The sequence below is a fragment of the Aotus nancymaae genome, unplaced genomic scaffold, assembly GCF_030222135.1.
Source record: "Aotus nancymaae isolate 86718 unplaced genomic scaffold, 86718_ANA_hifiasm-v0.15.2.pri h1tg000003l, whole genome shotgun sequence".
NCBI classification, from domain to species: Eukaryota; Metazoa; Chordata; class Mammalia; order Primates; family Aotidae; genus Aotus; species Aotus nancymaae.
Genome location: NW_026988414.1, coordinates 39573680 through 39815957, shown reverse-complemented (window position 1 = coordinate 39815957; position 242278 = coordinate 39573680). Strand labels below are relative to the sequence as shown.

At 40.7% G+C, this 242278-nt stretch overlaps 4 protein-coding genes, 1 long non-coding RNA gene and 2 pseudogenes across 6 annotated transcripts; 2 read left to right on the top strand and 5 right to left on the bottom strand.

The window, feature by feature from the left end:
- Positions 1 to 6586: 6586 nt before the first annotated feature.
- Positions 6587 to 18049, bottom strand: TOPORS (TOP1 binding arginine/serine rich protein, E3 ubiquitin ligase). 2 transcript variants are annotated; one of them, XM_012454608.3, is made up of 3 exons: positions 17855 to 18049; positions 16217 to 16411; positions 6587 to 10142 (listed from the first exon to the last, which is right to left on the bottom strand). In XM_012454608.3, exons 1-3 carry the CDS (start codon positions 17855 to 17857, stop codon positions 7203 to 7205), a joined length of 3138 nt encoding a protein of 1045 aa, XP_012310031.2. In that variant the 5' UTR covers positions 17858 to 18049; the 3' UTR covers positions 6587 to 7202. The 2 variants fall into 2 exon arrangements, with proteins under 2 accessions (XP_012310031.2, XP_012310032.2); XM_012454609.3 differs by lacking the exon at positions 16217 to 16411 and having other exon boundaries at positions 17855 to 18048.
- SMIM27 (small integral membrane protein 27) lies at positions 17646 to 18449 on the top strand. Its single transcript, XM_064380713.1, has 2 exons — positions 17646 to 17900; positions 18246 to 18449. Exons 1-2 carry the CDS (start codon positions 17856 to 17858, stop codon positions 18366 to 18368), a joined length of 168 nt encoding a protein of 55 aa, XP_064236783.1. The 5' UTR covers positions 17646 to 17855; the 3' UTR covers positions 18369 to 18449.
- A 380-nt stretch (positions 18450 to 18829) lies between these two features.
- NDUFB6 (NADH:ubiquinone oxidoreductase subunit B6) lies at positions 18830 to 38450 on the bottom strand. The gene is made up of 4 exons (XM_012454610.3): positions 38145 to 38450; positions 36240 to 36332; positions 23831 to 23875; positions 18830 to 19094 (listed from the first exon to the last, which is right to left on the bottom strand). Exons 1-4 carry the CDS (start codon positions 38322 to 38324, stop codon positions 19026 to 19028), a joined length of 387 nt encoding a protein of 128 aa, XP_012310033.2. The 5' UTR covers positions 38325 to 38450; the 3' UTR covers positions 18830 to 19025.
- LOC110568707 (DNA fragmentation factor subunit beta-like) lies at positions 30384 to 35695 on the bottom strand (annotated as a pseudogene).
- A 10379-nt stretch (positions 38451 to 48829) lies between the features above and the next one.
- LOC105718778 (uncharacterized) lies at positions 48830 to 209227 on the bottom strand. Its single transcript, XR_001107825.2, has 6 exons — positions 209133 to 209227; positions 158311 to 158398; positions 91148 to 91227; positions 49816 to 49911; positions 49160 to 49333; positions 48830 to 49048 (listed from the first exon to the last, which is right to left on the bottom strand). It is a non-coding gene; the product is annotated as an uncharacterized LOC105718778 (long non-coding RNA).
- LOC105718762 (U1 small nuclear ribonucleoprotein C-like) lies at positions 137369 to 138003 on the bottom strand (annotated as a pseudogene).
- A 10473-nt stretch (positions 209228 to 219700) lies between the features above and the next one.
- On the top strand, positions 219701 to 225215 carry TMEM215 (transmembrane protein 215). The gene is made up of 2 exons (XM_012454607.2): positions 219701 to 219787; positions 220109 to 225215. Exon 2 carries the CDS (start codon positions 220167 to 220169, stop codon positions 220872 to 220874), a length of 708 nt encoding a protein of 235 aa, XP_012310030.1. The 5' UTR covers positions 219701 to 219787; positions 220109 to 220166; the 3' UTR covers positions 220875 to 225215.
- The last annotated feature ends 17063 nt before the right edge of the window (positions 225216 to 242278 follow it).

Genomic DNA, 242278 nt, shown 5'->3' with positions numbered 1-242278 from the left:
CAGATATTGGTTTTGGTAAACAGGCAGGGGTTGTTTGAGCCTATGCTGACCACAACTGCTCAGTCACTCAATCCTATCTCTAAAATATATGGGTGGTAAAGTAGAAGGTTTGAAGAAAAAACATTGTAAAACAGCCATTATGCCAAATACAATGAGCAAGACTACTACAGAAACTTGCCCTCTAATGTTGTACAGCATATGAAGCTGATATACACCAATCTGCAGAGTTGCTAGTTACTGATTTCCTTCACGAATACTTAGCAGCATGCATGTAAGCACAACTGAAGAGCTGGGTTCATCCAGACTGAGATCTTACTGGGTAAAGTGTTAGCCAACTACAGCTTGCATGCCAAATCTGGCAAGTCTTGTTTTTGTACAGACCAAAAGCTAAAAATTGTTTTAACATTTAAAAAGTGTTGTAGGCCAGGCATGGTAGCTCACACCTATGATCCCAGTACTTTGGGAGGCCAAGGTGGGAGGACTGCTTGAACACAGTAGTTCAAGCCATGCTGGGCAACAAAGCAAAGCTCCACTTCAATTTGAAAAAAATGTAGAAAAAAATAAAGATTATGTGACACAGCCTGCATCTGGCCTTAGAGGAAAAGTTTCCCAACTCCTCAAATAGGTAAATATGAAAGAAACAAGGGCAAGCGAGTTGGAGGGTATTGTAAGGAGTGATTAAAACATAATCCAGAAAATCATAACTGGGCATGAAGGGAAGCAAGGGAGAGTGACTGATAGAGTAGAATCTAAAGACGGTACTTCCCAGTCCTATAGTCTGTCTGAAAATCCTATTAGATTTCCTTGGAGGCACCCTAACCTGCTCCACCAGAGCAAGTTTCTAATATAATGATCACACGAAGGTAAGAGTGAAGTGCTTCTAAGGACCTAAAAATAAAATTAACCTCTCAAAAAAAGTCTGTTTACATTCCATAATGACCAGGGCACTGTATTAGTTAGATACAGTAGACACAATATAAAATTGAAGAGGCAAAGAAAGTATATAGGACTGTGGGAAACACTTCTTGGCCTCCTTTGAAAGTTCCTTTTCTGTTGCCAGGCAACTTTTCGTATTTTGTTCCCTAGAATTCTCACTTATGTCTGCTTCTCGTGTTCTACCTCCTCTCTCTGGAGTATTTCACCCTCCCACAGCCTCAGTACTACTCTGTTTCACAGCAACTCGTAAATCATCTCTCTAGCCCCAATCTTTCCTCTAAGATTCACACTCCAATTTTCAGATTCTGACAGGAAATTTTCCTCCTGATGAGTATCTTCTATTTCATCTGTGACAGTGGGAATGTTGTATACCTTTACTGACCAATATGGCAACCACTACCCTCGTGTGGCTATTTAAATTAATTAAAACAAAATAAAATTCAAAGTTCAACTCCTTGGTTTTACCAGCCACATTTTAAGTGCCCAATGTCAACATGTGGCTAGCAGCTACTATTGAACAGCACAACTCTGGGATGCTTAGTCTCAAACTGAACTCATTTTCCTCCCAAACTATTCCTATTTCTGTATTTCTCACCACGGATGGTGGTATCACCATACATCTAACTCTCATATGGGAGGGGGAAGGTCTGGTCATCCCAGAATTTTCCCTGTCCTTCACAACCCATCTCCGTCTAAACGGTACCCAAATATTGTCTTGTCTACCTCAGAAATCTCCAATCCAGACTCTTCTCTGGATCTTTATTGTCAGTTCTCGTACAGGCCCTTCTGGTATCTGGTTTGAACTACTGAAAAGAACTTTTTGTATGTGAGACAGGCTCTCACTTTGTCACCCAGGCAGCAGTCCAGTGGCATGATCATGGCTACTGCAGCTTCAAACTCCTGGGTTCAAGTAATCCTCCTGCCTCGGCCTCCCGCAGTGCTGGGATTGCAGGCATGAACCACCACGTCAAGACAAGAGTTTCTTCTACATTCCTACTAGTTGTTTCTTAAGAACAAATCTAATCATTCCATTCCTACCTTCTTTAAGACTCCTGTTGGTTCCATCTTGTTCATCCTTATATCCCTAGCCTTTAGAATAGTCTTGGACGGTATGTACTCAATGCCTGATGAATAAATCAGTTTTACACATATCCAAAGGGATATCCCCTTGTCCTGGAGAGAACTATTTACCTCTTTACAGTGCAAACGGCCATGCAGATAAGCTGGAGCCAGCCTACTCCAAGCAAATTGTAGGTGCCCAATTTTGTCCCCTTGTGTCTATATAAAAGTATATTACCCAATGTTTGGAGTAACCACAGTTGCAGATTCTACAGGTAGGAATCTGGCCTCAGAGCTTAGCTTAATTTGAAGACCATTTCCTTGCCTCTCACTTTCTTCAAGGACAGATCCAATGGTATTTACCATCACATAATATCTTTGCAGGTAAAACAGGAAAGAACTTACCATTTTCATGACATTGTAACAACTAATCTTACTGTATATTTTTTAAATGGCCATATCCCAGAGTTTTCTAATAACTTAGTGATTCAGGTTTTAACTAAAAACCAAGAATGAGGAAATAATAATTTAATCAGCAAATCTTAAATCTTCTCTGCATGCCAGCTGCTGTGGAGTAGCACAAATATAGTTTAAAGGAAGATATATAATCACCATGACACAACTATTTCCTTCTCCATCCTGTATCTCCTGCCATCACCCAGAATGTCTTTATTAAGGGTATACCTACAACCTCGCAGATCATTATTCTCAATTAGCCACCTTCAGCTCCACTCATTTCAATTCAGTCACCTACTTCTAACAATGCCTATAATTAGGCATTCTCTAAAATATTTTTTTTCTGTCTTCTTACTCCTGCCCTTGTACCTATTGGAACCTCATTGGAAAATGAATCCCTTGATAATCTCCCTGTTCTCCAAGTATATTGGCCATCTCCCAGCTTCACGTCCCTCCCTACTCAGCCCAGATAACAGAATGCACCACTCTGTCCTTCTACTGCTCATCCAGAACATCAATCATAAATCCATCCATTTATTCATTCGCTCAGTATAAATACTTAATGCATTCTATAGGTCCAATTAGCTTCTGCTTCTACTTCCAGCGTTGAATGCTGGCGGGACAAAAAGAAGTCACAAATCGCAGTGCCCCACAAATTTAAATATCCCATCTCAAGTGATGCCTCAACACTAATCAGCAATTCTTAACCCTCTCTCCGTGCCTTTCAAGGGGCATTTTTCCACTCCTCTCCAACCCAATCCTACTTAATGATCCAAACTTCTCAGAAGATGGCATTCTTCCTATTTCATAAAGGAGAGGCTTTAAGGCATCTATTACCTCATCTTAATGCATCTACCGACAAATATACCTCTTTGCCTGTTTTTACCTCCTGACATTTTATAATAAGTTAAGACTTGCCTTTGCTTGTCCATTGCTAATTTCATTTCCCTGTGCTCTGGACCATCTTTCCCACCCAGGAACTTTGTTTCATTAGTCAACCTTTCCTTCTCAAGGGGCTCTCTCCCCTTCACATTTTAAGTTTCAAAACAAAAAACAAAGCAAACCCTTTTGATTTTATACCTCTCTAAACGCTATACTCTTCCTTTCATAGGCTTCTAGGGTCCACATCTAAAGGTGCATCCACACTGAATGCTGAGGAAATCAGAGTTTTGACACAGGGAAACCCCTCCCCCTCCACTTCCCATTCCTTGCCCCAGTTGTTGGGAATTCTGGGAGTGGCAACAGCCCAAACCAGATCACACCTGGGTTCCAGCACCCCAAAGTGACTTCCAAAAATTTTCCTGCATCCAGAGATGTGCTACTGGCTTGCTCAGCACATCTACATCATACACTGGCAGGGGACTGCAATTATTCTTCACGAGGGAAGAATTCCCAGCATGTGCGGGTTGTCGGCTTGCCTCCTGTAAGCCCCTTTGTACACACTGCTCATCTTTACTACTGACTGGATGAGTTAGTGAGGCCCTTTAGATTGGCTAGTCTAGAAAGTTGGGAAGATCGAACTCCACTACATGGAGTAGGAGGTAAAAAGCAGTAACAAATTTCCGTGTTGTCAACGAGGATCATGGGTAAGGCAAGCATGAATGGCTTACTTACATTTCCTTACACAGATTAAGTGACAAAAGTCACAACACTGAGAATCTGAGGTAAAATAATATGTCACGGACACTGAATTCAGATGAACAAGTTGAAAGAACATACTATCAGTCTGAAAGTTTATAGATAGCAGAGCTTCTTGAAAGCAGGCCTTGGCCCATTTTTAAATTCTCCAGGTCCTATTCATTCCCCCAGTGTTTTAAGCACGTTGGTTGTATACAGATACATAGTTACAACCGATACATAGTTGCACAGAACTCCTAGACTGGTGGAAGATAAGGCATTTAGTAATCAACTCCTAATTGTTTTGAGTGGTCTGAAGGAGCCTGAAGTTGTTCAAAGCAGTTATGGGGAGGTGGGAAGAGGGCACATTTTTAACAGAAATCTAGGTTAGCCCGGGTGAAGTTGTTTCCAGCAGAAGAAAACTGCCACGAATGAAAGCTCTCATGTAGTAGGGAGCAGCACCTCCATAGCACTGGAGCAGGCTAGCGTGGCATGAGCCCAAATGAGGTAACAGAAATGCTCAAGATGGGCCAGAACCCAATTAGGCAGAAATCTATAAACCACATCATGCTGAGGATTTTTTTGTCTGCTAGAAGCTACTGAAGGATTTTAAGTAGCGAATGAAATGAAAATTTAAAAAGATCAGCCAGGCACGGTGGCTCACACCTGTAATCCCAACACTTTGGGAGGCCAAGATGGGGGGAATCACCTGATGTCAGTTCGAGACCTGCCTGGCCAACATGGTGAAACCCAGTCTCTACTAAAAATACAAAAATTAGCCGGCATGGTGGTGGGTGCCTGTAATCCCAGCTAGTCAGGAGGCTGAGACAGGAGAATCGCTTGAACCCAGGAGGCAGAGGTTGCAGTGAGCCGAGATTGTGCCACTGCACTCCAGCCTGAGCAATAGAGCGAGACTGCTTAAAAAAAAAAAATCTTTTCAGCACTGCATCGCAAATGGATGGGGGAAAGCAGTAGGTGTAGACCAATAGTGAATGCAGGCTGACCCATTATGGTAGCATAGATGAGAGATCTTGGCTATCCAGATGGGATGTGGATGGTATAGACACAATAGAAATATCAGAAAAACAATTAGTGCCCAGGATTTGGCAGCTGAATGAGGGAACCTGAAGGAGAGGGATGAATCAAGTCTTGACAATTTTTGGCTTGAATACCCAAAAGGATGATGGTGCCATGTACTGTTTTCATTAAATGTTTAACTGAAAACATGATGTGAAATTACAATGTGGAAGTGTTGTTTTTAATACTTAAAAATTACATTGTAACTACAAAGTAATTGCAAATTTAATGTGTATTTCTTGATCAACTGTAGTTTTCCCACAATTTCTCAATGAGCTTACTTAAAAATTGCCAACATCAATTTTAGATTCCTCTCATTTTAAACAATTTTCTACTGCCCTTAGGATAAACAGATTCTAAATATGGCCTACCAAGACTGTTCCCACCCTCTGTCCTTTGTCTAATCCTGCTTTTAGTTCTTGGAATACACTAGGCTCTTCGTCTGCCTCTGGATCCTTTGCTAACAGTAATTCCTGCCCTCAGTTAATGCTGGCTTGTTCTCTGGTTTCAACTATTACGTCCACCCATGATTAGGTTCCCATTCACTTATAAGGGAATTACACTTTCTCCTCAGAGAACCTATGATAGTTTATAATATTATGCTTATATAAATATTTGTCTTAACAGTCCATAAGCACTATGAAGGCAGGGTGCATATCTGCTTTGCTCTATTGACAAAACTTAGTACAGAACCTGCCACACAGCAGGCATTCCAATTTCTACTGAATTAAGAATGAATAAGGCAAGGCAAAGGCAAACTGAAAGCTTAATAAATGTCACATTTAACTAAAGCTTCACAGTTCAGTAGCAATCCTACATCAGCCTAAACGTAATTTTATCATCTCTAAAACAAGATAAAACATAACCACTTTATACAAAAGAACTACCAATGTAAAAGAAGTATAACATGTTTTTTTTTTGTTTTTGTTAAAAGTCTTGCTCTGTCGCACAGGCTGGAGTGCAGTGAAACAATCTCAACTCAATGCAACCTCCTTCCATCTCCTGGGTTCAAGCAGTTCCCTTCCTCAGCTTCCTGAGTAGCTGGGATTACAGGCACCGGCCACCACACCCAGCTAATTTTTGTATTTTTAGTAGAGACAGAGTTCACAATCTTTGCCAGGCTGCTCTTGAACTCCTGACCTCGTAATCCACACACCTTGGCCTCCCAAAGTGCTGGGATTACAGGCATGAGCCACCGGGCCCGGCCAACAAGTGTTTTTCTTCATGTTTTTTTTTTCAGCAAGTTAAATGTTGTTTTGCTAATAGAAAGCAAATAAGATACTTCTTAAAATCTAAGAACTAAAATAATTATTAAAACTATGAAGTATTTGTTCACCTGAAGTTCAGTATTTATGACGTAATTATACCCTTAGCTACTTTCAAGATTTTAGGTTTACTAAAATAAACTTAAAAAATATATACTGCATAGGAAAATGTCTGATTCTTGTTTTAAAGTGTTACTGTTTTATTTTTTTTCTTTTGTTGAATACATATTTGTTTTACTAACAGTCCAGATAAACAGGTATATAAAGGAAATATTAAATTTTTATTTTGGCAGAAGATAACCTGTGCAGATTAAAATGCCTCAATTCAACCTGAAGAAATGGTTTTGAATCATATAAATTTTTAAGAAGAAAAATAAAGACTGTCCAAAGGGATTCTCCTAGCTTATAACACATTTCCAGAATAACTCTCAAAAAAAAAAAAAATTCAAAAATACTTATTGACTACCTTAAAAATATGTCAATACCATATGGCTTTATGAAATAACTTCTAAAATTTATATAATTTTATTTAAAAAGGACCCCAAGTTTTAAATAAACTGCTAGCAATATCATTTTCTTCACTTAAAAGTGCGTATCTTTGAAGGTGGGACATACATACTTTTTGAACAAATAATGATTTTTACAAATTACACCAAAAAAAAAAATCACTTAAAATATTGTAAGGAGGAAGAAAGTTTTCACCAAATGTCATCTTTAAATAGACTGCAGTAAATGACATTTTCTTTATTCTTTTTATATCATCAGAATTCTCAATGAGATGCTTTGGCAGTTTTAAGACATATCACAGTCTCTACCAAGACATACTGACATTAATGATGTCCGTGGAGATGGCAATTGCCTTGATGGCTCAGTTTGAATAGACACGATGTTACTGGGCTGGTTCTCCAAATCAGAAACAAAGGTGCTCTCTTCTCTTACATCAAGAGTTTGTTCGACTGAATCTGCCGGAGGTGGAATATGATCTACAGTTTTGTTGGCATTATTCAAGTTGTTAGTAAGTGTGGCAGTATCACACTCCTTATCCAGCATACCAAATTCATCTTCTATTGTAACTACATCTTTAGTTTCCAATGGTTCCAAGGAAGGAGCCAAAAATTCATTTTGTAGAGGGTCTTGAGGACCACTATTGTCACATTCTGTGTCCTCCTTTACTTCAGAATCCTTATCACTGTCACTGTCAATGGTAATTACAACTGGAGAACGTGAAGGATTATCTCCATGGTGTTTCTTATGCTTCTTCTTATGTTTCTTCTTTTTCTTTTTATGGTGTTTAGTTGTATCAGTAGCTTTTCCTTCATAAACTATCTCTACACTTAGGCTCCGGGTCTTCCTTTTTCTCCTTTTGTGCTTTGTCTCTCTGTCTGATGATCGGCTGTCTGAAAAGCTATCACTCTCATTTTTGTAGTTTCCATCCAATTTTGATGAAGATTTTTGGTAATGACTGTCCTTTGCTTTAGAAGCAAATTCACGAGATGGCTGAGCCACTTCGTTAGTACCCTCCAAATGCCGTGTTTTGTATTTTCGTTTCCCTCCAGGCTTTTCGTTTCTCACCCGTTCGGTCCCAGTAGATGCAGTTCTTGATCTGTTACTAGACAGGCTCCTTGATCTGTGCCTTTCATAGTAGTAATACTTCCTCTCACTGTGATTATTTTTTTTCCTAGCATTTGTTCTTTCAGAAAAAGATTGAACTCTAAATTCTGGACTTGAAGATTGTCTAGAATAATGAGCTCTGGACAGAGTCCTCCTCCTGTAAGATGATTCGTACCCATCCCTGTCCTTGTTTCTACTGTAATAAGTATACTCCCATTTGTATCTGCTTCCATAATTATTTCTTAAATAATAACGATCTCTATTTCTGCTCCGTGATCTTCTTTTACCGTGATCACTGCTACGAGACCTTGATCTGCTTGTACTTTCACTACTTAGAGACAGAGTTTGGCTTCTTCTGGACCAACTGCTGTCTCTAGTTCTTGATCTCTTTTTGTCTCTTCTCCCTCTAGGTCTGCTATTTTCCCGGCTTCTGGATCGTTTGCTTTTCATCCTTTTCTTCCCATGATGCTTCCTATGATTCTTCTGATCATGTCCACTTCTACTCTGAGAACGTGAATCTGAACTTCTTGATCTTCCCCTCTTTCTATGTCTATGGTTATATGGAGAACATACCCTGTCTTCTCTTACAGATGAGCTCAGGTCTCTGGGAGTTGACAATGACGTAGATCGTTTCCCTTCTTTCTTTGATTTGATTCTTGTACTAGAATCACAATGCCCTTTATTTATTTGTTCATCCTTTCCAAGAACAGAGCGTGGAGATGAGCATCTACTAACATCGCTATCACCAGAACTGTAAGACTGTTCCTGTTCTTGTGTCTTCACTGACTCCATTTTCTCATAAGAACCTAAGTCCTCAGAATCAGAGGACAGTTCAACAAGTTCTGGGGTCCTCTCAGCTAGAGGTTTAACAAACCCAACAATGACACAATTATCTGAAGAATCATCACTGTCATTATTTAGGTCCTCATTGGTTTGTACTCCTTGTATCTGAGATGTGGCTCCTCCTGTGACAAGTTCTTCATCTGAACTGTCAGAAGTATTTAAAAGAGAAGACATAGTAACGTGTACCTGCTCTGAGCTTGAGTAAGATGGTCCAGGAGTTTCATCGTCCCATGGTGCCTGACTAACAGCGGCTACATTAATATCCAGCTCTTGAGTCTCAGCCTCATCTGGAGATATTGTTATGACTGAAGAATCAGAATGGCTGCCTTCTTCATATGAAGGAGCAGGGCAGTCGTAATTGGCATGCTGGTCAAAGGCTGCCATGTTAAAAGGAGATCGGGCAAAACTGATAAATTCATGTATAAAATGCTCAGTTCGATTAAGTAAAAATGGTCTTAAATCAGACACAAATGCCTGACTCTCCAAGTCATATCGAGTAACATTACTCATGATAATATGCTGGACAATATTTACTAAAGATCCATGAGCTCCAAAAAGAACTGTAAGTTCACGTTTTAACCAGGGGACTAACCTGTGAAGGCAAGCTGGATTTCTGCGGAAAAATTCGGCTGAAATATCCCTGTAGCGGCCACCATCTTCAATATTTCTAACTCGAGCACCAGCACGATAGAGAGTTCGTCTAAAATTAATAATATCTTGTTCTTGAATTTTCCGCAAAGATCTTTCATCTGCGGTAGTTGGCCTCCTTATTGCAATTTGTCTCATAAATTGAGGAATTTCAACATCTCTAGACCTTGTTGAAATGCCTAACCCTTCAAATAGTACTCCACTATCTGGTGGAGTTGTTGTTCTTCTGTTCACGGTCCTACTAGGTGAATAAACAGAAGCATTTCTTTCTCTTGTCAGAGTTGTACGGTAGCGAAATCGTCGATCAGGTGTGACAAAAGAACCATTATATGAAGGCCTTAGGACATACTCCTTGAAGTCATCTTCCGCCCTCACAGAATGGAAAATAGAATCAAAGGGCTGTTTACATAGTGGACATTCAGCTTTGTTTTTTGACCACTCCTGTACACAGCGAAAACAGAACTTATGTAAGCAGCGATCTAAGTAAGACACATTATCAAATCTATCCAAGCATATAGGACACTTAGAATCAGGAGATGCATCAGCTGGTACTGTCTGTTGCAATTTGCTAGTGCCAGCTTTAGGTGAAAAGTTGTCCATTTTAAATTCCTTAGCAGCTGATGCCATTATCTGTAAAAGGGAAAGAAATATATCAGTAACCTGATAATAGAGGAATGACGAGTCTCAACAAAAATGCAAATAAAGACCTTGAAACATATTTTGGTGAAAATACTTAAGTGATCCATAACTTTTGTTGCATTATAAAGGGGCAATGTAGCACAGTAATACAGTGCTTAAAGCATAAGCTCTGGTAGCACAGTAATATAGTGCTTAAAGCATAAGCTCTGAAGTCAGATTTCCTAAGACTGAATCCTGGTTCCACACTACGAGTGTGATTACGTGTCAGTTACTATCTCTGTGCTTTAATTTCATCTGCAGGTCAGTGATAACAGAATCTCCCTCACAGGTTTTGTGAAGATGTAAAAAGCCCTTAGAAAAGGCACCTGGTATACAGTAAAGCTCTCAAATATTATGTAACATTCTATTATTCTTTTTAAAAATAATGAGAAATATCTGACATATGCAAAAAAAAAAACCAAAAAAACAAAAACCATAACAAATACCCATGAATCCACTATTTATCTTATGTCCCTTATCTTCCCCTCCTATCACTCTATAAAAAATAAACCAAAAACACACCAGTCCTCAGTTGATGTTATTTCTATGCATGGCTTTATACCTTTCATATACATATACCACTAACAATACAGACTACTGATTTATCTGTGATATATTATATGTACTTTTGTAAAACAACTTTGGTGAGATAAAACTTACACACCAGAAAGTTCACCTGTGCACACCAATCCTATGAATTTTAGTGAAAGATTCTTTTTTCAACCTTAGCTCATTTTAAAAAGGAGAGAAATCTTCTAGTGAAGATTAAATAAAAATAAAAAAGCAGTCAAGAGGCAGTGCCTGGCTCACAGTAGCTGCTGAGTAAAGGTTAGCTGTTGTTATTACTACACTAAGTTACTATTACTACACTATTATATTCAGTTAATCACTCATTCCTTTCAGCATTCCTAATAAGCCTTCAACTTTTTTTCTTTAATCCAAAAGTCAGGCCACAAAGTATCTTGAAATCATGTTTTAGGTCCCCTTCCCTATTATCCTTTCACACAAGGATGACTAGAATATTAAAGATTAGTTTATAGGTTTACACTGTCTCAAACCTTACAAAATGAATTTGCTAGAGCTGAAATCTAGTATGCATTTTGGCTTTATCTTATAAGCCTCAAAGCTGAATTTTATACTAATCATTTTGAATGTATTAACTATTAGCTATTATATTCCTTTATCACAGAAAGTTCCATCACTAGTCAAGCGGGGTCAAGTTAGTCAAATAACAAAATTGTAATTTTCTAAATAAACTCATTGGCCTTAACAAACTATAAGAAAAACCAATAAACAAAACCCACAGCAAAAACTCATGACTGTGAAATACAAGTATTCCGGCATAGGTTTCATATTAAACTTGCTCACTTTAGAGCATGTTGGCTTTCTCAGAACCATAACTTAATAAAGAATCAATTAGTGCTAAACAAGCATTTCTTCAGGGGTCTAGATATTTCTAGTCTTCTATTTACTGGACTGAAAATGCAAAAAATCATCACTGTCCTGAAAGGTCTGGAAAAGTAAAATTATAAATACATAATACTAATTGCTTTTCTGTCCATACAAACTCTAAAACCTGGGGCCAGGCACAGTGGCTCACACCTGTAATCCTAGCACTTTGGGAGGCCAAGGTGGGCAGATCACCTGAGATGGAGAGTTCAAGACCAGCCTAACTAACATGGAGAAACCCCGTCTCTACTAAAAATACAAAATTAGCTGGGCGTGGTGGCCCATGCCTGTAATTCCAGCTACTCGGGAGGCTCAGGCAGGAGAACTGCTTGAACCAAGAAGGCAGAGGTTGCGGTGAGCCAAGATTGCACCACTGCACTCTAGCCTGGGCAACGAGGGTGAAACTCCACGTCAAAAAAAACAAAACTCTAAATCCCTAATACTGCACAATATTCTCAGCATTTCCCCCTACTTTTAACATTTTTTAATCTGTCCACTCAGAAAATTTAAAGAAACACACACATAAAATTAAAAGACCTTAGACTGCGTGTGTGTTAGAGGGAAGGACAGATTAAAGTTGGGAGGGAACCAAAGAGGTTATCAAAAGATTTGGACTGAAGACCAGGTTTCACCTAGAACTAGTTAATGTGGAGACAACCACATTACTCTAGACTTTAGTTTTCTCCTCTATATAAGGGGATTACTGGACTTGGAAAAAAGACCAGTGAATTCCAAATTAATACATTTGATCTTCACTTAGTTCTTTGAAACAGAGTTTTAGTGTTTACCCAACACTTCCAGTTCATATAAAAATTACAGCTGAAGGCTGGGCACAGTGGCTCATGCCTATTAATCCCAGCACTTTGGGAGGCCAAGTGGGGAGGATCACTTGAGGTCAGGAATTCAAGACCAGCCTGACCAATATGGAGAAATCCCATCTCTACTAAAAATACAAAAAAGTAGCCGGGTGTGGTGGCAGACACCTGTAATCCCAGCTACTCGGGAGGCTGAGGCAGGAGAATCACTTGAACCTGGGAGGTAGAAGTTGCGGTAAGCTGAGATCACGCCATTGCACTCCAGCCTGGGCAGCAAGAGTGAAACTCTGTCTCAAAAAAAAGAAGAAAAGAAAAGAAAAAAAAAAATTACAGCTGAAAATGAATTAGGGAATTACTACTGGGTAGTAAACTGGTAGTTGAAATAAAATAAAATATGAACAAAGTATGATTTAAAAAAAAAGAAAAAGGAAAGAAAGCTTACCCTTCTCTTCTCTAGTTTTACAAAGCCTGTTAACCACTTTGACAGTAAAAGATGAACAAATGACTGGTAATGTCCTCCATAATAGGTTAAAAAAACAAATTAGAACTCATTCTTGTATTTCTACACAGGAATCATTAGCTGAAAAGAATCTTAGCCGGGCATGATGGGCAAAACTGTAGTCCCAGCTACTCAGGAGGCTGACGCAAGAGGATTAACTGAGCCTGGGAGGTCCAGGCTGCAGTGAGCCATATTTCACCACTACATTCCAGCCTGGGCAACAGAATGAGACCCTGTTTCAAAATAAACAGTCTTCATCAGAAACATCAAAGAGGCCAGGCACGGTGGCTCACGCCTGTAATCCCAGCACTTTGGGAAGCCAAGGCAGAAGACTCACTTGAGGCCAGGGATTTGAGACAGCCTAGGCAACAAAGCAAGATCCAGTCTATATTTTAAAAAAGAAAAAGAAACATCAAATAGGAATGCATGTAGATCATCAAATAAGTAATTAGCTCTTAAAAATCATCATTAAATACTAAATTAAAATGTTTTTGAAAATGTTAATGAAGTCAAACACATGACCCAGCAATTACACACCTAGATATACCCAAGGGAAATGAAAACATGTCCACACAAAAACCTGTATATGAATATTCACAGCAGCTTTAGTCATAATATCTCAAAAGGAGAAACTCAAATACCCATCAATTGAACGGATTAATAAAATGTAGTCGATCCATACAATGGAATTTTATTTGGCAATAAAAAGGAACAAAGTACTGGCAACATGTTGTAACATGGATGAACCTTTTTATTATGCTAAATAAATGAAAAAAAATTCACAAGAATCCACATATTGTATGATACCTTTTACATGCAATGTCCAGAACAGGCAAATCTATAGAGATAAAATTAAGCTGGTGGCTGTTGCTGGGGCAGTAATGAGGTTTCTTTCTGGGATGATGAAAATGTTCTACAATTAGATTATCGTGATGGTTGTACAACTCTGTAAATATTCTAAAAATCACTGACTTAACTTTAAACAGGTGAACTTTATGGATGGACTGCAATCTCAACAAAGCTGTTTAAAAATACAAATTAAGGCATAAAAACTGGGATGACCAGATACAGATTAAGAGTGGTTGATTTGCAAGAGAGGTTCTGGATTTAAGTAGCAAAGGGAGACTTGATGATAGACACAGTACTTCGGGTTCTGTAAGAAGCCTGTGTAAAGGTTTCTCTATCCTAGCACTCTAGGAATTAGGACTATAAATTTACACAGGAGACAATCAGTTCTTCAGTCACACTTCCTAAACTGTCTCCCAAATCCTAAATGAAGTTTATCACCTTTTTTTTTTTTTTTTTTTTTGAGCCGGAGTCTCACACTGAAACCTGGGCTAGAGTGCAGTGGTGCTGCGACTTCGGCTCACTGCAACCTCCATCTCCCGGGTTCAGTCGATTCTCCCTGAAGCAGCTTCCCAAAGAGCTAGGATTACAGACGCCCGGCATCATGCCCAGCTAATTTTTTGTATTTTACGTAGAGACGGGGTTTCACTATGTTTGCCAGTCCGGTCTCGAACTCCTGACCTCGTGATCTGCCTACCTCGGCCTCCCAAAGTGCTGGGATTATAGACGTGAGGCACCGCGCCTGGCCAGTTTACCATCTTTAGTATAAATCGATTAAGCCAAAACTTCCCTTTCCCAAATCCTCAAATCCGGTTTTAACAAGAATAAGAACACTTCATATCACAATTCGGAGAAAGTTCAGATAATCAAGAAGAACACACATCTAGGGAAAACGGATGGGGGATATAAGGAATCAGGAAGCTCAAATCTACATTTCAGAGACTGGGTATTTGAAAAACTGCACAATGACATAAACGAAGTGGAACTGCTCTGTAGAATTAAACTCAGACTTCCTACAAAAGTCATCTATGGCATACACTGTATATAAAATTTAATCATCTGCTAATTACATTTGCAGAAGAGATGTTAATTCTAATGCAGAGCCAAGGCTGAGAAACACCACCACTTATTAGGTGTGTGACCTAGAGGAAGTTATTTCTCAAAATCTCATGTTTTCTCAATTCTAAAATAGAGTAACAATACTCATTTGAAAAGATGGTTGTGTGACGGGACATATTTTATGAAAAGCCTTAGCACAGTGCTTGATTCACAATAAGAACGCAACACTGTTGTCTACGTAATGTGAACATGAAGTGAATTTTGGTAGCTCATCAGCCATAACTAATAACAAAATAATTATCATACTTAATATAACTATTATACCATTTCTAGGCAAAGTGACTAAAAAGGGTTCAGGAGTAGATGAAATAGAACACCCAAGTATTAAAAATAAACTGGTTCCTACCTCTTGCCACCTTAAAAAAAATCACTGTACCTCTCTGAACTGTATTTTAATCAATTACAAAAGAACATACAAGAGTTGTAGGATCTACCTGACCAGATTCTATCAAATTTAATTCCAATTCCAGCAATAAGAATTGGTTGGGAACTGCTCCCCTCTAAAACGACTCATTCCAGACAAGCATGATTGGTTTTAGCTGATTATATAGCTTTCTTTGCATTTCATGGACAAAAACCAGAAAGCTTTCGTCACTATTAACTTACGTCTTGGGCAGCTGTTTCTTAATTTATCTTAATCTTGAAAATTACCTATCAAAAGGTCTACTCCGTTTTCCTCTTAAATCACTATGTGGCTCATCTCAGCACTGCCCCTTTCCAGCCTACAATCAGCAGCCCATGAGGAAGGCTGCAGTAAATGGATGGATGAACAAGTCACAGGCAGACAATTTCTGCCCAGAATGTGTAACACAGCACAGACGAGTGCAAGAGCCACGGTGATAGTCATTTGCTTTGGTTCAGAACTGCCACCGGACAGACCTAAGATAAGCACCAGGAGCATTACATAATGAACTTAAATATTGTTATTCCCATTTTACAGACAGATTCAAGGGCTTAGGGGACCTAGGCAAGGTCACACACCCTGTAAGTGGTGACGCCACGATTCAGTCTCATTGCTTTTTTGTTTTTCCCAGAGACCAAGCTCTTTCCAGTACACTGCCAAGCTCGCGCCCCTCGAGAGCGCTTGTTGGAAGCGCAACCCTTGCCCGCTCGCCCGCATCAATCCACAGGTGCGCTGCAGGAGGCGCCCGGGGAACCGGGCCCTGGCCCGCCGAGGCCCGGACGGCCCCGCAGGCCGAGACCGCAGCCTTCGGGTCCCAGGGCGCCGCTCCAGGCGAGAGGGCCAGCTCGCCCGGCCCTGCCGACCCCCGCGCCCCATTGTTCCGGATCTCACTCACCTCGGAAGTTGCCGGCGCAGGCCTGGCTGGGGCGCTCGCCGCAAGCTCCCGGCGGCCCAGAAAGCTAGGTCGGTGACGGCAGGATCCGCGAAGGCGTACCCGGCGACTTCTCCGCCTACCCTCCGAAGCGGGAGCAGGCGGGGGCGCTTCACCCTCCTCGCGAGACAGCGGAGAACCCAGCGGCGGTTGCGACCCCTATGACGCAAAGCGCTCATCACCAATGGCAGCTCCGAAGCAGGGCAGAGAGCGAGACCCACCCCCCAGCTCCCGGAGCGTCAAAACACAACACCCGCCTTCGTCACGCATGCGCAACAGACGCGCGCCAGCCTCGAGGGCGGGGCTCAGCGCGCCGGCCGAAACGCGGCCCCTCCCCCGCCGCGCCAGACCCGGGATGAGCGACCCTCCCAGGCTGAGAGTACGACCCTTCACTAGTTCTCAGCCGCTCGGGACACTGGCTGAATGTTGGCCCTTAACTTACCCAGAAAATACAAGAACTAGTTCGATGTCGTTTCAAGCGCACCAAACTCTGCGGGAAGTTACGAAACTGTCTCTAGTGTCTAAATAGGGGAACTGTTAAACGGACGTGAAGTCTCACCTCCCGTTGTATATCTCCCGGAAGCAAGACCGGGAGTCCAACGGGATCCAAAACCAGTATCCTATAGTCTTCAGAGAGGGATCCCCTCCAGGCTGGGGAGAAACAGGACGGCCTAACAAACAGGGCCTGGACTCTTCCCCAAACAAAACACGTTTTTCTTCGCTTTTCCCCTTTCCACTTCCTGAAATCTAGACACTCTTTTAAGATAACTGAGAGGTCTAAAGAACGTCTAAAGCCTAAAGCGGCCCATTGCCAGATTCTGCTCCTCAGGCCTTAAATGTGAGCGTCCCAAACATTCTAGACCTGAACCTGGTACGCTCGCCCACCAAACTGCCGTGCTCGGGGCTTAGTATCTCACGCGCGGCCGCTGAAGAACATCAGACAGGCTCAACAAACACTTGTTGCTTGACTGGTACATTATGGCGGCTAACGCGTCCCACCTGTTTCTTCTTAGAGATATTATTTTTACATAAGTTACACGTTTAAGAATGGCTCTATTTACAGGAGTTCCCACAACGATTTGTCACATGTAAAAGAGTGGGTGCTATTTTTACGTCAAAGATGAACAGACGAACGTCCATCAAAATCGTGTGGTATCAGATGCAGGCGGGGCGGGGGAGAAAGTGTTAATTCTTCCAGCGTTACACGCCGATGTAATATTTAAAACATAGATTGCTTTCCAAACTAATTTGTAAATGGACACGACAGCACCTTATCCTGCACTACTAATGCACTGCAACTAGAAAGAAAACCAGTGGAAGCACGCCTATCTCGATCTCTCTAGTTGAAAAGAAAAAAATTAACATTTTCTCGTTTATTTCTTCTCTCTAAAAGGCGGGCTAGGCCCCCAATCACGTGATCCCGCTCCCAACTCCGGGCGGAAGAGGCCGGCAAAAGCGCTGCACGAAGCGAGTGGGCGGGAGCTCGTGCCCGGCTAAAAGATGGCTGCTGCCGCTAGGCAGCAACCGCCTGGGAGGTTCCCGTGAGGCCGCCGACTCCCACCGGCTCCCGCCGGCTCCCGCGGACCGCTGCCGCCTCCTTACCATGAAGCCAGTGAGTCGTCGCACGCTGGACTGGATTTATTCAGTGGTAGGTCCCGGGGCTCGCGAGGCTCCACTCTGTCGACTCACTGGGCCTGCAGGCGTAGGACCCTATTTTCTTCAACACCCAGTAACTCCAAAATCCATTCTTGAATTTAAGCATTTCACTCCCTCACCTCGACTCCGCCTCTTCCTGGAGGATACGATCTTCCGCTTCTTACGTAAGGGCTGCTGGGTGTACCCGCCACGGGAACCCCGTTTATTCGACTTTGTTACTGGAATTCCCACCTTAGCAATGGCACATAGTAACCTGACCGGGGCGAAGGGAAATATCAGGCACATTACAGTAATTTTTTGGCTTTCACATCTCTTTTGCGGTTTTTGGTTATTTTAGTTGCTGCTTGCCATCGTTTTAATCTCCTGGGGCTACGTCATCTATGCATCAACGGTGGCTGCAAGACGACAGCTAAGGAAGAAATACCCAGACAGAATTTTTGGGACGAATGAAAATTTGTAACTCCTCTGGATTTAATTCTCTGCAAATACATTTCTTTCCCTCATGCTTATGTAGATTTAAAAATAAAATTAGTAATGCAGAGTTCCCAAGTTTATTTTTACATTATCCTTTATAATAAGCACTAGTATGCAAATTTTTCAAATAGAAATTTTAGTATTTTACCTTCTCATGACAAAATACAGCAACAGAGATCCGAAACAGTCTTTGAGTATCAGATCATAGTTAGAATAACCTTTTCAATCAAGTTTCTAAATTCTTTTAAATGACTCAGAAAGATTTCTTTAAAACAAAAGTGCTGGATTTTCTGTTCTTATATTTGATTATTGCGATATTTCACTCTGCTGCATATACCCTGATAGCAAATTAGAGTAAGTACTATGTAAAGAAAAAACCTAACATGTAACTAAATACTTTTCCATATCCCGTTTTACAAGTCGAGAATGGCCACAAAAAATAAGTAGTCTCTCATATTTGTTTAGCATGTTTAGTTTTTATTTATTGTTAAATTACTCAGTCTCAAATTGTACAATGCTTGAAAAGAAGTACGACAATTTCTGAGATTAAACTTTATTAAGTCACTCTTCCAGAAAATTCAGTAAATATGGTAATGTAGGAACAAACTTAAGCTCATAAGCCTTTTAAATTTTTACATAATCTTTAATGATGTTGATCAGGAAAGTCTTTCATTGGTGGAATTACTTCTCCAGTCTCCACAATTGTATCACCCTAGGGAAACAAAGATACAGTTAGTAGAAAAATCTTAAGTCTACAGAGGTGATAGATCTATTCTGTTCCATGTTCATCAGACCTCACATGGAAAATGTAGTTGAGTTCTGGCATTCACTTTAAAAGGACCCCAGACAAAGTAGAAGCTGTCTAAATCTGAACAACCAGTATTCAATATCTTAAGGTACAGGGAAATCATAGGGAAATTTTCGCTTAGAAACAAAATAACCAAAAAGAGAATGAAAATTGTGTTCTCCAAGTGATAAAGGGATAATCTTTTATTTTGTATGGCCCCAAGAAATGGAGGCCCTAGAAAGAAGTTGAAAGGAAACGTGCAGTTCCAGATAAAGAGGTAATGTACTCCCAGCAACTGAATATGTGTTAAACAATTACCAGTTTTCTGATTGGCTTACATATTGAATACAGAACACAAACTTTGGCTGGGCAACTTGTCCAGGTCTTTTGAATCCTAGATAATAGTGTGTGGGCAAAAAGGCATGGGCTTTGAAGCCAGACCAAGTAGTGAGAATCTTAGAATCTCCACTGACAAGCTGCATAGTTTTAGACAGATTATTCAGCTTCAGTTTCAGCCCTGTGTTTAAGATAACAGATTCCGTCAGCCTGCCAGTGCCTGAATGACTGCATAGAGTAGAATTTTCCCCAACCCCACCCCAATCCCTGCCGTTCCCTGACCTGGTACTGCTCAGGATTATAATACAATGAAAAAATAAATATATTATGTTTAAGCCATTATACATTTGGGCAATGATTTGTTACCACAGCTAGCATTATCCTAACAGAAATTAGTGCCTTGAAGTGGCACTGATGCAGCTGTAATAAAAATCAAGCTATGCCGGCTGTGGTGGCTCACGCCTGTAATCCCAGCACTTTGGAGGCTGAGACGGGCGGATCACGAGGTCAGGAGATCAAGACCATCCTGGCCAATATGGTGAAACCCCATCTCTACTAAAAATACAAAAAAATTAGCTGGGCATGGTGGCGCAAGCCTATAGTCCCAGCTACTCAGGAGGCTGAGGCAGGAAATTGCTTGAACCCAGGAGGCGGAGATTGCAGTGAGCCAAGATCATGCTACTGCACTACAGCCTGGGCAACAGTATGAGGCTCCATCTCAAAAAAAAAAAAAAAAAAAAACCAAAAAAAAACAACAACAACAAAAAACAAATCAAGCTGTAGGGCACTGGCTTAGCAGTCTGGTAGCGAAGATAAAGGCACTGGAGGCTACAAGATGGAAACAAAAGGCAGTGGCAAACTATTTAGCAAAATATCTCCTATAACTTGGAAGCAGCCTGCCTGATGAACTTGAGGTTCCAGGAGAAGTAGCTGGAAAAAAAGTTACAGTATGTGTTCAGATACTATTGGCTACCTTGAGAATGTACTTTAAGAAGCATGAGCTCAGGGAAAAAGTGGCTGATTTGAGAGGAGACATAAAAACAGAGAGGAAGAGAGAACACCTTTGGTCCACACTAGACTTTCTGTTCCTGACCAAAAAAAAAAAAAAAAAAAAAATTTAATGGAGAGAATCTAAAAATTTGGGCTAGTCATGGTGGCTCGTGCCTGTAATCCCAGCACTTTGGGAGTCCAAGGCAGGATGACTGCTTGAGGTCCAGAGTTCAAAACCAGCCTGGGCAAGAGTAGGACCCTGCCCCCAAAAAATAAATAAATAAAAATAAAAAATGAGAACCTTGTAGTATTGAAAAATCACAATACATCAAACTTCCTAAACAATAAATTAACACGAGATTCTGAGCAACAGAAGCCCAATAAAACTCAAACAGAGGGATGCAGCCCTATGGCAAAGATCAGATTAAAGTGAAGGCAGCCTTTGAAACAGTCTGCCTAAGATGGCCTCCACACAGCTGCCACTAAGGTGAGAGAGGCAGATGCATGAAGACAAAACAATGAGAGAAGTTGGTAACTATGTATAGGAAGAACAGATACTGGAATGAGAAAATGACTAGAAGTAAACACATTAGATGCCTACCAAATGTTTTTCTTTCCATACCTCCAAAGGTTGAGGGAAATGAACGGACAAAGAAACCAAACACAGAGTTTACAAAATCCTGCCAGAATGTTTGAAATTAAAACAACATCTGGCATTCAACCTCCTGCAAGCAGGTGGCAGATTTTCAAGCCCATACAACCCCTAAAGAGGGCATGCTTCCCTATACCATTTAGATGTGGTCTACATCGATAATGAAAAGAACAACCCCCCTGGACAGAGCCAGCAACCAGGAAGAACTATGGACAAAGGTGTTCTTTCCAGAAAATAAAATCAGTGCCCATTCAAGTAACTTCCCACACACAGGGGGGTTAGGAGTAAGATTTCAGAATTGCCAAGAACCAGTGACTACTATGCTATCCAAATTCTACCACTGAACAATGGGTGTGGTTGGAGGACAAGGATACAGTTAACTTGCCTTCTTAGTTCACTGATCCTCAGATCAACAGAAGTCCTATCTAAACCTGACATATTGTACATCATCTGGAGATCATGGATTTGGGGCCAGCTGCAGTGATAGAATGGGACTTTGGGATTTCTCCCTAAGGAGAGGGACTAAGTGTGTTATGCATGTGTAGAGAAAGAAGCAAAGAGTTGTTTTGTGACTAGAAGGATGGAATGTAGCAGAAACTCCATGAACAGGAGTCTGGGGAAAGGAAAGAACACACAGATAGTATTTGGAAATATTAGAATGAATTCTGGCCAACAGAATTTGAGCAGAAGTAATGTAAGCTACTTCCAAGCTTAGGCCTAAAAATCATCCCTGAGATGCCCTGCCCTCTCTTTCTATCATGATCTTGGAACCTCATATTCACGAGGCATGGCTCTAAGATTCAGGAGGATCACCTCATCCACAGAGTCTGTGATGTCAACAAGAAATAAACCTTTGTTTTGTTAAGCCATTGAGATTTGGAAGTTTTTATTACCTATTCTATTCTAAACATATATACAATGACCATTCTTCAATGGGGGTCAATGACCCCCTCAAAGGGGTCATGGCACAGAAACAGGAAAGAACCACAGTGACAAAAAAATACAGAAATGTAAGAAATGCTACAGGATGCCTGATGTGGTCTTCTGAATAGAGCTCTCCTTTTCCTTTGAACAGTGATGGCAAAATAAATAAAAAATAAACATTTAAATGGAATAAATAGAAGACTAAATAAATGTAAATTGCCCAACTGGTGAAACCAGCAAGATAATTTCCTATTTTGAGACTACCTAGGCTGTAATACACATCAATGTTACACAATAAAACAAAAGGAGAAATCCCCTATTTTTTTTTTTTTTTTTTTTTTTTTTTTTTGAGACAAGGTGCTCTGTCACCCAGGCTGGAGGGCAGTGGTGCAATCTCAGCTCACTGCAACCTCTGCCTCCCAGGTTTAAGCGATTCTTGTGTCTCAGCCTCCCCAGTAGCTGGGATTATAGGTATGCACCACCATGCCCAGCTAATTTTTTATTTTTATTAATGACAGAGATGAAGTTTCACCATGTTGGCCAGGCTGGTCTCAAAATCCCGGCCTCAAGTGATCCACCTGCCTCCACCTACTCAAGTGCTGGGATTATAGGCGTGAGCCCACTGCGCCTTGCCCCCACCTCTTTTCTTTTTTTCTGAGACAGTCACTCTATGACCCAGGCTGGAGTGCAGTGGTGCAATCTCAGCTCACTGCAACCTCCGCTTTCCAGGTTCAAGTGATTCTTGTGCCTCATCCTCCAGGTATAGCTGGGATTACAGGCATGTATCACCACACCCGGCTAATTTTTGTATTTTCTTTTTAGTAGAGACGGGGTTTCACCATGTTGGCCAGGCTGGTCTCAAACTCCTAACCTCAAGTGATCCACCTACCTCAGCTTCCCACAGTGCGGGGATTACAGGCATGAGCCACCACACCCGGATACCCCCCCACCTCTTATTTCTTAAAGCAGAGTTCCACCTGGGACAGTTAGCCAGTTTTGGTGACCCTTCCTAAAATTCCCTTGTTGCAACAGATAATGATTACTGTGACTAAGTCATTTGATTAAAGCAAGAATGACACTAAGTTTTGTTATTTAAATTATGGAATTTTGAGTTACAATAGTTCATTCATTATCTGTGACTAGAAATAGACAAGATCATAACGTATTCTACTATGCTAAACAGTAACCTCACCAACAGTAAAAATACCAACTGACTACTGAGTCATCTTTTAATGCTAAAATAACTCATTTTAAATTAGTACTATGGCTCACACACTCATAGTATAAAATTTAAATTTAACATACATTTAGTTAAATTCACAGATGGAGAACTTAAGGTCAAATCTTGAAAATGAGGTACAAAGCCATAGGACATGAGAGTTTGGAAGTAGTAACAGAAATTCAGTTGCTGTCACCATGCATGGATGTTTGCTTTAGGCTCATGCCCTAAGTTCTTTACCCAACATGAAACAGGACACAGTGAAAAACTGCTGGTACTTTCAACTCCCTTTAGGACAATCAAGGTCACAAAACAAGTTTTACAGCCAGGTTGAAAATAAATGTGCTCACTTCCCATTTCAATTATAATTGCTCCCTCAGCTATTTCTTTCTTTCTTTCTTTTTTTTACAAGAATACGCAAAACAGGCACTTAAACTGACAGTGAGAAGAAAAGAATATTTTAATCTCATGATTGCTTGGAAGGGGAGGAAAAGGAGAGAGAAAAATAATGAACAAAAGCAAAATCAGAAGTTTACTTACTGGGAATATTCTGGGCTTCGACTGAACGATGGCATATGGTTTTGTCTGTAATAAAAGTTAACTCTGTGTTAATTACGGTGTTAAGAGTTTCTTCGGAAAGTAAGAAATAGGTCATACCCCAAATTTTAACGTAAGCTCCAAACTTTCACAGAACTCCAGACTCACATATCCAACTGTTTACTCAACATCTCTACTTGACTATCAAACAGGCATCTCAAACTTAACAGGTCCAACACTTAACGTCTCCCAGCCCCAAGCTGTTCCTCCCCACGTGCCCCATCTCAGCAAATGGCACTTTTATTTCCCCGGTTACGAAAGCCAGAAACCTTGACTCCTCAGCAGAGCCTACTGATTCTACCTAGAGAATATACCCTGAATCCAACTGGTTCTCATCACCACCCTTGTGCAAGGCTCTATCATATTTTCATCTCAACTACCACAACAGCACCTACTAGCCTACTAGCCTCCCTGCTTCCACTTGTGCCCTCCTATGCAAATGAAAACAGTATTCTCCACACTTCAGGCAGAGTACACTGATTCTTTTAAGATATGTCACTCTGCTCAAAGTTTCATAATTCTTAGAGAAAAAACCAGTCTTTTCTCCCTCACTCATGTACTACAGCCACAGTGGCTCCCTTGCTAGGAGTCCAATTCAGTCAAGACTGCTTGTGCCTCAAGGCCTTTGTAGTTCATAATTCCTCTACCTGAAATGCTCTTCTCCTAAATACTGCTTGGCCCCTATCCTCATTTCATTTATGTTTGTCTTCAAAGATGACTTCCTGAGAGAGGCGTAATTAAAATAGCAGGCCCTACCATTCTCTAGTTTTTTACCCTGCTTAACTTTTCTTCTATAGACTTGTTCTCCTAAAACATTATATACCTCTTTGTATTTATTACCGGTTTCTAAACATTTCATGAGGGAAGGGACTCAATCTCCTCTGGACACTGCTGTATCCCTGTGTTTAAAACAGTGCCTTGCACACAGGAGGTACTAAATAAGTATTTGTTGAATACATACACTTTTTATGCATATACATCTACACAAGATACCACTGCCCCAAATTTAAAAGTTTATCAGTATGATATAAGGTATAGAGAACTGGGGCATGAGAGAAATTCAGAATACAATGTGAGGACTTCAAAATGTCTTTGTGTGCCAAAGGCAAAAAGACACTGAAAAGTCATCTGAGAGATACAGAATTCAATCAGGCAGCAAAGGAGTGAGCTGCAGCAAACTGGTTACAATGTTATTGAATACGCAGTCCTCTACCTACCCAAATCAAGAGAAAAACTAAGGTGAGTGAGTGGCTTTGGGACCTCTACTGACACAAAACGTTTAACTAAATATATCCATCTATGGCTCAGGAAAAATCACCTGAAAGTGAGAACCCTCAGATAAGCAACCATATTACTGTATTGAATTGTCAACCTAGTAACTGCAGCTTGTTAAATTTGCTTTTTCTGGAAGTGTCTTTTCAATCCCAGAAAAATGTAGTGAAATTTAGATATGATAAAGTATGTTAAACCCAGAGTATAAATAAGTGAATGTGTCAACTTTTAAAAGTTCTGAAAACATTGGGACATTACACATGTTCTGTTGGTTAGAGTTTGTAATGTATAAGATAATCTGTCTAATAGAGGTTCTAAAAGGTTTAGGATTCTAGTTAAAATGCATAATTATTTAGATTTGGGATTTTACGTTGAAAAACACAACTTCTTAGAATATAAATTTACCCTATAAATACTTTGAAATAAAATTGAACATATAAAATGTATAAATGCAATTTAAAATATTAAGAGAATTTGGCTATATTTGTAAATGGAATTGTTTTAGAAGAGTTCAACTTCAATTAATCCAAATATAGTAAAAACAAAAGAGATTATTCTTATTTTACTAGATGCACAGTTTAACAGAATTTTAAAACTGAATTTAAAGAATTAGGAAAAAATTATGTTTTTATATTTGAAACTAAGGAACTGAATATTAATCTGTATTTCTAGTCACTGTAACCAGTTCTTTCTGCACATAAAAATCACTCTTGGATGTTAAATTTTCACTGACAGAAAGTAATGTATTTACTTCTCTAGGATCTTACATGCCAAAATAGTGAAAACTTAACAGATCATATAATGAAATGAAGTAGCCTATAATGAAATAGTCTTTTTATGAACATAAAAAGTTTTTTTAAGCCCATCAACAACAGATATATAAACTATTCTCAGACCCTTAAAGATAATAATTGTTAGCTCTTTTTTAATGATTGCAGAAAGACTTTATGTTGGTTTGCAATGTGAATATCCTCTAAGCTAGCTCTAATTCCTCCTAGAACAAATAATCTCATGTTTTTAACACATAAGACAGGCCATGTCCACTTGGACGTCTCCAAAAATGCTATGGCAGCACATGGTCCTAAAATATTCACTTCTATTCCATCATCAGAAAGCCCTCCCTTCCAAAAATATCCTACTTATTTCCAAGGCTAGAGATTTTACAGTCATAAATGACTGCGAACTTTGGTTTTATCCCCAACCTAATCAACCACCAATTTCAGGTGCTTCTTCCTTTAAAAGTGTCGCTGGCTTTATTTTTCTTTCATTCATGCTCTCCTCACCCGAACCAGATTCTCAACTGACATCTACTAAAATGCAACAGCCTCCAACTGATCTGCCCTGCGGTCAGAACTTTCCTCCCTTCAATTCACCCTACATTCCAACGTTTTATCTACGTTTTCCTCAATATATCACATTCATCAAGTCACTCTCCCACTAAAAAATGGAAAACTTCCCATTGCCTATCACATGCAGTTCAACTTCTTCTAACTTTCAAGACCTTCCATAAATTGGTCCCAGACTACCTAGTCAATAGACCTTCCATTCTCGTCAGCTCCTCAGTCTTGGGTACATATGGCCATGTTCATTACCGACTCCATATCTTTGCTTCTTTTTTGTTTTTATTTTTTTGAGATGGAGTTTCGCTCTTGTTACCCAGGCTGGAGTGCAATGGCGCGATCTCAGCTCACCACAACCTCCGCCTCATGAGTTCAAGCAATTCTCCTACCTCAGCCTCCCGCGTAGCTGGGACTACAGGCGCGTGCCACCATGCCCAGCTAATTTTTGTATTTTTAGTAGAGACGGGGTTTCACCTTGTTGACCAGGATGGTCTCTCGATCTCTTGACCTCGTGATCCACCCGCCTCGGCCTCCCAAAGTGCTGGGATTACAGGCGTGAGCCACCGCGCCCGGCTGTATCTTTGCTTCTGACAGGAATTAACTTTTCTCCTCCAGATTCTTTCCCAAATTATACCTAACTTCCAACTTTACTATAAAGTCCTTGAGGTTGGAATTGGCCTTGCATATTCTTTCTATAGCAATAATAGAAGAGGATACACTAGGCACTCCATATTTGTTAATCAAGGGGCTTAATCTGCTTAGTACACAGAACAAAGATGTCAACAATCAGAATTTTAAAGAGCCTACATAATCAATAGAGAACACAATCAGAGAGAGCAAGTCATGTTGGGGGCAGGGTGTTCTGAAAAGCCCCCAAAATTTTGGTTGTTTCACTCTTCTGTCACTAGGCTAACAGAAAGCCAACATCAATTGGATTATCTATAATTTGTTAGGCAGGCCTTAACTTCTGTCTCGTTTTTATTCTGAAATAATTTTAAACTTACATAAGGCTGCAAGAAAGAAAAAAAAGAATTTTTTTCCTTGAATCACTTTATAGTAAATTGCTAACCAGTTTATTACTATAGTGTACTTCCTACAAAGACAACATTCTTAAAATAATTACAATACAACCATCAAGATAAGGAAATTAACACTTATACATTACTATCTCTACCTGGTCTAAAAAATCCATTCAGATTTTCCCAATTTCTCAGTAATTGTTTGAACTTATCAGAAAATCCCTTTATGTGATAAGTTCTCCAGTGATTGTTTAGGCTCTTTAAAATTCTGACTGCCAACAACATCGTTGTTCTTACAGATTATGCAATTATGCCTATTAATGAAGAATTGCATTTAGTTGGCATATTTCTTTATTCTTCCTCAATCTAGAACAATCTTAAAGTCCTTCTTTAACATTCATGATCTTGACATTTCTGAAGGTGCAATAATGATGCAGAATAGCTCCTCAGTTTGGGTTTATCTTCTGTTTCCTCATGTGAGTTTAATCAATAAATTACATTCAGGTTATGCACCACTGGCAGGCATATCACAAAATTAATGCTGTGTTCTTTTTATTACAGCCTATCAAGTATAACACATAACTTCAGTTTATCCCATTATCGATGTTAATTTAGATCTCTTAACTAAGGTGGTGTCTGCCAGATTTCTCTACTACAAAGATAACCCTTTCTCCCTTTGTAACAAGTATTTTGAGGATAAGTATTTTAAAATTAATATTAGCATCCTCTTTATTTTTTTTTATATTTTTGAGATGGAGTCTCGCTCTGTCACAAGGCTGGAGTGCAGTGGTACGATCTCGGCTCACTACAACCTCCACCTCCCAGGTTCAAATGATTCTCCTGCCTCAGCCTCCCAAGTAGCTGGGACTACAGACACGCACCACCACGCCCAGCTAATTTTTTTATTAGTAGTACAAACAAGGTTTCACCATATTGGCCAGGATGGTCTCAATCTCTTCACCTTGTGATCTGCCCATGTAGGCCTCCCAAAGTGCTGGGATTACAGGCATGAGCCACTGCATCTGGCCTTATTTTTTTTTTTTCATTTTTTTATTGAGACAGGAGTCTCACTGTTACCCAGGGTGGGGTATAGTGAGCAACACAATTGTAGCTCATTGCAGGCTTCACATCCTGGGCTCAAGCAATCCTCACGCTTCAGCCTCCTGAATGGCTGGGACTACTCTTCTCTTGGCTTTTTTTTTTTTGGTAGGGATGGCGCCTCACTATGTTGCCCAGGTTGATCTCAAACTCTTGGCCTCAAGCAGTCCTCCCACTTCAGTCTCCCAAAGTGTAGGGATTACAGGTGTGAACCACTGTGCCTAATATCAGCATCCTTTCATGTTCCTTAGCTGAATTAAATATTACCATGATTCTCAAATTGTGATTTTTCTAATTCTATCGTTCAGCAAATTATTGCTTAAAAAAAAGCTTTCTTTTCTACCCATTTACTAATTCACTTATTTCTATCAGTTTGCACTCATGGATTTTCATTTTATTCAGTTGACTCTCCTCTATTACTATCATTATTTATTTTGATGCTCAAATTGCCCTGGCAGGAGTCCTTGCAAGCTGTGTCCTTTTGAAATATTCTTTCAGCACGTCTTTACTTTCTGGCACAATAATATGTTCCAAGCTCATCTTATACTTTCCTCCTGCCCTGGAATCAGCCATTGCTCTGAGCTCTGGGTCCTTTCAGTGGATAACTGTATTTAGAAAATAAGACCTGGCTTCTAAGTGTGCTAATTGCTAAGGAGTAGCAATGTTTCTAGGCCCTCTCAGTGGACAGAGCTAGAGAATTTGTCTACAGTCGCAGACAAACAGACACACATATCCACATTTACATCCATATCTATTTCTAGGTATATCAATACATTTTAAAAACCATGAGTTCACACCAGTACCTCCAATTCCACTCTACCACCACAAGCTTTTCTTCCTTTTCACATACGTAACTCCCTTTTCTGACAGTGAGAATCTTGGGTCCTTACATCATCAACATATATGTACTTGCAGGCATACCTCACCTTATTGCACTTTGCTTTATTGCACTTCACATATATTGTGTTTTCTTATAAATAGAAGGTTTGTAACAACCACAAGACAAGCAAGCCTATCAGTGCCATTTTTCATTTTTAGAAAATTTTTATTGCTTTTCCTGATTATATAACAAATGTAAAAATTCAAATATTACAAATGACTTTTTTTAAGTACATTTTAACATGTTATAAAATAAATGCCCATTTCAAAAAATTCAAGTATCATAAAATACATGATTTTGAAAATGGGCCCTCTGTAATGCAGTCCCACCTGTGTCCCACAGGATTACTGCTGTTCAGTTTGGCATGTTTCCTTCTAGACTGTCTCTGCGCACCCGCTGCCTGCACTGCTGACATGAGCTCCATATTATCTGAGATGACAGTAACTCTGATAAACAGAGAGGGTTCAGCTGCCAGTGCACCGAACAGCTTCCAGTTTCTACAGAGAAACACTTTCTTCATAAAAGCCTGAAACTATGACATAGTTTTGCACTACGTAAATGTATCAGGTTGAATCACGAAGTTATGATAGCTGACCATTTTGGGCCTAGAAAAACAGCAGTTTCACATGGTTCAACGTAATAGCAATGGCCCTACTCATAGACATTGGGAGGTTTCCTGCCATTATAAACAGTTCAGTATGCCAGGTGTGGTAGCTCATGCCTGTAATCCCAGCACTTTGAAAGGCCAAGGCGGGCAGATCACCTGAGGTCAGGAGTTCAAGACCAGCCTGGCCAACATAGCGAAACCCAGACTCTACAAAAAATACAAAAATTAGTCAGCCATGGTAGTGGGTGCCTGTAATCCCAGCTACTTGGGAGGGTGAGGCAGGAGAATCGCTTGAACCCAGAAGGCAGAGGTTGCAGTGAGCTGAGATTGCACCACTGCACTCCAGCCTGGGTGAGAGTGAGACCCTGTCTCAAAAAAAAAAAAAATCAGCAGTCAATATCCTTGTATGTTCTTTATGGAGAACAAACATCTTACCCCCAAAGCATGACACCTCTCTTTTGGGCATTTAAGAGTCAAGAAGGATGGAGCTGCCCATTCGCCATGGAAATAAAGACCCAGCAGAGACCTCAGGCATAAACAACTTGTCCCTCAAGCAAGAGTGGCCAACTTCAGCCATGACATCATTTTAGTATGGTGACCACACTACATGAGCAAACCAAATACTGGTAAAACCAGAGAACAGAAGAATTCCTCAGCTCAGAGACAATTCTTATCCCTAATGACCAGTATGACCAGGAACTCACAGACATTCAGTGAGCACCCCAAAGCTGTCCTCTGGAAGTTGGGCTGTCAGAAGGCATAAAAATTGATTCAGGCCCAGTGCGGTGGCTCACACCTGTAATCCCAGAACTTTGGGAAGCCGAGTCGGGTGGATCACCTGAGGTCAGGAGTTTGAGCTAGCCTGACTGACATGGCGAAACCCCGTCTCTACTAAAAATACAAAAATTACCTGGGAATAGTGTGCATGCCTGTAATCCCAGCTACTCAGGAGGCTGAGGCAGGAGAATAACTTGAACCCAGGAGGCAGTGGTAGCAGTGAGCCAAGATCATGCCACTACACTCCAGCCTGGGGAACAAAAGTGAAACTCTGTCTACAAAAAATACACACACACAAACACACACACACACACAAAGATTCAGAAATGTACTGAAATCAGATATACAGGAAACATTTTTTAAGGTTTTTCCCAGGAGCTACTGGAGTGACTAAAAAAAAATAAAAAGGCACCTGTTAAAATTATGCCTGTCAGGCCTCACACAAAGAAAAGAACGTGGTGTGTGTATGTCACTGGCGCTTTCGCACAGGCTGCTTCCTCTTCAACCTTGTCTGGGGTTTTTAGATTGTGTTCCGGTCACAGTTGAGCTTGTGAGTGGTTTTCTTATGGCAGACAATGTACACTAATTTTTTAAGTTCTCTGAGGTAAAAAGCAGGCCATAAAAATATTCCCAGTTCACTTCTCTTCCGTCTTGTTCCTTAACTGCTTCCCCCAGTGTAGGAACGATGGTGCATTCTTTTTTCTATTATGTGATCCAGATTGCAGGTGCTAAGAGGATCCTGCTCTCCCTGTTACCGTAGGGGTTGATGTGAGTGTCTCGACAAGCAGCCGTCCATGTTGAAGGGGCCCTGGCAGGAGAACCAACCATGCGGTGTGCAGAGACGGCCGCCGCCCTTGCCTCTGCACACCGGAGTAGTGCCAGTGCTGTCCAAGTAGCTGCCGTTGTACTGCCCAGACTGGAGTATCTGGCACATGGAGCCAAGGATTCACAAGAATTCCTCTTTAGCCTCTGCACCCACCTTGGAGGAGTAAGAGATCACCTCTCTCAGGTAACTCCAGATCTGGCTCTCACAACTGTATCTCAGATAGCCAGACTTATTCTGAAATTGGGACTTCAAGCCTTCAAACCATGGCGGGTCCTCAGCCAGGGTCTCTGCCGCAATGTTCTGGCTCATGTTGTGCAGGAGGTTGGCTAGCAACCTCTGCCTCTGCTCATCACACAGCAGCTGCCTGGAGGCCTAGATGAGCCCCACGTGCGGCTCGTGAAATGCACTGAGGAAGTGCCCGATGTCACTCACATAGCCCTGCCAGGCCTGGCCGAGGTGAGCAGCATCAGCTCGGCATTGTCAGGGACGCTGGGAAAGTAGACTTCGGTCAGCTCTGTGTCATCCTCATGCAGGCACAGCTGGGAACCGTGCTCAAGGAGCTGGAACCAGAGGCAGTCCTTGCACAGCACCTTCGAGAAGCTACTGCCTGCCACACCGAACTTCCGCTTCATGGTCTTGGGCTTCTGGAGCACTGCAGATGTCCCCAAGGGATCTGGGACCTGCAGGCAGCAGCACCCGCTGGCCGGCTACTCAGGCCCCTCCTTGCCCCAGCCACAAGGGTCTGCACCAGATGGGGTCTGCAAAGCTGGCACGGGCCAGGCACCAATCCCAGAAACTCAGTGCCATTTTTCAAAGAACATGTGTTTGCTTCACGACTCTGTGTTATATTTTGGTAATTCTCCCAATATTTCAATTTTTTTTTTTTTTTGGAGATGGAGTCTCACTCTGTCACCCAGGCTGGAGTGCAGTGGCGTGATCCCTCATTGCAACCACCCTTTCCCAGGTTCAAGTGATTCTCCTGCCTCAGCCTCCCAAGTAGCTGGGATTACAGGCGTGCACCACCACACCCAGCTAATTTTTGTATTTTTAGTAGAGATGGGGTTTCACCATGTTGGCCAAGCTGGTCTCGAAATCCTGACCTCATGATCTGCCCACCTCCGTCTCCCAAAGGGCTGGGATTACAGGTGTGAGCCACTGCACCTGGCCTCAAACCTTTTCATTATTGTTATATTAATATTTGTTATGGTAATCTGCACTCAGTGATTTTTGATGTTACTCCTATAAATTTTAGGGGGCAACACAAATCACACTCATATAAGATAGCGAATTTAATTAGTAAATGTTGTGTGTTGTAGCCATTCCCCACCTCTCTCCCTCTCCTTGGACTGTCCTATTCCCTGAGACACAACAATACTGAAATTAGGCCAATTAATAACACTACAATGACCTCTAACCCTTCAAGCAAAAGGAAGAGCTGCATGTTTCTCATTTTATATCAAAAGCTACTTGCTAGGCTGAGGCAGGAGAACTGCTTGAACCTAGGAGGCAGAGGTTGCAGTGAGCCAAGATGGCACCACCACACTCCAGCCTAGGTGACACAGCAAGACCCTGTCTCAAAAAGAAAAAAAAAATAGTAATTCCTCTGATGGATCTAGGCAAAGTATATGGAAAATCTTCTGGGAAAGAATTTACCATCCCATATGCCATTAAGAAGATTTATGATTCATGGGAGGAGGTCAAAGTATCAACATGAACAAGAGTTTGAAAGAAGTTCATTTCAACTCTCGTGAGGGGTTCAAGACTTCCATGGGGGGAAAAAACTGTCGATATGGTAGATATAGCAAGAGAACTAGAATTAGAAGTCAAGCCTGAAGATGTGACTGAAGTGCCTCAATCTCATGATAAAGTGATAGATGAGAAACTGCTTCTTCTGGATGAGCAAAGAAAGTAGTTTCTTGAGATGGAATCGATTGCTCCTGGTAAAGATGCTATGAACATTGTTGAAATGGCAACAAAGGATTTCAAATATTACATAAACTTAGTTGTAAAGCAGCAGCATGGTTGAGAGGACTGACTCCAATTTTGAAAGTTCTATTGTGAGTAAAATGCTATCAAACAGCATCTCATGCTACAGAGAAATCTTTCATGAAAGTAAGAGTCAACTGATGTGGCAAGCCTCAGTGTGGCAAACCACACACACACACACACACATATATATATATATATTTTTTTTTTCTTTCTTTCTTTCTTTATATATATATTTTTTTTCTTTCTTTCTTTCTTTCTTTCTTTTCTGAGATGGAGTCTTGCTCTGTTGTCCAGGCTGGAGTATACTGGTGCAATCTCAGCTCACTACAACCTCCGCCTCCTGGGTTCAAGCGATTCTCCTGCCTCAGCTTCCCAAGTAGCTTGGATTACAGGCACCCACTACCATGCCTGGCTAATTTTTGTATTTTTAGTAGAGACAGGGGGTTTCACCATCTTGGCCAAGCTGATCTTGAACTCCTAACCTCGTGATCCACCTGCCTCAGCCTCCCAAAGTGCTGGGATTACGGGCATGAGCTACTGTGCCTAGCCTATTGTCTTATATTAAGAAATTGCCACAGCCACTCCAGCCTGCAACAACCATCACCCTGATCAGTCAGCAGTTATCAACATCAAAGGAAGACCTTCCACTAGCAAAAAGATTATATACAGTCACTGAAGGCTCAGAAGATCATTAGAATTTTTTAGCAATGAAGTTTCTTTTCTTTTTAAGACAGGACATCACTCCGGCACCTAGGCCGGAATGCAGTGGCGCAATCACAGTTTATTGCAGCCTCTACCTCCTGGGCTCAAGCAATCTTCCCATCTCAGCCTCTTGAACAGCTGGGATTACAGATGTGTACCACCAAATCCAGCTTTTTTTTTTTTTGTAGACATGGAGTCTCACTGTGTTGCTCAGGCTGGTCAAATTTCTGGCCTCAAGCAATCTTCCTGCCTTGGCCTCCCAAAGTGCCAAAGCTATAGGTGGGAGCTGCCACTGCCCAGGCTGGTCGAATTTCTGACCTCAAGCAATCTTCTCACCTTGGCCTCTCAAAGTGCTAGGGCTACAGGTGGGAGCCACTGCACCTGGCCCAGCAATGAAGTATTTTTAAATTAAGGCCTATACATTGTTGTTTTACACATATGCTATTACACACTTACACTACAGCACAGTGTATATGTAACTTTTATATGCACTAGGAAACCAAAAAATTTGTGTAACTTGCTTTGGTGGTCTAGAACTAAAGAATACTTTTGGAACTGCAGTGGTCTAGAATCAATTCTGCAGTATCTCTGAGGTATGCCTGTATTTGACCAATCTCCCTATATATAACCAATCTCCTGTCACCACAACCACACCCCAGCATGAATACCTGCCTCACCTCATTCAGGATCTGACACATTTTTTTTTTTTCTGAGACAAGAGTTTTGCTCTTGTTACCCAGGCTGAAGTGCAATGGCATGATGTCAGCTCACCATAACCTCCGCCTCCCAGGTTCAAGCGATTCTCCTGCCTCAGCCTCCCAAGTAGCTGGGATTACAGGCATGCGCCACAACAGCTGGCTAATTTTTGTATTTTTAGTAGAGACGGGAGTTTCTCCATGTTGGTCAGGCTGGTCTCGAACTCCCAACCTTAGGTGATCCACCTGCCTTGGCCTCCCAAAGTGTTAGGGTTACAAGCGTGAACCACTGCACCCAGCAAGTTCTGACATCTTACTCTGAGTTGCCACCTGCCTCATGCCATCCTTCTTCCAGATGTCCTCCTCCCTCTGCTCAGGTTCCAATATCCTATACTAGGCTGTTGCCACTGTTGCTCCCCAAACAGATGTGCTTACCCTCCTCCCCTGCAACCCACCCAGGATCTAACACCCCTCACTTGGTATATGAATGCCCTCCTCACTCTTTTGTGTTCCAACATTCCATGCTACACAGCCACCACTGCTCACTCTGCCATGCCACTTCCCAAAATGCATGCCCTTCTCATTCTGCGTGGGATCCAACATCCTGCACCAGACCGAGCCTTTAAAATACCACAACTGGCTCAGTTCAATCAGCGCATGCAAGATCTATTATCAGTGAAAAAGCTCAGGCATCTGGACATCCTGAGTTCTAAATAAATAAAGTTGTGAAGAATCAGATAAAATGAAGGAAACAGAAATGGGGTGGACAAAGATAAGCTTTGTCTATTTTGAATTTTTATCTTATACCAGATATAGATCTTTTTTATAAAGGAGCAGAAATTCTTTTCTCCATTCCTATTCACGACCTGAATTTACCCTAATATTATTAGGTCACTACATTCTGATCTTTTAAATACTATTTCTATGAGGAAATCCATTTCAAGTTGTAAACTAATATAGTGACACAATTTTTGAAAAACAATACTCAATTACTTAACTTTCATTAAATCTTTTCCCTAAGGGAATTCAAAGTATATCAAAATCAGATTATAAGTAGCAGATTATTTCCACTAAGCAGGGTAAGATACCCACAAAGAAAATAATTTTGGACAGTATTAAAAATAAATTCTGAAAAGGACATACTTACAGCCACATGATATTTCACGTAATAATGAACAATCCAGGCAGGTATAAGTACATAAGTAAAAATAAACATACTCTTTCGGTATACCTTATAGACCTGGGGGAAGAAAACACATACACAAACTAAACATATCCCATATTTTATATTTATGGCAGAACAAAAAGCATCAATGATGTAACAACGTCATTATTATTTTACAAATCTCTAAATGGTACCTATTTTCTTATAGTCTGTGGCTACTCTCATCTACTTAAATATTATTAGTAAATGCAGAGTTTGCCAGAAGATCCCTACAAAATCCAAACCAAAAAGCTTAAGATAACTAGTATTTTGCAAGACTACAGCAAAGCATTTATAGATTTTCTAAAAGACTTCTAAAACTAACTTTATCATAAGTTTGTTAAAGATAAAATAAAGCAAAATAATGAAAGAATAATTTTAATGTATTTAACGAGAGTAATCAAACCTACAGAATATTTCAGGTTTAGTCATCTCCCTTATTTATCTAACAATGCCACTCGCATTATTTTAGGTATAAGGCAGACAACCTTGACATCAATGCTGGAAAAAGGACATTTTACATACTGAGATTGGGTGCCCCGAGCTCACTCCAAGATGCCTTCTGCAACGCTATTTTTTAAAAAAAAAACTAAAAATGGAACTTTCCCATGTCCTCCAATTTGATTAAAACACGCTTATCCATTCAAGGAAGGGGCAATCCAGAGTCTAAGAATTATAACCGATATGATTATAAAGTAATAAATTAACTCAAAGAAAGGTAAGGTGAATTTCAACGCATGATTATTTACTTCCTTAGATCACTGGCTGATGGATGGGACGTCAGCTTTATATCGGTGACTGACAATATCCTGATAATGTCTGGGATACAAAGGGTGGGAGAAGAGTTGAATTTTACCACCATAAATAAGTATCCAATACCACTTTTTCAGAAAAATTTTCAACAATTCTGTTGCACTAGAATTTGTAGCACAGTAAGAAATAGATACATGTTGATTTCAATATGAACTCCTTCAATTCCTAGCTCCCTGACCACCGGCAAATCACTGGATCTTTGTAGGCCTCAGTTTCCTCACATTTAAAGTGAGGATTAGGAATAGTTTCTACCTTACAGGAATAAAGAAATGAAGTAACACATGTAAAATCCTCAGTAGAGTGCCAAGCACACAGCAAGCACCCAAGTGTTACTATTATTACTATTATCAGTAAGTGTTGTAGGTAACTGAAAGCAATTCTGAGATGTGTTTATCACCCATAGCAGACCTCAAGAAAATACCCAGAAGCCTTGAAAATAAAGCTTCTGAATGAGTGATTTTCTTCAAAGCCCCAAATGTCATTTTTTAATGAAACACTGTGTTAAAAGTACAGTGTGGTAGTTTATAAATGTAGCTCTTGAATGTGACTCACTAGGCATACCAACAAGACCCTGTCTTTTATGGTGATCACATGGAGCTATACTACCAGCTAGGGGCTGGCTGTGCCCTCTGGTAGTTGGATGCTGTGTTACCTGGTCTCTAGAACCTCACACTTAAAAGTTCGACAAGTGTCCTCAAATAGTAAAATCACAGAATTTTAATTGCAGCGAGTCCTTGATTATTATTCTGAGAAAAGATTTCTACAGTCAAGAAAACCAAACGTGCAGCGTCCTGGAAAACCTAAGTATTAAGATTCGCCTCCGTCTCACTGTACTTGACTGTAAAAGGCATGATTCTATCAAAGCCATACATATTCCTGGACTTCTGCTTCCCGAGACTCCAGGAGGACTCTTGGGACAGGCCCGTGTCACCAAGCACGGAACGTTATCAGTGGGGCTGCAGGGAGCGTACGTCCAGTGTCCAGGCTACCAGCCGCGGTGGGATGCGTTGCGGGGGATCACCACTCACCACTCACCATGTTCCTCCAAGGGGACTTATTTGCCAAAAACTTATCCCAGAATCTGTCCATAGGCCACGTCGCCTCTGGGGGCAGCACCGGCTCCCGAGGGCTCAGCTCCTGGTCCTTTAGCCATTGCCTTCTCAGCGCTCGCAGCTGCTGCTGCCGCAGTTTCTCATCCGGAGTGTACCCCGACATGTCGCCGCTGGTGTCAAGGCAAAAGGACACAGAGCACCCTCGAACTAGGGTCTCCTTACCTAAGCGCGCTCCTGCTCTGCAAAGCGACCTTGAGGGCACCGCTGGCGGCAGCGCGCGGTTATTGCGTCACATCCTGGTCCTGCCTCCGCAGGGGGGGCCCAGAGTCCTCGCGAGAAGAGCAGTGTCCTGGCATGCGCAAAGCTTTCCACCTCCAATTTCCTCTCCGCCCACCTCCGCTTTACCCTCCCAGATTACGACCCTGTGGGGACGCGGACTACTCTTAGTTGTGAGGTCTGGGAAAAGTGTCAAGATTAGACGAAAGTATGCGAAATAAGAGGACTGGAGGTTTTGTTCAGGAAGAATTTGTATGCTGGGAGCAGGAAAGATAAGCATATGTGTTTCAGTGAATATGCTGTCCAGATACAAAATTGTTTGCTTGCCTCTCCCACCTTGGAATGACCTAGAGAGTGTATGAAAATAGTTACATCCAAGTTCAAATCCAGCTGTGCCGGTAACTGCTAAAGTGCCCTGGGCAGCTGTCTCATCTGTCCCTCCATTTGTACAGCAACAGTGTAAAGAGTAGCTTAATATCTAGCAACAATGCGTAGATGCATTCATGCTGTCACCCAAAAATATATGTGGTGAAAATACCAAAGGGCATGCACGATTAGTCAGCACGATTCATAATAGCAAAATATTGGAAATTACCCCCAAATTCCTAAATAAAGGACTGCTTGAATAAAGTACAACAGTCAAAAGACATCATTACAATGAATTAGTTTAAAGATCTGAATTGACTCATTTGTGATTCTAGAATCAGAAAACACCTCATTCTATAAAGTAGAATGATTCTGATCAGCTGAGCAGCTGCCGTTGGTTTTATTGGCAAAAGGGCTGAAGAAAGCAGAAACAGAACAAAAAGTGGATTCATTGTTTCAAAGTTACTTTTAGGGTTAAAGCAGAAGGGACTTCCTTATTTCACTGACTCAGGTTTAGAGGAATTTCCTGGTTTTGGAAAACTGGCCTATTTCAAAGTTCTGTTTGATTATGTGGTACTTAGCACAAACGACTCCATTCTAGTTTGGTCTGGTCTGGTCTGCTCTGCTGGGACCTAGTGCATGAAGCTAGTTTGGGGTACATGTGCAGATCTTACAGGATTGTTGCATAGGTACACACATGCCATGGTGGTTTGCTGCCTCCATCCCTTCCCCCCCCACACACACCTACATCGGGCATTTCTCCCAGTGTTATCCCTCCCCAGCCTCCCCACCTCCCACTACCCCTTCCCTAGCCCCTCCACCCCCAACAGACCCCAGTGTGTAATGTTCCCCTCCCTGTGTCCATGTGTTCTCATTGTTCAACACCCACCTATGAGTGAGAGCATGCGGTGTTTGGTTTTCTGTTCTTGTGTCAGTTTGCTGAGAATGATGGTTTCCAGATTCATCCATGTCCCTACAAAGGACATGAACTCGAGGATGAGATTTTATAAAGGTAAAATAAAAAGGGCAAATAGTCAATCCTCTGTATCTGTGGGTTCCACAATTACATATTCAGCCGACCACAGATAAAACTATTCAGGAAAAAAAAAAAAAAGTAGTATGAATTTTAAACAATACAGCATAACAACTATTGACAGAGCATTGACATTGTATTAGGAATTATAAGTAATTGTAACTAAAACACAGTTTTAGTCACTCAACACTTGTAGAGTTCAGTTAACAAGAGCAAAATCTGGTATAAAGAAGGTGACTATATTCCAAAGCTAGCTTAGGGGGAGAAGTATGGGCTTCCACCCTCAAAGATACTGCTTCACTTTTGGGGCAGAAAGTGACTACTTTCGAAAGACGGGGCAGAAAGCAAACAGGTGGGAAGTCCACGTGCTAGCTTGGCACCTTATCTACTACGCAGTCAAGTTGGCATCTGTATGGACAGAAATAAGTTATAAAAATGGCCAAAAACTTTTCCGGTGGGAGAGGGTTTCTCATCAGGTATACTTTGGGTTGTAAATCTACTGCTACCTCTCGAGGCAATCTCCTGGTGGGTGAGAGTTTGCTCCGGAGCTTTTAAGTACATAGATGGCTCTGTAGGGAGTGTCTGGTGAAGGGGAGGTAAAAGATTATAACTGCATTTCAAAAGGGCTAGTACAAAGTGGAGAACAGAGAGGAGAAAAGAAGAAAAATAATAAAAAATAATAGTAACTCATTCTCTTTTTCTTAGAAAAACCGGGGTACCCAGTTACATAACCTAGAGCTGACTTAAAGTATATGTGAGGATGTGCATAGGTTATATGCAAATACTACCCCATTTTATATAAGGCTACTAAACCAAACAAAATCTGGCCTGAGAAAGTCCCCATACTTTCATACTTGAGTTCTTACTTAGGAATTGCAACCTAACTTAATAGATAAGCAAATAGAAAAATCTAATGGAGACATACTTGTGTAACAATAGCCGAATCTCAGTCAATCACTGCAGCCATACTTCAACCACTCACAGGTGGACAACTGTCCAAACCTGGGTAAAATAAGGCAAACGCCAAGCTGTAACCAATCTGGCTGTTTCTGCACCTCATTTTTTTTTTGTTTTGTTTTGTTTTGTTTTTTTGTTGTTTTTTTTTGAGACAGAGTTTCCCTCTTGTTGCCCAGGCTGGAGTACAATGGTGTTATCTCAGCTCACCGAAACCTCCACCTCCCAGGTTCAAGCAATTCTCCTGCTTCAGCCTCCTGAGTAGCTGAGATTATAAGCATGTGCCACCACGCCCAGCTAATTTTGTATTTTTAGTAGAGATGGGGTTTCTCCACATTGGTCAGGCTGGTCTCAAACTCCTGACCTTGGGTTATCCACCTGCCTCTGCCTCCCAAAGTGCTGGGATTGCAGGCATGAGTACCGACCCTGGCCCCTTTTCCTATTCTTAAAATCTCTCCAACTGTGCAGAGATAACTCTCTGAATTTGCTGTGATTCTGAGGGCTGCCCAATTTGCGAATTGCTTTCTCCTTGATCAATTAAACTCTGTTAAATTTAGTTTGTCTACAGTTTTACTTTTAACAAGGGAAATGAGCATCTGTGGATATGGATACCTGAGAGGGGTCCTGGAACCCTCAGCATCCTTGGGGGCGTGGATACTGAGTGATGACTATTATTATGAAAATAATCTTAACATCATGAACCCCATAAAAGGATCACAGGGAATCTCAGGAGCTCCTGGGTCAAACTTTGAGAACCTCTGCCTTGAAAAAATGGTTAACCCCAGTCCTGGATTGGATTAGGAAATGTAAAGAAAGCCTGGAACATCTTATCATGACCGAAAGCACGGAAATTTTAAAGGCCAGTAGGGTCGTGTCAAAAGGATTTGGGAGCCACCTTAAATTGGTTCCCACTGTCAAAGATGGGAAAATTTGAACATCAACAAGTTTATTAACTTCAGTGGATTGAAAAATATCTACTATGTTCACATACATGAATTCATAATGATTTTTTAAAACCTCATTGGTCACTTTTGGATGATGTAACTGATGTTGTGAAATATATATTTGGTCTTCTTCCCATTTCCTGGCACACAACTTCTAAAATCCTTGGAATCTCCAAAGTGATGTGTCTTTTTGTATACTAATAATTTATGGCTGGCTCTCCCTGGGTAGCCTCAGGATGGGAATTGGTCACCAGAAAGACTAAAGCATGATTAGAGGGTTGGGACTTTCAGCCCCACCCCCTCAACTTTTGGTGAGGGGAGAGGGGCTGAAGGTTGAGTTGATTACCAATGGCCAATGATTTAATCAGTGATGCCTGTGTAATGAAGCTTCCATAAAAATCCAAAAAGACTAGATAGCTGAACATATGGAAGTTCCTGGAGGGTGGCAGAGAGGGCATGAGTTTCCATGCCCCTTCCCACATATCTTGCTGTGTGCACCTCTTCCATCTGACTTCATCTGTAACCTTTGTAATATCTTTTACAATAATAAGCCAGAAAATGTGTTTCCTTGTGTTCTGTGAATCATCCTAAAAAATTAATAGAGCCAGAGCAGGGCGGTCATAGAAACCCCAATTTATAGCCGACTGGACAGAAATATGGGTGACAACTTACTAGTTCAGATTGGCATCTGAAGTGGGGAGCAGTCTTGTGGGGCTGAGCCCTCAACCTGTGGGTTCTGATGCTATTGTCAGAGGCATGTAAACCAGAGCAACTCCATCTCAAATAGGAGCTGGGTAAAATGAGGCTGAAACCTACTGGGCTGCATTCCCAGACGGTTAAGGCATTCTAAGTAAGGGATGAGATAGGAGGTCAGCACAAAATACAGGTCATAAAGACCTTGCTGATAAAACAGTTTGCAGTAAAGAAGCCGGCCAAAACCCACCAAAACCAAAATGGCAACGAGAGTGACCTCTGGTGGCCTGCACTCCCACCAACACCATGACAGTTTACAAATGCCATGGCAACGTTAGGAAATTACCCTATATGGTCTAAAAAGGGGAGGCACGAATAATCCACCCCTTGTTTAGGTGGATTATCAAGAAAAAACCATAAAAATGGGCAACCAGCAGCCCTCGGGGCTGCTCTGTCGGTGGAGTAGCCATGCTTTTATTCCTTTACTTCCTTAATAAACTTGCTTTCACTTTGCACTGCGGACTTGCCCTGAATTCTTTCTTGCGTGAGATCCAGGAACCCTCTCTTGGGGTCTGGATGGGGACCCCTTTCCTGTAACATATTTCTCTGTCCTATAACACTCTCTTCAGGTAGATAGTGTCAGAATTGAATTGAATTAGAGGACACCCAGCTGGTGTCTCCTGCAGAATTGATTGCTTGCAGGTAGGGAGGTAATGGGGAGGGGAGGAGAGCATTCCTACTTCTGGTGTCAGAAGCGGGTTGTGAGAGTATAGTGAGAGAAACTGAATTTGTTTTTTCTCTCTATTCTTCAGAAGAACCAACTCATTTCGAAAACTGGTAAGGAAAAAAATCAAGACTTTTTCTAGGCTCTCCATAGAAATTGCATCTTAAAGTAACAAAATGATTCATGAGGGGAAATTTCCTCAAAGAAACATTAAAAAGCTAATAAAAGGGGATGGCAGAGTTAGAATATCACCAGTTTGCAACTAACTGTTAGTTTATTAATAAATCAGTGCAGCGATTGTACATCAGTTATCTGCAAACATCTCAAAAAGGGAGCAACTGCGCCTCCTGGTGGAATGCTGCCTCACTGCCTGTGAAATAGCCTTGCCAAACAAAAATTGAACCGAAATCTGACCAAGTTTCTGGATCTACCTAGTCATTTAATAACAGAGGAACTCCTTATACAACAGCAAAATGAAACATTGAGATAAATATAAATTGTAGGAACTTCATATAAGTGACTCGGTTTCTTAAAAAATATATTGAAAGGAGAGAGAGAATCCATAGATTAAAAGAAGCAGAGGGAAATTTAAACACTACCTCGATATATTAAGGAACTGTCATTAATTTTTTATATATGATGATTTGTGGTTATATTTTTGAAAGGAAGTTCTAATCTTTTAGAGATATCTTCTGAAATATTTATAGAGGAAAGGGTATGAGGCCTGAAGTTTACTTCTGAATGAGAAAGGAGGAAGAAGGCACAGAGAAATAAGACTAGAAATGAGTTGGCAACTGTTGAAGCAATCTCATAGGTAAATGGGGGCTTATTATAGTCTCTTGTTTACTATTTTGTAAATATTTTTAAATCTTCTAAATAAAAAAAATTAAAAATTATGCCTTGAGCCTGGGCACAGTGGCTCAAGCCTGTAATCCCATTGCTTTGGGAGGCTGAGACAGGAGGATTGTGTAAGCCCAGGAGTTTGAGACCAGGCTGGGCAACATACTAAGACCTACCATCTCTACAAAACAAAAATGCCTTGAAATAGTAAGTAAACTGTGTATTTAAACTATTATTAATCCTCAGTCTGTCTTACTGCATTTTGGACTAAAATTCTGCGACCTACTTAGACTGGGACTCTCAACTCTCTTATGATGGGATCTGAACAATTGATATTCAAGGAGAGTAAGCCCCTGAGTGCTTAACCATCCGAGGAATACTCTATTTAGGTACCCAATTGTTACCGAGTGCAGGCTCAACTGCTCACCACTTGCAAAGCCAATAACAAGGATGAACTACAGCTGAAGGTAAGTTACTTTATCCCAGAGCTAGCAGTGGAGAAATGGCCAAAGCTAGCACTTTAAAGAAATCTTTTCAGATTTTCAGGTCAAGGGTGAGGGCTAAAGGGGAGTTTGGTATGATGGCACGCAGGAGTGGTGATAGGTGTCAGCCTACGTGACTTGTTCTGATGACTATCTTGAGTTGTTGCACCATCTGGTGTGTGGGCTGGTGCCATCTCTGCGCAGCCAGATTGCAAATGAACTGCAGCCTTGAAGTAATCTCCAGGTGGGGGAGAGTCCCATGGTAGCCTGAATTGCTTCAAGATTTAGTCTCTGGAACTTCTAAACAAACACATATTAGATAAGGGAAACACTGTGCAAGGGGGTGCCTGGCAGAAAGAGTGAGAGCAAAGACTATTAGCTCATTATTAAAGGCAAGACAAGGAACAGGCAGGAAAGAGAGAGAAAAAAACTTTTAAAAGCAGGACACTCAGTTACACAGTGAGTCATTTAATAACCCAAATGTTTCCTTTGTGAGTGGAGTTAAATATTTGGTATTTCTTGAGTTTGGAACCATCATTCTGGCTTACCCTGGGAAATTACTACATTCCCCCCACTCCCCACCACTACCACATTTGAAAAGAAACATAAATAAAATCAATATTGCTTAGAGAAATATACCACTGGCTACTGTCGTCACATTTCCATCCCTTCTCATGGCTGCGAAACCCATGAGGCTGAGTTGAATAAAAAGGAAGCAGTGAGAGACCGTGTTCAGCTTAGCACAAGCAGGAAATGTGGACTCACAGATTCAAATGGTCTGCAGGACTTGGGTAACTACTGGAGACGTTCCCACAAGAGGGCACTCTAACTTGCTGAAAAATCATAAATACAGGTAAATTGTGTTTCATCTAAGGCCTCAGTAACCAGCCCACAAAAGAAGCGAAGGCACAGTGGGCAGGGAAGAGATGGGGCCAGGAAATAAGATGAGAAGTTGTCTTCTGTCAATAGGTTACCTCTTCAACTTTGGATCTGTCTAATAAGGGTCTACACCTTCAGCTATGTTTTTAAAAGCCAGTAGGGGGCTTCATTTGCCCCCTGGCAGAGTGTACTAATTGGGGCACACATGCCATAGAGGCTGTGGATTTCAGTCCTTGGAAAGAATGCAGATTTGCGTGCCAGACCTCCCTGTCAGACTGAGTCTGCAACCAGGAATGGAGACGGAAGTTCCACATCCCAGTTTCCTTTCTCTCTTTCAGTCAGAATTTAAGAGCCTTTGTCCTATCTTCCTTTTAAGCATTGCTTGTCCCACATAATTGAAAAAAACAATTAATGTCTCCAGAAATTCCTTTATCTCCCTGTAAGATTTTCTTGTTTTTTAGCAATAAGAAAAAAAAAAGGCATCACCCAACCATACAAAACATTATTTTCAAGGGGACAAGGGGGCAAAACTTGCTCATGTTGATCAGAAAAATCTGTGTAGATGTGCAAGAGAGGACATTCTCCTACTAATCTCTACTGGGGAACTTTTTTGGTCGGTGTTTTGGAGATACACAGAAACTAATGGCATCAGCAATTCGTGGTGAAGTTTGTTACTGATAGGGCAGAAGGTCACACTCAGTGTACCAGAGACGGAGTTTTGAGCTGCACCTTCCGCTGAATATTAGTTTCCATCTGGGGAGCACAGTTGGCTTGACTACCACTGTCTTCATATCTTTGTGATGTTAGTAGAGCAGAATCACCTGTCTGATGTCTTAAGCATTTAATAGTCTAAAACAATGTTCATTTGCTCAAATTTTACTTCTAGTTGGACCCCAGCACTTACGGTGGCAAGTGGTGCGATGCCAATCAAACTCTCTAGAAAGAGGAACTGATTAAAATCACTAACTCTGTAATGCAGGAGTCCTCGAGTTCTCTGCAAGAGTTTCTGAACTTTGTGTTTTCATTTCAATGATCATTTAAAAACTCTAGCATGAGTATATTCTAGATCACTTGGATAAGCACCTTATAACCAAATACCCAAACTGTATGTGTGCTTACAATTGTGTGGGAGCCAAGAGGAGGCCCTGTGGTGTTCTGGCACTTTGTATGAATAAAGGTTTCATAGTCATTCAGATATAGAGAGGTGGTGAAGAGAGTCACCTCATAGCACACTTCACAGGACACTTCCTTTAGTAGGTGAGATAATAAATAGGCCAAATGGAAAAGCATTTATTATGCCTTTTAATTGTTCAAATGTTTTATTACTATTGCAACTTGGACGGTGCTATGAAGCAGATTAGCTCTTCAAAACAATGACTTGGTTCAAATGATTGTCATTATTATTATTATTATTTATTTTTTTTATTTTTTTTGAGACGGAGTTTCGCTCTTGTTACCCAGGCTGGAATGCAATGGCGCAATCTCGGCTCACCGCAACCTCCGCCTCCTGGGTTCAGGCAATTCTCCTGCCTCAGCCTCCTGAGTAGCTGGGATTACAGGCACGCACCACCATGCCCAGCTAATTTTTTGTATTTTTAGTAGAGACGGGTTTCACCATGTTGACCAGGATGGTCTCAATCTCTTGACCTCGTGATCCACCCTCCTCGGCCTCCCAAAGTGCTGGGATTACAGGCCTGAGCCGCCGCGCCCAGCCGATTGTCATTATTTAAAAGGAAAAATAAAAACAATGTTCATGACTCAAATAATGTTCCAGTATGTTCAAAGTCAATGCAGTACACAATGAAGCATAAAATCTCCAAATGCATTTCTCCACTATTCGACTCATACCATTGTTTTTATTTTATTAAAACATTATTCCTTAAATTTTATTAGTTTTATGTTTTTGCATAAACCTGCAAATTAATTTCAGTTTTATAGTTGAAACAAACCATACAATGAGTGTATACGTAATTTGTTGCTTGTGAATACTTAAGGAATAATAAAAATAATGTAACACTGGAGATATGCAATAATTTTTGTTCCTCTTAAAGGGATTATTATATTACTTAACTTTGAAAAACATTGTTATAACATCATACGGGTTCATTTTTTCTATAAAGTAGAATCAACAGGGAATAAACTAAAGAAAACAGGGTAGACATATAATCAAAAGCTCAGCTGTACTGCTTTTTGGATACTAGACTGACAACTAACTTTGTAGGCTCTAATATTTTTTTCAAAACATTTTATTATTATTAATTGACAGATAACCATTAAATATTTGGCTGGGCATGGTGGCTCATGCCTGTAATCCCAGCACTTTGAGAAGCCAAAGCAGAAGGATTGTTTGAGGTCAGGAGTTTGAGACCAGCCTGGGCAATATAGTGAGACCCTGCCTCTAGAAAATAATGATAGTAATAATAAGTATATACACTTATGGGGTACAATCTAGAAAATAATAGTAAGTATATACATTTATAGGGTGTAATGTGATGTTTTGAATACAATGTAGAATGATTAAATCAAGCTAATTAATATATTCATCACTTACTATTTTCTGTGATGAGACATAAGAAATTTACTCTTTTTGGCTGGGCACAGTGGCTTACACCTGTAATACCAGCATTTTGGAAGGTTGAAGCAGGAGAATCATTTGAGCCCAGGCATTTGAGACCAGCCTGGGCAACATAGTGAGACCCCTGTCTCTATAAAAATTAAAAAAAATTGAGGGCCAGGCGCAGTGATTCATGCCTGTAATCCCAGCACTTTAGGAGGCAGAGGCAGATGGATAACCTGAGGTCGGAAGTTCGAGACCAGCCTGACTGACGTAAAGAAACCCCATCTCTACTAAAAATAGAAAATTAGCCAGCCATGGTGGTGCTCACCTGTAGTCCTAGCTACTTGGGAGGCTGAGGCAGGAGAATCGCTTGAACCCAGGAGGTGGAGGTTGCAGTGAGCCGAGATGGCACCACTGCACTACAGCCTGGGCAACAGAGCAAGCTTCCATCTGAAAAAAAAAAGTAAAAAATTAGACCAGAGTGGTGGTGTATGCTTATGGTCTTAGCTACTTGGGAGGCTGGGATGAGAGGATCACTTGAGACTGGGAGGCCAAGGCTGCAGCTAGCCATGATCATGCCACTGCACCCTAGCCTGGGTGACAGAGCAAGGCTCTGTCTCAAAAAAAAAAAAAAAAGATTTATTCTTTTAGCAATTTTGATGTATACACTATTTTAACTATAGACAACCTGCTGTATAACAGATTCCACAAACTTATTCCTCCTGCCTAACTTAAATTTTGTACCCTTTGACCAACAGCTGTCTGTCCACCCACTCCCCCATACTCCCAGCCTCTGGTAACTACCATTCTACTGTTTACTCTCATGAGTTCGACTTTTTTAGATTCCACATATATGTGAAATCACGTAGTATTTGCCTTTAAACCATTTGCCTGGTTTATTTCATGTCGCATAACATCCTCTAATTCATTCACACTCTTGCAAACAGCAGGAATTCCATATTTTTTAAAGGCTGAATAGCATTGCATTGTGTATACACACCATATTTTCTTTATTCATCCACTGATGAACACTTAGGTTGACTCCATATCTTGGCTATTGTGAACAGTGCTGCAATGAACATGGGTGCACAGATAAAAATCTCTTCAACATATTGATTTCAATTCCTTTGGCTGTATATCTGGAAGTGGAATTGCTAGGTCAGATGGTAGTTCTATTTTTAGCTTTTTGAGGAAAGATCTAGTATTCTTAAATGTAAGAGATTATCTCTAATTTCAACCTAATAACTTACATTTCATACATGATGCATCTCATGGAACCCCAGAGGCCAAGTAAAGTTTTCTGAAGTTTTCCAGAAAGGTATGTTTTCTTTTCTTTCTTCCTTTCTTTCTCTTCTTCCTCCATGAGTAACTGATTTTGTCTTTTTTCTCCTTAGTTTTAGTTGATTTTCTTGGGTGAAAGATGTCTTTTGGAGGGAAAAGGAGTGGGATCTAAATCATTCCAACTGATTATAATACAAATTTACATAGTAATTGATACAATTTGCCTTCATTTTTTACTTCATAGATGTGACTTAAGAGTCTTCAAAGTCTTCACTATTAGTAAAAAGTACTGTTGAGTATTGTTTAAACATTTAAAAATTAGCATTAAAACCCTTCATCATTATATAAATGCATCTGTCTTCTGTTTATGCTTCTGAAATAACATTTGTTTCTTTGCTGCTCTTAATTTATTTTTTATCTCCACATACCTCCTTTGAAAGGTGCATGGGTTTCTTTGAAGGGTGCATGGGTTCCCATATGAGTAGTGGGAGCATCAGAAAAGCTTCTTTGTTCTCTTACCTGTACTTATGCACTTCATTAGCATGATGATGTAGTGCTCATAAACCTTGAGTTATTAATATTATTCTGCCCATGTTTTTGCTCATGTACACATGCAGGAACTCACCTACACAGCATGGATGGATGGATTCTACCTTCTTCAGATAACCCCATGGCCACCAGCATTGTTTTATTTACCGGGCAAAATTGAAGTATGTCTAGACTGGATCAAATAAAAGGAAGTTAAGACACCAAACTGCATAAAAGTCTTCCTTAATGCTTATTTTAGCCAGCGCAATTCATTGAATGTTACTTGAACTTTTTGTCTGCACCTCTAGGGAAGGAACATTTCACTCACTGATCATGCAAGTATTTATTTAATGAAAACACTGAATGTGCAGATATTTTGTATCTAATAATTATAGTGCCTATTATTGGCATAGAACTTTCCAGTTTATAAAGGACTTTCATGTACATCTCTTATTTAATGCTTATAACAACTTTTTGAGCCTGTGTTTTTGTTGACTCCAATTTGTTTAGAGAAATTAGGGTCAGAAGAAATGGTCATGTGTGCCTGTAGCCCCAGATACTGAGGAAGCTGAGGTAGGAGGATGGCTTGAGCTCAGGAGTTTGAGGCTACAGTGAGCCGTGATTGTACTGCTACACTCCAGCCTGGGTGACAGAGAGAGACACTGTCTCTAAAATATGTATTTTAAAAAAGAAAAGAGATAGTCTATTTTATTTCTTTCCAAACTACTCATAATCAAATGAAACACTCGTAATACCAGACCCTTAAAAGGGAGGGAAAGAGGCCTGTTTATTTATTTATTTATCTATCTATTTCTTTTTGAGATGGAGTCTTGCTCTGTCGTCAGACTGGAGTGCAGTGGCACAATCTTGGCTTACTGCAAACCTCTGCCTCTTGGGTTCAAGCAATTCCCCTGCCTCAGCCTCCCGAGTAGCTGGGACTACAGGTGCATGCCACCACGCCCAGCTAATTTTTTATATTTTAGTAGAGACAGGGTTTCACCATGTGGGCCAGGATAGTCTTAATCTCCTGACCTCATGATCCACCTGCCTCAGCCTCCTAAAGTGTTGGGATTACAGGCGTGAGCCACTGCACCCGGCCAAGATAATGTAAATAAAGAAGTTTATATAACAGCTATGGTGAATGTGTGAACAAAGTCTCCAGCCTTTTTATTTTAAGGGTAAACTATACCTATCTACTTTTTATTTATCCATTTTTTGTGCATTTATCATACACTAATGTTGAGTATTTACGAGATGGTATGTCTTGTCCTCAGTGTTAGGGATACAGAGTTAAATGAGACATAGTCCCTGCCCTCAAGGAAGACACAGTTTAATGTTGGAGCCAGATAAGTAATAAAGAATTGCAATAAGCAGGAGAGAGTAGAGGCGTATATCTAATACCATGGCCATATAAGGAAGGGAGTGATTGGCTACCTGGGTGAGGCTTCACAGCAGAGAAGGCAATAGAACCGTACCTAGAAGGATGAGACACTATCATCAGGCAGAGGGAGAAAGTGTACTCAACGAAGAAGCAGAGACAAGTACTTTTTGTTATCTCTGAATGTTTAGATTTAGGAGTGGGGTGTTCAGTCACACCTTTTCCCAGCTTGAAATGTCCAAGAGTGTGCCACTGGGGAACACAGAATTATGGCAGCTACCAGAACAAATAATTGGGTAAGTCCAGCTTGTCCATTAATATATAAACATATCTCAGAGATATTGTGGGTTCAGTTCCAGGCTTCCACAATAAAGAGAGTATTATCACAATAAAGCAAGTCATACAAATTTTTTGCTTTCCCAGCGCATATAGGAGTTACATTTACACTATACTGTACTCTATTAAGTGTGCAATAGGGTTATGTCTAAAAAACAATGTATACATTTTCATTAAAAGATACTCTATTGCCAAAATACGTTAATGATCATCGGAGCCTTTAGCAAGTTGTAATCTTTTCGCTGGTAGAAAATTTTGCCTTGATGTGAATGACTGCTGACTGATGGGGTGGTGGTCGCTGAAATATTCAGTTGGAGCTGCTGTGGCCGTTTCTTAACTAAGACAACATTGAGGTTTGTCATATCAGTTGACCCTTATGTTCATGAAAGATTTCTCTGTAGCATGAGATGCTATTTGATAGCATTTTACCCACAGTAGAACTTCTTTCAAAATTGGAGTCAGTCCTCTCAAACCATGCTGCTGCTTTACAGCTAAGTTTATGTAATGCCTGACATCCTTTGTTGTCATTTCAACAATGTTCATAGCATCTTCACCAGGAGCAGTTTTCCTCTCAAGAAACCACTTTCTTTGCTCATCCAGAGGAAGCAACTTCTCATCTGTCAAGCTTTATCATGAGATTGAGGCACTTTAGTCACATCTTCAGGCTCCACTTCTAATTCTAGTTCTCTTGCTATATCCACCACATCTGCAGTTACTTCCTCCACTGAAATCTTGAACCCCTCAAAGTCATCCACAAGAGTTGAAATCAACTTCTTCCAAACTTCTGTTCCTGTTGATACTTTGATCTCCTCCCATGAATCTTGAATCTTCTTAATGGCATATATGACAGTAAATTCTTTCCCAGAAGGTTTTCAATTTACTTTGCCCAGATCCATCAGAGGAATCACTATTTATGGCAGCTGTAGCCTTATGAAATGTATTTCTTAAAGAATAGACTTGAAAGTTGAAATTACTCCTTGATCCATGGGCTGCAGAATGGATGTTGTGTTTGAAGGCATAAGAACAACATTCATTTCTTTGTACATCTCCATCAGAACTCTTGGGTGACAAGGTGCATTGTCAGTGAGCAGTAATGTTTTAAAAGAAGTCCCTTTTTCTAAGCAGTAGTTCTCAACAGTGGGTTTAAAGTATTCAGTAAACCATGCTGTAAACAGATGTGCTGTCATCCAGGCTTTGTTGTTCCATTTATAGATCACAAGCAGAGTAGACTGAGCAAAATTCTTAAGGGCTCTTTAGGGATTTTCAGAGTGGTAATTAGCATTGGCTTAAACTTAAAGTCTCCAGCTACATTTGCCCCTAACAAGAGAGTCAGCTTATCCTTTGAAGCGTTGAAGACAGGCATTGACTTCTCTCTACCTGTGGAAGTCCTAGATGGCATCTTCTTCCAATATACAGCTGTTTGGTCTACATTGAAAATCTGTTGTTTAGTGTAGCCACCTTCATCAAAGATCTTAGCTAGATCTTTGGTTAACTTGCTGCAGCTTCTACATCAACACTTGCTGCAGCTTCTGCATTGCCACTTGCTGCTTCACTTTGCACTTTAATGTTACGGAGATGGCTTCTTTCCTTAACCTCATGAACCAATGGAGAAACAGCCAGTTGGTGGAGCAGTCAGAACCCACACAACATTTATCAATTATGTTTGCCATCTTCTATGGGTGTGGTTCATGGCAGCACAAAACCATTAGATTAGCAACAACAAAGATTACTGATGAAAGATCACCATACCAGATACAATAATGAAAAAGTTTGAAACATTGCAAGGATCACCAACAGGTGACACACAGACATGGAGAGAGCACATGCTGTTGGAAAAATGGTGCAGATTGACTTGCTTGCCACATAATTGCCACAGACCATTAATTTGTAAAACATGCAACTTATGTGAAGTGTAATAAAGTGAAGCACAATACCACAAGGTATGCCTATATTTGACCCAGGAACTCTGGCCTATAGCTTCAAATCAAAATCCCAGGATAGGCGCAGTGGCTCACACCTATAATCCCAACACTTTGGGAGGCCTAGGCGGGTGGATCACTTGAGGCCAGGAGTTTGAGACCGCCTGACCAACATGGCAAAACCCTGTCTCTACTAAAAACACAAAAATTAGCTGGGGGTGGTGATGCGCACCTGTAATCCCAGCTACTGGGGAGGCTGAAGGCAAGAGAATCCTTTGAACCCAGGACGGGGAGGTTGCAGTGAGTCCAGATTGTGCCACTGCACTTCAGCGTGGGTGACAGAGCAAGACTCTGTCTCAAAACAAACCAAAAAAAACCCAAAAATCCCACTGATAGTGTTCAAGGCTTTTATAACCTGCCTTTACTTTCCCTACACCGCTTAATTTTACCCCCTTCTCCTACCTCAATACTACATTATGGAGCAATTGTATTGCTGTCCCTCAACAATATCACTCCTATTCACTCCTGTCTCCTTGACTTCTTCTTATCTGCCAGTAGATCATCTTACCCAACTGCTACTGCCTCTGTAAACTTTGACCTCTGTGGTCCAGTGATTTTTCTTCTTTTGCCCATCTAAAGGCTTCTTTGTCTGTTAAAACTGTGTCAAGTTTTGCTTTCACAAATGGCTTAGATGAAAAATTTATACTAACATCCCAGTCTGCATAGCTTGAATATACCTGAAATATCTATTATACAGAAACAGGCACATCCATTTATTTGCAGGAAATCTTGGAATAACATTCATTAAGAAGTTTAATTAGCAGGAAACAAGGTATGATAACATTAGTAAATGTCTGGTGGCTAACCTGACAAGGCTCTGTTCCCAAACTTCCCATGTGGTGAACACCTCACACTGCACTCACCATGGCTAAAGCTGTGGGAAGTACCTCTTTTTAAGCCCCATCATTTCCATCCACACCCTGCCTCTCTGACTCCACAAAAGCAAATCCTATCAGAAAGAATACTGCGGTTCTACTTACAGCTGTTCTGCTAGATGTTTTCGGTATTTGTAAACCATGTGCTTGCTCTCAAAACCTGCAGAAAAGAGTTTGAATGCTCACATATGTCTCTGAAGAAAATCATTCCTTTCTCTCCTATTATCTTCTTCCCTTCTCCCAGTTTCTTCTCTCTTGTCTTAATCAAGGTAATTAACAGATAACTCCAAATTTTCATTGGCCTAGAATGATAAAAGTGTATTTCATGTCCCCATCACCATCTACTGCAGGTTATGGGGATTAGGGTGGAGGATCAGGCTCTACTCAGACATTCAAGGCCGCAGGATGATAAAGGGTCCCCTGGTCTGCCTAGGCAGTGACATCCACCAGATGTGGGTGGGGAGGGGAAGACAAAAAAACATGGAGGATGGTGTGGGATATTTTAGAGCTAGGACAGCAAGGAGTGTATAGCTCTTCCATCCACATTCCATTTGCCAGAACTCAATCACAGGGCCCCACCTAACTGCAGGGAATGCTGGAAAATGCAATTTAGCTATGTTTTCAGGAAAAGAACAAAAGGAGTTTGATGAACAAACTCTTCATTCCTTTGGCTAGGGAGAGGTTTATATATATACTTCCTCAGCGGGCTAACAAACATCATAGTTTACAGAGGCAGCAGGACTTTGGTTAGGTGGTCTATTGGCAGATAGGAAGAAGTCAAAGAGACAGGAGTGATATAATAGGGTGATACTGTTGAGGGACAGAAATGCAATTGCTCTATAATGTAGGATTGAGGTAGGGGAAGAGGGTGAAATACTCTGCGGGCTTCCTAGCAGGCTAAGGAAGGGTGAATATGTAACCAGTCCACAGAAACATCCTTTGACATTTCATACGTGCCAACAATATGCTTGATGAGTCATACACAGTCCAGTTACATCTGTAACAAACATCTGGATCCTATATCATACACTATCTTGTGTAAATCTCAGATTGTCTCATATATACATTTGTTAATTCTTCAATTAGATTTCACAGTTGAGCGGGTGGCAGTGAGAAAAGACAAGCTAGAAAGGGCTGTTTTCCATAGGAAGGGAAAAAAGAAAACAACTTAGTTTTAGAAACTTAATTGTGTATCCACAGAACATGATATTACAAAATGAATCAGTGTGGGAATTTGAGTGGAAAGATACTTATTTCTGAACAAATGATTTGTATTGGGGACAGTTAATTTGGGTCTTGAGGCATGAAAAAGCATATTTTAAAGACTCAAATGTAAGGTCTTAGAGGATGCACTCATGGTTTCACAATTAGGAGATTCCACTAGATGGCCCTGTTTCAAATGCTACAAAGCTGGAGATGTATAGTGATGAACGGCAGCTCTCAGACCTTTTCAAGTATTTAGGGCACTTCGTTATCAATTGTAGTTGATTTTTCTAAAATACTACTGATGTGGCAAATTTCATCTTTTAGTATGACATGGAAATGTTTTGGTAAAAGAATTTAGCCCAAAGTTTTCTTAACAGAGTATTTCGTTCTGAACAAATCATTTAAAACGAACAACCTGCACTGAAATGACAGCCTGTCCCCCAAAGTGCAGATTCAGCAGTGATGTTGCAAGAGTTCAGGAAGAAGCTCGAGCTGTAAATTTCCCTTGCTCCAAGTGGATTTTAAAGCCAGCAGATTCTATTCCCCCTCCCTTTTCCAGCTCTATTTTGAGACACACATTTCAAAGTCCTAGGTTATTCTGCTATGTTATATGGATTTTGGCAACTCCAAGTAAGTCTAAACCACCCAATTAAAATAGTTTCTGAAACTAAAATGGGGTGATTATAATAAAAAGCTACAAAACTGGTATTTATTAATTAGAGCCTGGTAGTTGTCCTTATTAGACATCTCCAGAATTGCTGACGAGATAGAACAGAGAATGCTAGAGCCTCTTTTTCCTAACTGTGCATTCATTAATACTGGCATCCTTTGTGTCAGGTATTGGCTCTTGAACCAAACAGAAAGTTTATCTGGTTAAAGATAAAGTCACGGAAATGGACGGTGGCCCTGACTGTATTTTTTCTTCCTTTCCTCAGGCTTTGGCACTGGCCAAAGAAGACCAATGGTGGGATTTGCCACCACTTCTGCTTCTTATCATTGCTTCCTACAAATTTGATAGTGGTAACATTGGTTTATTTCCAGAAACAAAGGAAGCCAACGCCAGAGGCTCCACTCCCACCATCCATCAGGATTTTTCCTGTATTTAAATGGAGGTCCCACACTACACTCAACATTATTAAACAGTTCTAAGACACACCTATAATTGTAGATGAGAAATCAGAGTACTACTTTTGACTAAGATAATCTCCCACCAGTACTATGGCTATCGAGTTATCTTGGATATTATGTTGAAAATACCTTCCATCCTAGTTCTTTCAGATTTATAGCAGTCATATATTTCCTTATCCACTAAAATCTAGACCAAAAAAGTTGCACATTTGTGTGTGCTTTTATCTGTGTGGGGGAGGTAGAATAAGGAATCCAGAGAGTTGAGAGATTAAATTGGCTGAGCTAACGTGTGTAATTCTACCTCTGGCTGTGATGAAGTACCAGGGACTGGATTTACTTTTCTACCCCCAAACAATTAGAAAATCTGACGAAATATATGAAGCAATGGTTTTAAGACATTGGACAATGTGGGATTATGATCCCCGCCAGAAGGAAATAAATGAGGTGAGCCCTACAATTGCACTGTTTTCTGCTGGAAGAAGTTTTTAGGTTGCAGTGCAGGAAGGGAAAACCCAAACAGAGATGGCAGTCTTGCTGAGTTAGAGACTGACATTTTAGGAGGCAAGGCAGCTAGAATTTCCCTCAGAGAGGAGACAGCTACAGAGGGAGAGACCTCTGAAGTCTTCCACTCAGTAATGATCTGCGCATGAGTGAGAGAAAATTCCCTGAGGCCAGAGAAAGAAGCTTGAGAAATCACTACAACAACAATGTCAAGCATGCAAAAAAGCAGGAAAACAGATCCATAACCAGGAAAAAAAATCAATAGATAGAAAAAAAAAAGATGATAGAGATAATGCAATTAGCAAAGAAGGGTGTTTTAAAAAGCTGTTACAAATATGCTCCATATACTCAAGAAGTTGGAGGAAAGCAAGAAAAATCAGGAGAAATGAGAGGTATAAAAATGATCCATAGAACTTCCAGAAAATAAAAACACAATCTCTGAAATGAAAAATATAATGGATGAGATTAGCAACAGCTTAAACACTATAGAATAAAAGATAAACTGGAGACATAGTGATAGAAACTATCCTAAATGAATAGCAGAGTAAAAAAGACGGAAAGAAAGAAAGAAACAGAGCATCAGTCACCCAGAGAATAATAACACTATGTGAGATCAGAGTACCAGAAACACTGTAATATACTATAAACACAAAGACACAGGTAAGTTAAAAGGAAAGGAATGGAAAATACATAACATGAAAATATCAATATTTTCAGATGAAGCACATTTCAGAACAAGAACTATTACATGTGACAAAGAACAACATTTAATAATGACAAATGTGTGTGTACCTAATAATAAAGCTGTAAATATAAAAAGAAAAATTTCATAGAAATGAAAGGAAAAAATAGATAAACTTGCAGTGATACTCTAGTTGTAGACTTCAACATTTCTTTATCAGTAATTGATAGAACACAAAGCAAAAAAAAATTAGTAAGAATATAGGGAGATTAAATAACACTACCAACCAACTTGATCTAATTGACATTTATAGAACACACCACACAATAGCAGCAAAAATCACATCCTTACTAAATGCATGTGGGACATTCCCCACAATAGACCATATTCTAGGTAATAAAATAAGTCTCAAATTTAAGAGAACTGAAATAATAATACAAAATATGTTTTCTAACCACAACACAATTAAACTAGATATTAACAACAGAAAAACTGGAAAATCCCCAACGGTTGGATATTAAGCAGCACACTTGTAAATATCCCATGAAGGGATATTGAATTTTATCAAAGACCTTTTCTGTGTCTAACATGTGATAATCATGATATAATCATGTGGTTTTTGTCTTTAGTTTTGTTTATATGATGAATTACGTTTATTGATTTGTGTATGATGAACTAGCTTTGCATCCCAGGGATGAAGCTGACTTAATCATGGTGGATTAACTTTTTGATGTGCTGCTGGATTTGGTTTGCCAGTACTTTATTGAGAATTTTTTCAGCACATAGGTATGGGCAAAGATTTTATGATGAAATTACCAAAAGCAATTGCAGCAAAAGCAAAAACTGACAAATGAGATCTAATTAAAGAGCTTCTGCACAGCAAAAGAAACTATCATCAGAGTAAATGGACAACCTACAGAATGGGAAAAATTTTTGCAATCTATCTATCTGACAAAGGTCTAATATTCAGTATATACAAGGAACTGAAGTAAATTTACAAGAAAAAACAACTCCATTAAAAAGTGGGCAAGGCTGGGCGTGGTGGCTCATGCCTGTAATCCCAGCACTTTAGGAGTCCAAGGCAGGTGATCATGAGGTCAAGAAATCGAGACCATCCTAGCCAACATGGTGAAACCCCATCTCTACTAAAAATACAAAAATTAGCTGGGTGTAGTGGCACGTGGCTGTAGTCCCAGCTACTCGGGAGGCTGAGGTAGGAGAATCGCTTGAACCTGGGAGGTGGAGACTGTAGTGAGCTGAGATCGTGCCACTGCACTCCAGCCTGGTGACAACCTGGTAAAAAGAGTGAGATTCTGTCTCAAAAAAAAAAAAAGTGGGCAAAAGATATGAACAGACACTTCTCAAAAAAAGACATACATGCGGCCAACAAGCATGACAAAAAGCTCAACATCACTGATCATTAGGGAAATGCAAATCAAAACCACCATGAGGTATCATCTCATGCCAGTCAGAATGGCGATTATTGAAAAGTCAAGAAACAATAGATGCTGGTGTGGTTGCGGAGAAATAGGAATGCTTTTACATTGTTGGTGGGAATTAGTTCAACCATTGTGAAAGACAGTGTGGCAATTCCTCAAAGATTTAGAACTGGAAATACTACTTTTGATCCAGCAATCCCATTACTGGGTATATGCCCAAAGAAATATAAATAGTTCTATTAAAAAGATACATGCACGTGTATGTTTTTGCAGCACTATTCACAATAGCAAAGACATGGAATCAACCCAAATGCCCATCAATGATGACTGCGTAAAGAAAATGTGGCACATATACACCACAGAATACTATGCAGCCATAAAAAGGAACAAGATCATGACCTTTGCAGGGACATGGATGAAGCTGTAAGCCATTATTCTCAGCAAACTAACGCAGGATCAGAAAACCAAACAGCACATGTTCTCAGTTATAAGTGGAAGCTGAACAATGAGAACACATGGATACAGGGAGGGGAACAACACTCACTGGGGCCTGTTGGTGGAGGGCAGCTGGGGGAGAGTATTAGGGAAAGGAGCTAATGTATGCTGGGCTTAATACTTAGGTGATGGATTGACAGGTGCAGCAAACCACTATGGCACATGTTTACCTATGTAACAAACCTGCACATCCTGCACATGTACCCCAGAACTTAAAAAGAATAATAATACAAACAAAAGCAAAAAAAAACATACAAAAATTTAGAGGGTGTAGTTAAAGCAGTGCTCAAAAGGAAAGTTGTCATATTAAAGAATAATGTTTAAGAAGAAATGCCTCAAATCCATAATTTAAGCTTCCACTTAAAAAACTATAAGAAGAACAAATAAAAACTAAAGTAAGTAAAAGGAAAGAAATGAAGAGCAGAAATCAAAGAAAGAGGAAAAAGAAAGATAACAGAGAAAAAGATCAATGAAACCAAGAGTTGTTTCTTTGAAAAGACAAAAAAGTACATCATAAATTTCTAGCCAGACTGATGAGAAAAAGTAAAGAGATCACAAGTCACCAATATAAAATGAAAGAGAGAACATCACTATAGATCCTGGAGACGTTAAAAGGAAAAGAGTGTTATAAACAACATGAGCCAATAAATTCAACAATTTGGATGAAATGGCCAAATCCCTTGCACGACAAACACTCATAAAGCTCATTCATTAACAAATAGATAACGTGAGTAACCCTATATCTATTAAGGAGATTTGATTTGTAGTTTAAAACCTTCACAAAGAGGCCGGGCGTGGTGGCTCACGCCTGTAATCCAAGCACTTTGGAGGCCAAGGTGGGCGGATCACCTGAGGTCGGGAGTTCAAGACCAGCCTGACCAACATGGTGAAACCCCATCTTGAAAAAAACAAAAAATAAGATAAAATAAATAACCTCCACAAGGAAAACTTTGGCTCCTGATGGCTCTATTGGTGAATTCTAACAAACATTTTAGGAAGAAGTTATACAGATTCTTGAGAAAACAGAAGATGAAGGAACACTTTGCAAATCATTCTACAAGGGAAGCAGTACCCCAACATCAAAACCAAACAAAGACATTACAAGAAAATACAATCAGGCCATCATCCTTCATAATATAGATAGCAAAATTCTGAAGGAAATTTTAGCAAATCACATCCTGGAGTATATAATATGATAACATCAGGACTACATAGAGTTATCCCAAGAATGCAAGTTTGGTTGAAAGTTCAGAGATCAACTAACGAAACTTACCATATTAACACAGTAAAAGAGAAAAACTGTATAATCAATAGATGGAGAAGAAGCATTTGACAAGATTTAACACCTATTCGTGGTTTAAGAAAAACCCAAAACAAACAAAACAAAGAATCTCTCAGTAAACTAGGAAAAGAAGGGAACTTCCTAAACCTGGTAGAGTATCTACAACAAATCTACAACTAACATTTTTTTTTTTTAAGAGATGGGATCTTGCTATGTTGCCAAGCCTGGCCTCAAACTTTGAACCCCTGGGTTCAGGCGATCCTTAAGCCTCAGCTTCTTCCCAAGTAGCTGGGACTACAGGTACATACTACTGTGCAAGCTACTATCATATTTAATGAAGAAAATCTTAGTTATTTTCCTTAAAATTGGGAATAAGGCAAAGATGTTTGCTCATACCACTTCTATTCAATATTATATGTACTGGAAGGCCCTGGCCAGCACCATAAGGCTAAGAAAAGAAATAAAAGATATACAGATTTGAAAGGAAGAACTAAAACCATCTTTATCTGCTGACCAATAATGCTACTAGAAGTAATAATGAATTTAACAAGATCGTATGATACAAGATCAATATATAAAAATCATTTATACATATAGATACCGGAATGAACAATTGGAAGTTGAAATAAAAAACATAATTTATAATAACATCAAAAATATTAAATACTTAGGAATATATTTAATAAAACATTTAAGAGCCAGACACTGAGAAACTATAAAACTTTGCTAAGAGAAATTAAAGACCTTTATAAATACAAAGAGCATATTTATGAATCAGAAAACTAAATATTAAGATGGCAATTCTCTGTAAATCGATCCATAGCATCAATACATTTTCAGTCAAAATGCCAACAGGTTTTAAATAGACATGGCACTTTTACAACTCAGTAATAAGAAAAAAAAATGCATGATTAAAAAAATTTTAATCTCTTTTATAATGGGCAAAAAATTTGAATAGACCCTTCAACAAAGTAGAGTTTTGAATGACAAATAAGCACAGAAGAGATGCTTGATATTATTGGACATTACAGAAATACAAAGAAAAACACAATGCAACTTATTATTATTATATCATTACTTTTGAGATGCAATCTTTCTGTCACCCAGACTGGAGTGCAGTGGCATGATCTCGGCTCACTGCAACCTCCATCTCCTGGGTTCAAGCAATTCTTCTGCCTCAGCCTCCTGAGTAGCTGGCATTACAGGCATGCGCCACCATGCCCAGTTAAGTTTTTTGTATTTTTAGTAGAGATGGGGTTTCACTATGTTGGCCAGGCTGGTCTTGAACTTCTGACCTCAAATGATCCTGCCACCTCTGTCTCCCAACGTGCTAGGATTACAGGTTTGAGCCACCACACCCGGCTCCACAATGCAGTTTAAAAGGAATGATTATACCAAGTATTGACAAGTAAGTTGAGCAATTAAAACTTTTTTTTTTTTTTTTAAGATAGAGTCTTGCTCTGTCACCCATGCTAGAGTGCAATAGTGCAATCTTGGCTTACTGCAACCTCTGCCTCCCGGGTTCAAGCGATTCTCCTGTCTCAGCCTCCTGAGTAGCTAGGATTACAGGTGTGCACCACCATGCTCAGCTAATTTTTGTATTTTTAGTAGAGACAGGGTTTCATCATGTTGGCCAGGCTGGTCTCGAACTCCTGATCTCCGGTGATCTGCCTGCCTCAGCCTCCCAAAGTGCTGGGATTACAGGCATGAGCCACCATGCCCAGCCCAATTAAAACTCCTATACATAGCTGGTAGAAATGCAAAATGGTACAGTCACTTTGGAAAACAGTTTGGCAGTTTCTTAAAAAGTTGAATGTATATTTAACCTACAAACCAGCAATCCTATTCCTAGATTTACCATGAGAAATTAAAACACGTTCACACAAACATTTATACTCAAATATTTATAGCAGCTTTATTTGTAATAACCAAACCCTAGATACAAATCTAACAAATTAGATGGTAAATGAATTAACTAATGGGAATATGTCCATATAATGGAATACTACTCAAAAATAAAAAGGAAAAACCTACTGATACAAGCAACAATATGGATGAATCTCAAAACATGCTAAGTGAAATAAATGAGACACAAACAGTACTTTCTGTTTAATTCCACTTATACTGAATTCTAGAAAGGGCAAAACTATAGGTATAGAAAACAAATCGTTGATCGCCAGGGGCTAGAAGTGGGAGGAAAGGATTGACTACAAAGGTAAACAAGGGCATATTTTGGAAGGAGGAAAGGTTCTGTATCGTGATTGTAGTGGTGCTTGCATGACTGGATATGTTTGTCAGTGCTCAATAAATTATACACTTTAAATTGCCAGATTTTCTTGTGTATAAGTTATGTCTCAACAATAAGGTTTTTTTTTAATGTATAGAATGTCAAAAACCCACAAGGTTCATTGCATAAGAATAGTGACAAAATGTATATATATTCTTATTTCTAATGCTGAGTTCTTGAAACAATTGAAATCTTTAATCAGACAGGCGTAAGTAGCTACCATTTAGTTAAGGAATGTATAGAGTGAACTGAATAACCAGGGTACAAAGGGTTCCCCGGTATGTGACCTACTTCAGACTGGTAGGATTGGGAGAGTGAGGAGAGATGCGAATTTAGCCATTGATACTAAGACAAGCATCTCCCAAATAGCTCCAAAAAGCAAGTTAATTTGTGGTTTCCATTTGATCAACACACAGCTCTGGAGCACTTGCTGTAAGTCAGGCAGAGTGTCAGTCCCTAGACAAAAATAAGATGAGGCATGTATCCTTAAGGGCAAAACCAGGTTTGCAATACAAAATGGTCAGGGCAAACTGCTACTGAAAAGCAGAGAAGAATCTACCTATTCACGTTTGAAAAAACACTTATTGAGTACTAATTCTATTCCAGGCACTGTGTTAGTTTCTTTAAATAAAATTAGTGGGCAATATAGCCACATAATTTTGTCTTTGGAAGACAAAGCAGCCATTAATCAAAGAGTCACACTGTACTCATCAGGATCCTTGGTTGTAAAAATGAAATAAGTTAAACTGGTTAAGAAGAAAAATAACTTTATGAAAGAGTATCAGATGGCTCATAGCATTCACAGGAATGTCAAAGAATCAGACTAAGGCAGGAACCAAGGAAGGCTATGCACAGCCAAGACTCTGCTGCAGGAACTAATACCTGCCCTGGTGGTGACACGATCGTTGGACATTCACCACTGCCACCCCTAGACACTTGCCACCATGACAATGGACTCTCAACTCCGCCCAACCAAGAAAAATCTCTAATCAGTCTTGTGCTTTTGCAGCATTTTCTAAGACTTATTTGCTTGTTCAGACTAAGATTGTGTGCCTGCCTGAATGTCGGAAGATAAAATGGCCTTCTTCCCCTTTGAGGTTTTGTAGTAGAAGGAAGCAGGGTCTTAGTAAATTAGGTGAAGAGGCAAGGAGAGTGTTCAAGCTGACAAAACGACGTTCCAAGGTCCTGTGGTGAGAAAGAGCATGATATGTATACGAGGCACTGAAATAGGATGGACCATGCAGCACCATAACAGCCATGTTAGGGGGCTTTGACTTTATTCCAAGGCCAATGAGAAGCCATTGTAAGATGTTAACTAGGGAGTGACATATTGATCTGTGTGTCAAAAAGATTACTCTGCACTCTGGATAAAAATTGGAAGGAGCAAGAAATAAAAGCAGAAAGATCAGGTACTTGGCTGTTCTAATGGTCCAGGCCAGAGGCTAAATGGTAGTTTTGACTAAATTGGTGGCAGTAAAAGTGGAGAGATGACAACAGCCAAGAGCTATTTAAAAGGTACACAGGCCAGGATGTGATGATAATCAGATGTGGGAAGCAAGAGAGAGGTGGATCTAGGGAGACACCTAAAGTTCTTACTTGCATAACTGGATGAAGGATGGTGCCAATCACTAGGCTGGGGAAACTAGAAGAGGGCTAGCTTGGTGAGAAGAACCCAGTTTTATTATTAGTTCCGTCTAATTTGAGATGGCTTGAGACATCCAAAAGACAATGTCAACTAAGTAAGAATCTCAACTCAAATGAGTTTACCAAAAAGAAGCTGGGGTGGCTCACGGTGCGAGTAAAAATAAAATCATAGAGGTAGGTAATCAGATACAGCAGGAGTAAAGAGTTGAAATAATGTTAATGTGACTCAATTATCTCCTTGTTGCACAGAAAAGGCAATATTAGTCCTTTCAAATGAAAAATGAAAATATTTACTTTTAAAAAACAAACAAAAACCCATGATCTCAAACATCTGACAGAATGGATGGGCTGAATGACCTTCAAGTTCTCATCCTAGAAGTCAAATTATCCCTGTTTGCAAATGATATAATCTTATATTTGGAAAAACCTAAAGATTCCACAAGAAAACCTCTAGAAGTGATCAACAAAGTTAGTAAAGTTGTAGGATATAAAATCAACACACGAAAATCAGTAGCAATTCTATATGCCAACAGTAAAGAATCTAAAACAGAAATAAAAAATAATTCCATTTACAATAGTCACACATAAAACTAAATGCCTAAGAATTAACTTTACTAAAGAAGTGAAAGATCTCCACAAGGAAAACTACAAAACACCGATGAAATACATTAAAGAGGATACCAAAATTATTGAAAATATTTCACGTTCTTGGATTGTCAAAATGTCCATACTACCCAAAAGCAATCTATAGATTCAATGTAATTCCTATCAAAATACCAATGACATTCTTCACAGAAACAGAAAAAATAATTCTAAAATTTATATGGAAACACAAAAACCCAGAATAATCAAAGCTATCCTAAGCAAAGAGCAAAAGTGGAGGAATCACATTATCTGACTTCAAATTATACTACAGAGCTATAGTAACCAAAACAGCATGGCTCTGACATAAAAACAGACACATACACCAGTGAAACAGAATAGAGAATCCAGAAACAAATCCACACATCTACAGCAAACTCATTTTCAACAAAGGTGTTAAGAACATACACTTAAAAAAAAGACAATCTCTTCAATAAATGGTGCTGGGAAAACTGGATATCCATATGCAGAAGAATGAAACTAGACCCCTATCTCTCACCATATACAAAAATCAAATCAAAATGGATTAAAGACTTAAATCTAAGACCTCATACTATGAAACTACTACAAGAAAACATTGTGGAAAATCTCCAGGACATTGGTCTGGGAAAAAATTTCTTGAGCAATACCCTACAAGTACAGGCAACCAAAGCAAAAATGGACAAATGGGATCACATCAAGTTGAAAAGGAAACAATCCATAAAATGAAGAGACAACCTACAGAATGGGAGAGAATATTTGCAAACTATCCATCTGACAAGAACTCTATAGGAAAAATTCTAAATAATCTGATTTTTAAAATTGGGCAAAAGATTTGAATAGACATTTCTCAAAAGACACAATGGGAAACAGGCATATGAAAAAGTGTTCAGCATCACTGATCATCAGAGAAATGCGAATCAAAACGATAATGAGATATCATCTCACATCAGTTAAAATGGCTTGTATCCAAAAGACAGGCAATAACAAATGCTGGTGAGAATGTGGAGAAAAGAGAACCCCTATATGCTGTTGGTGGGAATGTAAGTTAGTACAACTACTATGGAGAACAGTTTGGAAGTTCCTCAAATAACTAAAAATAGAGCTACCATACGCTCCAGCAATCTCACTGTTCGATATATTCCCAAAAGAAAGGAAATGAGAATATCGAAGACATATCTACACTTCTATGTTTGTTGCAGATTTTACAATAGCTAATATTTGGAAGCAATCTAAATGTCCATCAACAATGAATGAGTAAAGAAAATGTGGTACAGATCCACAATGGCGTACTAGAGCCATAAAAAAGAATGAGAGCCTGTCATTTGCAACAACATGGATGGAACTGGAGGTCATTATGTTAAGTGAAATAAGCCACGAACAGAAAGACCAATGGATGATTACCAGAAGCTGAGAAGTAGTATGGGGCTATCAGGGAGGGTAATGGGTACAAAAAAAGTTGAAAAGAATTCATAAGACCTAGTATTTGAAAGCACAACAGGGTGACTATAGTCAATAATAACTTAGCTGTACACTTTAAAATAACTAATATAGTCATATATAAAATAACTAATAGAGTTAATTAGATTGTTTGTAACACAAAGGATGAATGCTTGAGGGGATAGACACCCTATTCTCCAAAATGTGATTATTTAACAGTGTATGCCTGTATCAAAACATCTCATGTATCCCATAAATATATACATGTACTATGTACCCACAAAAATTAAAAATTAAAAAAAACTTTTAAAGATCCAAGTTTGTGTCAAGGCACTTTATATGTACAGACACAGCTAATTTAGAATTATCAATATAATTCAGTAAAGAAGGAAACTCAACCCTAAGATTTGTTATTATTCTGAAAGTTTTGAAATTATCAGCATGTTATCTTATTCCTATTCAAGTAAATTGTTTTCATTTCTCAATGATAATACTTTTGTTATTATTATGTCAACCAAATGATCTCAGTTTCTCTGATATAAATATTTAAGAGGCAGTAATGATATGCTGGATAAAAGAATAAGGCCTGAGGGCAGCGAGTCCCGTGTTCAGATTCCATCAAATATTAATCAGTTGTGTCAACTTACACACAAAACATATTTTAATTTTCTGAGCATCAGTTTTCTAGTTTTCAAAATAAGAATAATAAAAGTACATCATAATTTTTAAGAAGATTAAAGCAGCTCTTGAACGTTTAAAATAGGGAACATCAAATAGGTAGTTGGATATATGAGACTAGAATTTGGAAGAACAATCTGTGTGGGTGATAGAAATTTGTGGTTCATATGCGCGTCAATAATTGAAGCCATGTTGTGAATGGCACTACCCAGAGAAGTATATAGAGATGAAAGGGCAAGGCCTGCAACTGAACATTGATTCCTTAATTGAGCTTCCTGAGCACATCAGAAGAGCAAATTTTGTGATGAGATTTGAAACCAGGAGTGATTGTCGAGTTGGAGAAGGAAGGAAGGAGCATTTTGACGGTGACCAGCAGAAGGGGCCTAAGGCAACACAGAATATTCTGGGAGAGGTGGTGGCTAGATATAAGAACACTGCTGCTAAGGGAGATGGGGAGTAATTAAGACTCCAGAAGCAGCCAGAAGAGGAAGCTCCCCCAGGGAATTAAGAGTTATACAGTTGGATGTCTAAGGAAACAGAACAGCACCTTTCCTGGGAAGACTGAGCCAGAGTACTGGTAGGAAGGGAACTCCAAGAGGGAACTCCAATACTTTTGGTTAGAGACCTTGAACCAATGTGCAAAACAGACCTGGCCCATGTCTGACGTTGATGGGGATGGGGTGGAAGCAGGCAGAGCAGGGGTATGTTAAGATACAAGAAGATACATGGTCCTGGTACTGACTTCATTTCTACTTTTCTGCAACTTTGGAAAGAATAATTGAAATTCTACAAGCTGAGAGATTTCATATCTACCCAGACCTGAAGACTTCTTGAATCAAGTTTGGCAGATGGCAAATACAGAGCATGACCAGACCTGTGGAAAGCTACCCAAAAGCCAGATGTCACCTCCCCTGTGTCCTCTGATTCCTGTATCTGCTCACACTGCTCAGCCTCACCTCACTGCATCAGCCTGGATGCAGAACTCAGCACCTCTCCTAGTCCTGCTGCTGTCCACCAAATCCAGCCATAAAAAAAAGCTTTAATGAGCAATGTTAATTTCCCTGAAGGTTCTGTGTGTCCTGAAGGAAAAGGAGGGGACAGGAAGGGTGGCTGTATCACACAACCTAAAGAAAACAAGATAAAAATTGACATTCTATATTTGTATCTTCAAAAATCCCTTCCTGACTTTATCCTCCCCAGGGATTTTTCTACCTGAATCCCCCCAGATTCCACTGCTTAATTCTCTTTCCTAGATTCTTGACCATCCCGCCCCCGACTCCTGCCTTCATTTTCATGTTTTTCCTTCCCTTTCTTATGCAAGCAATTTAACCACTTCCCCAAATTCATAAACTTACAGACCCAAAGACATCACGGTGCTCCGCAAAACAAGATGTTCTACAGTTAACAAGATTCACCCTCCTAAAGAAGCAGTTAGGCTAACAAACAACAACTTGTTGTTGTTTCATATAAATATAACAATCTGAAAAAGTAAAATGATATTATCCATGCCACCTCAAGGAGGACCTAGTTTGTGCCAGGTGCTTTATATATATACAGGTACAGCAAATTTAGGATTATTGGTATCATTCAGCAAAGAAGAAACCTCAGCTCAGAGAGATTAAATACATAACCTGCCTAAAATCACAAACTCAGGGAGGTGGCCCAGGATCAGAGCCTAGTTCTAACACCAAAGCCCATGACCCTTTCTATGCTGCTATATATTTTCAAGAACAGCTTGCTGGCAAATAATTATTTAGCTTTAAGCCATAAATTACTCAACCTAAAAAACTACAGTGGTGTAAGAATGCAAAGTGAGCCTGAATTGAACAAAGCAAAACAAAACACAGTATGCAGGGCTATGAGCCAGGGATGGGAGTGGAAAAGAGACACAATTTTTATGCACTTGGAATGTATCAGGTTCCGTGGTCCAATATTTGCATACTTTTTCTCTTTTACTCCTTCCAACAACCCTGTGAAGCAGAGACTGTTGTTTTCATGTTATCCTGTCTCTCCTTCTCTCCTCTGTGGCACATTTGCAAGGTTGACATGACATCAATTGTCATTTTGCTCAAGCTAAACTTATGCAGTGCTATGATATAAACTCTTCAGTTTCTCTGATCTGCTGTAGTTCTTCTTGACCTTCTTCCTGGAAACTATTTGTCCCCCCTGTGGAGAACAACTTGAGGGCTGGCTTTTATTTTCCACTTACTTTTCTGTAGCCAGAAGACTTGAGAGTGGGGAGGAAATGTCGTCAGGAGCTGCTGGCAGTTGTCGCTGGGTCCTGGCTGTATTCTTTCTTCCAAGTCCCAGCAAACGTCCCTTACCAGGGCCAGTCTTCCCAGGGCCAGTCTTCCCAGGTTGGGGCATTTTCTGACCCAAGGGCTTTGGTTGAGTCCCCCATTCAGCGAGCACCCTGGAGAATGTCCGGCCCCACCTACTCCTTCTGCCTTAGCAGGGGCCTGCAGTGCTGGATGAATGGCTCCTACGTGTCAGTTTCCTCACCTCCTTGCGCCTCAGTCCACTTCCTCACATCAAGGTGAATTCAGAAAAAGTATGAGAATTGTGTTGACTTGCCGTTCCTCATTTCTCTTTCTGGAAAGCAAGTGGCATTACAAGGTTGAAAGCCTATGTTCAAACTGTATTACGTGAAGTTTTGCCCTGTTTTCAATCCTGATCACTGATGATAAATTTCTGGCCCTTTAAAATGCAATTGTTTTTATTCATTTTGTTAGGTACTGGGGGAAAAAATGCTCTCTGATCTGACTGACTTCACCTCAAACTTTCAGAACAACTTTCAGGTAGGTGGGCCACACTCAGAAAAACCAAAACCTGAAATTCAGCATCAGGGTAAAAATAAAATTAAGGATGGGGTGAAAAACACTGAGCCTTATTTTGAATTCACTTTAGAGGCTGAATTACAGCTAATCAGGAAGAATAAGTTCTAGTGTTGAGCTGGTTTTTAATTTTATACTTACTTAAATCACATACTTATTCTTCCAAGAGTTTTTTTTAAAAAGGACAAGACACTTTGAAGCTTTTTACTGTTTCCAATACTAAAAATTACTAAAGGTAGGTCGTTGCAGGTAAAACTCTCATATGCTAAATAGACTTCAAAAACAACAACAAAAAAAACCCCAAAGCATCTTTATAATCACACAAGATAATTAGAGTGGCATTAAAATGTGTCCCAAATATCCAGTATCATTTTCCCAAGATGTCACCTTCTAAAAGCAGCTGAGCGCCTTCACTTTATTTATCTTACAAAGTGAAACTAATTCTTTCATTACTTTTAGAGATTAATTCTGTGTGCTGACTTCAACAAGACTTGATGTTTTCCATTTGTGCTCAGCCACATTTTAAGCAACACCTGGGAGATAGAGTCAGTGCTGTGTGCAGGGATTTAGCTGCACAGTTCACATCGAGATCAGCAAAAGGGTGGATAAATCCCTAGGTGCAGTTTTAATTTTGTTGCCAGGAAAAAAAAAAATCAGTGTTCAGAGTCCATCAGGCTTAGCTTCTGCTATGTGCCTCTGTGAAGTGCAGTGAGCAGTAAACAATGCATCCTGCAGCCCTGACCCGCTCTGATTTACAGCTGCCTGCCAAGCTCAGGAGGCTTCGTCCTAGGAGTCCAGTGACCACGCTGTGCCATGGGGCTGGGTTGTAAGTTCCTGAGGGCTGCTTATCTTCTTCTCAGCAGTTGGCAGGTGTGCGTCACCATCAGCTTACTTCTCCCTGTGTTCCCTGGGTGACTCACAGTGATCGCTTCCCATGTCACCTTAACCTAGTGAGCAAATTAGGAAGAGTTGTTTATTCATTTTAAAGTGTAATAATCCCACCTAGTCACAATAGCTAAACTGGTCATATGGCCACTGGCCATCGCTATTGATCTTCTGGTATGTGTTAGGTATAGCTATGGAGGCAGAGTAGCAGTGGCCAAGTACCTGTGCTCTGGGTTCAGGAATTGAAATCCTGGCTCCACCACTATCTGCATGGCAGGGCAAGGTCCTTAACTTCATACTTCAGGTTCCTTATTGGTAAAATGGAGACAATAATGGCACCCATTGGGAGGACTTAAAAAGCTAATACTGTTTGTAGGACAATTCTTAGCTCTGTGTAAATATTCTGACTGATGCAGCTGCTGAAGATGATTATCATCTTATTATTTTAAGAAAGTTGATACCAAAGGTTTACATTTATACATTTTCCTAATTTAAAAAAATATTTACAATGACACATAATAATTGTACATATGTATGGGGTACACAGTGACATTCCAACACATATAATGTATAGTGATAAGGTCAGAGTAATCAGCATAGCCATCATCTCAAACATTTGTCATTTCTTTGTGTTGGGAACATTCAATATCCTCCTTCTAGCTATTTGAAACTATATAGTATATCATTAACTATATAGCATATTAGTGTCATCCTGTAGTGTTATGGAACACTAGAACTCATTCCTTCTATCTAGCTGTAATTTTGTATTCTACAACAAATCTATCCCTATTCCTCCCTTCCCTCCCTTTCCCAGCGTCTAGTACTGAGTTGCTTTACCGGTGATTATGAATATAATGAAGTACTTCTGAAACCAGATGCTTCTTATTTTCAAGCTTTACACATTTATTTTGAACTATGCAAAACCACCTTGTTTCACGGATGAAGACACAGAGAAATATACAGAGGCTTGCCTGAGATCACAAAGCTGACTAGAGGTAAAAAGGGTAATAAAACTCTAGTATCCTGACTTTCTTCCCAGTGCTTTTTTTGACTCCATTGCCCTGCTTTCCCTTGTATGATCATATTCATCAGTGGAAACTCTCATATTCTAGCCATGTTCCTACAGAGCCATTCTAAATGTTAGTAAGTCTATGTTTTGGCTGTTTTAACAGAGAATCTCAAAATAACACTGGGGCTGTGCTCAGTGGCTCATGCCGGTAATCCCAGACCTTTGAGAGGCCTTGGTGGGTAGATCACTTGAAGTCAGGAGTTCCAGACCAGCTTGGCTAAGATGGCAAAACCCCGTCTCTACTAAAAATACAAAAAATTAGTTAGGAGAGATGGCAGGTGCCTGTAATCCCAGCTACTTGGGAGGCTGAGGCAGGAGAATTGCTTGAACCCAGGAGGCAGAGGTTGCAGTGAGCTGAGATCATAGCCACTGCACTCTAGCCTGGGCAACAGAGCAAGACTCCGTCTCAAATAAATACAAAATAAATAAAAAATAACACTGGATTAAACAAGATATTTATCTCTCATATTAAAGTCCAGGTAAGCAATTCAGGGCTGGAATAGAGGCCCTGCAATCACCAGAGGCCCAAGCCTCCTGTGTCTTAACGCCCTGCCAACCTCAGCACCTAGTATCTGTCTTTGGTCTAAGATGGCTATTAGCCTTTACCCTGAATCCACCTTCCCATCAGTTAGGATGTAGAGAGAGGTAGAAGCCTGGCTCACTTTTTCCATTTAAGAGCACACAGCATTTTTGTTCACATCCCATTCCTCTAAACTTAGTCACATAGCTACATCTAGCTGCAAGGGAGGCTGGAAAATGGGACTCTGACTGTGCCCCCTGTGTAAGAAATGGAGACTGGATATTAGACTATAATTAATAGTCTTTGACACACAGACACCTTAAGCTTTAACTACTATGATATTTTTACAAAAGCACTAGAGTTTTTAGATTTTAATGCAACAGCTAGGTGTACATAGGTCCTAAGCATCAATGAAGAATCATTAATCTATTTCTCAGAATGTAATTCCAGACAGCAGCTTCCACCTACGGGTCTACAAAGGTTGTATGAGGTTCTGCACAGTATTACAAATATTTACAAAGCCAGTGGATAAAAAGACAGGCAATAACAAATATTGAAAAGGATATAAAAAAACAGTAGCTCTTGTATTCTGCTAGTGGGAATATGAAATGGTGTAGCCACTTTGTAAAACATTTTACAGTTTCTTAAAATACTAAATAGAGTCACCATATGACCCAAGAATTCAAACATTATTATCTACCCAAGAGAAGTGAAAATCTACGTTCACACAAGGACTTGTATATGAATGTTCCTGGGAACATTAGCCATAATATTCAAAAAGTGGAAATAACCCGAATGTCCTAACTAGTGAATTGATAAGAAAAATGTGGTATATCCTCAATGGAATACTATTCCAGTAATAAAAAAGAGCCAAGTATCAATACATGCTTCAACATGAATAAATGTCAAAAACATTAAAAAAAGAAACAAAAGACCATGGTTTCCTTTATATAAATATAAATATATGAAATATCCATCATAGATGCATCAATAGAAACAGAAATCAGATTAGTTGTTGTGGGGGGCTGAAAGTGGAAATAGGAAGTGACTGCAGATGAGAACAAGGTTTCTTTTGGGGGTGAAGGAAATGTTCTAAAATTCCATTGTGGTAATTATTGCAAAACTATTTAAACTTACTAAGAATTATTAAATTATATGCTTTAATTATTAAATTATATGCTTTTATAGCAATGTACCAAGACCTCATCTCTAAAAATAAAATCACATAATTAATTTAATTTAATTATATTAATAAACTGAGCTCACAGCCACTGCCTACTAGCCTGGGCAACAGAGCAAGACTCTGTCTCAAATAAATACAAAAAAAAAAAAAAAAAAAACAACACTGGATTAAACAAGATATTTATCTCTCATATTAAAGTCCAGGTAAGCAATCCAGGGCTGGAGTGGAGGCCCTGCAATCACCAGAGGCCCAAGCCTCCTGTGTCTTAATGCCCTGCCAACCTCAGCACCTATCTGTCTTATTAAATTATATGCTTTAATTATTAAAAATTAATTAATTTAATTATATGCTTTTATTTTTAGAGATGAGGTCTTGGTACCTTGCTCAGACTGCTCTTGAACTCCTCCCCTGAAGTGATCCTCCTGCCTCAGCCTCCCAAAGCTCTGGGATAACAGGCATGAGCCACCACACTTGGCCTGTTTTTAATTTTCTTTGCAGTCTGAGAAAATCTAGAATTCAAGGTCATACCATGATTAGTTGCTGGGGATATTAAGTGGTTAAAAAAAACCATCGCCTGTGCAGTGCTCAGGGATGGGAACAGGTGAACCAGGAGAGTGGCAACAAGCAATGGGAAGAGAAAACCTAGAGCAGAGTAATCACGCTGGACCCCTGCAGGGAGAAGTAACCTTAAGGGGTGTGGAGGAGAGGAGCCAAGCACATAACAAAAGCAGCACTCAGAGATATTCCCCAGGTCCCCGTGGTCCAGCTCAATCTCCTACAGTTTTCATGAGAACTGATATTCCTAATCATTCATTAATTCTTCACATATGCATCCACAAAGATTTCTTGAACCTTCTATTGCCAGGAGTAAGAATGTTCCTAAGAGCCCAAACCTGGTTTCTTGTTCTGCCTTGGCTGCTTGTTCAAGTTCAGGTCTCATCTCGGTATAAGTTTCTTCTTTCTTTTTTTCTAATTTCAAAGAGCCTATATCTTCATGAATTTCATGAAAAAAAAAAAAGATGAGGTCTAAAATTTGCTTCTTGCGCCTGCAATATATCTTTCCAGAAAGTACTACCTTCCCAGGTTGTTTTATTCTTTTGTTTTCCTTCCTTAATATTACAAAGTCCTTTCTGAGGTCATAAACTTAGCAACAATTTACAACTTTAGGCTTAAACATGAAAAAACATTAAACGACAATAACTGACTCAGGATGAAGTGATCTAATCTGAATACCAATAATAAAACTAAAATACATTTTTTTCTTTATTTCTTCTAAAAAAAAAAACAACAGGATACATGTGCAGAACATACAGGTTTGTTACATAGGTATAGAGTGCCATGGTGCTTTGCTGCATCTATTGACCCATCTTCTAAGTTCCCTTCCCTCACTACCCAACAGCCCTGGTGTGTGTTGTTCTCCTCTCTCCATGTGTTCTCAATGTTCAACTCCCACTTGTGAGTGAGAACATGAAGTGTTTGGTTTTCTGTTCTTGTGTTTGTTTGCTGAGGATGATGGCTTCCAGCTTCATCCATGTAGCTGGAAGGACACGATCTCATTCATTTTTATGGCTGCATAGTATTCCATGGTGTGTATGTACCCCATTTTCTTTATCCAGTTTGTCATTGGTGGGCATTTGGGTTGATTCCATGTCTTTGCTCTTATAAATAGTGCTGCAATAGATATACATGTGCATATGTCTTTATAGTAGAATAATTTATAATCCTTTGGGTATATACCAAGTAATGGGATTGCTGGATCAAGTGGTATTTCTGGTTCTGGATCCTTGAGGAATCACCACACTGTCTTTCACAATGGTTGAACTAACTTACATTCGACCAACAGCATAAAAGCATTCCTATTTCTCCACAGCCTCACCAGCATCTATTTTTTCCTGACTTTTTGGTAATCGCCATTCTGAGTGGCCTGAGCAGTATCTCATTGTGCTTTTGATTTGCATTTCTCTGATGATCAGTGATGCTGAGCTTTTTTTCATATGTTTGTTGGCCACATAAATGTCTTCTTTTGAGAAGTGTCTGTTTATACCCTTTGCCCACTTTTTGATTTTTTTTTTTTCCTGTAAATACATTTGAGTTCCTTATAAATTCTGGATATTAGACCTTTGTCAGATGGGTAGAGTGCAAAAATTTTCTCTCATTCTGTAGGTTGCCTGTTCACTCTGATGATAGTTTCTTTTGCTGAGTAGAAATTCTTTAATTAGATCCCATTTGTCAATTTTGGCTTTTGTTGCAATTGTTTTTGGCATTTGGTCATGAAGTCTTTGCCCATGCCTGTGTCCTGAATGGTATTGCCTAGGTTTTCTTCTAGGGTTTTTATGCTTTTGGGTTTTACATTTAAGTCTTTAATCCATCTTGAGTTAATTTTTGTATAAATTGTAGGAAAGGGGTCCAGTTTCAATTTTCTACATATGGCTAGCCAGTTTTCCAAGCATCATTTACTGAATAGGAGATCCTTTCCCCATTGCTTCTTCCTGTCTGATTTGTTGAAGATTAGATGGTTCTAGTTGTGTGGTATTATTTCTGAGGTCTCTGTTCTGCTCCATTGGTCTCTATGTTGGTTTTGGTATCAGTACCATGCTGTTTTGGTTACTGTAGCTTTGCAGTATAGTTTGAAGTCACATAGCATGATTCCTCCAACTTTTTTCTTTTTGCTTAGGATTGCCTTGGCTATACGGAGTCTTCTTTGATTCCATATAAAATGTAAAATGGTTGTTTTTCTAATTCTGTGAAGAATGTCAGTGGTAGTTTGATGGGAATAGCACTGAATCTATAAATTACTTTAGGCAGTATGGCTATTTTCACTATACTGAATCTTCCTACCCATGAGAATGGAATGTTTTTCCATTTGTTTGTGTCCTCTCTCATTTCTTTGAGCAGTCAGTAATGGTTTGTAGTTCTCCTTGGAGAGGTTCTTCACATCCCTTGTTAACTGTATTCCTAGGTATTTTATTCTCTTTGTAGCAATTGTGAATGGGAGTTCATTCATGATTTGGCTGTTTGTCTGTTATTGGTATATAGGAAGGCTTGTGATTTTTGGACATTGATTTTGTATCCTAAGACTTTGTTGAAGTTGCTTATCAGTTCAAGAGTTTTGGGGCTGAGATAATGGGGTTTTCTAAATATAAAATCATGTCACCTGCAAACAGAGACAACTTGACTTCTTGTCATCCTATTTGAATACTTTTTGTATCTTCCTCTTGCCTGATTGCCCTGGCCAGAATTTCCAATACTGTATTGAATAGGAGTGGTGAGAGAGGGCATACTTGTCTTGTACTGGTTTTCAAAGGGAATACTTCTAGCTTTTGCCTATTCAATATGATATTGGCTGTGCATTTGTCATAAATAGCTCTTATTATTTTGAGATATGTTCTATCAATACCTAGTTTATTGGGAGTTTTTAACATGAATGGAGGTTGGATTTTATCAAAAGCCTTTTCTGCATTTATTGAGATAATCATGTGGTTTTTGTCTTTGTTTCTGTTTATGTGATAAATTATGTTTATTGATCTGCATATGTTGAAATAGCCTTGCATCCCTGGGATAAAGCTGATGTCATTGTGGTGGATAAGTTTTTTGATGTGCTGCTGGATTCAGTTTGCCAGTATTTTATTGAGGATTTTTGCATCAATGTTCATCAGGGATATTGGTCTGAAATTTTCTTTTTTTGTTGTGTTTCTGCCAGGTTTGGGTATCAGAACGATGCTAGCTTCATAAAGTAAGTTAGGGAGGAGTCCCTCCTTTTCAATTTTGTTTGGAATAGTTTCAGAAGGAATGGTACCAGCTCCTCTTTGTATTTCTGGTAGAATTCAGCTGTGAATTTGTCTGGTCCTGGGCTTTTTTTGGTTGGTTGACTATTAATTACTGCCTCAATTTCAGAATTTGTTATTGGTCTATTCAGGGATTCAACTGCTTCCTGCTTTAGTCTTGTGAGGGTGTATGCATCCATGAATTTATCCATTTCTTCTAGATTTTCTAGTTTTTTTGCAGAGAGGAGTTTATAGTATTCTCTGATGGTAGTTTGTATTCCTGTGGAGTCAGTGGTAATATTCCCTTTATCATTTTTTATTGCATTTATTTGATTTTTTTTCTCTCTTCTTCTTTATTAGTCTCACCTGTCTTGCTAGGCTGGGGAAGTTCTCCTGGAGAGTATCCTGAAGTGTGTTTTCCAGCTTGTTTCCATTCTCTCCATCTCCTTCTGGTACTCCAATCATTCGTAGGTTCAGTCTTTTTATGAAGCCCCATATTTCTTGGAGGATTTCTTCATTCTTTTTTATTTTTTTTTTCTCTATTCTTGTCTGCATGTCTTATTTCAGTAAGAAATGGGTCTTCAAACTCTGATATCCTTTCTTCTGCTTGGTCAATTCAGCTGTTGATGCTTGTGTATGCTTCACAAAGTTCTCATGATGTGTTTTAAAGCTCCATCAGGTTGTTTATGTTCCTCTCTAAACTGGTTATTCTAATTAGCAATTCCTCTAATCTTTTATCAAGATTCTTAGCTTCTAGGCCAGGCACAGAGACTCATGCCTATAATCCCAGCCCTTTGGGAGGCCCAGGAGGATGGATCACCTGAGGTCGGGAGTTCGAGACCAGCCTGACCAACATGGAGAAACCCTGTCTCTGCTAAAAATACAAAATTAGTCAGGCGTGGTGCCACATGCCTTGCAAGGCCAAGGCAGGAGAATCGCTTGAACCCAGGAGGCAGAGCTTGCCGTGAGCCGAGATCATGCCACTGCACTCCAGCCTAGGCAACAAGAGCGGAACTCCATCTCAAAAAAAAAAAAGATTCTTAGCTTCTTTGCGTTGGGTTAGAACATGCTCCTTAGCTCATCATTGTTTTTTATTATCCATCTTCTGAAACCTATTTCTGTCAGTTTGTCCATCTGATCTTCCATCCAATTCTGTGTCCTCGATGGAGAGATGTTGTGATCATTTGGAGAAGAGGCACTGTGGCCTTTGGGTTTTCAGCATTTTTTCGTTGATTCTTTCTCATCTTTGTGAGTTTGTCTAGTTTCAGTCTTTGAGGCTGCTGACCCTTGGATGGAGTTTTTGTGGTGGTGTTGATGCTGTTATTGTCACTTTCTGCTTGCTTTTGTTTCAACAGGTCTCTCTTCTGTAGGGGTGCTGCAGTTTGCTTGGGGTTCACTTCAGGCCCTATTCATCTGATTCGCTCCCATGCCTAGAGATGTCACTCAAGGAGGCTGGAGAGCAACAAAAGTGGGTGTTTGCTTCTTCTGGGACCTCTGACCTCACCAACCTGATGCCAGTAGGATCACTCCTGCACAGGATGTCTGACAACCCCTGTTGGAGGGTCTCACCCAGTTGGGTGGCACAGGGAGCAGGACCCATTTAATGAAGCACTTTGTCCCTTGGTGGAGAGGATGTGTTTCGCTGGGGGCAAATCCACTTGTCTGGGCTGCCTGGATTCCTCAGGAGGAAGGCTAAGTCTGCTAGTCTGCAGAGATTGCAGCCACCCCTCCCTTCAGGGACTCAGGCCCAGGGATATCCAAATTCTGTCCCTGATCCTCTGGCTGGAGTTATTGGAGATCCTGCAGGGAAGTCCCGCCTACTGAAGAAGGATGGATCAGAGTAAGACCTGAAGAGACACTCTGGCGGAAGACTGCCACAGCGGGTGTGTTGGGCTAGGGGGACAAGTCTTGGGACCAAGCCCTCCAGCCTCCCTGGCTCCAACAGGGGAAGAGCACAGCCTGGAGCTATGGAAATAGGTGCCGCCCTTCCCCTCACCCAGGGAGCTTGCATGTTAGGCAGCTTAAGTCCCAATGCTGGCTGCTGCCCCTCCAGCAAGGAGGTCAACCAGCTCAGACAGCAGGCAGCCTGGTGCTGGTTGCCCCTCCCCTCTGGAGTTCTGTAGGCTTAAGCAGAGTCTAGCTGACAGGCCGTAAGTATCTGTGCGTTCTGGAGTTGGGACTCTAGGTCCGGTGGTGTGGGTTCTCAAGTGGGATCTTTTGATCGGTGGGTTGCACAGTTCCATGGAAAAGCAGTTTCCCTGGCTGGATAGCATGGTCACTCACCGCCTCCCTTGGCTGGGAGAGGGGGTTCCCCTTCCCCGTGTGGCTCTCAGGTGGGCCTCAGCACCACACTTCTCTTCCTCCTCTCCGTGGGTCACGCCAGCCTTTTTGTGAATTTTGATGAGTGAGGCTGAATATCTTGATTGCCGGTGAAGGATTTACATGCTTATTCTGTTTTTTTTTTTTTTTCAATGGGAGTTGCCAAACGCAGCTGCTTCTAGTTGGCCATCTTGGCCCTGTCCCTCCAATAATACAATTTTTAAAAATTATGGAATTCACTCCAAAGAAAACTCCTAGCAGATAGCTTTTTGAGCCTTTTAAAATATTCCAAAAACACATGATTCTCCCTCTGTAAACTCCTTCAAATTTAAAAATGGAAAACCTACCTAATTAATTATGAAAAAGAAATCAAACAAAATAAAACAAAAACCTAAAAATATCTTAGTACCAAAACTTAAAACAACAATAACAACTATAAACCAATCTTATGTGTAGATGCAAAACCCTTGGGTAAACTACTTATAAATTAGGCTGGGTGCAGTAGCTCAGGCCTGTAAACCTAACACTTTCAGAACCTGAGGCAGGAGGACCACTCGAAGCCGGGAGTTCAAGAACAGCCAGGCCAACATGGCAAGACCCCATCTCTAAAAAATATTTAAAAATTAGCCATGGCTGAGAGAGAGCTGGGCACAGTGGTATGTGCCTGGAGACTTAGCTACTCAGGAAGCCAAGGTGGGAGAATTGCTTAAGCCCAGGAGTTCGAGGCTTCAGTGAGCTATGATAGCACTACTGCACTCTAGCCTGGGTGACAGAGCGAGACCACATCTCCAAAAAATAAAAAGAGAGAGAGAGAAAAAAATTACAAATTAAATTAAATAACATATTTAGGGACTTTCCACCATGTTCAAGTAGAATATCCCCTCAAAATATGAAGATTATTTAGTATTAAGAAATATACTTGGCTTGGCACAGTGGTTCATGCCTGTAATCCTAGCACTTTGGGAGGCCGAGACAGGTGGATCACCTCAGGTCAGGAGTTGGAGACCAGCCTGCCCAATATGGTAAAACTCCGTCTCTACTAAAAATACAAAATAAATTAGTCAGGCATGGTAGTGGGCGACTGTAATCCCAGCTACTTGGAAGGCTGAGGCAGAAGAATCACTTGAACCCGGGAGGCAGAGTTTGCAGTGAGCCAAGATCACGCCACTGCACTCCAGCCTGGGCAGCTGAGCGAGACTCCATCTCAAAACAAAACAAAACAAAACAAATATACTAATATCAACATTTGTGACAGACGAAAGATGAGGATAGGCCAAGCACTGTGGCTCATGCCTGTAATCCCAGCACTTTGGGAGGCTAAGGCAGGTGGATCGTTTGAGGTCAGGAGTTCAAGAGCAGCCCGACCAACATAGTGAAACCCCATCTGTACTAAAAATACAAAAATTAGCCGGACCTGGTGGGGGGTGCCTGTAATCCCAGCTACTCAGGAAACCGAGGCAGAAGAATCATTCGAACTCAGAAGATGGAGGCTGCAGTGAGCCAAGATCACGCCACTGCACTCCAGCCTGGGTGACACAGCAAGACTCTGTCTCAATAAATAAATAAAGATGAAGACAAATTATTTGCTACTCCTCCATTGAGAAGTAGGGTCTATTGGCCCTCCTCTCAAATCTGAGATGACCTGTGACTGCTTTGACCAATTTAGAATGGTATAAGTGACACTATGCCTTAAGAGGACTGGCAGTAATGGCTGGATGCAGTGGCTTATTCATGTATTCCTAGTATTCTGGGAGGCTGAGGGTGGAGGATTGCTTGAGGCCAGGAGTTTGAGACTAGCCTGGGCAACAAAGCAAGACCCCATCTCTCTCTCTCCCTATCTTTCTCTCCACACAACACACACACACACACACACACACACACACACACACACACACACACACACACCCCTCCTTACTCTGTTCACTCACTCTCTTTCTCTGTGCGTATATATGACTGGCAGCTTTCATGTTTGATTTTGAGCCACCTCTGAGAAGTTGGACTCTGCGTCCACACAGAGAGGCTCTGAGATGACAAAGGACTGGCCCATCCTTCTAGCTGTCTACACCAAGATACCAAGCAGGTGAGTAAAGCCATCTTGGACCCCCAGACCATCCCAGATGTCAACTCCACATCATCAAGAGACCCCATGTGACTTAGGACAAGAAGAATACCTAGCTGAATCCTGCCCAAATTCCTAAACTCATAAAATTATGAGATATAATTAATAAAATGGATATTGTTTTATTTGTGGTTATTTGTTACGTAGCAGTAGATAACTGGAACAACACCACAACAGCATGTGAACTAATGACTTATTTAAAAAAGAAAATGTCTAATTTATATATACAAATCTTCAACTTTGCTAGCATGCAGAGGGAAATGGACATTCCTACACTAGTGTTGGGTGCAGAGTTTGTGCAACCTTTCTGAAAGGTGATTTGATCCAGAATTTTCATTTCTAGGCATTCCTCCTAAGGAAATAATTCAGTAAGGGCCCATATGACCTTGGAAAGGTCTTTCCTGTAGAGTATGTAAGATAGAGAAAAATTGGTCACTGGGGTCAGAAGTGTGAGAGATTTGCACTTTCTGCTTTACATTTCTTCTTTTCCCCTTATCATATGTCACTTTTTTTTTTTTTTTAAGATACAGTATTTAAAAGGAGCTCTTTATTTACATGGTTTGGCCAACTGGAGTTCTGCTCTGGGGCTTGGGACCCACCCTCCGAGTAATAAGAACTCCCCATTAACCTGGCTCGTCCTCTGTGTATATAAGCCATTTTCTCCTGGGACCATGTGGGAACAGGTATTTGGTAGCGGCTAGAATTCACATATTCAGGATCCACTGTCCTAGCCATCTGCCTCTCAAGTTATAAATATCTTTTGGCACTTGGAGATATAACTATGTATGTATACATACAATTTAAAGTTGGAATTTGTAAACAGAATAATTTTACACTTCTTAGGCAGCCCTGGAATCAACCACATAATACAAAGACCTTTCTCTTTTTCGCTCTCTTTTTTTTCTTTTTCTGAGACAGGGTCTTGCTCTCTTACCCAGGCTGGAATACAGTGACATGATTATAGCTCAATGCAGTCTCCAACTCCTAGGTTCAAGTGATCCTCCTGCCTCAGTCTCCCAAGCAGCTGAGACTACAGCCATGTGCCACCATGCTGGCTATTTTTTTTTATTTTTGTGACAGGGTCTCATTATGTTGCCCAGGCTGGTCTTGAACTCTTGGCCTCAAGCAATCCTCCTGCCTCAGCCTCCCAAATGCTGGAATTACAGGCAGGAGCCACTATATCAGGCTTAGACCTTTCTCTTTACCTTAATTTTGAATATGTGTCATCTCATTGATCAATGTCTTCCCCATCCTCCCTCTAGCTCTTTGATTTGGTTTCTCTTGGTGTGCCAATTCTCCTGTCCCTTACGTCCATATTCCATGTGTCTATTTACTTGTATTACCCATGAAATTGAACACAGTCAGGAGAGACTAGCATGGACAAGGCATTGTAATGCTAAGACCAGAAGTCCCTGGACTTCCAGGGCCTCCAAGCAGCTTCCTCTCCAAGACTTGCTTTAACCCACTCCAGTTATCTGGAGAACTGCATCATATTCTCTTACTGTGACTGGCTTTTAAATGAACATGTAGCCATGGTAACAAGTTAGTGCTGATGATAACAAGAAGTCTTATTTAGAGAAAACCTTTTTTTATTGCCAAAGCAGCTGTATACGTGTGTTCTTATCTATTTGAATCAATTATTCATTCCATTATTAAAAGCAGCTTTCTCTTAAACTGTTTGTGTATTAGAAACAGGATGCTACCCATTTAAAAGAGACCTGGAATATTTAGAATGGGTGGGGAAAACAATCCTCCTAGATGAAGCTGGGAACATTGAAAAACAGGTGGGAAGTTGACATGATCATAAGGGCATTTCATCTGAGGAAGACAGAGACAAATAAGGAACTTGCCCATTGTTTTGATGTTAAGGAATTATCAGTCAAACTGTTTTCTTCATAAAAATAGAAATATCTTAATTTTTCCTGAAAACATGTTTACTGCTAAAACTTAAAAAATATTTAAAAAGTCCCCCCACCTCCTGCTTATAATCTCATAACCCCCAACTGTCAACAGTTTGTTACATGCACTTACATATATTTTATGCATATATGTTTCAAGCGTATATACCTTGTGGTGTATGTATGTGTGTGTGTGCATACACGTGTACACATTTAACTTTTAAACACAAGTGGGGTTTGTATGAGTTAGGATTAGATTTGGCTGTACATAACAGAAACTCTTAAATTATGACTTGAACAAGATAAATCTTTACTTATCTCCCACGAGAGAAAAATGACAGGGCTTCTGCCATTACATCCACATTCCAAGGAGCAGATTGGAAGGGAGGAAAAAGGGCAGAATTCTCTCCTTTTAAAGGAAACTTCTGATTATACCTTATTGCCAGAATTTAGTTATATGGTCATATCTTTGCAAGGGAGGAGGGAAATGTCATCTTACTGATGAGTTGCATTGTGCCCAGCTAAAAATAAGGTCCCCCTAACTTAAGGGAGAAGACTAGAATGGCTAACTCTCTCTCCCAGTGTTGCACTATCCATAATGTTCTATAACCTCCCCTTTCCACTCAATATACTGTGGGTGGATTTCATTTAACAGCTGAATAATACTCTACTGCATGACTCTGCCACAGCTGGTTTGACCAAACCCCTGTTGATGGGTATCCCAGCAATTATCTTTATTTCTGCCCCCCTACCCAGAAAGATATTTTCTATTGTTTGTATGTGAAAAACACAAAGATAATTTCCAAAATACCATAACTTCTGGTCTTCTCATTTTCTCTCAACATTTCTAAGTTCTTCAGTTCAGCCAAACGCACACTAATTAAAGCCATTTTCCTTTCCCATGCTGTATCTAGAATGCTTCTCAAGTCTCCAGCTAGAGCCCCTTCCTGTCAGCTCCTGCGGCTGCGAGTCTCATCTCTCTGTAATGAATCCTATTCTCTCCATTAAGCACATAATCTTTAACCTACTTCTAGCATTTTTTCTACAGATACACTTTAAAATGTCACAAAGATATATATTCAAGGATTCTTTTACAACCTTATTTGTAATAACAGCAAAAACAGCCACAAAGCCAGTGGGGGTGGGTGTGGAACATCTTTCATTAGGTGAGTCAAATAAATTATGTTATATTTATGTAATGCAATACAATGCAGCCATTAAAATCCATTAGCCATTAAAATACATGTGGATCATCACATTGACCCACATGTATTACTATGGAAAGCTGTCCAAGACATATGAGTGAGGGGGAAAAAATAAGATGCAATGTATTGCATTGCAAAATGTATCACCACCCCTGTACGTAACATTATCACACTTATGTTTAAAATAAGAAATGAAATACGTGCAAACACATTCAGTAAACCTCCTCCTTAACATGATTAGCTGAGTATAAAAATATCAGTGGCCCAAAATGTGTTTCCTTTATTGCCAGTTTTAATAAAGTGACCCTGGCCAGGAGCTGGGAGGGGTCTAGTTTTGAGATCCAAATCCGATCTGGTCCTAACTGCAATTGGCACCACCTGATGGCAATAACCCACTCCAGTTTAAGTATTACTGGGATGGGGTTTCTAGAACAGTAGCAGTGTTTTCAGAAATCCTCCAATTAATTGGCTCCCATTTTATCTAGCCCCAATCTAAGGAGATTGTGCCCAGAAAATAATGAGGATGTGGGAACCCACCTTTCACACCCCCATTTCCAAGACAGGGTGGCAAGTCGCATTCACACACACATACCCTCACCAGCAACCACCAGCACCACCACCATCAGCACCACTGCAGCCCACGTCTCTGCCTGGGCTAGGCTGAGAGAGGAGAGCAGCCTATCACTCAGGAGACTCCAGGATAACTTTGCCATGGATTTCAGTACAAATGCTTACATTTAGTCCATGCTATGCTGTTTTCTTAAACTTTAGCATGTTAGGCTTTTTGTAAATTCATCTAAAACTAAAAAATTAAGCTGGAAGGAGCAATGGACATGAACAAATAAGTTACAACTGAAACCACTTGATTTACAGTAATAAAAAAGAAAAAATATATAGGATGCCTATCAAAGGGCTACCACTGAGGGAGACAGGGTTGCCCCAATGGGGTAATGAAGTGAAGTGATTAAGAAGAAGACCATCAATCTTTTAAGACAGGATCTCGCTGTGTTGCCCATGGCTCCAGCACAAGTGCAATGGCTCAATCATGGCTCACTGCAGCCTTGAACTCCTGGGCTTAAGCAATCTTCTCACCTCAGCTTCCCAGGCACATGCCACCCCATCAGGCTATTTTGTTAACTTTTTGTAGAGGTGGGATCTATGTTGCCGAGGCTGGTCTTGAACCTGTGGGCTCAAGCAATCTCCTACCTTGGCTTCCCAATGTGCTGGGATTATAGGTATGAGCCACTGTACCAAACCAAGACCAACAGTCTTAACTGGAGGATCTCAAGTTTCTTGTATGGCAGTTGATACAGAGTGCACATCAATAGACTTTACCACACAGGCTAAAGAGAGAACTGATTGATTCAAAGACCCTCATCCAAAGATCAGCCATGTCCCAAACTCGTCAGTTATCATCTTCACTTCCCACTGGACATTGAGAGCCAGGGAGATATAGAGGAGCTAGAAGTCTTGTGTAAAAGACACAGAAGGCATGTGTAAAAGACACAGAGCTGGAAATGGACCTTCTAGAAGGCATCCCAGTGGACCATGGAGGGCATGAGCTCCTTTACACAGCCACATCAGAGTGATGCCAACAGACTGGCCACTTTGTGTTCCTGTTCAGCAGGCCATCAAAACTGTGTGAGTGACAGAATGTATGAGTAGCAATGTGTGTTGGAATGAGTCAATATAAAGAAGAACACAGGAGATGTGGCTTTGCAAGTCATATATGTCTATTGAAAATTGGAATACACAGTTTGCTGGCTTTGAGTCCTAGCGCTTTTCCCTCATTTCTTGTACTTGTAGAAGTATTGTTCTCACTTTTTCCTGATTTCTTTGTTTCTCACTCTATTGTACTTAATAATTGTATTAAGAGTTGTTTCTCCTTTCTCATGTGTCCTTAGGAAAGGAATAACGTGTTGAAATCAACAGACATATAGAACACTGTTTTAAAATCATGTGTTAGCAATAGTTAATCATGAAAATGTTCTTTAGGCAAAGTAGTTACATATCTAGGTGGTTGTTGTTGTATACATACATACATACATACATACATGTATAAAAATGTATTTACATGCCATGCAAATGGGAATTTAGAGTAGGAACTCAGAGAATTCTTTCTGGGGTTCTGTTATTTTAAGAATAATATTCTATTAAAAATAAAATTTAGTAATAAAGAAAATTATGAGAAATAAGATGCTTATTCTTATTTTTCACAATCTTTATTACTAAATTCTATTTTTAAGTGTAAATATTGTCAATTAGGGTTGTATTCATAAATAGACTTTATTATCTAAATTACTTATGGCTTATAAATATTCACATGTAGATTGAATATACATTTGTAAAACATGATTTATTTCTGTGTAGGGGAAATAATGGATATTTAAAATTATCTTATTCAAGTCAACTCAAAACTGTGAGAAAAACCACATTAGCTTCCTAATCAATAAATTAGAGCACTTCAGATTATTCAGGATTTAGTTCTCTTCTAAAGCATATAGATGCGTAAGTGATGATTATTTTCCTGTATCTCGTGAGTGAATATTTTGGAATGGCTAATTGATGTATGTATAATGCAAACAATTTCTGTTTCAAATTGACAAGCAAGAACTAGTACCTAATTTTATGCTTTGTCAGTGACATTTTGTTTATATGTAAGAAATATTTATTATTGATAATAGCAATGGTAATAAGAAAAATAACACGAATTATATTGAGATTAAAAACTCAGAAAAAGTCATCTGGGCTATTGGACATGTAGTATGCAGGAAGATAAGATTCAAGTATATTATTAGTAAGGCATGTTGCTTTGTCTTAAAGAGAATTTTAAAATATATAATCAGAAAAAAGCATTAGTAACAACTGACTTTAGGCTGCTAAAGAGTTTTTAGAATTAATGCATTTTTTCTTTTGAGACAGAGTTTCGCTCTTTGCCCAGGCTGGAGTGAAGTAGCACAATCTTGGCTCACTGCAACCTCCGCACCCTGGGTTCAAGTGATTCTCCTGCCTCAGCCTCCTGAGTAGCTGGGATTACAGGCGCCCACCACATCTGGCTAATTTTTTGTATTTTTAGTAGAGACAAGGTTTTACCATATTGGCCAGGCTAGTCTCAAACTCCTGACCTCAGGTGATCTGCCCGCCTCGGGCTCCCAAAGTACTAGGATTACAAGCGTGAGCCACCACCCCAGCCAGAATTAATGCATTTTATCATTTAGGAAATTAAATTTCTTTTGGAATTGCAGAGCTCTGGGTACACATGGGACTGACTATTGAATGACAAACCATTGAAAGTGTTACTTTAAAAAGAATAGAAGAGGCAGGCATGATGACTTACTCCTGTAATCCCAGCCCTTTGGGAGGCTAAGGCAGGCAGATCAACTGAGGTCAGGAATTTGAGACCAGTCTGGCCAACATGGTGAAACCTCATCTCTACTGAAAATACAAAAATTAGTTGGGCGTGATGGCAGGTATCTGTAATCCCAGCTACTTGGGAGGCTGAGGCAGGAGAATCACTTTAACCCGGGAGGCGGAGGTTGCAGTGAACCGAGATCGCGCCACTACACAGGTGATAGAGTGAGACTCTGTCTCAAAAAAAAAAAAAAAAAAAAAAAAAGGATAGAAAAGACAAAAACTCAGAAAAAGCCTGAAGTGCTAGTAGAGTTCAAAGGATTAGCATAATGAGGTCCTCAAAGAATTTACCTCCAAGTTTGAGGAATGGAGATGGCTCACTCTAGGCAGGTAAATCAGCCACCAGGTAGACAACTCTTGAGAGTAGACTGGCAGAATTTCTTTTTTTTATTTAGTGAAATAATAACCTATATGTCTTCACATACAATTTTAACTAATCACTTTTTTCAATAAAATGCTCACCTCTCTATTTAATTACCTTAACACTGCAGAGCCCATTCCACCTGCCAATGCTTTTATGGGTCACAAAGAATTCCACAGGATATTTTAGAGAGTAAGGGGTTGGAAAAATATATTTGAGATCATCATCATGTTGATATCAAATGAAGCCGTAAGTATTGCTGATGTCAGTCAAAGGCCAAATATAGAACACTGGTTACTATTTGTGGGGTCATAGACACCTTCGAGAATTTAAAGGAAGTTATAAACTCATTTCCTAGAAACCAGGTACACATCTATCCAAATCTACTCACTGAGTGTCAGTAGTCTGCTCAGAGGTCAGCAGGAGCCCAAGCTCTGTACACTGCTGAGGAGTGTTTCTGGCCATACTTTCTTCTCAGAAGTGAAGAACTATTCTGCATATCATATATATTATCATATGGAGATCATCTTCTTTTCCTAGAAAGAGAATCCTTTCTCCCTACCCACAGGAAGAAATCTATTTTGTCTGATGAATAATAATCACCGTGGGTAGGGCTTGGGGGATTTGGCTCCTCAAAAAAATGTCTGATAGCAGCAGATGGCCATTAAAAGGCTAGATTCTGCTAATTGAAAGTATACTGCTTCACTGATTGTATATTCCTGATTTAGGGATCCTCAGAAAACCCACTACCCTCTAATCCCTGCAGCAGATGGAAGTATCACCCAGAAGTCCATCAATGAACAGCATTTAGGCCAGGTATGGTTGCTCACGCCTATAATCCCGATACTTTGGGAGGCTGATACGGGAGGATCACTTGAGACTATGAGTTCAAAACCAGCATGATCAACATCAGGAGACCCCATCTCTATAAAATAAAAATACAAAAATTAGCCAGATGTGGGGGCCACACCTGTACTCCCAGCTACTCAGGAAGCTGAGATGGGAGGATCACTTGGGCCCAGGAGTTTGTGGCTGCAATGAGCCATGATTGTGTCACTGTACTCCAGCCTCGGTGACAGAGCAAGACCTTCTCAAAAAGAAAAGAAGAAAACAACAACAACAACAAAAACACCAGTTAGGCTCAACGTGGAACACTCCCTTCATCCCCCTTCTTCCCATGTGCCCTTCACAACCACCATAATCATAGTTGTAATATATTAATTAGAGTATGTATGCTTGTGAACACCAGACAGCTTGAGGGATACTTATAATGGGAATGTACAAAGTTTTTTTTTCTATGTTACATTGTCTACTATTTTTTCAAGTGAAGAAGTGTATTGAAATTACTTATTAAAATTTTTCTCCCAAATGATTTGAAGTCACCACTTAGCATCAATAAAAATGAGCATGATTCATTGTCCATATACAAGTCAGCCTCCAAATATTATCAGATGTTTTATTTCTGTTTCTTACCACCTATAATTTATGAAACCAATGGCAACACCCAAAACTAATTAAACAAAAATCAAAATCATCAAAACATAAGAAGAAGCATGGAAAGAAAGAGGTGGGAAGAGGAGGGAGAGAGGAAAAGAGGGAGGGAGGGAGGGAAGAAACTACAGATAACAGACTAATAGAGAAAATTTAACTGTATATGTTTAATATTCTGAAAATAGTTATTCATTAGTGAAAGCCTGAAGTAGCAAAAACAACTGTGTCTTTTCAATTAACAAAGAGGAAGTAAACATGGGAAAACTCTTCCCTCTGAACAAAACAGATATTAAAACAGCTGATAGTCACAGTGGGAGAGAAAGGAGTAGACAGATGGTGTAGAACTATACATGCTCCCCTAACTCTTTGAATTCTGATACTTCATTCTTCATTACTCACTGAAATGAAGTATGCTGGGATAGAAAAGACAGTTTCCAGTCACCATTCCAGGCCATCTGTATATAACATCTATGTTCTTACTGTGAAGAAAAAAACAGAAAGAGAAAAACATTCACTGGGCAGCGAAATAAGTGAAGACCAATATACATCTTTGAAACTTTTTTTTTGAGACAGAGTTTCACTCTTGTCACCAGGTGCCAGGCTGGAGTGCAGTGGCACGATCTCAGCTCACTACAATGTCCGCCTCCCAGGTTCAAGCAATTCTCCTGCCTCAGCCTCCCAAGTAGCTGGGACTACAGGTGTGTGCCACCAAGCGCAGCTAATTTTTGTATTTTTCAGTAGAGACGAGGTTTCACCATGTTGGCCAGGATGGTCTCAATCTCTTGACCTCATGATCCACCCGCCTCGGCCTCCCAAAGTGCTAGGATTACAGGCATGAGCCACTGCGCCCAGTTGAAACTTTTAATTAATAATTTATTTTTGTTCTTGGATATAGATCCCTTTGACCTAAATAATTTGGCATAGAATCTATGACATAGTTGGTGTTCAATCAATATTTGGAAATATATGAATGAACAAAAATATATTACATAGCCAATAACCTTAAATTAAACACATTAAGGTTATTATTTATCTTCCAATGATTTAAGCCTGTCTCCTGCTACAGGATTTTCAGTTTGCATTCCTTACACTTTAATTCCACACACTAAGAACTGAATTTAACATCTGAGAAAGAAACTGAATTGGCACACAAAGCAAACACGTATTGGGAACCTACTATATATTACACTCTGTCCTTGCAGATGATGGGCCACTGCAAGAGGCAAAAGACAAGGTGCTGCCCTCAAGTCTCAACAGATATTCATCTGTTTCTTCTTCCTGCTCTGGATGATATAAAACACTGGGCTAATTAGTGGGGCAGCTGAGCCTCGCAGCAAATGCCCTTCCTGTGGAAATGTCCTTGGCTGTCTGGGCGTGACACAGGAGACCTAGAGCCAAACCACAGGGGACAGCAGGAACAACTGAAGGAGCACCAAGTCAGATGAGGACTAAAGCAAGTCAAATGGAAGAGAGGAATGGGAAGTGATAGTGCTGAAGCCTGCACTCAGTATGAGGTTTATCATCACCCTGCTCTCAGGACTCCCACATGTTTCAACAGCAACTCACAGCCTTGATGAAATATTAGATCGGTTCTGAATGGGTCAATATGGGTACTTCAAAAAATGATTCTTCCAGACAGACGTGGTGGCTCACGCTTGTAATCCCAGCACTTTGGGAGACCAAGGTGGGTGGATCACCTGAGGTTAGAAATTTGAAACCAGCCTGGCCAACATGGTGGAACCTTCTCTCTACTAAAAATACAAAATTTAGCCAGGCATGGTGGTGTGCACCTGTAATCCCAGCTACTCAGGAGGCTGAGGCAGGAGAATTGCTTGAACTAGGAAGGCGGAGGTTGCAGAGAGCCAAAACTGCGCCATTGCACTCCAGCCTGGGTGACAGAGTGAGTCTGTATATAAAAAAAAAAAAAAAAAAAAAAAAATTCTTCCAAGAATCTTGAGTAGTATTCCAATGTGTATTTGTTTATCCATTTATGAACAGATAAACAGTTCCCCATATTTTTAATATTATGAATAAAGCTACTATAAACATTTGTGAACAGCTTTTTTGTGTAGACATGTATCTTCATTTCTCTTGGGTAACTATCTATTTAGAATTGGAATTGCTAGGTCCTGTGATAAGTTTGTTTAACTTTTAATGATCCCTGTCAAACTGTTTTTCAAAGTAATTACACCATGATGCATTCCCACCAGCAATCCATGTGAGCTCCAATTGCTGTGCACCCTCACCAGCATTTGGTATTGTCAGTTGCTTTTCTCTTTAAAAAATTTTGCTAGGTAGCTGTACGTCATTTTGCGGTTGTATGTGGTTTTAATTTGCATTTTCTTGGTCACTAATAACATTGAGCATCTTTTTATATGCCTATTTGCTAGTCATAATTCACCTTTGATGATGTGCCTGTTCAGATATTTTACCCAGTTTTTTTGGTTTCATTTTGCTTATTTATTTTTTTAGAGAGTGTCTTGTTTTGTCACCCAGGAGGGGGTGCAGTGGTGCAGTCATAGCTCATTGCAAGCCCAAGCTCCTGGGTTCAAATGATCCTCCCACTTCATCCTTCTGAGTAACTAGAACCACAAGTGCACACCACCATGTCCAGCTAATTTTTGTATTTTTTGTAAAGATGAGGTCTTATATGTTGCCCAGGGCTGGTCTCAAACTCCTGGCCTCAAGCAATCCTCCCACTTCAGCCTCCCAAAACACTGGGGTTACAGGCATGAGCCACCACATCCATCCTTTTGCCCGTGTCTTGAATTGGGCTGTTTTCTTATTATTGAATTATGAGAATTATTCAAGCTTTCTGAATGATTATGAGAATTCAAGTTTTCTGGATGCAAATCCTTTTTCAAGACTTTATGATAAAGGACTTGCATTCAGAATTCTTAAAGATTTCTCAGTTTTGCAAATATTTTCTCCCAGTCTGTGAATTGTCTTTTTATTTTCTTAATGGTGTCTTTTAAAGAGTGGATCCTGTTTATAAGTGATGAAGCCTGATTTATCAATTTTTTCTTTTACATTTCATGCTTTGTGTGTCCTGAGAAACTTTTGCCTAATCCAAAGTCAAAAAGATTTTCTGCTTTGTTTTATCTAGAAGTTTTAATTTTAGATTTTAAATTTAGCTTATCATCCATTGCAAGTTAATTTTTGCATATGGTGTGAGGTATGGTTGAAGTTCTCTTTTTTTTTGCATATGGTTGTTCAACTATTTCAGCACTATTTTTTGAAAAGATTATTATTTTTTTCTATCACATTGCCTTAGTGCCTTTGTTGAAAATTAATTGGTCATTGTCTGGGTCTATTTCTGTACTCTCTTTCTGTTCCATTAATCTATGTGTCTATCCTTTAATTAATACCACATTGCGTTGATTACTATGGCTTTCATGTGATATAATTTTAAGTGGAAAAAAGCACCATATATAGTTTTTAAATAACATGCTTACTATAAAAAATGTATATATATAGAAAAGACTGAAACTTGCAAAAATAAGATATGAGATTGTAGGTGATAATGTTCTCTATTTTTAAGAAAAGTTTCTTTTATCCTTAGGACTAGGCTCTGGCTCTGCCAGGGAGAAATGGTAGGAAATATCTAGAATATTCTGCTTTCTCCAAAGTTTTTTAGAATACATCTGTCCGAAGAAAGAAGCCTTACCTATAACTACTTCACTGACCCAGATTTACCTGGCTTCACAGAATGAATGTTCTTCTTGATTCTGCAATCCTTGGGAAAATCATTGCCCATTGGTGGCAAATTCTCCAGGGGTTTTGTTATTTCTCAGAATGCTGGCAATGTAGAAATATGTGGGATATGACCAATCACACATTTTCATATCAGTCCTCTGTTCTATAATAGTTATTCATTTAGTCACTCATTCATTCATCTGACATTTAATTATTTAATTTAATCAATAATTAAATCTGACATTAAATAATTAAATGTCGGATGAATGAATGAGTAACTGAATGAATAACTATTTTACTATACACCAGAAACAACATTGAAATTGCAAAGATGAAGAAGGCAAAATCTCTGTCTTCAAGGTGCTCATAGTCTAGTAAAGAAAAGAGGTTCAAACAAACAATTGCTCCACAGGTATCACAGTGCTAGGGTGGGTCCCTCCCGTTTAAGGTAAAGTGGGGCACCACAGAGAAAATGGCCTGTTCTGCTCACTCTCTGTTCAGCTATGACTAGTCAGTGACTTCCCCTCTTTCCCCAAATTTAAGATCATCCTTCTTCTGTTTCATCTCACTTTCAGTAGACGACCTTCATGATGAAAATAGAGGTCAACAGAAGGAAACTCCCATCCTCATTGTCCTGCAGCCTAGAGAACAAACCTGCCAGTATCTGTTCCCTCTCCTTCAGAGGGAGGTGTTCTCTTTCTAGCTAAGATGAATCCCTTCTCAAGGGAGAGGTTCCACCCCTTCCAGGCATCCTAGGAGCCTTGTCCCACAGGCTATCCCCCTTCTCTCCTGGAACTCCAGCCTCTTCCTTTCTCCTCTGTGCTTAATCCTGCAATTCCATCACCTACTAAAGAAGAATCCTTATCTGATTGTACATCCCTTATCTGCTACCACCTGATTCTCTGTCCTCTTTTATTCTAAACTTGTAATAATAATAAAAGAAAAAGTCACCTGCACAATGTTCCACTTCCCCGTAATACTTTCGTTCCTCAGTCTGGCTCCTACAACCCAACCACATTTGCTCTTGCTAAGGTTGCCCATAAGTGCGCAAGTCTGGAATGCTCTGCAGTTCTCACCTCTTTACCTCTTAGTGCCACTCAACTCTCTCACCCTCTTCTATACTATTCCCTGGACTTCACTGATTCCAGGCTCCTGGGTTTTCTCCACTTCTCTGAGCATTCCCTCTCAATCTCCTTTGCTATCGCCTCTCCCCTTCCTTGAGTCCTAAATGTCAGTTTTTTTCAGGTTCAGCCTTGAGGATCTTCTCTTCCTAGGTAATTTCTATGACTTTAGAAATTATAGTCCACCCCTGTGACCCCTAGGACTTTAAGTGTCATCTGAGACATCTTTTTGGGGCTCTAAACCTACATGCTTAACTACTACCTGACATCTTTGCTTGGTTGTTCCGTAGGCACCTCAAATTTAACATTTTTAAAACCAAACATTTGCTCTCTCCTGCCCCCGGTCCATGTATTTCTTCAGGGGTCCTCATTTCAGTAAAGTATATAAAACATCTCCCACGTGTTGCTAAAATGTCCTTAACATTTTAGCAACACATTCATTTTCTCCAGTTCTAAGGGCACTGCCTCAAAATTAAATGTTGATTCTACCCAAACCTCTCCCTCTCCATACCACATCATGTCTTGTATAGGCTTTTATTGGTCTCCCCTTTGCTATAGTTGCTCATTTCAACCAAATCCCTACAGAGAGGTCTCAATCATCTTTTAAAATGTTAGCTATGACACATCATTTGCCTGTTTTAAACCTTTTGCTGTCTTCCCATCATCCTTCAGGTAAAATCTGACTTCTTGAATGCAGACAAGGCCTGTCATGATGTGGATCTTGCCCATCACTCCAGCCTCTTCTCACACCGCCTCACCACAAGCAGTGTCCTGCCACAGGGTGTTAGCACGTGCTCCTGAGAACACCTCCTCCCCGACTTTTCACATCACTAAGCCCTATTCATCTGTCAAGTCCCTGCTTAAATGCAATGTCATCAAGCAGATTTTTCTTATCCCCATCAATCTAAATTACTATTGATCTAAGTACACTAATATCATGAATATATTAACTTCTGTTTAGTTGTTTAATATGCATATTCCCCTTCAGACTATAAGCTCTTTTAAGGTGGAGGTTATGTCTGTCTGGGTTGCCTCTGCCTCTGGTGCCTAGCTTTGTGTCTAGCAAATAGTGGTTACATGGGTATACTACTTCCCAATTCCTGCTGTAACAAATGACCATAAACTTAGTGGCTTTCTTTTTCTTTTTCTTTTTTTTTCTTTTTATTTTTTCGAGACACAGTCTTGCTTTGTTGCCCAGGCTGGAGTGAGTGGTGCAATCTCAGCTCACTGCAACCTCTGCCTCCTGAGTTCAAGCAATTCCCCTACTTCAGCCTCCCGAGTAGCTGGGATTACAGGCACACGCCACTATGTCTGGCTAATATTTGTATTTTTAGTAGAAACAGGGTTTCACCATGTTGGCCAGACTGATCTCAAACTCCTGACCTCAGGTGATCTGCCCTTCTTGGCCTCCCAAAGTTAGTGGCTTTAAACAACACAAATGTATTCTCTGACAGTTCTAGGTACGAGAAGTCCTACATGAGTCTTACAGGGCAAAAATCAAGGTGTCAGCAGAGCCGGTTCCTTCTGGAGGCTCTAGAGAATAATCACTTTCTTGCCTTTTCCAGCTACCAGAGATGCATTCCTTTCTCTTTCTCTACCTTCAACCCAGCAGCATAGCATCTTTGAATCTCTCTGCTTCTATCTTTGCATCACCTTCTGTCTTACTCTTACTCTATCTCTCTTCCCCCATCTCAAGATCTTTAACTCAATCATATTTGTAAAGTCCTTTTGACCATATAAAGTAACATATTCACAACTTCTGGATATTAGGAACTGATGATTCTCAGGGACCATTGTTTAGCCTATCACAGTAATTGTTGAGTGAATTAATGAGTGAAGGGAGAGAACCAGGAATGCTTCACTGGGGGAGAAATATTTAAACTGTAATATGACAGATTAATAGATATTTACCAGGTAGACAAACAAAGGTTGTATTCATTCCAGGAATAGGGAGGTACATGGACAAAGGCCTAGAAGTAAGAGAAAGCAGGTTTTGTTTGAAGAAGGAAGCAATAGCGTCTTCTTGTACCGGGAGCTTGAGAAAGGATTTGAAATGAACAGGCAAGTCAAGGATGAGTTCTGCATCACTGGAGATGTAGAAGACTGTGTAAAGACTGTGGACATTACCTATAGGTGAGTCAATGCTGAGTCATCTGCATGCTTATTGCAATTCATTCATTCAAGATTTAACAAGCAAGCATTGAGCCAGCTTTTTATGCCAAGAGACGGTTAGATACCACCTGAAACAGATACCATTAAACCTAAACAGACCAAAATGGCAGCATAAGAGAGAAGGGATAAAATACTGACTGGGTGTTAGAACATCAGTTTGGGGGTATCTTATATACCAGCAAGGGTAACATATGAAAGATCTTATAGAAGCTCTGTGTCTTTGTGACATCCTTCTATGTTTTAAGATGTTTTTAAGGCCGGGCGCGGTGGCTCACACCTGTAATCCCAGCACTTTGGGAGGCCGAGGCGGGTGGATCATGAGGTCAAGAGATCGAGACCATCCTGGTCAACATGGTGAAACCCCGTCTCTACTAAAAATACAAAAACTTAGCTGGGCATGGTGGTGCATGCCTGTAATCCCAGCTACTCAGGAGGCTGAGGCAGGAGAATTGCCTGAACCCAGGAGGCGGAGGTTGCGGTGAGCCGAGATTGCGCCATTGCACTCCAGCCTGGGTATCAAGAGCGAAACTCCGTCTGAAAAAAAAAAAAAAAAAAAAAGACGTTTTTAAAATAAAAGTAATACAAATTAGAAAATGTAAGCATGCAAAACAAAGAAAATAAAGATATATTTCACTATCCAGAGATAAACACAATGAATCTTTTGGCATATATACTTTTATAATTTATTTAATATTATGCACATATGAAATTGATTACAAAGTATTTATTATGAAACATTGAGATATGCTAAAAGAAATAGAGAGAAATATAATGAAAATCCAGGTACCCACTACCAGCTTAAAAAATAAAACATTATCGATACAGTGAAGATTCCCTGTTTAACATTTCTGAATTTCCATCTCTCTTTTAATAATTTTATTTTTTTGAGACAAAGTCTCGCCCTGTCGCCCAGGCTGGAGTGCAGTGGCGCAATCTTGGCTTACTGAAACCTCTGCCTCCTGGGTTCAAGAAATTCTCCTGCCTTAACCTCCCTAGTAGCTGGGATTATAGGCATGCACCACCATGCCTGGCTAAATTTCTTTGTATTTTTAGTGGGGACAAGATTTCACCATGTTGGCCAGGCTGATCTCGAACTCCGGACCTCAGACCATCTGCCCACCTCTGTCTCTCAAAGTGCTGAGATTAAAGGCATGAGCCACTGCACCCAGCCTCCATAAATCTCTTTATACATGAACTACATATGTATGCTTCTCCAAATAATCTATAGTATTGTCATGCTTTAAAATTTTGTATGAAAGGCATCATCCTATGTGTACTCTTTTTTTCCCTTCTTTTTTTTTTAAAGAGATGAGATCTCACTATGTTGGCCAAGCTGGTCTTAAACTCCTCCTGGCCTCAAGCAGTCCTCCCACTTTGGCCTCCCAAAGTGCTGGGATTACAGGCAAGAGCCACCACACCCGACCTTAGTGTATGTACTCTTAGCCAGAATGTTTTCTGGATAAAAATTATGTTTGTGGGCTGGGCGCGGTGGCTCACGCCTGTAATCCAGCACTTTGGGAGGCCGAGGCAGGTAGATCACAAGGTCAAGAGATCGAGACCATCCTGGTCAACATGGTGAAACCCAGTCTCTACTAAAAATATAAAAAATTAGCTGGGCATGGTGGCACATGCCTGTAGTCCCAGCTACTCAGGAGGCTGAGATAGGAGAATTGCCTGAACCCAGGAGGCAGAGGTTGCGGTGAGCCGAGATCGCACCATTGCACTCCTGCCTGGGTAACAAGAGCGAAACTCCGTCTCAAAAAAAAAAAAAAAAAAATTATGTTTGTGATATTCAACTATATTGTGCATTCAATTCTAATTTATTTTTATAGCTCTAGAATGTTCGACAGTATGGTTATGCTACAATTTTTCTATGTTCCTATGTTTGTTCATTTAAATTGTTTCCAATTTGTTCCTTTTATAAATAATGCATATAATTCCTTGAGCATATATGTAGGACACATTCTTCAGGGTATACGTCTAGGAGTGGAATTACTAGATTTTACAATATATGCTTTATCAACCACACTTGCTATTACTAAATTGTTCTCCAAAGTAGTTGTACCATTTTACATACATGACAGCAATGTATAAGAGTTCTCACCTCTCCACATCCATTCTAACATTTGGCATTGCCATTTGTTCATTTTTGTTTATTTCTAATAAATGTGCAATGATATCTCACTGTGGTTTTAATTTGTATTTCTCTGATTCCTAGTGAAGCTATCTTTTCATACATTTATTAACCAACTGTTTTTTCTCTTCTGTCAATAGCCTTTTTATGTATTTTATCTAATTTCTATAGTACTTTTAGGTTACCTGTCTTTTCACTAATGTATGAGTTCTTTATACATTATGGATTTGCTTGCAAATAACAGACTCCCAATCTGTGACATGTCTTTTAATCTATTTTAATGGTGTCTTTGATTAATATATATTTTTAAATTTCCATCTTGTCATCAAATTTTTTCTTTATGCTTTTTTTTATTTTTTTGAGATGGAGTCTTGCTCTGTCACCCAGGCTGGAGTGCAGTGGTGCAATCTCGGCTCACTGCAACCTCTGCCTCTGGGTTCAAGTGATCTCCTGCCTCAGCCTCCCCAAGTAGCTGGGAATACAGGCACACACCACCACTCTCAGCTACTTTTTGTATTTTTATTAGAAACAGGGTTTCACAATGTCAGCCAAGCTGGTCTCAAACTCCCGACCTCAGGTGATTCGCCTACCTCAGCCTCCCAAAGTGCTGGGATTACAGGCGTGAGCAACTGCCCCCAGCCTATGCTTTTTCTTTCTAAGAAAGCTTTTCCTACTAAAAGTCATAAAGATATTTTCTTACATTCTAAAAGTTTTAATGTTTCACTTGTTTTTTGTTTAGTTCTTTAATCTATCTGTAATTTATGTGTTTGATAGTCTGTGTGTGTGTGTATGTGTGCTTCTGTCTTTCTATCCCTCTCTCTCGATAATCATTGTTATAGCACCGTAGATATCCATTAATCTGTGATGGATTTTTGTCATATATCAGATTACCATAGAAGAATGTGTTATTAATATTTCTTTCTGAATTTCTGTTCTATTTATTGGTCCTGGAGACTCACTACACTTAATGTCTGTAGCTCAATTCCTACAGCTTAATAATACATCGAGACAATTGACAAAAATGAGCCCTGGCCCCAACCTTGATTTTTTTCCAAAACTATACATTAGATATTTTTTTATCTTTTGCTCTTGCATATAAATTTTAGGATCACCCTGTTAATTCCCACTTTAAAAATCTGAGGCATTTATATTAGAATTGTATTATATCTATAAATTAATTTGGGGAGACCTGATAGTTTTGTTACATGAGTTTTCATATCCATTAACATAATGAATGTAGTAGCTCTTTATTTATTTCAGCTTTCTTTAAATATTTTTCAATAAAATTTAATACTTTTTCTGTTTAAAGTTTTTATACATCTTTTGTTGATTTATTCCTAAATGTTTTGAGTCTTATGTGGCTATTAAATGTTAATTTAAAATGTGTCTATGTATGTGTATATATACTTTCTTGATTTCTTGTTAATATAGGAATTCAATTGCTTTTTAGTTATATTTGTCTTATGTCTAGTAACCCTAGTCAACTGTCCTAATGATTTTCATAATTTGATTGTAGATTATCTTGGGTGGGTAGTTGTTTATGTAATCCTGTATGAGTAATCATATTTAAAGTTTTATTATTTGTCATTCTATTTTTAAATACTGTCAATTGTGTATGCATATTTATATCTCTTCCTTTTAGATAACCAATAGTATACACTTTTCCACCTTGCTTTTCTTGCTTAAAAATATATCTTGGAGATTACTCCATAGTAGTTTATATAGAAATTCCTTATTTCTTTTCACAACTGTAGAGTTATCACTTGGGTCGGTATACCAGCCACCCATTGACAGGTATTTGAGTTGTTTCCAGGCTTTGCTATTTCACACAATGCTGCAGTGAAAAGTCTTGTGTATGCATCCTTTTGTATTTTTTCTTTTGTCAGTGCATCTTTGGGATAGATTCCTGCAAGAGGGATTAGTGGGTCAAAGAGTAAATGCAGGTATTATTTTATCAGTTATTTGCCAAATTCTATGCATAGTTGTTGAATCATTTTTCATTCCTAATAGCAATGAATGAAAGGAACAGTTACCCCAAAGCCCCAATAATACAGTATGTTGTCAAATTTTGGGGTTTTTGCTGATCTCATAGGTATAAGACAATATCTCACTATAGTTTTAATTTGCATTTATCTTATCTTGGATGACATGGAGTATCTTTTCAACCAAGGAAAATTTGCATTTATTTTTTCTGTTTATATCTCTTGCTCATTTTTCTAAGGTTATTAGTCTCTTCTCTTTTTAAAGAAAATTTTAATATCTTAGGGATATTTATCCTTTCTGTAATATAAATTGAAAATATTTTGGCAGTTCATAACTTATTTTTTCATATCAGTGTATTTTTTACCTTTGTTATTAAAATACTTGTTATCTGGATAAAGAAGTCCAGGTTGGTAGTTTTTTTTTTATTTCTTTCAATATCCTGAAGTTATTATCTCTCCCTTGACATCTGGTTCTCACTTGTATTGGCTTTTCACATCAGCTGTTGATCAGATTGGTGCTTCTTTGTTGGTAATCTGCCCTTTTCCTTTTATTATATTTAAGATTTTCTCTTTGAATTTTCCTTCCTTCCTCTCTCTTCCTTTCCTTCCTTCCCTCCCTCCCTTCCTCCCTCCCTCCTTCCCTCCCTCCCTTCCTTTCTCTCTCTTTTTCTCCTTTCTTTCTTTCTTTCTTTCTTTTTCTTTCTTTCTTTCCTTTCTTTCTTTCCAGACTCTTGGTCTGTCAACAGGCTGGAGTGCAGTGGCATGATCTCGGCTCACTGCAACCTCTGCCTCCTGAATTCAAGTAATTCATGTGCCTCAGACTCCCAAGTAGCTGGTATTACAGGCATGAGCCACCATACCCAGCTAATTTTTGTATTTTTAGTACAGACGGGGTTTCAACATGTTGGCCAGGATGGTCTCGATCTCCTAATCTTGTGATCTGCCCACCTTGACCTCCCAAAGTGCTGGGATTACAGGTGTGAGCCACTGTGCTCGGTCTGTATTTCATTTTCTACAGTTTCACTATAACATTTCCGGAGGCAGATTTTTTTTCTTTTCTTTTTTTTTTTTTTTTAAGACAGAGTCTCACTATGTCGCCCAGGCGGGAGTGCAGTGGTGCAATCTTGGCTCACTGAAACCTCCACCCCTGGGGTTTAAGCAATTCTTCTGCCTCAGTCTCCCTAGTAGCTGAGACCACAGGCATGTGCCACCACACTAGGCTGATCTCAAACTCCTGACCTCAAGTGCTCTGCCCACCTCAGCCTCCCAAAGTGCTGGGATTACAGGCGTGAACCACTGTGCCTGGCCTGAGGCAAATTTCTATTTTTTTAGTTTCATTCGACCCTTTAGGCTCATTAAATAGTAAAATTAAATGCCTTTCATTAGTTCTCTGAAATTCTTTGACATCATCTTTTAAAATATTGCCTTTGCTCCATTTTATCTTTTTCCTTTTTATACTCCAATTATGTGAATGTTAGGCCTCACTTTATCCTCTATGTTTCTTAGTCAATATTCTGTATTTTCTCTTTTAAAAATTTTCTTTAGGTTTCATTCTGTATATTTTTCTCTGACACAGCTTCCAGTTCACAATTTGTTCTTCAATTGTATATAATACTCTATTAAACCCATCCATTCAGTACTTTATTTTACTTATTGTATTTTTCAATTTTTTATATTTCTAGTTGATTCTTTTCCAATTTTACAATGTCCCTGCTTATGGTTTCTATGCGCTGATATTTTTAAACAAAGCATTTATATACATGAGCATATTAGTATTGTTGTTTTACAACATTTGTCTGATAATTCTGGTATCTGGATTCCTGTAGCTCTATTTTCATTGTCTACTGTTTTCCTTAGCTCTGGATTGATTTGTCTTGAATCTTATTTGCATTATAATCTTTCATAGCTTGTTGAAAAATTAAAATTCTATTTATTGACAGTTTAAGACCCAGGATGATGTTATTCTCCTTCAAAAAGGACTTACTTTTTTTGCCTATGAGACATCTGAGTATATTACCAGTCTGAACCAGTATTTGAGGGTTTGGTGGGCTAGAGTAAAATCCATACCCCATGCTTACAGATTGCAGTCTTTGTCTCAAGCCAGAGCAAAAGATACTATATTAGGGCCTCTCTGTCTCTGAGGGAGATGAATGCCAGTTCCCAAACCTGCATGCATCTGAGTTATCAAAAGCTTAGCTCTGTGTCTGCTGCTTCCAGTCCATTGCCAAAAAGCCTCCAAGTCAAAATGGCAGCCCTGTGGTTCCAGGAGATACAGTGGGTGTTTCCCAAGATCTCAGTGAAGCTCTGCTTCTCAGCTTCCTTTTAACTATCAGCAAATCCTCCTTTCCAAAAAGATGCTGATTCACCTCTTTGAGAATTAATTGTTTTCTTGTTTTAATTCATTACTACCTTGTTAGATTCTAATGTTTGTATGAGTGTGTGTGTGTGTGTGTGTGTGTGTGTGTGTGTCTGTTGTGTTCCACTTCAAGTGGGAGATTTGATTGAAATCATCTGCTCTGCTAGCCCTGGAATCTGGAATATGGGCTAATATCTTACTGGGGGAGACCAAAAATAAATAAACAAGTAAATACATATTATGTCAGGTGGTGGTAAGTGCTATTGAGAAAACTAAGGCAGAATAAGGAAGATAGGAATGCCAGGGGTGAGGGGAAAAGTTTTCAGGGAAGATCCTTCTGAAATGATGACATTTGAGTGAATAACTGTGAAAAGTGAGAGAAGTAATTGTTCTAGGCAATTTTGACTCTAGCTGAGGCAGAGTATGTGAAAGGGGGTAGGTGGCAAGAGACAAAATGATGAGGTGAGGAGGTAGCTGAGGGCAAAATTATATAGGGCCTTGCGGGTCATTACTATTTCAGAATTTTACTGCGAGTGAGAGGAGGAACCACTAAAAGTTTTGAGTAAAAGAATGACTTGATCTTGCCTGCATTCAAAATAGATATCTCTGGACTCCCTGTTGAGAACTGACTGTATTGAAGTAAAGGAAGAAGTGGGTCCAGCTGGGAAGTTATTAAAATAATTCCAGTAAGAGAGTGAGATATGATGGAAGCATGTACCAGGAGTAGCAAAGGAGGTGGTGAAAGTGTTCAGATTTTTAATACATAGTATTTTGAAGGTAAAGTCAACAGGATTTACTGATGAATTGGATATGTGGTATCTGAGAAAGACAGAAGATAAGGTTTTAGCCTGGGCAACTGAAAGGACAGAGAAACCATTTCCTGAGATGCAGAAAGCTGTATGAAGAGAATATGACAGCAGAGAGATGGAAGATGTTAGTGGAAAGTCGGGAGCTTGATTTTCGACAGGTCAATTTTGAGATTCCCTATTAGATAAATGTTCAAGTGGAGATTTCAGTAGAGGCTGAGTAAAAGTCTATAATTTAGGAAAGAGGTCAGGGCTAGAATTATAAATTTGAGGCTCATTGGTGTATAAATGCTTTCAAAGCATAGGGACTGTGAATGTTGTTACCTAAGAAGTAAAGACAAAGAAATAAAAAGATTTTAGGGTGACACTCTGCAGTGTTCTAATACTCAGCAACCAGTAGATGAGAAGGACCTAAACAGCCAGTGGCATAGGAGGAGAACCAAGAGAAAGTGATACCTCAAGCCAAGTGAAGAAAGTGATTAAAAAATGAAGCATAGTCAACAGTTGCTGGACGTGCAAGTAAAGCCATGGATTGAGCAATGGTGAGGCCAAATTTTAGAAAAGTAAATCTAAGGAATAAACAGCTTTTGAAAACGATGGCATTAAAATGATATTTGCTCTTTTGAGTAAAATCTAAGAAAAAGAATTCTAATGGGAGCCTCTGGGCAACAGCAAATAACAGCGTTCTTTGGTATCAACTTGACAGATGGAAGTCTCTCCCCACCTCTACCATGAAAAATGCTCAACGGTTTGTCACTTTATTTATTCGCAGCATTATGTCTTTAGTCTGAGAAACAGCTTTGTACACTTTGATTTCTAGATTATTTTTTATATTTTCATATTTCATCAAATATTTTCACATATGATGATATGGGGGCAGGTGGGTCTTAGGTAGCTTTTGAGTTCTTATGCTAAACAAAAGAAACATTTGGAATCTTCCAATAATATAAACAAGCTTGCACATCTACAAATTCTGAAACATCTTCCCAAATAATAAAGCATTAATAATAAAACCTTAAGGACTATAATTATTTCTAAATTATATATATATATCTCTAATTAGTTCTTTCAGTCTTTGTTTTAAACATAATTTATTTTCTCCACAGAAAACATTTATTTTTAAATTATCATACAGAATGGGAAATTCAATTTTCTTTTTTTTTTTTTTTGAGATGGAGTTTTGCTCTTGTCGCCCAGGCTGGAGTGCAATGGCGCAATGTCGGCTCACTGCAACCTCTGTCTCCTGGGTTCAAGCAATTGTCCTGCCTCAGCCTCCCAAGTAGCTGGGATTACAAGTGCCCACGACCATGCCTGGCTAATTTTTGTATTTTTAGTAGAGATGATGTTTTACCATGTTGGCCAAGATGGTCTTGAACATCCGACCTCAGGTGATCCACCCACCTTAGCCTCCCAAAGTGCTGGGATTACAGGCATGAGCCACTGTGACAGCCCAGAAAATTCAATTTTCTTTCATCAAAATGATTTCCTGATTGTCTTTCAATTTTAAAATTTTAATGAGACATTAAATATGTTTAACTACTTAAATTAAGATAGTTAAAATTAGAAATGGTTTCATTTTTATTTTTTATTTTATTTTCTTAAGTCAGAAAAAGCATTTTATGGTGTGAATATTTTTATTTGTGTGCATTCATATGAACATAGAAAAAATATGGGCATTAAATTAGCATTTCTTGTTTTGAGGAAGGAATGTAGGAATAAGAATCATGGGGAAAAGTAACATTGTTGGTTTTTTAAATTTTATTTTAGGTTTGGGGGTACATGTGAAGGTTTGTTATGTAGGTAAACATGTCACAGGGGTTTGCTATACAAATTATTTCATCACCCAAGTATTAAGCCTAGTACCCAATAGTTATTTTTTCTGCTCCTCTCCCTCCTCCCACCCTTCACTCTCAGGTAGACTACAGTATACAGTGTTTGTTGTTCCCTTGTGTTCATAAATGCTCATAGTTTATCACTTTTAAGTGAGAGTATGCAGTATTTGGTTTTCTGTTCCGGCATTAGTTTGCTAAGGATAGTTTCCAGTTCCATCCATGTTCCCGCAAAAGACATGATTTTATTATTTTTATGGCAGCATAGTATTCCATGATGTATATGTACCACATCTTCTTTATCCAATCTGTCATTGATGGGCATTTAGGTTGATTCCATGTCTTTGCTATTGTGAATATTGATGCAATGAACATTCATGTGCATGTGTCTTTAGAGTAGAACAATTTATATTTCTCTGGGTACATACCCAATAGTGGGATAGCTGGGTTGAATGGTAGTTCTGCTTTTAGCTCTTTGAGGAATTGCCACACTACTTTCCACAATTTAAACTCACATCAACAGTGTATAAGTGTTTCCTTTTCCTTGAAATCTTGCCAGCATGTTAGTTTTTGACTTTTTGTTATAGCCATTCTGAGTATGAGATGGTATTTCATTGTGGGTTTTAATTTGCATTTCTCTAATGAATGGTGGTATTGAGTTTTTTTCATATACTTGCTGGCTGCATGTATGTCTTCTTCTGAAAAGTGTCTGTTCACATCTTTTGCCCACTTTTTAATAGGGTTGTTTTTCTCTTATAAATTTGTTTGAGTTTCTTATAGATGGTGGATAGTAGACCTTTGTCACATGCATAGTTTGTAGATATTTTCCCTATTCTGTAGGTTGTCTGTTTACTCTGTGTATAGTTTCTCTTGCTGTGCAGAAGCTCTTAATTAGATTCCATTTGTCAATTTTTGCTTTTGTCGCAACTGTCTTTGGTATCTTTGTCATGAAATCTTTGCCCATTCCTATGTCCAGGATGGTATTGCCTAGGTTGTCTTCCAGGGTTTTTACAGTTTTAGATTTTACGTTTAAGTCTTTAATCCATTTTCAGTTGATTTTTGTGTATGGTGTAAGAAAGGGGTTCAGCTTCAGTCTTCTGCATATGGGCAGCCAGTTATCCCAGCACCATTTATTGAATAAATCTTTTCCCCATTCCTTGTTGTTGTCAGCTTTGTCAAAGATCAGATGATTGTAGATGTGCAGCCTTGTTTCTGGGCTGTCTATTCTGTTCCATTGGTCTATGTGCCTGTTTTTGTACCAGTACCATACTGTTTTGGTTACTGTAGCACTGTGGTGTAGTTTGAAGTTGGGCAAAGTGATGCCTCCAGCCTCTTTCTTTCTGCTTAGGATTGTCTTGGCTACTTGGGCTCTTTTTCAGTTCCATATGAATTTTAAAATAGTTTTTCCTAGTTCTGTGAAGAATGTAATTGGTAGTTTGATAGGAATAGCATTGAATCTGTAAATTGTTTTAGGCAGTATAGCTATTTTAATGATATTGTCTTTTTCCATCCATGAGCATGGGATGTTTTTCTAAAAATGGTTGAATTTTTAAAGCACATTTTGATACCTTTTATGTACACAGAAAATCTCTTGGTTTTATGAAGAATAAGGGGAACTGACAGCACTGATACAATATAACATAGTGGTTAAGAATCATAGTGTTGATATCAGTCACACCTAGGATTCAAATCTCAGGTCTACTAATCATAACCTTTGGTAAGCCACTTAATGTCTTAACCTCATTTCTCATCTACAAAATGGTGAAAATAATACTTGCTTTATGGAGTCATTATGATTTTACAGGGCCAAGCACTGAGTAGGTGCTGAATAAAAGAAAAGTATTCATCATCATCATCATTATTGTCATCATTGTTCAATGATCTCCAAAATAAAGTTGTTAAAAAAGATAAGCTAGGGTAAGTACTATCATTACCAAAAGTTAAGATTTGGTTTTACAGGAAATATATTTATTTATATTAAGGCTTTAACAATAAAACACATGAAGGCGGGAAAGGAGAAAAGATTCATTGCATTCCCTGTACTGGCTGACAGGTATTTTTACACACATCTTTTAGTTAAACCTGACAAACCTTTCTTTAGTTAAATCCAGAAAGGAGGTACTATATGCCCATTTTATAGGTGGAAATTGGAATTCAGAAGGGCTAAGTGATTTGGCCAAGATCACATAGCTATTAACTGGTAGAAGTGAATCAACTTCACTTCTTTTGACTCCAAATTTCATACTAAACTTCAAACTTAGTCACTTTGGAGGATACTGAAATTGGACCACCCACTCTCATCTAGTCTAGATCTAAATCTAAAGCTTGTGGGTAGCATAGGCTTTAATAGCCCTCAGCTTTTATTCACTCTTTCATTCTCATCCTAACCACACCAAAGGAACCCCATAATTCAAAGGGCTAGTGACCACACCTGCTGTCTGTATGGAGCTCGACTGTGCCGGCCCTTCTCTGCATGGAGTTGGAACATTCCCTTGTCTGGACAGTTCCCTTCCTTAGCTGGCAAATCAGATGGAGCTGGGTCTGGGCTGACTGTACCTCCTGTGGTCCCATGGATGCAGTCATGCTCGTTTCTAGTCAACCTTGGGTTGAAGAAGTTGCCTGACTCAGCAAGGCTGGCATTTCCTCCTACACAATTCTTTCCAGCTTGTTGGCAATGGCATCCAGGAATGGCTGGAGAATTCTGATAACAGCTTACTGGTTGGATTCCAGGGGAGTAGCTCTGATTCTGCTGAAGACTCATTGGAAGGTGGAGAATTACTGACAAAGGAAGTTAATGATGACCACTCCAGAAACTTTGACTACCTCTGTGGATGCTTTCACAACTATTTAAAGCATCACCCTGGAGCTAACTGAGACACAAGAAAATGAAACAAACCCCATAAATAGAAATTAACTATCAATCTGTGACCCACTAGTAGATGCTACATCTCTTGCCAAAGGCTTGTCAGACAGTATACCCTGAATTAATGGCTTGGTGCCTTCCTTTTCATCACTCTCCTATGGAAATTAAACAATTGTCTCCTAATTCCCTTGCAGGACAGTGCCCTCTTCTTTTCAGGCCTCCATTCTTGGTAGCTTTTTCTAACTGTGAAACTACTTCATGAAACACAGCCGGTACAGAGCTGCAAAAGGTGTCTGACTCAAGCAATTGTGGATATTGGTATGTGAAAGTTCCACTTACCATGTAATATCAAAGGTGTGAAACTTGAGTGAAGACATTATCTTTTTCTGTGTTCTGTGAGCAGTATTTGGCACACTCAAGGATTCACAAATATTCTTTCAAGACCTTCCAAGACTGAGATTTAATTAACTTTTCTAGTTACATCTCCTTTATTATTTAACCTATGGTCTTGTCTAGCACTGTCTAATAGAAATGTAGTACGAGGAGGCACGTGCCATTTTAAAGTTTCTAGTAGCTAACTTAAAAACATTAGGTAAATTAATTTTAACAATACACATTAACCCAATCTATCCAAAATATTATTTCAACATGTAATCAATATAAACACTTACTAATGAGACGTTTCTAAGTGTTCAAAATCTGGCTATAAGAGGTACACTTATAGCACCTCTTAATTGGGACTAGCTATGTTTCAAGTGCTCAATCGCCTCATTTAATCACTGGTTACCTTATTGGACAGTACAGCTCTATTCAAACAAGTTGAAAGAAAAAACAAGTAGGCAAGTAGTATTATTAAATGAACAAGTTCTCCAGAGGAAAGTAAACAGAGCTATCTAAGACATTGTTTCCGTTGCATAAATTTTGCTCCCTAATAAGACATGTAGCGATTCAGAGTAGCTGCTGGTGCACAACATAGATAACTTAGAGGTGAAGAACCTGGCTTTGAGCCAGACAGATCAACCATTAAAATCTTGGCCCTGCTCACTATTAGCTTGTGATCTTGACAAATTACTTTTCTAAGTCTCTGTTGCTTTTTCTTCTATGAACAATTCACCCCATTTTGATCTAATATTGAGGAAAGCAGAAACTGAATGAGGAAGATGCCCAAGTTGTAGAATGTCTTTAAGGCATAGAGCTTTATAAACTAAGTGTGCTGCCAAGAGAAGGATTATTTAAATTAACTGGTGAGAATGGCAAGTGGCATGAGAAAAGAATGGAAGGGTACATGAAGGATGTATTACTTCTCAGATCCTTTCTCATCCTGATATTTTATAATTTCATATTTTATATCAACTTTAAATGGATATTTTTGAAGTGATTTGTAAATGTTTATTCTTTAAAAATAACTATTCAACCTTACATTTTGTCTGTGTTACAAATTTAGGAAGTGCAAATTTTAAATGCCTATCGCTGATAAGGGGCAGTTGCAAGTTTCTGGGATTCAAATAAAAGAAGATCCTTACTTATTTGTGGGTACGTCACATAGTGACCCAGAACACTGGCTTTGGATTCTGAAAGACCCAAGTTCTTGTCCCAGTTTTGGAATTGTGACTTTGAATATGTCTCATAAATTCTGTACATATCATCTGCATGATAGAGATAATAATAATACCTATCACCCGAGATTGGTGAAAGAATATACTTAGATGACGTGCAAAGCTCCTGTAAAATTCTCCATACATTTTAGTGGTTATACCTTGTTACTTACAGTTATGATCACGATAATGCAGTCATTCCCATTTAGTAAAATCTTTGGAATGACTTCTTCATGTTGATGGAAATTTTCCTTTTAGCAACAGCCAAATAAATGGCTATATAAAATAATATTTCTTCCATCTTCACAGGTCTCTCTCCTAAAATAGCTATTTAGGAACAAGAGCCACTGAAAAGTGATGGGCATCCTCCCTTGACAGCCCATAGCAGGAACCTGCTTGTGTAACAGTGACACTGCAAACTAAGGAACCAGAAACCAGACACATCCCTTGCCAGGGGGCTCCCAGTAGAGTCTTGTAGACTATTTTACAGTGTGCCATGGCTCCAATTCAATTCTAAGCTCTAGTTGTGTGACTAAAAGCCTCAAGGAGAAAAAGGAAAATCAGCCTATAAGTCCTGCCTGCTTTGAAAGACCTTCCGGCAAAAAGAAACTATGGCTATACATCCAGGATGACTGGAGGGGCTGAGTGGCATTACCATTTTGTAACTCTCTTACTCACTAAAAACACAGAAGAGGTTTTCAAACAAATTTACATTCATGAGGAATTTTTTAAAAAGACAATGGAAAGAAATTTTTTTTAAAAGCAGCAGCAGCACAAGGCTTATTGGTCATCTCTGCTCAGCAATACACATTTAGGGGTCATGTCAGAAAATGATATTTGCTCATAGAACCTGCCTTTCTTCAGGCCACAACTTTACATCACCTGCTTATTCTGGAAACAATACTGTTCATTCCCATGGGTTGCTTAAGATTTCTAAGATACCATACTGGCCAAAATACTCTGATAAGTTCCATTGCCCAGGGTCCTGGATTTTTGACTGATTAAGCCCTACCCAAGGGACTGGAGCCCCAAATAGACAACTTAGAGGTCAAGAGCCTGGCTTTGAGCCAAAGAGACCAGTCATTAGAATTTTGGCCCAGCTCATTACTAGCTTGTGATTTTGACAAATGCTAAGCCTCAGTTCCTTCTTCTATAAACAAAGGCTAGAAAGATACCTACTTTGTAGGATTGTTATTAGAATCAAATGAGAATGCCTATAAAGTGCTTAGCATAGTGCCTGGCACATGGCAAGATTTCAATAAATGTTAAATGCTTTCCCATGCAAAACTGGTGGAAATGTCTTTTTTTGTTTCCAGGGCCTCTGTTCCTCTAGAAAATTGTCCAGTGATAAGAGTCTGTCCAGTACCAACAATCTATACAACCACAGCAAGACTGAAACAAGTCCATTTACCTGGCTCTATGCAAAGCTCCTGGAGAATAAATATACCTGTGACTAAAGAAGCATGGAATGTTCGAATGGAAAGGGACTTTAGAGACCATTAAAAAAAAAAAAGAAACAAAACTTCTGAGAGATAAATAAACTTGATCCATGTGAAGAGCTAGTTAGAGGTAGGGCCATGGTTCAAATCCAGATTTCTTGACCCTCAATCCTGTGATCTAATGAGCGCAATTGCCTTGTTGGTTAGAACAGCTGAAATGGCAGGGCATGAATGACCAGGGGGAAAGACCCCTAAATGTCTAATTTGTTAAGCACTCATTTGTGATTCCATGATTGTATCACAATATACTCTCTCAATAGCAAACAGAGAGCAAGTGATTACAAGATGCCACCTTAAAAGAAACCCTCCACTTCATAGGCCCTGCAAACCATCATCATCATGGTGGATATGCCTAAACATATTCAATATTAAAGCATAATGTGTGAAACATTCACCAAATGCTTGCAACCATTTATGCCAAAGAACTGGGGAGAAATCATAGAAACCTATACTGTGACCCGTAAGCCAAAGGCATGTATAGCAAGTGGAATGTTGTGCTAGACAGTCTCTACAATGACCCAATAATCCCTGCTTATTGGTATCCATATCATTGGGTAATCTCCTCCCCTAGAGTTTGGGCTGGATTTATGCACTGGCTCCTAACAAATACAGCAGAAGTGATAGGATGTCAATTGCGAGATCAGGTTATAAAAAGACTGTGGCTTCCACCTTTGGCACTCTTTTTCACTCTCCTTTAGTTTGCCTATTTGGGGGAAACCATCTGTCATGTCATAAAGTAGCTCCATGGATAAATAAGCTCACATGAGTAAACCTGAAAGCAGACCTTCTGAGGCCTGCCTATAACCATGCGAGTGAGATTAGAAGCAGTCTCTTCAGTCCCATTCAACTCTTGAGATGATTGACAGTTTGACTGCAACCTTGTGAGATACCTTAGGCCAAATGGTACCCAGCTAAGCTGCTCCCAGATGCATGACCCATAGAAATTGTGATATAATAAATTTTAGGGTAACTTGCAATAGATAACACAAAATGCAGATAGGATTGGAATATAGCAACCCTGAGCACAAGGCTTGATGTAGTTGTCCCCCAAAAAGCAAATATTTTTATTCTCATTATGGATCATCCAGAAAACAGCAATTCATTTTCTGTGAGACTTCTCCAAGTTTCTACAGAAATCAAATAAATATACTTGTAGATGATCTTAGTGCTATTATCTGGACTGCAAAAGTGGGAAAGTTTAGTTTATTGCTATTCTTGGTGCCTGGTACATCTTGGCTCTCTATAAATATTCTCAAATGAATGAATGAATGAATGATATATCCCAATGGCATAACTGGTTCTGCACCAGTCTTATGGGAATACTATTTTAAAAATATCTTCCATTATTTCTTCTGTAATTTTTTAGCAATTCAGGTGTTATTTTTCTTTCCCTGTATCCCATCTGCTTTAAAGGTAAGCCAAGAGACATTTTGCTCTAGTGAAGGAAGGGATGGGTGCTATCTTGAAAAGAAATCTTCTTTTTTAGTTCAATAGCAAGACAGAGTTGAAAGCCAGATACTGATGAGAGAACATTTTTAAAATAAATTCCCAAATCTCCTTTTTTATATATAAGCCACGCATATCTATATGAAAATAGTTTTCCATGGCCAGACTGCTGTTTAAAGTGAGTCCCAATCCCATTTCTCCTCACTGGGCAGGACCTCCAGGCTGGGGCCTCCAGCTACCCCCACTGGTGTTTTCTGGCTGATGGAGGTCTCATACCTCCCTGGGATGAAGCTCCCAGTGGGAGGGTGGGCCGTCATCTTTGCTGTTAGGGCAACTTAGTTGTCTCACCCTTTGGGCTTTGGAGAGTCCAGGACAAAGGGGCTGAAGCAGATCCCTAGCATAGCAGAGCTGCTCTATGAAAACATAGCCAGACCTGCTGGTCCCCAATACCATTCCTTCTCACTGGGTGGGACCTCCCAATAGTGTCTCCAGCCAACTCCTACAGGTGTCTTCCAGCCAGCAACAGGTCTGAACCTCCCTGGAAGGGAGCTCCCAAGGGGAAAGAAAGGCTGCCATCTTTGCTGTTTCACAGCCCTCACTGTTGATACCCCTAGGTACGAGAATACCCAAGGTGACTAGGGACCAGTGCAGACCCCCAGCATACTGCAGCAGCCCTATGGAAAAGTGGCCTGTTCCTGTACCTCCTCACCAGGCAGGTCCTCCAGGTGTGGGCCTCGAGCCACCCCCTGCTGGGGCCACTGAGCCAGTAGCAGCTCTGCAACTTCCTGGGCAGAGCCCATAGGGGTAATTGAAGCCTCTCTGCCACTGCCTCTGCAGTAGAAGTGTCCTTGCTACTCTTGGACTAGTGAAGGAGCATAGACTCTAAGTGCCTTACCCATACCTCCAACAAGCTGCAATCGACCCAAGGAGAGGAGGCAGGTATATCCTCACTGAGTTCCAATCTGCTTGTCACCAGACAGGAACTCCTGGCTTGAGCCCACAGCACAGACCCTCCATCCTGGCCTGATTGCACTGAGCAATTGCTAACCTGTATCTCTCTGGGGTACAGCCCCCAGGAAAGAAGAAAAAGACCCTTGGCCACAACCACTACTAAGGTCCCTTCCTCTATTGCCTCCAACTTGCAGGGAGAAACATAAGCCCTGAGATCACCCCAGAGCTGCAAGGGGCAGCCTAAAAGTGCTAAGCCATGATTTACAGCCAGCACTCAAAGAAGAGAGGAACCCACACTTTCAGAGCATTCAAAGGAAACACAGCTGCAGTTGTGAGGGAACACAGATGCAACTGAGGAAAGAAAGGGGAGCCACACAACTGAGCAAGTCTACCAACAACCAATATGCCTAAACGCCACCTACTGGATCACATCCAAAGCTTCACCACCAAAAATAACCCACTAACATACAACACTGTGAAACCAAAGACAAGAAGTCAGCTTCAAATAAAGACCATACATAAAAGTTTGGCCCTGTAAAAGCATCTAGAAAAGAAGTCTATTAACTTACTCAATCTATGCTGCAGTTAAAGGAACAAGAATTCCAGTACCAACACAAGAATTCTGGTAACTCAAATGGACAGGGCGTCATATGTCCTCCAAATGACTAAACCAGTTCTCCAACAAGAGTTCTTAACCAGGTGAGTTGGCTGAAATGAATGAAAAAGTAGAATTCAGAATATGGATAGGAAAGATCATTGAGATTTAGAAGAATGGCAAAACCCAATGCAAGGAAACTAAGAATCACAATAAAACAATACAGGAGCTGAAGGACAAAACAGCCAGTATAAAAAGGAACCTAACAACTCTGACAGAGCTGAAAAATACAACACAAGAATTTCACAATGCAATTACAACTATTAACAGCAGAATAGACCAAGCTGAGGAAACAATCTTAGAACTTAAACACTGGTTCTCTGAAATAAGACAGTTAGACAAAATAAAGAAAAAGAGCAAAGAGGAATGAACAAAACCTCTGAGAAGTATGGGATTATGTAAAGAGGCCAGATCTATGAATCATTGGCATCTCCAAAAGGGAGGGGGAGAAAGAAAACCACTTGGAAAATATATTTCAGGATATCATCCATGAAAACGTCCCTAAACTTGCTGGATAGACCAACTGTCAAATTCAGAAAATACAGAGAATCCCTGCAAGATTCTATACAAGAAGATTATCCCCAAGACACATAATTTTCAGATTCTTCAAGGTCAAAATGAAAGAAAGAATGCTAAAGGCAGCTAGAGATAAAGGATAGATCACCTACAAAAAAAAAAAATCCCATTAGACTAACAGTGAACCTCTCAACTGAAACCCTATAAGCCAGAAGAGAATGGGGCTCATAGCCAACATTTTTAAAGAAAAAAAAATCCTCAACCAAAAATTTCATATCCAGTCAAACTAAGCATTCTAAGCAGAGGAGAAATAAGATCCTTTTCAGATAAGCAAATGTTGAGGGAGTTCATTAGTACCAGACTTGCCTTACAAGAGGTCTTGAAAGGAGCACTAAATATAGAAAGAAAAGATTACTACCAAATAATACACAAATGCTCTCAAATACACAGACCAGTGACACTATAAAGCAACCACAGAAACAAGCCAGCATAATAACCAGCTAACAACACAATGACAGGATCAAATCCACACATATTAATACCAACCTTTCATGTAAATGGGCTAAATGTCCCACCTAAAAGGCACAGAGTGGCAAGCTGAATAAAAAAAAGCAAAATCCAATGGTATACTGTCTTAAAGAGAACTATTTGCATGTAAAGACACACATAGGCTCAAAATAAAGGGATGGAGGAAAATCTACCAAGCAAATGGAAAACAGAAAGAAGCAGGATTGCAATCCTAATTTCAGACAAAACAGACCTTAACCTAATAAAGATCAAAAAAAACAAAGAAGGGCATTATATAATGATAAAGGGTTTAATTCAACAAGAAGACCTAATTATTCTAAATATATATGAACACAACATAGGAGCACCCAGATTTATAAAGCAAATTCTTAGAGACCTACAAAGAGATGTAGACTCCACAAAATAATAGTGAGAGACTTCAACACTCCACTGACAGTATTAGACAGATCATCAACATAGAAAATTAACAAAGATATTCAGGACCTAAACTAAACATTGGACCAAATGGATCTGATAGATCTCTACAGAACTCTCCACCCCAAACCAACAGAATATACATTCTTCTCATCATAACATGGCACATATTCTAAAACTGACCACATAATTGGACATAAAAGAATCATCAGCAAATGCAAAAGAATGAAAATCATACCAAACACACTCTTGGACCAGAGCGCAATAAAAATAGAAGTCAATACTAAGAAAATTACTTAAAACTATGCAATTACATGGAAATTAAACAACACGCTCCTGAATGACTTTTGGGTAAATGAAGTTAAGGTAGAAATCAGAAGTTCTTCAAAACTAATGAGTACAAAGACATAAAATACAAAAATCTCTGGGACACAGCTAAGGCAGTGTTAAGAGGGAAATTTGTAGCAATAAATGCCCACATCAAAAAGTTAGAAAAATATCAAATTAACAACCTAATATCCCAACTGAAAGAATTAGAGCAGCAAGGACAAATCAACTCCCAAGCTAGCAGAAGACAAGAAGTAACGAAAATTAGAGTTAAACTGAAGGAAAATGAAACACGAAAAACCATTCAAAAGATCAATGAATCCAGGAGTTGCTTTTTTAAAAGAATTAATAAGGTCAGCCACTAGCTAAACTAATAAAAAAGGAAAGAAAGATCCAATGAAACACAATTAGAAATGATGAAAGAAGTGTTACTGCTGAACCACAGAAATAAAAATAACCATCAGAATCTACTATGAATACCTCTATGCATACAAACTAGAAAACCTAGAAGAGATGGATAAATTCCTGGACACATACATCCTCCCAAGACTGAACCAGGAAGAAATTGATTCCCTGAACAGCTATGAGAACAATTATAGGCTCTGAAACTGAATCAGTAATAAATAGCCTACCAATCAAAAAAAGCCAAGGATCAGATGGATTCACAGCCAAATTCTACCAGATATAAAAAGCAGAGCTGGTATCATTCCTACAAAAACTATTGCAAAAAACTGAGGAGGGGGGCTTCTTCCAACACATTCTATGAGGCTAGCATCATCCCAATACCAAACCCTGGCACAACAAATAAAAACTTTGGACCAGTATCTTTGATGAAGATTGATGTAAAAATCTTCAACAAAAATCCTAGCAAACCAAACCCAGAAGCATATCAAAAAGCTAACCCACCATGTTCAAGTAGGCTTTATCCCTGGGATGCAAGGTTGGTTCAACATATGCAAATCAATAAATGGGACTCATCACATAAACAGAACTAAAGACAAAAACCACATTATTACCGCAATAGGTGCAGAAAAGACTTTCAATAAAATTCAACATCCCTTCATGTTAAAGACTCTCAATAAATCAGGTATTGAAGGAACATACTTCAAAGTAGTAACAGCTGTCAACGTAGTAATGCACAACCAACATTATACTGAATGCGCAAAAGCTGGAACATTCCCCTTGAAAATCGGCACAAGACAAGGATGCCCTCTCTCACCACTTCTATTAAACACAGTATTGGAAGTCCTAGCCAAAGAAATAATTTAGTCATCTAAATAGGAAGAGAGGAAGTCAAACTATCCCTGTTTGCAGACAACATGATTCTATATCTAGAAATTCCCAAAGTCTTGGCCCAAAAGCTCCTTCAGCTGATAAACAACTTCAGCAAAGTTTCAGGATACAAAATCAATGTGCAAATATCACCAGCATTCCTACACACCAACAGTAGCCAAGCCAAAAGCCAAACCAGGAAGGCAACCACATTTATAACTGCCACCAAAAAAATAAAATATCTAGGAATACAGCTAACCAGGAAGATGAAAGATCTCTACAATAAAAATGACAACATTGCTCAGAGAAAACACAAACAAATGGAAAAACATTCCATTCTCATGGGTAGGAAAAATCAGTATCATTAAGGTGTCCATACTGCCCAAAACAATTTATAGATTCAATGCTATTTTTATCAAACTACCAATGGCATTCTTCACAGAACTAGAAAAATCTATTTTAAAATTCATGTAGAACTAAAAAAGAGCTTGAATAGCCAAGGCAGTTCAAAGCAAAAAGAACTAAGCTGGAGGCATTGTGTTACCTGACTTCAAACTATGTTACAGGGCTATAGTAACCAAAACAGCATGGTACTTGTACAAAAACAGGCACATAGGCCAATGGAAAGAATAGACAGTCCAGAAATAAGGCTGCACAACTATGACCACTTGGTCTTCAACAAAGATGACAAAAAGAATCCATGGGAAAAAGACTCCTTATTCAATAAATGGGGCTGGGATAAGTGGCTAGCCATGTTCAGAAGATTGAAACTGGACCCCTTCCTTACACCATACACAAAAATCAACTCAAGATGGATTAGAGACTTAAATGTAAAACCCAAAACTGTAAAAACCCTAGAAGACAACCTAGGCAATACTATCCTGGATATAGGAATGGGCAAAGATTTCATGACAAAGACACCAAAAGTAATCACAACAAAAGCAAAAATAGGCATATGGAATATAATTAAACTCAAGAGCTTCTGCACAGCAAGAGAAACTATCCACAGAGTAAACAGACAATCTGCAGAATGGGAGGAAATATCTGCAAACTATGCATGTGACAAAGGTCTACTATCCATCATCTATAAGAAACTTAAATTTACAAGAGAAAAACAACCCCATTAAAAAGTGGGCAAAGGATGTGAACAGACACTTTTCAAAAGAACACATATATGAAGCCAACAAGCATAGAAAAATAAGTTCAATATCACCATTCATTAGAGAAATGCAAATTAAAACCACACCAGCCAGAATGGCTATTAATAAAAAGTCAAAAAATAACATGCTGGCAAGGTTGCGGAGAAGAGGGAACACTTATACACTGTTGGTAGGAGTTTGAATTAGTTCAACCATTGTGAAAAGAAGTATGGGGATTCCTCAAAGAGCTAAAAGCAGAACTACCATTTGACCTAGCAATTCCATTAGTTGGTATATACCCAGAGGAATATAAATTATTCTACTGTAAAGACACATGCACATAAATGTTTACTGCAGCAATATTCATAATAGCAAAGGCATGGAATCAACCTAAATGCACACTGATGATAGACTAGATAAAGAAAATGTGAGAGATCCAAGATGGCTGATGATTAGCAGCTCAGGCACGTACCTCCCAGTGAAAGCGCAAAGAACGAGAGGACGCCACACTTTCAGACGAATATTAGTTGCTCACGGACCACGAGATTCCCAGTGGAGGAGCTCCACGGGTCGCCAGGGCGACTCTTGTGGCCGGCGTGGCGGTTTTGCTGGTGCCTTAGCACGCCAGTTCTTGGTGCAGAGTCCGGAGATTCCCGGGCAGAAAAGCACCATCAATCTTAACACCGCTCTTTTGGCCGGCTCAGTGGATTGCTCAGATTTCGGCGCAGGGAATCAACAAGTTGGACGTCAGAGATCCAGTTAGAAAGTCGGTAATTATAAAGACAACAGACAGACAAATATATAATGAAGGGAAGAAACCAGCGTAAAAAGGTAGAGAATACTCAAAATCAGAATGCCTCTCCCTCTACAGGGGATTGCAATTCCTCATCAGTAACGGAACAAGGCTTAATAGATTACACGGGTGTTCCAATAACAGAAGCAGGTTTCCAAACGTGGGTGATAAGAAACTTCTGTGAATTAAAAGAACTTATTCTAACCCAATGCAAAGAAACTAAGAACCTTGAAAAAAGGTTTGACGAAATGTTAATGAGAATGGACAATTTAGAGAAGAATATAAGTGAATTGATGGAGCTGAAAAACACAACACGAGAACTTCGCGAAGCATGCACAAGTTTAAACAGTCGAATTGATCAAGCAGAAGGAAGGATATCAGAAGTCGAGGGCCAGCTCAGTGAAATGAAATGAGAAGACAAGAATGCAGAAAAAAGGATGAAAAGGAATGAGCAAAGTCTCCAGGAAATATGGGACTATGTGAAAAGACCTAATTTACGTTTGATAGGTGTACCTGAATGTGATGAAGAGAATGAATCCAAGTTGGAAAATACTCTTCAGGATATCATTCAGGAAAATTTTCCCAACCTGGCAAGGCAGGGTAATATTCAACTCCAGGTAATACAGAGAACACCACAAAGATATTCTTCAAGAAGACCAACCCCAAGGCACATAATTGCCAGATTTATTAGGGTTGAAATGAAGGAGAAAATACTAAGGGCAGCTAGAGAGAAAGTTCAGGTTACCCATAAAGGGAAACCTATCAGACTTACAGCAGATCTCTCAGCAGAAACCCTACAAGCCAGAAAAGAGTGGGGACCAATATTTAACATCCTTAAAGAAAAGAACTTTCAACCCAGAATTTCCTATCCAGCCAAACTAAGCTTTATGTGCGAAGGAAAAATTAAATCTTTTGCGAACAAACAAGTACTTAGAGAGTTCACCACCACCAGGCCTGCTTTACAAGAGCTTCTGAAAGAAGCACTATACATATAAAGGAACAACCAATATCAGCCTTTCCAAAAATATATCAAAAAGCAAAGAACTTTAACACAATAAAAAATTCACATCAACTAATGGGCAAAACAGCCAGCTAGCATCAAATGCTGGTATTAAACTTACATATATTTTAATTGGATGAAAAGCCAAAACCCATCGGTATGCTGCATCCAGGCCCATCTTACATGAAACAATACACAAAGACTCAGAGAGAAGGAGGAAGATTTACCAATTGAACAGAGAGTAAAAATAAACTAATAAACAAAAAGCAGGAGATGCAATTCTCGCCTCTGATAAAGTAGACTTTAAAGCAACAAAGATCAAAAGAGGCGAGGAATGACATTACATAATGGCAAAAGGATCAATGCAACAAGAAGAGCTAACGATTCTATAGATCAACGAGATAGAAAATTAACAAGGATATTCAGAACTTGAACTCAGACCCGGAACAAGTAAACTTAATAAATATTTATAGTACTCTCCACTTCAAATACACAAAACATACATTACCACCTCACACCTATTCCAAAGGTGACTATATAATTGGAAGTAAATCACTCCTCAGTAATCGCATAGCATTTCATAGGTTTAAATTAAATATTGGTTGGCTGTTTGTTTGTTATCTTCTTCCCTTATTCCTTCCTGACTACATCATTAAGTATAATTATCAGTATAAAAGAGGTTTTCAATACCCATTACTAAATTGCATTCTAGCCTGGGCAAGAAAGCAATACTCCCATTCTCTCTCCCTCTTTCTTTTCCTTCTCCCTCCTCCCCATTCTCTCTCTCTCTTTCTCTTCCTTTTTTCTCCTTCCTATTCTCTCTCTCTCTCTTTCTCTTAAAAAAAAAAAAAAAAAATTATTTTTTGTAAAGATGGGGCCTTGCTGTGTTGCCTAGGCTGGTCTTGAACTTCTGCAGTGATAAAAAAAAAAAAAAAAAAAGAAAAAAAAAAAAAAAGAAAATGTGATACATATACACCATGGAATACCATGCAGCCATAAAAAAGAATGAGATCTTGTGTTTTGCAGAAACATGGATGGAGCTGGAGGCCGTTAGCCTTGCAAACTAACACAGGAACAGAAAATCAAATACTGCATGTTTTTCTAAGTGTGAGCCAAATGATGAGAGCACAGAGACACACAGGGAGAATAACAGACACTGGAGTCTACCTGAGGGTGGAGGGTGGGAGGAGGGAGAGGAGCAGGAAAAATAACTATTGGGTACTGGGTTTAATAGCTAGGTGATGAAATAATCTGTACAGCAAACCCACATGACGTGAGTTTACCTATGTAACAAACCTTCACGTGTACTCCCAAACCTAAATGTTATAAAAAAGAAAGGTCCAGAAAATTCAAGTCAAACTTTTTTTTAAAAAAATTCTTAAACTAATCTAAACAAAAAAGTTTTATAACTATATTTTTATCCTGGAAGATGCTAAATATTAAGGCTCTGAAAAACGTAATATTTCTATCTTCATTGGTTTAAAGGTGTATCTATACAATATAGTCCTGTCTTAATTATAATCAAAATGAAAAAAAATAACTTTCTCTTTTTTTAATTTTTTTTTAAGATGGAGTCTTGCTCCTCTGTGGCCCAGACTGGAGTACAGTGGCGTGATCTTGGCTCACTGCGGTCTCCGCTTCCTGGGTTCAAGTGATTGTCCTGCCTCAGCCTCACAAGTAGCTGGGATTACAGGTGCATGCCACTATACCCAGCTAATTTTCATATTTTTAGTAGAGATTGGGTTTCACCATGCTGGCCAGGCTGGTCTTGAACTCCTGACCTCAGATGATTCACCAGCCTCAGCTTCCCAAAGTGCTGGGATTACAGGTGTGAGCTGCTACATCCAGCCAAAAATAATAACTTGCATTTGTAAAAGAAAGGAGGGAAGGAAGGAAGGGAGGGAGGGAAGGAGGGAGGGAGGAAGGAAGGGAGGGAGGGAAAAAAATACAGTTTTGTTCTAAGCTATGGGTATAGTGGACTGAGAAGTTGACCTAAGGAATATTCTTGTAAGAAGGAATAGAAAATAAAAAAGTATTTTGCCAATAGAAAAGAAGGGTAGCAAGAAATCAAAGGCTAGGGCCCTGACTTCCCCTTCCCACCTTGGCTTCTGGGTGGCATCTTAAGGGCTGTGCCAAAGGAAAACTTCAGAAGATTTAAGGGAAGGAAAATCCAGAGGCATTCGTGTCTCACTTTCCATTTGGGATTTGGAAGGGGATTGCCTCACGGAGTGCACCATGTCAAGATGCGGTTTCACAGCAGGGCAGAAGTAGACAAAGAGAAATTGTACAAAACAAAGAAGCTACACTGGTTGTATAACTCAGAATTAATTTTGTCAATTTTTAACCCCAATTAACAAATAGGTTAGCTCAGTCTTGCCTGGTTTTAGAGTGTCAGAGGCCAAGGTTTGTAGTCTTTATGAAGCAACAGCATAGCCTGTGAGAAAAATGGTGGGAATTATTGCTAGAGATGAGGCTGGTTACCACTGTTTTGCCCTTAACTGACAAGATTCTGCCAAAAATTGACCGATCCACAACAGTGTCTGTTGGCAAGTTCTGCCTTTGTTCTTGATGCTTTCAGAATAACCATTGCCTTTCCCTTTTGGAGGCAGTGTGTCATACTCATAGGCAGATAGTCCTGGGTTCTCACCTTGGCCCTGCCAGTTGTTGGCTGTGTGATTTTGGACAGCTTTCTTACCTCTGAGTCTCGGTTCTTCTTATTATTAATAATAACACAAAATAATAATAAGTGTAGTACCTCAGGGCTTATTATGTGAAAAGCACTTTACAAAGCATATAATATGCATTACCTCATTTAGTTCTCCCCATTTCACAGATGAGAACACACACAGGTAATAAGTAGCAGAAATGAGAACTGAAACCAGGTTGGGCTGACTGCAAAGACCATGGAGCTTGATCGCTATACGGGGGATCCATGAGTTGGCTGCAATACCAAGCAGCCTACAGGGACCCTTATATGCAATTCTCCGCTAATCTGTATCAACAGTTGGTCCAGAATAATAACAGCATTGACCCCTGTGGGATTAAGGTAACTCTCATTTTTTGTGTGTGAATATAACTTTTAAACAGGTCTCACATTTATTTTAACAAAAATATTTGGATCTGTGTCTATGACTTATCACTTTCCATTAGGTTCCATACTGGGGCCAGGGATCATGCCACACTGCAAACTCCCCCTAGATCTGGAGACAGATGCTTGCTGGTGACTGCCTGCAGCAACATACCTAAAAACCAGTGACAGTCTGGGCAGGTTCCCAGCTGCTGAAATTAGCCTGCAGGATCCTTGTAGGCAAAGGTGTATTTTAGGACAGCAGCACTGAACAGCATCACAGAATGACAAGAATGCAGCCCCTTGGACATTTCTTCAAATGTCCAAATAGTTTGTGCTCATGTTTGACCCTATTAAATAGTTGTTTGTATGGAGTGCAAAAATCTATTTATCTGTATATCAATAAATATCCATGTACATACAATTCAAAAACTGAATGATAATGACTTTTAAAAAACAAATTTTAATTATAATAAATAAAATTCTGTTTTTCAGAGGACTGCAACACATTTTAGTTAGCAAATTCATTTTTTGTGGATAATTTCATTAGCTGCTAAGTTCTTCCAGGGGAATCATTTAGTGTTATTGGTAATAATAATGACTGGATAATAATGCTTCTTAATGAATTGCCATGAGCAGTAAGTATGACTCAATAGTTTAGTATAGTGGAAAGAAATTTCTGATCTAGATCAGGAATATCCAAGGCAGAAGAAACCTTAGAATTTATTTATCCTATGCTACCATGTGTCCCCAGGCATAATTTACAAGTCAGGAAGCAGGCTCAGAAAATCCAAGTCATTTTTAAGGTCACTCAGTGAGTTAAAGGCACAACCAGGGGTCCTGACTTCCAGGGCAGCTAAGTCACATTGTTTCACAGTCATGTTCTGCTGTACAACTGTGGCAATAACTGTGAACAGATAACCCCCTCCATCTTTGGGATGAAATTGAGAGATTATCACAGTTTATCTTTACAGGAATAATTCAAAATATCTGTTGACTAGAAACTAGAGATGTACTGGGAATCCAAATTCAGGAGGAACTTATTGAAACCTCAACATTCCAGACACCAAGCCTGTCGTTTCATCTGCATAACAATCCATGAGGTTGATATATTAAGAATTGCCCCATTTCACAGATGAAGAAATGGGGTTTACAGAGGGCATGTGATGACCCAGCCACACTGTACTTATCCATTTTCACACTGCTCATAATGTCGTACCCAAGATTAGAGAATTGACAAAAGAAAGAGGTTTAATGTACTTAACAGTTTCACATGGTTGGGGAAGCCTCACAATAATGGTGGAAGGCAAGAAGGAGCCAGTCACATCTTACATGGATAGCAGCAGGCAAGGACAGAGGGCAGGGGAACTCCGCCTTATAAAGCCATCAGATCTCATGAGATTTAGTCACTATCATGAGAAGAGCACTGGAAAGACCTGCCCCCATGATTCAATTACTTCCCACCAGATCCCTCCCACAACATGTGGGAATTCAAGATGAGATGTGGGTGGGGACACAGACAAACTATATCATTCCACCCCTGGCCCCTCCCAAATCTCATGCCCTCACATTTCAAAACCAATCATGCCTTCCCAACAGTCCTGCAAAGTCATAACTCATTTCAGCATTAACTCAAAAGTCTACAGTCCAAAATTTCATCCAAGACAAGGCAAGTCCCTTCCACCTATGGGCCTGTAAAACCAAAAGCAGGTTAGTTACTTCCTAGATACAGTGGGGGTACAGACCTTGGGTAAATACAGCTTTTTCAAATGGCAGAAATTGGCTAAAACAACGGGGTTGCAGGCCCCATGTAAGTCTGAAATCCAGCAGCACAGTAAAATCTTAAAGCTCCAAAATGATCTCCTTTGACTACATGTCTCACATCTAGGTCATGCTAATGCAAGAGGTAGGTTCCCACAGTCTTGGCAGTTCCACCCATGTGGCTTTGCAGGATACAGCCTCCCTTTGAGCTGCTTTCATGGGCTAGTGTTGTGTCTGAAGCTTTTCCAGGTGCACAGTGCAAGCTGTCAGTGGATCTACCATTCTGGGGTCTGGAGGACAGTGGCCCTCTTCTCACAGCTTCACTAAGTGACGCTCCAGTAGGGACTTTGTGTGGGGACTCTGATTCAACACTTCCCTTCCACACTGCCCTAGCAGAGGTTCTACATGAGCACCCCACCCCTGCAGCAAACTCCTGCCTGGGCATCCAGGTGTTTCTATACATCTGAAATCTAGGTGGAGGTTCCCAAACCCCAATTCTTGACTTCTGTACACTTGCAGGCTCAATACCATGTGGAAGTTGCCAAGTTCTGAAGCTACAGCTCAAGCTCTACATTGACCCCTTTCAGCCACAGCTGGAGTGGTTGGAAGGGAGTGCACCAAGTCTCTAGGCTGCACACAGCACAGGGACCCTGGCCTCAACCCACTAAACCATTTTTTCCTCCTAGGTATCTGGGTCTGTGATGGGAGGGGCTTCTGTGAAGACCTCTGAAATGCCCTGGAGACATTTTTCCCATTGTCTTCGGAATTAACATTTAGCTCTTTGTTACTTTTGCAAATTTCTGCAGCTAGCTTGAATTTCTCCTCAGAAAATGAGATTTTCTTTCCTGTCACATTGTCAGGCTGCAAATTTTCTGAACTTTTATGCTCTGCTTCCCTTATAAAGCTAAATGCATTTAACAGCATCCAAGTCACCTCTTGAATGTTTTGCTGCTTAGAAATTTCTTCCACCAGATACCCAATATCACCTCTCTCAAGTGCTGCAAGTCTCTTTGCTAAAACATAACAAGAGTCACCTTTGCTCCATTTCCCAACAAGTTTCTCATGTCCATCTGAGACTGCCTCAGCCTGGATTTCATTATCCATATCATCAACAGCATTTTAGTCAAAGCCATTCAACAAGTCTCTAGGGAGTTCCAAACTTTTCCACATTTTTCTGTCTTCTTCCGAGCCTTCCAAACTGTTCCAACCTCTGCCTGTTACTCAGTTCCAAAGTTGCTTCCACATTTTCAGGTATCTTTTCAGCAGCATCCCACTCTACTGGTACCAATTTACTGTATTAGTCCATTTTCATGTTGCTGATAAAGACAGACCCAAGATGGGGCAATTTACTAAAGAAAGGGGTTTAATGAACTTACAGTTCCACATGGCTAGGGAAGCCTCACAATCATGGTGGAAGGCAAGGAGGAGCAAGTCACATCTTCCATGGATGGCAGCAGGCAAAGAGAGAACTTGTGCAGGGAAACTCGGCCTTATAAAGCCATCAGATCTTGTGAGACTTATTCACAAGAACAGCACTGGAAAGATCTGCCTTTGTGATTCAATTACCTTCCACTTGGTCCCTCCCACAACAGGTGGAAATTCAAAATGAGATTTGGGTGGGACACAGCCAAACCATATCATACACAGTAAGTAATGGAGCTAAGATTTGATATTGGACTTTGTGACTCCAGTCTAAGCCCTTTCTTCTTTTCCATAGCAACAACTTATTAAAACTTCCATAAGAACCCCCAAGAGGGAGAACTAAGAATCTCCTTGGCTCCAAGATACTCTGTTGTGCAATACAGCTTGTGCCCCTTTTAGGTAAAGATACAGCATTCAGCTTAGTTGGAGAGAAATAGAAGCCATGTCCTTACTCTTGAGGAATTATCTTCCTTCTGGTTGGTGAACTGAAACTATTCAAACAGATCTTGGGTAAAGCATGACTTTTGCCATAAAACACAATGCTTAAGTATAATAACAATAAATTACAAATTCAAGCATCTCCCCTACCATTCTGTCTTGGAAAGTTTATTGCTACACAGATAAAAACGCCAATGAGTACAAGAAAAATATAACACCAGCTACTGAATTTTATCCATATTGATAGTTGGTCTTGTGCCAAATGGGTTGCACTTTAGCATGCAATATTAAAACTTCAGAATCCACCACCCTTGACATGCACTGGATTCCCCCAAATGCTCGAAGATTCCACTACTCATTCCCACATCAGCTGTGAATCTCTAGCTCTTTACTAATCTCCTCTGCTTCTTACAGATCAGCTTCTCTTTTTTTGTATTTATTACATCTGCTTGCTATGTATAATGAAAACCTTTAAATATTTAAAGTTGTGATTTAAGAAACTACAGAGGAGCCAGAAATAGAAGTTTGGGTTTTAAAATTTTTTCTTACAAGAAAGGGTTAGAAGTGCACCAACCTAGGAAGAAAAAAAGACTGACTCTCCTGCACAGGTTTGGGGAGTTGCTGATATACTGCCCTTGTAAGTTGACACCCTGGCACCCATGACATGTAGAGGTAAAGGATATAGAGTAGATAAAATATTACCCAATTAACCCTCCTTTAAAGACTCTCTTGCCAGAACGGCCCACCTGCTTTCCCTTCTTAACTTTCCATTTCCTCAGCCCCTCACTGCAATATGGCTTTGATCTCACCTCCAGCTATTGGTACCATGAAAGACCTTCTAGTTGCTCTATATATTGGCACTTTTCAGTCCTTATCATACTTGACCTTTATGCCACACAGTTTATTGGTCCCTCCTTCCCAAAACTCTCCTCTTTAGGCCAATACTACTAATTATTGTCATTAAAAGTTTGCATTCATAGAGTACTTATAATTTATAAGGCAGTGTATTAAGCACTTCCTATGAATTCTTTCATTGAACACTTATAAGCCCATGAAGTAGACATTATTATTATTCCTATATCACAGATGAAGAAATTGAGGCACAACAGGTTAAGTAATTTGTCCAAAATAATATAGCTAGTAAATGGAAGAGCCAGATTTTGAACCCAGATTTTCCTGCCTCCAGAACTCATATTTGTAAGCATTACACTACATTGCCTCATAATGTTTTCAAGACAGTGACTGTCTTAGTCAGCTGGGCTGCTATAACAGAGCGGTTTAAACAAAAGACAGTAATTTATCATAGTTCTGGAAGCTGGGAAGTCCGAGATCACGGTGTAAACAGACCCTGAATGTCCATATTTAAGGAGTCTAGCTGGCTGGAGGATAAGGGATATTTACTATAAGCACCTTCCCGCCGGTGTGTAATTGATGGACTATAAATAAAAGTGCTTAAAAAACCAAAATGGCTCTATTTGTAAATAAAATTTCTACATGCTTTGTTCAAAACTCATAGGTTAATTCAAAACCGAAACCAAAGTCCAATGTGCAAAAACAAAAAAAGGACACTTTGGCAAACTTTTACAAGTTTCTGATGGTTTCAGCTTCCTCTAAGAAAAGGAAATATTTTGGCTAAGCCTGGTGCCTATCTGGATCCTTAAAATCTTCGGGAAAATTTGGTAGTGGGTAAGATCTATAATTCACGTTAGTCTGTGTTTGACTTTTGTGTTAGTATAAAGATTGAGAAAGTGAACTATGTTCCTGGAAAGACTAAAAACAATAATAATATCACTTACTATGAACCAGGTGCTGTGTTAAGCGTGGAAAGTCTGATGGAGGTTGAAGGACCTTGTGGAGAGGAGGGAGGGGCTCTTGCTGACCTCGAGCCAACCCCCAGAGGCAGAATCACTTAGCTAACCTGCAGCTGACCCAGACACATGGAAGTGCCCAGCTGAAACCAAAAGACCTGCCCAACTGAACCCAGCCTAAATTACTAACCCATAGAATCGTGAGCTCAATAAAGTATTGATACATTAAACCATGAGGTTGTGGGGTTTTGCAGCACTAATGAACTACTACAATCTTCAACTAAATCACCTTCTTAAAAAAGCTGTAAAATGAGTTTGATATGCTAGTAATATATATTTCCTAATATACAATAATATAAAAATACAATATAACTATTAAATCCTCTCACAATGTTAAAGAAAAAAGAGATGATATTATTCCAGGCAAGGCAGAAGGTTAAGAGTACATTTGGAAAAGAGAGGAATTTTAACTGGGTTTGGAAAATCATGTAGGATGTGACTGTGTAGAGGTCAGTGATGACAGAGCATTGGATTAGGGAGAAAAGGATATTCTACAAATATAATGTGTATTTGGAGGATAGTGGGTAAATCAGCTTGGTTAAGACATAAGAGTTTTGGTTTTATTTCTTTGTGAAGATCTAAATCTGGAAAAAGCTTTTAAGAAAATCTTTAATATAGACTAATGCCTTCAGTTGAATAGCTAAATAAATAAATAATCCCTGTCACCCTCTGTTTTTTCAAAATGAGACCAGCACATTTCTAACCTCACTTATAACCAGAAGGGACTGATTTTTGAGGAATCATAACTCTCTTTCAAAATCTGTGTTTGAGGCTGGGCAACATAGGGAGACCCTATCTCTACAAAAAATAAAAACATTAGCCAGATGTAGCTGCACATACCTATGGTCCCAGCTACTCGAGAGGCTGAGATGGGAGAATTGCTTGAGCCCAGGAAGTCTAGGCTGCAGTGATCATGTCACTGCACTCCAGCCTGGGCAAACAGGGATACCCAGTCTCAAAAAAAAAAAGGAAGAAGAAGAAGAAAGAAGAAAGAAGAAGGAAGAAGGAAGAAGGAAGAAGGAAGAAGAAGAAGAGGAGGAGGAGGAGGAAGAAGAGGAGGAAGAGGAGGAAGAAGAAGAAAGGAAAAAACATTCTTTTTTGGTCATAAGGAACAGAGAGCAACTTTCCATACCTACATTAAACAATTTAGACCCAGCATAAGGCAGATTTCACAGCTGGTAATAAGATAAATAGAAAATACAGGTGACCAGAAGCTGGGACACCAGCTGATGCTCTTATTCAGCAACTAATAAGCTGAGTTACTTTGGATGAGTAATATCTGAATCTCAGCCTCCTCATCCATCAAATACGTGGGGTTAAACCAGATAATCTCTAAGATTTCTTCCAGCTCTAAAATTCTGTCACTCTCTTTCAGCTATTCTGCAGACAAGCAACCATGAAGAGATGATCAGATTCTGTGCTGATTCAGCCCTGGGCAGAGATGCTTCTGAGTTCTCCAGGGAAGAACTTGTAGAGTTCCAGCTACTAAGCCTGAGTGATGCTTGATGCATAATGACACAGGCACTTCCCTCAGAGGGGGCGTGTGTGTGTGTGTGTGTTGGGGTAAGGGTCAATAGTGAAAAAAGCTAAAGTCTTCAGACTATATTATATGCAGTCCGAAAGTTCATCGTGTCTCGAGGAGGCACATAAGATATTACTGGAAGTTGATTCACACTTTGCCTGCAAATACCGTGGTCAGGGTCAGTGCATTCATCTGTTCTCACACTGCTATGAAGAAATACCTGAGACTGGGTAATTTACACAGAAAAGACATTTAATTGGCTCACGGTTCTACAGGCTGTACAGGAAGCATGGCAGCATCTGCTTCTGGGGAGTCCTCAGGGAGCTTTTTATTCGCTCTAAAGAGCTTGGAGATGGATTTGATCTTTACACCAGTGGATCTTAACATGTTTGGGTCACGTATTCCTTTAAGAAGCTGATAAAAGAGACCTTGTGTTCTGAAAAACATACATGGACACAAAACTTATACAATGCTGTACAAATTCCAAGGGCTTCAGAATTCAACTCTCTTTGGAAGCCCATCCATGGACCCCAGGATAAGAAATCTGCCTCTGCCTGCTACTCTTCTTGTCCCCATTTTCTTCCAGGGATTTCAGTGAAAAAGAGAGAAAATCCTCAGCCTATTTGGAATACAAAGAAAACTGCCACCCACAGTCTGTCACCCGGGCACCCTCACCATCTGCAGCCTTTCAAAGCTCTTGCCTCTTCCCACTCCCTTCCAGAGCTGTGTTGCTGAGGCCTCTTCCTCAGGCCTGATGTTTGCTGAGCTCTGCCGAAGCATCCTCTTTGGGACTGCCTGGTACTGATTCACATTAAAAATAGAAGGGGATGGGGCTCTGTGTGCTCAGCCCACTTCTGGCAGGGGACACTTAAATTTGCTGCTTGTCAGGAAATTCACTCTGAACACAAAAGTGTTCTGGGAAAGAGATGCTCAACCAGAAAGGGTGCAGAAGTACGAGGCTGCAGGTGAGGCAGAAAGCACCCCCAGCCACTATGCTGTTCAGCAGACTTGACTGAAGCAGGTGTCCCACCAGCCACCTCCACCACTACCACATTGATGGGGGCTCCTTTGTGGAGAGAGCTGCTTTCGCCCGATGGCATGTGAGAGAAACAACCGAGACTGGTGAACAAGGCTGGTCATGAAGGGCTCACTCACCCATCACACGGGTATTGGGCACTACTGTGCATTTGGCACTGGGCCAGGCACTCTGGAGCCCTGACACCTGCCTTTCAGAAGCACATGTTGTACTGCAAGAGTGTGGGACCAGGCGATGCCAATGTGTATATTCAGTGTGGTCAAGGGTCTCCTCCTGACTTCATTGGCCTACTATGAGGCTTTGAGCAAGTCACTTCAGCCTCTGGAGCCTCATTTTACCCACTTGTAACATGAAGGTATTGGACATGATGATTCAGAAGGTTTTCTTCCAGGTTCTCCAATTCCATATGTTCTCTTCTTTTCTTTTTTCTTTTTTTTTTTTTTTAGGCGAAGTCTCGCTCTGTCTCCCAAGCTGGAGTGCAGTGGCACAATCTTGGCTCACTGTAACCTCCACTTCCCAGGTCCAAGCGATTCTCCTGCCTCAGCTTCCCAAGTAACTGTAATTACAGGTGCCTGTCACCATGCCCAACTAGTTTTTGTATTTTTAGTAGAGACAGGGTTTCACTATGTTGGCCAGGCTGGTCTTGAACTCCTGACCTCAGGTGATCCACCCGCTTCAGCCTCCCAGAATGCTGGGATTACAGGTGTGAGCCACCACACCCAGCCACACATACAAAGGTTTTACAGGAAATTTTATTGCTATCATTGAGCCACTAGATTACGATTGCACTTAGTTTAGGAGAAATGCTACCTTGGAAGACTGACTGGTGAGAACAGTCACACACATAAAAATGGGTTGCTTATGCCAGTGAGAAATTATGTAGTTAAATGGACAAAATTGAACTGCAAAGCAGCTGATCGTATCTATGACCCATATGATACAATATGCTTAGTTATCAAGTCAACATATCTAACTGTTTCTGTGCTGATTCAGAAGGCACTTGGGGATCTTGGAGAATCTCATAGTTGTGGTTTGGGAGCAGGCTGTGGAGTTCTCAGCACACATGTTAGGAGACCTTCTCGTCCCAGCTCTTGCTCTAAGAGTTTGTTTGACTTTGGCGAATCCTGCATCCTTCCTCTGCCTTGGTTTCTACATCTCTAAAACAGGGAGGGGCTCAACCAGACTGTGAATTGGCCCTAGTTCTAGCATTCTACCATTCTCTGGATCAGACTGCCAAGTGTAACAAAGATTTCCAGCACTAGATATGGATGAGAAATCCCATCAATTTTGGCCTCTAGAACAAGAGAACGCAGGCCTACTGCCACATACATGTTTACAACGCAACATGTTACCACCATGATTTGAGGCAGCTTGAAGGAGTCTCTGACCTTGGCCAAAGAAGTCTTTGCCAAATTAAACATCCCATAAAACTTGAAGTCTGTTTCTGTGCAAAGGAATGTGGCAACAGATCCAACCTGTCAGGAAGATAAAATTGCCTTGTCCCATGGCCAGAACCAGTCCCTTAGGCGAACAGCTTGAGTTCTTGCAGAAAGCCTTCCAGCTTCTTCCTGGGACCAGCACCAGTTCTTTCTCTCCTTTGTTATTTCATTTCCCCCTATTTGCCTTTCTCTGTGTACCTCAAACTTCACTCTGGTCAGGGGAGGAACCCGTGGCTCTCAGGAACAGAAAATATCCCTTTTAGAGCTCATAGTCACAAATGAGCTAGCACTCCAATCTAAAGAAGTTTCTCAAAGTGTGGTCTGTCAACTCCATATATCAGAATCAGTGACGCTAAAAGTGCAGATTCCAGGTTCTACCTTGATCTACTGAGACAGGATTTCTATGGAAAGCCTGGAATATGCATTGTCACAAGCATTCTGGATGGGAATGAAGCTTGAGCCCCACTGCCTCACAACAGGGCCCCTTGTCCAGGTCTAGGATATTTGAATTACAGGCAATTTAGTGGAATTTTGGTATTGAAACCAGAGTAAGAGGGAACAATGTATGATTTGAGAAGTCATACATGACATTTGTTGATGTAGACAAAGAAAAATCTAAGGCCAGGCGTGGTGGCTCATGCCTGTAATCATGGCACTTTGGGAGACTGAGGCAGGCGGATCACCTGAGGTCAGGAGTTCAAGACCAGCCTGGCCAACATGGTGAAACTTAATCTCTATTAAAAATATAAAAATAAGCTGGGCATGTGGCAGGTCCCTGTAATCCCAGCTACTCAGGAGGCTGAGGCAGGAGAATCGCTTGAACCTGGGGGGCAGAGGTTGCAGTGAGCCAAGATCATGCCACTGCACTCCAGCCTGGGCAACAGAGTGGGAATCTATCTCAAAAGAAAAGAGGGGGAAAAAAAACTCTAAGAACGAGGTTGACAGTAGCTCACATGGGGCTTCTCTAATGGCAGTGCTTTTGTAGAATCCAGGCCTGCTCATCTTCTTTAAAGGTGAAGAAATTTACATTTCCCTTCCCAAATTCATCAGAATCAGGGGGCAGCAACTCACCCTAATTAGTCATCTCACAAGAGACTGGTAAATAAACTACAATGTTATTTAATTACAAGGACAGACAAAATTAATTACAAGGACAGACAAAATTGCTAAGCAAACAGGAGTACTGGTGTCAGCATGCCAAGGAATTGCCCCGCCTCCCACTGCTACCTTTTCTTTTCTTTTCTTTTCTTTTCTTCTTTTTTTTTTTTTTTAGAAAAGTCTAGATAGAAAGGCAAATTACCACTAACAGATGGTTTGATGAGCATGAGCATGGGAATTAGATGATGTTAAAGTCATGATGTGTGGCAACCAGCAAGACTCTCCATCAAAGGAAAGGAGGTGAGAACAGACCTGCAATTTACCTAAGCAGTTCCTATTGACAAGGCACCATCCATATACTTAATCTTGGTTTGAGCTAGCCAATGATAGCAAACCCAGTGATAAATATTTGCTCTTTGTTTTTTTTTCTTTCTTTTTTATTTGAGACGGAGTCTCACTCCATCACTCAGGTTGGAGCACAGTGGCCTGATCTTGACTCCTTCAACCTCAGCCTCCAGGGTTCAAGTGATTCTCCTGCCTCAGCACCCCCACGTGGCTGGGACAACAGGTGCCCACCACCACACTCAGCTAATTTTTGTATTTTTAGTAGATACGAGGTTTCACCATGTTGGCCAGGCTGGTCTCGAACTCCTGACCTCAGGTTATCTGCCCGCCTTGATTTCCCAAAGTGCTAGAATTACAGGGGTGAGCCACTGACCTGGCTTGTTTCTTCTTCTTTTGCTATTTTCTCCCTAGACCCTGGTAGCCATTACACAGAGTCAACTTCATCTTTATTCTGTCCATTGTAACACAAGTGAGCAGAATTCTTAAGCAGCCTAGTCCTACTAACTAATAAAACTTCTTAATTCTCTGCAAATAGGACTCTAATCCATTACCTATAATTTCATTTGCATTTTCACCTAACCTGCACACTTGCTAAACATGTATTTTAGCAAAATGAGGCATAATAAAATATTTGCTTTCTACCAAACTATGTTCAAATTATGCACACATTTAATTCTTAATATCTCTTCCAAAAGTACAGCTGAAGCAGCCTTAGAAGGAATGGAGGTGGCCGGTACTTCATTTATGTGCAATGCACATCTAACCCATATGTATTTAACTAGGTTTCAGGCTCAGCTTCCAATCTAGGTCATAAAGGTTTGCACAGCCTCTCTAACATTCCCCATCATCCCAAGGGTCCACTTTGTTACCATTAGTCACCTGTCATGTGGGTTCTATTGATGTGATCCGTCCTCTTCAGCTTTATAGGTTACATTTTTCTTATAATCGACTTAAATTTGGAGGAAAGGACAAAGCCTGAGGAAGCAGATGTATTGAAAGCTTGCTTATCTTTATAGCAGCTGCTGAAACAGCTGAAATAGAAAACACTGGCTTCTTTCTCAAGAGTTTATATTTAAAATAATAATAATAATATCACTGTACATATAAAATAGTGAGAGCATTAGAAATATGATACTCTTAAGACCTCATCTACATTTTCCTATTTCAATGAAAAGACAATGGGATTACCATATGGAAGACAGCCAAAGACACAGATAATACAAAATAACAAATGTAAGTTATTGAACATATATATTTTCACTTGTAATACATTTTGGGGTTTTTCGTTTGCTGCTGTTTCTTTTTATGAAAAGAGCTGACAATTTTATTTTCACATTTCACAATACAAATGAAAACTACTTTTTTTGGTCCCACTTCTCCCCTCCAAAACTATTCGCTCTTTGATAAGAAAAGGGAGAAAGTCTTCCTTATCACACTGTTAAGAAAATACCCAGAGTTACAGCACCATGGTCTCCTAGTGAAGTAGAACAAGTAATATAAACCTGATATAACAAGGCCTCTGCACTGTCCTTAACCATCTGGCCAAGTCATTCCAGGCCAAGCAGGCACCATCGTGGGACAGGCGGGAGGTCTCATTATTGGCATGTGGTTTCCCATGGGTGGCTTCATTCCGGGAGTAGGTCCCACTGGCATCATCCCATGAAGAGGAGGGCCCATCATTGGCATCATGGGAGGGATCCCATATGGGGTGCTGCAATTATACTATGGCAAACAGGACCTGGAAGGCTTGGGGGAGGTGGTGTCATTGCCCCTGCAGAGGAGGAGCAGAGAATGGAGTAGAAGGTGTCTTTCTTGGTTGAAATGCAGCCATTGTTTATTCAATCGGGCCCTGAGCCTGTTCTTCCGTCCATTTCTGGTAGCAGTCTTTCACATTCTCTTTGTGTTTCCTACCACTGAAGTGTGCCTTTCTTACAGATGGAGAGTCATGGGAGAGCTATGTATTGCAGTAGTCAAGACTTGGACACATTGCTCTGCAGGAGGTTGGCCACTCCATTCCACAATGCCTGGAGATGACCTTGTAACACATTTAAAAAACTTACAGTATAACATAGAAATAGCAGTAAAGTGTTTTGGAGAAAAAGAAATTTATTCCAGGAATTCTCTGACCATACTATCCTGTCTTTCCAGAACTTTCCATCCCTTACTCTGATTATACCTGTTCTTTGATCTTCGTAAGATCTTGAGCAACTTGTATACTTCATTTTGCCATAGTCTTCTGTTTTGTATCATCCTTTCCTGTTTCATTTTCTTCCCTTTCCTACCCAGGTCCCATTCTTTATCACTTCAACTACTTTCTACCCAGAAAAACCCAGCTTTCTCACCTCTTTTACCTCCTTCTATTAACCTTGTCTTATAAATCTCCAACCCTGGCTTAACCCAAACATATCTATCTTCTTCCATGCTACCCACTGGTAGCCAAGTGTCAGAGAAATACACACAGCTAGGTGGACTGGTGCTACTACGATACATTTAGGATTTCCGGTCTCATCTGGGTCCCCAGTGCTTCAAGCCATCTGTGTCTGTGTCCCTGGTCAGTTCCCCTTTTCCCTTCTTCTCCATGATAGGTCCAAACTTTTGCTGTTCTTCTCATGCTTCCTAGCCTACCCTAAGTACCTCTACTTTCTTTAGCTGATAAAACTGAGATGACCAGGCATGAGCTTCCTCAGTTCCCACTCCCCACTCACAAACTTATCCACATCTCGAATGTGTGAAGGCCAGTGTCACCGCAGTGCTCTGGCATTTACTTTTCTCCATATCCATCCAGGAATTTGTTTCATCAGTGATTCATTTGTTCTCCTGTTTCTTCAACTTATTCCTCCTTCTGGTTTCTTCTCATCATATTCAAGTCTCTTTAAATCTAAAAACTAACAGGCGAAACTCTCACCACCCTACATTCCTCCTTTAGCAATCACTCCAATTTGTCTTCTTTTTATCTGGGCTTCTGGAGAGGTCACCATTCAGCTTTGCAACTTCTTTGCTGTCCATCAAATCCTTCATCAGATATGACTTGGCTTCTGCTTCTTCAAATCCACAGAAACTGCTTGTCCTAAAGTCATCAGTGACTTTCTCATTGTTTAACCCAGGGGACAGTTTGTTCTTTCTGACTTGACTCCTCTGAGATACTTGGCATCATTGATCTCCTTTTTGAAACTCTTTAACTCCCAGTAGGTGTGTAGCCTGTAGGTTTACTGATAGCTCCCAAATCCTATCTCTACTTCAACCCACTCCTTCAGACCCTCATATTGAACGGCACACCAAATTGCCCACCTGGACCCAAATACAACGTATCCATAATGAGCCTCATTTACATCTCCCCAAGTCTCTTCCATTTGTGGCCCTCAATTACCAAATCAGAAGCCTGGGAGTCATCTTTAACTTCTCCCTTCACCTCCACCCTTACAGCCAATGGTTGCCATGTATTTTCTACTCTACTTCTTAATAAGAAGTTCTCACTGCTGACTTAGCCACTGAAAGAGTCAACTGACTATTCTGCTTCCCATCTCACACCAGAGAAATCTCCTGTGGAGACTGGAATTCTGTGGTTTTCTCATTCTGTTCTTCATATGTAACTTCCATTCACTGAATGAAAACATCTGACTTGGGAGCAGTGATCCCAGCTGCAGTGAAGGGTGCCAGGTATCAAGCTGATTTCTTTTTTCAGTATTTGTGTTGAGCAAACAGGGTTTTGCAAACCATGATCATCTTGAATTATGCATTGTTGAGCTGCTTTAAGCATAAAAGCAAAAGAAATAAATGTGTAATATTCAGGGTAAGGCTGGGCCATGAAAATCATCACAGTGAAGTCATTTGTGGGGCCTTGCCAGGTTTTTCTCATAAGGATCTCACCAGTTCTCTTTGAAATAAAGGGGCTTGGGGTTATGAACCACAATCCTATCTTTGAGCTCCAAGTTAAAGCACATGAAAATAAACCAGGGGACAGGAGTGTGCCTGCCAATCCCTCAGCAGCCTTTCTGGCACACATGGATAGACGATCACGTGTGGAGGCATCGACATGGGTAGATCCATCACCACAGCCCTACTTGATGTCATCACAAGCATGTTCCAAGACCCATCTGGAAAGTGTTTCAGAAAAGAAAAAGCCTAGAAGATTTCAATATTTATGCAACAGTCCATGTTACTCACACTCAATTTTATATCAGAAAAATTTAAAAGGGAGCAAAAATGAACTAAATACCATCCAAGATTCTTTCCAGCTGAACAAAAGCCTACAATCCCTTTAAGTCACTGGTTCTTAACTTTGGTGGCAGTGGAGGTGAAGGAGGTGTTGCAGACTCCTTTGGGAAATCAATGGAGGATATGGATTCTGTTTTCAGTGTTTATACACATACCTCACCCATACCCGCCAACCATACACTTTTATGTACAGTTTCAAGGATTTCATGCATCCCAGTTTAAGACCTCATGTCTATATTTTGGCACTGACTAGATGTGAATTTGAATGTGACTGAAACTTTTTTTGTAATGACAAAAATATAAGATTTCCACTTAGCATCCCTGAAAATCCCAGCCTCCAAACCTGCTCCTCTTTCATTTTCCTAAGGGTTCTTACTATGGACTTCCCTGGGTGGTGGTGGCAGGGAGGCTATTTCTCAGCTCAGCAGAGAATCCTGTTTCATAGTTAAGCCAGTGTTTCTCAAACAAAAGCCTTTGGGAGAACTTGGTCCCTTTCCTATCTCCAGGGCCATGGCTTCTGGACTGGCTGTGCTAGGAAGGATAGGCCAAATTTTAGCTGTCCAAGTAGGCTTTCCTCTCCCCTGGGCTGAGAGTATTATCAATGAGACCCCAGATTTAGAAGCCAGGCTGGAATTGGGTGGAATGGTTCAAGCTGCTCCTTTTCTGAAAAGACAGAACATGGTCTGGCTTATCTACAGGTTTGAGTCCAGAATGAAGGGTGCTGAGGAGGAGGGGAGAAATCAAGCCATTAAGACAAGGAAACTTTTAAGGGTTTTGGTGGTGCTGGCAGTTGGCATGAGTGAGACACGTGAAACTGGAGCTTCTATTAAGAAGTTAAAGGGAAAAAAATTTTTAAATAATAATTTAAAAAAGAAGTTAAAGGTGGAGTAAACATTTCCCACACTTAAATGTTCTCAGTGCTCAGATCATTCCGTCTCTCTGAAGCTGAGCAAGAGTATCTGGGACAGCATTATTCTTGCTGCTTTATTACTATTATTGCCATGTGACCTCTAATCTTTGTTATTAGGAACAACTTTGGTTTACTCAGATTCTTCACTTTCTAGACACTCCCTCTTCATGATTCCTTAATGGTCATTTACTTACCACTTTCATCTTCCTATAATTTGAGGGCTTTTTCAAGAATTTCAACAAAGTGTCAAAATTTCTTCTAACTCAAAGCCTTGAGAAAATATTTTGCATATCATAACAACTAGATAAACATGTTTCAATTTCTCCAACTGATGAAAAAGTTCAATTTTGTTTCATATTACTTCTGCAGAATTACAGAAAATGAAATGTTGGCAGAATTCCATGGGAAAAAATAAGAATTTTAGCAGTTTTGCCTAATTCAATTACATCATTACTTCCCAAACTCACCAGTTGTTATACCATATTGCAAAATGTCACCAGTACTTTCCCAGTTTCACATATTATGGAGAAAAGATAATTTTATGATGTGCCTGTAGAGACAGTGGAAGAGGAGCTTGTATAAGAGAAGTGTCACATAACAGTCACTGTGGGCACCTGCCTCCTACAAATTCTGATAGGTGCAAAGAAAAGATTTTACCAAAGTTTATTAGTTCATAACGTTTTTCTTAAAAAAACAAAATTTCCAATGTTACTTTCCATTAATGAGTCAACACAATGTGTTTAATGTATTATGTAGAATATAATACCCATGAAATAGATGCTTTCCGTGGGCTCAGAATTAGAGGCTTCACATTCATAGTTCTATCTACCTGGAACTCCTCACCATGCACATACATACTTTCTCTCTCTCTCCCTCTCTCTCACACACACACACACACACCCCTTCACAAATTAATTCCAGGGCATCCTTCATTTCTTCACCTGATTGGACACATGATTCTATGTCCAACGTGAGTGGAGAAGGAGCTCTAACCCAAGGACGTGGTGCCAACCTGTTCTGGAAGAAGGGAGGAAGGGTGGGAATAAGGTTTCAGTAGAAACTATGCCATTCTCTTCCTACCCCAATCCCCATGGCAGTGTAAATGTGAAAGTAGCCCCAGCCCAAGCCTAAAGGAAGAATAATCTATTATTTATGGATGTAAGCAGTAAAGCCATGGAGCACTTAAAGCACAGATACTGGAGGGAAGATGCCTGGATTTGACTCCAAGTTCTAAAGGTTATTACCTGTGCCACCACAGATAAATCATTTAATCCCATTATTGCTTCAATTTCCTAATTGGTTAAGGGGAAGAAGAAGAAGAAGGAGAAAGAGGAGGAAAAAGGAGAGGTGGAGGGGGATGGGGAAGGAGGAGGAGGAAGAGAAGGATGAAGAGAAGGAAGAGGGAAGAAGGAAGAAGAAGAGGAAAGAAGTGGGAAGAGGAGGTGGAGGAGGTGGTGGAAGAGCAGCAAGATGTTGGAATAGAAAGCTCCACCTATCCCCCTCCCTGCAAGGACACCAAGTTAATAACTACGTATACAGAAGAAAAAAGCACCTTCATAAGAACCAAAAATCAGGTGAGCCCTAACAGTATCTGGTTTTAACTCCATAACACAGTACAAGATATAAAGAGAAACAACAAAAAGTTAAAAAGCAAGGAAACAAAGTTATGACACATAGTTTTTATTTTTTATTCTTTGCTTGTTTATGCAAACAGCATTAAGTTGTTATGAGGTTAAAATAATGGATTATAAGACAGTATTTGTAAGCTTCATGGTAACTTCAAATCAAAAAACATACAATGGAGACACAAAAGATAAAAAGCAAGAAACTAAATCATATCACCAGAGATCATCACCTTCACTAAAGGAAAACAGAAAGGAAAGAAAAAGGAAGATAATACTATAAAATAATCAGAAAACAAACAACAAAATGGAAGGAGTAAGTTCTTACTTATCAATAACATCATTGAATGTAAAGGGACTAAACTCTCTAATCAAAAGATATAGACTGGCTGAATGGATGAAAAGCAAGACCCAATGATCTGCTGCCTACAAGAAACACAATTCCCCTATAAAGACACACACAGACCAAAAATAAAGAAATGGAAAAGACATTCCATGACAATGGAAACCCGAAAAGAGCAGGAGCAGCTATACTTATGTCAGACAAAATAGATTTCAAAATAAAAACTATAGAAGCGACAAAGAAGGTCACTAATGATAAAGAGGTCAATTCAGCAAGAGGATATAACAATTTTAAATATATAAGCACTCAACACTGGATCACCCAGATACACAAAGCAAATGTTATTAGAGCTAAAAAGAGAGATAGCCCCCAATACGATAACAGCTGGAGACTTTGACACCCTACTTTCAGCATTGGACAGATCTTCCAGATGGAAAATCAACAAAGAAACATTAGACTTAATCTCCACTACAGGCCAAATGGATTTAATAGATATTGATAAAACATTTCATCCAATGGCCTCAGAATACACATTCTTCTTAGCACATGCATCATTCTCAAGGATAGGCCATATGTTAGGTCAGAAAACCAGTCTTAAAACATTCAAATACATTGAAATAATATCAAGCATTTTCTCTGACCATAATGGAATAAAACTAGAGATTAATAACAAGAGAAATTTTGAAAACTATGCAAACGCATGGAAATTAAACAATATGCTCCTGAATGGCCAGGAGTTCAATACATTGGAGAGATCATACATCATGATCAATGAAGAAATTAAGAAGGAAATCAAACATTTTCTTGAAACAAATGACAACAGAAACACAACATACCAAAACCTATAAGGTAAAGCAAAACCAGGACTAAGAGGGAAGTTTATAGCTTTAAGTGCCTACATCAAAAAAAGAGAAAAAAAATCATAAACAATCTAATGATGCATCTTAAGGAATGAGAAAAGCAAGAACAAATCAAACCCAAAATTAGTAGAAGAAAAGAAATAATAAAGATCCGAGCAGAAATTAATGAAATTGAAGTGAAAACATACAAAAGATCAATGAAACAAAAAGTTGGATTTTGACAAGTTAAACAAAATTGACAAACCTTGAGCCAAACTAAGAAAAAAGAGAGAAGACACAAATAAATAAAATCAGAAATGGAAAAGGAGACATTACAACTAATACAAAAGAAATTCAAAGGGTTATTAGAGGCTACTATGAGCAACTATATTCCAATAAATTAGAAAATCTAGAACAAATGGACAAATTTCTGCACACATACAATCTACCAAGATTGAACCGGGAAGAAATCCAAAACTGGACAAACCAGTAACAAGTAACAAGTTCAAAGCCATAACAAAAACTCTCCCAGTAAAGAAAAGCCCAGGACCCAATGGCATCACTGATGAATTCTACCAAACATTTAAAAAAGAACTAATGTCAACTCTACTTAAACTATTTCAAAAAAATAGAGAAGCAGGGAACACTTCCAAACTCATTCTACAAGGCCAGTGTTACCTGGATACCAAAACCAGATAAAGACACATCAACAGAAGGAAACTACGGGCCAGAATCTCTAAGAATATTAATGCAAATTTTTTCAACAAAATACTAGCAAACCAAATTCAACAATACATTGGAGAGATCATGCATCACAATCAATTGGGATTTATCCCTGGGATGCAAGAATGGCTCAACATACCAAATGCTATGCAAAGACAGTTCAACATATCAAATCAATCAATGTGATATATCAACAGAATGAAACATAAAAACCATATGATTATTTCAATTGATGCTGAAAAAGTATTTGATAAAATTCAACATTCCTTCATGGTAAAAACCCTCAAAAAACTGAGTATAGAAGGAACATAACATAATAAAAGCCATATACAACAGACCCACAGCTAGTATCATACTGAATGGGGAAAAACTGAAAGCCTATCCTCTAAGATCTGGAACATGACAAGGATGCCCACTGATATCACTGTTATCCAACACAGTACTGGAAGTCCTAGCTAGCGCAATCAGACAAGAGAAAGCTGTAAAGGGGACCCAAATTAGAAAAGAAGTGAAATCATCCTTGTTTGTAGATGATGTAATCCTGTATTTGGAAAAATCTAAAGACTACACAAGAAATCTATTAGAACTGATGAGCAAATTCAGTTGCAGGATGCAAAATCAACCTAAAAAATCAGTAGTATTTCTGTATGCCAACAGTGAACAATCTGAAAAAGAAATTTAAAAGTTACCTTACAATAGCCACAAATAAAATTAAATACCTAGGAATTAACTAAAGAAGTGAAAGATCTCTGTAATGAAAACTATTAAACACTATGAAAGAAACTAAAGAGGACAAAAAAATGGAAAAATATTCACTGTTTATGGAATGGAAGAATCAATGTTGTTAAAATGTCCGTACTACCAAAGCAATCTACAGATTCAATGCAATCCCTATCAAAATATCAATGACATTCTTCACAGAAATAGAACAAAAATCCTAAAATTTATTTGGAAACACACACACACACACAGAGCAAGAATAGCCAAAGTCATCCTAAGCAAAGAGAACAAAACTGGAAGAATCACATTACCTGGCTTCAAACTACTACACAGCTATAGTACTGTAATACTACTTTTGGTTACTACAGGGCTACAGTAACCAAAACAGGATGGTACTGGCATAAAAATAGACACATAGACCAATGGAACAGAAGAGAGAATCCAGAAACAAATCCATACACCTACAGTGAATACATTTTCGACAAAGGTGCCAAGTACATACACTGAAGAAAAGACAGTCTCTTCAATAAATGGTTCAGGGAAAACTGGATATCCATATGCAGAAGAATAAAACTACTGCAGAAATAGATGAGAGGGCCGGGCTCAGTGGCTCACGTCTGTAATCTCAGCACTTTTGGAGGTTGAGGCGGGCAGATCACAAGATCAGTAGTACAAGACCAGCCTGACCAACATGACGAAACCCCGTCTCTACTGAAAATACAAAAATTAGCCGGGTATGGTGGTGCAAGCCTATAGTCCCAGCTACTTAGGAGGCTGAGGCAGGGGAGGCGGAGGTTGCAGTGAGCCAAGATCAGGCCATGGCACTCCAGCCTGGGTGACAGAGTGAGACCCCATCTCAAAAGAAAGAAAGAAAAAAAGAAATAGGTGAGAGACTCCTATTTCTCACCACATGCAAAAATCAAATCAAAATGGATTAAAGACTTACTCTAAGACCTGAAAGTATGAAACTGCTATAAGAAAACATTGTGGAAAATCTCCAGGATATTGGTATGGGCAAAAATGTCTTGTGCAATATTCCACAAGCACAGGCAATCAAAATTAAAAGGGGAAAGTGGGATTATACCAAGTTGAAAAGCTTCAGCAGAGCAAAGGAAACAATCAACAAAGTGAAGAGACAACACACAGAATGGGAGAAAATATCTGCAAACTACCCAACTGATAAGGGATTCATAACCAGAATATATAAGGAGTTCAAACAACTCTTTAGGAAAACATCTAATCCAATCAAAAAATGGGCAAAATATTTGAATAGATATTTCTCTAAAGAAGACATACAAATGGCAAACAGGCGTATGAAAAGGTGTTCAACATCATTCATCATCAGAGAAATGCAAATAAAAACAACAAGATACCATTTCACCCCAGTTGAAATGGCTTAAATCCAAAAGTCAGGCAATAACAAATGGTGGTGAGAATGTGGAGAAAAGAGAACCCCTATATGCTGTTGGTGGGAATGTAAGTTAGTACAACTACTATGGAGAACAGTTTGGAAGTTCCTCAAAAAAACTAAAAATAGAGCTACCGTACACTCCAGCAATCTCACTGCTGGGTATATACCCAAAAGAAAGGAAACCAGCATATTGAAGAGATATCTGCACTTCTATGTTTGTTGCAGCTTTTACAATAGCTAAGATTTGGAAGCAATCTAAATGTCTACCAACAGATGAATGGATAAAGAAAATGTGGTACAGATCCACAGTGGAGTACTAGAGCCATAAACAGGAATGAGAGCCTGTCATGTGCAACAACATGGATGGAACTGGAGGTCATTATGTTAACTGAAATAAGCCACGAACAGAAAGACGAATAACACATGTTCTCACTTATTTGTGGAACCTAAAAATCAAAACAATTGGACTCCAGGACATAGAGAGTAGAAGGATGGTTCCCAGAGGCTAGGGAGGGTAGCAGGATGCTGGGGAGGAGGGGGGATGGTTAATGGATACAAAACAAGCAAAAATAATGAATGAGACTTACTATCTGATAGCACAACAGGGTTACTATAGTCAATAATAACTCACTTGTACAGTTTAAATAACTAAAAGAGTTATTGGGTTGCTTGTCACTCAAAGGATAAATTATTTTATCCTTTGAGCAACCCAATAATATATATATCTCATGTGCCCCATAAATATATATATACCTACATAGGTATGTGCCCCATATATATATATATATATATATATATATATACACCTACTATGTAAGTATACATATCTTCATATACATGTAGGTATATATACTTTACCTATAGGTATATACAAGTATATATACCTACATATAAATATATATATATACTTACATATAAATATATATGTATACCTACATAGTAGGTATATATACTATATATATATTTATATATTATAATATATATTAAATAATATATAAATATATATTAAACATAATATATAAATATATATTAAACATAATATATAAATATATATTAAACATAATATATAAAATATATATATACCTACATATAAATATATATATATACTTACATATAAATATATATGTATACCTACATAGTAGGTATATATACTACCTAAAAATCTTATCAAAGACTATGTAGGTATACATATATATTTATGGGGCACATGAGATGTTTTGCTATAGGCATACAACATGAAATAAGCACATCATGGAGAATGGGGTACAATGAGTTACAATCACCCATTCTTCACGACATGCTTATTTCATATTGTATGCCTATATCAAAACATCTCATGTGCCCCATAAACATATATATATACATACTATGTACCCACAAAAATTAATATAACATATACAGAATAAATATTCATAAGGAATAAGTTAGTATACCAGCAGCATCTCATGCATAGCACATAGTATGCACTATGAAAGTACTTGCTGTTATTACTGCATAGGTTTAAACAATTTTGCTGTGACAGGATAACTTTATGAGTTATAATCACCATCCTTTAGCAAACCTACAAACCCACCTCATTCTCATCTGTTGCCCTTTTCCCTCTCACTCACAGGCCCACTGCTGTCAAAGGTTGACGCTGGCCTTGATTCCTTGGGAAGAGCCAGCAGAACCAGATTTATCTCCCTGATTACTGAAAAAGGATTTTTTTAAAGTTTCTCTGAACTGAGGTTGAAGAGAAGGGAAGCAAAAGAGAAGGGGCTGGTGGCAGTATCTGAGGAGCTCCTTGGGCTCTGGCATGTTCCCACAACTCTCTAAGACTTGCTTAAAATGAAGAAACAGAACCTTTAAACAAGAGTGTGAACTTCAGAGAAATGACCTCTGCCTTGTGTCCCAGGTGCCCTGCATCCCAACTGGACTTGAGCAGCATGATTCTCCCAGAACGTCCCGCCCCACCAGGAGGCAGCAGTTGGGCATAGATGGTTGGGATGCTGTTGAAGCAGAGAAGACCTAAAATACTCGCTTTGTGTTTCCCACTGATCAGAAAGGTATGGAGAACAGTAGACCCTCTCTGTGTCCCAGAGGAGTGTGGGGGAAAAGAGAAAACCAACCTGAAAAGTTAGTAAAGCCCTGATGTGGGGACCACACAGCCGAAACGGAGAGGATTGCATGGCTGCAGTCCAGCTAGCAACTTGGTGCTCTGGTAGATGCCAGTGTGGCAGGATGCCAAGCCCTGAGCACAAGGAGTTTCACCCATTTCAGTGAGTAACAGAACGGAAAGGTACCAACAGCCAGGGGCCTGATCCTCTTGCCACTGAAGTTATGACGCTACGTAAGACTCCTGGATCTCCCAACCCCACTGCCAACTCAGGTTGGGAGTGAGGTCAGGGATTAAAATCTTGAATTAACTCAAGTAGAAGCCTGAAATAAATAACTTTACCTCAAATGAACTGAGATTAAATTTTCTTCCAGAAAGTGAAATGGAGTTTGAAATAGAGAACAACTTGAGTCATAGAAAAACAGAGCACAGGGACTGAAAACTCATACTGACCAACTTATCAGACGGTAGCAATGCCTAGGATGCGTGTTCAAGAGTGCCCTCTACACTGTGCCTCACAGTGCAAGATTACTTTGAGAATTCTGCTTAGGCAGTCCTCAGTATGGCCAGTTTCTTATTGAAGGAATAAACCTCCTAGGTGGAAAGCTGCTAGAAATGACAGAAAAAGAAGAAAGAAGCAAGACGTCATGGGGTAGGTAACCGAGGACTTATAGTGACTATGTAGGACCCGCTGTGGCTGGGCAAAGGCAGTACAGCCTGCTAGACAGAGCCCTGAATTTGAGTCAGAGGTCTTGAGTTCAAATCCCAGTCCCTTACTTTGCTCTATAATCCTGAGCAAGAACTTTAGCATCGGAGAAGCTCAGCCTCCTTATCTATAAGTAGCTTCTCCAGGTTGGGGTTAAATGAGAGCAGGTGTGGAAAGTCCCCTCACAGAGCCAGACATGTGATAGATGTTCAGTGAGTATCTGATGAAGAATAAAACCCTGTTTCTAAATCCTTTACTTCCAGACCTGGCCTGGCTTCTTCTCCCAAGTTGATGGTCCTGCTTTCCACGCCTGCTTCTATCTCTGGCTCTGGTCTTGAACTGAGTGGGTGGATGACCCAGAACCAGGATGCTACCCACATTGATTTAAGTATTATTTGCTCTTTAGATTCTCGAAGTCCTGCTAGATGGCTGAACAGCCCTGAGTCCCCACCCTAACCCTACAAACTCCCATTCACACATATGCCTTCCTTGCTGGCTGGACTTGTGAGATGCCAGCACGTCATGGGGCTAACCTGGACCTTTGTGGCCAGAGGAGCTGTAAATCCCTTGTTCCAGAGACACCATGGAGTTTTATCTTATAACTGAGGATGAAGGGGCTATTTTAAATAAACAGGCAGTTTGTGCATTATAACTAAGCCAGAGGAAAATTTTACAGCAATATCCTATCATCCAGTTTAAATGGTGTTCAGGCCAGAGTGCTCATGGGGGCTCTTGGTGAAGGAAGCAGAGGTGATGAATTCCTCCCTCAGTAATAAAAGGAGCAGAATCTTGAAAGAGGAGTAGCACTTTAGAAGGGGTGGTCCTTTAAAAACTTCCTGGGGCTGGTAGAAAGGAAAAAGGGGTGCACTGGGAGCCAAATACTGAGAGGGACCCAGAGGCCTTACCAGTGGGAGGCCTGCATGCCTCCCTGACAGCTTGATATATTTCAGTGATGGAAACTGCTGACCGCACTCTTTCTGTTTAAGTTAGCACATTTTGTTGGCTTCCTTGTGGTAGGCGTTGAGTTATTCTTTCCCAGCTCCCCATCTGTATCACTTTTCTCTCTTTAGCACACTTATGTCAGGGTCCACATTCTTAATAATGAAGTCAACATGCTCTGTTGTCAAGGCTTCCAGAAAAAAAAAAAAAATGCTAAACACAAAGAAGCTGTTAAGGCAGCTGGGATTACACCGGGAGGGAGGGATAAATTCAAACTGCACTCCATGGAACCTGTAAAACTCCATCAGCTTTACCAGTTTCTCTCCAGCCTCCACATCCCCAAGGACCTCATTGTCCCTAAAGAAACCCATTAGTGTGCACAGGCTAATGAGACCCTCCAGTCACTGGAACAGGAGAGACTCAACGGGGATCCCATTTCTGCACACTTGGCAGCAGGCTGCTGGAAACACCTGGTCCTCCATCCACCCGCCAGGCTCAGGGCAGCACTGACTCCTCCAATCTCGGCTATGCAAGGAATTTTGCTTGAAGAGACACCCCAAGGAGTGAGGACATCTTTTATCTGGGGGACACTGTGTCATAGTTTTATCCTTAAACAATTGTTTTCAGGGAGACTGTCTTGCAATGAAAATGAGTTTTTTTCCTGAAAGTCAGTGTGGAGACATTAATAGCAACCAGCTGTTTATTTTCTGAAATAAGGAATTCTTCTCAGAGATTTGGAGGGTGGCATATGATGAGGGGCATGGCAACCCCCATTTAAACAGGGATTAACCTTCATAGACTAAGCACATTTATTCCATTGCTAACCCCGTTTCCACTGATAAGAACTACTTGGAGCCTGGGGTAGCCCAATCCAACAGACAGAGAAGCAGCTGTGTAGCTGCCCCTGCATCTTCCTCTACAGACTCACTCCTCCAAGAGCATCACATGGTACCCTGCACTGGTGGTTTCCTGTAGTGATGACACTAACCCATCTCTACTCCCACAGCTCTCATGGTGACACCAGCCCATCTCTGCTTCCACAGACACACACCATGTTGTCTGCCTAGCTAGAGGTCCAGCCAATACTTTGTAAGTCTTAGGAGTCAATGCATCCACCCGCATAGTTTAAATATTGGCTATGTGACCTTGGGCAAGTCATTTAATCTCTCCGAATCACAGTGAAATCAGGATACTAGTACCTCTCATGCTGGGTTGTTGTGAATATTAGAATTAATGTCAGGAAAGCTTCCTACCATCTAAGAGGCATTGAATAAATGGTGTCCGGAAGTCACAGTAGCGGCAGACGAGTTGTATATTTAGAATAATGAGTACTCACTCCAGCCATGCATTTTACTGATCTGGCTCAGTGGCTTTAAGATGTTTTATAGCAGCAGAATTCCCCTTCCTTCCTGATGAAATCAGACACAAAATCTCCATTTCATAAAGCAAATAGCAGGGCATTGCTCTGGCGGAAGCAGGACAGACAGCCAGGACTCCTGCCCACCTGGCTCCCCCAGCTTTCTGTGGAAGTTCCTCAAGTTCCTGCATGAAATTCCAGGATGACTCACAACAGTTCAAAAACCATAGGTTTCGTTTACAATTGCCATTTTATTTACCAATGCCAGGGACCTGAAAGGTAGAGTCTGAGCTTAAGGGCTATCCAAACATGTCACCCTAAGTGTGGTGACTTTGGGATGAAGCAGGTCCTTGCCACACAGGACTGTCACTGCTCACGCAGAGGCCTTCCCTTCACTCACCCGCACAAGCAAAATGCCCCGCCACAAACCTTTCCTGTCTCCAGCCGGTCTTACTCATGCCTACCTGAAACCTCTGTCCCACGCCAGCGCCTATCTTATTTACCTCTCAATGTGACAATCACAACTCATACATTGAGCTTAGCTTTACTTTTAAAATGTCATCTCCCATTACGAGAGTTTATTTTGCATTTATATGGCACTTTATATATTCATCTAATTGGTTCCTTGTCCTGACCAAACATGGCAGGTTTGTGGAACAGGATGTTACGTGGAAGTTTCAGCAGAGGTCCAAAGACAATGGGAACTGCATTCCAAATGAGGTGCCAAAGAAGATGCGGGATTTTCACAATAGGTGCTGAGAACCAGTCCCCAGTTCTTAGACCCTTCTTCCACAATGAAGGAGGATGGCAATTGAGGCATTTCTCAAGAGGATCTCTTTGGAGAGAGCTGTAGTATGAACCCTACTCCCCAGAGAGAAGGATAAAAGGTCCCACCTAACTCCTGGTAATGTGGCCTTCAAGGAAATAGGAGAAGATTTTTAGAGAGAGCTGTGGACATGTGGGGGTAGCTTCTTCCTACCACACCTACTTTAGTGAGGTCAGAGGTAGTGCCTTTCCCCTCATCTCAACTTTTTAAAGGTTGGTTTTCAGGAGAAAACTAATATGTCCTAGCTGTCTGACCGACACAGAGGTCCAGTGTGTGACTCCCACCTGAAGGCAGGTGGCTAGCTGCTTCAAAAGCAGAGTGAAAGAAAGACAAAAGGCTCCCCCAGCTTGTGGGGCAAAACTGATGTAAGTGATTTTCACAGACCAGATGTGGGCCTCCCACGGGAGCTAGCTGGCGTTGGCTTGGCTTAGGTTGTTCCCAAGAAGACCACCTAAAGGGAAAACAGAGAAGCTGAACGGATGGCTGCATTGTCAGGGCCTGAGGAGGAAGAGCCATCTGGAATAGAGAAGCTCTATCAAGGGGATGCAGGCGAGTGACCACCAGCCACAGAGCAGGGGCGCCTCCACAGGGAAAGCAGCAGCCCTGCAGGCAATCTGAAATTCCTGCCAAGCCAAGAGGGCCCCAGAGCAGAGTGGCACAGCAGTGGCTCTCAAATGGAGCTCCTGCCTCTCTCTCTCTCTCTCTGGATTCTAACCACAAAGCACAGCTATCCGGATGGGAGAAGAGGAGAAAAAAACTCGACGGGAAAAGAAAGAAGAAAATGACCACAGCCCTTCCTGCCTGCAGCATGCTCAACCTGCAGGAGGGAAGAAACTCTGACTTTAAATCAAATTCCTGGAACTCGACATTTTAATCACCAGATTGAGATTATTTTTATTACCCAAAAGTAACCAGAAAAAATCATGCAACTGCCTGATTTTTCAGCTAGTGGCAGGGGAAAATTAGTCCCATGGTCTGGATTAAAGGGACAGTGAAAGACAAAAACAGTTACTTTATAATTGTGTAGTTATATGTGCTTGGTCGACAGTAGGCGTTAACACGGACCAGTCTCTCACCATTAAGAGTTATGGGTATCATTCAGAACTTTTTATGTGGCTTAGGTAAATAAAGGAAATTTACTGACTTATATAACTGGGATGTCCAAAGATAAAGCTGGTTCTGGGAGCTCAAACCGAACCGTCGCCTCTCTCTTGCTCATCTAGTTCTGTTACTGCATGGAGCTCATTTTCTTCCAATGCAAATTGGTTTTATTTGTGCAGAAGGTGCAGCCACAGGCAGGCAGCTATAGACTTGCATAATCCCAGCTTAGGTCCAGAAGAAAGAGCGAGCTTCTTGCTTTCAGCATCTATAAACGAAATCCCAGGGGAGTGCCTGATGGGCTTGTCTTGAGCCACATGCCCACCTGATCGACGTCCAGGAGGGGCCGGGAACTTGATCTTGCAATGTTGCCTGGAAGAGATGTCTCACTCCAAAGGAAGTGGGCTGGGACTACTTGAAGAATGGGACAGGTGGGGGGTGCAGACCAGAACAACAAACGCCATAGTTTTCCATGTTGTGTAGCACAGGAAAATGCAGCTCAAATATGTCAGCTGCATACTCTTCCTATGTGTGGAAAATAATGATTATTATAACAATTAATATCTTACCACTGGGTATCTCTGCTTATACTCTTCCCTCAGTCAGAGATGTACTCTATCAAAATTCTGCTCATTTTTTAAGCTCAGCTCAAATATCATCTCATCCATGAAGCTTCCCATGAATTCCAGAAATGAAAATGAATTGATCCTATTACTGAAGTCTTATTGTATTCGTACAGTTCTCAGCCTTGGTTCTGCAGCAGAATCAGCGAGCAGCTGGTTGAAATGCCAGCCCTCTATCAAATCTTCCCTGACCTCAAAAGCACAAATACTCTTCTCTCTACTCCTGTAATAATTAAAGCTTTCTAAAACCATCACTTTCTTGTCAACTGCTTCTGCACTCGCACCCAGATTATTGCTTCTATGAAAGCACATGGCTTTACATTTGGCACATCAGGAAATTGTGCTTTATTGAGTCAGGCAGCAATTCCTTTTACACTTTGTGCTAGTTTTAAAATATGTTTACAAATTTTTGAAACGCCTCTCTTCAGGAGGCGGAGTCTAATTCCCCTCCCTTTGAGCATGGGTGGGAACAAGCTACTTGCTTCTAATGAATTGAGAAAAAGGTTCTGTGATAGCGTGCAAGGTAAGAAGTGGTGCTGCAACTTCTCTTGCTCTCTCCTGAATTGCTCGCTCTGGGTAAAGTGACTCACAACTGCCAGATTGTGGGAACACTCAAACAGCCTATGGAGAGCCCACATGGGAAGGAACTGAGGCCTCCTGCCAACAATATGTGAGTGAGCATCTCCAAAGCAGATTGTCCAGCCCCAGCCAAGCCTCCAGATGATGGCAGCCCTGCTGATAGCTGGCTGCAACCGCAGGAGACTCCCTGAGCCAGCACCTCCCAGCTAAGCTGCTCCTTACATCTTGACCCATAGAAACTGAAATAACAAATGTTTGTTGTTTGTTGCTTTAAGTCACTAAATTTGGGGATAATTTGTTATACAGCAATAGATAACAAATGCATACACTCAGATGTGGCAAGCATGCTTTAGACTGGGTGTCTTAGCATGGGTTCCTCAGGAAACAGAGCCCGAGGAAAAAGCTAACGTGCTAGCCCTAAACTACGGAGCTTATCGCAGGGAAGCAGGAGTGAGAGCAAACCTCAGAGTGCATTACTAAGCTGCGCCCCGCTCAGGATCACTTGCCACTGATTGTTCCATCTTGCAGGACTGATTCTGAAAGGCTGTGAGTTCACATGCATCTCAGGTCAGTTTGTAGAGAGGGTAGAAGTGAACAGAATGTATCTATCTGCTCTTATCTCCCTGTAGTCAAGGTTTCTTCACAGGACATTGACACTGTATATTTCCTAGTATGTTTGCATGGTCTCCAAGCAGGTCCCTGGTGTCACATGTCTTGGGATGAACAAGGAAACACCACCTTCCTAGGCATGGGGCACTGCCGGGTTGTGACCACCTAAGACTGGTTGTGACTCACACAAAATTGGTCACCAATTAGCAGCTCGAGCAGAACAGATGGGCAAAGGTCCTAGACAGATGGGGCTAAGAAGGCTCTGGTGGCACAGAAGAGGTGCCTGATAGACAGGGTGTGGGTGGTGCGGCGTGTTATCTGTAAGTTTCCTCAAAACTCAGATGTGGAAAGGGGTAAGATCATCAGTGAAAATGGCACAAAACACTGTCTGGGATCAGCCAAACTCCAATCAAAGGGACCTGGTCATAACCTCAGAGATTGCAACCAGGAAACTCCGATGCCTGAGTAATTGAATTAAATCCTTAAATTAAGTCCAAAAATGCAGGTGTTGCTAGAAATGGAGAGTGCCAGCAGCATTAAGAGATGGAAGTTCAGCAAGAGAAGAGTGGGCAGCAGCTCCCACCATGTCCAGAGGAAAGGGTACCCCAACTTGTGCACCTGAATATACGACCAGTAAGGCAGGCAAACCCCAAAACGAGGATGAAGAGAACTTGGTGACAGCAGCCATTAAGGGCTCATATAGATGAGTCCCCTTGTTCTAGTCTTGAGCTTACCAAGTAACCGCCTCTGTATCATTCATCTTCCCAAGTAAACATCCCAAAAGGGAGAGAAAGTTCTGATACACAAGCAAAAGTATCAGATTCACTTGTTAGTTCCAGTTGGTATGAACCATTCAGCCCACTTGAGGTGCAGGTATAATCACCATTCTTACTTATCCAGTTAATTGCTCTGCTCTCCCCTGCAGCCATGTTCCAGGTGACCAGCCAGCCTACTGCAATGAGACCCAGCGCCTCTTTTCCCAAACCACGGCGCAGGATTTAAAACAACCACATGCAAACAAGAAGTTGGGTCTACACAGCACAGGTGGACGTGCACACACTGTAGACACTGGTGTCCGACTGGGCTGGGTCAGCAACGCTCAGGGTGCATGAGGAGGAAGGGCACATTCCTGGGCTCCCACCTGGAGGGACACTGGCACCCAGCTCTCCAGCCTGCCAGGAGCTCGGCCAACCATTCCAGGGTGGGTCCTTTTCAAGAACAACACTTGGCTCCTCCTCCTCCTTCAGGTACTCTGTCCACTTGTTTCACTGAGGTCAGCTGGCATAGAGCCCACCCTACATCTCAGAGGAGGCAAACTACATGTGATCCCCTGGAATGTCCCCTCTTTCTCTCTTCTCCACCTAGAGCACCTCTTCTCCAGGGACCAAGGAGAAAAGCTCCCTCTGCTGTTTGATGTTGACATCAGCCTCCCACAGCTGTCTGGTTTATCCAGAGGTGTGCTTAATACCTTCCCTGGCACAGACTAAAGTGTATAGCCATTCAGGGTTACACTGCATTTCATTTATTCCCCCATTGGTTCATCCATCAAATGCTGTGTGGTTCCTACTTAGAAGCAGAGCAGTCATGATAGAAATGAGACTATGGATTCAGAAATTGCTGACACACGGCTTTTTCACACACTTCAACCACGTGTCTAAAGACACGAGAGACATACCAGCCTGAAGTCGGGTGGCTGCTTCACCTCAGTTCAGGTGTGAACATACCAGTTTTCTGGGTTCTCTCCCAAATCCACTCACTGTCTCCTTCCCAGAAATTGTTTTCAGATCCACAGGGTTGAGGCCCTTATATTCACAAATAAACAAACTTAGACACTGCATTTGAAAAGTGACTCAAGGGTATATTATGAAAGCCAGGGAAATAACAGCAAATAAAGATAAAACATATATCTGAAAAGAGATTCAGATACACATTTAGAAAGAAAAGGAGTCATAGCATTCCTTCAGAAGAACGATGAGAGCAGGGCACTGAGGCGGTGAAACTATAGATATCCATATTCATTGAGTTTTTAACTTTTAGAACACATGACATTGAATCCGACACAGATTCTACAGTGTCAGGTTCCTCATCCCAGAGGGACAGGTGCCCTGGGAGAAGGAGGAGCCCTGGACTTGGGGTCAGGCCCCAGATGACTGCAGAGAAGATGCTGGGCTGACGCAGGGGAAACCCTGACACTGAGCGGGGCTCACAGCCTAGAGGGGAAATGCTGCTAAACAGAAGCACAAAAATCTCCCAGAATATTCAACCTTGCTGTGCATCAGAATCACTGGAGGCAGTTTATTTTTAAATCATTCATGCCTAAGCCCGCCCCTGTCTCCTGAATCTGAATATCAAGCTCAGACATCACCTCCACTGTCAAGCTTTTCTGACGCCTCCAGAAAACACCGCTCCCTCGCCTGTGACCCTGTACACGTCCTCACACTGGGTTTTTGTCACCTTCCTCCTTGCTTATGTGTTCGCCTACCCTCCAGCTCCCACTGGACTCTGAGCGTGGTGAGCCAGAGAAATAGCTGTCATTTGATTACAAGGCTTTTTTCCCGAGGAAGTGGTTGAATATTCAGAATTAAACTTAAGAGTTTTTATACTAATGCTTGGAATCATAGGTAACATTTCCTTTTTAATTGTGATCTGGGCACCCCACTGATCATTTTTGGAATTTAGAAGTAAATTTCCTGAGACTGCTATCATAGGCCTGAGATATGCTCACCAGTCTAGGAAGTGACCATGACTGCATCTTGTTCAGCCACAGGACTGCAAGGCGAGCCCTGAGCAGGGAGTGGCTGTCAGGCAACTCAGCACAGAAAGCTGTTCTCACTTTCTCTCCCAGCCAGTGACTCACCTGCAGCCGCTGCATGACAGGGACCTCAGGCAGTAGACGGGACACTGTGAACATCATCCAGTTGCCAATTCTCACATTTTTGAAAGACCTAGAAATGGAAAAACAGGGTATCATAAGCCCTAGAACGACATGATATCTCTCCACTCCACAGAGTTCATTTTCTACTGCTAATGTCATCAGCTGTGTCATCTGGTAGTGACACATACTGTTTTTCCTCAAAGCCCCTCTGGTAGCAAATGTCCCATGGGATCACCTTCTCAGTCAGCTGAGTCAGAATCACAATATTCTAGAAATGCAAAGCAGACAGAGCTCTTTTTAATAAGAGCAGAAGTGTTCACATCTCTTGAAAACCTACTGTGGGTCAGCCACTTCATACATCTTATTTTACTTAATCCTCACACTAATTCTGACATGTAGGTTTCACTGGTCTCATATTTTAGATGAAAAAATTGAGGTTTGGAAAAGCGATGTGATCCTTTCAAGGTTACATGTCTAGTAACCCAGATCTATACAATCTAAAAGCCTCTGTTTCTTGAAGTGGGGATTATATACAAGGCAACATGCCTGGATCACAAGAGGTCTCATGGTTAAACACAGCACATCCTCTAAAGTATTGAATTTATTCAATGGTAAATAATTTTAAACACTGTTTTGTTTGTTTGTTTGTTTGTTTGTTTTTGAGACGGAGTTTCGCTCTTGTTACCCAGGTTGGAGTGCAATGGCGCGACCTCAGCTCACAGTAACCTCCGCCTCCTGGGTTCAGGCAATTCTCCTGCCTCAGCCTCCTGAGTAGCTGGGATTACAGGCATGCGCCACCACATCCAGCTAATTTTTTTGTATTTTTAGTAGAGACGGGGTTTCACCATGTTGACCAAGATGGTCTCGATCTCTTGACCTTGTGATCCACCCGCCTCGGCCTCCCAAAGTGCTGGGATTATAGGCCTGAGCCACCGCGCCCGGCCAACACTGTTTTTTTTTTTTTTTTAATTGAAGTACACATGAATGCATTGTGGGAGAATACAAACTTGCATAAAATTTAAAGAAAAAAATGTAAAATTTTGAGAAACTCATACTGATGGAAAGCTACGTCTTCTGGCTTTGCTCTCAGACCCCCAGGGTTCTCTCCAGAGTCCTCTGCCATGAGGAAGATCCTGGCAGAAAGATTTAAAGGCATGGCCGTAGGCCCTCAGTTTCAGCCCAAACAGGTCTCAGGAGTGGCACCCCCAAGTGGAGGAGAGGGAAAGAGCCAAGAGTAGTCACTACATGTTGCGGCGAGGCTCTGTTTCAATGCCCGTCACTGGAGGAACATAAACTATATAAGTCCCTGGGCTGCCAGGCTCCTTCCCACCTAACTCATGCTCTCATAAGGTTTCCAAAGTTTTCCAGTGGGGAGAGGAGACTCCGTCACCAAGTAAATCAGCCAGAGGCAGGTCTAGCCCCCCCTTAATCCCGGCCCTATGCTACTTTTTATCACTAGCCCTCCCATTGCCAGACCTTACTTCCCCTAAGTCCTTGCTATCTTTTTCATTAAAACACCCTGAATCATCTCTGAGGTGGCTGCAATCACCAGGGACCCGATCCTGAGGTAGCTAGGCTAGTCTATACTCAGCCCAAGGCTTGGAGTGCCTCCAGAGAAGTCAGTCACTGAATTCCAAACAGGATGAAAGGAAGGACGCCAGTCAGGCCCTTGGTCAAGCTGAGCTGGGCACGTCATGGCCTCACATCCCGATATCTTTGAAGTTAATAGGATAGCCAAGAAAATTACCAAATAAAGCAAAGAAGGGCACAGCCTCATGGGACTATGGAAAGGAGACCCTGATCAAGATGAAACAGAAGGAAAGCTCTTGAAGTGGCCCCACACCTACAAGCATGCTGCTGCCAGTCCACGCCATGCCCAGTTCCCCAAACACACCTGCTCGCTGGCCCCGCTGACTCACTGACCCTTGCCACTCCCTTTCACCGGGGCCTCTGCCCTGCTCACTGCATGGCTAATTCCTACTCACTGCTTGTGCGTGGCCTCAGCTTTGATGCCACTTCTCCCAGGAACATTTCCCTGATTCTCCGCAGTCTGGGAACTTGCTGTTTACTTCCTAGGAACGCCCCACATTTCCCCCATCCAGATGCTTACCAGATGCATGATAATTGCCTATATATTTGTGAGCTCACAAGAGCATGAATCCCCAGAGACAATGCCAGGGACATAGTAGGTACTCCCATTGTCTTCTGAATGAATGAAAATTAAAGACATCCTTTAATTCCCTGAGGAGGCACGTTAGACCACAGGGATACCCTTTCTTGGCAATTCATCTAGCCTCAGAAACCCAGAGCAACAAAGGGCTGCTTTTGAGAGAGCTGAGAAGTGGGGAGGAGCTCACGCAAACAACTAAGCACCTACTACCTGCATGAGGACACAGGGACAGAACAGAAAAGGTCTTTTCATTGCAGAAAGTCAGTCTAATGAGGGAGACTATTAGGCTCACAATAGCAAGGACAGATTGCTTCAGTACAAAGCTGGAATGGGGACAAATGTGAAAACCAAACTGGCTGAGTGATGCCTTTGCTTACATACTAATCTTACTGCTCAGAACGTCACATGAGACAAAGATTTCAGAAGAAAATATTCATGAGAACTTTGGCAGCTATATTTGTAAGGTAATTGACAGTCAACAAAATTCATATATATCATTTTAATTTATCTTACTCATGTATCAAATATTTGAGGGTGCTTATTTATACTACACTTAACATCTAGTGTTAGGAAGGCTGGGAGAATTAAAAAGTGACTGTCTTCAAGGAGCTTGGAGTCAAGTGGAAGAGATACAGGCAACCTTAATTCAAGGCAGAGAGATGAAAACCAGGTAAGTCAAGGTTGTTTTGGTTGTAAAAGACTCACTCTGGCTTAACTAAAACAGGAAATGTTCTTCTCACATGATTTAAGTGTTACCAGAAAGGGGTCTCTGGTTCAAATGTCTCTGACAAAAATACCCAGGAGTATCTTTAAAGCCCAGCTTTAGCTTTGTCCAGCAGCTTGAATAATGTCCACCAGCCACTTCTCTAATCTCTTGACTTTGCCTTGGCTGGGCCGACATCACTCTCAGGCCCCACATGGCAGCCACTCACAGCTTCAGGCCCACAGTTTCCGACGCCGAAATTGACCTGAAAATAGGGCTTCTCTTCTACAGCTTTTAACAAAAGACCAAGGCCTAATTACCCTTGGCCTGGGTGATGATCATGAGCCAACCAATGAGCCATGGGAATAGAATTAGAGGACTGTAACACTAGGCCATGTCTCCCCACCTTGCCCAGCTCCAAAGCTGCTATGGGGTCAGGCCCACCCAAACTGCATGAGCTGTGTAGTAAAGTGTCATAAAAACAGTCTGGTAACTGGTCAGGTGAAGTGGCTCATGCCCATAATCCCAGTGCTTTGGGAGGCCAAGGCAGGAGGATCTCTTAAGCCCAAGAGTTTGAGACTAGCCTGGGTAACACAGCAAGACCCTGTCTCTACAAAATAAACTTTTTAAATTAGTCAAGTGTGGTGGCAGGCACCTGTAGTCCCAGTTATTCAGGAAGTGGAGGTGGGAGGATCGCTTGAACCCAGTTTGAGGTTACAATGAGTTATAATCAGGCCACTGCACTCCCGCCTGGGAGACAGAGCTGTTAGGTTGGTGCAAAAGTAATTGCAGGTTTTGCAAATATTTTTAATTGCCAAAACTGCAATTACTTTTGCAGCAACCAAATAGAACTTGTCTCAAAAGAAAAAAAATCAACCTGATAAAATGCTTGACGCTTAGTCCTCACACCAGCTTTGTGTTTCCACCCATTTTACAAGTGAGGAAATGATGCCAGTAAGAGCAAATGCAGGACTAGAGCCTGGTCTTCTCTCTCAGTCCTATGCTCCTCCCATCAGTGCTTTCCCGATAATAATTATTAGCACTTAATTATAATAGCAATTAATTATTAATAGGGGAAAGGCTTAGGGCACTGCTGGAATCTGGAGTGGGACAATTCTTCCTTGTGTGGGACTGTCCCAAGCATTACAAACATTTCACTACATTCATGGCTCTAATACCAGTGACACTTGCTTCCCAGCATTGTGACAACTAAAATGTTCGCAGATACTTTCAAAGGTCCCCTGAGGGAGGTAGCACCTCCCCCATTTGAGAAAAACTGCATGTTACCACAAGTGAACCTTGTTATCAAGAGGTTCATTCTTCTTGGAGTTTAAACGCAAGCTCTAACCTCTGGCTTTAAAGATAGTCTGAGCTTTTGATTGAACATACCTTAGACATCATCTGGCCGAAGCCCTTGGGCCAGTAGTTCTGGCCTGGAGGAGAAGGGGTAAGCAAGGGTGAAAGGGAAGAAGATGGGCTGGGAATGCATCCCTGAGAGATGAGTATGAAAGGTTGCAGGTGGGAGGTTTCAGCTTCCCATTAATACTTCTCTTATTCAGAAGTGAAATCACAGAATTAATGCATTTTTTATAGTCATTTTTATAGGATTCAAACTGTGTCTTAGGGAAGAGGGTATTTGTCCTCCTTTACTTGAGTAAGATGAGAAATTACAGAATCGTGGGGAAGTAGAATGTTCACTTCTGGACAATACTCACCAAGAGACATGTTGCCAAACTGACCTGCAGACAGGGTAGGTGGGAATGTAAAACCAGGTCAGCACATGAAGAACATTCCATGGAACAGGCAGATTTATGCCCGGCAAAATACTCAAAGTGAGACAAGAAATTCACCTCGTAAGATACTGAAGACTGTCACCTAGGAGTAGACTTGGAATTACCCGACATATCCCAAATGGTCAAAACCAGTTCCAATAGGACCTGAAAACAGCTGGACCATGAGAGATATCTAGTGATAGAATGAGCCATCTGGGAAGATAGTGACTTCCCCACTGCTGGAGGCATCCAAGCACACACTGAGATGTTGAAGTGGGTTTAAGTTTAGTCTCTCAAACATTCTGACACAACACAAAATGGATGAAGTTTAAATGTTCCACACATTGCTAACAGACTATGTCAAAGGCATGTGAACCAGAGCAACTCCATCTTGAATAGGAGCTGGGTAAAATGAGGCTGAAACCTACTGGGCTGCATTCCCAGATGATTAAGGCATTGTAAGCCACAGGATGAGATAGGAGGCCAGCACAAAATACACGTCATGAAGACTGCTGATAAAACAGGTTGCAGTAAAGGAGCCAGCCAAAATTCACCCAAACCAAGATGGTGACGAGAGGGCAATGAGAGTGACTTCTGATCATCCTCACTGCTACACTCCCACCAGTGCCATGACAGTTTACAAATGCCATGGCAACATCAGGAAGTTACCCTATATGGTCTGAAAAGGGGAGGCGCAAATAATCCACCCCTTGTTTAGCATATCATCAAGAAATAACCATAAAAATGGGCAACCAGCAGCCCTCTTGGCTGCTCTATGGAGTAGCCATTCTTTTACTCCTTTACTTTCTTAACAAACTTGCTTTCACTTTATTCTCTGGACTTGCCCTGAATTATTTCTTGGGAAAAATCCAAGAACTCTCTGTTGGGGTCTGAATCTGGACCCTTTTCCTGTAACAACCACATAAAGATAATTAGTTGCAAACTATGTTCAATATCCATTAGAGAAACTATAAGGCAAGACCTCTTCTGGCTGCACTCAAAAAACCTGTCAGAACACGCACGTGGGGGACATTATTGCAGGGTAATTTTGAATCTGCCATAATCAACAAAGAAAAAATTGAAATCTCTAACAAACTTTCATACTTTATTGATAATGCAGTGCTTTTACCAAAACAAGTAGTTACCTGGTTAAGAACTGCTAGCCTAAGGGGTATGCTAGATGACCACTAGGCTTTGTCCAACCAGAAGTGGAGTCTATAGAACTCTATGGGCCACAGTGCCTAGAACATGCTCAGTAATCAACCCCCGAAATTCCAGCTGCGTGCCATTTACCTTTGTGCTTCTGACTATCCCATGGACAATCAGAGGTCCACAGACAACCAAAGGTTAAAATAAGATGGACCTTACATGTCACACACTGCCTGGGGGAGTGCTTGCAAGTTTCACAAAGCAATTGGAACCTCTCTATGTCACTCCCTCGTCTGAAGTACCCGCGGAGACAGCTCTCTTTATAAAGGGTCATTTCTATCCCGCAGCTGAGCTCTGGGACAGAAATGATGTTTGGCATTACCAGCTTCTAGCAACGAAGCCATTTTAAATCAGAAATGCTGTGGGAGTGTGGGATGCCAGATTGGGTTTTAGAGAGGCTGGAAAGCTCCAATCTTGCCTGGCAAGGCTGTCAGACGGATCTCACCAACTCTGGTCTTCGCAGCCTCTGGAGCTGAGCTAGCTGCTCACTGCACATTTTCATGACCATCAAGTCCCTGTGAATGGAAATGTTCTATTTCATACTGTAGGGTTTGGTGTGAATTCCAGATCACAGCTTAGGTTAAATTACAAAACATGGCTGTTTCTGTGGAACACCAGAGGCACTGGAGATTATTTGGGTGAATGTACAGAAAGCTGAGGAAGAGTAGGATTTGGTCTTTGTCAAAAGGTCTAGAGTGGATGTGCATTATTCTTTATCTTATAAAGAAATCAATGCATATTTTACTGCCATAACACCCCTTCCTTCATATCACCAAGCTCATTCTTCCGCTATTCAGAATAAAGGAATGTTGTTGCTGCTTAGCTGCAAGGGTTCATGGCAGCAAACATTCTTCGGGAGAGATTTATAACTTTCTGGATGGTGCTGCCCCCGTCTCGTTGCTATGGTTAGAGTACATGCTGCTTCTCTCTTCTAACCTTCTCCTGCAGCACCGTGGCTATCACTCATTTGTGCTATTCATGCTCCTGCAAATTAAAGCAGAGGTGTTGCCCTCCTCTCATGGTGCTTCCTGTAAAACTGAGCAAAATGAATATTCATCCTTATGCATTCAAAAAATATTTACTGACCACTGATATGTGCTTGTCTGGTATCTCAAGTTGATTTTGTTTATCTGAGATCATCTAGTTTACAGATGGATTAGCTTTCCCTTGTATTATTTGTCAAATATTCTAAATAAATAATACAAAGGCAAAAACTCTATAAAAATTATAAAAATGAAAGTGTCATATCTCAGGATTCTATAGTCAACCTTTTTTTCTTTCTCTTCTCACTCCACACTTCTCCCTGGAGTATAAAATACCCTTTTAAGATTATAATTTGCACCTAAAGTCTCTATCATCTGTCCATATATGACTGCTGAATTTCATACCTGTATGTCCAACTACTAACCAGTCGTCTTCAGAAGTCTGGCAAGAAATCAGATTCCTGACATTCCCAAATGAGAATTCACCATCTGACAAAGCTCCTACCCCGCTTCTCCTTCCCTCTCCTCCACCCCTTCCTCTCCCAACACACCCGCTCCCTCCCTGGGCTCCAGGTTTTAGCTGGTGGCACCGCCCATCAGAAACACTGCTGTTTCATTGGACTCCTTTTCCTTCACCCTCCACATTAAATCAGAGAACAAATCCCACTTATTGAACCTCCCAAAGAGTCCTCACAACTCTTTTTCCCTTCTTTCCCACGGCCACCACAGAGGCCTCCGTGCCTCTCACTTGGACTATTTCCCTGATTGGTATTCTCGCCTGCAGTTTAACAGCCTCCAACCAGAAGTGGAGGTTCTCTCTGTGGGATCTAAAACACGAATCTGATGGTGTCACCACCACCCTACAAAAATGCTTCTAGTTTTTCTCATCATCTGTGAAATGAAATCCAGTGTCCTTAGAAGGTTCAGATCCTCCCACTCCCCGTGCGTCGAATCTGCACTGTAGGCTTACCCAACCTTAGTAATCAGTAGCAGCCTATTTCTTGCTGCCATATCTTTGCCTTTGTTTCCACTGCCTGAAATCTTTCCCTGCTTCATCCGATAACTTTTTATAATTCAAATGATTCTTATTTGTGCTTCAAAACTCACTCACAGTCAGCCTCCTCCTGGAAGCCTTTTCTAACTCACCTGACCCTTCTTGTTTCTGCATCTTATATGCCAATTTTCTATTGTTCTATTTTGTTTTGGTTTGTTGTTTTATTTTGTTTTGCTTTGTTTTTATATAAGACAGGGTCCTGCTCTGTTACCAAGGCTGGAGTGCATTGGCACAATCTCAGCCTCAGCTTCCTGGGGCTCAAGCAATCCTCCCACCTTGGCCTCCCTAGTAGCTGGGACTGCAGGCACATACCACTACATCTGGCTAATTTTATTTTTTGTAGAGACAAGGTCTCACTATATTGTCCACGGTGCTCAAACTCCTGGGAGCAATCGTCCAGGATTATAGACGTGTGCCACCACTCCCAGCCTGCTATTATCCTTATACCCAAATTGTCACTGGGGATCCCCTATTACACCATGGGCTTCCTGAGGGCAAGGATTGGTTTATTTCTCTGCTGCCTCTGTTCTAGGTACTGTGCCTGGCACATGGTACAAGCAAATGAATCTTTGTAGGTATAAATAGATGCTCCCACTAGACTCCAAAGTGTGCGTGTGTTGGAGGGGGGTGGTGGGAGAGAGAAAGAGAGAGAAAAGGAGAGGAGAGGAGGAAGGGAGAGGGATTTAAAAAAAAAAAACACCAACAATTTTCTAGTTCTTTAAAAATGGAGGATTAGATTCACCTCTGAGGGTGCGTTGTTTCTTGTGTCTAGAAAACTTTAATGACCCTTTATGCAAACATGAGGCTATCATGCTCAATTACAACTCAAAGTTTTTAGAGGCAATGAGGAGCTCAACTGCTCTGCATGGAATGCAAAGGTAGTCTTTACTGATGCTACAGAGGCATCCGCAGGATTATTATACTATGGGGAGGCTGGCGGTAGACTGAGATGAAGGAAATGGAGTGCTCCCCTGGGAATTGGTGGAGTGGGGCTCTGGACCTCTGATCGGCGGTGGGAACTTGTAAAAGCACTCCTATTGTAGGGAAGCAAATAAGCCCCTGCAAGGCCTCAGGCTGGTTTTGAGGGGAGCCAGGACCAGGAGGGGTTCCCTGTGGAAGAGCATGACCAGAGGACCAGAGAAAAGACACATGTGGAAGTATCCAATTTTATGGCACCCTGACTCCCTGTGTCATTCCTCCTGTTACCCCATTCTTCAGTAAAGCTTTTTTAAATGTAACAGCCCCATCTTAGTTGAGATTTGGGGAATTAATAGAGCAACCAGTGTCCACTGTCACTGAATCAACACAAAGACCACCAAGATAGTCTCACATTGAGTCAGAGTTTATCATGCACCAGGCAAAGGTGAATCAAGTTTCTTCTTCTTCATTTTTTTTTTTTTTTTTTTTTGCTGTTTAAATGATTTATTTTATTTTTAAAATCATTTATTTCTTTAAATTTATTTTTTAAGTTCTAGGATGTACGTGCAGGACGTGGAGGTTTGTTGCATAGGTAAATGTGTGCCATGGTGGTTGGCTGCACCTGTCAACCCATCACCTACATATTAAGCCCCGCATGCATTAGCTATTTATACTAGACAATCGAGTTTCTTAAGAAAGTCAGTAAATGTTCCCCAAACTGAAAGAGAAAAGGGTAGATACAGTATGGAGAAGGAGAAGTTTTTCCCAGGCTTCTGAGTGGTTCAAAATGGATCACAAAATCTCTCTTGAGTTTGGTTATTTTTCTGGTTTTGAATCATTGAGATGCAGGTGTGGTTCTCAAACAGGCCCAGAATGGGCTGCATAAGGCTCTAGAGATCTCAGTGTCATGCACTGGGCAAATGTGAATGGGCATGCCGGAGGCTTGGTAAAATTGTTTTAACATTATGGTTGGGATAAAACAGTACCCAGGTCACATAACAGTCTGAGTTTTAACACAGATAGGAAGTTACTACAGTTAGAGGCCTGATGTCAGGCCAAGAGGACAAGCAATGACCTGGGTGAATTTTGAAATATATAAGCATTCCTGAGAGAGTCCCAGGGCACCCTGGAGAGGCTATCTTTGTAGAAAACTAGTGGCTCAGATGATGGATATTTAAAGGACACCTGAGCCCAGAACATGTAAGGCTGTTGGGGTTATATAAGTATCATCATCCCCAAAATGAAATCACCTTTCAACTTTGTAATTCTCTACAATGAGGAATACTGACTCTTACTTTTGTTTCAGTTAAACTCACGGAAAGCATCCCGTCAGAGTCAGAAGGGCGAAATTAAATCTATTCTGCATGGACAATAGCACTCCGAGTTATACACCAAAACACACAGATGATGGTTTTGTCTATTTAAGCAATATAAGGCTCCTACTATTTTTTTTTTTAGAAATTGTTATCATTTCCTTTTTATGAAAAATTTCCACTGAGGTATTGTTCCTTTTTTTCCAACACAGTTGAAATTGCATATGGTAGGGAAGTTTTTAATTAGTCCATTCTGAGCAGGAACAGTGTGTGCTCACTGCAGTAGGAGCCTAATAAATGACTTCATAATCTCAATTGGAGGCTTTATGTCCACAAATACTCATTAGTTTGCACCAGCAGCCGCAGCTTCCCATGTAAGGTCTTAGAACCATGCTGCAGTGGGTTTAGATTAAGTTGCTTGGAGCAGAACTTCTGGAGCAGCGAAAACAAACAGGCCATACAGATCTCAGCTGCAGGGTCTGGGAATAAAACAACTTAGAAACTCCATGCCAGCCCCTTCTGACCATTCCACACTTTCCTGCTTATAAAGCTCTTCTTCTACCCCCTAAAAAGCTTTTCAATTTTCAAATCATTCCAGTGACCCCTTTTTTTGGTAAAGACGGGTTTCTCCATGTTGGTCAGGCTGGTCTCAAACTCCTGACCTCAGGTGATCCACCCTTCTTGGCCTCCCAAAATGCTGGCTTTACAGGTGTGAGCCACTGCACCCTGCCAACCCCTGTTTTTGAAGTGTGGAGAAATCAAATGCTTGGGAAATATTTGTTGCAGACTAGTGAGAAAAATGTTTATACTGTCCTATTTAGAAAGATAAATAGAGATAGAGTTGGATGGATAGATGGATGGATGGATCAATGAATCACTGGATGGATGGATGCAAACATACAGACATTTAAAATGAGAGGGTAAAAATGTTATTAGCCCAGCTGGTGAAGTAATTCCTCTCAGAGGGAACATGGTATGTGGATATGTTGGTAAGTCACACAGATTAGGTAAGGGGTAAGACCCCAAAAATGCATGGTCTTATGATAAAATATAGTATCTAAACTGCTAGGGAGAGACAGTTTTGCTGATCTCAAAGTCCTGTTAGTGGCATGCCTTGGCGGTTTGCATCACTGCAAAGGTAGAACTATTCTGCAAAATAAAGGAATGAGAATTTGGCACTAGGAATGGAGGACACAGGGAGAGAGGTATGAATCAATAAAGTGAGATTTTGTACACAAGAAAAGAGAGATGGAAAAATTTATACCTTAGCAGAGTAGTTGAGCTGAGATGTCTAAGATGATTTTGAAGCTATTTGCTATAGGATGTACATAAGTAAACTCCTCCTTCCACCTGCCCTAGAAAACTGTTTCCCAGAAGCAGACCCCAAGCCCAGTATTCACATACAGGGGATTTATTAAGGAAGATCAGTAAAGGAGTGAGGAAAACAACACAGAGAAGAATAAAAGGTCAAACAAAAGTTTGGTCACCTGCAAGACCTTCAGTTTGATCCTATCTGGGATGTCAGGCGTGTGAGTTACACCTTAGAGTTGTCCCAACCAGAGGAAAAAGAGTTGGGCTTTCATACACTCACACTGCCATTGGCCAAGGATGAGGAGGGGAGGGGAATAAATTCCTAAGCACTTCTGGCTCTCTTTTACAGAGAAAAGGGGCTCCAGTAGCCTGAGGGCAGCCCTCTGAAGAAGAGTTGCAGATGCTGAGTGTGGGAAGCTACGGGGCAGGGGCAGAGCAAGATGGTAAAAGTGGAGCTGAGATCTGACACAGCATTGATTCTGTCACTGTGAAACCCTCTAATAGAGTGCACATGTACTCATCAGTGCTTCTGTATGAGTCAGTTCTTCATGGTAATCAAAAAGAAACCGACACATGCATCCAGGTCACATCCACATGGAGTAAAAGCAGAGCCTGTGCTTCTGGGTGCAGAGAATGGAGAACACCTGTTATCTGGGTCCATGTACTTTTGGAACAAACCTCACTCACAACTACATTCAAATACACTATGTAAACTAGCAAGGCTATATATATGTATAGTACACTATGTATACTAGCAAGGCTATACTGCTGATGCTGCATTGAAATGGAATTTCTGTTATCAAAACTCAATTTCTATATGGGAGGCACATGTATTCACATCTCTGTTCACTTCTGTTGGTAAAACGCCCATGCTCCTCACTGCACCTAACACAATTGAGTATTCCAGGCCCCCACAATCCAGCTCCATTTCTTGCTCCAGCTTTTTCTCAGACAGACTCCTGCCATGTGCTGCTCCTTATCCACATCCCATGTCCTTCATGGTAGCCACCAACTAAACAACATGCACCACACTCTGAGCTAATATGGGTTATGAGTGTCACTGAATCCTAACAATAACTCCATGTCTTAGATGCTATTTTATTTCACAGTTAAGAAAACTGCAGTCTGATGAGGTAAAGTCCAAATTCTCTAAGTGAGTAAGAGGTGGAGCTGGCATTTGGAGTTAATGCTTTCAGCTGCTATGCTGCTCTGCCTCCGTGGACATGGTCCCCTCCTTCCAAAGCTCCTTTCCCATGTCATAATGTCAATTCCCTAACATCTTCCAAGGCCTGTTCAAATGCCATATTCTCCACAAAGCCTTTAAATCATGCAGAGTTCTTGGAGGAAAGGGATATAAATCTAATGTATGAAAAAGAAAATGTATTAGTTTCAGTGGTTGGAGAGAATACTGGGGTGGCCTACATGTTCTGAGGGATGGCTGCAGGAACCCAGGGATTAATGCAGCTAGAATGCTCTCTCTGCCTCTTTCATTTCATATCATCTCCCCCAGCCCAACAGACTCAGAAGTATGAGACACTCTCCCCCTTCTCTCTCATCGTTCATTTATCCCAGGAAGGACTCTGATGAGCCCTGTTTGGGTCATGTGTTTATCCCTGCCCTTACCACAGAGGCCAAGGGAAGAGTATTATGATTAGCCAGGCCAAGGAGGGTGGATTGTTACATGAGAAAGCGGGTGGGAGGAAAATATTCCAAGCAGTTCACAGCACTTGCTCCCACAGTTCAATACATTGGCCATGAAGACCCAGATAGAATCACTCTGTTCCAGTTTCTGTGCCATAAAGCAACTATCTATTATGCTTATAGATTCTGTGGTTCAGGAATGTGGATGGGACACAGCGGGGATGGCTTGTCCCTGCTCCATAGTATCTGGGGCCAGAGACAAAAGACTCTAGGCCGAGGCTGGATTCATCTGAAGGTTCACTCTCCATGCCAGGCAGTCGATGCTGGCTATTAGCTTGGGGTCTCAGTTCCTTTCCACATGGGTCTCTCCATGTGGTCTCTCTGTAGGAGGTGGTTTGGGCTTTCTCACAGCAAGGTGGCTGGGTTCCAAGGCTAAATATCGTGAGAGAGTGAGAGAGAAAAAGAGAGAATGTGCACCAAGTGGGAACTGTATTGCCTATTTTAACCTAGCTTCACCAGTTCTGCTGCATTTATTTGGTTGGAGCTTCCCAAGCCTTGCCCAGGTTCAAGGGGAGGGGAAATAGATTCTACTCCTTAATGAAGAATGACAAAGTTCTACAGAAATTTTGCTATAGACATTTTCAGAAAATACAGACTGCCACACATTTTTTTCTTATGAATTCTTTTGTGTATGTTTTTCATATCTTCCCTAAATTACTGTGAGTGCTGTGAGATAGGCATCTTTGTTTTTCTATGCAGTGCCTTGAGCAAGACCTTACACACAATCAATCTTCAAAGTATGTTGATTGGCAAAATGACTCTGACAGCAGCATCTCAATTTTTCTACCAACTATTTTTTTTTTTTTTTGAGACGGAGTCTCGCTCTGTTGCCAGGCTGGAGTGCAGTGGTGCAATCTCTGCTCACTGCAACCTCTGTCTCCTGGGTTCAAGCAATTCTCCTGCCTCGGCGTCCCAAGCAGCTGGGACTACAGGCACACGCCACCACGTCCAGCTAATTTTTGTACTTTTAGTACAGACGGGGTTTCTCCATGTTGGCTAGGAAGATCTTGATCTCTTGACCTCATGATCTACCCATTTCAACCTCCCAAAGTGCTGGGATTATAGACATGAGCCACTCCATCCGGCCTCTACCAACTATTAATAGCTGTGTGACTATAAGAAAAATTACATAACATTTCTGAGACTGTTTATAAACTGAGAGACCTTAAGTTTGTGATTTCTAAATATTCTGATTTAGCAGCAAATGACAAATTACTTTTTTCAAAGTACACCTAACATAGAACCTCAGTATGTAAAACAGACTTTTTAAAAAGGAACAACAGGATTGATGCTCCAAGATGGCCGAATAGACATAACTCCGGCACACAACACCCAGCGAGAGAGATGCAGAAATCCAGAGATCTCCTAGCTCCCACCAAGGTACCAGGGGCATTTCAATGGGTCTGGTCCTACAGCGAGCAAAGCCCAGGCAAGTCAGAGCAAGGTGGGGAGGGGTGCTGCTTCACCCAGAAAGTGCATCTGACCAGCGAGTCGAGTTGGAGGCTCCCCCTCTGGCACTCCGGTCTGGATACAGCGTTTCCCCCAAAGCCTCAGCAATACACAGAACAGGGGATCTTTGCCAGTCAAGCACCGGGAATTACAAGCACGGAGTTGAATAATAATCCAGGACGGTGTCCCAAATTGGCACACAGACCTAAACAGATGCATAAGCCCAAAAGCCAGCCAGGAGAGGGAGCTGTAAGCAGGAGAGAAGACGGACAGAGCAGCTTTGCAGGACCCTACCTCATGACCAGAGAGAGAGGAAACTGAAAGCAGGAGATGGCTGGAGATGGCTGGGTGCGGCTGGGCGGGTACCTACCCTCCCCCACAAACCCCAGGGGGCTGAAGCTCTGACTCTAGCGGGTTGCGCAGCCAGTGTCACAGTCTGAGCTGAACCCTGAATGATCCAGCCCAGTGGAGGAAGGGCACAACCCACCATTAGAGGAGTGGGACTGGGCTACATGTTTTAACAAAAAACACAGGAAGCCTATGTAGCAACAGGACAGCGTTCTTGACCACCCAGCAGTGCCTACAGGTCAGCGGAAGAGGTGGGCCTAATCTCCCAGCATAAACAAAAAAGACACAGGAAGCTTCCCTAGTAACCTGAAGCAGTCCGTAGAAACTCAGTAGCACCTCGACAGGCAGACAAGCAACCCCATCAAACAGATCCCTGACACCACAGCCAGGAAAATCCACGAAGATGGGAAAAAAAACAGTGCAAAAAAGACAACACCATGAAAGATCAGAACACCTGTTCTCCTTCAAGGGATCACAACTCCTTAACAACATGGGAACACAACATGACTGAGAAAGAGTGTGACAAATTGACAGAAACAGGCTTCAGAAGGTGGATAATAACAAACTTTTCTGAGCTAAAGGAACACATTCTAATTCAATGCAAAGAAACCAAAAACCTTGAAGAAAGATTAGACGAAATACTAACTAGAATAACCAGCTTAGAGAAGAACATAAATGACTTGAATGGAGTTGAAAACCCCAGCACAAGAACTACGTGAAGCAAACACAAGTTTTAATAGCCAAATCTATCAAGCAGAAGAAAGGATATCAGAGATTGAAGATCAACTCAATGAAATAAAAAGAGAAGGCAAGACAAGAGAAAAAAGAATGAAAAGAAGTGAACAAAGCCTCCAAGAAATACGAGATTATGTGAAAAGACCTAATCTACGCTTGATTGGTGTACCTGAATATGATGGGGAGAATGAATCCAAGCTGGAAAACATGCTCCAAGATATTATCCAGGAGAATTTCCCAAGCCTAGCAAGGCAGTCCAACATTCAAATTCAAGAAATACAGAGAACTCCACAAAGATATTCCTCAAGAAGAACAACCCCAAGGCACATAATTGTCAGATTCACCAGGGTTGAAATGAAGGAAGAAATGCTAAGGGCAGCCAGAGAGAAAGGTCTGGTCACCCACAGAGGAAAGACAATCAGACTCACAGTGGATCCCTCAGCAGAAACCCTACAAGCCAGAAGAGAGTGGGGGCCAATATTCAACATCCTTAAAGAAAAGAATCTTCAAACCAGAATTTCATATCCAGCCAAACTAAGCTTCGTGAGTGAAGAAGAAATAAAATCCTTTATGGACAAGCAATTACTGAGAGATTTTGTCACCACCAGACCTGTCCTACAAGAGCTCCTGAAAGAAACACTAAGCACAGAAAGGAACAAGTACCAGTCACTGCAAAAGCAAACCAGTTGGCAAAGACCAAAAATGCAATGAAGAAAATGAGTCAACTAATGGGAAAGAAAACCAGCCAGTAACAAAATGGCAGGATCAAATTTACACATAACAAGTGTAACATTGAATGTAAATGGCCTAAACGCCCCAATCAAAAGACACAGACTGGCAAACTGGATAAAAAGTCAAGACCCATCGGTGTGCTGTATTCAGGAAACTCATCTCGCATACAAAGACACACACAGACTCAAGATAAAGGGATGGAAGAAGATTTACCAAGCAAATGGAGAACAAAAAAAAGCAGGGGTTGCAATCCTAATCTCTGATAAAATGGACTTCAAACCAACAAAGATCAAAAGAGACAAATAAGGACACTACATAATGGTAAAAGGATCAATCTAACAAGAAGAGCTAACTATCCTAAATATACATGTACCCAACACAGGAGCACCCAGATATATAAAGCAAGTTCTTAATGACCTAAAATGAGATTTAGACTCCTACACAATAATAGTGGGAGACTTCAACACTCCACTGTCAATATTAGACAGATCAATGAGACAGAAAATTAACAAGGACATCCAGGACTTGAATGCAGAGCTGGACCAAGTGGACCTAATAGACATATACAGAACGCTCCACCCCAAATCCACAGAATATATATTTTTCTCAGCACCACATTGCCCTTACTCTAAAATTGACATCATTGGAAGCAAATCACTCCTCAGCAAATGCAAAAGAATGGAAATCATAACAAACAGCCTATCAGACCACAGCACAATCAGACTAGAACTCAGGATTAAGAAACACACTCAAACCTGCACAAACACTTGGAAACTGAACAACTTGCTTCTGAGTGTTGACTGGATAAACAATGAAATGAAGGTAGAAATAAAGATGTTCTTCGAAACCAGTCAGAATGAAGACACAACTTACCAGAATCTCTGGGACACCTTTAAAGCAGTGTCGAAAGGGAAATTCATAGCAATAAATGCCCACATGAGAAAAAAGGAAAGATCTAAAATTGACACCCTATCATCGAAATTGAAAGAGCTAGGGGAGGAAATCAAAAAAACTCAAAAGCTAGCAGAAGACAAGAAATAACTAAGATCAGAGCCAAACTGAAGGAGATAGAGACACAAAAAACCCTTCAAAAAATCAATAAATCCAGGAGCTGGTTTTTTAAAAAGATCAACAAAACAGACCGCTAGCCAGATCAATAAAAAAGAAAGAGAGAAGAATCAAATAGATGCAATAAAGAAAGATAAAGGGGACATCATCACTGATCCCACAGAAATACAAACTACCATCAGAGATTACTACAAACAGCTCGATGCACATAAACCAGTAAACCAGGAAGAAATGGACAAATTCCTGGACACTTGTACTCTACCAAGACTAAACCAGGAGGAAGTTGAAACCCTGAATAGACCAATAACAAGGGCTGAAGTTGAGGCAGCAATCAATAGCCTACCAACCAAAAAGAGTCCAGGTCCAGACGGGTTCACAGCCGAATTCTACCAGACATACAAAGAGGAGCTGGTTCCATTTCTTCTGAAACTATATCAAACAATACAAAAGGAGGGAATCCTCCCTAACTTATTTTATGAGACCAACATCATCCTGATACCAAAACCAGGCAGAGATTCAATTAAAAAAGAAAACTTCAGGCCAATATCCATGATGAACATCGATGCAAAAATTGTCAATAAAATACTGGCAAACCAATTGCAACAGCACACCAAAAAGCTTATCCAACACAATCAAGTAGGCTTTATCCTGGGGATGCAAGGCTGGTTCAACATACACAAATCCATAAATGTAATCCATCATATAAATGGAACCAAAGACAAAAACCACATGATTATCTCAATAGATGCAGAGAAGGCCTTCAACAAAATTCAACAGTGCTTCATGCTAAAAATTCTCAATAAACTAGGTGTCGATGGAACACATCACAAAATGATAAAAGCCATTTATGACAAACCTACAGCCAATAACATACTGAATGGGCAAAAGCTGAAAGAATTCCCTTTGAAATCAGGCACTAGACAAGGATGCCCTCTCTCACCACTCCTATTCATATAGTATTGGAAGTTCTAGCCAGAGCAATCAGGCAAGAAAAAGAAATAAAGGGTATTTAATTAGGAAAGGAGGAAGTCAAACTGTCTCTATTTGCAGACAACATGACTGTATATCTAGAAGACCCCATTGTCTCAGCCCAATCTTCTCAAACTGATAAGCAACTTCAGCAAAGTCTCAGGATACAAAATCAATGTGCAGAAATCACAAGCATTCCTATATACCAATAACAGACAAACAGAGAACCGAATCAAGAGCAAACTCCCAATCACAATTGCTACAAACAGAATAAAATACCTAGGAATACAACTAACAAAGGATGTAAAGGACCTCTTCAAGGAAAACTACAAACCACTGCTCAATGAAATAAGAGAGGGCACAAACAGATGCGAAAACATTCCATGCTCATGGTTAGGAAGAATTAATATCATGAAAATGGCCATATTGCCCAAAGTAATCTATAGATTCAATGCTGTCCCCATCAAGCTACCAATGACCTTCTTCACAGAACTGGAAAAAACCACTTTAAACTTCATATGGAATTACAATAGAGCCCACATAGCCAAGACAATCCTAAGCAAAAAGAGCAAAGTCGAAGACATCATCACACTGCTGGACTTCAAACTATACTACAAGACTACGGTAATCAAAACAGCATGATACTGGTACCAAAACAGAGACATAGACCAATGTAACAGAACAGATGCCCCAGAAGCAATACCACACATCTACAACCATCTGATCTTTGACAAATCTGACAAAAACAAGCAATGGGGAAAGGATTCCATGTTTAATATATGGTGTTGGGAAAACTGGCTAGCAATGTGCAGAAAGCAGAAACTGGACCCCTTCCTGTCACCTTACACTAAAATTAACTCCAGATGGATGAAAGATTTAAACATAAAACCTAACACTATAAAAACACTAGAAGAAAACATAGACAAAACCATCCAGGACACAGGCATAGGCAAGGACTTCATGACTAAAACACCAAAAGCAATGGCAACAAAAGCCAAGATAGACAAATGGGATCTTATTAAAATTCAGAGCTTCTGTACAGCAAAAGAAATCATCATTAGAGTGAACCTGCAACCAACAGAATGGGAAAAAATTTTTGCAATCTACCCATCTGACAAAGGGCTAATATCCAGAATCTACAAAGAACTAAAACAGATTTACAAGAAAAAAACAAACAACCCCATTCAAAAGTGGGCAAAGGATATGAAAAGATACTTTCCAAAAGAAGACATATATGAGGCCAAGAAACATATGAAAAAATGCTCATCATCACTGGTCATTAGAGAAATGCAAAATCAAAACCACATTGAGATACCATCTCACGCCAGTTAGAATGGTGCTCATGTAAAAATCTGGAGACAACAGATGCTGGAGAGGATGTGGAGAAATAGGAACACTTCTACACAGTTGGTGGGAGTGTAAATTAGTTCAACCATTGTGGAAGACAGTGTGGCGATTTCTCAAGGATCTAGAAATAGAAATTCCATTTGACCCAGCAATCCTATTTCTGGGTATATACCCAAAGAACTATAAATCATTCTACTATAAAGACACATCCGCATGTATGTTCATTGCAGCCCTGTGTACAATAGCGAAGACATGGAATCAACCCAAATGCCCATCAATGATAGACTGGACAAAGAAAATGTAGTACATATAAACCATGGAATACTACGCAGCCATAAAAAACGATGAGTTCATGTCCTTTGTAGGGTCTTGGATGAATCTGGAAACCATCATTCTCAGCAAACTGACACAAGCACAGAAAACCAAACACCGCATGTTCTCACTCATAGGCGGGTGTTGAACAATGAGAACACATGGACTCAGGGAGAGGAGCATCACACACCAGGGGCAGTTGCGGGGATAGGGGAGGGACAGCAGAGGGTGGGGAGGGATAATATGGGGAGAAATGCTTGATATAGTATTCACCTAAAGTAAAAGAAAAAAACAAAAAGAAAAAAAAAAAGCAGCAACAAAGATGCTACGGGTAGAGAGCGATCCCCCTTCCTCTCCCTCCCCCTGGCTGCCATGGCTGACCCTGAGACAGCATTGTAAATATGGTAGTCATCTGCTATTTTTAATCTGTCCAGAATCTCCTTTGATAATAGACACTACCTCTTTTCTGGGGAACCACTACACAAACACACACACACACATTTAAAAACTCACATCAAGAAAATGGAAGCACATCAAAACCAAAGACGAACCTTAAATTGCAATCAGTGCTGACCACTATAAGATCTGAAGTCTTTGGTAAAGCTTGTTATTTCAGCATCTATAGAGGAGTCTTGGTGTTGAGTCACTCTGCTAATCAAGCCAGATGTGTAACCTCTGCATGATGCTGCCTCTAATCATTTTCCTTGTACTTATTTCAACGAGATTTCATAATAGAGGAAGATTACTGCCAAAGAAGATAATTTTGTTTTATTTTGTTTTGAGACAGAGTCCCTTGCCCTGTTTTGAGACAGACTCTGTTGCCCAAGCTGGAGTACAGCAGTGTGATCTCAGCTCACTGCCACCTCCGCCTCCCAGGCTCAAGCGATCCTCCTACCTCAGCATCCCAAGTAGCTGGGACTACAGGTATGCACCACCAAGCCTGGCTAATTTTTGTATTTTTTGTAGAGACATGGTTTCCCCATGTTGCCCGGCCTAGCCTCGATCTCCTGGGCTCAAGCGATTTGCCTGCCTTGGCCTCCCAAAGGCCTGAGATTGCAGGTGTGAGCCACTGCGCCCAGCTGAAGATGATTTTTAAAAGCACAGGAATGCCTGCTCTTTTTCTGTGCTTTTCTTCGGTCACCTTTGTGCCTTTTTCATTTGCAAATGATATCAATGAAACATCTATGTTTTAAATTGAGGCCCTACCACTTGCAGGAATTTCTGCTGCTTCATCCTGCCTGCAGTCAGACTGCTATGTCACAGTCATTTCCAGGAACACAAATAGCGCTTGCTGCCAGAGGCCCAGGATGATAATTTTCCCACACAGAACTAGTTTTCGGGGATTGATCTTAGAAAAATATATCTCAAAATGAACATGAGATGGGGTGGGGGGGTAACTATGAGGCAAGAGGGAAGCCCAGAGCTCAGCTTCCCAGACCCCCTCACCCTGGTGTAGAGGCACCTCCTCACTCTCAAAAGAGGACCGGGCAGGATCCAGCACATAGTCGGCACTTACCAAGAGCCAAGTGAATGAGTAAATGGCATGAAACATGCAATTTTATTCCATTTTCGTGAATTCACATAGGAGTATAATAGAGGAAAAAGGAAAATGGTATTTGATCACCTGTTGTCCTGGAGGGGGCATGCACTTGAGGATTCAGTAATAATTTTCCAAGAACAGTTTCCTAGATCCTTAGTTCATCAATCCTTAGAATCAATGAATGTCAGCATTGGAAGGACCTTACATTCAGAAAACCTCTTTCAAATACCTGCAGTTGGCCCTGAAGGTCTTCAAACTGAGCTTTCCTGAGTGTATTGTGGAATATTAAGAGACATTATTTGGAGAGAGGATTCCATGGTGAAACACATTTGGGAAGCCACATGGTAAATAGAAGTAATTAGGTATCTCTCCTGTCTCAAAGTCTTTGTTGACTACTCTTCCTTGTAAATCTCCAAGAAGCAATACAGTGGACAGGGTTTATCAAACTTTTTTTAAATGAGAAAATAACTTTATTTCATTTTGAGGAGTGGGCAGACATCCAGTCTCAGAACTTCTGGAATTTCTTCTTGGTGCCGGGAGTCTTAGTGACTTGAGCATGCTGCAGCACACGGTCTCACTCAGAGCCTGGCACTCACCCACCGTGAGGATATGCCAACTTAGACTTCCTTGAAGCAGGAGGACAGGCTCACGCACACATTCTTGTGGCACTTCTTGGAGCGACAGTACTTGTGCATGTAGCAAAGATAATCCTAGTGGATGAAGTGGTCCTCTCCATCTTCATCTTGGACTCCTCACCAGACAGGATCTGCCTTCAGATGGAGACATTACCAGTGAAGGGACATTTCTTGTCCATATAGTTTCCATCAATGGCCTCTTTGGGTGTCTTGAAGCCCAGACCAATGTTCTTATAGTCCCGGGAGCTGCTTCTTGCCAGTTTCTCCCAGCAAGACCCTCTTCTCTTTTTGAAAGGTGGTTGGCTGCTTCCAGGAGCACATGCAGCCTGAATGGCCACTGTCTACCCAGTCGCCTGAAGAAAAAGAACACGGTGGCAGCATCTAGGTTTCCTTCTTCAAATGTTTTTGTTTGAAGAATCCCTCTCCTTCACTTTTTAAAAACTTCTTCTATTACTACTCCAAGGGTCACTGATACACACTTTTGGAAAGGTTGTTCAAGAGTGAAATTCTGATTACGTTTTTTTTCTTGAGTCAGGGTCTCACTGTTGCCCAGGCTGGAGTACAGTGGTGCAATCATGGCTCACTGCAGCCTCTGCCTCCTGGGCTTGAGTGATCCGCCCACCTCAGCCTCCTGAATAGCTGGGACCACAGGTGCATGCCTGTGTTTATTTTTTCGTTTTTGTTTTTGTTTGGTAGAGACAAGTTCTCACTATGTTCCCCAGGCTGGTCTCAAACTCCTGGGCTCAAGTAATCCTCCTGCCTTGGCCTCCCAAAGTGCTGGGATTACAGGCATGAGCCACCATGCCAGGTCTGAATACATTTCAATTTCTCCTGTGAATACACTGGGGGAATCTATTCTCTTCCTCTTGTTTATCAAGCCCTTTCCATTTAATAATACAGTCCTAAGACTCTGTTATAATAGGCTAAGTCTCTCTAAGGCATTTAATCAAATACAAATTAAAAATATCAACAGGATTTTTTTAACTAGTCAAGATGATTCTAATGTTTAGATGGAAGAAGCAATGAACAGAAATTGTAATGAAATAAAGAAGGTGGGAGCCATCACCACCAGATGTCAAAACATATAAAAATATTAGAAGTAAAACTGCACAGTACTGTCACATGGCCAAATCAACAGCTCAATGGAATAGGAGTCCAGAAATGGATCTCATATATACAGGCACCTGGAGTCAGTGGGGAAAATGTGAGTCATGTAAATGTATAGAACTGGGATATGGGTTAGCCATTGGGACAAAAATAAAGTCTTGTACATAATCCATACTTAACAGCATCCATTTTTAGGCCTGACATATTATTTGAAACCCAGTCATACCCAGTGACCTTTGACCCAGTTAAAACTTCCCCTTCCTGTGTGATTGTTTGTGAAATAGCCCACTTATTCCTCATCTCACCGAACTAAAACTCAACACACCCCACAGCTGCTGACCACAATAAACCCCAGTGGCCAACACCATAGTCATGTAAATAAGTTCCCCCTTCATGTGTGTTTTCTTTAAATTAGCTAATCCATAAACCTTGTGGGAAAGCCCAAGGAATAATACCCATGGACATTAATAAAAGCACTCACTCCCCACCCACTGGTTGAGCTTCTGACTACCTGCAGAATCCTGTAAGCCTCCTGTCAATACCCCCGGCCTTTCTGGGACCTGTGAGTAATACATTTCTGCTGTTTCACTCCCACTGGTTTTACCTCCTCATTGTGTCTCACCTGAGCAACACACCTGAACCTAACTTTCCCCCTGCTCAGGGATATCCTAGAGAGTTCTATTGTTGCTTTTAACTACTCTCAAGAGAGCCACTTCAAGACCAAATTATAAAGAAACCATAATAATAGAAATCACAACCACCAGAATAAATTCCCAATGGACAAAATACTTAATCATAAAAACTGACACCATAAAAGTTATGGAAGAAATAATGGAATAATTGCTTTATACTCTTGGAGGGGGAAAAGCCTAATTGCAATGAAAACCAAGAAACCGCAAAAGAAAAGAATGACAAACTTGTCTAAGAAAAAATCAAAGATCTTACATGGCAAAATCCAACGTGAATGAAAGCCAACAAAATGGGGAAACAATGTTTACAATTCATATCACAGAGAATGGGTAAATTCCTTAGTTTAAAAGAACTCCTACTAAGCAATAGAAAAAGAGGTCTGAAAATGCAATAGAAAAAAGTGAATGAAAATGATCCCTCCACAAGAAAGGAAATATAAATGTCTCTTAAAACATCAGAAAGCATAATCAACCTCATTCATAATAAGAGAGATACAATTTAAACTGTACTGAGATATCACTTACAGCAAGTATGGTTAACTACCATAGGTAGAGGAAAAAGGCAGAAGGGAGAACATGAGATAGGCATAAAATACACCTGCAAATTTGCCCAGGAAAATGTCAACACATTTGCTTGTGGGGAAACTGGATGGTTGAGAGACTTAGAGGGAAGGAAAATGCCAGTGTCTTTTTTTTTTTTTAATCATGAGAGTGACTTTGAAACATGTGGAAAAAAATAAATAAAATTGAATCTAAAAAATCAGTTTTCATTTCTTTTCGCCATTCCACTTTTCCCAGCTGTGGCTGGCCTCTGCGTTTCTAGCCCCTCTTCAAGAACTGCAAGAGCTGCTCAAAGTCCTCCTGACACCCAGAGTGGTTTTGTAGCTTATGAAATGAAAGTCGTCCTCAGGACATTGCCAAATGGTTTCACATTTTAACGTGATGTTTCTGACAGAGCAGCTGTGGCTTCATTTAGCAGAATATTTGAGCATTTTAGTCTAAATACAGCAGTTGGGCTCCTAGAACAAACTGTGGGGATGAAAGTGTAAAAAGTCTGGAAAAGGCTGCTTTTCCATGTGGCACATATTACATTTCAGAACTGGAATTTTATTTTTACTTTATTCTTCTGATTGGGTTTAACATTATAATAATATAAAGAGTATAAGAACTATTGATCCCAATTCCAATACATAGGTATATGTTTTGCTCTTTGTCTCTTTACTCTTGTCTTATAAAATTTAATTATTCTCCTTAACAGCACTGGGTGGAGTGCAGTAGAACATTAGGGCAAGGAAGAACCTGAAAACTCATTTGATGGTGTTATTTCTCATAAGATCTGTTTGCTGGATATCAAGGGAATACCAGGTGACCTCCTTCCCTCTGTATTTGAATATTGTCTATTTCTTGAAAGACTCAATACAACAATCCATTTCAGGTCCTGAAAAGACATGTGGGTCCAGGATGGTTTCTGTTAACATATACAAAGCCCCACGAGGGTGGGAAGGAGAACTTGGGGGGACTCAGAACTGCAGAGACCAGCCTGGCTTGAAGAGTCTTAGGAAATACCATGAGATCTTGCCAACATCATAGGAGCAAGTAATTCCAACTTAGTTCAAACAAACAAAAGTTGTAAAGATCATAATACAGGTTAAAGGCCCCTCCACATGGCGCAGTGATGTTATAGTTCAACCTTTTCCTGTTTTAAAAACAAAGCAAAATACATCCCTTAGTGACCATTTTTACCTCCCAGACCAACCCACTTGAATAACCATAATAATCCTCAACTTTTGATAAGCATCAAGGAACCAAGGGAAAAAGAAGAATGAAACCTGCAAGTACAAGCTTTTCCCCCAGTATGAAAGAGACACATTCAATCACTCCTCTTGTGGCATCTCAAATCCTGTGCCATTCAGCACCTTCCTAGGATACTAGAAATGTCACCAGATGGACTCAGCCCTTCCTGACATTTTGACACATATGAAATGTGTCCATATCAACTATGGAAGTTCTGCTTTTGTTCACTGTTCGCATCTGGCATCAGTATCATAACTGTTTGAGAAAATAAATAAAACCAGTTTGAAATCTAATGATCCAGACTGAACTCTCTGTACTGTCATAGGAACACAGATTATGACAGAATGGTCCCATCCATAGCCAGGGACATGTGGGACTTTAGAGGACTCCAAAGCTCCAATGGTGGAAGAATACAATCTGCTGAAGGTTTGAGACAGCTGTTGATCTCAGACCCCTACTCTTAGGTGGGGCTCTTACCACTAACCCCCTTTTGAGCCCTCCCTTCAATCCCATTTGAGGCATTCCCAACAGGGTGAACCACCGTTAGTACTGATGAGAATTCTCTTGTTCTGTTGTTTACATGTAAGGATCTTCCCAAGAGGAAACCATTTTGAAACAAATACTGCCAGTCTCTCCACCTTACACTGGTTCCTCCGCAGGGAAGGGTCACCTGATCCATGAGATGAGATCCTGACTTCTACTAGTCCACATTCACCAGCAGGTGGGGCCTCTCAGTTGGAAGGAGGACAGTGCAGACCCTTACCTTCTTGGCTGATTCAGACCTGCTCTGAGCCTGTGCATGGACGATGCCTGTGCCTTGGGTCTGCATTCAGTAAGCAATCAAATGCATCTCTGTTTTCTGGCTCAAGCTCTTCAGATCCCCTCTTTCACTGTGGCCTTCTTTCCTTCTGGGGTGTTCTCTCTTTCTCTTGCATTTGACAAGATATGAAGGAGGCTCTCTTCAGGCAGGGGGCAGGGCAAGTTGGCCTAGAGTTCACTGTGTAGACTCAACCTTTTCCCCAAATAAGTCCCCACAATTAGGGTTAGGTAGAAGAGGGAAGGAGAAAGAGGTCTCACTCGCCTAAGTCTCACTCTGCCCAAGTCTGTTTTCTCCGATGAGCTAGATCAGAAGCCCTGCATCTCAGACAATACATCTGATACTATATATCAAGTGTCAATTATCTTTTAGTGTCTATTCCTAGAATGGTGAGAATCCAAAGTAGAGAACAGGTCATTGATTAGGTTCCTGCAAAACTCCAACGCCTACCATAAGGTTCGGATACCCAGGGGATCTTTCTGCTGTATCCGTATCATAAGACAGGCCGCTCCCCTTTCTGCCTAGCAAAGGTATGTGGCCATATCAACTGCCCCAGCATCATTGGAAAGAGAAAAATTACAGTTATTGTATTTTAACTCAGTGCTTCCTAAAAGAGGCCTTTGTGAACAGCAATGTCCTGAACTAGGAAGAAGGTAGGCATTGGAGTCAGCCAAACGCCGGCATGAATTTTAACTCCCCAAACTATTCACTCTGTGATTTGGAGCAAGTTACTTAAGTTCTCTGATCCCCTGTTCCCTCATCAGCAAATGGGAATAATTCTTTTCTTTTGAGTTTTTTGTGAAGATTAAATCAAATCACATATATTAAGTGCTTACCACCTAGTCAGTACTCAATATATTGAGCCTATTAATATTTCTGTATAGCTATAACTGGTAACACAAGGAATTCTGCTTGGATCCACAGAGCTGTGCCAATTTCAAGAACAGCATATGCAATCTCACACATAGAACTGTGACCCCATAAGGCCCAGTCTCTGCTTGCTGGCGAGATATGGGGCTATGACCCATCCCTACAAACGAGGGTTTCTGCTGGCAGCAGGGGTGGGAGAATGTGATCATGTGAGCTCTGGGTCTGTGGGTTCTTGGGTGGTAGTGGTGGAGCTCCTGAGAGCCCAGCACATTGAGGAGGGGTTGCCAGGCCAGGGACAGCCTTTGGCAACAGTTTCCCAACCAAGGAACGAGAACGGCTGAGAGACTGACACCCGCAGGCATGAGATGTGGGAGGGCAGTGGGCAGGGGTGGGGGCCAAGGCTAAGGCAGCACTAGGCATTTCTGAAGCAGTGTGGCCCGACCTGTTTACCAACTCAGGCAGTGCTGCTGAAGCAGCTCAGTGCGGCCTTGGCCTGGACCTGTTTGCTAATGGTAACAGCTGCAGCAGTTGGATCTGGAACTGCTTTGAGAGCAGTGATGTGCACCGCTGACAGGAGCTCTGTGGAAACAGTGACTGTGCAGGTCATCGGAGGAGAGTGCAGAGCCGTGTCTGTGTGGACCGCAAGGAGGAGGGCTGAGGGATGCAGGTGTGGTGGTGATGGTTAACCTCATAGTTTGGTTCATGAATGTATTTGTTTCCCAGGGCTACCATAACAAAGTACCGCGGACTGGGTGGATTAAAGAACAGACATTTATTTTCTCACATTTCTGGAGGCTGGAAGTCCAAGATCAAGCTGTCAGCAGGGTTTGTTCCCTCTGCAGGCTATGAGGGAAAATCTATTCCATGCCTCTTTCCTAGTTTCTGATGGTTTGAAGGCAATTTTTGGCTTTCCCTGGCTTGCAGATGTATCACCCTTGTCTCTGCCTTCATTTTCACGTAGCATCCCCTGTACGTGTCTGACTCTGTGTCCAAACTCCCGCTTTTATAAGGACAACAGTAATATTAGATTAGGGGCCACTCTAATAACCTCATTTTCACATGATTACCTCTATAAAGACCCTATTTTCAAATAAGGTCATATTTTGAGGTACTAGGTATTAGCGTTTCAACATATCTTTTTGGAGAGGACATAATTTAACCCATAGCAATGAACTAGCAGCTGGGCGTGGTGGCTCATGCCTGTAATCCCAGCACTTTAGAAGGCCAAAGCAGGCAGATCACTTGAGGTCAAGAATTCGAGACCAGCCTGGCCAACATGGTGTGATCCTGTCTCTAATGAAAAATAAAAAATAAATTAGCTGAGAGTGATGGTACATGCCTGTAATCCCAGCTACTCAGGAGGCTGAGGCAGGAGAATAGTTTGAGACTGGGAAGCAGAGGTTGCAGGGAGCCAAGATCACACCACTGCATCCCAGCCTGGGTGAGAGTGGGACTCCATCTCAAAAAAGAAAAAAAAAAAACAAAACAATGGGCTATCCTCAGAGGTAGCAGCGGATCATTCTTAAAAGTTTGTGGGATTAAGGTATATCCTTTAGTTCTGAACAATGCATCCTTAGGGGTTCTATTCCTATTCCAGTGGAGAGAGAATACACCCAGGCATTTAATCGCTATTTGGTCTAACTACATTTTTACAACTCAGCCAAAAGATGGCTCTAGGGAAATGGGTCATTGCCAGCTGATCTAGTTTTGTGTTGAGACATCTTTTGGCCCAAATTGAGCCCCAATTCTTTAGTTAGTTATCAATAAGTTTATAATAATCACCTTTGACCACACCTGAGACATTACCTAGTTCTCAAGCTTGCCTTTGGACTTGAACATCCTAAAAAGAACTTTTCCATTCACTCCCTTCTTGAGCCTAAATGAGATTGCCAAAGGTCTACTTTTGATTTTATCTATTATTTCTAAAACCAGCCGAAAAGAGAAAAATTCCTGCAGGCAGATGTTGTTTATTCCTCAGTAATCATTGCAAAGGTAGCATCACTCTTCTGAGCAAAGCTTGAGAAAGCACTGGTTGGAGCCCTTAAGTTAGAATGAATTCATACCCAAGATTAGGGCCTGAGAATTCCTAAGGTACATGAGTGTCGGGTTCATAGAAGTATTTACCAACCTTGGGAAATTCCGGGTCCAAAGGAACTAAAGAAAGCATTACTAACCACCCAATATGGGGGCAGTGCCTCTGCTTCATTGACAAAGAAAAGGCTATTCAAGACCTTGAGTTTATGGAGAAGTACAAGGGATATTTCACACAGTTTCAGTCCCAACCACCTCCCTGGGAATCTGTGGACACTATGGGTGGTGGCTGGAGTAGAAATGAGGCTTAAAATGCTCCAGGCCTGGTGTGGGAAACACTCGGACCCCATCCTCTTTCCTGTTCCCTAATCAAAGAACATCTGTAAACAATCATGCCACTCACAAGTACCCAGATGTAACACCAAAATCCTGCTTAACACAGTGCTCCAGGCACACACAGCAAATGATTAAGATTAGCCCCAAAATTCAATACATTTCCTAAACTTGCTTTAGATCAAGGTTCCTCGACAGCAGCACCATTACTATGTTGGACCAGACTGTTCTTTCTTAGGGGTGGCTGTCCTGTGCACTGTAGATTATTTAACAGCATCTCCGGCCTCTACCCATCTAATGCTAGTAGCACCCCTGACTCCTTGTGACAACCAGAAATGTCTCTAGACATTGCCTCCAGTTGTAATATACTGCTTTGGATAATAACAGAGCCATGTTAGTCCAACCATCGAAACTTAAGAATCACCTGAAATAGAGTAATACGAATGAAAGTATCTCTGGATGTTCCCCTCCTCTGATTCTAAAAAGTTTATTAGGATATAAATTTTTATGCAAGGGGCTAATTTAAGTGTCGATTATGTCTACGTTCCCAGCAGCCTTGGATAAAATAGTCTATTCTAGAAGCAAGAGAGAGAAATTTGTCGAGACCTGTTATCTTAGGCTGCAATTATAGTTGGGAAACTTCACATCAAGAATCAGCCACAGGAAAGTATACAGAGATAGGGTGGGCTTCTGGGGTCTTGCTGGTGGCCCACTTATCACAGAGCTGCCCAGGTTTCTCCCATAATAAAGTCTGGGAAGCTTGGAAGGATAGTTATCAACAAAACAACTTAACATTTACTGAGCTTTCTATAGGCGCAAGGCATTTTAAGTATAAGCATTTCACTTTTACCATCTTATTTAATCCTCACAAACATCTTAGGAATTGTATATTATTCTTATTCTCATCATACAGATAAGAAAATGGAGACTCAGAGAGAAGATGTACAAGTTTCCACAGCTAGTGAGTAGCAGTTTCAAAATATAAATTTCATTATCCTGGCCCCAAATCTCATATTCTTTCTGCTACATAAAATAGCCAGGAAAGATCAGATGCACCTCCTCCTCTTGGGGTTCCTCTTCAAGGTAGTCAGAGTTGAGTCCTACCCAGCTACATGACTCCTCCAGGCTGGGAAAGAGTCAAATCCCTAGGCAGGCCCTGAGTCAGAAGACTGCATTTCCCCGAGGTGGACAAGCCTCAGCAAGGCCCTGCCATCTCCCCCTGGGAAAGGGGATTAGCACAGAATTGGTCCCTGAGAAATCTAGGCCAATGTGGGACTGGCAGTAACATCCCTAAGGGAAGATCCAAGCACATGGTAGAATCTCTCATTCTCCAGCTTTTTCTGGGGTTCTAAAGGATAGAACTTCTGTGCAACTGTATTAACCAATCACCATTCACCTGGGTGAGTTATGTTCCACCCATTTTATTAGACCAGTGGTTCTCACACATTAGAGTGCCTCAGAGTCACCTACAGGGCTTGTTAAACCACAGATTGCTGGGGTACCTAAGCCCAGAATTTCTGATTCCGTAGGTCGGGGGTAGGTCCTGATAATCCGCATTTCTAACAGGTTCCCAGGTGATGCTGATGGTGCTGGTCCCAGGACCACATCTTGATAATTATACCACCTTATTAAGTCATGGATAAGGAAGACCACCTCATGGTATATGAAGTTCCTCTACCCTTTCCCCAGCCCCAGGCTCATATTCAGACAGGATTATTTTATGAATTCAGGTTACGCCTTCACAGTCCAATAGAACCCAGTCAAGAATTCAACAGAGCAGGATGAGGAGAACAAGGGGAGAGGGCTCCATCCTACAGGGCTGACCAGTTCTTCACTTTTCTTTGGGGAGCCAGAGTGCCAAGAAGGTCTTGTACAGCCACAGAACAGCATTTCCCACTTGCAGGGTCCAATGGTCATGCATCATAATCCTCCCCACAAATCCTCCCTCCAGTACCCCTTTCCAGCAACTTTCTCCCCATTTCCCGGAGGCTGTTCTGGTTCCCTGTTCATCTTGCAAGCACAGTGGGGGGCCAGGAAGGGAGCTGTAGAAGAGGAAGTTTAAGTTGGTGAGTTAACAGCTTGGCTTGGATGGGAAGGGGAATCTGAGCAGGGAGACAAAGTTATTACTGGAGAAGACAGTCTGTTTATAGGCAAAGGGCCAAGAATTCCTGCTGAAAAGAAAATCGTCCAAAGACCAGCCAAACCAAGGAAGTATCAATACAAGGGTCAGACTCAGAACTAAAAGATAGTATTAACAGAGTCGCATTGAAGTGCCCCTTTTGTGAGTCCCTTTGAAATCCTAGGCTAGGCCTAAGCCATCTCCCTCCCTGATAAAATAGGGACAAGAATGTCATGCCGAGTTGTTCCTGAGTTGTTCCTGATTGAGTAGGATTTAAGTGTTCAGGACTGCATAAAAGGCCTAGCCTTTCATTTCAACTGGACAACAAGGCTACACCCAAAATGACACTCCTAATATGCTTGGCTTATTAAAGACATTTTTATCATTCATCAGAGACTCTAAGTTTGCTTTGCTGGCAGGTGGCTTGAAGACCAAAGTAAGAAAGGAAACTTTGTTATCTGGATTTTCATAACCAGTCTGGCAAGCCAGGAAATTCTTCCTTCAGGTGATGTATTGAAAGTATGAAAAACCAAAGGAGGATACCAGAGGCTACAGAAGGAAGTGTGGGGCAGTCAGTAAATCCATGGATTAAAACAGAGTCACATGCCAAGGGGATAGAGCAATATTACTACTATTAACAGTGGTGTTAGAAATTTGGGAGAGCTAATTTTTTTTTTTTTTTTTGAGACAGAGTCTTGCTCTGTTGCCCAGGCTGGAGTGTAATGGCCTGATCTTGGCTCACTGCAACTTCCACCTCCCTGGTTCAAGCGATTCTCCTGCCTCAGCCTCCTGAGTAGCCGGGATTACATACGAGCACCACCATGCCCAGCTAATTCTTGTATTTTCAGTAGATATGGGGTTTCACCATGTTGGTCAGGCTGGTCTCAAACTCCTGACCTCGTGATCTGCCCACCTCGGCCTCCCAAAGTCCTGGGATTACAAGTGTGTGCCACCACACCCAGCGGGGGGAACTAATTTAATCACACTCCCACCCCACGCTGGTATTGAGAACAGACACAGAGAAGAAACCAGATGGGGATCAAAATATAGTGTCAGCTTTAATGCTAGTAAAGCTGGATTTAAGACTGAAGCTCACTCCTATGGTCCAGGCAGGGACTTCCTGCTTCCTCCTTCCAGGTCTGGTCATGGGGGCCTGGCGTGGGGACAGCTGGGTCTGCAGAGTAGACACTTACCCAACTTATGTGTGGAAGGTCAAAGAACACCCAACACCCACAGATGGCAGAACAGAATCAGAGAAAGTAGCCTCTAGGCTGCCTCCAGACGAATGGTGTCAGATGAAGTTTCAGGTTGGAACCACTGATTTACAAAAAGGAAAATTGAAGAATTGAAGCAGAAAAAAAAAAATGCGGCTGGGCACAGTGGCTCATGCTTGTAATCCCAGCACTTTGGGAGGCCGATGCGGGCAGATTGCAAGTTCAGGAGATCGAGACCACCTTGGCCAACATGGTGAAACCCCGTCTCTACTAAAAATACAAAATAAATTAGCTGGGCATGGTGGCACAAGCCTGTAGTCCCAGCTACTCAGGAGGATGAGGCAGGAGAATTGCTTGAACCCAGGAGGCAGAGATTCCAGTGAGGCAAGATCACGCCACTGCACTACAGCCTGGGCGACAGTATGAGACTCCTTCTCAAAAAAAAAAAAAAAAAAATGTGGATGGCTGTAGGTGGTTGGGCCTCAGAGACGGGGCTGAGAATAGCAGAAACATGTCCTTGGTGAGTATCCCTGACCAGATAAGTTGTTTCTGACAGCAGAGGAAAATGAAGCAGGGACGAGATGGGCAGGAGGCTTACTCTCCAGGATTGCTGTTAGCAAAATGCCTTTTTTTTTTTTTGGCACAGAGTCTCGTTCTGTCTCCCAAGCTGGAGTGCAGTGGTGTGATCTTGGCTCACTTCAGCCTCCCCCAACCTCCCGCTCCTGGGTTCAAGCGATTCTCCTGCCTTGGGATCCTGAGTAGCCAGGACTATGGAGGCGTGTGCCTCCATGCCCGGCTAATTTTTTTGTATTTTTAATAGAGATGGGGATTTGCCATGTTGCCCAAGCTGGTCTCCAACTCCTGAGCTCAGCCAATCTGCCCGCCTCAACCTCCCAAAGTGCTAGGATCACAGGCATGAGCCACCACACCCGGCCCAAAATGCCTCTTCTGTGGGCCAAGGCAGAAGTGAGTGAAGATAAAAAGGATGCCAATCCTTCAAACAACAGTGACAATAATTGCTATGTTCACTTAACTCCTCCTGTGTGTCAGAAGCTGTTCTTTCATACATTTAAATTTTGGAACGATCCCGTGAGGTAGGTCTAACTACCCCCACTTTACAGATGAGGAAGTTGAGGCTCACAGAGGTTACATCACTTGCCAAGGTGAGGGTTAACTGAGTCACAGAGCTGCTGCATCTAGCTGCAGAGTCTACGCTTGTCCCATCACATTCGGCTACATACTCTCCTCCAGAACAGAGAGAGAAAAGCAATCACCAGAGAGTTGGAACTGTGTGTGTGCACAGCAGGGTGACTACCCAGGTTTTATTTGGGTGAACACTTCAGACACTGCGATTCTTCTCTTAAACACCATGCATATACTCGCAACTACTCTCTTTCCATTAAATGAGGCATGCAAAGCTCTGTCTTAGTAGTTCACCTGGATAATGACACTGATGGCCTGTGCTGTTAGAAAAAGTCTGTGATGTCAAAAAAATGGGCTGAGCCTTCCCTAGGGTCAGGAACTTACTCAACCAGAAGTCATTAATCCCGGTGGTTTTCCTCTTGCCCCTGTAAGTACTTGTTAGGGGCTGTGAAAGAAATGCCTTTTTATGTACATTCTCCCTGAAGTTTCCTACCGTGTGAGATTGGCATTAGGGTGCAGATTTCATCATCTGGGCTCCCTGCCAACTGCAGTGGACTAGTTCAAACCTCCAGACTGTGAAGGCTCCTGGTCAGGGACCTGGACTCTGTTTTGCTGAAGGGTATGCCATTTGCAAGTCAGCAGAAGGAAGGTTTCTGTACTTCTCCAATGTCTCAGTAGAAATAAAATCTTTATGAAGGAGATCCTGTGAGGGATGATTTGAGCCAACCACTTGGCTTTCTTATACAAGAATAGACAGGTGTAATATCCATGTCCCAAACCAGGTCATCCTAGCATAATTTGTGCATTTGACAAGATAGAAGGCAAAGAAAGAGCAAGAAGCAATGCTGAATGCTTTGGTTTCAAAGTTCAGGGCAAAGAGCTTATGACTGGAATGTCCACATTTTTCCAGTACTCATCCCGTGATCTGAAATTCATAATAATGCTGGGTTGACAAGATACAAGCTTAGAGGGCAGGCACTGGATGTAATTCAAACATGAGTCAAAGACCATGGAGGCTTCAGTCAAATCTCGTTTTCTTTTGTCAGGAATTCTTCATAATGCCCCAGTTTCCGGTGTCATTTAGTGGAATTAAATTTTAAACGGTGCAGAATTATAGAATTGGTGACATTAGGCCTCACAAGTCCAGTCACTAGAGAGTCCAGCCTGTTGGGGAAGCCTGGTGGTAACCAGGGCAGTCAGCAGGAGGCCAGTTAGGAACTCCTGCCTCCTGGTTTATAGTTGAGCGTAAAGTGATTAAGCAGAAGCTCCTAAGGTAGCCAGGCTTCCCACTTTCTGGGGGATGTTTAATTATATCACACAGCAAACGAGTTTTCTCTTCATATCCTAACAAAAAGTGGCTCTTTCCCCATAGAGGTTTTAAATGCCCCCTCCACTGACATGGTGAAAGGGAAGGGCACTGATGCCGCAAAAAGAGGGCAGTTGTCCAAGAAAACACACAGAACCCTTGGGCTGGAAGGACTGAAAGCAGAGACCACTTCTGGCCATCCTCATTAGTGGGGGCGTAGAGGTGTCTGCTGCGTCGTACTAAGAATACTGGTATGGGGTGGACAGTGGGAGGTGCGAAGTTATGAAGTATCTGAAGATGATACTCTCACAGGATTGTAGATAAGGGATTAAGAATTGAGGAATAAGGACACTGAAGAAAGAATCAAACATCCAGCATAGAGGGCAAGCTCTTTCAGAACAGAAGAGAATCCCCAAACATAAAAGAAGGAAAATAATCCAGACCTCAGTTACTGAGTTGTCACTAGGGTCCTAATGAGAAGTGACTGAAAATTGCCCCACAATATGATGTTTTGTGAAATTCTAATTAAAGACCCAGAGCTTGGTCATTCTGTATAAACCTATTCATATCTTCATAAGGTCCCAAAACCTTACTTCACTATTACAGTTAGGTGGTTGGGGCTCAGGCAGATGGTGAAGCCAAGCAGGCAATCCTCCTCTGATAAGATGTTTCCTAACAAGGCTTATTTCTGCTTCTATGTGATACACATTAAAATGATTAAATTTGAAGGCTTAAACAACACAGACTAGGATCAGGAGATGGCTGTCCCATGTCTACATATTATATGCCTGGGGCTTAGGACAAAACTCAACAGACATCCAACATGGATGCAGATGTATTTGCTGTTAAAACTCCAACATAATAATCTGAGAGTCTTAAAGAGACTTCTTAAAACCACCAAAGGTGATTTGACCCAGATCTTATAACCAACTTGAAACACAAAAGCAGAAATATTGGGAATACTGAAATATCAGAAATGAAGAAACTAGCAAGTTCCAGTTATTCTTAGAGTTTGTTTAGGTACATTCAACCAGAAACTCTTGTGTTTGTCTAAATTGGCCAATTCAGTCATGGTCATTAAAATTTATCATTCAAAAACAAACAAACAAAAAAAACGAACAAACAAAAAGAGAATTATCACATGATCTAGCAATCCCACTTCAGGGTAGTAGCCAAAGGAATTGAAACCAGTATGTCAAAAAGCTGTCTGCATGCTCATGTTCACTGCAGTATTCTTCACAGTGGCTAAGATACAGAAACAGCATAACCGTCAATCAACAGATGAATGGAGAAAGAAAACGTGGTATATATACACAATGGAGTACTATTCAGCCTTTAACAACAGGAAATTCTGTCATTTGCAATAATATTAAACCTGGAGGTTATTATATCAGTTGAAATAAGCCAGCTACAGAAAGACAAATACTGCATGATCTCACTTGCATGTGGAATCTTAAAGAGTCAAACCTATAGAGTAGAGAGAAGAATGGTGGTGACCAGAGGATGGAATTAAGGGGGATGAGAATGGGGAGATGCTGTTCAAAGGGTAGTTCCAGTGAGATAGGGGGAATAAGTTTCCGCGATCTATTACACAGCACTATAGTTAATAATAATATATTATACATGTCAAATTTTCTAAGAGGTTATTAATGTTCTTGCCATGAAAAAATAAGTATGTGAGGTGATAAGTATGTTAATTAGCTAGATTTAATCATTCCATGACCTAAACATATATTAAAACATTGTACCCCATAAATATGTACAATTATTATTTGTCAATTAAAAATTATAAAAAATAAATTTTTAAAGATTTATGGTTCAGACCAAAATATTAACTTTCACTTGTAAAGTTTTCTTAGTACTCTTTTTCCTTTATTTTTAAAGTTTATTTTTGACCAGAATAATGAATGAATATGGTTCAAAATTCAGAAAGTGAAAAAGGATGTATAAAAAGTAAAATTTTTTCCTCCCACTCCCAACTCCCAGCCACCCACTTTTCCTCTCCATAGGCAAATTTTTCTGTGTATCTTCCAGAGATATTTTAGAGACATAAAAGCAATTTGAGTTGGGAAAGAAACATATACCTTTCCCCCCATTTTTGTACAAATGATAGCAGATGTCAAGGCAACACTGTATTTGAAGGCCCTCAACATTTCTAAATGTTTTGGCTAACAGGTTGGTAACACTCACTTATAGCAATCATAAGGACTTATTTAGAAATTGTTTTTTATGTCTTCTTATAGCTGTGATTATATTGTTTGGGGTCAGAGACCCTTTTTGAGTACCTTATGAAAATAATGGATCCTCTCCATAGAAAGAGAAGCACATATGTACCTACATACAAAAAAAATTGCATATAATGCCAGAAAGTTTCATTATCCACACAAACCACTACCACCACCAACAAAAACATCAGAGGAATCAAGGTTCAGAGAAACTAATTTGCCAATATTCATAGAGTTATTGAATGGTAGAGCTGGGATTCAAATCACACTCTGCCCGATTCCAAGGCTCATGCTCTGTCTCCACCCTTCTCTTCCCTTCCTCTCTTCTATGTATTATTGCCACTGAGCCCCTCACTGATGCAAGGCAGGGTAGACAGTGTCAGTTCAGCAGCTCCTGTAGTCTTCAATGCCCAGCTATCTTGGTCAAATCTGACCTAGAGCTATGACTCCTTCTGTTGTCTTGAGAACCTGCTTCTTGAGATAGTCTCTTACATAAAAAGTGATACAGGACTGACAGCAAAGGATACTGGAAAATAAAACAGAGACACAGGGCCATTTGTGCAGTTGCTGATATCTTTAGTCTCAACTTCCTACATGTAGGAATTTAATGTTAAAATGATAGTGTCTTCCTGAAAAGACAACTGATATCCTAAGTCTGATAGAAAATGCCAGAGATAAATCAAAGATAAGACTCATGACTATAATAGTATGAATGACTTTCTTTTCAAGAAACAATGCAAAAATGATAAGTGGGAAAAAGGCATAACATGAATCAAAAGTCAAACTGTCTCTGTCCGCTCTATCATCCAACTGTCTGTTTTAGAAACATTATAGGTTTCTTCTTCCTATAGACAAATTCTGCCACACACTCCACAAATGTAGGGACCTGGACATCAAATTTGTTCCATAGATTGGGATACAGGTGGTATTTGGTTACATAAGTTCTTTAGTGGTGATTTGTGAGGTCCTAGTGCACCCATCCCCCGAGCAGTATACACTGCACCATATTTGTAGTCTTTTATCCCTCACCCCCCTCCCACCCTTCTCCCCAAGTCCCCAAATTCCATTGTATCATTCTTATGTCTTTATGTTCTCATAGCTTAGCTCCCACATATCAGTGAGAATATACAATGTTTGGTTTTCCATTCCTGAGTTATCTCGCTTTAAATAATAGTTTCCAATCTCATCCAGGTCACTGCAAATGCCATTAATTCATTCCCTGAGTAGTATTCCATCATGTATATATATACCACAGTTTCTTTATCCACTTGTTGATTGACGGACATTTGGGTTGGTTCCAGGATTTTGCAATTGCAAAATGTGCTGCTATAAACATTGCATGAAATGTGCTGCTATAAACATTGCATGAATTTTAAATGTGTCTGGATTCTATTTCCTAATTTTTGTTTAGCATTTTAACATTTATGTTCATGAGAAATACTGACCCTAGCCTTATAAAATGAGCTAGGATTATTTCCGTTTTTTTAGTTCTATGAAAGAATTTGGTGGGGCGCCATGGCTCACACCTGTAATCCCAGAACTTTCGGGGGGCCAAGGCAGGCAGATCATGAGGTCAGGAGTTCAAGACCAGCCTGGCCAAAGTGGTGAAAACCTGTTACTACTAAAAATACAAAAAAAAAAATTAGCAGGCATGATGGCACATGCCTGCAGTACCAGCTACTTGGGAGGCTAAGGTAGGAGAATTGCTTGAACCTGGGAGGTGGAGGTTGCAGTAAGCTGAGTATCTAACAACTTCAGAATACATATTCTGCACTCCACTGCACTCCAGCTTGGGCAACAAATTGAGACTTCGTCTCAAAAAAAAAAAAAAAGAATTTGTATAAGATTGTTTTTATTTCTTTTCTAAGTGTTTGGAAGTGTTCACTGGAAATGCCATATGACCCGGGGTTTTCTATATGGAATGACTGCAATTTCCAGATTTAATTTTTTAAATAGCTATAGGATTATTTAGAATTTGTTTCCTTTTGTCTCCATTTTGATAAGAATTTTCCAAGAAATTGTTTATTCATTTGAACATTTGTTAAGTGAAATAAAGTATTTAATAATACCAACTTATTTTTTTTAGTAGGATATTCGGTGATATCCTATTTTTCATGCCTGATGATGGTAATTCGCATGCTCGCTCTCTCTGTCTCTCTCCACCCCCCAACCAACCCCCCCATCTCCTTCTCCCTCTCTTTCACTGATTAATCATGCTAGGGGTTATCGATTTTATTAGATTTTTCAAAGAACTAACATTTAGATTTGTTGACTTCTGTTCTGTGAATTTTTCATTTTTGCTCTTCATTATTTCATTTATTCAACCTTCTTAATTCATTGTTCCTTTTTAACCCTTTGAGATAGAAGCTTAGATAATATGCTGTAAGCCCTTTTATAATATATGCATTTAAGGACAAAAATTTTCGTCTATGCACTGCTTTAGCTTCATTTACATATTTTGTATGTCCTATTTTCATTTATAATATTTTCAAGTTTCTACTGAAACTTCTTCAACTTATGGAATATTTGAATGTATATTACTTAATTCCTAAATATTTGGAGATTTTCTAGCTGTTTTTGTTATTCATTTATAACAAAATATTCTTTGAGACTTACTTGAAAAAATATGTATTCTGAAGTTGTTAGATACACTGTTCTATTATGTAAATTAGATTAATTTATCCATTAAGTTTTTTAAATTTTTTATATCTTTACTGATGTTTGATTCTTCCATATGTTACTGGGAAAAGTTGTTAAAATCTTCCACTATATTTGTAAGATTGTTCACTTCCCTATTTAGGATGGTTAGATTTTGCTTTATATATTTTGAAGCTATGTTATTAAGTTCACATTTGAACTATTGTATCTTTGTGGTAAATTAACCATTTAAAATATCCTCTTTAATATGTCTTACCTTAAACTTTATTTTGTCCAAGTCCTTACGTTCAAGATATGTCTCTTAGTAAGAAGCAGACAATTGTAGGGGTTTTTTTTCTATGCCTTTTTGCTTTTTAATTTGGGTATGCCAATTTATATTTAATGTAATTACTCACATTTGAATTTATATCATCTTACTATTTTCTAGTTGTTCTTCCTCCGTGTTTTTCTCTCTTCCTACTTTCTTTTGAATTACTCAAATATTTCTTCTGTATTTCTCATCTGTTAGAACTTTTACTATGATGTTTCTACATGCGGTTGTCTTTGTATTTATACTGCTGTGTTTTGTAATATGTCTTGAACCTATGGTTTGATGTCTTCTACCCATTTTGCACATTTTTCATCCTCTAATGCTTGAAATATTGCTTCTAAATCACTTTCCGTTTTCTCCTTTAGGTACTTTAGTTACATGTGTGTTACGTCTTGTCATCTAGTTCCATATCCTCCTATGCTTTTTTTTTTTATTTTCTATATTTTTTCTAACACTCTATGCTTCAGTCTAGACATTTTATATTCATCTATCTTCCAGATGAATAACCATTTCTTCAGATAGCTCTGACATACTCTTAATCTATTGTGTCTTTAATTTCAGGATATTTGGGGAGTGTTTAAGAGGGATATTTTTTCGGTTCTAGAATTTCTTGGAGTGTTTGTCAGGGCATCTTCTCCTTGGAAAACCCTAAAATCCAATTTGTATCTCCCCACCACTGTGAGAAAGCTCTGCTTGGCAACTTTGTCCCTTAACTGCCTCTTTTTTAAGTCAGTGAACACAGGAGATAAGTGGTTTAGACGATCTCATTTTTTTGGCAGGCTTTTGGCCTCTCAAGTTTTTGCTGTCTCTATAGCCCTAAACTCCAATTTTTGTTTCCTCTGCCATCAGAAACTGATGAAAGCTCTGCTCAAATTCTTTGCCTCCTAGAACTCAATTTCTACTTGGTTTCTCAAGTTCTTTGTCCTTGCTACTTTAAGAATCCAAGAGAAATACTTTGAAGGAGGCCAGGCCTGGTGGCTCACACCTGTAATCCCAGCACTTTGGGAGGCTGAGGCTGGTGATCACCTAAGGTCAGGGGTTTAAGACCAGCCTGGACAAGACGGCAAAATCCTGTCTCTACTAAAAATACAAAAAATCAGCCTGGTGTGGTGGCATGTGCCTCTAGTCCCAGCTACTCAGGATGCTGAGGCAGGAGAATCACTTGACCCCAGGAGGCAGAGTTGCAGTAAGCTGAGATTGCACCATTACACTCCAGCCTGGGCAACAAGAGCAAAGCTCTGTCTCAGGAAAAAAAAAAAAAAAAAGGAAAGAAAAGAAAAGAAGGAAAGAAATACATGGAAGGGAAAAGCAGTTTTGAACATCAGGCTCACCTCAAGGAGTACCCCTTTATCTCCAGAATTTTCTCCAGTCTTGGTTATCTTCATACTTCTCCAAAGCCCCTTTCCTACCCACCTCTACCTCCCCACTACGGGATGACTGACTGTTCTTCCTGAAGCCCTGCCACACTCAGACTGCCTGATTGGAACTTCAATGGACACCATCCATGAACAGGAGATATAAAGGACAGCCAGGAAGCGACAGCAATAACACTGGGATAGTGCCTGGCACATAATAGGTACTCAAGGATGGATGGATGGATGAGTGAATGAATGAATGAATGAAGGAACAAAAAAACAGATGAATGTGAGAAGAGGCCAAGAAGAAAGTGAAACTCAGGAGCTGGGCTCCCATTCTGCCTCCTACCCCCAAACTCCTCTCTGCTAAAAAACCCTTGAGGCCTTCAAGAGTTATCTTCCGAAGATCTGGTTTCCTTACAAAGGTCATGGCCTCCTTGCCTCCTGGATCTGGGGGAATTTCAGAACCCTAATTCCTAGCATGAACCCTCCAACTACTTCTGGGATGAGTTCCTTACTTGGCTTTGGTCCTGTCCAGGGCTTACTCTGCCTTCTCAATAGCAATTCTAGACCGAGAATTCTGAAGGCATTTCTTAAAACAGAAAATGCTTTCTTGCATTACACAAAGTTCTCTAGAAGTTTCACTATATGGATATCCCTAGGTAGATCCAGAAACAGACATTCAACATACATTAGGGGTCTGGGATAATAGAAGTTTAATAAATAATATTTGTTAATAAATCCCTCTGGATCTACTCAGAGAAAATCATGCAGTGGAAGCACACTAGAGATTTTAACATGAATAAGATATGGAGTTTACTTTCAAGAAATTTTTTAAACCACATCAGAATTAGTCAGAATTCTTTTAGTTGCAAGTGACAAACGGATTTTGTTTTACTTATACAACTGAATTATAGAAACACATAGCCTGGCTGGGCACAGTGTCTCATGCCTGTAATCCCAGCACTTTAAGAGGCCAAGGTAGCCGGATGGCTTGAGGTCAGGAGTTCGAGACCAGCCTGCCCACTTGAACCAGAGGGGCGGAGGTTGCAGTGAGCTGAGATTGCACCACTGCACTCCAGCCTGGGTAACAAAGTGAGACTTCATCTTGGGAAAAAAAAAACAAAAAACCACACACATGGCCTGAAAGTCAACTAAAACCAGGACTAGAATGTGAACAGGACTCCCTCTTGACCTCTCATCTCAGCCTCTTTCTGTATGTCAGTTTTCTTCACTTAGTCTTCTCCAAGTCACCAGAAACATGACTGGTAGCAGCACCAGGCTCTTATTAACTAGCTTTGTCACCAGATACAACTCAAGAAAAAATAATCCCAGAAAAGGATTTTCACTAACTCATCTTGTTTCAGATGCCCATTCCCAGAAAATCTGCTGTGGTCAATGGGATGGATAGTCTAATTGGCTCCACTTGGATCACATGTTCATCTCTGGCCAATCAGCAGTAACTAAAAGACTAAGAACTATAAGAATACATCAGATCTCAATCAAATGATGTGCCTAACATAACTCAGCAGACAAAACAATAAACATTCGCTACTACTCCCATAAGACCAAGTTCCTTCTACATGTGAAACACCCTAAGATAGAGGCATTTCCTAGAAGGGCTATTTATTTTTCAGTGGGCTGTAACAGTTTTCAAATGTCTGTAGAAGCCTCTGATTGCAAAGGATAGTCTGGATTTTCTCATTGTAAAGACCCCTCTGTCCTCTAAACTTGTTCACTATCTGGCTAGAACCCTCCTGGTCACGGATATACCACTGACTGGGTCAAATGTGTTTTCTGGCTTCAGGAATGAAACATAATGAGCCAATGTATTTATCTCTGGTGGGCAAAGCTCCACCTTCAAGCCCTTAAGTTACCTTGTAGACTCTACTGTACTGACAGCCTGTGGATGACAAGAAGTCAGGGGATCCAAGTTCTGGCCCCACATTTTGCCTTCTGAGGCCAGATGCTCTTGGCCAGGTCACCTCTCTTGAGCCTCAGGGATTCAATATCTCTTCTTGTTCACAGGGCACAGACATCACGGGGATGAGCATGTACACTTGAGTTGTGAAATCCTCTGCAGACCCAAGGATGGCCGTTCATACGGGGCTACCCGTAGTCTCATCTAGACCATCTCAGGCCAACCCAGGTGCCCCCAAGCCCAGGAGTGCCCTCCCTTTTTAGGCCTTGTCTGTTCTGCTCATGGCCAACCTAAATTCCTCTGGCTCTTGGGTTAGGGGTAGGGAGTGGATGACCACTCTTGCCCTTCAACTGGAGTGGGTTAAGCCTAGTCCCTCCCACTATTCCTGTGATGTAGGAATTGGTCCTTGACTAACAGCAGACTCCATGCCATTCCAGGACTCACTGCCTTTGAATGAACAGAGAGTGGGAGGGCAGGAAGAGAAAGGAAATATTTACCATCTGTTCAATCTGGAGGCCACTGGGAGATCACATTTTTGACACAGAATGTTACCATGCGATAACAATTTTTAATAGTAGGCAAAACTTTAGGAATCAAGGGACCCAAGTTTTCCTTTTGACTTGGCCTCTAGCTCTGTGACCCTGGAAAATGTAACTTCACCTCAGTTTTCTCATCTATAAAATACAGTGATTGGATCAAGTAAATTGTTCTCCTTCTAGTTCTAATATTTGATGATCTGGGAGCCTGTGCACAGGAAGGAGTGCAGTAGCACAGAAGAGAGATATAGAGACTCTGTGTAGATCTGTAGTTCCTGACCCTGGCCATGAACTCCTAGGAGAGAGTCACAGAATTTTTTCAAGGGGTTCTCAAACTTATACATGAGCCAAGAATTATCTACACATTGAATAAAAAATATTTCACACATATATGTACTACTTTCAAATCTACACATGTGCTGCTGGCATTAATTAAATATGAATTCATTTTAAAGAGGAGTTATTTACATTACAAAATTTTTTCAATTAACGGATGCCAAAAGAACTACCAGCATTGGGGAATCTTTTTTGTTTGTTCATAATAAGTCTTTCTTACAAACTGGAGAACCATCGATGATGAGGAAAACTTACCGTACAGAGAGATTGCGCCTGGGGATGTTTCCATTTAACTACTGCCTATGAATTGTGAGAAATTAAGGCTATTTTTAGACAAAATCATGTTTCACTTTTAAAACCTAACCTTAATGTCACCTCCTCCATGTAGCCTCCCCGCTGGGTCACCACGCTGCCCATAGCCCCAACAGGATTAGACATCCTATTAGTCAGAGTCCTAGAAGTTTAAAAATGACACACTGAAATAAGGATAATTTGGCAAAGACTTACTAAAGGGTTATTTACAGAGGTATAAACAGTTTATGAGGAAAATACAAGGGCTAGTGCCATACCCAGCGTGCTACAAGTAGGGCTGTTTCCACCTGAGGCCTGACAGCAAAGGCAACAGTGGTTGTCAGAACTGGCAGGAAAGTGGTGGGGAGATGGCCACCTGAGCGGAGCTGTGGCTGCTGTTGGAGGGAGGCAGCCAGCCCAAGGCCATGCTGCAGGGAACCGAGGGGAATAAATACCCCACCTCCCTCTCCTTCTCCACCTCCCAACACCTACTGCTGCCCCATGGACCAGCACAGCCAGAGACTGGGACATGAAGACTGTGTGGAGAAGGGTGAGAGCAGGCCTGGAGGAGCAAGCAGGAAACATCCTCATACAATCACCTCCTTTTCTGAGCTCCCACGGGACTCTGTACTTACCTCTCTCTAGCTCTTTCCCTATCCAGTGCTAAATACCTAGTGATATTTCTGTCTCTCCACTACATGGCAAATTCCCTAAGGGCAGAAACTACTTACCCTTTGGTTTTGCAGTCACAAAACTAAGCACAGCGTAGATCCCTAGGAAGTACCTGTTGGGTTTTTTACGTGAGGCAACAATTTTGGAAAAGGAGTGCCATATGGTCTGCATAGGTGGCATCTGCTGCTGCTGCAGGGTGTGCCGGGGACCCACGGGTCCTGGAACACATCTCCTTTCCCACAGTGCCACATGAGATAAATGGGAAAAATCGCACCATTCGTGTGTTTCTGAAGCTAAGGCTGATGAGAGAATGTGTCAAACAAACTTCTTGATGGAAGCCTATTGCAACGGAAAAGGTTCCCTTGTCTCCCTCGCAGGGTGTGGGATGGAGGTATGGCTCACTTCTTCAGTGCCCCACTGCTCAAACTGAATAATAAGTTTCAAAACATATATATGCTCAAATTAATACAGAAATACAAAGACTAGCCAAGACACTCTTGAGGAAGAATAAGGTGAGAGGATTTCCTTGCCAGATATCAAGACCAAGAAAAGATAGACAAAGCCACCAGTGGAATAAACAGAGAACTCAGAAACAGACCCACTATATATGGACACTTGACACATAATAAAAATAGCATTGTAGATCAATGGGGAAAAGATGAGCTCTTTAATAACCAGTGGTGGGATAATTGGATCTCCATGGAGGGAAATGCTAAACTGAATTCTTACCTCTTACCACACACAAAAATAAACTCCAGGTATATAAAATCCCTAACATCAGATCATTTAAAAGAATCATTTAGAAGAAAATATAGGAAAGTATCTCATGACCATGGGGTAGAAAAGGATTTCTTAAACAAGACATAAAAAGCATTAACTATAGGCTGGTGTGGTGGCTCATGCCTGTAATCCCTGCACTTTGGAAAGCTGAGGTGGGAGGATCACAAGGTCAGGAGTTTGAGACCAGCCTGACCAACATGGTGAAACCCTATCTCTACTAAAAATACAAAAAGTACTCTGGCATGGTGGTGTGTGCCTGTAATCCCAGCTACTCAGGAGGCTGAGTCAGGAAAATCACTTGAACCTAGGAAGCAGAGGTTGCAGTGAGCCGAGATCATGCCACTGCACTCCAGCCTGGGTAACAGAGTTTCCATCCAAAAAAAAAAAAAAAGCACTGTTAAATTTTCTGGCATTAAAATTGGCCAAAGAGATATCCTAAAATAAAGTGAAAAGAAGAAGAGATATTTATAACATATAATGAACAAAAGGCATACCTAGAACCTATAAAGAATAGCTAATATGATTTTTGGGGTTTTTTGCTTTTTTTAAAAAAAAATTAATATAGTGACAGAGTCTCACTCTGTCATCCAGGCTGGAACATAGTAGTATAATCACAGCTCACTTCAGTCTCAACCTCTTGGGCTCAACTAATCCTCCTGCCTCAGCCTCCTGAGTAGCAAGGACTACAGGCATGCAACACCATATCTAGTTTTTAAATTTTTTGTAGAGACAGGGGTCTCACTGTGTTACCCAGTTACTCAAACACCTGGGCCTAAGTGATCCTTTCACCTTAACCTCTCAAAGTGCTAAATTACAGGTATGAGCCACAATGTCTGGCAGAGATAAGCTAATATGAAAAAGGCAAACAACTAAATTGCAAAACGGGCAAAATACTTGAACTGGCAATTTAGAAAAGAGGACGTCCAAATGCCAATAAATATAAAAAGGGGCTCATTGGTCATCAGGGAGATGCATTAAAACTGCAATGAGATACTACACAACTACAAGATAGACAAAAAATTATAAGTCTGATAAAACCAAGTATTAGCAAAGATGAGGAACAGTGGAAACTTGTATACCCTGCTAGTAGGAGTCGTAAAAGGAGGCAAGTTTGGGAAACAGTTTAGTAATGTCTAATAAAGTTGACTGTGCACATATATATCCTACAATCCAGCAATTTTACACCTAAGAATATACCCTAGGGAAACTCTTGTGCATGGTCCCCAGGAGATATATACAAGAATGTTCATAGTAACACTGTTTCTGACAACCGAAAACTAGAAACAGCTCACATGTTCATCAGCAGTACAATGAATAAATAGTTGTGAAGCATTACTCATCAAATAAAATAAATGAGCCACAATTGCACAGGACATGGAGATGTCTCTCAAACAAAATTTTAACAGAAGAAACAATCACAAAACCAAATATATAGTAGCTTTCTATTTTATATAAGGTCCAAAAAATAGACAGAACTAAATAATGTATTATTTAGGGATGCCCACGTAGGCTATGCTATTATTTATTGCTGCCATAACAAAGCATACAAAAACTCAGTAGCTTAAAACAACCATGATTCTATTTGCTTACAATTCTATGGGCCAGGGATTTGCACCAAGAATCACTCATCTCTGCTCCATGATGTCTGGAGCTTCAGCTGGGTTGCCTCAAATATCTGAGGTCTGGTTGGAACAGTTTGACTGGGTCCATAAGTAAGGGGCCTTGGTTCTGGCTCTCAGCTAGCTTCCTCAAATCTCCTCCTTTCCACCTGGCTAGCTAGCTTGAGCTTCCTCACAGCATGGTGGTCTCAGGGCTCCAAGAAAGAATATTCCCCCAAAAAAACTTATCCCAATGTGCAAGCACTTATTAAATCTCTCTGCCATGCTTGTTAATGTCCCATTGGCCAAAGCAAATCATATGGACAAACTCAGAAGTCACTGTGAGAGGGGACTGCACTGGGGCAGAATAGAGGGAGCCATGGTTCATTTAGGGGGCCCCCAAAGTTATGGTCCACCACAGCCAAAAGTAAGAAAATAATATTCTCAAAAATAGTGGTTACCCTTCAAGATGAAAGGGGGATTCAATCAGGTAGGAGCACAAAGGGAGCTTTCTAAAATATTGGCAATGTTCTATTTCTAAACTGACTGGTAGTTAGCATAGGTTATATTTTATTCTTTAAAATGTCAGTTCCACCTGACTCAATGTTATGCAGGTATTAAAGTTTTATTTGTATACTTGCAAATCATTTACAATTTTCATTATAAGATAAGAAACAGAGAAATATGTATGTATACTGCAAAGATTCACACTATTTATTACAGCCATTGGAAAGAGAGCTAGAAGTAAACCTCCATGAGTGGTTGTGTCAGAGCAGTAGTAAAACTATGATTAATATAAATTTTATTTTTATATGTTTCTATGTTTTCCAAATTTTCCTTAATAAACACATATCACTTTTAGAATCACTAAAACTTTTGGGAGGTAAAAACAAGACTCACACCTCCCACAATTTGAAGAAACATGGAACACAGAATCTCATGAGGGATTCCAGTAACCTCTGCACTTCTCCTGACTGGCTTCGCCTTGTCATTCCAGTACTTTTTCATTGTGGCTACCAGAAGTTAATTTCTGGAGCACAAGGTATCCCAGGCTTTTCAGAGTAGACTCTGATAAAATTAAATCAGAACCACTTGAATTCATTCTTGGACATGAATAGTATTGCTAAGTCCTCGATTCGGTGCTCAAATGGGAACTGTCAGTCAGAAACAAAAGGGGCAAAAGGGGACAGAGAGTGATGAATTGAGGTGTCTTGCAGCCTCTCTATTTTAAATCACAAGATACTGAGAATTTGGCAGAGTGGACTTTTTCTGCAAGTGATCTACAAATGTTCCATCTTCTCTGATTTCAAATCATAATTGGAGGAAGTCGACTCTAAGACCTGTAAGAAGTTACAGAGGAGGAGGGGAAAGCAACCAACAGCGAATACCTTAAGAACTTGGACTCTGCTGTCCACCTCACTGTACGACCTTGTACAGGCTCCTCCACCTCTCCAGGCCTCAGTTTCCTCATTTCTAAACTGGGGACTTAATAGTGCTATCCCTTAGGGTTGCTGTGAGGAGGGAGTGAAATGGTAAATGTAAAGTGATTTGCACAGAGTCCAGAACATGAAAAGCACTCAATAAACTATGGCATCTCCCACTGTCAGGCCACGTTAGGCACCCACACAGGTCGCAGCAGATGCCTAGGTATGGGCCAGCACTCTGCTGAGAGCATCACATACAGTCAGCATTTTATATCACATCTGACCCTCATGGTACCTAGAGATTAGATATTATTTTCCCTATTTTACAGATGAAAAACCAAACAGAAGATCTGAACATCTATAACCCGCCCAAGGCCGCAGATCTCCTGAATAGCAGAGCAATAGTTGAAGTTAAAGCTGTTTCCAAGGCTTCTCAGAATCTAGTGGACAGGAGAGGAGGGCTATACACTTTGAGAAAATACTCCCATGTCTTTTTGTTCACGGTACCCACTATTGAAAGTAAAACTCAGAAATGTTTCGGGCTGATGTGAATACATGTAAGTAACAGGCATTGTGGAATCAGAAGACTGAGAAACTACTAATGTCTGCAAATTACAGTTACCAACGTGGCCAGCCCTAAAGACTGAACTTCAATGTGGAGGGGTCTTTAAAACCTCAAGGATCTGCTCCCAGACCTACTTACATGGAGAAAAACGCTGCCTGGGTCATCTCAGAATCTTGTAAATGTTTACATTGGCTTTGGACCTGATATTCCTTTCATATGATGGGATGGAGTGAGGAAAGGAGCACAGAGGACAGACAGAGGCAAAATTGCTCCCCTTCACCAAGGCTTATGGGGAAAAGGAAAATGAACTTGCCTTTCCCAAGGAGTCCCACCTCCTCACAGGCCAGGAGCTATTCCATTCGTAGGCAGGATTTTAGGAGAAACAAGTCTTCCTGGAACAAGGCTGGGTACAAAGAAATAAAGCAATGAGCGCAGGCCTACCTTTTTCTTTCTTTTCCTTGTCCATTTTCAGTATGACTTCGCTGGCAATACTGAACTGGAAAGCAAGAACGTATGCAGCTTTGCACCGTTTGAGATTGTTGTTAAGACTGCAAGCTGGCTCAGGCCCTTCTTCCTGGTGTTCTCTAGCGCCCCAGTGTGCTCCTGGGAGCTAAAGCCAGAAAGGTTAAACTGCCTCACTCTCCAGGCCTAAATGACTTCTCCCACCCTCTGCTATCAGTCACCCCACTGAGGGCAGAAATTGGAGAAGGACATTTGCCCTAAGGCTCACAGAAATCCCACCTTTAAAAAATTCTCCATAACCAGGGTATTATCCCTCCAAAAAACATTCATTTTACATCTTTAAGGAATTTCATCTTCCTCAATTCCTTCGCTCAGCCTTAAGCACACCTTCAAATCCTTATGCAAAGGACTCAGGGAATTCAGGTGAGTTCCCCTGAGCTATGGTTTCCTCTAAGGAGCAGATGTTGCGCATTAGAACTAATAGGCTTCAAGTAACAGCAGCAAGACTAATATCTTCTGCTAATAATGCTGTGAGTGACTTGAGTTTCCAATGAGCTATTATTTGTAGAAAGACATTGACTTTACTCTTGGATTCTTGAAGTACTTGACTGATCTGAGTTAATTAAGCCACATAAGCCTCCTGAAGGGCAGAGAGAAGACCCAGGAAGAAAAAGAGGAGGGAGGAGAACAGGAAAGCATTGACTAACACTAAGATGCACTTCCCTGCTGGTCCAATAATGTTATAGCAAGTGGATCTCACTACTGCAGCCAGTGAAACCCCAGGGAAATTTACAGGTCCTTTGTAACAACAGAAATTGACAGTGATTAAAATATTATAATCATAAAATACTTAGAGCTCAAAGTGTCCTTAGAGATCATCTGGTATAATGCCTCATTTGAAGACTGAAAAAAGACAGCTGTTTCACTAACTGAGAAGGGAAGACAGCCCTGCTGACCCTCAAGACTCTCTCTGGGCTGCTGGAAATGAGCTAACTGGGACCTTGGACTGATACTCCTTGCAGTAGGAGTGGCTTTGCCCAAACTAACTTCCCCCAGGACCAGGGGAGCCAAAGACTCCAGGGGCTTCGGGAAGCTCCCTAAAGAGCTGCACCTAAACATTGACCTGGTTTAGCATCTGAATGGAAAGTATTTGTTACTCAGTAACAAGGCTGGCCCATTAAAAAGGAGAGCAACAGAGGGTGAGGTTCTTTTGCTAGAGCGCAGTCCCCAAATGCATCCAGCTGCACCTTGGCCCAAGATAGGGTGCTGGAGATAAGTGGGTGCCTCTTCTCACCCTTCTCCCAGTCAGTTCCAGCCCCTGCCAGAAATGCTTGCTGGTGTTCACCTATAGCCTTTGCATGACACCCACTGACACATTAGCCCTTCCAGTCCTTTCCTGTGGTTTTCACTGAATACCTTATGACTATCTTTCTACATAAGTAACCATTACACAGGTAAACATTGTCTTTTAAAAAATGACTGCATAGACATACTAGAAGGTAATCCACCAATCCCCACTGACCAGATGTTTCCAATTCAGGTCCTTTCAATTATTCACAATTAAAAGCAATACAGTATGGTAGTGAACAATGTAGAGACATCTTTGCATGTTTTCTAATCATTTCTTTAGTAGAAGTTTTTAGAAGTGGAATTGCTAATTCAAAGAATATGGACTTTTAAAAGCCTTTTGATATGATCTGCCAATTATTTTTTATTTTTTATTTTTTTAGAAAAATGGTGTCAGGGTAGGTTCCCACCATGATTTTTGAGATAGATCATTATTGACTTCAAATAGTTTCCTTGTGTTTCATTCACTTTCATTCGAATAGAAGCTAATAGCCTAGTCAAATGCCAAATAGTACATTTCCCAGAAGTATGAATAAGTTGGATAACTTTCCTCACATTGTGACAGTTTTGGAGAAATAAACCCAGGTCATGACTGTCTTCATAACTCACTACAGTGAGATAAAGGTGCTTTTTCTTTATAACTCATCTTAATTTTGATAAAGATAGTTTTGGGCCGGGCGCGGTGGCTCAAGCCTGTAATCCCAGCACTTTCGGAGGCCAAGGCGGGTGGATCACGAGGTCAAGAGATCGAGACCATCCTGGTCAACATGGTGAAACCCCGTCTCTACTAAAAATACAAAAATTAGCTGGGCATGGTGGCGCGTGCCTGTAATCCCAGCTACTCAGGAGGCTGAGGCAGGAGAATTGCCTGAACCCAGGAGGCGGAGGTTGCGGCGAGCCGAGATCGTGCCATTGCGCTCCAGCCTGGGTAATAAGAGCGAAACTCCGTCTCAAAAAAAAAAAAAAAAAAAAAAGATAGTTTTGGATAGTGATAACTCCTGCATGGTGAAATTATGGATAACGGTTTTTCTTTAGTTTGCTTATCTGTATTTTCAAATATTTTTTGCAATGTCCTACTAACACTACTGCAGTTTCTCAACCTCGGCACTGCTGCCATTTGGATCCAGATAATTGGTTGCTGTGGAGCTGTCCTCTGCAGCACAGCTATTTAGCAGCATCTCCAGTGATACGGTTTGGATCCGTGTCTCCACCCAAATCTCGTGTGAATTGTAATTCCTACTATTGGGGAGGGACCTGCTGGGAAGTGATTGGATTACGGGGGCAGATTTCCCCTATGCTGTTCTCATGACGGTGAGTTCTCACAAGGTCTGATGGTTTAAAAATATGTGGCACTTCCCTGCCCCCTTCTCTCTCCTGCTGCCATGTGAAGAAGGTGCTTGGTTCCCCTTTGCTTTCCTCCATGACTGTAAGTTTCCTGAGGCCTCTCCAGAAGCAGAAGCCTGTACAGCCCATAGAACCATGAGCCAATTAACCTGTTTTCTTTATAAATTGCCCAGTCTCAGGTAGTTCTTTAGAGCAGTACGAGAATAGACTACACCTGGCCTCTGCCCACTAGATGACAGTAGCACCCCTAGTTGCAACAACCAAAAATCTCTAAATATTTCCAAATGTCTCCTACAAAGTCATAATTACTCCCAGTTGAATACCACTGAACTAATGTAATAGACAATACTGAGTAATACAATAAGATATTATATAACATTACATGATAGTATATAGTAATAATAAACACTTGTAGTGCTCTGTGCCACTCTTCCCAGTGCTTCAGAAATATCATCTTGTTGATTCTCTTCAACAATCCTTTGAGGTAGGTACTATTATTCTATCCACTTTACTTAAAAGGAAACTGAGAACAGAGAGGTTGAGTAACTTGCCCAAGGTCGCACAGCTAGAAAGTACAGGATCCCAGATTGAAACCCAAGAAACTTGAGAGCCCATGCTCACAATCATTTCCTGCAGCTGTCTCCCATCAGAAGTCTTTTTACTTAATTTACTTAAATTTCCCAACAAATCTCATAATATTTTCAAAGACACACAATAATACAATGAATGTCTATATAGTCGTCACCTAAATTTAATATTAGGTTGGTGCAAAAATAATTGCGGTTTTTGCCATTTCAAAAACCGCAATTATTTTTGCTTTGCACCAACTTAATAACTCTCAAGATTTTGCCATACTTGATTCATTTTTCCCTCTTTATTTCCTTTCTTTTCTTTATATCTTTCCTTCTCTGTCTTCTTAGAAGTAGAATCTTTCTTCCTTTCTCTGTTTCTCCTTCCCTCCTTTCTTCCTATTGTATCATTTCATCCCTTACATAGGTCATTGTGAAGTTTTAAAAAATACTAATATTTTCTGACATAGCTATCATGCCTATCACTCTAACAAAATTAGTGATTCTTTAGTATCAATTCATATTCAGATTTATTTGATTATCTCAAATTTTTATTTTAAATCTCTAAAAAGTCCAGCTTTGGACATTGACTAAGAATGAAGTGGTGATTCCCAGAATATTGCAAATCTTAAGGGAAGAAGGATGGAGTCATAGTGCATTTCAGAGGAGCTGTGCGTGGTCTGGGCTGCAAATGAAAGGAGAACGCAGACTTCCCAACAACCATAAGAACCTTGCTGTTGCTTTTGGGATATGAGTCTTAACATGATAAGGAACCTGGTTGATCATTAAAGTCAATTTTAATAACAGCAGGGAACTGGGGCTAACCTTCCGAGCGCCTCAACTCAGCTTTCTCAATGCATATTTATGATTTCATTTTAGAGCTTGTTGATTTACTTCCATTAGCCCATAAAAACCCTGACTCTTTCTTTCTGTTGTCTTTGTTACACAGTGGAAATTTCTCATGAGTCTGTGGTTAAGGATTGGCCTCCAAGGAGGGTGAAGACAGCACAGATTGGTCCTATATTATTTGAGGACAGCAGGATGAGGAGTGAGCAGGATTCTCTGGAAACAATGGAAATTACCGATACCCCCTCTGCCCCACACTGCCACCTGCTGGAGTTGGTTGGGCACAACAAGCAGGACTCCCCTAGTATTAGTTTCCTATGGCAGCTGTAAAGAGCTTGGTGACTTAAAACAAGACATATTTATTCTCTTACAGTTACAGGTGTCGCAAGTCTGACACCTAGATTTCGCCCAGTGAAAATGATTTTGCATTTCTGTTTGTTTGCCTTTTTCAGCTTGCATTTCTTGAACTCCTTGGCTCCTGGCCACTGCGTCCATCTTCTAAGTCAGCAGTGCAGCATCTTGCTTTGGTCGTCACATTGCCTTCTTCTTCTGAGTCAGGTCTCTCTCTGTCTCCCTCTTACAAGAACCCTAGTGGTTACATTTAGAGCCTACTGGGATAATCTCTCTATCTCATGGTCCTTAGTCACATTTGCAAGCCCATTTTGCCCTATAAAGTCACATTCACAGGTTCGGACATGAGGACCTGGATATCTGTGGGGACCATTATTCAACCTACCACACTTCTCTTGAGAACAACTCATGCCCAGAGTAACGCCACTTATATTTTTAGACCTCAAAGCCTTTTGTAAGTGTTTTTCACTTGATTATCCCAACAATCTTTTAAGGTAGGCAGGATCTGGGTTCCCCAGAAGCAAGGCCCTGAGGCAGGGAGTTAAGTGTAGGTGGTTTATTTAGGAGGTGACCCTAGGCAGGGTGTGAGGAAGTAAGACAGAGAGGGGAAGGAAATCACCCCGGGGTAGGAAATCAGCCAGTTACCACTGGGAAATGGGAGCACATTCCCCTGGAGACTCTGAGAAACAGTATAGTGGCCTATTTATCCCAACCATGGGCTGAAGAAGCTGGGGTTTTATCCACCAACTCCCCCCAGTCCTTGGTCGAGGGCAGCTCCTCGACCCCCATTCACTCTGGCACTTCCAGCTTTCCTTGTCCTCAAGGCCAGTGTTCTCCCTCAGCCAGATAAAGAGCTCAGAGTGACAGGAGTTTTCAGGAAGCACCCTAAGTAGAGAGGCGAATGCCAAGGGGTTAGCCCGGGCACCTGCAGTGCCTGCTAGGATCCCCATTTACCAATGAGACTCATTCATTCTTTTACCAAACATGTATTGAGTGCTTGCTTACTCTGGGCCAGACAGCATGTCAGGTGCTGGGGCTCACACACAGAGGAGGCCTCCCTGAGCTTGAGAAGCTCATGGTCTGTACGGGTGTGTGGAGAGATTAAATTGTTGTACACTATGGTAAGTGCTATGCCAGAACTATAACTATTTGTGCCAATAAAGGGTGAGTAATTAAAATGAGTTTTTAAAAATAAGGCATTATAAAATATTATAATGGAAGACCTATAAATAGACCACAAATAATATATGGAAGACCTCTGTCTAGAGGAGTCAGATAAATGTCCCCGCCATCATCATAGCCAGACACCCAAATAAGGCACTTAAGTAAAACAAGGTAAAATACCAAGTGACAGGGTCAGGTCACCTGGCTGGGGAACAGCAGAGCCAGGAGAAGCAGCTGCATTTTCTGACTCTAATAGCCTCTTTTCTTCTGACTCAGGCTAGCTCTTGTTACATTACTACAACCAAAAGAGCATTCCTAATACAGCGAGAAGGTAGGCAGGATCCATGTTTCGTGGGTTTTCAGGCTCCAGAACTAAAAATTCAAACCCAGATGAGACAGAAAGGCTAGAAGAGGGCAGACAGACATTAGGAAAATCTAGAGAAGGAACAGGCTAAAACAGGCCCAGGCTTTATTTGGCCATCACACCTTCCATCACACTAGGAAAGGACTGAGCCTACACCAGGGAGTAAGACCTTTGATGCGAAATGTGAAACATCTGTCAGTCTCAGAGACAATAACTACAGAATGTTTATGGCACTACACAAAAATTCCCATCTTTAGCCTTCAAAGTTTCAGGAGTTCCAAAGGTTCTACTCTCCTTTGAGATGGAGTCTCACTCTATCGCCCAGGCTAAAGTGTAATGGCACAATCTCAGCTCGCTGCAACCTCTGTCTCCCAGGCTCAAGCAATTCTCCTGCCTCAGCCTCCCAAGTAGTGAGACTACAGGCACATGCCACCACACTTGCTAACTTTTGTATTTTTTGTAGAGACAGGGTTTCACCATGTTGGCCAGGCTGGTTTCAAACTCCTGATCTCAGGTGATCTGCCCACCTGAGCCTCCCAAAGTGCTGGGATTATGGGTATGAGCCACCACGCCTGACCTCTATTATCCCTTTAAGGTTAGATAGCTGAAAGGAAGAAGTGAAGTAAAAGGAAGAGGAATCAGAGATGGGGGTGATGACAAAGTCTAGGGAATACACTTTACCCTCCAGCATGCAGTTTGCCCTGTTCTTTTGTTCCTCTGTTACAAGATTGGCCATGTTCCCAAATGGAAGCTGCTCTGTCAATCTGAATGTCAGAGTGAAGATGACATGGAGAAGGGCTGCAGCTGGCCCATTACAGACACGTATAATATTATGAGCATGTAGCTTTTGCAGAACTGGAGGCCTTTTGTTGTCACCACATGATCTATCTTATCCTGTCACACACACAACTGGCTCTGAGAGTGTGAGTTCTATAAAGGCAGACCATGTCATATTTGACTTGTCCCCCTGGCACCCAGCACAATGCCAAGCACACAGTAAATACTCAAGTAATATTGGATGAATGTAACCTTTCTGGATTTCATCTGTACAATGAAGAAGTTGGAGTAGATATTCTACAAGGTATCTTCTAATGCTAGCATGCCATGATTTCCATAATTTCAGAAATAAAAGGTTCTGCATCCTTCTGAAACATCCACATGCCAGTCTCATTTCAGCCTGAATTTTGCTCTTCTAATAAAAAGCCTTGTACATGGCTGTATATGCTTATGGGATTGCAAGAACTGCTTAAGATTTTAAAATCCAAGTGCAATCAGTCTGTAAGGGCAAGAATAAATACTAAGAACACCTTATCTGTCTCTGAGTATTGTGACCCTGAGTGATGTCTCCAATCCCTACCCACTGTTGCTGCTGACTTGGGCAAGTATACCTGCTGTTCAAAGACCATCTGAAATTACCTCTAAGAAGGAATTGATTTGAAAACGTGGCTTATAATTAAACAGTAATTGAAGTTTCCTGTGGTTTTATGCATGGGTATTATCTAATGCCTAAGTAGATAAACTGCATGGCTTAAAAATCAGAAAAGAATTAGATGTTTGTACAAGTGAGAAGAGGTCTCCACTCAGCAGTCTTCCTTCTTTAGGACCCAACTGATTTCCAGCACTATTTTCGAAACACCTCCACAACACTGACATCAGCTCAACCCTGCAGAAGTAACAACAAGAGAACCAAAGAATATTAGAGCCAAAATGAATCTCACCCAGCACCTCATTCAAAGTCTTTGTTTCATTAAGAAGTTGAAACACAGGAAGGTAAAGTTATTTTCCTAGGGTCACCACTAGAAGAGGGGGTAATAAAGGGACTTAGGAGGTAAAATTATAAAGACTTGGGTGACTTACTGGATGTAGGCTGTCAGGGAGAGAAAGGAGTAGAGGACAATTGCAAATATTCTCAGTTGGCAAATGGAAGGGATGATGGAGTTGGGTTTAGAACATAATCCCAAAGGACACAATCCCAAACCCATAATCCCTAATGTTGAAATCCCCACAGATCAAAATAGCTAAAGTCTAAATCCCTGAAGTCTAAAATCCCTAACAAGTGTGAAGTGTCTGCATAGCATCTGCATTAGAGATATCAAGCAGACAGCTGGATATTATAGATTTAGGGCTGAGGGAAAAGGACAAAGCTAAGAGAGTCGTCAACCTATCCAGGCTGTTTGGGGCTATTATAGAATGAGAAGGAAGAGAAATCAGGAAAGGGGGAAGCAAGAACAGAACCCACAGAAAATCAGTATCTAAGGGGTTTGTCAAAATAAAAAGAAACAAAATAGGAGTTTACAAAGTAGGCTACAAATGAGTGACCAGGGAGATGGGAAGAAAACCAGGATAGAAAGGTGTCAGTAAAAGACAGGGTTTGAAGAAGGGAAATGTTTTCAGTAGTTGTAACACACGCAGCGAGCTGCTTCCCCAGTATTCATTCTCCCTTTCCCTTTAGTAACAAAACCCTTTTTTCAGAGCATCAGTGGATCTGGCAAATAAATAAACAACAATTTCCCAGGTTCCTTTGTATCCCAAAGCTCATCCATCTTTTGTTGATTATAAGCAGATGCCTATCTACTTGGTGGGGCTGCCAGGAAAATTATTATTGTCCTCATACAAGTGGCCAAAGAACTGGCACCCCACTTTTACCCTTGCATTTTCTCCTTTCTTCCCTCCTAAATGATTCTGTGCCTAAAGGTGCAGCAGCTGTCTAATGATCATGAGTACAAAAGACACAAAATAAATGATGGAATGGAAAATGAGAAGGATTGGTTCCTGATCCACCCCTTTGAAAGTGAGAAAGCTGGGAGTCGACCTTGGCTCCTCCCTTCATCTCACTTCACTGTGCTCCAAGACACTTCAACCCTTAAATACCCTCAGACCTGCTTTCTTCTGACCTCCCCTTCCAGCCCGACCTTTTTAAGGCCACATCCTGTCTTGTTGGGCTCACTGAACTGCCCTCCTAACAAGACTCCAGGCTTGCAGACTTACCACCTCCGACCTGTTCTCTCACCTGCCGTCCCTTTCAGTCAAAAACAGAATGTTTTTATATTGATATCTGCTTAAAATACTTCCAGGGTTCCTAGTAGATTAAAAGTCATTAGTCTCACAGCTTTTATGATTTGGCTCCTGCCATACATGATGAGGACACTAATTATGATGACAAACATATATACATATGCATGTGTATGCGTGTGCATGTGTGTGTAATTTTTGGACATGGACTATGTGCCAAGCATTGTGCTAGAAACTTTACATTTATTTAATCCTCACAATGTTCCCTCATATATTTGGCATTAATCTCATTTTACAAAAAGGACAACTGATTCTCAGAGATGTTAAGTCACTTGCCCAGGAACACACAGCTAGTTTAAGTGGGGAAGACCTGGATGTGAACTGCTCACCACCCTCTTCCTCCCACTCCCACCCCCGCCTTCCTGTATCCTAAAGGGTAACCCTGTTGAAGAATCACAGCCAAAGCCAGTCTTGCCCCCGGGGCCAGAGGAACCCATCTGCCTCTACCGACTACCAGAGCAAGGGAGGAGGGAATCGCCCAGAGCTGGAGCGGCGCCGCGGGACGGTGGTCCTGACAGGTCAAGGCCCCTTCTCCTCGCGAACTGGGGGGCAGGGAGCCCTTCTCCCTTGCCCAGTCCACCTGGCACCACGGCGCTGTGGAAGTGAAATCCAAGCTCCAAGGTCATCCTCTCCTGGGCCTGGAGCTGGAAGGCCACTGGGACTCCGGTGACCCCCCCCAAGGCCCGGACTAGCACGGCACCCGCCCCTCACCACTAACCCACTCCTCCTGGGCGCTGGTCCCGAGGCGCACTCACTCCGCTGCAAGAGCGCTTTCGCGCGCCGCCACCGCCCAGCGCCGGGACCAGCGCAGTCTTCAGGCACCGGCTCCCAGAGGGAAACTGCCCTCCGCGCCCCGAGTCGAGGGGTGGAGAGAAGGGCGCCCGGGGAGCCCCCTGGGCCTGCCGTCAGTCACCTGGATTTGTAATTGGCGAAGGGTGCGGGTCCCCGAGGGACACCTCCATCTGGCACCTAACCTTTCGGATCCCAAACTGGGAGCCCGAGCTCCGACATTCCAACGGAATCCCCGTGGGCAAACCGACCCTGGTTCCCGACTCCGGCCACCAGCAGCCTCGCGCCCCAGACCCTCCCCGGGCACGGAAGCAGGTCAGGTCGCCCTGCTCAGCCTCCGGGGCGGCGGCGGCACCAACCCCGGCGGCTCTCAGCAGCCCCGACGAGACCCCGCGCAGCGCCTGCCTCCGGGTGGCCTCTCTCCTCGGCTGACCCCCTCGCGCCCCCGCGCGTCCTTCTGCGTTTCTCAGCCTGCTCTGACAGTGATGTAACAAGGCCAGGCTCGCGCCGCGTCCCCTCTTTCCCAGACTCAGTGCTTCCTCCCCCCGCGCCCCGCGCTCTGCGCGCTGAGCTGGCGCCGGGCTCCGCTTGCACAGCACGGGGACCGACGGGCACGGCTGGGAGCACCGCTTTCCCACGTTCCACCTCCCGGATGCAGAGTCGGTGGGGGAAACCAGGCTTTCCTCCCAGAACCAGGGGAGCGAGCCGAGGGGGCAGCTGCTTTGGAGGCTTCCGAGGAGACAGCCTGGTTTCTTTCCCTACTTCCTGGAGAGGGCAGGAAACCTCAGGTACCTGGTGACCCCAGCCGGTGCGTGTTGATTTGAGAGAGAGGGACAGAGGTTGCAATAGTGAGAGGGAGGGAGGGAGGGTACGAGGGAGAAAGGGAGGGAGGGAGAAGGGACGGAGAGGAAGAGTGAGAAATAGAAACAGGGTGAGATTGCAAGAGAAACGCGGAGAGACAGAGATTGCAAGAGAGATACAGAGGCAGAGACCAAGACTGAAAGTCAAGAAGAGAGTCAGAGACAAAGAGCAAGAGAGAGACAAGAGTTGGTGGGTGGGAGCTTGACCTGGATTTTTTTTTAAACGCACTGTGGTTTCATCTCTGACAGAATAGAGGAACGCTGCTCCCTGGCCAGCAAGGAGCCCCCAAACTGGATGGAGTGAAAGATGCGGCCTGATGACATTAACCCGAGGACTGGGCTGGTGGTGGCCCTGGTCAGTGTCTTCTTGGTCTTCGGTTTCATGTTCACCGTCTCTGGGATGAAAGGAGAGACTTTGGGAAACATCCCTCTCCTGGCCATCGGGCCGGCCATCTGCCTACCGGGCATTGCGGCCATTGCCCTGGCCAGGAAAACCGAGGGATGCACCAAGTGGCCAGAGAACGAGCTGCTGTGGGTCCGCAAGTTGCCCTGCTTCCGGAAACCCAGGGACAAGGAGGTGGTGGAGCTGCTGAGGACCCCTTCAGACCTGGAGTCCGGCAAGGGGAGCTCAGATGAGCTGGCTAAGAAGGCGGGTGTCAGGGGGAAGCCTCCCCAACAAGGCCAGGGTGAGGTGTCTGTGGCCAGCTCCATCACCACCCCCATACCCACGGAGGAAGGAGAATGCCAGAGCCTGGTCCAGAGTGGGCATCAGGAGGAGACGTCCAGATACCTGGACGGCTACTGCCCCTCAGGCAGTTCCCTTGCCTACAGTGCCTTGGACGTCAAGTGCTCAGCCTGGGACAGATCTGAGTGCCCTGAGCCTGAGGACAGCATCTTCTTTGTGCCCCAGGACAGTATCATCGTTTGCTCCTACAAGCAGAACAGCCCCTATGACAGATACTGTTGTTATATCAATCAGATACAAGGCAGGTGGGACCACGAGACCATCGTCTAATCTGTGCATACAAAGGTCACTGGATTGATAGAAACGTGACTATGCCCAGCTCCCCATGGAAGGAAATTGCTCTGCTTGGAGAGCCTTCACACTGTTAGAAATTGACCTGGTATGTGATGGGTGTGATAACCTCTGGTGCCCAAGAGTCATGTAAATAGGCATGTTGGGGACACACTTTAGGGAAGGGTGATAAGGGTTAAGGACACTGGAAGAGGCAGTGGGTAGGAAAGGAAGCTACTCCGGTTGCTTCTTAACAATTTACACAATGTTGAATGTTTTGTAAAATAACTCAAAAAGTGCTATCCAGGACCAGCTGAAAGCAAGATAAATCTAGAGTGGGCTGCAGACGTGAGGCATCAAACGATGCATGAGCTGTCCATAGGGAAACTGAGCTGCTTTGTTTTTGAAGAAATTGAAAAAAAATTAATGATCTGTTATAATTGATCACAAATGATCTGTTATAATCTGAAATAATTTTTGTCTGGCAAAAAGCTTATCATACTTGGTATTTGCTGAAAGAAAAAAATCAAGATAGAAGAGTTAACCCCTCTTTAGATGGGATGGTTTTTGGGAAAAGGGGAGTAAAAGACAGTTGGATTATGTAACTGAGTCTTGTGGCATTATTGTCTGACAAGATCATGGTTTCTAATAAAGTAAAATAAGTGTGACCAGTTATGTGAAAAGTTAACATATTTACATGGCTATGTTACTTCTTAAACTCTTTGTTTAAATCCATTTATTGTATCTTTATCTGAAATGGATTTTTTCTAAACATTTACTATCATTCATGTATTATTTCCTTACCAGGTGCAAAATTACTTGATATGATACTTTCATAGATTAGAATTTGTTTTCATCAAGAAAAAATGAATTTTACATATATAGCCAAGTCTTTGGCTATATTGGCAGCCATGTACTGATAATTACCATTCCTATATACCTTTTAAAATCTGACAACTATAAAGTCTACACATTAGCCCTGAACACTGCATGTAATTTGTATGAAGTACAATAATTAAACCTTTGGAAGTGTCATTATTTGTAAATTTGTTCAACTCCTCTCACAAATTGTAAATGCCAGTGAAACAAGAGCTAATCTACTAAATTTAACTGAAACCTAGATTTTATTAAGTTCACCTGATCAGTGAACAAAGTCTGTTAAAAAAAAAAAGTCTCTTTATTTCATACATTTTTGCTGCTGAGGAAAACAAATCACAGTGATATCCTAAAATGTGCTTTCTGTTTCACTTGCTCAACTGCAGTAGACAAGAAGGCTATCAAGCAGAATGCCATTTGGTCCCTGGTAAAGAAATACATTGAATTATAATAGGAATGATGATAGAGTTCATCTTGAAGAAGTATTTTGTATCCTTCAAAGAATGATCATTTTAAGTGATCATAATCTTAGTCACTTTCTCCCAAAAGGGGAATTGAGGACAAAAATTTGGACATACTTTTTTGGGTATTTCAATTCCAACTCTGCAACTCTTTCTTAAGTATAGCAATTGTGTTCTGTCTTAAGAATCATGCTCTTAAAAAAAATCATAATTTTCAAGTCACGTTCAAAATCAAAAATATGTAATTATTTTAGTAGGGCTTAAATGTCAGAAATGAGATGCCGGATCTTGGGCATTTTATCTTCTTACACCTGAGTTTCTCACTCTCTGGTGGGGGGAAACTGATTTACACTCGATTATTTCTATCATTCATTTTCAGTTTAAATATTTCTATGGTATTATGTCAAAGGCACGTTATATATTGCCAGGAAATGAGTTACAGCAAAATGCATGCCAAAGTTAAGAAATTTATGATAATTATGTGAAATAGATTGCATTGCTACTACTCAAAAAAGAATTTTGTAGATGTATGAAACCAGATGCTTTATATTACCAAATATTATTTATTCAACGCAATACATTCCTGAGAATACATTAACATAATCAGAGTAAAATATTTTTGAGGAGAAAATTTAAAATGTTGGTATAACTCAAAGTAATCTAATACATAACCTTGCACTAAATGTGATCGACTTTGGATTTGGGATGGGAAGAGCTAGTTCCCTAAAATCACAGTAACTTTTAATAATTTTAATATACTTTGAAAACAGAAAATCATATTTTTATAATGGTGACAACTATTGGATGACTCTTAGGAATAAAAACTTTCTTTAAAATGTTTGCCACTGTTAGAGGTGAGGAGATAGTGAGACAGAGAGGTTTTCACAGAGACTCAGCAAATCTTACACAGTAATGCTGCAATTTTCTGAAGAAAGACGCCTGCAGAGTCAGGTGTGGTTTGGGGGTTGGAAAAGTTATTTTCTGATTTCTTGGAACCATTTCAAACTCCTTCATATCATTCTCTCTCTTTCCCAATTGAGGGTCAACTACTAGTTTAGAGGTAAAAGGCATTTTAGCTCATTTTCAAGTTCTACTTCAGAAAAAAACCTATTTCATGTTTCTTCTCCCATCTACCTTCTTTAAGGTATTTAAGTATGCATTTGAGGAAACGTTTTCCTGTGCTAAAATAAAGGTTTGCAAATGTTGGTGTGAGAGGTTTTAACTTTGACCAGTGAGAATAAAACATATGATTGTGTGTGTTAATTTCTCTTAACATATTAACAAATCCCTTTCTATATACAACAAGGTAGCCCAGCGCCCCAAATCAGTACTTGTAAGTACTATTCAGAGTAAAACTTCCAAAGTCTAAAAAATACACACACAAAAAGGGTAAAACCCACATTCTTTTGAACAGAGGTAGAAGAAAAAGAGGAAAAAGGTGTCTCAGCCCTTTAGAGGAAAAGACAGCAACTCATTCCAATGAGTTGGACAGTTTTAGCAAATTGTTCATATTAATATAATAGACATTAGGATTGTTCCTGGCAGTCTTAAGGGCTCCTAGACATATAAATTTATGTAGGCATTACTTTATTTTGCTGTTAATCCAAATAGACATTTCAACTTTATTTTGAATAGGCATTTTATTTTCAAAATTTCTCCGTTGAATTTCTCTTGCTCTATATGCCTATTTATTGTGCACATGGGTTATTTTTCCAAACTGCTTCTTGATTCTTAAGTGAGAATTCAGACAAGATACTCAGATGAGAGGATACTAGACATATGTTTTAAGATTTATTTTCTGTTGCAGTCATCTTGGCAAACAAAATCCAGATACAGTTAAGTTCAGGCTCTCTTCCAAACCCTACTAAGCAGCTGCTTTGAAAATGTTTTCAATACTATAGATCTTAATATCCATAGAGATGACAAATGTAGGAAAGGAACATTCATTCTTTCAAATGTTTTTTCTCTTTTCCAATGTCCAATCTCTAGTTATTTATTAATAGCCTCCCTCTGTACTCACAACGTCGTTTATTTGGTGAATTCACTATTATTAATACTAGTATTTTATCACATTAAGGAAAATGTTTCTGAAAACCTACAACCTCACTATCCTAAAACAACTCCTGTGTTCCTATTTTGTATATCACCTTCCAGGCCTCCTCCACATGCATATGCAGTGTACATATTATAATAGTGTGTTTTTCTTTTCTCTTTTAATTATATTCCAAGCATGTTTCCATGTTACTATGTAGCATTCCTGATTATCAATGAACGATTATGTAATATGCCATTTTAGTGATGTTCCATAATTTATCATGGCATTCCTTATCGCTGGCAAGATATTAAGTTTTATGGATGGCTTTGTATGTTTTGTTCCTGTTGTTAGGTACACTGCTATATTATTTGTTATATGCCAATAGGGAGGAACTTTTACTGTTGAACAGCTATCTCCTTGTGGATGAGAGAGAGGCGGCAGAAATGTGTAAATGAATGGAACTCTCCACACTGTTGTGTGGGTCTTCCCTTCACTCATGTGGACATAAGACCCGGGGTGGGAAACAAAACAATGATTCTTCAAAAAGGGTCTCCCATCAGGACCAGAACTAGTATGTTCAAGAGTAAGATGGAACATTTTCCCAGCTAAGGTAACAGTGGTGTGTTTCTCATGATCAGGTATGACGGTGGTGTCAGTTCTCAAGAGCATCACGTTCAACAAGCAAAATGATAAATAGATGTGAACAATAATAATGACTTTGTAATAGGCCAAAAGCATTTTCTTAAAGTACCTCATCATATATTTTATAATAGACTGTATTTCATATGTATATGTATTGTTGCCTATCAGTGACTTACAAATGAACTGGAATTTCAGGAATCTGATAGACGCTGCCTGTGAGTTTTCTGTGTTTCAGTTTCTTACTGGGAAAAACTAAAATGAGGATGGAAATGGGGACAAATGCTTGGATTGCCCAAATATCTCAATAAAAGACTGGATTCCATTCAACCTCTTGTCCAGTTAACATAAAATCATGTAGACAACATTGAATCTGAGCTCATGACTTTAATTTCTTATGACCTACCACAGGGTCCTCACTCTATGGGCACCAAACCAAAAGAAATGTGTACATGATCCTGCTCAGATACACAACAGGCAGGAACTGATGTTAGATAGCCACAATCCTTGGCAACTTGTTCCTGGGACTGACCCTTATTAGGGATTCTTTCTTTATTTTTCCTCTTTATTCCCCCCCCCGACCCCAGATTAGTGCCTGCAGACTTTATATCCTCGGTGACAGTATGAAGCTTTGCATGCTTTATCCCTAATGAGGTACAGAGTTACAGAATGAACTGATTACAAAACAGTACATAAAGCTATTAAAAATCTCCTGTGCTGCTCTTTGACAAATCTATCTTTAGAAAGTTAAACATAAAAGAATTTTTGCAATTAATCACTTTCTTATTTTTCATGGTAATGAACTATTGTACGTAAGACAACTCTTCAGTAGGAGGCAAGACCACATTTGTTTGAAAAAACTAGGCTTTTGAAAATGACCTGTCTAATTTTAACATGAAAATATATGGGCAATTTTTTTTTAAAACTGAGTCTCATTCTGTCATCCAGGCTGGAGTACAGTGGCACAATCTAGGCTCACTGCAACCTCCACCTCCCAGGTTTCAAGCGATTCTCCTGCCTCAGTCCCCCATTAGCTGGTATTACAGGCACCTGCCACCACACACAGTAAATTTTTGTATTTTTAGTAGAGATAGGCTTTTGCCATGTTGGCCAGGCTGGTCTCGAACTCCTGACCTCAGGTGATACACTTGCCTCGGCCTCCCAAAGTGTTAGGATTACAGATGTGAGCCACGACATCTGGCCATTATTTTCTATGTAAGTGATTAGATCATCAGACCAACTCAGAAAGGCCCACTCTTCCCATCTGCTTTTCCAAACTACCTCCCTTCCTCTACAGCAAATTCTTGAATATTCCTGATTATGCCTTGCAGCTGACCATCCTAAGGATTTGCCCCAACCATTTTCTGTGCCTCAAATGCCCTGCCTTCACCCTTCTGCTGTGTAAGGCCCTAACATCCTTCAAGGAGAAGCTACCACATCTTCCACAATCTTCTGGATTTTCTGATTCAGAACTAATCCTTCTATCATTCTGTGGCCTCACAACACCCTCTACCACTATCATCACATACATTAGTTGTGGAGGCACCTGTCTCTCCAACTATAGTGTGAGCTTCTTGAAAGCGGGGACCATATTTTATTCATCTTTCCAACCCCCTACTTAATGCCTGACACACTCACTTATTCCATCTTGCTCTGTGAAAACTCTAAATTGCACCATTTAGGTGACCCTCAAAGTCTACTTTCCCTTTCAAGTTGAATATAGTCAGCAACAATGTGGATTAAAATTGACTTCTGTGGGTTGGGACCCTACCTTTCATTTTAGTATATTGTTTCTTTGGGAAAACCACATCTTATGTAACAAGAAGAAAGAAATCCTTCCAGAACATTTTCCAGTAACTCCATGATTGACCTAGCTTCCACTCCATGAGTCAGAGACTGCATCAAACACGTGATAAGTACTGGTGGTTCTAGGAGCATGTGACAACCATTGAATTCATGACCAGAAATAAGGTGAATCAATGTACTCGGGTTAATACTGCAAGTAGGTCAACAAAATATAATTCCCCAGCTTTGACTATTGTTCTCCTAATAAGTTTTTTCACCAATAATTCTTAACAAGACCTTCAAGACCACCTGGGTATTCCCTTGGGTCAGTATTGAGGGGCTGAGTTGCAGACCCTCTCCTACCACCCCCCAGTGATGCTCCCCTTCTCCATAAAAGCTGTAAATACTCAGAGACCATGGTTTGAAATTCAGAGAAGTCCTGGCATGTTCTGGAACAAGATGATGGCATTGTTCAGCAATTCCTGTGAGCAGTATTTGAGGCGGGATTAGTAACTTCTGACCCATGTAATTTTTCCTGTGAATTTTCCCATCTAACTAGGTAAAAATAGGATTTAATTGGAGTAACTCTTTTTCTTGACTGTGGTGAATATCAGGGTCTCCTTTCACAATAACAAGAAAGACCTCCTTTGAGCATTATGTGGAGGGAAGCATAGGGAAAGAATGAGCAGAATTGTGGGCATGGGGAGAAGAGCCAACAATCCCTGATTAAGCCAGTCACTGTTGCGGCATCCACCCCCTCCATCCCCCTAGCGTTACCACTTCTCATCTCTAATTTAGAAGCAAATGCTACAAAATGGACTAAGAGGACAAACCAAACAGAAAATGTTTTGAAAATGTAAAAAGTGAAAGGAAAATGTTAGAGAATTTTAATATATTTTTAATGGCTGTGAAAATAAATATGTACTCAATTTCCCTTACGTATATATTCCAATAAGGGCAATATTTAGCTAGAAATATCCTGCTGGGCAGGGTTAAAAGGAATATAAAATAGCATCCAATAAATAAGATAAAATGTGTTAAAGCTATTCAATAATAGACTAAAAAGTATAATGAAAACTATGGAAGCTAAAGGAATATAAAGTGAATAGATTAAAGTATTAGAAGGATAAAGATAGTAAAGTTAAATAATTTTAAATGCATAAAGTCAGCCAAAATTTTCCACTGAAAGGAGAATAGGGTGTTAAATGCAAGCAAAAATGCAGAGGCCAGAACTAAGACCCCAGCAATGTGTTGCTGGCTGAGGCAAGATCAGACAAGGGACATGGGTTGTGCTCAATTCTCCTCCCAGGCGAGATTCCCTCAAAGCAGGCTGTCACCCTTCAGGTTGCAAAAATTCAAGGCCCAAATGATTTTTTAGATATGACACCAAAAGCACAGGCAACAAATGCAGAAATAGACTATGGTACTGCATCACACTAAAATACTTAAGCACAGAAAAGGAAACAATCTACAGACTGAAGATAACCTACAGAGTGGGAGAAAATATTTGCAAGCCATACATCTGATAACAGGAATATCAGTCTGTTCTCAGACTGCTAATAAAGACATACCTGAGACTGGGTAATTTATAAAGGAAAGAGATTTAATTGACTAACAGTTCCACATCACTGAGGAGGCCTCACAATCATGGCAGAAAACAAAGGAAGAGCCAAGGGGACATCTTACATGGCAGCAGGCAAGAGAGCATTTGCAGGGGACCTCCCCTTTATAAAACCATTAGATCTCATGACACTTATTCACTATCATGAGAACAGCATCGGAAAAACCTGCCCCCATGATTCAATTACTTCCCCCACCCCTGGGTCCATCCCACAATACATAGGAATTATTACAATTCAAGGTGAGATTTGGGTGGGGACATGGAACCAAATCATACCAACATGTTAATATCCAAAATATATCAGGAGTTCAAACAATTCAATAGCAATAAAACAACCCAATTTTAAAATGGGCAAAGGACTTGAATAGATATTTCTCCAAAGAAGACATCCAAATGGCCAACAGGTATATGAAGAAAATGCTCAAAATAATTAATCATCAAAGAAATACAAATTAAAATCACAATATCACCTCACACCTGTTAAAATGGTTATTATCAAAAATACAAAAGATAAAAAGTTCTGGAGAGGATGTGGAGAAAAGGGAACCTTTGCACACAGTGGGTGGGAATGTAAATTAGTACAGTCATGGAGCTTCCTCAGAAAACTAAAAGTAGAATTATCATATGACCCAGCAATCCCACTACGGGGTATATATACAAGCAATATGAAATGAGTATGTCGAAGTGATATTTGTACTCCCATATTTATTGCATCACCATTCACAATAGCCAACATGTGAACCTAAATCTTCATTAACAGTTGAATGGATAAAGAAAACACTGTATATTATACACAATGAAATATCTGGACTTTAAAAAGAAGGAAATTTTGTCATTTGTGACAATGTGAATAAACCTGGAGAATGTCAATGCTAAGAGAAAAGAGTCAGGCACAGAAAGACAAATACTGCATGGTCTCATATGTGGAATCCAAAAAAGTTCGACTCATAGACGTAGAGAGTAGAAGGGTGGTTACCAAAGGCTGGGGTGAGGGAATGAGGAGATGTTGGTGGATAGGTACAAAGTTTCAGTTAGACAGGAGGAATAAATTTTCCAAATCTCTTGTAAAGCATGGTGACCATAGTTAATAATAATGTATGTTTCAACATTGCTGAAAGAATAAATCTTAAGTGTTCTCACTATAAAGACATAAGCATGTAAGATGATGTATTATGTTCATTAGCTTGACATAATTATTATATGATGTATACAGGTATCAAACCATCACATTCTACCCCATAAATATATAAAACTATTATCTGTCAATTAAAAATAAAAAGGTAAATTAAAACATATGTCTAATATGTCCCCCAAAGTTCAACCACTGGAAACTTAATTTTGAATGCAACAGTGTTGAGAGGGAGGGCCCTTTGGGAATTATTTAGATCATAAAGCCTCCACCACTATAATAGATTAATGCTTTTATAAAAGAGCTTAGCAAAGGGAGTTTGGCCCTTTTTTGCCCTTCCACTTTCTGCCATGTGAAGACATAGTGTTCCCTCCCTCCAAAGGATGCAACATTCAAGGCACCATCTTGGAAGAGGAGAGGAGCCCTCACTAGATGCTGGTGCCTTGATCTTGGACTTTCAAGCCTCTAGAATGGTGAGAAATAAATTCCTGGTTTTTATAAATTACCCAGGATGTGGCACTCTATTATAACAGCACAAAAGGACAAAGACAGGAACTGAGTGTATAGTATCCCGTGGGGCTCTTCTGAAGACTAGCATTCAAATAGCTATACTTTGTGAAGTCTTCCCCCAATTCCCAAAGCGAGAAGCACTAATCTGGAAGCCAACTGTCCAGAAGTCAGAAAGATTGAAGAATCAGAAGAAAGAAGAAAAAGTTATATAACCCCCAGAATTACCCTTATTTTCTTGGCCCTTGTCATTCACTGCATAGCAATCTCCCAACAAACCACTCTTCCCTCAGCAGGGACACTTGGATGATCAGAAAAAATATATATCTGCTGGACATATTTTGCTTCCGGATGTTAGATTTTGAGGTCCCTAAGTTTACCCAACAATAGTTGCTAGGTCCTGCTTCATCTTAGGCACCAAAATTGGTGTGGAGTTTTTATAAGAGTTCTAAGAAGGTTTATAATGCAGATTTAATATATCATGAAACCAGCAACCATTAGAAAACATAATCCTTGCCTTCCCTCGTCTTACCCTATGATACCTTGAATGAGCATTCTTAGCCCTACCCAATGTCTGAGCAAATGTCATTAAGTTAGGCCAGTAGTTCTCACGCCCTAGCATACATCAGAATCACCTGTAGGGCTTGTTGGAATACAAATTGCTGGGGCCACCTCCAGAATTTCCATTTCTAAAAATTTATCAGGTTATACCAATGATATGGGTCCAAGGTCTCCTTCAATTGGTGCATTTAAAGGTGGGATCTGGCTATGTTGCCCAGGATAAAGTTTACAGGCATGATCTACAGCCTCAAACTGCTGGATTCAAGCAATCCTCCTACCTCAGCCACCCGAGTTACTGGAACAACATGTATGCACTACCATGCCCAGCTGCTTTTAATTGGTTTTATATCCCAGAGTCTGGTAGAGCCCATAGGCCTAGCTATGCCCATGCAGCAGCATTCAGATGTAATGTCTGGCACACAATAAACACTCAGTAAATAATTTAATTGAATTAATGAATGTATTAGTCTGTTTTTACATTGCTGATAAAGACATACCTGAGACTGGGCAATTTACAAAAGAAAGAGGTTTATTGGACTTATAGTTCCATGTGGCTGGGAGGGCCTCACAACCATGGCAGAAGGTGAAAGGCACATCTCACATGGCAGCAGACAAGAGAAGGGAGAGCTTGTGCAGGGAAACTCCCCTTTTGAAAACCATCAGATCTTGTGAGACTTATTCATTATCATGAGAATAGCACAGGAAAGACTGGCACCCATGATTCAATTGCCTCCCACCAGGTCCCTCTCACAACATGTGGGAATTCAAAATGAGATTTGGGTGGGGACCATATCATTCCTCCCCTGGCCCCTCCCAAATCTCAGGTCCTCATATTTCAAAACCAATCATGCCTTCCCAACAGTCCCCCAAAGTCTTAACTCATTTCAGTATTAACTTAAGAGTCCACAGTCAAAAATCTTATCTGAGACAAGGTAAGTCCCTTCTACCTATTAGCCTATAAAATCAAAAGCAAGTTAGTTACTTCCTAGATACAATGGGAATAAATTCAGCAGATCCAAATGGGAGAAATTGCCTGAAACAAAGGGGCTACAGGCCCTATGCAAGTCTAAAATTCAGCAGGCAGTCAAATCTTAAAGCTCCAAAATGAACTCCTTTGATTCCATGTCTCATATCCAGGTCATGCTGTTGCAAGAAGTGGATTCACATGGTCTTGGGAAGCTCTGCCCCTGTGGCTTTGCAGGGTACAACCTCCCTCCCAGTTCAGCTGCTTTCATGGGCTGGTGTTGAGTGTGCTGCTTTTCCAAGCACATGGTGAAAGCTGGCAGTGGATCTACCATTATGTTGTCTGGAGGATGGTGGCCCTTTTCTCACAGCTTCACTAGGTGGTACCCCAGTAGGGACTCTGTGTTGGGGCTCCAATCCCACATTTCCTTCCACACTGCCCTAGCAGAAGTTCTCCATGAGGGCCCCACCTCTGCAGCAAACCTCTGCCTGGGCATCCAGGCATTTCCATACATCTTCTGAAATGTAGGTGGAGGTTCCCAAACCTCAACTGTTGATTTCTGTGCACTCGCAGGGCTCAGTACCACATGGAAGTTGCCAAGACTTGGGGCTTCCACCCTCTGAAACAATGGCCCAAGCTGTACCTTGGACACTTTTAGTCACACCTGGAGCAGCTGCGACGCAGGGCACCAAGTCCCTAGACTGCACACAGCATGAGGACCCTGGGTCTGATCCACAAAACCATTTATTCCTCCTGTGATGGGAGGAGCTGCTGTGAGGACCTCTGACATGTCCTGGAGACATTTTCCCCATTGTCTTGGGGATTAACATTCAGCTCCTCATTACTTATGCAAATTTCTACAGCCAGCTTGAGTTACTCCTCAGAAAATGATATTTTCTTTCCTATCGCATTGTCAGGCGGCATATTTTCTGAACTTTTATGATCTGCTTCCCTTATAAAACTGAATGTCTTTAACAGGACCCAAGTCACCTCTTAAATGCTTTGCTGCTTAGAAATTTCTTCTGCCAGATACCCTAAATCATCCCTCTCAAGTTCAAAGTTCCACAAATCTCTAGGGCAGGAGAAAAATGCTGCAAGTCTCTTTGCATAACAAGAGTCACCTTTGCTCCAGTTCCCAACAAGTTCTTCATTGCCATCTGAGACCACTTCAGCCTGGATTTTATTGTCCATATTGTTATCAGCATTTTGATCAAAGCCATTCAACAAGTCTCTAGGAGTTCCAAAGTTTCCCACATTTTTCTGTCTTTTTCTGAGCCCTTCAAACTGTTGCAACATCTGTCTGTTACCCAGTTTCAAAGTTGCTTCCACATTTTCAGGTATCTTCAGCAGCACCCCACTCCTGGTACCAATGTACTGTATTAGTCCATTTTCACACTGCTGATAAAGACATATCCAAGACTGGGCAATTTACAAAAGAAACAGCTTTATTGGACTTACAGTTCCACATGACTGGGAGGGCCTCACAATCATGGCAGAAGGTTAAAGCCATGTCACACATGGTGGCAGACAAGAGAAGAGAGAGCTTGTGGCAGAAAACTCCCCTTTTTGAAACTATTAGATCTCATGGGACTTATTCACTACCATAAGAACAGCACAGGAAAGACCTGCCCTCATGATTCAATTACCTCCCACTGGGTCCCATCAACAATGCATGGGAATTCAAGATGAGATTTGGGTGGGGACATAGCCAAACCATTTCAATGAATAATTCAGTTTATTTCATTCCTAAGACTGAGATTCTGCTTTGGGGCAGTTTACTCTACTTCCCTTGATGGAACAGAAGTCTAGCCTCTACCCTAACTTGCTCAACTGGGCTCAAAACTCCCTACCTGTCTCCAGACCTTGCAGGGGCTATGTGCCCAAAAACCAGACCTTTTGCTTAGTGAGGGAAACATGAGGAAATCCAAATGGGACAAGCCCTCTTTGGACACTGGGATTTAGACTCCTTGTCTGCCTGGTAAAAGCCTACTCCATCAGGATCAGGTTTGTCCCAACCATTCCTCGTCAACTCTTCTCCCTACCAAATCTTTCCTGAGATCCCAGCAGGATCCTGGCTACAGGTGCACAGCTGCATTGGGATCATAGGGAAAGTATCTGAACCAGGTTCTGATGGCAAATTTGAAATGGAGATTTGCATTAGAGATCTTGGAAGCTTTCTCAAGCTGCCATAATAGAGAATGGTTTACTTTATAATTTTCTTTTGTACTATTTTAATCATGCTCTTAGTGCATGGATTGCAGTGGCTAATTTCTTTCTTTCTTCCCTGTGACTTGAATTTGTGAGCTGTACAAAAGAGAAAACCATACTATGGCCCTGGGAGAGAAATATACTCAGGCTTTGATGGATTGCAGGGAAAATAGATTTTAAGAATGAAGATTTTCCCCAAGAAATTCAGAAAGAAAAATGAAAATCTGTTGTTTATTAATATCTCAACCCTTAGTATTTTTATGATCCAAGGACTCTGAGGAAGTCCAGGTAACTGCCTGCATAGAGGCACTTTGTAGAATGACCCATCTGTGCTAAACTGCAGCCTTCCCACTCCTTTTCTTTTACAGCTTCTACCACTGTTTCCCTTGGAAACCAAAGTAGCAGCTGCCTACAAAGACATATCTCTCCCTCCTCACTCATTAGCCCAAGGACTAGAGTCTGTTTTCTTCCTCACTAAAAACATTTGATGTTAGGGAATAGTGTACTTATGGGGAAAAATGTAAAAATGGTACCACATTGGGTCAGACACATTGTGCATTCCATCTAATATTCTGTCTTGGATAGTTTCATTTTCCCTCTTCATTTTAGATGATACACCACCAATTTCTTCTCTGTGTTGTAATGGCTTGTGTACACAAATCTTCTCTATTAGCTATTACACTATTTAAAGTCTAGGGATGCCAAGTGCAGTGGCTCATACCTGTAATCCCAGCACTTTGGGAAGCCAAGGTGGAAAGATTGCTTGAGCTCAGGAGTTCGGGACCAGCCTGGGCAACATAGCAAGACCCCATCTCTAACAATAAAATAAAATAAAGTCTAGGGAGAAATCACCATATAAAAGAGACACCTTCACTCCCATGTTTATTGCAGCCCTATTTACAAGAGTCAAGATATGGAATCAACCAAAGGGTCTATCATCAGATGAATGGATAAAGAAAATGTGGTACCTATAGACAATAAAACACTATTCGGCCATAAAAAAAGAACAAAATCTTGTTATTTGCAACAACATGGATGAATCTGGAGGACATTATATTTGGTGAAATAAGCTAGGAATGGGAGACAGACACTTACACGTGGAAGCTGAAAACATTGGTCTCATGAAGGTAGAGAGTAGAATAATGGTTCAGAGGCTGAAAAGGGTAGAGGGGAGGAGAGATAAAGAGTCATTGGTTAATGGGCACAAAGATACAGTTAGATAGAAGGAATAAGACCTAGTGTTCAGTAGCACAATAGGGTGACTATAATTAACAATAATTCACTGTATATTTCAAAATAACTAGATGAATGCATTTGGAATGTTTCCAACACAAAGAAGTAGTGAATGTTTGGGATAGTGGACACTCTAATTATCCTAATTTGATCATTACATATTGTATAATTGTATCAAGCTATCACATGCACCCCATAAATGTGCACAACTACTGTGAATCCATAAAAATTTAAACTTGGCTGGGCGCGGTGGCTCACACCTGTAATCCCAGCACTTTGGGAGGCCGAGGCGGGTGGATCACGAGGTCAAGAGATCGAGACCATCCTGTTCAACATGGTGAAACCCCGTCTCTACTAAAAATACAAAAAATTAGCTGGACATGGTGGCGCGTGCCTGTAATCCCAGCTACTCAGAAGGCTGAGGCAAGAGAATTGCCTGAACCCAGGAAGCGGAGGTTGCGGTGAGCCGAGATCGCGCCATTGCACTCCAGCCTGGGTAACAAGAGCGAAACTCCGTCTCAAAAAAAAAAAAAAATTTAAACTTTAAAAAACTAATAAAAAATTTAAAATGAAGTCTTGGGAGAACATGGTCTGTTTTTTGAGAGAGGGTCTCTCACTCTGTCACCCTGGCTGGAGTGCAGTAGCACAATTAGAGTTCACTGAAGCCTCGACCTCCCGGGCTCAAGTGAACTTCCTGCCTCAGTGCCCTGAATAGCTGGGACTACAGGCGTGCACCATCACATCTGGCTAATTGTATTTTTAGTAGAGACAGGGTCTCACCATGTTGCCCAGGCTGGTCTGGAACTCCTGGACTCAAGTGATCCACCCACCTTAGCCTCTCAAAGTGCTAGGTTTACAGGCATGAGCCACCAACCTGGCCAAAAGAACATATCTTCTGTTTGCCATTCCCCACAGAGTCCTGACAAAGCCCTTTGCTTGATAAAAGTGAGTTGGATTATGTAATTTTTGATTACATCATTATTGATGTAATATGATTATAGCCCAATGATGAAAGTTTTAGCATCCATTGATGATTCTTGTCCGAATCAATTATTACTGTAATGACTACTATTCATTTTTCTTCACTCACTCTACATTTATCAATTGTAATTCTACCCTAATAAAGAAATTTTCCTTCTCCTTCCTTTATTTGTTCACTTATTTATAAATGAGTATCAATTCATGGACTATTATATTGCACAATGGATTATCGTCTGTTACTATCATTTTTCCAGCTTTATTGAGGTATAATTGACAAATAACTATATTTTTATTAATAAAATTGTCATAGTCATTTTATGCAATGGGTAGAATTCTGTCACTATCATTTTTTAATGATAAAATTTCCCAAATTTGGCCAAGGAGAACGCTTTCTGGCTTCCTCCTGTTTCTCTTTAACTTATCTCCTCTTATTTTAAGCATTTCTTTACTTTTTGTCATGAGATGTTTCTATCACTTATTAATTACAAAAAGAAAAATAGTAACTTTATAGCAGATAAACCTGGTAGATGACACCTTAACAAAGTGATCAAGTTAATATCACCAGTATTGGTGCCTTTAGATATTATGTGCTGAGAATCATACATAATCACTTTGATAGTATTTCTGCCAAAAAAGTGGATAACCTCAAAATAATCATGAGGAGACATAAGAATAATCCAAACTGGGGGACATTCTACAAAATAACCGGTCTATAGTCTTCAAAAATGTCAAGGTCATAAAAAACAAAGACTAAGAAATAATCCTGATTAACAGAGACTAGAGACATGACCCTAAATGCAATGCATAATCCTGGATCAGATACTGAACCTGAGGGGGAAATTTGCTATTAAACAATATTGGGACAATTAGAAACATTGTAATAAGGTTTCTAGATTAGAAAGTCCTGTACCAATGTTAATTTTCTGATTTTGATCATTTTGCTATGGTTATATTAAAAACATGCCTTTATTCTCGTGGAACAGTTAATGAAGTACTTAGGGAGAAAGCAGCATCATATCTGCACCTTATTCTCAAAAGATTCAGAAGAATGATGCTGCAGTTTGAGTGTGTCCTCCAAAAAGCATGTGTTGGAAATTTAATCCCTAAGGCAACAGTATCAAGAAGTAGGACTTACAGGGATGTGTTTAGCTTATGAGGGCTCCACTCTCATGAATGGATTAATGGCAATTATAAAAAGGACTTGAACCTGCAAGCACACTCTCTTGCCTTCTCTTGCCCTTTTGTCTTCTGCCATGGGATGATGCAGCAAGAAGGTCCTAGCCAGATGCTGGTTCTTTGACCCTGGAGTTCTCAGCCTCCAGAGCTGTGAGCCAATAAATTTCTGTTCATTATAAATTACTCAGTCTCAGGTATTCTGTTATAGCAGCAAAAACAGATGAAGACAAATAATAGGCAAATGTGGTCATCTGGGTGAAGGATATGGAAAATTGGATGAACAGCATATGGCATTTTTTGTGCTGCTCTTGCACCTTTTCTATGTTTGAAATTGAAATTAAAAGGTATAAAATTAAAAACTACGAAAACTGAGTTGGATAAAACTCAATACTATGGCTTTGTTTCTATTCATTTATACTTCGCTACATTCTAAGTAGGATTAAAGCAATTTAAAGGCCTATCCAACAGAATTTTTAAAAATTCAGTGTCTTCAGCTGGGTTATCCTAGAGGCATACACTGAGCCAAAGATTTTAGTGCAAGCAGCTTATTTGGGACGTGATCCTAGAAAGTATCAGTAGGGGGTGGGAAGCAAAACCAGGAAGGAAAAGAAACAATCACGGTGTGTTATTGAGCAGGTTAGAGCTGTGAACAAATGGGGCTCTATTTTGTTTGGGAGACAGTGTAAAACACACCTCAGAGTCAGCTCCTTCCTGAGGAACAAAGAGACTGGGGTATTAATCTATCAATTCCCAAGAGCCATTAGTTAAGAGCTGGTCTCTGGAAGTTATTAACTCCAAGGCACTGCCCTGTACACAATTTTAGCAGGCTACAGTGGCCAGAGAAAACCCTCAGGAAAGAGTCACAGGTTCTGCATCTGGAAGGCTGTAGGGTTGGTCTGCACATAAACAGTAAGGAGGGAGTCTGGGTGGAGCCCAACCACATCTGCTGCAGTAAGTGAGCAATTCAAAGCTAAGAAAAATAGATGAATCCAAGTGAGCTTAGTGTATAAAATGCATACCCTTAGGTCCTATAACACAGCAGATCCTAACCTTTTCTGCACCAGGAACCAGTTTTTGTGAAAGACGATTTTTCCATGGATGGGGGAGGGGGTGGGGTGTGTGGTTTCCAGATGAAACTGTTCCATCTCAGTTCATCAGGCATTAGATTCTAATAAGGAGAGCACAACCTAGATCCCTCACATGCACGAATCATAACAGGGTTCACGCTCCTGTGAAAACCTAATGTCACTGCTGATCTGACAGGAGGTTGAAGCTCTGGTAGTAAATACTCCCTCCCCCTATGCTCACCTCCTGCTGTGCAGACCGGTTTCATAATACCAGTCTGTGGCCCAGGGTTTGGGGACCCCTGCTACAACACAAATACGTGCTTTTATCAGAGGCCAATAACGTTAAGATTTGTGGGAGAATATGTCTACCCTCCCTGTCACTAACTTCTAAGTGTTTTCCATAATGATCCTCAAAATCACATTGCCAATTCATGTCACTTCTTTATAGAAAAAGAGTTCTAGAGGTTTACCACCATGAAGAGTGTTCGTTCTTTTACTCATACAAATTTACCTGTTTGAAAATTCAAGAGCTTACCAGGATTTGGTAAGTAACTTGGTTTCTCCCACCTGCACCCTCTACACTTTTTGAGACTTTGAAGATGCATTCTCTTCATTTATATCTTTTTAGACTGAAAACATTTTTAATTAGATTCTCACTCAGCAGTTTATTTTATGAATCATGGGAAGCTGCGCGTGTAGACTTCTCACCGACAAATGTCATAAGCAGGGCTTCTCTTTGGGATTCATCTGCCCTTGACCCTGAACCCCTCAAACCAACTCTGGCATGGAGTCACGAGGGAGAAGGACTTGGGTAAACGGTCTTTAAAATGAGTTTTTTACACCACACGAAACTACAGGGTCTAGTTTTCAAATGATCCTTGCCAGTGGCATGTTCCCCTCATCGACAAAAGAAACCCTATCATAAGAATATGAGTGAGGAAAATCAGGTTTCACTTTGAAGAAAACATCACTCGGTTTCTGGTCCAGCATGTAAGGAGCTTCAAAGTCACCACTCCATTCAAACAACAAGTAAAAAGTTGAACAAACTGAAAAATAAACAACTCTCAGATCTATCAGAGAAGTGAGGTCACCAGGCAATCTACTGCCTCCCAGAATTGAAGACATAGACAGAGAGGGTACAGAGAATCAAAATACTGGAGCAGAAACACAACACAAGCAGAAACATTCACAGGAACCAGTAGCACAATAGAAAAATCCTGAACTGTAATTGACAAATTACTAGAGGCTTAGTGTGGACAAATCTGAGAATTTAAAACTACAGGGGAATTCCTACACTTTTGTAAGTCTTGACTCCTGGTTCTCAAAGTGAACCAGAGAAAAATCCCTTGTGCTTCCAGTGGGGAGAGAGGAAATATGACAGAGCATTGTAATATGCCAGAGCATTTTATTTTTAATAAGGCCTGCCCTCAAGAGAATCTATTTTATGAGAGCCCAAACTACTAGGGTTTTATTTGAGGCTAACCAAGCTGCGGGGGGGGAAATACCCATGCCAGCTGTCTCTAGCTATGCTGTCCCACTAAGGAGTGGGAGAAACTGAGAGGCACTTGTGAAGTTCACAACTCAGGGGCACAAGCTCACTAAAAGACTGAGTCCCAATCATAGGACTAGAAACCACTTTTCCTCCCCAACCACCACATCACTAAAGGCCTATTCACCAGAGTTCCTTTAACCTGGTATCTCATGTCTAGTTTTCAACAAAAAACTACAAGGCATACTAGATTTTAGAGTGGGGATAATGATTAGGGATAAAGAGGGTGCTGTGGACTGAACTCAACTCCCCAAAATGTATATGTTGAAGTCTTAACCCCCAGTGTAACTGTATTTAGAGATAAAGCCTATAAAAGAGGTAATTAATGCTAAATGAGGTCTTAAGGAGGGGTCCCTGTTTTACTGGAATAAGTATCTTTATAAGAAGAGACACCAGAGAGCTCATTCTCTCTCTACACACACACAAAGAAGAGGTCATGTCAGCATGCAACAAGATGGCAGCCATCCAGCCAAAAAGAGAGGCCTCACCTGAAATGTATTATACTGGTACCCTGATCAGACTTCCAGCCTCCAGAACTGTGAGAAAATAAATGTGTATTGTTTCAGCCACATGGTCCATAAGGGCATTTTGTTATTGGTTTTTGTTTTTGTTGAGACAGGCTCTCAACAAAACAGGTTCTCATCACTCAGGCTTGAGTACAGTGGCTCAGCCACAGCTCACTGTATCCTCAAATTCCTGGGCTCAAGTAATCCTCCCATCTTGGCCTCCCAAGTAGCTGGAACTACAGACACATGCCACCACACCCAGCTAATTTTTTATCTTTTTGAAGAGGCAGGGTATCACTATGTTGCCAAGGTTTGTCTCAAACTCCTGGCCTCAAGTGAAGCCCTCTTCTTGACCTCCCAAAGTGCTGGGATTACAGGTGTGAGCCACTGTCCCCACCCTTATGATATTTTGTTAACACAGCCTGAGCTGACTAAGACAAAGGGGCATTATATAATGATAAAGGAGTGAATTCTCCAGGAAGACAGAATAATCCTTAATGTGTGTCTACCTAAAAACAGAACATCAAAACATGAGGCAAAAACATCACGCTGCAAGGAGAAATAGATAAATCCATGGCTATAGTTGGATAGTTCAACACCCCTCTATCAGAAAATGGGCAGATTCAGAAAGCAGAAAATCAATAAAGACATAGCTGAACTCAACAACACCATTATTAAAGTGGATATAATGAACATCTGTAGACTACTTCATCCAACAACAGAATATTCATTCTTCTTAAGCTCACATGGAAGATACACCAAGATATACCACACTGTGGACCATAAAACACACCTTAAATTTTAAAGAATAGAAATCATAAAATGTATGCTCTTAAACTAAAATGGAATTAAACTAGAAAACAATGATAGAAAGCTGGAGAATCCCCAAATACTTGGAGATTAAGCAACACACTTCCAAATAATGCATGGGTCAAAGAATAAATCTCAAGAGAAATTTAAGAATACTTGGAACTAAGTGAAATATAAAATAAAACATATAAAAATTTGTGATATGCAGTGAAAGCAGCACTTAGAGGAAAATTTATAGCATTAAATGCATATATTAGAAATGAAAAAAGATCTAAAATCAATAATCAAGCTTACACCTTAGGAAACGAGAAAAAAAAAGAGCAAATTAAATCCAAAGAAATAATAAAAATTAGAGCAGAAATCAGTAACACTGAAAACAGGAAATCAATAGCTGTTTTCAACAAAACCAAAAGCTGTTTCCCTGAAAAGATAAAAATTAATAAGCCTCTAGCCAGGCTAACTAAGAAAAAAAGAGATAACACAAACTACTAATATCAAAAATTATTTCTGCTGTCTTGTAACTTCTAAAATTTAACAGGCCAGGCTCTTGTCATCAGGCCAGCAGAAAGAACTGTAGAAATTTAAGGGTTTCAGTTGTCAATTTGATGTATATAGATCCCTCTTCATTTTTGTTGCTTGTGAATTTTGTCCCCAGAGATTTGCTCATTTGACATGAGATAATTATGACATTTACATAATCCTGTTTTTATCATGCAGTTCAAGTTTTATAATTGTCCTTTTAAATATTATGCCTACTGAATCTGTTTCTTTCTGAAAGAAGGTACTAAGTGTCCTAATGTAAATTTATTAATTACTTCTGTGTTCCTTCAGATTTAATGCATTAAATTTCTCAGCTATCTTGTACTTCCTAAAAAAAAAAAAGAAAGAAAAGAAAGGAAAAAAAAGACAGGACATCAGTACAGATCCCATGGACATTGAAATGATAATAAAGGAATATTATGAACAACTCTATGCCCACAAATTTGATAACCTAGATGAAATGGGCTAATTATTTTAAAGACACAATTCTCCAAAACTCACACAAGAAGAAACAGACAATCTGAATAGGCCTAAATCTATTAAAGGAATTAAATCAATTTTAATAACCTTCCAAAGCAAAAAGCACAAGGCCCAGATGGGTTCACTGGTGAATTCTTCCAAATATTTAAGGAAGAAATTATACTAATTCTCTATAATCTCTTTCAGAAGACAGAAGAAGAGGGATTATTTCCTAATTCATTGTATTAATATAAGGCCAGCATTACCCTAATGCAAAACCAGAAAAAGACTTTAGAA

Bases quoted from the DNA above. Each gene is read 5' to 3' on its own strand.
- SMIM27 (XM_064380713.1), top strand. From the start codon at position 17,856: ATGAAGCCAGTGAGTCGTCGCACGCTGGACTGGATTTATTCAGTG. The intron at 17,901-18,245 runs GTAGGTCCCGGG...TGGTTATTTTAG, and splicing joins TGGACTGGATTTATTCAGTG to TTGCTGCTTGCCATCGTTTT.
- TOPORS (XM_012454608.3), bottom strand. The intron at 10,143-16,216 runs GTGAGTGAGATC...TCCCTTTTACAG, and splicing joins CTGCGCCGGCAACTTCCGAG to ATAATGGCATCAGCTGCTAA.
- NDUFB6 (XM_012454610.3), bottom strand. From the start codon at position 38,324: ATGTCGGGGTACACTCCGGATGAGAAACTGCGGCAGCAGCAGCTGCGA. The intron at 23,876-36,239 runs GTAAGTATGTCC...CTTTTATTACAG, and splicing joins ACGTGAAATATCATGTGGCT to ACAAAACCATATGCCATCGT. The intron at 19,095-23,830 runs GTAAGTAAACTT...TTGTTTCCCTAG, and splicing joins CGAAGCCCAGAATATTCCCA to GGTGATACAATTGTGGAGAC.
- TMEM215 (XM_012454607.2), top strand. From the start codon at position 220,167: ATGCGGCCTGATGACATTAACCCGAGGACTGGGCTGGTGGTGGCCCTG.